This window comes from Nyctibius grandis, chromosome 6, assembly GCF_013368605.1.
Source record: "Nyctibius grandis isolate bNycGra1 chromosome 6, bNycGra1.pri, whole genome shotgun sequence".
NCBI classification, from domain to species: Eukaryota; Metazoa; Chordata; class Aves; order Nyctibiiformes; family Nyctibiidae; genus Nyctibius; species Nyctibius grandis.
Window position 1 is genome coordinate 37,798,612 of NC_090663.1, and position 238,512 is coordinate 38,037,123.

General features: G+C 38.4%; 2 protein-coding genes and 1 pseudogene across 12 annotated transcripts; 2 read left to right on the forward strand and 1 right to left on the reverse strand.

Annotated features, from left to right (window-relative positions):
* Positions 1-14,378: 14,378 nt before the first annotated feature.
* SORBS2 (sorbin and SH3 domain containing 2) lies at positions 14,379-188,832 on the forward strand. Of its 11 annotated transcripts, XM_068402630.1 has the most exons (27): positions 14,379-14,462; positions 42,486-42,605; positions 91,019-91,112; positions 102,354-102,403; positions 112,631-112,657; positions 113,736-113,791; positions 114,792-115,403; positions 122,655-123,134; positions 128,131-128,275; positions 130,569-130,744; positions 135,869-135,935; positions 137,035-137,079; positions 138,315-138,495; positions 141,542-141,656; positions 148,579-148,662; positions 150,785-150,841; positions 157,299-157,351; positions 158,490-158,677; positions 160,850-162,397; positions 165,471-165,559; positions 167,307-167,353; positions 169,532-169,646; positions 169,743-169,871; positions 171,643-171,846; positions 182,831-182,880; positions 185,972-186,078; positions 186,872-188,832. In XM_068402630.1, exons 3-27 carry the CDS (start codon positions 91,075-91,077, stop codon positions 186,931-186,933), a joined length of 4,725 nt encoding a protein of 1,574 aa, XP_068258731.1. In that variant the 5' UTR covers positions 14,379-14,462; positions 42,486-42,605; positions 91,019-91,074; the 3' UTR covers positions 186,934-188,832. The 11 variants fall into 11 exon arrangements, with proteins under 11 accessions (XP_068258731.1, XP_068258738.1, XP_068258742.1 ...); XM_068402637.1 differs by lacking the exons at positions 114,792-115,403; positions 122,655-123,134; positions 160,850-162,397 and having other exon boundaries at positions 113,667-113,791; XM_068402631.1 differs by lacking the exons at positions 14,379-14,462; positions 42,486-42,605; positions 91,019-91,112; positions 114,792-115,403; positions 122,655-123,134 and adding an exon at positions 110,144-110,236 and having other exon boundaries at positions 102,394-102,403; positions 113,667-113,791.
* LOC137665280 (histone H2B 1/2/3/4/6-like) lies at positions 29,869-30,294 on the reverse strand (annotated as a pseudogene).
* Positions 188,833-205,037: 16,205 nt separating the features above from the next.
* Positions 205,038-227,844, forward strand: PDLIM3 (PDZ and LIM domain 3). Its single transcript, XM_068402744.1, is given in 9 exon segments — positions 205,038-205,291; positions 211,094-211,245; positions 212,886-212,970; positions 218,023-218,090; positions 221,417-221,465; positions 221,467-221,681; positions 223,691-223,818; positions 224,922-225,033; positions 225,858-227,844. Coding segments are annotated over 9 exon segments (1,092 nt in total). The 5' UTR covers positions 205,038-205,198; the 3' UTR covers positions 226,048-227,844.
* Positions 227,845-238,512: the final 10,668 nt, after the last annotated feature.

Below are 238,512 nucleotides of genomic sequence, written 5' to 3' on the forward strand. Positions count from 1 at the left end.
AGTTAAAATGCAAAGAACTGCCACTGGAAGCAGTGATGGTTTTAGAGGCCAGCAACTGTGACTATTGATTAAGGCCTTGGCCAGGATGGAGAGGTCTGATGACTAGAAGAGGTAATAGTGCAAGTCACATATCTCACGGTGTAGACTGGTGGAGGGATCTGAGGTTGGCACCGGTATAATGTCAGATCGCAGGGACTATCTGGGGAGGTGGACAGAAAAACGATGGAAGATGCAGGAAGCTGAGATTTCTCAGTATGGCACTTGCTGACCCATAAGATGATTTTGGGCACATTGCCTGTCTACACTTGCTTACCTGACTCAAAAATGGCAGTATTGGTTGTCTTTAAAGTGCTTCTCCATTGTGCTAAACATGCAAAGCACCTAAGATAAAAACATTGTTCAAATTTTTTTCAGCTACAGGTATTTTGAAGTAACTGAAAATCTCTGTCTCTAGAAATCTTGAGCTGTATTAGTACTACTAACTAGCTACAAAAACATGCTGAATGCATATTAAAATTGAGTTCCAGACACTGACAACTAGTCTGAAAATGATCTCTTGAGGTATAAGTATGTTCTAGATACATTCATACAGCATGTATTTTCACATCTATTGAAACCCTTACATAGCATTAGTAAATTGGATACTACTAAGTTTAGCCTAGCTCTGGTGAATTGCACACTTAACAGCTGGCTTTGCAATTTAAGAAATGTTATAGAAACCTTGTACCTTCATCCTGATTGTCATCTATTGACATAAAAATTTCAAGTCAAGCTTTTCTGTTAATTGGCATTGAGACATCTCTTTCTCTCTATTCCTGAATGAAAGATAAGCTATTCAGAAAGGATACCAAGATTTTCTTCTTGCTTGTCCTGTTCTGTGAACCTTCTGTGAAGAGGAGGTGTAATAACTTCCTCCTTGTTCAGATACATTCAATAGAAACCAGGTAACTCATTGCCAGTTTCATTTTTTTATGGATAAAGTTACAGGCCTGTCACAAAACCATAGTGCATGCTGTGGCACTGTCCTATAGTCAGAGACCAAAAGAATTGTTAACCTTTCTGCCTTTTAACCTTTAACATTGTTATACTGGGATTAAAAGTAGTTACTCTAGTTAATAAGCGGTGAGACCGCTATAGCTTCCAATAAGCAATGAAAAGGCTCTAGCCAAAGGTGGTCAGCTATAAATTAAAAGGAGCATAGGTTTTTTTCAGTTTGCTTGTTGCAGTTATTGAGATTTGCACTTAAAAATGCCTGTGGATTGATTCACAAATATCTTTGAATCTCTGCTGAAGAGAATTAAGAAAAGATGTAGTGTTTCCTTTCAGGAGTATCATTTTGCAAACTGCTGCTTACTAACTTCTGCAAAAACAGGAGCCAGAGTTCAACGTGCTTTGTGAAGCTTGAACAGCGCAATTCTGCAGGGTACTTAGGCAAGAAAGGAAGGGAAGTTGACAACTGTTAAGCACCAGGACTACTAGCCTGCATAATTATTTTTCTCCCTGTTTTGCTAACCTAAAGTCTTACTAACCAAAACAATCTTCATTATGTGGAGGGCCCAAGTCATTGATTTTTTCCCTAGCAAAATGGATTTTTAGAATCATAGAATGGTTGGGGTTGGAAGGGACCTTAAGGATCATCTAGTTCCAACCCCCCTGCCACAGGCAGGGACACCTTTCCACTAGACCAGGTTGCTCAAAGCCTCGTCCAGTCTGGCCTTGAACACTGCCAGGGAGGGGGCAGCCACAGCTTCTCTGGGCAACTTGTTCCAGTGTCTCACCACCCTCACAGTCAACAATTTCTTCCTAATATCTGATCTAAATCTCCCTTCTTTCAGTTTAAAACCATTCCCCCTCATCCTGTCACTACTTGCTCTTGTAAAAAGCCCCTCTCCCGCTTTCCTGTAGGTCCCCTTCAGGTACTGGAAGGCTGCTATGAGGTCTCCCCAGAGCCTTCTCTTCCCCAGGCTGAAAAGCCCCAACTCTCTCAGCCTGTCTTCATAGGAGAGGTGCTCCAGCCCTCTGGTCATCTTCATGGCCCTCCTCTGGACTCGTTCCAACAGCTCCATGTCCTTCTTATGTTGGGGGCCCCAGAGCTGCATGCAGTACTCTAGGTGGGGTCTCACGAGAGCAGAGTAGAGGGGCAGAATCACCTCCCTCGACCTGCTGGCCACGCTTCTTTTGATGCAGCCCAGGATACCGTTGGCCTTCTGGGCTGCAAGTGCACATTGCTGGCTCATGTTGAGCTTCTCATCAACCATCACCCCCAAGTCCTTCTTCTCAGGGCTGCTCTCAATCCATTCTCCGCTCAGCCTGTATTTGTGCTTGGGATTGCCCTGACCCACGTGCAGGACCTTGCACTTGGCCTTGTTGAACTTCATGTGGTTCACATAGGCCCAGCTCTCAAGCCTGTCAAGGCTTGAGAATTGTCATATTTCAATTGTCATATTTCATTTTAGAAATATGATGCTAAAACATTTGAGGAAACTAGAAACTTTCCCCAGAGCTGCTGCTGCGCTGGTATGAAACTTCTGTAGTATTACTTAAAGAATTTCAGAGAATAGAAATGCCCAGGTGGCTGTTATAGTTCTGTGGACACACCGCCCTTCAGAATCAATAAGAGTGGTAGTGTCAGGATTCTCCACTGTAGTCTCTCAGTATTGTTTGAGTACTGAATGTATGTGTAGGCAAAAGCTGGAGCTGATAGCATTGAAACTGACTGCTGCAGAACTGCCTTGCAGAACTGCAAATTAACTGTTTATGCTCCAAAACAAAATTCAGTCTATATATAATCTTTCTGCAGTACCTTAATAACTGACTAGAAAACTGTGGAAAAAAACCTCGTTTTGCAACAATTATAATGCCTATGTCCAAAATTACATAAAGGGAAATCCCACTTAATTCCTCATGCTGTTTCATTTAAGGATTTTGTTAGAAAAAGATGACTGGTTAAGTAGGGGTATATGGGCATAGAGATGTCTTCCATTATAATAGTTCTGAGATTAAAATTGAAGCCAATGCTATCTGGGTTAGAGTTGCCTTATGCTTGTGAATTCCACTTTCTAGAAAGCCAGTAAGTGTATCTCAGCGGGTGGAATTTTCATTTCACTTAATGCACAGCAAACTTCTCAGGGGGCATACTAAATAAAAACCAATTTTTTTCTTGGAACACTGAGTATATCAATGACAGTTTTTGTCTTTTAAAGGGGTGTTTCCTGAGACTCTGGCAAGCAATTCCCAAATTTTTGAGGTACATTAGTTTTTTAAAACTACACAATCTGTTCTCTGTTTTCCATATATTTTGACACAACTGTCTGTCTTTTACTCACTATATGCAGTTTTTGTTCAAACTGAGCTTTATTGTATCAAAAAATTTAAAATACATGTCCTCCAGAAACTGAAGACTTTCTGAGGGAGTTCAAAACTGAGTTGGAATGTTGTGATGTAGGTGCTCTTTTGTAGCTCTTCAAATACAGAGAAGATCATACTACCAAGTCACCTATTAGGTACTTAAACAGTAGTCTATTGAAGTTTTTTCAGCATTGCAGATATCTAGTGTTACATTGTCTAATGTCTTACAATTTACCTATTTTAAAAAGACATCTGCTGTGCTGTGTTGTTGAACGTTGCCAAGTTTGATTGCTAGCCAAGGCCTGTTTGTCCTTTAGTCACTGACGGTTTCGTGACTGTGCTCCAGAGATGTGACAGATAATCAGCTGCTTCATGCAGTTGGTGAAAGGTAACCCTGACCTTTCCTACAAATAATTAGTGTCAATTATACTCCCCACCTACGTCCTTTTCTCTGCGGGGTGGGGGGGGAATCATCATCATGCTTTTCCTTATTTTGTTCTAGTGACATAAGAAAAACTAACGGCCCGGTACCAGAATTTTCTGCGTGATTCCAGAGTAATGAATTACATCAGCTGGGAAACTACTGTACATTTTTTTTTTTAGGTACTCTACCTCTTGCATGAATGTTGGGATACTGATTTCTAAAAGGATAAGGTTCTTGAAAGAAATCTCAGGTGAGGAACAAATCAACTGAAGTGGTTTTGGGTAGATCTTCCCTGTTGATTATTGGTACAACACTTGAAAATTACTATTGCACCAAACCAAGTATTTGAAAATAGTATGCAGAACTTATTTCACTTCACAGACACTAACTGGGTAGCTCTGAAGATCCAAAGACTGTTGTTAACACCCTTCTGAAACTTAGCTTCAGACTGATCTTTCCACGACGCTTCCTCTTCATGATAAGAAAGTCTTCGTGATCCTGTTCTTGAAAAAGTCAGTTGCAAAGGCTAGAAGTCTGGCCCTTTTAATTCTGAATTCCTTTGGCTGTGTCCCTTGCCATGTGTGAGGATGAAACTGGATGCATGTAGCTGGACTAATTGGCTAAATAACTTGAAATTGGATTTTGCCTCCCAAATAACTTTTATGCAGTTGAAAATTCTGAAGTTGTACTATGCTTCAGATGTAGCCTGATGTAGTAGAGAAATTTACAGTTCATAACATTTTTCTACCTTTAATGCAAAAGCCATTTATTAAGTCTGAGCAGCACTTAAATTACAAGCTTATGTTGTTGTTTCATTTCCCAGAAATGGTGATAAATGGGTGAATAGTATACAAGGGATTAGTTTTTCACGGGGAGGGGTTCAACTGGATATTAAGAGTTGGGGTCATATGCCTGTCACTATTTACTGTGAAAGAGACTGATTAAGGCCTTGATCCAGAAGAATTATAGTTCCATCTACTCTGTATCAGGCATTTTTCCAATGCTAAATATTCTTTCTAGAACGGATTTTGTTTTCCTTTGTCTTCCTTAAGCTCAATAAGTACAAATTCTCCCTTTTGCTTGTATTTTTTATGGGAAGGCCAATTATATCAATTCTCTCAGCTGCATGGACAAGGAAGTAATAAACAGATAAGCATTGCAAACCAGCTGGATCATGTGATTCAGCTTAGTGCAATGCATGCTGCTTCTTACGTACTGTATCCTGTCTTTCCTTGGGGTCACACAGGTCATTTATTCTGACTAAGGAGCGAGATAACATTGGACACCGCCTTTGACAGTAAGTGGTGAGTGCATGAGGCACAACTGCATCAACTGGTAGTGTAGTGTTCATCTTGGGTTTAGCCTGCTAAAGAGCTGGGAGACAGGCTGCCAAGTACCAGGGGTGTTTTACTGTGTTTTTACTCTTTCACTCTTATTTTGTTAGTAGGGTAGTTTCACTGGGTCTTGACTACTTAACAAGTGATATTTCTTGTCATAAACTGTGTACATTCATCAGTCCAAACCTGAGATCATCAGTTAGTACGCAGTATCGGCTTTTAATCTGTACGTGGTGCTGTCCTTTAAAATCCTCACCCTATTTTTTCCCTGCTGTGAAGTATATTGGTTACTATGGAAACAACATCAGGGTTATGAGCTTCTAAATCTTGAATACATTTGAGTCGTCTTGTTTTCTTTCCTCTTGTGTATGAATACAGTTGTTCTTTTCCTCCCACTCTACATCTGCAGCTTATTTCAGAAAGTGATGCTGAGCAAACTTGTCACTGCTACCTTCTTAAAGTTAAATGCTAGGAGATTGTAGTATCCAAACATTCTCATATTGGAGATTCTGATACTGTCTTTCATATTTCGGCTGACCTGAGCCTGATTCCATTTGGAGAAATCAAAGATCTAAGTTTTTGTGCCAGAAAGGAATAAATACCAGTATTAATTTAAAAGCAAAATTTAAAAGCAAAACCTTGGGCAATTGTTTTTTGTTGTATCGTACAACGGTTGAGATTGGAAGGGACCTCTGGAGGTTGCCTGGTCCAACTGCCCTGCTCAAGCATGGACACCTAGAGCCAATTGTCCAGAATGATGTCCAGAAGGCTTTTGAATATCTTCTATGACAGAGAGTTTACAACCTCTCTGGGCAACCTGTGGCAGTGCTCTGTCACCCTCACATTAAAAAAGTGTTTTCTGATGTTCAGACAGACTCTTCCATGTTTCAGTTTCTGCCCATTGCCTCTGGTCCTTTCACTGGGCACCAGGTTACTCGAAGTAACCTGGCTCAGTCTTCTTTATGCCCTCCCTTCAGGAATATGTACGCATTAGTGAGATTCCCCCTCTGCTCCTGAGCTTTCTCTGGGCTAAACAGTCCCAGCCTTCTCAGCTATTCCTCATAGGAAAGATGCTCCAGTCCCTTAAGTCATCTTTGTGCCCCTTCGCTGGGCTCTCTAGTATGTCAGTGCCTCTCTTGTACAGGGAAGCCCAAAACTGGACACAGTGCTGCATAGAGGGGAGGGATCACATTCCTGTTTGAGTGTTTCAGCTTTTCCCTCTTTAGTGCTGAGTCTAGATTAAGTTTCTATGATAAATAATCTTCTTAAATGTAAATGAGGTACTTGATGGAAAACTGGCAACAGACTTTTTAAAATAATCCTCTTTCATAATTTTATACCTACTGCTTTGACACTGTTCAAGACCAAAAATTAAGACAGAGCTAAAAATCACTTGAGGAAAAAGGGAAGTGAATGTTAAACTTAAGAAGCCCAATCATGGCTCAAGCTAGAAGGCAATTGGAATCTAGAAGTTGTCACAAAAAGTTGATTCACTTTCTAGGATAAAGAATGTACTTGGCAGGTGACCTATTAAAGTTCCTAACTTGTTATGTTATACTCTAAAGAAAATAAATAAGCTACCAAAAAAGTACAAACTGTTAACCTCTAAGCAGGGGTAGATGCTGCTGTTATTTGTTTAAGCAGTTCTGGAATGCTTTGGCATTGTTTCACTTCCTAGCATAAAATAAGAAATGACCTCTTCATGAAAAGAATGCTGTGGATAAGCTGGTTGGTACCTTATCAACTTTGCTATTGTAGTTATGCCAGCCAGACATGTTAGTGTGACTTCGACATACTGTGCTATGGTATTTATACTTTGTCAGAGGTGTTCTGAGATTGATTTGTGACCTCATTTGGCATAGAGAGGTGCTGCCAAGTTCTCAGAATTGATAAAATGTAAGTCACTTTACAAGGAGTTTATTTAAAACTTCCTGGCTTCAAAGAACTTTGGAAAGTGTGATGGTTTCCTAGCTTTATCATACCTATTTGCTACTGATGCTCTTACTCATTTGCTCTTCCCCATCTTGCTGCTTTTAACAAATGATGGTCTGGAGTATTATAGCTGATGGTATTTCTTTCAGATGTTGAGCTTAGGATTTGAATAGTTATTTTTCCAGGAGGACTGTGTAGGAGAGCACAATCCTGCATGCAAGATGTGTGAATTCTAATCTGTGAGGAAGGGCAAACTTTTAAATGCCCTCTGGTTAGCTCTGAGGAGTGTCAGAGGCAGATAGGACTAGCCCAACAAGCTTTCTGTCACTTAATAAGCCAATCTAATCAGCCAAGAAAAACTTTTTTGAGTTGAGAGCCACATGTATGGTTGTGTATCTGGGGAAGTGTTCTCTATTTTTAGTCTGCTGGTTATCATCTGGCTCTCAGCATCATGCAATGTTGAAAGTATGGGGTGGGGGAGCTAGAAAGAGATCAGTTGGGGCTGATTTTGTTACTTAATTTCTTCTTTGTTTTTCCTATGCCGGACTGAACAAAATTAGATTAGTCAAAGAGGCGTATTAAGAAACAGATTTAATAGTTTGTTGGTTGGTAGTGCATGGGGCAGAAAAATACAAAAACACACAGGTGGCTGAAAGAGATTGAGGCTACAGGTAAAAAGGAATATAGATATGGACAAATGGATCTTTTAAAGAAAACCCACACCCTAATTATTAGCAATGACTCAGCTATTCCTATATATTTCAAGTTGCACGGAAATGGAATGGTTTTAATTGATTCTTGTTGGTTTGGGTCTTTGTTCCAAGCAGGCCTGAAGTAAGATTGATGGAGGAGCTCCAGGCGTGTTGTAAAAGCCTTTTGGAAAGCACTTGTGTGAAGAATTTGTGGGCAACACTTGAAAATCCATGCTCCTGCTCCAATTTCCCACTGGCAAAATTTTCTTCCTACCATTTTTTTTTTCCATTTCTCACAGCTGATACTCTACAAATGTAGTGATTAGAAGATAAAAATTGTTTCTCAAATAGGAGAAAAGGAATGCATGTCCCAGTTGCTGCAGTATGAAAGAGTAGTATATAAATGTAGTGGTAATAAGGTGTAAAGCAATACGAAGCAGGCTTTTGAAATGAGGGGATGGCAATAGATTGCCAAATGGGGATACATGGGCCTAAGCCTTTCTGGCAGCTGCTCTCAAGGAGTTCCAAACCTGAAGCAGTGGTTTAAGAAAAAAGAAGTGCTGCCAGTGAGAAGCTGCAGTTTGGCAGAACAGTGGCAAATAGCTCAGGGATATGGCTTTAGGTTATACGTAAGGAGAATGTGATAAAGGATAAAAATAGAGAAGAAGGTGAAAGTTTTGGATTTATATATTATAAATGGAAGAAAGAGGAGGCTTGGAGACTGAGTGACAGCTCGTCTGCCTAAGAGTGATGTTTGAGAAGTACTGGGGTACTTTCAGCCTTGAGGAGTTGACTGTTGGTGTCTAAGAAGAGGGAAGAACTTTTTATCCTGGGTATTTGTCTATTTGCTTCCTCTATAAATTGCAGTATGTGAGGAACCTCTTACTGAGAAGTTAATAAAATTTTCACTTTAGAATTCTGATTGCCCTACTTTTGTAGAAAAGATGGGAAAACATTTCCTTTTCATTATGTAGCTATCAGTCTCATAGTTGTGCTTTTATACACAAGTGTAGAGTATACAATAAGACTTCATAATGTCTGCTGCCAAGTTTGTTTTTCCAATAAATTGGAAAGCAGAAAATTTCTTGTAAAATTCTAAATTTCTTGCTGTCAGTTCTTAAAATTCTGGCACTGTTAGCATGAGTTCAGGCCCCTGTGTGTTTTGACAGAGCGTTACGGCTCAGACTCACCCTTGGTGTTCATAGAAACTCAGGCCTTGGGGATCTCCAGTTCAGAATGGAGACACAACTTGATTTTTGACAGGTTCTGGAAACTAGGTGGCCTGGGGTGTTCTTCAGAATTTAAATCATCTTAATCTGAATTCCTGCTTAGGTCTATGAATTAATGTAGCTATTTAATGGAATTGTCAGTACATGACACAATCAGGACTGGAAAACTTTCAAGTACAAATTGACCAGATAAACTATTGATTATCTTGGCAATATTCTTGGCATACTGTGAAAGCATAGTGCATTTCAGTACCAATTTCTCATTTTTTGTTTTGCTTTAAGTTACAGTTGATGTCTTGGTGATATTTCAAGAACTGGGAGGATAATCTTCAAGACACTAATCTGTGTGTCAGTTTTGTTTTGAAGGTTTGCTATTTTCTGTTAAAACTGGACATCTAAGCAGTCATTTTTGGAAGAACCTCATATATTATGTCTTCATGAGCTCAAGTTCATCTTTTCCTCTGAAATACTGTCCTAAAGATCTGAAAGCAGAACACTTATTCATACTATAGTTCACATGATTTAATGTCTGCTCAATATATCATAAAGTTTGAGATGTTTTCTTGGGATAAGTGACAACAAAGTATAAAGTTGTTATAATGTATGATATGTTAATGAATCCAACTGGTAACCAAGCAAATAGGAAAGGAAAATAATGTATCTCTGTTTCAGGCTGTTCTTCATCTTTACTTAAAATACAGCTAAAATTAATCAAAAATTGTATGTACAAACAACTAAAAAGCATCTTAATATAATTTTAGTAATAATTAATATCTGAGACTAGGCAGTGATACATTCACTATTGCTTTTTTACTAAATTCTATCAGAAAGTAAAATACTAAATGTGGGATGGAAAATAATGTGGAAATTGCTCCAGGAATTCAGCAGCATCTTTAACACTGCTGTAAAACATGAGGGATCTAGTCTTATTAGGTTAAGACTCTTTCATCTCTAATTACAAAAGAGCTTCAGGGTTTCCTTTTAAAATTTTTAAATATTTGCTTTTAAGAAAATCAGAGTTACTTTTCTCATCTTTTCTATCCCATTTTATGGCTGTATGATGAGTAACATGTCTCAAAGGGCAACTATGAAAAAATGATATACTTCTTGTGATAAAACTTTCCCAAATACACCTTAGAAAATGTTTCTAGAATGCTTTTGTGATTGTTTTATTTAAATGCATGCCACATCTTAAATGCTTAAATCAATTCATTGCTCTATACAATCTAAATAGAAATCTCTGTCACAATCTTTGCCAAGTATCTGATTGAATCCACAGTACAGAAAATTGATCAGAGTTGTTATTGGTGAGAACCTGAAAACACAAAACCAAGAGCTGGAGTTGTAGTCAGTGTTCAGTGGCTGGAGGAGCTTCAAACAAGTTTGACCCTGGATCAAATTAACTCTTTATGTTTGAATTCCGGTTCAGTGTTCCGCAGGTTGTGTCTCAGGTAGTTTAGCAATAGTTATGTCTTGGAAAAGTAGGTAACCAATATGAAAAAAAAATCCAGTCTTTTTAAATTGGAGACCTTGTAGTGTTTTTTATTGATAGATGACACTTTCTTTATGATTAGGGCAGTCCAATTTGCCTTCATAATAGAGCCTTTTTCATTTAAATATACCATCAAATGATTACAGAAATTGAATGAGGATCGGAAAGAGCTGTAATTGTCAATGATATTCGGGATGGCTGGACAGTAGGTGTTTTCCTATTTGGATAGTCAAATATATCTAGGTACAATTACAATGCAATGCAGGAAATTAAATGCTGATTTTAATATAATAATTGCTTCTTAACTAAGATCTGGTCTTTTGACATTTCCTGTCCATAGATGCCAATATCTTTTAGCATTTGTTACAGTTTTTGCTTTTAAAACAGTTTTAGAATGCAAATTTGTTTTTCATAAAGCAATGAATTTTAATAAAATGTATGCAAATAACGGTTCTTGAGTTGATTGAAGAAGTCGTAAGAATGAAACATTGCTTTAACGGAGGTATACATTTTATGTTCTGTGGAGCTGGTTTGAGACAGCTGGAAACTAGTTTGTGAAGGAAAATAGCAGGAAGGGCTAAATTACAATGGTGAATGATATGTTGATATAGTATCTATCTATAGATAAGGCTGAGAATAATGCTTGTTATTTCTGTCTCAAAACTGAAGATAGTTAGCAATGTTCTGGTGAAGGATTGGTGAGTACTCGTTTTCTTTCAGCCCTGATGGTTTTTGATGTGAGCAACTGTCCTCCAGGTACTACAGTGAGATCAGGAAGCTCATTTGAATTAATGTGGGAGTAGGATTTGAGCAAAGATACCAAATGATGTGTTCTATTTTGAGCTCTGTATTAACACAGCAGGCAAGCGGTTATCTTTAAGCACTTAAATACTCATTGTAGGGTCAGTATGGCTCTATGACTTGCACTTAAATTTTTATATAAGAAGAGTATTTCAGCTGCCTGATTCTGGACCTTTCCTAGACACGCAGATGTACCAGTGTAACTGAGCCTTAGTGGCCTATCGGAGGTTATTCAGTCTCTGGCAGCTGCACTGTGGGTCCAGTTCCCAGCCCTGATGTCGTGATTTCGGTGGGTCTTGCCAGGAGTTTTATGGCTGTGTAGAGCATGCATCAGAAAATGTTTCTAGGACTTCTGTGGAACTTTTAGGTAATCTCGGAGAGGTTAGGTTCTCACACTTCGTACTTCAATTGTTTGCTGAATTGGAACCATAACCTGCACTTGGATTAAGCCTCTTCTAACTTCTACCTAATTGCTTATGTTACTACAGAGAAGGAAAGGTTGCACGTGCGTGTATATTGTTAAGTCCTATGTGCACACCGCAGGCAAAAGCTCCATGGCTCTTAACTGGCTGGAGGTGTGCCTGTGTTACGTAGTTCTAGATCCCTAAAGACTGAATTATGAAGTCATAGTCTTCAAATAGGGGTTTTATTTAAAAAAAAAAGAAAAAACTTCAAGGACATCTTTATGAAAATACTGTGCTTCCACTGTGTGTTAAGATACCTGTATATGTATAGATACATACATACAGACAAACATCTTGAAACCTTTCCAAGCTCTAACCTATTGTTTTAAAACTCACGACCTCTACTTTTTCAAAAGCTAAGGTTTTAGCCTCCCTGTAGAGAGTATTATGATAGTAACCGTAGTAGGTTAGTGAGATAAAGTGATGGAAAACCTGTTTGTGTCTTCACTTACTGATGATTTTTTTTTTTGCAGAGTCAGTGACTGTATCAATGCATTAAGATGCAGGAGACTGGATGTGCAGTCTGTTTCATGTTGCTTATTAACAAAAAAAAGTTAGTGAACTAATCATGGTGAAATGGTATTCTTGTAATGCAGACTGGTTTTATTTTAATACTTACTTTGTGTGTAAATAATTACTTCAGTAGTTTAATGTTTTCCAGACGAAAGCTTCAGAATCAGGTTGCCAAATCAGCAGACATCCTTTTTTGATCAAAAAAGTGAAAAAGTACTGTTGTACAGTAATCAAGGCATAGAAAGTATGTGTTTGAGTCATGGGAGCTGGGGTTAATTTTGCCTGATGCTAGCACAGACTCTTAGCCCCAGCTGCAGTTTGAGACATGTGGACATCCATCCTTTTAGAGAAGGCTAAGAGGAAGAAACAAGACTAAAATAGTGTGGCTGTTGAAGCACCTATTTAAATGTACCGGAATGCTTCAGCTCTGATGTGTCAGAAATCTAAGCAGAATTTACCTGCTTGTTTCCTGGTGAACCCCCCAGGCTGCTTTCCTCTTGTAATACTCACTTTCAGAGAAACCAGCACTTACACAAGGGAAGCAGGGTAAAGATACTGAGGGAAGAAAGGTGTAAAATCCACCGCAGAGGACCTTAGTTCTCTCCCTGGGACCCCACGGAGACACCGCTGCCCTTGCACCCCGAGAGCAGAAATTCCCCTTGGAGTGGTAGAGCAGCAGAGTTTTGTCTGCAAGCTGTACTCAGAGGTGAAAAAACTGCTGTAGCTCTAGAAAGGTATGACACTGAACCAGGAAATACCATGGATTTTTATACATACTAAACCAATCCCTGTTAATAACTAGGAAGGGGTGGAAAAATCTTCCTCAGATCAATAATCAGAATTTTTGTGTGAAATGCAGCATGCTCAGTTAGATATATTTAATGTTTCTAAATGATTTTCAAAGAACTTTAGGTTGACGAGTGCTGCATGTGCTTTCTAGTTTTTATTCGTGACTCCTTAGGCAGTTGAGATAAGAGATAATGACAGCTCTTGATGAGTGGGAATTTTTATAAGCAGTTTTAAATTGTTCACAAATGTCTCCTTCCTACTCCTAACTGAAATGAAAAATTGTGTTATTCTAAGTAGGATAAAATTGATTTACATGGTGATTGCAATGTACAATCTTTGAAACTCGTCTAATAAACAGCAACCTTTAACCCATTAAGATCAAGAAATGTGTTTATAAACACTGGCAGTAGTTGTGATAACATCAGGGGTTAGCTTTTTGTAAAGGAGCAGGGGTTTGGGCTTTATTGTTGGAAAACTAGCTGACTATTTGTCCTGGTTTTGTGGGGATAAAATGTACAGAATCACTTTTCTGTTACATTTTGTTTCAGTTTGTGGCCAGCTGTGGGATGGTGATCAAGGCCATTAGCAGTGACAGCCAGGGCAGCTGCCCCAGGCTGGCCCACAGGTGTATTCTGTAACATTAACGTCAGGGTCACTATAAATGGGAAAGCTGCTGGGGATGGGGGGGGCTTCTTTGCTCTGCTTTTCCCTCACCCTTTCTCCTCTCTTCTCAACAGTTATTATCCCTGGAGGGACTTGCCACCACCTTATCAGCTAAGTGTAATTTTGTGTCTTTTGTGTTAGTATCGATATTGGTTTTCTTATTTTATTAAATCTGTTTAAATTTCAACCCGTGAGTCTTCCTCTTTTCCCAATTCCCTTTCTCAGCTGGGGAGGGGAGACTGGGTGATAGAACAACTGGTTGTTGTTTAGCCCTGGGTGCGGGCTAAAAGGAAACACTATTGTATAATGGTTATCCCCGTTTCCTAAATAAAGAGGATTATTTACCATGACTGCTTATACTGTGCCCTGTCAACTAATTTTTGCGCTTAAATTTAGCACATCAAAAGCGCGTCTTACTGCCCGTGTTCCTGTGGTGATCTGTAGCCTCTCGGCCTGGGTCGCTTGCCGCAGCCTTTCAGCTTTGCCCCACACACCGAGGGCACGGATAGCGGCCAGCGTCTCTGCGCGGATGCGAACAGGGCTGCGGGAGGGGGGGAGCGGGACGCGGCGGGCGCTCCGCGGGGCGCGGCGGCGGCGCCGGGCGGCTGTTGGCTGTTGCCATGGCTCCGCAAAGCCGGCGAGCCCAATGAGCGGGCCGCGGCCGCGCCGAGGGCACCAGCCATTTTGCTTGTGGCAAACAATGTGACATGTTATGCTGCGCTTTACCGGGGAATAAACACGCATCTCGTCGGAGGGAAGGGAAGAAACGGTGACATTGGTGAGTAATTAGAGTGGCGGAGCGCGCTCGCGAGCTGCCATTTTGACAAGCCGGTGCCTGCCGTTCCTGCGAGCGGATGGGAGGGGGCGGAATGCGGGGCGATAGCGCTGCGTATCTGCTGTCAGGCGGCGGCGCGGGGTTTTGTCTTGTAAAGGCAAGGTTTGTCTGCAGCGTTATCTCGGCAGCTCGCTAGCTGTTCCGGGGGAGAGCTGGTGATCCACGAGAAGGGTGTCGCCCGCCCTTGCGCTGCTCCTGGCCGCTGCCGGCTGCGGGAAAGGGGCACGGCGGCCACAGCAGGTGCGGGGCTGCGCCGCGCGGGGCGGGCGGGAGCCCCTGCGCGGGCCGCTCCTCGGCGGGGCGGCGGCGGGAGCTGCTGCCGCCGGGCTTCTCCGCAAAAGGAACCTGCTGTGCGTCTTGGCTGGCGTGAGGGAGGTACGCCTTTGCAGGGAGCGTTGTGATCTTGTTAGAATAAAACTGAGCAAAACTTCATGCGAGAAATAAGCTGCTTTGGGTATCTTTGCATTTAAGGGAGGATGACTTTGGTCAGTGGCTTGTTTAGAGTGGTTGCTGAATGAATTGCTCTGATTGCGTTTTCATGCAATATTTCCCTCTGATGTTCCATATGGTTGCTGATTCAGAATGATATTTCCAATAGCTGATAAAATTTTATGCTTGCAATTTTCTACTAAAAGGAAAGGATTTTTTTGTTTTTCATTGTGCTTCTTACTGTCAGGATAGCACAGGATATAAGACATTATAGAACTTACGAGCATATTTGAAAAGCCTTAAATCATTGAGTTCATCATTAGTGGGATTCATGCATTGTGTTCAGTCTCTATGTAACTAGATTTAAATTGTCCAGCTGCTGCGGTGCAGTATGTAGGTCATAATAAAAAGCAGCTTTTTCACTGGCTTTCAATGGCCCAGTGCTGTGATTGATTAGTTTGTGGTACTTGTACTGTTAAGAGTAGTGGTGTTACGGGCAGCTCACACCTCCTCTTTAAAGATATCGCACATATACCGTGCTAGACAGAGCACAACACACCCATTGTGTCCCTCCGTTTGGCATTCAATAAAAGGAAGGAAACCAGCGCTCCACATGGAGCACGAGTCCATTAATAGCACAAGACGGTTAAACTTTTACTGAACAATCTCAGTGATTCTGAGATGGGCTAGAAAAGGTAGAGAAAATAAAATCATTAGGACAAATGCGAGGGAATAATTGAAATAGGAGAGGTCTTCTGATTGGGACTGTATGTTAACGCTGTACATTTTCAGCACAAAATTAATTGTTTTGAATAGTTATTAATCACAACTCATCTGTTTTAGAGGTGAAAACTGTAGTTAGACCTAGGTCAATGAAACCACAATCCCTCAGTAGAGATAATGTTTATATTAAAAGTAGCATTTTACGAATTACCAACTGTATTCTCAGAGTAATGCAATTTCGGAGCTAGCTAATACTGAAATGCATTAAATTATTCTGACAACTGAACCAAAGATTCTGATTCACCTTGCATCTATAGAAAATGAAATTATGTTTTGGTCTTAATTCGTATTTAATAATTATGTATATTTAAATTGCACTGAGAAGAGACATTTGTTTGGACAGTTGAGTGGGCATGAAATCAAGAATTTGAGGTCTGGTATCTTTATAGTTAAATTAGTAACCAGTAATTGGGAGCCAAATTCCAATGTGTTATTTCTGTATATATATCCTGCAAAGGTATTTGGACAAGCATGTTCAGCAACTATCCCCCAAATGGGACATTGCATTTGGAAACAGTGATATATAAACGGATTGCTACTGTGAATTTTCTCCATTAGAAAAGCTCCATTTTACTTGAATCGTGACCCAACTTCTTCCTCTGTATAGGGGTCACACAGTAAGTTGTTTAAAAGAACTGCTTTCATCTGAGTTCTGTAAAGTGGAATGCACATTTACAGCATTGTACTACATGAATATTTATGATTGAGTCTCTAATTATGATGAAAATGATAGGCAAGCAGAGCTGATATTTCCGTTAAGGTGTTCGTAAGCCTCTAACAAAGGGAGAGAGCGCTTTTGTTATAACAATAAGAAATATGGATATAGCAATATGCAAATAGTGTAGGATTTTGTGGTTCAAGGTGACATAATCTCACTATGAAAAATTTATGGTGTAAGAAAACAAGTGAAGACTAGCTATGACTAATCACAGAACAGTGTGCACCCATTAGGTGCTGATAGATGCATCTTATTAGTCTCTATTATTTAAAGCAATATCATCTTCTTTCCATTCTGCTTTTCTCCCTTTGTCTTTTTTTTCTCATATCAATTCCCAGCTTCCCTATGTTTCGTTACTGTCTCTGACAACATCTGATCCCCTCTGAGCTATTTGTAAATCAAATCCGTGACTTTCAGTAATGGCCATGGAGGTGCCGCAGTAGAATCTGGTGTGGAGGAAGAATTTAAATGAGTTAGAGCTAAGAAACAGCAACTAAGTAAAGAGTGTGTCCAGTATGAACTAATTCCACATGATGTAAGGTATAAAGGCATAGAATTGGATCACCAATGTAGAAATCAAATGGGCATGGAGGGTGAGGAACATTTTTCAGCTCCTGATGAACTGAAGTGTACTTATGAACAGAAGGCTTACAGGAAGACCTTAACAGTAATATGACACAGGACACATTGGGTATTTCTGCGTTGGAAAGGATGACATCAAGTCCCAGTTGAAGTCTAGAAGTTTTTCAGGTTTCAGTGGAGCCACAATTTCTATCCAAGTGATGATTATACATGATTTGAAATTCTGTAGGTTATGCAAAGTCATGCTCTCTCTTAGCCAGCAGTGATGTAAGCAACATCAACTGTCATGCTTTAACATTACAGTCACTTCAAACATTTTTTTGAGACAGATGACCTTCGAAGGTGACTCTGGGCCCATGTGTTGTGCTCATAAACAGGATAACAACAAAGCAAAAGCAGGCAGATGAATCCTAAAACACAGTATCATAGTAGCAGGTGCAAATAGTACCAGAAATGAGAGAACAGGATGACCAAAGAAGGTAGAATCAAGTGGTGTAACAGTTTTATGGTATGTTGTTTGTTTAAAATAATCAGCTTTGAGCAAACAGTGATAAGCATCAAACAACCATGTAGTCTGTGGAGCACAATAACCTTATGAGAGAGCTAGTGAGGGGATGTGTTATCTACCCTCAGCCTATGGACTATTCTCTGTATACTGACATATATGACCAACCTGTGAGTAACAATACAGATGGCATGTGCCCAGGGAACACACTCAGATATCAAATTAGGGTACATTGTATAATGTTACAATGTGGAATGGCTGAATGTCACTTCTGTATCAGAAGGATCAGGTATTGCATATAATACACCAATGATGAGGTTGCATCTGGAGTGGGCAAATTACATCAGATGTGACCTTGGAACAATATTTCTGCTCCAGTGATGCACAAACATGGAAATAAAAGTTGATGATTCCTGCTGGTTTGTAAACTAGAATTTTGCAAATGTATACTTTAGTATTGTTTCCTACTACTCTGATCCTTTTCCATGTCACTATTTCAGTATTGCATTAAGCATGTAATGTACCTTGCTAGTAAACATCCTTTACTGTTGGATGTAGTGTGTAGCTTCCTATTTGAGAGGTGACTGTACCATAGTTACTCTGTGTTTACTTCTCTTCAAATAGTATGGCATCTTTTTCATTAAAGTGTTTTAACAAAAGTTGACCTTTTTGAAATTATGAAACTTCTTAACGTTCTAGGGCTAAAACAAAAGCTAAAAAGACTTTCAAAGGCACTGGTGTAACGGAAAACCTCATGTATGGGAGGGAGAAGGGAGAGAAGTAAATACTTAAAAGGGCAGCATGTATCTTTCTTTGAGTAAAGACATGCTGGATGACCACATTCTAGATATACTCCTGCTTTCAGTTTTCTTGAAGCATGAGTTGTATTTTTCTGTTCAGTTGTATTGTTCCATAACAGTGATACGTCATAGCTAATGCTGCTGTAAAACAGGAAATTCCAAAGACTGAGCCTTTTCTTCTGTTATTTCTAACTTCTTTCCCTAAATAGGTTGATTTTTGTTCATCTTTCTGTACTGAATAAAGATAGTGTTCTGATTCATCCACCCTTAAAAACCTCACCAACCACCATCAGGGGGTTGAATAGCACAGATGTGGTTCTGTGTTCTTAAGTAACCTGAGTAACAGAGTACACTTTAAGAGCTGATGCTGAAGGTCCCAAGCCTCAGAGGATGGGGGAAAAAATATTATGGCAGGAAAAGCAACCCTTCTTCCTCTCGGTCTTTATTATGATCAAACTATCTAACTAGACTTTTTCATTAGCCTTTTCAGAAAATAGCTGTTATATAATGCCAAGGCATGGAATAATGAAAACTTTACTTATTTTTAGGGCACTTGTCTTGTATTTTATGTACAAGTATTAAAGCAGGGTACAACTGAACTGTTTGATGGGTAACTAAAGCTATCCCTAGTTTAGTAGCAGTTGCTGGTTAGCTAAATTTATCCACAAGCATAGTGGTTTTACTCTTTTGCTTTTTCAAGACCTCAAAGAAAAGGCAGGGATGCATGAGGAAACCCAAGGGAAATGTAATCAGTAACTGCAGTTCTCATGGCTGAAAATCAAATTCATTGAGGCTTATAAAAACAGTAAAATGCATTGATTTCTAAAGGTTACATTTGTTTATGGGATCAACAGTTATGCTAAGAGGAAATCAGCAGGTGTTACTGAAGGTCAAAATAGGTGAAAGGGTCTTTGTGGTTTTTCAAACAGTTTAAAAACAATGGGTCCGGTTCTTTACGGATTTTTTTATTTCTGAGCAGCATCAATAGGTGAGGTCCCAGTTCAACTGCAGCAAGACTGAAAGGCAGTTGTAATGCTTTCTGAGAGGCTTAGGGTTGGATGGTGTAGCCCATGATGAGAAGGGGCAGGGACTGTGTCAAGAGCAGGATGGCCATAGAATGTTCTTTTCAGCATGTTGCTATGTTGTGTGAGGACTCATTAACTGTAGCCTGAATGTAAAATTTCATCACCATAGTGTACCTTGAGTGTTATCGTGTTTAATAAAGCCACATATTTCTGAGTGGGATAGGTGCAAGTGTGTGAAGCCGCAGAAAGCCCAGTGTGCCACCTTGCAAAAAGGCATAGATGTTACTTAAACATCATGTCAGTAGTAAGTGATGAAGGTGCAGAAGATGCAACGAGTTTTTCGATGTCAACAGGTTATAAATATTTGTACTTAAGGTAAGAATTTGAAAGACAAATTAGCTAATTATCGAGGTGCGACGGGTGTTCTTGATGAAATACAGTGACCCGTCTCTAGATTTTGCAATAAGGAATACCAACAAAAAAATAGGAATAGGGATTTCTGAAATGTAAATTGTAGAAGAGGTGTTAGTGCTTGAGTTTATCATATATAGAAAAGTCAGAGTTTGTTATGAAAGCAGAGTGGTCAGATTTGTATTTTTACTATGATTAATGAGATTAAGCACAAAAGTAGAGTAGACTATACATTGTCCATTATTCAGTTATCTGGATCAATTCTGATGTCTGAAAAATGCATGAACTAGAAATTACACATGTTACTACAGGGATCCTGGTGCATATGAAGAGTATTTTTACTATCTGAAGTGACCACAAGGGAAAAGTAGTGATTCTGGGCAATAGAACAAAGCATGGGGTAGACAGTTAAATTGGATGCTTGGATGTTTTCTTTGAATGTTCTTTTTCTCTTAATATTAAAAAATGGATATGGTTATAAAACCAAACATATTTCCTTTTTTGGAAGCATAAACATAATCTGAAATCAAGATATTGTTGGCACCAAGTTTTCAAGCAGGTGCGAAATGACATTTGTAAGGTACTAAATGCCTGTTTCTCACTGAATTTCATGTTCATTTGAGAACCTCAAATTCTCTATTCTGTTATGCAGATAACTAGAGCTTTTGTGTAGTTCCTTGAACTATGATAAATAAGGACAAATAAATAATTGGTGTGAGGTGATTAGTAATTGTTGAGAATTACAAAGAATTGTATTTTAGGAAGGCTATTTAGTAAATCTCTAGCACAGAATGTTTCACTCTTTCTGATGAAGCAGCCAGTATGGGCTATCATAAGGGGTGGGTTAATGGATTAGATGGCCCCAGCCTTGGCTTGGTATTTCAGCTGCTGTTTTTAAACATCATGAGACATCTGTGGAAGTTTGGAATTTCAAAAAGCCTAGCTTTTGAGGCAATCCTAAAGTGTAGTGATTGGCCTAGATGAAGTATGTAATAAATAATTCCCTTTTGAACATAGAGGTCACACTACTGACTTGTGCGTGTTTTGTGCTTTACACTTCCTAATCTTAAGCAGCTATTGTCTGATTTTAGGCATCAACCCTATATTTTTTTTCCTACTAACAGTAAGGATTTTAGAGACAGGCAAGCAGTAGCAACCCGAAGGGATGCCAGTGGAAAACACTTCATATGTATCATTTAAGTCATATATTGATCATGTACACCACACTGCTCCTTCTAGCCAGTTATGCATTTTACACATTTTAATAAGCAAATTCTGAAGGAAGCCAGCAGTTGCCAGCACAATTTTTATTTAATGTAATTTCTAGTGAATTTTTAATGAACAGGGAACTCTAGTAACATTCTACCAGATAATCAAATCCATGGTAATTGCACTGTTTTTTCTTTTGGAGAAATCTGTGTTAGGAATCTCAAGGAAATAATAATGTCAGTGTGACTGATGCAATCGAATTGTTTACTTTGAATAAGTAAAATATAAAAGAGGCTAATCAAATGAAGTGCTACAGTATAAGAGCTAAGTGAGATGCTGACAGGTTTGACAGTAGAATAAAGACCAAACCAAAGACTTTGGTTTGACATACATGCAGATAATCAGGCAAATTCAAGTCCTTTTAACAGACCTCTTCTGTAAGGGTCACTTTACTGATATGGATCATGTAATCTGAGCCTTGCAGGTTATCATTCTACTTTTAAACAAGTACAAGAGAGAGGTTTTTAATTCCTTATTTGCATAGCTGTAGATTTACACATTCACATGCTTTTGACTGTGGCATTTGATTCACAGATGACTGATTTACGGTCTCGAGCAAAGGCCAGATTCAGGGCACAATTTATCATAAGGACTGCAAACTCTATAAAAATTCTTCAGAAGTCTCCACCTGTTCTAGTTAACACATACTATAGCAAAGCATTAGGAGGATGCCTTCCTGCTTGAGGCAGTAGTTTTCTTATGAGCAAGACAAAAATAATCACAGAGATGTTATGCTAAATTAATCTAGGTATGAATTTGTTTACTTTTTGTAGTGTTTAGGGGTGTAATTATCTTAAATATAATTTTCTAAAGTGTAAATAAGTCACTGCTTAGCTAAAACCACAACTGAAAATAAACATGTCAGTATGACTAAAAGAATTGCAAAAGGTACAACAGCAAATAGGTGTTATGCTATTTCTATATAGATGTATTCCACTTTCAGTTCTGGCATTCGCTCTCTGTATCATTAGCCATCAGAAGAGAAAGGGCAGATGAATTATTTCCTAATGAAGGGATAAAAGACTGTCATCTGAGTTGCTATTTGAAAGGAAACTCTTGTGTTTAAGTAATTGTTTCTGTCAATATTAGATCACCATTCAAAGAAAGTATCGGTGTCAAGTTCTCTTTGCAGTAGGTGCTGAACATAAAAGATGGAACACACTTGACTACAAAGGTAAACTGAAGTGCAGGTTTATTAACAGGTGGCTTTGACCACTGCTTCACCATGATACCAGTGGTTTCCAGATTGCCTATAGCAGAAATGAAAATTTAAAAGGGGCTTAAGGAACAAGCAAGTAGTAGCTTTGTAGGTAAACTTGGAAAGCGTTCTTACGATAAAAGGCTACTGGTTCATATGAATGGATGAAACTTCTGTGGGAAAATCTGAGCAGATATTGTCCAAAGTTGTGATGAGAGTTTTGGGAGTTGCAAGAGGAGACAGGAAGAGAATTATGAAAGTGCTTGAAAGGGAAGAGGAGAAAGATATAATTGCTGCAGTGAGAAGACAAGGAGCCAGCTGTATGTGCCCACTGTTCTGGGGCAGGTACAGGTACAATGGCTTCAAAACAAAAAAACTAGACTGGTCTCATGGGGTGCATTTTGCATAGATCAAAAGGCATTACCTAAGACTACGGGCCCAGATACTGTAGTTAAATTGTGTGATGACAGAGGCCTAAACAATAGCATTGCTGGTGGTGGACCAGAAAAAAAAAAAAATCAGACTTCAAAAATGCTGTGCAGAAATCAGTCCTCTCAGGAAAAGCTACAGCACACTGCTTAGGAAGGCGAAGGGGAAGCAGGTGTGAGGAAAAATGAGCCAGGTCCTTGAGGAATTCTCATGCTTGAGTATCCAAGATCTTTTGTGTTTTTTTTTTAAAAAAAAAAAAAAAGTGATTGTTTTTGCATTCTAGTCAAATTTCTATATATAGTGTTCCAGGGCATCCCACAGATTTTTTTGTTGTTGTTTAGTCTTCATATGTACACTTAAGAATTCCAATCTTAACTTGCAGATTTGAAAACAAATAGATCCCCGTCTGTGGTTTTATTATTTATGTTGCATTTTGTTCTTGGGAGACCCAGATGCTCAAGTCTTGGCTGTTCATAAGCACTTTAGATGAAGCATTAGAAGTCAGGCCCATGTTTTCAAATAGATAGTTATGTGAATATCCATTATGGAAATGGCATTCTCTCTATCTGTCCTCCCCCAGCAGTGGAATGATTCTGAGGATAGGGGTCAGGTGGTGGGTAGTTTGGAGGCAGGTGCAACACTTCATAAAAGAGGTTGCTGTGGTGCTCAGTTTAGCTGGCCATTGTAAAAGAGCAAACTTGACTCTCTGATTCTGAAGTCAGTACCCTGAAACAACTATGAAAAAGCTATTCACTCTCTGAGCTATCTGCTCCTTCTGCTATATCTGTGTATTTGCTGACAATTCTCCATTCTGATTCCTGTGCATTGGTTTTGTACTGAATTATTTTAACTAGGGCCAATTGTGTTAGAATGTTAGGGGGGTATCTTGTGTGTTTTGCTTTGTATAGCTGTGTATTAAGACTGCACATTCTTTATGGAAGTTGTCCATTTCTCAGTGCACATATTTGGTTTTCAAATTGTCAGCTGAGCTGGGAGTTTGAAGGTGGCTTGAGTTCAAACATGGCTTAAAAGAACAATTGCATTGCAAGCTTTCTTGTGTGTAGTTCTCTCAGAAATCTATGTGACTCTGCTGTCATCTTCAGTATTGTATAAATTTTAGTTAGACTTCTATGGACTTTATTGTCCAGTATGTTTAGGAACAGCTTCTCTTTATGTTCATTAAAAGTATGGGTTTTTTGAACTAATTGCAGATAATGCTGTGCTTCACATTCAATACCTAAAGTTGTAAAAACTTTCTAATCATATATGTAAATTAAATCTTATTAAAAGAAGCCACTCCTTTTGTTATTGGCCTTATTTTCTCTAGTACTGGCATGTGGATGGTTTTTACTGAGGACCTTTTTAAAGAGCTAAAAGGATTTTTAGCTCTTCAGTGCTGAAAAGCAAATAGTTTTGTTAATGAACTTTTTTAGGGATAAGTTTGGAACTATACTCTGAGGCCCCTACCTCCTTTTGGTGGACACAGTATACAAGTGTGAAATTTGTACCCTTAGATTTGCAAAACTGAAGTATAATTTCCTGTTTCTCACAATCCTAAATTAGTATCTCCTGCTGCAAGTGCTGAAATGAAGATTCAGGTTTAGGCTTCTAAGAATCTAGTCTGAATAAGACTCTTAAAAGCAAGGTCATGACTTCAAGGTAGTTGTTCTTCTGTGACTTACCTCGAACCTGGGTGTATGTAGTATTCTTTCCAAAGATGCATTCTAAACAAGGAACTTAGAATTTATTCAAATATTTGTTTGTTTGAAGAGGGCAGAGATAAGTTTAGTAAAATGAAGCTTACAAATGAGATTATTGTAGACTATGGTATTTTCAGAAGTTCTCCTTGGTCTGTATTCTTCCTTTGAAGGCAATGATAGAAGTCCTCCCTGAATTCATTAAAAATAGTTACAGGAAATTTGTGTGCTTTTAAAATCCCACTGAAAAGGCCTTAGTATCTAGCTTTTTACTATTCTGTTTTAGGTTGAGCCTAAAATGCCTAATAAATGCCTTTTGGAGGATACTGGAAAGATTTAAACAAAAGATGAAAAAAAGTGTTGCACTTGTGTCTTTCTGTCACTTCAAATTTTTTTTTTTTTTTTCTATTCACATAGGCATTTAAGTCTTACTAGCATTAGTAAGATCTGTGCTGAAAAGATTGGCACCATCTGAATTAATCTGCTAATCTTATTTACAGTATATTTATTACTGGAAATGGCTTTACATGTGTATATGACACATTTTATCATATTTTTGGATGTTCTGGTAAATACATAATTAGTTATACCTCCTAAAACTTGATGAACATCAGAAGTTACTCTCAAACTATGCTGTGCATTTCAAGATGGGATCCTACAAATGCTAACCAGACTTGAAAATTGAGGTCAGTGTGGTTTTGGTGTTTTGCCATGCTTAACTTTCTGTGCTGTCTGTATCAGACACACCTGAAAGTTTGAAATGTCGCCATTTAAATCAAGGTTAAGGGGTCACCTTATTTTCATGAAGAGGATGAATCAGGAAATAGAGATATCGTGTTGCCATTACAAAGGCGGCAATGTTTCAATATTGTACCATGAAAAGGTTTCCTATGTTGACTTCTTTAGGTATGGATCACATAACAGTTGTTAGCATAGAGTTTTGTTTTGTTTATATTTCAATGCTATTTCTGTTTTGAAAAGTACTATAAAAATGGTTTGAAGTACTCAACTTAGGGACAGTTTAGACTTTTGATCTCGACTCACATGTTTCGAGTTCATGCCACCAGTCTATTGTAAGCTGATTTTGTTATAAATAACCAAAAGCTGTACATATACTACATAAAACTACTAGTGATTTCCCCCACTATTGCTGTACTCTGGTTTCAAAATATAGTCTTCAGATAACTGTCGATCATATGTAATTTCTTTTCACCCTACTGATCAGAATGCAAAGGCTAAAAACTTAACATTAAATGCTTTTCTAATGTTTTCCTTATGAGCAATTTGTTTAATTGCTGTAGGAATCAAATGTGTGTGAGTTTAAATTGCAAGTCAGGGAGTTTGTAGCAGAAGGCAAGAAAATACAAGGAGTTTAATGTGTTTTGGACACTAAATTTGTAATAATTAAACTCTGCTAAAGTATGTCTACTTTTTAATGTTTTTTATGTACAACATTTTAATTTAACAACTTTTTTATCTCTGCTTTCTCTTTCAGGAGGTAAGATAGAAAGCTGGGATGATTATCTGTCCGTATAAATTTAGTAGAGAAAATTTACCTTTCAGCTTCTCAATTTTGTTTTTCCATATATATAAAGCTTTCAAACCGTTTTAGAAGCAGAGGATAGCATAGGTCACTGGCTTCATCCTTTAGTTTTTTTAAGTGCAAATGTTCATTAGTCCATTGTTGCTTGTAGTGATCTTTGTCTTAGGGTTAGAATTGAGGATTTCTGTTTAGAACAGGAACAAGCTGGTGAAAAATTGAAAAGCCTTGAGGCAAAACAGAGTCTTTTGAGCTTTTATTATTAATAGATAGATGACTTTGAAAAACAGAGGATGTTAAAGTTCTGAGACAGTAAACAATTTCTAGGAAGGGAAATCCGCTTTTCCGTATATTTTTTTTGAAAGAGAGGAAATTACCTAATAAGTGTAAAACTTCAGCGATAAAAAATAGAATATCTACTTCAAATTATATTATCTTTGACTTTCAGTTCTCACGTGGCTTATGATCTGCCTGAATGTGATTGTGATGTTTCAATTTCTGCTCTTCAAGCCTTCTTCTGTATAACTTCAACTGCCATGGATTTAGGTTTATGGTATGGACACAGGTGCTGCTTCCTTTACCCAATGTGCAAAATACATCTAGTTGTATTGTTCCAACTGTCAGTTTGTTGATGTTGAGGATATTTTCGAGGACTTTTCTCTCCACCTTCCTAGTTGGCACTGGCCTTTGTTATGTGAACTGGAATGTCTTAAAGGCCTGATTTGTCAGGGCAATGGTTGGACTCGATGATCCCAGAGGTCTCTTCAACCTGATTGATTCTGTGATTTTTATAACTATACGCTGCATCTCTTGAAAAGTATGTGTAGCCCTTCAACATGTGTCCTACTGGCTACCAAAAATGGAGATAGCAAGGAAGCGTTATTTTAAAATTGTGTCTGTAGACTGTCTTACATGTGGAAGAATTTTTCTATGCAGGGAGGAAACCTTTGGTGGAAAATATGGCTGCAGTTTTGGATTATTTATTAATTAATAATGTTCACTGATCAGCAGTGAAAGTGTACTGAGGGAGGAGAATTAGGAAATTCCAAAAAATCCTTTAAGTAATGTCACCCACAACAACTTCTGTCTTGTCATCACTGTACTTGCCACTTAAACAAGGATCTAGTTCTGTTAGCTAAAAAATTACTTCTGGCCTGCGAATAAGTCAGCATAGAGCGATTAACTGGCACTACAGCTGTAACATCCTGTGTTGCCGTAAACACAGCAAACATCAACTTGTCTTTCCCTGGCTAGGAAAAGCATGAAGATAGCTCAAACAAGTGTTTCAAACTAATAGACTGTTCTGCAATTAATGGTACTATAGAGAACACCAATAGCAAACAAAAACTGTAAAAGAACTCTCATTTTCACTTAGCTGAAGCAATACATGATAAATGACTACATTCTAGTGTGCTTCTGTTAACAAGAAGGCAAAACAAACAAAAGCTCAGCAGTGGTTTCCTGAGCCATTCTCCTAGTGGGCTAGGGCTAATTTGGGCATAGAGTATCCTCTGGGGGATGTTGGCATGTGCTAAAACTTCACCTTTGGAAGCTGAAGCTGAAGAGCTTTCTAGAAGCCAAGTACTCCACAAGCTACTAGTGTGAGGAACTGTGAAATCTCTGGGGAAATTATGATCTTCAGGAATGGAGAGATTTGAGCAAGAAGGGATCCGTTTTCTGCTTTAGGGACTTCCTGTTAATCATGGTGCATCATACTGCAGAAGACGAGATTGCCCAGGTGATTTGCCATCACCAAAAAATGAAACCTCGTTTAGCATCTTCCTGCTGCATCATTCCCCTTCTCTAATGTACTTATGTAACTTACCTGTCCTCAAAGCTACAACAGTCTCTATTTGGATTGTCTGGAAAGTATCAATTTCAATAATACTGTAATTGGGGTGTCAAGATTTTCAAATCCAAACAATCAGTTGCAAGTTCTCCAGGGCATGAAACTTTCTCGTACAATTCTGAGCCAAATGTATGCAGTTAACAAGATACTGTAGCTTTGGGCTTTCAAGACAGTATGAGCATGCTGCTATGTAATAACGTCCAGCTGTATACATCCAGTGATGATACTGCTCTGACCAATTGCAGGTGAACTTACATGTTGAGTTCTTCCATTTATCTGCTGGGGTGTGAGTGGGAAAGAAAACATGAGGCAGCTACTCTCTGCATCTCTCGGAATCACCAACAATTTGGTACACGTTAAAGCCTATTTTGGGGATCATGCTTAATTTCATAAAACCTTTAGAGCCTTGATTTTCTAGCGAAGATGTACATTGCTACTGATCACATTGATGCCAAGGGTTTTCCATTCTGGCTCTTGCAGCCCTAGAGCTTTTGAACTTCTTTTCAGGAATCATAGTTCATGCTGTGTATAATTTATCTATCGTCTTTATTGTGTAAGCCTAACTTCATAAATTAAGTCTGCACCTGCCAATAGCATGAAGCCACAAGTTTGATAGGCCAGTTCTAGCTTATTAGAATTGGAAGGGTGAGAAACAGCTCTACTCTTGAATAAGGTGATTTCTAAATCTGTAAGAGATTTTGAGCTGAGTCCCAATCTAACATAGTATTTTCTTTAAGTCATGTTACTTCCTTTAGTGTTATCTGTTGTCTAAGCCTCATTGATATCTATGGCTACCCTGCAGGCCCTCAAACTTGCTGTGCTGTCTGTGTGCAATGCAATGTAAAGATGATGTAGGCCGGCAATTGGGCAGCTCTGGTTCTGCTTTGACTTGTGTATGTTTGGAATTTGAGCTTAATTCTGTATATCTAAATCACCTGAACTGCTACTTTTCAGGCTTAAATCACAGGAAAGGACACTTTGGTTAGAGCTAGGAAAAAAAATAATGCTAAGGATAGCTAAGTACTGGAGTGTCTAAAGAAGTTGGGATATCTTTCTTGCTGGATGCCTTCTGACACAGACTGACCACATGTCTGTCAGGAATGATACACTTACTGTTGATTTTGCTGTTGTGAAGCAGATGGACAAGACGACCTGGAGATCCCTTTTCTTTGATGATATGAGGCATCGTAGGAGAACTAACTCAAATTCAGTCTGCTACTTCTGATATTGCCCAAAGTCAGAATGGTTTGTGACTTCCTACAAGCTGACATGGCTTGGTTTGTAGCCAGATCTGTTTTCATAACCTTCATGAATAACCAGCCTGTCACTGCTATCCCATCAAGAATCTCTTCAGAATCAGTCTATAGAAACAACTCATGTGAAGGCATAAGAATGTGTGGTTTGGGGTAAAAGCATGTGGTCGTAAGGAGAGTTCAAGTTGACTTCAAGTTCTGCCAGAATGTGGTGCAGGTAGAATAATAGAATGGTTTGAATTGGAAAGGGCCTTTAAAGGTCATCTTGTCCAACCTCTCTGCAGTGAGCAGGGACATCTTCAACTAAATCAGGTTGCTCAGAGCCCTGTCCAACCTGACCTTGAATGTTTCCAGGGATGGGGCATTTACAATCTTTCTGGGAAACCTGTTCCAGTGTTTCACCACCCTCATCATAAAAAACTTCTCCCATTTATCTAGCCTGAATCTACCCTTCTTTAGTTTAAAATCATTACCCCTTGTCCTATTGCTACAGACCCTACTAAAAAGTCTGTCCCCATCTTTCTTATAAGCACGTTTTAAGTATTGAAAGGCTGCAATAAGGTCTCCCTGGAGCCTTCTCTTCTCCAGGCTAAACAACACCAACTCTCAGCCTTTCCTGAGAGGTGTTCTGTCCCTTTGATCACTTTTGTGGTCCTCTGGCCCAGCTGCAGTAGGTCCATATCTTTCCTGTACTGAGGATTCCAGAGCTGGACTCAGCACTCCAGATGGGGTCTCACCTGAGCGGAGTAGAGGGGGAGAATCACCTGCCTCAATCTTATGGCCACACTTCTTTTGATGCAGCCTAGAATATGGTTGGCTTTCTGGGCTGCAAGCACACATTGCTGGCTCGTGTCCAGTTTTTCATCCACCAGTATCCTCAAGTCCTTGGGCAAAAGCATAATTTAGGTCTTGGAGCTGCAGTATTTGCCCGATAGCCTTGGTGCCCTCAGATGTGGCATGCTTGGCCAGCTCTCTGGACAGCTCCTACTGCATGGCAGATTCCACCCCTGAGGAACTGATGGTCAGGCATTCCTTGTGATGTGCCTGATGATGCGCTTTTCCAGTGATACATTCAGTAACGTCATTGACAAAGGAGTTCATGATGCCCATGGCATTGGTTAGGATACCAGTATTGGGATGGATCTGCTTCAGGACCTTGTACTGATGGATGCAGTAACTCTCCTTTCTGCTATTCTTATGCTGCTTGTAGCCCTTCTTTCAGGTTTTGCTGACAGCATTCTTGGAGTCCTTCTTGGGAGCAGGAGCTGCCTTGGTAGGCTCAGGCATTTTGGCAGCACCTTTTCTCACCAATAAGCAATATGAAGGTGAGCAAAGGTGGAGGCAGTGTAGCTGCAAATGGCTTGAGTCCAGCAGTGGCATGTATCTGAGCTCTTGAAATAACTACCTTCTTTGCAGCCTGAGGGACTGATAACTGTCATGATTGTGTGAAACTGTGAGCAGCAAACTGAGTTTGCTGAGGCAATTATATCTCAATGAGCTTTGGCTGGCTTTAGCTGGTTTTATGATGTTAATACCCTATGTTACATTTAGAGGTAGGAAACCCGAATGCAAATGTTGGGTCTTCCTGAAAACCAGATACTGCTTTTGGGCACAGCCTCCTGCAGGGGAAAAAAAAAAAAAAAGAAGATAGCAGAAGAATATCAGACACTGCCAGTATTAGCTTGTATTCTAAAATGCTGAAGTGTTATCTACCCATAGATGGAAGCCTTCAAAGCTTTACACAGTTGCTTATGTCTTTAGGTTGTGTTTTCAGTTAACTGGATTATAGTAGCAAAATGGATAAACAAGCTAAAGCAACAATTAAGGAAAGATGGTTCTCTCCACTGCTTTTAACTGTTTTTTGACTTATAGTGAGAGGTTTTGTACTCGTTTGAGGAGACAGGTATCATTCCCTTCACCCTGGTGTTCAGTGCCTGAAAGCTTCAGTTGCAGTAGGTCTGCTGTCCCCTACCCTATATGCTGTGAATAGCAGAAAATTGATTACTTGATTGGTAAAGCTCTAAGGACTGTTTTTCATAGAAGTCCCTTATTTTTTTCTTTACTAAATTGGCAGCTTGGTGAAGTGGCTGAACGCCATTGTGTTAATTATTGAGAAACCTAAATTCCTTTGAGGATTTAGTCATGGTAATTGGAATAGAAACTCGATACAGAGTGCGGAGGTGTAAAGCTGGCCTGGCCATAATCTGGTGGTTTAAGAAAGAACAGAATGGTATTAGGCCTTGTATGCTGTGTAACATAAATCTTTGTGAAGTCAAAGGAGGGAACTGGGACTTGTGTTTTGTCTGTGAATTTCTTTTGCTTTGCATGGACCGGCTAGCTTGAGACTGAGGGGGGCAGATATGCACAGGAGCATGCGTGGCCTGAGAGCCTAGTGATGGCAATTCTCCCTTGAGAAGGGGCCACAGTCTTATCCATGGCCAACTGTCTGAAGGTGTTAATATTTCTGAGCATATTGTTCAGGTGTTAATATTTCAGAGTAACTGGAGGAGTAACTCAAATTTTCCTTTGTCCTAGGTAAATTCTCTATATTAATCTAGAGAGAGAGTCAGGCTTTTGCTCTGTGAGCCACATGAAGTCTTTAATTACTGTATGAAAGATGGGCCAGTGTCCTCAAAAGACCAGACGGTGGCTTGATGCTTATTATTATGTGTCAGCAAAGTGGGAAAAGTGACTGTAAATCCTTCTGGAAATTCAATCCACGTTTTCAGTGTCTGTGACAGATGTTTTAATGACCATCAGTACAGTGTTTTTTTAAAAAAAATAAAATGTGGTGGTGTGACACCATTTTCCATGGTTCTTATGAAGAGTGAAAATAATCTGAGAACATCTTATGGATGTTTGTGCCCCAGATGCAAGGTCAATCAAACACAAGTTTGTACATGACAGCTGTCGCCAAAGTCATTTCATCAAGATGAGACACCACTTCCTTGGTCCAGCAGGAGAATTTTAGGTAACTGGGACCTTTACTGTTAAAAGATATATAGATGCTTAGGAATTTGGGTATATGCAAAATGAGTATTTTAAAGATTGTCACTTTGGATTTGGGCTCAAAAATCCTTTTGAGCAGCTGGTTCAACGAACCCATCCATCTGAGTTAGTAAGTCACAATGAGCATTGCAGGTTTAGAGTCCTAGCTTGCTTACATGTCTGAGGTTTAGGCCTTTAGGAAAACTGCTCCCTAATGCTCCCAGCACCCTCCCCCAAAAAAAACCAGAATCTTACACAGTAGTTGAACACATTCTAGCAGAAAATTAGTCTGAAAGACAAATAACCTTGTACAAAGTTCCTGAAACAATGGACTAGTGGTATGTATCGAGAGCAAGATAAACAATAAGCTTCTGTTCTCCATTTCCTGAAAAGGCCTTTTCGTATTTATTTCCCCACACGTTTTTAACTGTTTACTCTTGGAACAGAGGAAGTTAGTTTTACTAGCAAAGTAGTGCTCTTAGCAGTCATATCATTCTCTTGGTGCAGTTTCATAGTGATAGCTGTAGTGACTGTGGTCACTTTTCACATCATGAGGGACAGCAGTTACACGGTTTGCTGCCAGTTACTTGAAATTGGCATAAGTATTGGAATTGGTTACAACAGGTGACCAAGAGGCTCTAAATCTTTAGATAATATGCTTTTAATAGTTGTTTTTTTAATGCATGTGTTTTCACTTCAAGCTTGAGAGCCTTCTTATGTGTTTATTTGGTTTTCAGTTAAAGGTGTTCTAATTTTTAAAGGATTCTGTTAAAAATTATAACCATTTCAATGACTGACAAAACGTTGTTTTTGAGCCCTTAGATATCAAACTAAATCTGCAGCAGTGGCATTCAGTATGGTTTTACCAAAGGTGACTGGCAGAAAATCTGGTACTAACCATCTTTCCAGCTTCTATTTAGAGAACAGGTTCATTTTTCCAGAGATGCATTGTCTTGATAAGCATCTTAGGTTGTTTTTGTTCTAGTATATTAGATCTCAGAGAAGCATAAAGGAGGTTGCAAATTCATAGATGCTGACTCTGTATCAAAGCCTTTTACATCTTCAGAAATGTCTAACCATTAGTCAGTGACACGTTGTAGCTTTTATAAAAGTTCCCAGATATATCAAGATTCCTGAAAAGCAAATTTTAAGTTGTATAGTAAACTCAACTTACTGTGATAGCAGAGCTGCTTATTTACAAAATTTCTTGCACAAAAATCTGGCTAGAGGTTTCATTCTTATATAATTTTTTTCTATCACCAGACAAAAATTTATTATAATTGAGGGGATGAGCAGACTTAACAAATTCCAAAGTAAAAATGAGAACTGAATATAGCTAAAGACAGATGGTGTCTTTTAAAGTGAACATAGATATGCTGGTTTAGAGAACAACAGCAGAGGCAACTCTTCATCAAACATCTGCCGTTTTGCACAAACATCAGTTGGTGTTAATGAAGTGAGAGCATGATTCTTCCTACTTGATATATTGTTGCATGTCTTTCAAATGTGTGAGTTATCACTAACATACTTCTGTAACAAATTCAGAAGGCTTGTTGGATACTCTGCTGGACCAGAGACTGCCTGATAAGTCTTGGCTGGCTCTTGAGTGCTTTCTGAGGAAGATAAGCCAAAAAAACCACAATTCCAACCTTCCTCTTTTTGGTCTTCCTTCCTAGTTTCCACGTTCTAATGAGTAATATAGGGATAAAACACTCTTATACCAAACCTAGAGAGAAAAGTTTAACTTTATTATTACCTAAGGATATTAGTGAGGTGGGCCATCCACCATTAATTGTTCAAAGGAAATGATGGAAAAAAAATCTTTAGGCAGCATAGAGCGCTCTGCTTTTTTAATGTGGAGAGCTATTTTGGGATATACTGAGATACTGGAGAACAGAATTGCTTATGCGGGAAAACAATGTGCTAACAGAGCAATTGGAAAAAAAAAATAATAATTCCATTGTATAGACTTCAACAAACTTCACTCTCTTTTGAAAGTTTCTTAAAAATGAGAGTTCTCTAACCAGAGCTTCACTATGGGGGTTACAAAGCCACAAAGCAGCAATAAATGCTACGTGTTTCACTTCTGTACTATCCATGCAGGTTGCAATTCATTGTACCTGAGGGATGTAGATAATTTCCTGCTTCTTGAAATGTCTTGACCAAAGATTCTGTTGCCATGTGTGCTGGGACAGATACGTATGGAAAAGCAAGACTGCTTTGTAGCCATGCTGGGAGAAATTTTGAAGTATTTTAACATGGTCATCATGGTAGTTTATTGAGGTAACTTATTTTCTTTAGGATTAGGAAAAAGTGTCAGATGTAATTGTCACAGTAACTTGGATGCCTACATGTTCTTTCTTTCAATGTTGAATCCTATGTTCTGAAAGCTTGAGTCAATTTGTTTTTCAATAGATGATCCATGTTTTTCAACGTATAGCTCAAATGAAACTGTGGTAGAGACTGAAATTCAGGATTTGTTGTTTATGTGGGTTTCTTAATGTTGAAGGTTTTTCAGGAGTTCTTTTTCATATGATGGTCTAGAAAATTTCCAAAATACCTTTTTATACACATCCAACTAAAGAAAACTGCATATGTATTTGTAGTCATTATGTGTGCTGTCATTCTAATACGACAATTCTTAAGCTACCGCCACTAAATGAGGCTGAGACATGCATGATGACCTAGGGCATCAAGATGTATTAAGAAGTAACCTGGATAGAATGCCAAGTGCATTTAATGATAGGCAGGAGGGCAAGAACTGTTTATATAGAAGAAATCTGTCTGCAGTGCTTTCCTACCTAAAAATTTCCTACCTGTTAATCCTCAGTCAAGTCTTGATTATTGCTCTTAACAGAGGTTCATCATGACTTTTGATCAGTGCGTAGATTTACCCTAGTGAGAATTTAAGAAGTGTTTATGGTTAACGAGGCCCTAGAAATTTTGGAGTAGGAGAAAGGAGCTGACGTCAATTTTTTTTATTCTTTTCTGAAGAAGATTATGTATAAAAATGAAGCTCTCATTGGTGGGAAATTTAGACCAGGTTTCCTGTGCTAATACATAATGATTGATCCTAATACGTTAGGTAGGAGAAAAAGTATAAACTGATCATCAATAAATAACTTTTTAGTAGTTTTGTGATAATTGTAAATATCTTGTGTCAGATATGAGTGAAATAGAGCAGGAATGTTCTAAGTCAGGTGTTGACTATTTCTGTCAAAGAAATGAACCTCAAAACAATTCTCAAGAAACAGACTTTTCAGGTACGTGTTCTGATCAACTTTTGACCATTGTCACCCTTTCATTCCTGAGCACATTCATACAGAGCATAGGTGGAGGCTGATTACAACTCGTTTGATGATGCCAAACCTAAAGTACTAATGTCTAGCTGAACTTTAGAAATTCAGCTGATGTCACTGGAGATTAATCTTTTCCATCTAGTTTCATCTTTTGGCTTTATAGGCATATGATGCATTTGTCTGAAGACAGGCATCCCTGGCAGTAGGTTCAGTTAATCTGTGTCCATGCGTTTTTTGTTGATGTTACATTACGTAGGAACAACCACAAGTAATAGTTTGTGATCTGCGGGTAACTAGGTATTCCATCCTGTCCAGGAGAATGGCCACACTTTGTCATAGCTCCATTGCTTTTCAGCGGTGGAAGCAACTGAAAGCACACCTGAGACACTGAAAAAGGTTCACTCTTATTTGTAAAATCTTTCAGGATCATATGTGTCTAAGACATTTGCAAGACTAGCTGAAGTCCAGGACAAAGCATGTTGTTGATAGCTTCCCTCCTGTCCTTCTGTAGATGTTGTTTTGTTTTGTTTTGCTTTTTTTTTTCCCCTGTAATCTGGGAAATACTCATTTCAGAGATTGAAATGGTCAGTTCTATGAATGAACTCTATTAAGAGTCTTCTGCAAATGCACAGCGCATGCATTGTGGTTGCATTCTCTAATGGTAAATGCATTTAACGTTATCTGTCATAGTTCAGTTCAAATTCAAGAAATGTGGTGTATTGGGTCTGGCTGAGATGGAGTTAATTTTCCCCATAGCAGCCTTCATAGTGCTGTTCTTTGTATTGGTAGCTAGAAAGGTGTTGATAACACACCACTGTTTTGGCTACTGCTGAGCAGTGCTCCAGCAGCATCAAGGCTGTCTCCCCAACATTCCCCCCTCACCAGTAGGCTGAGGGTGGGCAAGATCTTGGGAGGGGACATAGCCAGGACAGCCAATCCAAACTGAACAAAGGGATATTCCGTACCATATGATGTCTGCTCAGCAGTAAAAGTTAAGAGAAAGGAGGAGGAGAGGGGGCATTCATTGTTATGATATTTGTCCTCTAGAGCAACTGCTCTGCATACTGAAGCCCTGCTTCCCGGGAAGTGACTGGACATTGCCTGCTGATGGGAATTAGAGAATAAATCTTTTGTTTTCCTTTGCTTTTGCTTTATTAAACTGCCTTTATCTTGACCCACAGGGCGGGGTTTCCATCTTATTTTCTCCCCTTCCCTGTCCTGCTGAGGAGGGACTTGTTGGGCACCTGGTGTCCAGCCAAGGTCAACCCACCACACGTGGTTATTTGGAAAAAAAAAAAAAAAAAAAAAAAAAAAATCTTATCCATAATCCTTGTTTCTTCCTGGGGCAAGTAATATGCAGTTCATTCAGATGCATTATCATGTTACTAGAAAGTATTCCACTACTATTAAAAGATCTGAATAGAAACATATATAGAATAATGCAAAGAAAAAAGTCATTTCACCTGGTTGTACAGTGTTCATCTATATAGCTTGAAATGTACACAGAGAGACTGGAGGATTCTTCTTCAGCCATTCCATGGGAAGCTTCAGTGACTCAATTGTGTTTGAAAGGTTAGATCTAGAAAAGCTGAGATTTCCTTTATGTGAATCTGTGCAGTGGAGCAGGTATGCAGCTCTTTTGTCTGTTAGCATGTTGAACAATTTTTTGTATCTCTTATCTATCAAGATTCTTACTTCTGGTTTATCAGAGCTCTGTCCTGTAGTGTCTGGTCATGGATCTCGTGGAGACTAGGTTTAAACTAGGTTCGATGGGGGAGGGGGATAAGACCAGGGCAGCCACAAATGAACCTAGGGGTGACAGGCCTGCGTCGGGGGCAAGGCCGCTAGCCCAGCTGAAGTGTGTTTACACCAATGCACGCAGTATGGGCAACAAACAGGAAGAGCTAGAAGCCACTGTCCAGCAGGAAGGTTACGATGTGGTTGCCGTCACAGAAACGTGGTGGGATGACTCTCATGACTGGAGTGCTGCTATGGATGGCTATAAGCTCTTTAAGAGGGACAAGCGAAGCAGGAGAGGTGGTGGGGTAGCGCTGTATGTTAGGGAGTGCTTAGACTGTGTTGAAATTGAGGAAGATGGTGAGGATGACAAGGTTGAATGTTTATGGGTGAAGATCAGGGGGAAGGTCGGCAGGGCGGACATTACGGTGGGAGTCTGTTATAGACCACCCAACCAGGATGAGCAGGCGGACGAGGTGTTTTACAAGCGGCTGTCAGAAGCCGCCCGGTCGCCGGCCCTTGTACTCGTGGGCGACTTCAACTTGCCGGATGTCTGCTGGAAATACAACAACATGGCAGAGAGGAAGCAATCTAGGAGGTTCCTCGAATGTGTGGAGGACAACTTCCTCATGCAAGTGGTAAATGAGCCCACTAGAGGAGGGACCCTGCTTGACCTGTTGTTTGTGAACAGAGAAGGACTAGTGGGAGATGTGAGGGTCGGTGGCCGTCTTGGGAGTAGCGACCACGAAATGTTAGAGTTTTCGATAGTGGGGGAAGTAAGGAGGGGCAAGAGCAGAACTTCTGCCTTAGATTTCCGGCGGGCTGACTTTAGCCTGTTTAAGAGGCTGGTGGACCGAGTCCCTTGGCAATCGGTCCTGAAGGGCAAAGGAGTCCAGGAAGGCTGGACATGCTTCAAAAGGGAATTGCTAAATATTCAGGAGCAGGCTGTCCCAGTCTGTAGGAAGACAAGCCGTCAGGGAAAAAGACCGGCCTGGTTAAACAGAGAACTTAGGCTAGAACTTAAGGAAAAAAAGAGAAACTACTTGCTCTGGAAGAAGGGTCAGGTAACTTGGGAGGTCTATAGGGACGTGGCCAGGTCGTGTAGGGAGAAGATTAGAAGGGCCAAAGCTCAGTTAGAGCTTGATTTGGCTGCTACAGTCAAAGATAACAAAAAAAGCTTTTACAAATACATCAACAGCAAAAGGAGGGTCAAGGAGAGCCTCCACCACTTGCTGAATGAGGAGGGTAGTGTAGTGTCAGGGGATGAGGAAAAGGCAGAGGTGCTCAATGCCTTCTTTGCCTCGGTCTTTAATGTCAAGACCGGTTGTCCTCAGGAGACTCGGCCCCCAGAGCCTGAAGTTAGGGATGGGGGGCTGTGTGAACCTCCCGTAATCCAGGAGGAGATGGTTAGTGACCTGCTGTGCCAGTTGGACACCCACAAGGCTATGGGCCCAGATGGGATTCACCCCAGAGTAATGAAGGAACTGGCAAACAAACTTGCCAAACCACTCTCTATTATCTACCAGCAGTCCTGGTTAACTGGAGAAGTTCCAGCTGACTGGAAATTAGCAAATGTAACACCCATCTACAAGAAGGGCCGGAAGGACGATCCAGGGAACTATAGGCCTGTCAGCCTGACCTCGGTACCAGGCAAGGTGGTGGAACAGATCATCCTGAGTACCATTACACGGCACGTGCAGGACAATCGGGGCATCGGGGCCAGCCAACATGGATTCATGAAAGTCAGGTCCTGCTCGACCAACCTGGTCTCCTTCTATGACAAAGTGACCCGCTTAGTAGATGAGGGCAGAGCTGTGGATGTAGTCTATCTAGATTTCAGTAAGGCATTCGACACTGTCTCCCGCAGCATCCTCCTAGACAAACTGGCTGCCCGGGGCTTGAATGGGTGGACTCTTAAATGGGTTAAAAACTGGCTGGATGGCCGAGCCCAGAGAGTGGTGGTGAATGGGGCAAAGTCCAAGTGGCGGCCGGTCACTAGCGGTGTTTCCCAGGGCTCAGTTCTGGGGCCTGTGCTGTTCAATATCTTTATAGATGATCTAGACGTAGGGATTGAGTGCACCCTCAGTAAATTTGCAGATGACACCAAGCTGGGTGACAGTGTCGATCTGCTGGAGGGTAGGAAGGCCCTACAGAGGGATTTGGACAGGTTAGATAGATGGGCCGAGACCAACGGCATGAGGTTCAACAAGAACAAGTGCCGGGTCTTACACTTCGACCACAACAACCGATGCAGCTCTACAGGCTGGGGGAAGAGTGGTTAGAAAGTGGCCCAGTGGAAAGAGACTTGGGGGTGCTGATTGACAGCCAGCTAAACATGAGCCAGCAGTGTGCCCAGGTGGCCAAGAAAGCCAATGGCATCCTGGCCTCTATTAGGAATACTGTAGCCAGCCGGTCTAGGGAAGTGATCATCCCTCTGTACTCGGCACTGGTGAGGCCGCATCTTGAGTACTGTGTCCAGTTCTAGGCCCCGCACTTCAAGAAAGACGTTGAGGTGTTGGAGCGAGTCCAGAGGAGGGCGACCAAACTGGTGAAGGGTCTGGAGGGTCTGTCCTACGAGGAACGGCTGAGGGAGCTGGGGTTGTTTAGCCTGGAGAAGAGGCGGCTCAGAGGTGATCTTATTGCAGTCTACAACTACCTGCAGGGAGGTTGTAGTGAAGTGTGAGTTGGCCTCTTCTCCCAGGCAACTAGCGATAGGACAAGAGGGCACAGCCTCAAGCTTTGCCAGGGGAGGTTCAGGTTGGACATTAGGAAGAATTTCTTTACAGAAAGGGTTATTAGACATTGGAATGGGCTGCCCAGGGAGGTGGTGGAGTCACCATCTCTGGATGTGTTTAAGAAAAGACTGGTCATGGCACTTAGTGCCATGGTCTAGTTGACATGGTGGTGTCGGGGCAACGGTTGGACTCGATGATCCCAGAGGTCTCTTCCAACCTGGTTGATTCTGTGATTCTGTGACTTGCACCAAGTACCTACATTAGCAGTATGAACCATACACTTCTTGGTCATGTTTGAATTGATTAATTCCAACCATTGATGAAATCGCCTTGCAGTGTGCCACTAAAGAAATTATATGCTTGATTTCAGTGTTGCTGATAGCCACAAAATGGGAGAGATGATTATCATCAGTCTCTGAAAAGCATAAGGCAATAATCTTGGTAGTAGTGACATGTTTGTCTGTTTTACTAATAAACATACAGATATATTTCTCTTTGAGACCTAGATGATATATATGATATTCATGACATCTAATGTTTTCTGTAGATAAAGATCATCTGATTTATATCCTGTAGTTAAAGCACATCTCAGTATATACTGAAACAGTGCTTTTGTCACCTTTAGTAAATGCTAATAGATAAATTGTTATTTACACAAAAGCAGTTGCAGAGAGTGTCTGAAGAAACAAGGTACCAAAATGGGTTAAGCGCTGATTGTAAATCAGCTAATGGTAGATCTGCCTTCTGAGAAAATGCTTCAGAAAAGAAATGCTGTGCTGCAAAGCATCATGTATTGTATTACTTCAGTAGTAAGCTGATGCTGCTAATAATGATTTTAACACATTCTTTTTTCATGTTTGCATAGTATTAGGCATACAGATATTTGTTGATCTAGCTTGTAACCACCAGATGAAAGCATTATGGATAGCAAGGTAATGTAGCATCTGACACTAGTGGTCTGGTACATACAGGTTTTGTATTTATTCACAAACTATACTGCATGTTCCACCTGACCATTACAGCTCTCAGGCTGGCTATAATTCACACATTCATACATTGTCTGAAGTTTAAGCTATTGAAATCCTTAAATCTCTTTGTTCGTGGATCTGAAGTTAAATAGGAATGGAGCTTTTTAACTTCTGTGAACTAGTTTTGTGGTAAAAATAATAGCTCTAAACTAGCCATTTGGAATGAAGCAGCAATAATGATTAATTTAATGGGTTGGTATTTAGAGTTTGTGAGGTTGTGTTTTTTGTTGTAGCTGCTTTTAACTACAGTAACACTAAATGTAGCTGGGATCAAATGGAAGGGATGCTTTTGAGCTAATCCAGAAAGAATTTGTGTTATATTTTCACACTTGGCAGCTTTTGCATTATTGTTCTAAGTGTATTATAGCTAATGATTTTTATATGAGTCTTCAGGAACAAATATGCTTTTTTGTGGGTTTTTTTATTTAACAACGAGCATTGCTTTACTATTTTTATAGTTTACTAAATACCTTGTGTGTCTGGCATCCTGTTTCATGTGTCAGTATAACTTTTAAATAGTTACTGTTCACAAATAAATCAGAAATTAAGGTGAACCATGGCATCTAAAACATTTTCAAATGAGTGTGCTGCAGTAGACTTGATTGGAAATTTAATAGATATTGAAACATTTAGTAGTTTCACCACATCAGCCTGTTTTACGTTTTGAGTAGAGAGTAACTTCAAATCTCATAACTTTTCCTTGAACAAAAGTAACAAGTTTTTCAGTGGCAGTGCCTAAGACTGGACGTGTATGAAAAGCTGTTCTGGTGAAGCAAAGTTGTGTCTGTCAGAATTGCAGACATATATAGAGGGACATCTTGGAAGCTCTACCAGAAGAAGCTGCAAAAAGTTAAATAACAATGGTGGTTTTCCACTGGCTTAAATTACCTGTTGTTTCCTGAAACTTCAAAGTAATTAGCTTTTATGTACCCATTACGATGTTTTTGGGTCTTTTCCTACAGTCATTAATATTTGTATTGCTACTTTATGTTTCCCAGTACTTTTACGTTATGTGAGGGTAAGCTGGCTGGTTGGGGATGTGGCAGAAGAGGGCAGAGAGGTCTTTATCATGTCACTGAATGGCCCTGCTAGAAAAAATGGAGTGCCAGCAGCTTCAGGTCACTAAGCTTCCAAAATAGCACTGGTGCTGAAACTGGAAATTTAAGATACAAACTAGAAAGAAACTATTGGCTTCAGTCTTGGTAAACTGATTTGTCCTGTCCTCAGATGTGTATACCAGCCAGATATGATGCACTTAAATGCAGATAGAAGTACTTCCATCTCCGATGAGCCCTTGTGTAAAGAAGGCAAAGCATCTTCGTAGATGACTAAACTCAAAACGTGTTTTTCACATAAAAAATATCCATGGTGATTCATTTCCTGAGATACAGGTAATAGTCTTCAAGGTCACAGATTTCCTTTTAACAGTATTTTCGTTCATCATCCACCGTGCTTGTTCCGTGCTCTTTCTCCTCCTTTAAATAAAAATTTGGACAATGAACAAGGTTTTTTTGCTATGGATTTCCCGAGATTTTTTTTTTTTTTTTAAGCTTGGGTTGGGAGGCTGGTTATTCTGTATTGCGTTTTCATTTTGATTGTAGGCAAGCCCATTGCTGCTGAAAATAGCTCAAATGTGCTTAGAACAAAAACGTCAGCCAGCAGCTCTGATTCTTTCTCTTTTTCTTTTGCAGACGCTTGCATGTGAGTTAAATTAATTTCATGAGGGAAACCTTCATAAAGGGCTAAATAAACAAGATCTACATATACAGAAAGTTTTTATGCGCTGAGGCACAGCTAAACTCGTCTGTCTGGTAAGTCATATTTTTCTTAAGGATTTGTCTTTCTTCCTGCCCTTATGACTTGCATTCTTGAGTTTCTAATTAGTGTTCAGAGAAAAGCAGCTTCTGTTTGCTAGTAGTTCTGCTGCATACTCTGTATGAAGTACGAAGACTAATCTGCAAAGGCATTACTGTGCTGCTTTTGCAAACTGCAAAATAGTACCTATGATTCTATATGATACTTTGCTATTAGTGGGGGTTTAATTGTTTATCTAGTAGTTTGTTCTCAGTTTGCTGTAATGAAATCATTAAATGTTTTAAAGAAAAACTGGTGATTGTTCTGTCTTGAAGTTATTTAACTGTTTGAATGTTCTGAATTTAATGAATTAACTTCAGAATTTATATTGCAAAGTATATTCTGTGTCAAGTCAGAGTTTAAAAATACTTTGCCAGCAATTCATTCATGTCTTATTGCTTGCTGGTTTCATCTTGTGTAGATAAAATAGGTTCATGTTATTGATGCAATGGTGTATTTTTCTTACTGATGTGCCTATTTCATAGGACAGTAAGCATACTTGTCATTAGTTTTTCATTTGATAATATAAATCTGTAACAGTTCTATTAAAGATATTTGTGGCTTACGGGGTTTCTTCAGGTTTTGATTGTACCACTTGAAACAAATCTCTTTCCCTTTGATTATGAAGTGTTAACTCAGTACAACCCAAACAGAAGAAAATTTTGTCCTCTACCTTCTATTTTTATTCTTTATTGTGATAAAAAATAAAGAAAATCTCTGAAGAGCAAAAGATTTTTACTCAGTGGTGTGGCTTTTCTAAGTAATTGGCTAGCTTTAAATGGCAGCCTAGCTATACCCAGTCCATCTGATCGCATATGCTGTGGCACTTTGGCTTACCACAATTACGGTGTACTTACGTAGTGCATGCCTTGATTCTGCATAGTTCATTGTGCAGGCTTTGCTATAGCCCTAACATTAGTTTATTTTAAAAATATATTGAAAACCCACATCATATTTAAAAGTAGTTGTATGTTTAATGTACAGAAGTTATGCATTATATTTTCATAGAAAAAAATAGATCAGTGCTTTTACATGAAAGCTGTTTGGGAGCTTTCCAATTTGTTTAAATTTTAGTAAGAAGCTATCCAGTTTATTTTTGGATAAAAAGAGAAAATCTGAAGTCTATATCTACATTTCATATAGCATATTTTTTTGTTAAAAATACAGAATTTTGTGTAAAAATTGGGAATTTTCTTTAACAGTTTTTCAGAAAAAGTAAAACCAGGTCTGGTTCAGTTGTAATGTTTTATTCTGATATTTGAGAATCATGGCTCTAATTCTGCTTGTTCTTCCTTACAATAGCAGATATTGATAGTGTAATGTAGGGATCTACTTGAAACCATGGGAATTTCAGTACCAGGCATGCTTTGTTTCAAATGAGACAGTTTCTATTCTTTTTCCCCTCTCATTTTTAACTAAATTATATTCCTTTTGGTTTAAGATCTTCCCTATTCCTGTCTTGCTGTCACATATAAAGCTGCTTCCCTGGTCCTGCAGATCAGTCACCCTTGTCCTCGTACTTCCTAAGATTTTTGACCACACTCTAATGAATACTTGTCTTAAATTGATATTTTTCATATAAAAAGAATGTCACCTGCGACTTACTTCAGAAGAAGCTGAAGCTTCTGAAGGAACTTAAGACACTTCAGAGTCTGTACTGTGGTTACTGTTTGAGCAATGTAGAAATTTGCAATCCCTTCACATGTCCAAAAGACATAGCTGGAGGAGAAATTACACAAAATTAGACTGCATAATAGACAAAATATTTACCAAGTATTTTCAGTTAAGCAGTGCTTGAATTGTGTAAAGTAAGGGCCAAGAATGGTCTATTAATGGTCATTTTTTAATTCATGTAACTGAAGTTAGTTACTGTGTAAGACCAAGTTTTTGCTTGGCACTTAATTTTTGACTAACAGACCTGACTTACAGGAACTTGTGTCTGGCACACTAACGCAACGCAAACTTTAGCTGAGTGAACTTGGCAGTAAATTCAACAAAAGGGAGGAAATCTCAGGAGAGTGGTGGAATTTCTTTCTTTGAGTAAGTATACCTCTGCATTCACAGGGAACAAACAGTAACATTCTGTGCAGGTTTCTGCTTTTGACAGTGTGTCTTTGTTCACTTCCCAAAGGTGGTGTCAAATACATTGGAAAAAAAAAATAAACTTTCTTATTTGGATTTTTCATTTTACTTAATGATATGGTCCCAGGGAACCCATTAAGTCAATGGCCTAACACCGTTGTTTGTAATTCTTTGTGTGTGAAGAATAAAGGCTTGCTCAGAATACTTTAGGTTACATAAATAAACGTGCTCCCTCCTTACTGTCTTTGTGAGCTCAAATAGAGGGGTGGGACGCAAGTGTGTCTATAAGCATTTTATGATGGAACTATTTGATCAGAGTGTCTCAGAAAATGGTTCCTTCTCACCAGTATAAATGTTTTCCAAACAATGTATAATATTACTGAAATGTTACTTTGGGAAACAATAGATTGTGATAGCTTGCATTTCTTGTCAGGTAAGAGCTTCATGCTGATAAAGATCTTAAATTAATATGCTGTTTAGTTACAATGTGTCAATGTTGCTTCCACTGTGTGGTTTAAGTTCAGTTCACTATTGATGGCAACAGGGTTTTACAGTGTCTGTTCTGTATGGGATACTGATCCACGAGCAGAATTCCAAAGTAACAGGATTATATCAGCAGATCATAGTAATACGTTGAAACTGCATGGGTTTAATAAGTGACAATGCCAGAGAAGAAAAAAGTGTTTTGAAAACTGGAGAGTAAGACCCGGTGATAGAGGAAATTAATCTGGGTGAAAGGCCATCGCGCAGATGCCTTTTCCTTGCGTTAGCCTCAGATTGGGGTACACCAAATTGAAGGTGCTGAGAGCATGTGTATTCTTCTGTGAGACCTATGAGTTGCCTCTGGATGGAACTTACCTGGCCATGTGCTGTTCTCAGATGGTAATAGATAGCTCTGGAAAAAGTTTGTGATGTGATTCTGTATGTAACGAGCTGCTTTAGAGGGGTGCAATTTTTATGGCATCCTGGTTAGCTCCTGTCTGCAGTAACAGAAGATGGCAATGCCTCTTTATTGGCTCCAGGTCTTAGGCTGTGCTCTGACCTTCTGATAGATCCAAATGAACTAGGAACTGGCAGGATTCCCAGATTCTCACAGTAGCCTTTGCTCTTCATCATTGACCTGTGTTTTTGGGGAAGAGGGTAAAATGAATCACTTCATTAATAATCAAGTATAGCAATGAGCATCTTCTGTCAGGTTTACTAATTTTAACTGTAACGGTTTAAAAGTGAGAATAAAACTTAAGTGTAAGAGTTTGTTAAAAATGAGGATATGAAATGTGTGTGTTAAACAAAAAACTTAGATGATGTGGCTTAAAGTCTGGGAACGTTCTGATGTACGGAAAGACTTTGCTTTTGTCTGTGACAGAAACAGTGATGAAAAATTACCTTAGACTTCTAGAAGCAGAATTAAGCTAATATTGAAAGCTTTTGAAAAATCTTCCTTAAAGTATGTCCCAATTGTATCTGCAGGCAGGTTCTTAGAAGCCTACCTGCAACGTAAGAGCTGAACGTTTAAAGCTAGATCACTGCTTCATACTGATACCTCTTGGAGTAGCTAACAGTAATACATTCACACAAAGCATTTTACAGTAATGGCTTTGCCTGAAATTAAAGATGTTTTATTAAAATTGAGCAGATGTGCAGTTTAATCTACTGTTTGAACTGGAATTCAATTTTGTCTTAAGGGTGATACTTCTGAAAAGCACCATCAACTGCCTATTTAAAAAAAAAAATAAGCTTGGAGTTCAAAAATGTAACTAGGCAAACATGTCTGAATTCCTAAAGACTGTATAGAAGTACTGCAGATGGGCCATACTGAATTACTTTAAACTCCAGAAGTTGTTGTCCTGTGAAGTTTGTATATGCTAATGGCAAAGGTTGCCTCCCCATCCCTATCTGGATTTTCCTACTTTATGTAAATAGGATAAACATATATCCACTGACTTGGGAATAATTGTGTGGCTTCTTGCTTTGTAGCAGCTGACTGCATGGTGGTTTTCTAGCAAAACACTTAAGTGACAGGTGGCAGGTCAGCATGGTGTTGATCTGTCTTCCTGTGATCTTGGAAGTCTTATCCAAATGACTTAAAATGCCTAGATTTCTGTAGTGAGATGTGCCAAATATTTGCCTGTAAAACCAAACGATTGGTCAAGAAATATTTGCAACTGTCTAGATATGTATTAAAATATATACATAGTAGTAATAAGGAGTGGGTAGAACAGCTGAAATGAACAAAGAGCTGACTTCTAATCAGAATTTGAACAAAACTTGTCAACTTATTTCAGATTGAAAATACTGTTGTTATGTGACATTGGTAGGGAGCATGCCTTTGTTAAATTTTCAGATCTTTGCACTCCTTGGGTCCAGGTAGAATGAAAAGCAGTAGTGTCAAAATGAAGCTCTAAATTTTGAAGTCTATTCCATGCTTAGTAATAGTATATGCTTGACCAAAATGTTTATTTAGAGTTTGAGAACTGTTTCCAGTGGAAATCTGGGCTCCTTTGAGTCAAGTCCTTTACAGGCCAGCAAACACAACAGTGCAAATTTGAAAGACCTTTGAGTCAGATGGTTGAACTACTTATTACAAAATGTTTATTCATTGAATTTAATAACTTGTCTGTCAATTATCTGGCACACCAGAGTGACCTGGACAAAGGTTGTTCTTATTCTTAAGGCTTTAAAAGATTCATTTACGTGTCTGGGCCTATTCAACTGTCACAAACAGCTGCCACTACGCACTTGCAAAATACTTGAGTATTCAGTGTTACAAACTCTGTCTGCCTATCTGGTCACAAATTACATGACCCAGCATTTAGTCTGATCTTTGGGGATGAATAAACACTGACAAAATCGATAGGACATAGACAAAATGTTTGCTGGGAGAGAATCACACTAAGTGATAGGTAGTGTAAGTGTTTTATGTTATTTTAAATGTTATTCCCTTGATTTGTATGAACTCAAAATACGATCTTTAAGCTTTTGCATAAATTGCCACATTTAGATTGAGGAAAAAGTTTAAACTGCTTAAGAAAATTAAATTTGTTTTTCTTTTGTGCTTTCAGGATTATTTTTGTTTCTGCAGTCATAGATGCACTTTTCTTGATCACATGCTCCTCACCAAATAGAAATGAGGCAGGTTTTAAAATCAATATCTCTTTCTGCAGAGAGAACAGCTTTCCTATCTGTTATACAACTGTAATAATGTTGGAATGAACCACTTAATTTAAAAACGTGTATCCTTCACAAGTAGCACCTCTGATTCTGGCACAGTAGGCACTGAATGATACTTCGTGTTTTGTTGAACTGATGGAGTTCTTATACTCAGTTTTGTTCATTTCCTCCCCCTGTCAGTTTCACACTTGGTGCTTTCATGCATCCATTTGAATTACATGAAAGTTGTTATATCCAAGTGTGTTATCATGCACAGTAGTGGCAGGTTGTGTTCTACAGCTAACAGAAGAGGGAATCTCTATAGAATTAAAAAAGCAACATCCCGCATGAAGTGCGTACACCTCATCTATTCATCGATTTTTCTGGCAATAAACTTTCTGTGTGTAAACCTTCCTGTTTTCTTTTCCCTTTGTAACTACAGTATCTTAAGCAGACACATTTGGCATATAGTTCTTTCTCTGTTGTTATCACTGTGTAATTTCACAATAGTTGCAAATAACTTTCATGTTCCATTGCACGAGTTACACGGTGTAACACTTAACACTTATAAATTCCTTTCTGAAAACTCACAGCAGTAACTCTTTTCCTCCAGTGAGCAAAAAAAAAAAAAAGATTGCATGGATTAACTTTTCATTAAATTGTGCAATGAGCAATCATAATAGTATCTCCTAAACGCACTTCTAAGTCAAGGGAAATGCATTGATTCTGGTATAATTATTGAAATGATACAGAAATTTTCATATCCCTTATACGAAACTGATAGAAATTATTCCTGGAAATTTCTAGTAATATACCATTAAGGAAAAGTCCATCCTATCTGTCACTGCTATAAAGGTGATGAAAAAGAAAACTGGTTTGCTCTTGTCTGGACAGTACCAAGTGTAACGAAGCAGTGATGGTAGCCTTGGCACTGAGAGCTATTAGTGCTGATAATCAATACCAAGATTGCTAGCATAACCATGCAAATCACTGTCCTGCTTTGGGCAAGTGGCCAAATAAAGAAAACGGGCTCAAAGTTCAGTGTAAGACCATTTGATTTAGATCATGGTAGCTGGCTTGGCCCTTCAGATATAGCTGTGCTACTAACATGAACTGTGACGTGTCAAACCTTAGTTTTTCAGTCAGTTCTTTGACAGCTTCTTCCATTTTATGCTGCTATTGACTATGTGTCATTGCCTTTCACACTGGCACTGATAAAAGTCACTATGTGATTATTTTCTGTGTAACGTTTGCGTGTACTGTGTAGTAGAATTATTTTATTCAACAGGGAAGCAAGAATGACAATATGTTACTTTGAATTAGAGACTAAGGGAATTACTAACCATGGATTATTGCGTTTTAATTAATAAATGTTTTTGTCTGTAAACAATGTGTGTGGAAGCAATCAGGCCAAAAAATAGATAATAACATACGTAGACCTAGGTTGCTAGTTTCAGCCTAATCCAGGCAAGTAATGATCACACACAGTTTACGATAGCATAGCAATTTGGTCTATGTGAAGTCAGTTAAATGCTTTAGTCCATTTGACACAGACACATCTCTGCTGGCGAAGCAGTATCTCCTGAGATGAGACCTCATGGTGTTCCAGTCTGGCTGTGGCCTCTTCTGTGTCTGGAATAAGCAAGGAATTTCAGCTACTCTATCTCTCTGTCCCTACAGGGTCAGCCCAAGGTTTATTTATCAAGTGAAGCTAGGATGGTTTTGGTTTTACTATTCATTCCAAACATTTTATGTGGAATAAATACAGCGTTTGATTTTTTTCTTAGGCACTGTGTGAGGCGTAATTTCATTTCAAAATCCAACTGCATATTGACAAGGCACATGTTGGACTAATTGTGATTGAGTAAAGCTTCACACTGGATGTGCACAAAACTGGAAGAGGTGTAGGTACAGTCAGAGTATGGGGAATTAAGCTGATGTGTCATACCTCAAAATCTGCAATGTAAAGACTTCCTTTTGAACCAGATGTCTTTGGATTTTTATAAATAGACTTATTTCTGACTATAATGACCTGCATAAGAATATCTGATTTCTGAATTAGGGCATAGATTTAGCTATGGATATGGATTTATGGGAAAAGGATAACGAGTTGTAACAACAACAACAAAACAATCTATTTTTCCGTAAGAATGGGCTTATCTTGACACTTCAATGCAGGCTGCTCATCAAATACCTTTTTAGAATAATTGTGCCTTGACAGCTGCAATACATCTAAAACTGACAAATGCTGTGATTTTTTGTTGCTTTCTAATGGACTCCAGAACTTCATGACCTTTGCTGAAAATAACTTGACTAGCTGGAGCCATAACAAGACAACTATTTGAGGGCATGTGGTGAAGGCTCAGCTGTTTGGACAGTGTTTATCATTCCATGGATATGATAGCTAGACAAATGGAGGAAACAGAAAATCAGTCATGAGGGTGAAATTATAAAACTAAAAAAATCTTTCCTAAATCATTGTTTTTTTCTAGCTACTGATGAACTTGAGGAATATTTCTGTTATTAAAATATTGTTACTCAAATGCACACTGCATTTTCTCATCTATATTGCAGGTGCATATTGCAATGTTGGTACTTTGTCTGTGTTCATGCTGAGGGCCATGAGAGGTCAAACTAGGTCTCTAGATTTTCCAGTCTAGAGGCAAGTCAGTGCCCTAACTTTAAGGCGGACTTCATTATTTTCTCTCAACGTTACCATTATTGGGTCAATGTTCAGTGACAATTTCAGTCCTTGGGTTACAAGTACATTACCTGCCAAGAAAGCCCACCACAGATCTTTGCCTGTTAATAATTGGCTTTTTGAAATTCAACTGCCAGTGAGAACGTGTTTAGCATTCTTTTGGTCATTTCAAGGGTTTCCTTCACTTTGATATTTGCTGTGCCTGCCTGCTAAGAGTCTAGTGAAAAATAGTTTTCTTGTAACCAAAAAAATATGCTGTTCTAATAGAGAATTTTACTAGAGATGTTACTGCTAGCTGCTGTATTTAAATGTGGTGGAGCACTGCAGAACTAGGTGAGTAGGGAGCTGGATCCCAAAACTTTCATTCGGCAATGGTAGTACTACTTAGCTAGGAGTTCATTTCTGACAGTGTTGGATTATCACTGGATAGGTGGTAGGAAGGACAATAAACTTAACCTGTTGTAGGTCAAGTTGTCTAAATATGCGTTATCTCTAATGCTTGAACTGGCTAACAAAGAGAGCTGACAATGATACTGCTTATGAGCAGATCATTTTTTAGAGGGTGTGTCTTTGCTCTTTTTCTTCTTCTGATACATGAATTTCATTCTGTTTGTGAAGAAAAATGCACAAATGCAAAACCTGCTTTTTGCTTAAACATGCTAAAAATTTGCTATCAAAATAAAGGTGGATTCACACTCTTTTGAAATATACATATTTGTAACAAGATGGTTCTATAAGAACTGTTAAATCTTTATTAAAAATTGAGTCAATCTTGAGGAAAAACTGTGCCCTATACTTCAGTGCGATTTGACAGACTTGATTGATACTGATGAGGTTATGAAGTAGGACGAATGTTGATCAAGACTGTAAGAAACTTTAGCTGCTCTTGTGACAGAGGATGTTTCTGTATCTTAGACCATTTGAGTTTTTGGGCTAAATCATCTTTAATTTTGGCATAATCCATTGTTTCTGTAATGGAAGCCTGCCCTAGCAAATACTAAACTACAATGTCATGGTACCGTCAAATATTCTGCACATCAATTGCCAGGATGCAATTTCATTGCCTGAAAGGGTGGAGAACTTCATCAGCTTCATCAAGACCTTTGGTACAGTCATCTGTCTTTCTGTGCTGATGTTCTGCCTGTCAGCTTGAAAGCTTCAGAGTGGCTTTCCAGAGCTGTGCCTTGGAGAATGCTGGGACACTACAAGGAGCTCTGCAGAGGCGAGGAAAGGGCAGCTCCTGCAGCAGCTGTGGTGTGGCAGCCACTGGTGTGCCTCAGGATACAAGCGTATTCCCAGAGGTAACCTTGCAACAATACCAATAGCGAGTCCTACAAAGCCATCAGTGGTGTAAAGGGTAAAGTTTGTTATGTGTGGGGAAAGCGTAACTGAAGGGAAGGAAGGAAGCAGGAAGTTGCCTCAAACTCTTTAATGGTGCAAATATTTCAGTGTTTTGTCAAATGGACATTTACTTATATATGTGAACACAAGCCTTTCCACATGCCAAAGAGATAGTATTGATAAAGTGTGGGGTTTGGTGTTTTTTTTTTTAGTGTTTTTTTTTATTTACTCCCCCACCCCATCCCTGCCATGGCTGCAGCACAGAGGGCCAGCTTTAATCTTGATTGAATTTACTTTTATGAAAATAAGGGGGTTTTAACCTTATGGTGGACATGGTATCTCATCTCTGAAGGAATGTGTCAGATGCTTCAGGGATACTTGGATGAATAGAAACACAGTTGCAAAGTAGACTTTGTCAGTTAAAGCTTTCAATTGCTTGGTTCTTACAGGTGCAGTATTCTGATTTTCTGCCATGGTTGTGTATTGTGCTGTGAGTACCCTGATACTCAGCTAAACTAACCCTATATTAGTCAATATTTCTTTTCCAGTAGCATTCCCTTTCAGATCAACAGATACTTAATACTGGGAATAAAAATAGTCTCTGTGGGGAATTTGTTCTGTTTTGACCAGGCAGCATACTTGAACTCAGTTCTTACTGCTAACTCTGCAACTTAATTTCAATTTACCTTTTAAACTGGACCTTATTTGGTAACTTGTTAGGTTTCTTGTTACCCTATTTTAGAGACTGGGAGTAGCTTTAATGCAGCAATGACACATCTTCAGTCAATACCAATGATGAAAACTGTTTTTAAAACTGGTACTGTTTTGGGCTTCATACTGCCCTTTTCATACAGAGCATAGTGTTTGTAATAAGTGGACAGACCATTATTCTTTGGAAGTTCCAGGTGGATTTTTCTTCTGAGTATGGCTGAGTAATGTAGTTTGTCCCTGTTCCTAATGCCAGAATTTATTTAAATACCTTCATTCACCTTTGTGCCCATTTCCCAATCTCCTCCTTTTGCTGTTACAGAGAAGTAGGAATATTATTGAAGTCAACATCTAGAGCAGCATAAAGGCTGTAGAGCTAAGACCAGAATAAGACCAGGGATGAGTTGAACATTATTATGATAAATTGCTAAAGACACTAAGAAACCATTCTTCATATTCCTGTATGTTGTTTTATGCAGTTTCTTGATCCTGCTTATAAAATTCAACATAATCCAGAGAATGAAAATTCTTAGATTCTGAGACTGGTATCCTGGCTTTGCTATGGGAATGTTATCAGTTTGTCTAAATATGTGCATAAATCGCACATGATAATTGCATTTTTGTGACATTTCTTTGCCATGAATCATTATTAAATTCAATAGCCCTTGTAGCAAACAGAGCAGATGTCTTCCTAGTTACATTTCTGTTCCTTCTCCAGATTACTTGTTAATTACACATCTGTGATTGTGGTTAAAGGTAACAAAGCTGTGGAAACAATAGCAAAAACTGAGTTTCCTGACACTGGTAGAAGGTGGTCATCCACGCATGTTAATGAGCTTCATTTGCTTTATACCTTGTGAAACAAAATACTGTTCAGTTCTGCCATTTTCGTACTGAAAATACTTTTCTTTCAAAAGGATCCCACTGATTTAATAGCAACTGTGTAAATCTACGGGAAGAATGGTAGAAATTATCCTGGGCTGATCTTGGTAGTCTCATTGCTATGTTTGTATACAAAAGTAGGCATTTCGATCTAGTGGTGACTTGAAGGTAGGCTTTAACTTGCTGGAATCCTTAATTTGATATTGGTATAACTTGTAAAAATATTACAGGTTTATTTCTGGAACAGTATTTTGTGAATTGTAATGTTTTATGTGGTAGTGTTTCACTGCGCCATTACAGCAGGTGTGCAGAAAATGAACTATCCAGATGACTCAGCTCTGATTCAGATGATCTTCAGCTGCAGAACCAGCTTATTACTTTCTGATACTCTGTAAATACCAGGTGATGGTAGGCATTTGTCACCTTTTTTTATTACTCTTTGTTTGAATCTACAAGCTAAAGAATGTTATATTAGAAAAAAAATATTAGTATATTCTTTCAGGAGAAGATATAATTTGGAATGTTAAGGAAAACTGCATTTGAAAAAATTTCAGTGCTATATTACTGAAAGCAACTTCTGTGGCTAGTCAGTTGTCCTTCCTGGGCTTCCTTAGCTTGCCAGCTCTTTGGAATGATGAAGTCCTTCTGACCTAGACAGAAATACTAGGTTGATGGCTTACACCAAAGTCTCAGGCAAGGTCTGCTGTGTGAGTAGTTGCTTGTTTTCAGTGATATAATTAAGCATATTAGGCTAGAGATGTGATGAACTCTTAGTCTTTGTAAACGATCAGCTTGAATATGAAGTCCATATGAACTGCAGGCCAACTATTCCTGCATTCTCTTAATCAGTTTTAAGTCAGTGGGGCATACTTTTTTCTAACTGAAAAGGTATATGCAAAAACAGGTATTAGTTTTTAGTCTTAGCTGCAGGATTAGTTCTCATTTGCGCCAGTAGGTGAGTCCAACTCACCCCACATGAAGTGATCAGTAGACCTGACACAGGAGAAGCAGAAATTACAGGAAAAGGAGATGCACCTTTCCTATTGTGAAGGCATGATCCTAGGTTGGATTGAACCAACTTTAGAACTGGATAATTTGTCCTTGGTACTGTTTGTAGGAAACAGAAAAATGACTTTTTTGCTCACAGCCTTCAGACTTAATATACCCTAGTAGTTTCAGATCAGTAGTCTTAACCATGTGTATACCTCATGGAGTGTTCATTGTAAGAATCCTCAGAGATGTACAGTTTAACAGGATCTGCATCCTGAGGAATAAGAATTAGATTCCAGTAGTATTTTTTAAATACTTCATACTGTTAACTTTTATAGTAGAAGAGAAGGATGGTATTAACAAATGATAACTCTAGCCTACTTGAGCCATCCTCCCTGGGTGGCTGCTTTAATGTGTGAAAGAGCGGTGGTGTCAAAGGGCCAGGCAGGTTTTGATGTTTGCCCGTGGTTGCCCTCTGAAGAAGGACTTGTTGGTCTCTTTCCATAGACAGGGAAGAAACCTGAGGAAACTAGCTGTCCTCACCAAAAGTTAGCCTGAGTTACTTCCCTTTGTGCCACTTTGTGGCCCACACAAACATCTTTTTCCCTTTACCTCAGAAAGAACAGATGACTTACCACATAACTGATATCTTTGAATCTTTATCTACTACCATGACTGTCATGCAGAAAATACCACATTTGCCTGGGCCCAAGCAGCCATGTGAAGTTAAAATACGCAATATGAAACCTCATTTCACCTATGCAAAATAGTTTTCTTCTATGTTTTACTATCTGGACATCTTTACTACTTGGACGTCTTCAATCTGAGAGGCTTTTTCTACACTGTGGGGCAGGGTACTGCATGAGCTGCTTCATGGCTGGCACATGGATCTGCAGCCTGGTGGTAGGACTTGTTTGTTCCACCATTTGCACATGTCTGGATGAGCTGGGGGCCAGAGCATGTCATGGAGAATATGCCCCATGTTGTCGTTAGAGGCGTAGTAACTTGGAGGTCAGGCTCTTCGCTTTTCTTGAGCTATGGAATTCTTCTCACCTGAAGTCATGAATGACTTTCAGTTAGTCCCAGAGTGGTTTGGTGGCGGGGGTTTTGTGTTGTTTTTCTTTTTGTTGTTGTTGTGGTGGTTTGTTTTTTTTAAAAAAAAGCCTGTTACAATGTTATATTTTATTTTGCTTTCCTGCCAAAGCTATATCTGAATCTCCCCCTTTCCTCCAAATTCTTTACTCTTACGTTTCAAAAGTAGTCATTCTTAATGTTGTTAAAGTTTTATCAGTAAAAGCTGCTTTTGCACAGTATAACTACCAGTGCAGTACTTTGAATGCAGCTCGTTTCAGTGATAAGTTTATAACCTGATTTCATAAAAAGTTATCTTACACCAATTAAGAAGGTGATAAACTGTAGCACTGGGACTGGAGTGACTGGGAAGGCAGACACCTCTTCAGAAGTCCTTCTGCCACAACAAGTCCATTATTTAACTATATCTTTTTTCCTTCTGCTGGGAGAATTTTTTTTGCAAAGGATTGTATTTAAGGAAATACAGAATAAGTTGCTTTTATATAGGGTGCATTTATTCCTTTGTTCTCTTCAAGTGGGATCTAGTTGGGTGCTGATGACCTCTACTGCTTGACCTATACAGAAATAAAATTACCAGCACGACTACTTTCTCTGTTTCAGCACAGGCAGCACAAAAGCAGTGCACAGATAAAAGCAGTCATGAGGTACAGGATTACAGAAAGTCAATAAAAGCACACTGGAGTAAGTAGAGAAGTCCCCCAAATAAACCACATCTTCCAGCATTGTTAAAGTGCCCTGTTTTTTCTGCTGTAGTTGTAAATTAAGAGTAATCAAAGTGATTTTGTTTAATATGAAGTGCCTTCTTTTAAGCTTCTCAGGTGAACTCTGAGTGAACTAGTATGATCGAAGAAAACCTGGTCTAGACAGTCATTTTACATCACTGCACATTAAAAATTAGTAGACATGTGTTAAGCAACAGGATATTCATCACACTAGATAACAGATGATTGTCAGCTTTCCCAGTCCCCTGAGCAGAAATAAGCATTTATTCTTCTGTCAAGGCAACTGTACTGCCCCATATACTAGGTTAGTTACAAGGCTGCTATTTAGTCATAAATGTAGTGGTTGTTATGCTGCTTCCTTAACAACATGGTTTTAGCCAGCTTTTGTAGCAAATCATAAAATAGTTATGCAAAACCAGGACTGGGTCATCAACCACCTTTCCAGGAAGCCTGTTACAATGTTTGACCAGTCTCTCAAGAAATGCTTCCTAAATGTCCAGCCTAACCTCCCCAATGCAGTTTTGAACTGTTCCCACATGTCTTATCACTGTTCCCAGGGAGAAGAGATCAGCACCTCCCTTTTCTCTTTACCTCCTCAGGAATCTGTAGAGAGCAATGAGGTCACCCCTCAGCCTCCCTTTCTCCAAGCTAGACAAACCCAAAGTCCTTAGCCGCTCCTCTTAGGACATGCCTTCCAGCCATTTCACCAGCTTTGTTGCCCTCTGGATGTATTCAAGGACTTTCACATCCTTCTTAAATTGTGGGGCCCAGAACTGCACACAGTACTCAAGGTGAGGCTGCGCCAACGCTGAATACAGCAGGATAATCACCTCTTTTGACCGAATGGTTATACTGTGTCTATTGCACCCCAAGTTGCAGTTTGCCCTCTTGGCTGCCAGGGCACAGTGCTGACTCGTACCGAGTCTGCTGTTGACCAGCACCCCCTGATCCCTTTCTGCAGGGCTGCTCTCCAACCACTCCTCTCACAATTTATACTTGTGCCCAGCATTACTCCATCCTAGGTGCAGAATCTGGCATTTTGACTTGTTAAATTTCATCCCGTTAATCATAGCCCAATGCTCCAATCTATCCAGATCCCTCTGCAAGGCCTCTTGTCCCTCAAGAGAGTCAACAGCACCTCCCTGTTTGGTATCATCAGCATTTCTTCCTTCATTAAAAATTAACCTGGCAAAACAGCTTAAAGTGACAAGCTATTTCTTCAGTTGTAAATGTGTAATCAAGTATAGAATATGTTGAGACATTACTTTATATATGAATACTTAGATTTCATTTCAAGTGGCCCAAGGGTGCTGAGTGGCTTTTGGTTATCAGTTACATTTTTTTGGTGACAGGGATGTATCTAATGCAGTCTTTTGGAAAGCAGCATGGTTTGCGTAACTAACTTTCCCCTTTTAGAATCTCTTGATAGAGAAAACACATCTTTTCGATATTCGCTTATCTTTAAACAGATTTCACACCAGATTCTCAGAATTTTGCTTTTAAGTCAAGTGTTGTGCTAAAAAAAAAAGCCTCTTGTTGCTCTGCAGCAGCATCTCAGAAGCAGAGAAAATCATTAGGTTTAATTAGGATCAAATATTTATTAAGCACTGAATGCTTAATAAATGATGAATTGAGTGTATTCAGTAATGAAGAAATTGTTTGTGGGTAATGTGCTGTAGTAGTAAAATGAGAGGCATGCATGATTGAATAAATCTGCACAGAGATTTTTTTTTTTCTTTGTGGATTGTCTTTCATCTAGAGTAGAAGTTTTATTTACATAGTATATCATTTTTCCATCATTCTTAGATATCTGAATCAAAATTTATTTTGAAGACTGTCCTGTTAAATTGATAGATTAAGGCTGCTAAGGAAGTATTCTTTTTTCACCTGTAGTAAATGCAAGTATGGGGAAATTGGTAAGTGAGATGATGAGAAATGGGTTTACCCATGAAGAGCTTGTGCACTGCATCAGTAGTGTCTGAGTGTAGTAGTCTGTGATAATGAATTAAACAAGAAGCATCTAAGAAGCCAGGTAAGAAAACTAAATATGAATTATAGCCTAGGCTTTTTTTATTATAGCCTATTGGCTAATTTCTGTCCCTTATTTTTAAGACATGTTTCTTAATGATTTACTAAATATCAGTCACTACTGAGATTAAAACTTTGTTCTATAACTTCAAGATGTGACCTTGAATGTTCACAACAAACACTGTTGTTTTCTTCTTGCTGAAGGCTGGAACTATCACTCTTGTTCAGAATTGTCTCATTTTCAAGCTACAATGCTTTGTTATGTCTTTAGTAGAGATGGATAGATAAAATCAAGTGTAAAGGAACAAGATGGTATAGATAAGCTGAATGGAGGAAATGCTTCAACCAGCAGTGGTCTGGACTTACCCATCAGCTGTATAACATTCTCTAGATAGATGCCAAAGCTTTACCTATGTTACAAGATTTCAGAAGCAAGAATTGCAATCAATTTTTTGTGTCAAGTCTCAGTTCTAGAATAGTATCTCTAGATTGTAACAGTGAACAGTGATCATAGGGCAATCTGACTTCTTTTAGAAAAGAAATTAGAAATTAGGGCTGACCTTTTCTAAAAAAAGCACTGCTCAAAGGGAGTTGATTTCTCTGCTTAGTCTCCAAACCCAAAAGAAATTATCTTTTTAAACTAATGAAGATAAAATTAAGCATTGTAGCCTGTGGCACCCTCTTCAAAACCTTAAAGGTAAATCGAAGGGTTGGAATTAGGTCAATTATTTTCTCGCTATATTTTTCTAATGGTGCTTAGTATACTACTGTAGCTATAGAAAGCAGTTGTTTCTGTCCCTCTAAAATTGTTGAGGAACAGTGGAAGGAGAAAGTTGTTTGAGAGTGGCCTGATGGCTGTGAGTGCAGCATGTTAATGGAATTTCAGTTTCAATCTCTTACTCATCCTTAAAAAGGTAATGGAGTAGTTTCCTTGCTGCTAGTAAAGTGATGAGTTCAAAAACTAGAGGATCCACGCATGAAACACACTGAGTGCTAGCTGTCTCTGGATAACATCTATGTTTGTCAACAACCCACACTAAATAGCACTTGTGATCCCAGCAGCAGCTCAGTTCAGCATTTATTTAACAAGTGAGAAGAGACTGCAATTTTTCAAGTTTAATAAGGGCACTGTAATGTAAGTGCTATCTTTGGATGGACCAATGCATACAAACCCTTAGATGTTTTCTCACTACGTAAATGCTTTGTCTGGTCTAATTCTGACAGCAGCCTAGCTGTTTGCATTCAGATCCCCCAAATGCATGCAATCTGGTAACTAATATAGCACAAGGACAGACGTAATATTAGCACAAGGTGATTGTAAGCAAGCCAGAATAAAAGTGCTTTGCAGTGTTAAGTCACTGAGGATCCTTTATGTTAACTAGGTGTTCCCTGATGCTCAAGAAACCCCAACCCAAGTTTTTGTGTAGTGCTTTTCATCCTGTTGAGTCTGATTGCTGAGTGCTTTCCAGTTACTTGTATTAGCTTTCTCCTAGTGCACTAGGCTAGTGACATTAAGACCTCCTTGGAACGAAACCGGGTCAAATAAGGTAATTGCTAAAGAAAAAATGGCATGGGAAATTTTTTGTGGCAGTTGAGGGAAAGATATTTCCAAAAAGTGTTTTGTCACAGAATGGGAATGTTTTTATTAAATTTTATACAAATATTATTCTATTTGGCAAACTCTACCTGAGATACAGCAGATAGCTGTTTTGTAACTTACTAGTGATGCCACTCAAAACTGGGTTTAGGAGTTTGTCTAGGAGACAATCTAAGAAAATGCAGAAGCTGCATGAGTGCAGGTAGTAGAGGTAGAGATTTGTGTGTGGAAATTTTCATTATATCTGGGGATAGTATTGGGGTAATTCAAAATAGCAGTTACTCAGAAGCTTGCCACTTCTTCGAAGTCTAGGCATATATTTCATGGTTTCTGGTGTCATACTCAAGATTTACTTTTATGGCCAAAAGGTGCAGGAACAGTAATTTATTCATAGAATCACAGAATGGTTTGGGTTGGAAAGTCATCTAGATGACCTTTAAAGGTCATCTAGTGCAACCCCCCTGCAGTGAGCAAGGACATTTTCAACGAGATCAGGTTGGTCAGAGCCCTGTCCAGCCTGACCTTAAATGTTTCCAGAGATAGGGCATCTACAACCTCTCTGAGCAACCTGTTCCAGTGTTTCACCACCCTCATCATAAAAAAACTTCTTTCTTTTGTCTAGTCTGAATCTACCCTCCTTTAGTTTAAAACCATTACCCTTTGTCCTATCACAACAGATCTGTCCCATCTTTCTTATAGGCCCCCTTTAAGCATTGAGGCTGCAATAAGGTCTCCCCAGAGCCACCTTTTCTCCAGGCTGAACAACTCCAACTCTCTCAGCCTTTCCTGAGATGCTCCATCCCTCTGATCATTTTTGTGGCCCTCCTCTGGGCCTGCTCCAACAGGTCCATGTCTTTCCTGCGCTAAGGACTCCAGAGCTGGACGCAGTACTCCAGGTGGGGTCTCACCCGAGCGGAGTAGAGGGGCAGAATCACCTCCCTCAACCTGCTGGCCACGCTGCTTTTGATGCAGCCCATATTGTTAGTCTGTTAATGTTTTAAGTTCAGTCAAAACAGGTCAGTACAAAGCCTGTTGCTTTTTACCAGTAATGGCAAAAATTTTATTTACTGGGCTACTCTGGACCTGGCAAGACAGGCATCGAAATGTGAAGCTTCCTGTTCCTTGTCTACCATCCTCAGTTTTGAAATGAAGAGCCTATTAGGAGATGCCCCAAATCTGAGAATTTCTTGTGTGTATCTGGAAGCTGGTCATTTTGGTGTTGCTGGTTGCCTAATGCTATATACAATCAGATTCCCTTCCCTTTCATGTTCATGTCAAAGTGAATCTCATAAGAGACTTTCTTTGTGGAGTATGTTTGTTATGGATTTCCTAATTCCTTCTTATCAACATTTGGTTATGAGTCCTCCAGTTCTCTCAGTAGTTTTGGAAACAGTTCATTTCTAATTAACACAGAATCACAGAATCAACCAGGTTGGAAGAGACCTCTGGGATCATCGAGTCCAACCGTTGCCCTGACACCACCCTGTCAACTTAGACCATGGCACTAAGTGCCATGTCCAGTCTTTTCTTAAACACATCCAGAGATGGTGACTCCACTACCTCCCTGGGCAGCCCATTCCAATGTCTAATAACCCTTTCTGTAAAGAAATTCTTCCTAATGTCCAACCTGAACCTCCCCTGGCAAAGCTTGAGGCTGTGTCCTCTTGTCCTATCGCTAGTTGCCTGGGAGAAGAGGCCGACTCCCACTTTACTCCCACTTCACTACAACCTCCCTTCAGGTAGTTGTAGACTGCAATAAGGTCACCTCTGAGCCGCCTCTTCTCCAGGCTAAACAACCCCAGCTCCCTCAGCCGTTCCTCGTAGGACAGACCCTCCAGACCCTTCACCAGTTTGGTCGCCCTCCTCTGGACTCGCTCCAACACCTCAACATCTTTCTTGAAGTGCGGGGCCCAGAACCGGACACAGTATTCAAGGTGCGGCCTCACCAGTGCCGAGTACAGAGGGACGATCACTTCCCTAGACTGGCTGGCTACACTATTCTTAATAGAGGCCAGGATGCCATTGGCCTTCTTGGCCACCTGGGCACACTGCTGGCTCATGTTTAGCGGGCTGTCAATCAGCACCCCCAAGTCTCTTTCCACCGGGCCACTTTCTAACCACTCTTCCCCCAGCCTGTAGCGCTTCATGGGGTTGTTGTGGCCGAAGTGTAAGACCCGGCACTTGTTCTTGTTGAACCTCATGCCGTTGGTCTCGGCCCATCTATCTAACCTGTCCAGATCCCTCTGTAGGGCCTTCCTACCCTCCAGCAGAACCTGTTCAGATCCTTCTGTAGGGCCTTCCTACCCTCCAGCAGATAGACACTCCCACCCACCTTGGTGTCATCTGCAGATTTACTGAGGGTGCACTCAATCCCTATGTCTAGATCATCTATAAAGATATTGAACAGCATCGGCCCCAGAACTGAGCCCTGGGGAACACCGCTAGTGACCAGCCGCCACTTGGACTTTGCCCCATTCACCACCACTCTCTGGGCTCGGCCATCCAGCCAGTTTTTAACCCATCAAAGAGTCCACCCATCCAAGCCCCGGGCAGCCAGTTTGTGTAGGAGGATGCTGTGGGAGACAGTGTCGAATGCCTTACTGAAATCTAGATAGACTACATCCACAGCTCTGCCCTCATCTACTAAGCGGGTCACTTTGTCATAGAAGGAGACCAGGTTGGTCAAGCAGCACCTGCCTTTCATGAATCCATGTTGGCTGGCCCCGATGCCCCGATTGTCCTGCATGTGCCGTGTAATGGCACTCAGGATGATCTGTTCCATCACCTTGCCTGGCACCGAGGTCAGGCTGACAGGCCTATAGTTCCCTGGATCGTCCTTCCGACCCTTCTTGTAGATGGGTGTTACATTTGCTAATTTCCAGTCAGCTGGAACTTCTCCAGTTAACCAGGACTGCTGGTAGATAATAGAGAGTGGTTTGGCAAGTTCATCTGCCAAAACCTTTCAATTGAAACTTGTTTTCTTTATAGCAAACTTCAGATTGCTGTGATCAGCAAGAAGATTACTGTTCAGGACAGTAATTCTGAGGGAAGCTTAGTTACAGACCTTACTCTTCCTTTTAAAGCTGACTTACAGGATGCCATACTGTATTGACCTTGAAAGAGAATTTAAGTTTAAGAGCTATAGCTTTTACCAAGGAGAAAAAAGAAATACAAAATACTGTCCAAAAAGAACTTTTAAGTAGAATTATGTACAGGTAAATAACACTGAGATTGTTGTTATGGTGAAAGTGCCCTTTAGTAGGTAATAGTGGTAAGTTTTCTTTTGCTCTTTAAAAAAAAAATACATACTGGAACTGCAAGTCTGTCAGACAAATACTATATGCCTTTGTAAAATTAAGAGGAACTTGTCTTCTCCGCATTTGTGAAGGTACTTTTCTCTCTTCTATGTGAGGAGATTCTGTGTGAAAGTTTCCGACATTGCAGCCTTAGGACCAGAAAACTATGAGAACTAAGACCTCTGTAAAACTGAAAGCATACTTGTCAATTTTTTCTGCACAAATGTCTTTTCCTTTCAGAAATACAGACTTAATATCATCACTGCTCAACAGCTACTGCTTAAAAACTCCACACTGAGGAAAGCAGCTGAACCACTCATGCTCAGTAGACTAAATTGGAATAAGCGTGTCTGATGAGCATCTGAGAAATAGCTGGAAGGCAAAACTCATGACAGCTGGACTGGTGAATATAAAGACACTCATGCTTAGTGTTCTGCAAAGACCAGCACTTGAGGTCCTGGTGTGTAGATAGGGAGCACAGAAGCATACAGAATGTTTGTCAAGACACAGGATGCATTTTCAAACACGACCTATAATTATACGCAGCATTTCATGTATGTGATACTAATTGCATAGATAATTTCTGGCATGCTGATCCTCATGTTTATCCAAGTACGGAATTTACATGTGACTTTTCTTTGTGAGTATGCAAATTTTATTACTTACTTTCAAACACAATCATCTGAAAAACAGTGGGGCACATTGTTGTATGTACCAGGGTGTACTCATCTATGGGCTGGGTCAAGGCTGACCCAAAATTATACCCAGCTGTTACAACCTGGGAAGGGTATGTGTTTTGCTTATGAAAGAAATTATTGGACAAAATATTTAGCATGGTCAAACCATAACTTTTTTTTTTTTCCTCAGTTCTTGTTTATTCCAGAAAGAGTATCTCAGATACTGCACAGATTTAAAGCATATTCTTCAACTAGATAATGGCAAAATTCTGTACAACTCAATGTGGCTAATGAAGCACTGCATGCCACCTTCAGGGCTATAGCTATGGCTTGGCATAAAAATATGACCTTGACATGCTTTGAGCTGCACAATGAACTAGTCGATAGGAAATGACTATAGTTTGTAATTGTATGTAGTCACAGAGACATTATGTTCCCAAACGCAAAAGGAAATAAAAGCTGAAGAGTAAAGTGATTTATCACTCTTAAAATGTCCAAGTAAACTGTGTATTTCCATTTGCTACTGCACAAAATACCCTTTGTTGGCAAGTTACGTATAAATTGAGATGGTCGGACAGTCCTTTCAAGTGATTAATGGAATAGATGCAATCATATGCTAGGTATTCTAGTAAGACTTGATTTTGGCAAGATACAGTTCTGTTGAAATGCCTTTTACCTTTGTGGTATAACTTCCTAGTCATCTCAAATGAGATTGCTTCAAATTTTGGGGAAAAGAGCAACTTTGATGTTAAAAATTGAGGCCTATATCTGTCGTAGTTTATAACTTACAATAATCAATGGGAACAACTCTAGACTAGTGCATTAACTTTTCATTTCTGTATTTCATGTCAAATGGCTGACTCATTGCAGAACTTTAAAACTGCTTGAAACAGTCTTTTGACAAGTTCAGTTCTGAGATATTTTTGCAAATCACACAGATAGTTTTGAAATGGAATATATTAATCTTTTTAAGTATGCCTCTGTTCCTAGAATGACAGGGTAATACATTGTGATGCAAATAGGTAACTTTAAACAAAATTATTGATACCACAGTGCAGTTTATAGCTGAATTGACTTTAAATTCTTAGTACTCAAAAGTTATATAGGTCAAAAAGGTAAAGATAATAGACTTTTTTAAAAACTTGCCTCTATTTACATGCCTTCCTTCAGCTTGTGTCAATGATTTTGATTCTTAATTTCCTTTTCAAACTAGCAGATCAGTCAAAAAAAAAAAAATCCAGAGGTGAAATCTTCCTCTGTGTTTCTTGTCTCCATTTTCAGAATTGAATATGTATTTTGACCTTAGCTATGCTGTTAGTTGAGATCTTGGAGTTTGTTACAGTAGTAAGTAATGCCTGTGGGTTTTGCTGCTGTTCTACGTGAGTTACTCTTCACTGCCTTCTGGGTGGAAGCTTTAGGTCTGTGCTTTTTCTTCATAGACATTGGCTTTAACTCTTCTGCCCAACTGGATGCATTTGAGGAGCTCTCAGGGGTAACTGTTGAGCATGTGTAGACTTCTGTTACTTTCCCAGAGTGCTATAGCAGCAGAGCTCTACCAAGGCTCTTATTATACTGTCTTCGTTTAGCCCACACCCGGGGCTAAACAGTAGCAGTTTTTCTCTCACCCAGTGTCCCTTTCCCAACTGAGGAAGGAAATTGGGAAAAAGAGGGAGACTTGTGGGTTAAAATTGAACAGATTTAATAAAATAAAGGAACCAATATAAATGATAACACAAAACACACAAAACTATACTTAGCTACAGGGTTGCAGCATGTTGTCCAGGAATACCAATTGTCAGCAATGCGGAAAAAGGGAGACCAGGAGAGCAACAACAGCCCCACCTCTCCCTAGCAAGCCCTCCCTTTTATAGTGAACTTGATGTCAATGATATAGAATACACCTGTGGGCCAGCCTGGGTCAGCTGCCCTGGGTTTAACCGCTAATGGCCCTGATCACCATGGCTGGCCACAAACTGAAACCAAATCCCAATGAAACCAGAACCTGTACTTATATGAATATGTGAAGTTAAATATGCTCTTAACTGTTTCCCAGTCTCAACAGGGTGCAGAGCTAGCCCAAGAATACACAAATCTGGCCAAAATGTCTACAGGCCTGACCTCTTCATCAGCATTTTCCCCAGTCATCTTTTTGTCTTAGATGAGTCTTGATGTCTGGTATCCCCCTTTTGTAACAAACTGGCTTTTCCAATTTGTGATTTCCTTCACTCTTTAGCAAACGTTTACTACTCCTCCTCTTTTTTTCTGAGATCTTTTTTCTTAAAAAGCAACTGAAAGCGATTCTCACTTACTCTTTTCACCAGTTCACTATGTAGCTATTACTTTGACATTATTCACCACTTTCATCTCTCAGCGTTTGAGAAGCAAAAGAGAGGTTAATCCTGAGCTTAACCATCCCATGAGATTTGACTGCTCTCACCTGAGTGGGAGCCATCAAGTGTTAGTGATTGTATGTTGTCCTTGGTCTGGAAGATATGTGACATGTTAACTCATTCTGTTCTGTAAATCTGTTAAAACCTCAGAGTTCATCATTGTATCCAGAGATTTCCCTAAGGGGACTGGAGAGTTTTCATTTCTTTTCTCCAATACTATGCCACATGTGGCTTTGTCTTCTGAATAAAAATACCATGTACATTGTAGTAGGTAAATCATGACCGTGGTCCTGATCTTTCGTGTGAGTCTGGTGTTGGTGTGCTGTGTACAGATTTATTATACTGCTTATATGCATGTTTCCCTCAGAAAATGTTTATAAGTGTTTTATATACTTAGAGTTGCAGGGTGCATGTAGATGTTGTAGTCATGTAGTTAACTACTACTGAATATTGCATATAGTTGTTAAACATAAACTAGTTTCATTTGTACTTTTTAAGGAGTCGAAATTCAAATCCCTGAGATGAAATCTCACTGTTATGAATCCATGGAATCATCCAATAGAATTTGTTTACATTCCTACGCGTTTGGGTGTTTGTGCTGCATGCAGGGAGATGCATAATTTTCCCTGGCTTCAAAAAGTCATGTGGTGCAAGAAGATGGGTGAGCTGTGGATTTTGTTTGTTTTAAAAACACTTGTCCAAACTTATAGCTTTGCCTTTGGTTCTACAGTCTTAGTCAGGAATTTGGCTAGACATTGAACATTTGCATCTTTAGCCTTAACAAAAAATGTAAATAAAGAGAAGGAGCTCTACAGTTTAGCTGTGGTGCATTTGCATGCTTTTTCCTCTGACTGTTCAGAGTACAGAGGTACTCTTTCCTGTATGACCTAGGCCAAACTGCTTGTTACAGAGCCAGGGTCCAAGTCACTGCTGCCATGATTTACTTTGGTATAGAAATCCAGCCTCTGCTGTTTTCTGTAGAGAACCTAGATGGGACAGTGAGCTTGAAATTTCAGAAGTTCCTTAAGGGCCTGTGGAAGAAAAACGTATGTGCAATGAGGATTCAGATGCCTGAACAAGCAGTGCAGAAGTGTGCTAGTTCTAGAACAGACAACATGTAAACGTGGCACCATACCTGAGCTAGTAAGGTGTGCTTTGGTGAAATGTTGGAGCTATGCTACTCTTAGGATTAAATTATCTTTTGTGCTGCAGCATGCTTTAGAAACCTGGGAGTTTGGAGTGATGCCAGCTTGAGGTTTCTGTGCCATGGGCAATCGTTGCATGTTACAAACATACACTCAGAAAGATGGATACACTAAACTCAGCAGTACAGTGGTTGTATGTCTGAGTTCTTCAGGTGACTTGGAACCCCAGTCTAAAGATTGTATCCCAGTTCTGTTGTTTCTGTTACATGCTTGGCCTTTCTGGGAATTCTACAAGAAATCGGATAGCAGGCATTGGCACTCGCACATACATCTCTTGTTAAAGAGAATTTACTTGTGCGTGCTCTGTCTCACTGACAGCGTGCTCTATCTCTGTTACTATTAGTAAAAGTTTAGTCAAGTATTTGTCTGTTTACTCTTGTTGGCTATTGTATTCTGAATTTGATTTATTCAGCACAAGTTTCAGTGGTCTGTGTATTTGTTCCTCTTGGTTTCTCTCGCAAGTGTATCTGGTATTCATGACATTGATCAGTTATAGAAAGCAGTACCAGAAGAAAATATATAAAAGCTCAAGCCACCTCCCCACATAGTTTTAAAAGCTGACACACAAGAAATTGTCCAGTTCTTAACTTTATAGAAAAATATTTGTTTTCCTTTTTTAAAATTAGCAATCCTTTTTGTTTGATTTCTCTTATTTGAGCAGCTAGTGAAATACTTGTATGCGATACAAACAATACTAAATATACAGAATGAGCTATGTTTATGTGCATTCTTCCCGCAAATGCTATATGCTGCACATGATGCCATCATCTTGTTCTCTCAAGGGCTTGAGTTTTCCATCATCTATATTTTATAAGTGGTGTTACTTAACCCATTGCAGAGGTTGAAGGCGGGGAGGTCTGTTCTTGCGGCCATCAAGATGCTTGCTTATCTCATGAAATGTATACTGCTAACATTTTTTTGAATTTGAAATAGCAGGCAGCATACTGTTAAGTGTCTATAAGAGCATGGCATTTACATGTATAATGAGCAATTCCTATATGTAAAATAGAAAGGACAAATTAAGAGGCTGGATAAAAGTGAATGCATCAACAAAATCTAGCATTTGGAATTTATCAAAGGCAGAGAATATTAAATCTTAGCAAGCCATCCCTGTTCAGCCCTGAGGTTTTGACATCTCATTGATGTTGCGAGTTTCTTGGCATTGCAGATACTTTGTGTGTGAAATAAGGTGGGGGAAGGGTCTGAAGAAAACTATTTTTTTGTCAGGTCTTCAAATGAGCCAGGCACCCTCATCTACATCTGCTGTCTTCTTTTCCTATTGCCATAAATACAACCTTCAATGTACTTTATAAAGACGGAAGTGAGGCAGAACCATGTAAACCAGTAGCAAAGAGTTTTGTGTTTCAGAGCCTTTGGGCAAAAATATACTAATAAAAGAGTCTACATAGTATTTGGTATAATTTTCCTTTATTTTCTTGTGTGTGTTAAATGCTTCATTTCTAAAACTACTAGCAGTAGTTTGATTGTCAGCAGAGAATAGCTGTAAACACATAAATAGCCCACAATATGCATGATGACTGGCTTTAGAAATGGTTTATTAGGCTGTGCCATGTGCCAGACATCTAATAACATTAAAATAAATTATTAACTTTTTAATGCATAATGCTTTTATTACTCTGAGAGGAAGACTGTTGCACCCTTCTGAATTCAGAGGTGCATTAGGCTTGTTTTAGGTTTCTTAATTGCTTCTATTTTGCAATAGATGCAAACAGTTTTTCAATATTAACATAATTTAATCTTTACCATAAGGCATGATCAGTAATGCAGTATCAAATGGTAACTGCCAGCTTCTTAAATTATTATTCTTTTTATTCAATTTGACAGCTAATTTGCAAGCACCCTTTCCCCACACGATGTAATGCTACAAGTTTTAGTATTCTGATGGCTGAATCCTCTGACTCCAGCAGGAAATGCAAATTCAATATGGTTTTGACAGGATTCTTTTGCATAAGCAATCGTATTCAGTTAGGGGTCAAAGATATAAATGAGTTCTCATTTAATGCAAACAGTAAAAGAGAGAAAAGCAGCAAAGTAAAAATAATCTGGTGATTTCCACTGGGAATTTCTGTAAGTATGACCAATCAGGTATGTAGGGAAATCTGACTTTATAGGTTCCCAGCTAATAGGGCTGCTCCTTTGTAGCCACATACCAGACAAGAAGGCTTTGGATGCTTTTACTATATAAAGATATGTTCACGTCAAGGAGTTTGACTGACACTTTTGTAAACTGAAATATTGTTTATTCTTAGAAAAGAAACAACATCTCGTGGCTAGATATGGAAAAAATATTTGGAGTGGACGTTTTTGGAATGAATTAAAGAAAAGAAATAGTGTGTATAAAATGCTTGACAAAGCAGAAAGCATAAAAATATCCCTGAACTTGCTCCATTGCAAAACTGCAGAGTTAAAGCTGCTTTTCCAGTTCCTACAGTAACCAAAAAAATTGTTTAGGCTGCTTTTAAGATAAGCTAACTGTGCTCAGTTAACTGTGCAAGAAGAAAATATCTGCTTTCTAATAAGCAAAATCAGTGCTGGAAATCTATTTAACAGGAGATTTTTTTTTCCTTAGGCCTAAATCTAGCGGGTTTCTACAGTGCATGCTTACTTTTAGCTTGGGAATAATCCCATCCTTATACAGAAAAGCATGTGCTTATATCTCACAGAAGACCATGGATTTTGTGAGCATATGTTAAGGACTTCGAATCAGAGCCCTAATATTTTTGGATGAGAAAGCTAAGAGTGGAAATGTGCTACAGGTCTGGTATTAGCCAGTATTACAACTTCAGCTATTTGAATCAGAAAACTGAATTCCTCCATAGTATGCACAGCATCTGTGTCTACTAAATACACTATAGCAATGTCTGTAACAGGGGACACATCAACACAGTTGTTAATAGAAAAAAAATATCTGAAGGCAGGAGTTTTTCTTTGCCTTGGTTTCTTAATTTCTTGACTTCTTGCAGATTGTCTCATGTCAGAAAACTTGTGCCATATGGAATAATTACTCTTATTTCACTCTAAGCTTTTTTAATCGAGCTAAAATTGCTAATTAGGTAGTTCTTAGGCTGCTGATTCTATTTACCACTTTAGGAGCAAAGCTCACCCTTGGCCTCCTTATTCTGTGTGCAAATTCCGCATATTGTGGCTGAACAATTGGCAGCCGCAGTGGGACCACAGGATGCCTAACAGAGGGTGCGCAAAGCCCGAGGCAGCAGTCTGTTCCTGTTGCTTCAGCACAGATGCAGCCTCAGTACTGTGGTGTTATTGTAATGTTGTGGCATCATAACATAACATAGCAGCACGACATACTATTAGTACAGAGCCTTGAAGTTAGTGTCCTCATTTGAGAACCTGTGGAATTCAAAGGTTATTTTGGGACCTTTGCATCCTTCAGATATGGCTTATAAGATGTGTAACAGCCTCATCCTCTCTTAAGAGAGCAAAGGAAACTTGCTTCAGGCTTTTCTGTCATCCAGTTCTCAAGCACCCTCTTTGCCTACCTATCCTATTACTAGGGTAGGGTAGATTTTCAGTGAAGATGACTGTAGTCAGAGCACTAAGATCAGCTGAGGCTGCCGTGCCTTTGAAAGAAGATAATCTGCCTAGGTACTGGGCTGCCTGAGCCATGTATGCTATGGATGAGGCAGGAGCAGTGTCTTGCTGCCTTTCTCTTTAGCTCACCTCTCTTTGGCTGGCATGTCAGAAAGCATTGCATTGCTTGGCCGGTGCTTATGGAAGATGTCTGGTGAAGTGATTGTATGCCATGAAACAAAAAAGTCTGGAAATTGCTACAATAGTTGTAAATTATGCCATTATTTTGAGGCAAAGTCAAGTGATGCTGTAGAGTTTCTGTAGTACCTTTTCTGTGATTCAGTATTTACTCTGGGAAGGAAAGCAAATTATAAAGTAACAAGCATACATATCTTGGCATGGCTACTAATCTTGCTTCTGGTGCCTTGTGGCCTTCCTTTACATTGACTAAATTCTTTCATGAGAAAGTAAAAATTCAAAACATGCTTCCCCGCTTTTTCTTGTAAGTGTGTACTTTTAAAATCATGTGGGACTGGGACTTTGTTACACCTTTCTCGAGTATGATCTGAACACTTCCTCTTAGTACATGCCAGATGAAAAGATTTTAATGAAGGGGTTTCATGAATCTCATGAAACAATTGTTTACATACAAAAAGCGATTTGCACGTATGCAGGCTGGGGGTGTTTCTGAATAGGACCCACAGTCATCTAATTAGAAACGCATGGTATTAGTAGGCATTTGTGGTACTCACAGGACTAGTGCAAGGACAAGAGATCCCTGCTGAAAATTTTCCATTAAAAAGATCATTGCATAGCACAAGGCCTTTCTAAAAAATCTGCCTAAAATTTTTCTTGTTTTTAATTAGGTGCTGAGGTCTAGATCTAAAAAGACTGAAAATAGAAAAAAGGTTTTCTTTCCTGGGTAGTGGAACTAATCACAGTGACAGTGACTGTGGAGCTGTGAAAAATTCAAAATAGAGGTGCTTTGCTTATAGTTTTATGACATGTGTTATGATCTGATGATCCTGGTGGAATTGAATGTTTGGTATATACTGACAAATTATTTCATATTTTGCGTTGCAATATAACAGACCTACATCTGGTTAGTTAATAACTACAGTACCTAGGTGTATGCTACCAGTACCAGGAGGTTCCAAATATTATTTTTTCTTAAGATGAGATTTCTGGGAATCTTAGTTCTCCACCAGTGCCTTATTGGGCTCAGCTGTGTGAAAACATGACAAAGGGTGAGAACAGTGTACTCTCTGGTGTGCCCCTCCACAGGAGCTGTTCAGAAAACACGGCTGGTTCATGTGTTAGGTGGGAAAAGTGTGCTCTGTTTACAAAAACAAACAAACAAACAAACAAACAAAACCCACACAGCACAGACAAAACATCAGTTACTGTGAAAGAGGTTGTTAAATGAATTAAAATGTCATCACTGTGACTGGTAACATCAGTGTGAGTTACTAAAACTGGATAAATAGTTAAAAAAGAGTTTGCACATTTTCAGTCAGAATTGGAGAGCAACCAAAGGAGTGATTACTGGGGTACTTCTACCGTGAAACTTAGATAGGACCTAAAAGAAGTATAGTGAATTTCAGGAAGATCAGAGGGGCTCAGTGTAGGGGGTACAGGCTGCTCATGAGAATTTTGACTATGTTGAAATAATCTGTTATTCTCTGTCAGCATAATGAAGGAAGAGATGTAAAGACTTAACTGTAGCCTAGTTATGAAGGGAATGAGAGAAAGATAGAGTGCTTATAAGCCTTACATGATTATGAGATGGTAATGGCAACACATGATAATACCAGGAAGACGAGAGAAGTTAGAAAGAATGGTGTGAAATATGCTTTGGCTCTTTATATTGCCTTTCTGCTGAGTGTGTAGCATGCTTACTGAAATAGTAGCTTTTACTTTTTTGATGGGGAAAGCACCTCCAGATTGAGGAACAACAATGGATCTCAAAGTACGTTCAGCAGAATTGTAGAATGGAAACTAAACTTGCTTCTCAAGGCCTTAGCAAGGACTGGAAGATAAAAACAAAATACATGTGATATGGTGTTGTATGGGTTCTAAGCCAAATAGTTGTTACAAGTTGGACCTAGCAAAGATATGTGGTTCTCCCATCTCTGGACAGTATAAGAATGTCAAGGTACAGTCATAACGCTGTTCCCCTTGGGCTGGGGTTGCGGAATCACAGAATCACAGAATGTTAGGGATTGGAAGGGACCTCGAAAGATCATCTAGTCCAATCCCCCTGCCGGAGCAGGATTGCCTAGACCATATCACACAGGAACGCGTCCAGGCGGGTTTTGAATGTCTCCAGAGAAGGAGACTCCACAACCTCTCTGGGCAGCCTGTTCCAGTGTTCGGTCACCCTCACCGTAAAGAAGTTTTTCCTCATATTTAAGTGGAACCTCCTGTGTTCCAGCTTGCACCCATTGCCCCTTGTCCTGTCAAGGGATGTCACTGAGAAGAGCCTGGTTCCATCCTCTTGACACTTGCCCTTTACATATTTATAAACATTAATGAGGTCACCCCTCAGTCTCCTCTTCTCTAAGCTAAAGAGACCCAGCTCCCTCAGCCTCTCCTCATAAGGGAGATGTTCCACTCCCTTAATCATCTTCGTGGCTCTGCGCTGGACTCTCTCTAGCAGTTCCCTGTCCTTCTTGAACTGAGGGGCCCAGAACTCAGAATCAGAAAGACAGTCTCTGGACTTTGGAGTCCTGGGCCTTTCACGGGGAGTGGCTGACAGCTGATGATTCCTGCCACACGCACAGCTCTGGACATCTATCAGTGCACGTGTGTCAAGTATGATTTTGTGCTTGTTAGGGAGACCAACTCAGAAAACAGCCCAAGAATAGAATAAAACTTTGGAGAATTACTGATAGTCTCCGGTGGTATATTTGAGGTTTCACAAAGGTTTGTTCTGAAATGCTACAGATGCACAGGGACTACTATTTCAAGATACGTAATTAGCTAAAGATGCAGATAGCCACAGAGTGGGATGTTCAAAACGTGCCTATCCTAGCTGCCATTCATGTCAATGTTCATAAGCTTTTGAAAATCCTAGCGAAGGTACTTGAGTAACCCTTAAGTCATAAGAAGTAAATTAATATATGTACGTATCATTTTTACATCTTGGAATGTAGTTCCTTGCAATGTTGGCTCTTAAACCAATTTTTAGATAGCTAGGTATAGATGTAAAAATAGAGATGTCAGGAAGATTTGGGATGGCCTTTGGGTGTTAACTTTTCTCTCTCTTAGAAAAGAGATAACCGTAGTCACAACAGAAGAATGCAAATGTAAAGGCTGAACATATGGCTGCAAATAGGTCCCGTGAAAAAAAAACAAATTAGGTCAGACATCGATAAGCAAACTGATCCCAGCTAGTGGGTAGAGGAACTGTGAGTAAAGGCATTTGACAATTCTACTGAGAAAAAGGAAAAATAGTTAAACTACCTATTTCTGTCATTGATGCTTTCAAATGTATGTGATAATCTGTGATGTGTTTAGTCTTCCCTTAATCTTAATTGCATTGTTTCAGCAGATTGAAAAAACGTGATTTTTCACCCCATTAAAAACAGGCTTAAAGGTCTCTCTTAAAAGCCAGACAAAATTAGCTGCATAATTAATAAGTGCTTTAGATGTGTTTACTGAAATGAACAACTTCAGGCCTATGTTTTACTCACGTTTTACCTTGACTCAAGCCTTGTATCTGTTTTCAGCTACCAATTTGGGGGTGGGTGGGGGGTTTTTATGCTACTTATATAAAGAAACTGAGAAAATAGTTACTGGTAAAAATCAGCCACACTCCTTTCATCACAGCTAGGACTGTTGTTATATCCCCAGCCATTTGCCTTTCTGTGTTACTACTTGCACTGTGAGCAGTTTACATGATGAGGTAGCTTTGGCAGGTAATAAATTAGCTGTAGCTGTTGAACATCAGTCTCAAAAGCTATTTGCCAATGTGTAAGCATGGCCAATGTATTTATGTATCTTTACGGGGGAAAATGGGAATCTTTCTGAATTTGCTCTGACTGGATACGTCTGTATGACCTTTCTGTCAGAAAGGCTGGAATACTAAAATTCCTATAATGCTCAGATTGGCCTAGAAAGGATTGTATATGGTGGCAGAGGCCAGTAATCATGTATCAAAAAGATAGTCTGTAATCACAGATTTTGAGTCTTTTGCTTCATGATTTTTCAAGGACATCCCTGTAGGAAATTTTGTTGGCTAATGCAAACAAAAACAGCTCTAAAAAAAAAAAATCACCATCTTGCCTACAATAGACTTAAACTCATGCCAAAAATGAGCTTGTGCATATTAAAATTTTGTGTGAACACGCTATAAACAGATCCCAGTACAGTTTATTGTAGATGAAATGTGGAAGTTGTATTCTAAAGCTGAGCTACAGAATATGCAATTCTCCCTTATCTCTGCAATGTTCACTCTCCCTCTACTGATGATGCACAATGCAGTTGTTTGGGATGCGCTCTAGGGAATGGCTAATTATTTCTGACTGCCGTTTTCTTGGTGAGATAGTCAAGGTCATTTTATGCCACTTGCTCCTCTCCTGCAGTCTTTTTTTTTTTTTTTTAATACAAAGCAAAAGAGGCACCCTTGTTTTTAACATTATGTGTTTTTTCTTGATATGTGGAGTAACGCTATTCAAACCTGAAGCTCTGGAACATCCTGAATTCAGACAGGCTGCCCGCCTGTATTTCCAAAGCACAAAGATAGAAGATAGAATGTGTGGAATAGTTAAAATGTGGTTGCAGGCCCAACCTGTAACTTCTAGTAGTATGTCTTATTGCCAGTCTTCCCAAGCCCCATGATTTCAAAAGACTACTCAGAAGATGTCAGTTAAGTTCACTTAATGGGTGGTGAAATCAAAGTCTTTTTCAAAAGGTTTTTCTCTATGAAGAGAGCTGAAGTATAATTGAAACTCACCTACACACTTAGGTTACTTGCTGATATTCTTATAATCATGCATCTAAAATTGAGATAAGAACAACAGTAAAAATATTTCACTATTGTACTTTAACGGGTTTCCTTCTGTGTATTTAGTAAGATTAAATTCTGTTTGGACTCCATATCTTAAAATAAATAAAAGGTGAAACACTCAGCAGTAGTGTAGCATATTTCACTAGAACCATGAAGAGAAATCACATCAATCATAAACTAAATCAGGTCATGTGGTACCTCTGGAGATCATGTAGTCCTATCTGCTGCAGAAAGCATGGCTAATCTTGAAGTTAGATCAGGTTGCACAAGACTTTATGTGGCTCAGCTTTGACTATCCCTAAGGATGGAGACTGCATGGCTGGGCCCATTCTGGTGCTTGACTACTCTTGTGAAGCTCACTTTTACAAGCACAAGATTCATAATACCCTGCGTTACAACATGTCTGTTGCACCTGGTCCTTTCACTAGCCTTTCCAAGAAGAAATCTGGCTCTTATGTTCTCTATAGCTGTTCTTTAAGGCTGAACATCCACAGCTCAGCCTTTCTGTATGTGTTGTGTGCTCCATGCCCTGAGACAGTTTGTCCAGGCTCTGCTGGAGTCACTCCAGTTTTTCAGTATCCATCTAGTACTGGGCTGGTCAAAATTGGAGTGCTGCAAGTGTGGCTTCACCAGGTGTAGATCATATGCAGGTAGCCCTCATTGCTCTAAAGGCATGCAGCCAACTTGCATTCTGCTTGATATCCACCATGGTTCCCAGATCCTATTTTGCAGAGCTGCTCCCCAGGCTGTATGTGCTGTGTGGAGTTATTCCACCCCTGGTGCAGGACTTTGTGTTTGTTGAATTTCAGGATGTTCCTATCAGCCTATTCCTCCAACATTTGAGGGGTCCCTCCATTGTAACAGCAACTTCCAAATCCTGGTGACCTCCATGAACTTGAACTTGTTTGGTACTATTGCCAAGGTGCCTAATAACCCATAAAAAAAACAGCTGCACTTAGTTTCAAGGAATGTTTATTTTTTTTTTTAATAAACAGCTAAACTTACAAGACTGGTAACCTGTCTTTTTGTGCCAAATGTACTTGAAATTCCAGAAAGTTCAATACAAAATTTATGGCAAGCATTTTTTCTTGCTCCCTTGCAGAAAATTTTGTTTCATATATTTAACAAAATGACACTTTGCCAGAGTTCATATTGACTCTTTGTTCTCATATTGAGAAATGGGTCCAGGTACCCTGACGTGCAGTCCATACCTAAAACTATATGGTTAATTTACTCTGAGATCCTTTATAGGTTATTTGTTTAAAGGAAGCTGTAGCAGTCTAAATTAATACAGTGGAAAGTTCATTAGCATGTGCTCCACATTGTCCCTTGTGGCTACTGTGAGTTAGTTCGTGTCTCAAAATTACCATTTTTTTCCCTTGGGAATAATTTTCCGGGCTCCTCTCAAATGCCTTTTAAAAAGTCTCATCAAAAGCAGTGCAGAGAAAATGACTTGTATAAAACCACTGCCTGCCTTCTGTTATTAAACACTTCCCATGTCTGTCTGCCTGGAAACAGCTACGAGAGCTGCAAAGATGAATCAAACACGCAATAGAGCAGCGCTGCTCAGCTAGCGGGATGCTGCGGCGGCCCTGACCTCTGAACGACTCGCCAGCTCTGCATCCAGTGGAAGCTCAAAACAATGAGTGCCTGTCCAGCTACACCCAGATTTGTTTCCTGCTGTCGTACTTCAAGGAAATCTGCTCTGTGTGGGACAGCGGCTTGTAAAACGTTCTACGGCAGCCAAACAGTAGTGGCTGAAAACAGCGCGACTTATCGGTGTTAATGCCCATCCTCTTCGTGTGTGAGTCGTACACGCAAAACTGCGCGAAATGAAATAGTTGCTAAACATAGTTAGCCAAGAGGCGTTGGAGTGTGGCCGTTCACTATAATTTAGGTTTGTCTTTACCTAGCCTAGCATTCTTGGAGAAAGAAGCAAGCGGTTTTATAACCTTCTTGCCACTGTGGGGATGAATTACAAACTCAAGTCCTGTGGTGCGTAACTTTTTATATGAAAAATTTCAAAAGTATCGTTTTGGCAAAGGTAGGACTGCTTTTCTGTGACTGTCTAGATTTCAAGTTTCTTAGAGTCCTCTAGTTTGGTAGATGTTGTGAGGCTTTCTGAGATAGCAACTTTCTTAAATAGCTTATCAGCTCATATATAATACAAAAAATCTCACAGGTAAGAGATGGAGATAGTGGAAGCGGGGGCTCTTCATCCTTATATGTCTTGTAACAAGGCTTGAAAAAAAAAGTGCTGTTTACTTGCATATGTGATGTTTATGTAATAGGTGACAAGATCAATCTTGATTGCTTCAGTAAAATAATGTTTTTACCAGTGAAGTCCTCAAGACCTGGTTCAGATTTATAGATTTACTGATAATGGTTAGCTCTTAAAAAGGGTGAATTTGTACATTAAAAGTACAGGTGAAGTTCTTAAAATAAGCTGCTATGGTTAGGTTTTCAGAGCACAGAAGTTGACGGAGCACCGCAATGCAGGAGCCTTGCTCATCTGTTTCAAGTACCTACTTCTACAACTGTGCTCACTGTATTCGGTTAAAAACTGCCTCGTTTGCTCTTCTAGAATATAAATCGTTAGTTGTGGAATTATGTATTTAGTGGGGAAAAAAAGGCGTGATAGATTTTGTTGCTTTGGTATAGCACAAACAAAAATGCTTTGCCTCTGAATCAGGCTGTGTTCATGCTGTGAAGTCACGAAGCCATTAGATACACTATGGAAATGTGTATCTAATAGTGTAATCTATAGCCAGATACAGTATGGAAATAGTACTTCTGTAATGGGAAAAGATTAAACCAGCGTAAAAAAATTGCGTGGATTTGATAATCGTTGATATGTACAATGTATTTTGCTCTTGTAAACTCTACTGAAAACTGATGCATAGGGAAAAAAGGTGACAAAATTGCTTTCTGATAGTGGTTGATAGTTGCAGCATTTTTGACACAGATCACTTGAATTTCATAATAAGGTGATACTTTGGAGACTTTCGCAAAAATGAATATAGAACTTGTATTAAATCACTGAGCATGCTTTGTGTATGAGAATTAAAGATAAATGCTGGTCCCTTGTCATAGGTGTATTTATCACAAACCGAAGTTGTAAATTATCTGAAATGACAAAGCCCAAAAATTATTTTAGAGCCAGTGAACACCTTGTATCTGCTTTTTGGTGCAGCAAGCACATCCTCACGACAAGCAAGTCCTCCTGCGGTAGCATTCAAAGTATTGCACGTACGTCCTGTATCTGCTTTCTATAGGCAGAAAGGTAGAACTTTTGTATTGTGATAGTTGTTCTGTCACCTTCTGTTTGCTGTATGGTGATGCAACAATATGTGTCGTTCTTCATTAATGTTGACAGGCAAGTACAAATTGTGATTTACCCAAGAACATTAAGTGTAGCCATGTAGTTCAGTGGGTACTTGTAGGTGACTTATTAATGTGTACGAGTAATTTGTATTTCCATAGTCTCTTAAGGCTCAAATTAAAAAACAAGAAAGCCTGTATTATGTTCAGTGTCACAAGTGGTGAAGGAAATTCTGTAGCGTGTAATGTCTATTTACACAGGGCTTTTTTGTCTGAAACATTTTTTTTAATAACTGTGTGATGATTAAGGGGTTGGATCTTAAACTAGAGTAAAGGAGCACCATTGACCTCAGTTGAACTGCACTGGCTTATAACAGCTGAGGAAATGGCAGGAAGTATTTGCATTCTTCACTGTTTCTAAGACTAGAAGATAAAGAGCTGTGACTAGAGGACAAACAAAAAAATTGATAGGAGTATTAAAGAAAACGGTTCATTTTAGTTTGCAGTAGGACTCTTTCTTCTTGTTTATAGTATCCAAATAGGCATTTATTAACTCTGGTGACTCACTTTTTACTCTCAATTTATTTAAGCATTGATTGGGTACCATTTAAATGAGGCTGATAAGTGTGCAAACTTCTGAGGCCATCAAGTTTAAGCACAGTTTCCTTACTTTTTTAGCAGAAAAGTAGAGGACTTGGTGCTGCATGCTTACACTAAGTCCAAGGTTTTTCCATGGAGGAATCTAACATTTAGGTCTATATGCTTATGGAAATGAAGAAGTTTTATGCATGCATGGGCAGCTTTTGTCCAAGTGCAGGTATTTAGAAGAGGTTTGCCTGATATTCACTAGAAATGGGGTACATACTGGCTGCCTTCTACAGCTACTTAATTGTGATGGAAGATATGACTGTATTTGTGTCTTTCTTGCTCGTTAACTAGGTCATAGCTTCATTTGGTATCAGTACTTCTAAAATCTACTGAACTGAAGCAGATCATCCAGTCTCTAAATATGCTGCATGGAGCGGAAGGATGAATTCTATTTGCCAACCAGCACTGAGACCATGAGAGACAATAGGATATTCAATGTAAAGTAGGAGTGCCAAGGGCACAAGGGAACAGATAATCATTCTTGAAACCTACATTTCTGGTTCACTTAATATTCAGAAGCATTTTCTGTTTCAGAGTTTGTGCACTTCATAAAAATTCAGTGGTTTTTGGATGGCATGGCCTTAGTTGATAATTCACTGCTGATATATTCGTAAGGGCTTATCTTCCACGCTACTTTTTGTTTATGCTGATGTCACTCAGCTGAAGACAGTATGGAGCAGCCTTGCACTAGAGCACAGATCCAGCTTATAACTTTCATTAGACATCCACAGAGGGTGTAACCACATCTACTACCATGCCTAAGAATGGGGTGTTCATGAATGTGACTTTTGTTTGAGAATTGCAGGCTTTCTTACTGGGAGAATGAATAATAAATTCAAACGTCTTGAACTGGTGATAAATAAATGCTAGTGTTAGGAAGGGGAAGGATTTGTTTACATAAAGGCTGTTTTCACTAAAACAATTTATGTAAAAACTTGATTGTCTGCCTTTTTTTTTTTAATTGACTGGTTCGCTTTCTGAAAGCTCAGGATGTACAGTAAATTCACTGACGTGATCACTAGAGAGCATTTTATGAAGCAGTCATTCTTGAGAACGCCTGCTTCCCATTGTTATAGGTTCTAGGTAGTCTTGGCTGTTGTTGCCTTCATTTACTTATTGCAAAGGAGAGAACCCTGTTTCTCAAATTCTCTGCTGCATCTTTTCAAGGGCAATATGTGATTCAATATGCATGATCCTTTTGCTGAAGCTATTTGAATCAATTCTTTAGTCTATTAAGAGGATCTGTCCTGCAGCTGTATTTCACCTGGGATTGAGAGGTTTAAAATGAAAAGACAAAGAAGGAGACCATGGAGAAAGACTTGTGAACTTAGTATGGCTTCCACAGTCACCACTTCCCCCACCCCCAATAGACGTGTAAAAACAAATTCATCATCTGCTGTCACTGCAATCCAACAGCTTGCTTCCGTCCTAGAATGCTGAAGAGTGAAATGGAAATATAAACTTCTCCATCCTTCTTCATTGTAAGGAAGGTGTAGGACTTAACTCCAAACAAGCATCAATGTATGCAGAACAAGAATGCTGGTGCCTTGGATCAATTCCATCTAATCACATATGGTGTCTGTAACTTTGTCTAGGAGCGAGTGTTTTAGGTAGGTGCAAGACAGGGTTGAAGTGACCCTTTCACAGTACTTCCCCTGAACTTCCAATTACCAGTAGCTTTGGAGCTTCTTATAGCAGCTTTTGCACCTGGACAGTCATTTTTAATAGGTGCTGATGGTTTCATTTTCAACTATGTACTTACTTATAGTTTATGTAAATTTGGAACAAATTATTATCCTCTGCTCAGTGTTTACCCACTTTTCATATTTTTATGGATCTGTGGTCCAATTTATTACACAAAATGTTTGTGTATAACACACAAGTTTGACAATATGTATTTGGTTGTACAGTATACTTCTTTACCACCAACTTACTAGTTTTTGAACACTTGCAAAGGATAGAAGTATTATTTGCTTTATCTGATGCATATTCTAATGTCTTTAATAAGATGGAATAAAAATTTTAAAATACTAAGGCTTCACACCACAGTAAGAATTTTATGCAGCAGTGTTGTTTCCTTTTACAGTATGACTAATGGATCAAATTTGATGGCAGTTGTCAAAGCAAACTAAGAATGCAAGTATTCCCCTTTTTTTTTCCCCTCTGTTGAGTTCAGAGTGACAGTGTTGATTTTCAAAATACTTGCTGTTTTGTGGTATTAGCATTGGCTTACCATGTGATATAACAATTTCTAGCAAGAATGATTTATCTGTTTTACTGTCTTTCATTGTAGTGGTTGTGTTGACACAGACAGTTTTGCATTATTCTGTAAAGCAGTGAGCAACACGTCTCTTTAATAAGAAATAATAAAATAATTACCCTGAAAAATAATGTGACAGACACAAATGAGTTAGAAAATGCATAGAAAGCAGACATTCCTTCCCCAAGCAACTAATGAATTAAATTAGATTACTGTACTATATCAAAAAATACCAAATTCAAAATTATATACCACAGGTGGAAGCAGTGTAGAAGGTCTTTAAAAATGAAGTATGGACATAAAAAACAATCTGAAGCAGCTGGTTTCAGGGAATAGTAATTATTATAAATAAGAGGTATAGAGCAGAAGTGAGTAGGAGAAAAACAAAAAGCTTATCTTCACTTAAATCTGGTGTTTGCCTTGCGGTTTCTTCAAGGTAACTAATGCTACATTAAAACATGCTTGAAGGCAAGGTACTGTTGCTATATCAGTATTTAAAGTGAGGTGAATCATAGGGCAAAGCTACAGAGCTGAGTGGAGTTGCATGGGAAATTGTTACCTTGCTTTACAGGAGTTGTTTTGAAATTTCAGGAATACTTCCTAAGCAAATCAAAACTTGAATGTCAAAGTCAAATTTCTGTGAAGGGAAAGACCAGATTAAGATAATTTTTTTTAAATACTTAGTGTTGCTCTTATTAGACAATTTACTATAAACAAACATATTTCTAAATAAAAACTTAGACTAGCCTAAAAATCAAACATGTCATTTTGCAAAAAAAGTCAAAACAGGCCCTCTCAACAATTTTGCAACTTAGGCGCAAAAAATGTTTTCCAGAATTGCTACACTTTTTTACAATAATCTTTCTTTGAAACAGCATTTTTCTACAAAACATTGGTTTTGGATGGTAGTTCTGACCTCAACAAGTTTACAAGAGAGATACACATAATGTTCATTAGCAATAGTCTTACAAACAAGAAGCGTCCATTCTTTAGCAACAGAGGTGATGCTTAAGAAAGGGATTTTGAGTAAGAGGGGGAGGCTTCAAAGGGGTAGGGCAGAATGGGATGAAATTATAGCCTAAATACCAGAAAGTAGACAGATGTTTACAGCCATACCTTTGAGATGAAAGGACTTTAGGAACTGCTGAACTCATCCCATTGATGGTACTTAGAGCAAGTGCAAAGGAGAAAAATTATCTGAGATCAGCCTGCAGAAATGAGGACAAGGTTTCAGGAAAGCGAGACAGGGTGGGGTTAGAAGCATTGGTGAAAACTGAGTACAAAAAGGATTATAGCACTGAAGGAAGGGAAGTAGAGAATTTCAGCAAGAAATAGACATGCATAATACAGATCATTTATTCTCTAACATTGTTAGTTTCTCAAGAAATAGATCAGTTCATTTTTAATTATTTGAAAAAGAAATCAGAACATTAATCTGTCTTGGTTAAAAATTTCCTTTCAAAAGCAAATTGATTCTTACATACTGTGCTTTGCTTATGCATGGACTTTCAGAATTAGCTCGTTTTTTGATTGGAAGTGCTCTGATTCCATTTTATTTAAATGAGGGAAAGAACATCTTACTATCTCAAATATTACTGATCTTCAGATGATTTGTTTACATCACCTGGGACCAATCGTAAGGTGACTGCTTTGTAGAGACATTAAAATAGCTTTTTTACATTTAAAAAAATTATTTTTTTTTAGGCTTCTGGATTCTTGTATACTCTTTCGTAAGCAGCACCAGCAACTGCTGTAAGGAATGAAAAAGCAGTTGTGTTTTCAGTTCACTAACTTTATTAATTTGTCAGCTTTTCATAGATAGCCATTTCATGACTTCAGGAAACTTCAAGACTAGTTAGCATAATTTCTTTACTGGAGGAAAAAGATGTATTTTTAGAAATAAGTACAGTGTGGTTTTAAGCCCTCTTCCCTTTCCTTCAGAAAGTTCAGGTGAAATATCAATAACTTAAGTCACTCTAAGTTCCTTAGATCTGGTTTAACGTTGGTTCTTGAAATGTTGAGTGATTTGGTCCTTTAAGAAAGGAGAAGCTTATTTCTCTATCCATCTGCCATACAGATCTGTCTTACTGTTTCATGTAAATATTTATGCATTTTTAAATACAAATAAAGTTCAAAAATGTATTTTTGGAATTGAATGACTGAAATAACAAAGTTCTAAACTTTTCTATAAGCCAAACTATTAAATATAAAAATCCTAAAAAAGCAGAAGTAGAACTTATTGATGAGGTCCACAGTTACCATATTTTCATGCCTATAGCCCCATGATTTTTAAAATATGTTTAAAAATTTACCAATTTCCTATATAGGACCACCATTTGCAAGATAATAAAAAAATTACCAATTACCTCTGCAGATCTTGGCATTACTCTTCTGTCTGCAGAAAAACCTGGAAATGGTAACTCTAAAGATGCTGAACTCTTGTTATGAGGATCGCTGGGCTGCTGCTTCAGCTTGAGAGCCTTTGTAATTTCTGAGTGCTGGGTAGCACCCCAGAAAGCTGCTGTGAAAGCTGCCAGAGCACCCCAACACTTTTTCCTGACAGAAATCTCATGGTTTTTCTTACGGCTAAGCTGAAAGGAGGTGTAACCTGTCAAAATTGAAGCAAACGCTGTTCCCATCACTGATCAGTATAAGGAAGCTCTAAATGCTGTTTAAAACATTTGATTTTCAGCAATAGAAAGATAGCAAACTTACACGGCTTTCTCAGTCTCTCTAGTTTGTTGGTAGTGAGATTTGTTTACAGTTAAATTTCCATTTTTCAAGCTATTTGAAATAGCTCTTCAGAGGAAAAATTACTGTAACTTGTTATGCCACTTAGCAACCACTGTATTAGTTAAAATCGTGGAATGTCATTTACCTTCTTTTTCTGAACATTCCTAAACAAAACCAGTGTGCCAACTTGTTAGCTTGTACACATTCATGTGAAATACACGTGTTAAGGTTGAAGCCTGTCTCCTTGTCACATAAGTATGGGTTGGCATACAGTTGAAATCAGTTGTGCTCTAAGTAGCAGAGGAATTTAATGAGCAAGTAACAGTGGCTTTTAAAATGACACACTGCAGTGCACTGTATGGTAGGTGACTGTAGTTACAAAACTATAATTAAATGTGTGGGAACTGAGAACATCTGCTAAGGAAATGGCACTTGTTGTTGCAAATTAAAAAAAAAAAAGGCTAATGCTGTAAAAATAGCACTAAAATATTATGTAGACCAGATTAAGCTGAGGACATAATTTTAATAATTAGGTAAACTGAGGGTAGTTCATGAAGGAAGATACTCTGTGATGCTCCATTACATTATCTATCCTCTTTTTGTTATTCCCACTGCGCTTGATGGGGTTGAATAGCTGGTATTGCAGCAAGGTATGTAACTGATCTACACATTTTCATGAAACAGATACCATCTCATGTGCCAGCACTCCGTGCATTAGTTGAGTGATGCTTACAATGCAGAACAACAAGCCCTGAACAGCGCTTGTGGTGGCGTTAGAATTGTGGCTGCTGCAGGTGCGTTTGAACTAATCTGATAACCTCGAAGTAACGTTTCATATGGGACCAGTACTAAACCCACTCAGTCAATTAAGGATTCATGGTGGCGTCAGCATTCCTGGGGACATGCCCTTGGCAAAATTTCACTAGGTGGTTTAAAAAGCAGAAACAGGCAACATGTGATACTAATGAAACAAACCCTGTCTTAAAACTTCAAAATATTCAAACATTTTGTTTAGAACTTTATATTAAACTCTGTAAACTAGCTGGCGTGGTCTTATAGTACCTATTATTAATGAAGTCATTCATCATTTCCTGTTCTAAGATCCTGTTTCAGGTTTCTTGTCAAAATCTAGAGCGATGATTCTACAATGTAATCGTTTTGTTCACACTAAAAATTCTGGTTATCTATAGTTTAGCAAGGTTAGGACTCGGTGGGTAGAAGACAGTCATAAACTTCAACACAGCTTTGTAAGGAGTGTGACTTCCTGTTACAAAAACTGTGTGCCTCTGAAAAATCTGTTTGCAGATGCTCAGTAGAGATTTGGCAAAAGCAGAAAATCTGAAGATCCATTCCCATTGCATGTGAACAGAAAATTAGAATTGAGTACTTGAATGCTTCTGAGTGCCAGGGTAGTATAGGGAATGAGTGGGACTATTCATGTAATTGCCACTGCAATGAATGCTAGAGCGAGCTGAAAATATGGTGATGGTGTTTCCTATTCTTTCAGACCCACTATAGACCAGTCTTTGAAGAGGAAAAGGCTGCCTGGCTTGAAGACTGAGGGAATAAGAGCAGTAGACTGTGACAAATTGCCTCTGACAGGGGAAGGGGAAGTTTGGTTTGGAGGGCAGCAGCAGGAAAACTGGGATTTAAGTGAGTTAAACAGACAAAGGTAAGACTGGCTGGGAAGGAATCTGGGGCTGAGAGCTGAAAGCTCACTGTGGCTGCCTAACTTCGTTAGCTGAAAGAGGCAGAAGTTTGCCTAGTGATGCTAGAAAAGTGATTCAGGTGTCCCTGTGGTGCCAGATAATGAGACTCCAGACTCCCCTTCCTTTCAGAAGGAAAGAAAATCTAGAGGGTGACAGGAGAAAGAATTATATTAGCATTGTGAAGGCTGCAGATAGGAAATGCCAGTGTTAAAGCTACCTTTGCTGCTTCAGTTTGTTCCCTCTGTGCAGATGCAGTTATTTCAATAGTTTTATGTCAGCTTGTTTCTGCTAATCTGTGGCCTCATCCAGAGCAGAAGCTGGATCTTCTCAGGGGATGTGGGAGTAGGTATGGGTAAGGGACAGACTCAGCTGTAGGTTCTTCAGGATCCTTCTTCCATTTGCTGGCACAGTTTGTGTGGTAGTAGGGAATGAAGTAGGACACTGAATACTCGTCCTGGTTGGTGCCCCTGCCTCTTCGTTCCTGTGGTAGTGGGTGTTGTGCGTTACTGAGGAAGAGCACAGAAAGCTCCCACCTGTGCCTGGCTGGCAGGCAGCTTGCATTGCACTGTGTAGCCATGCTCCACAGTGCTGTGCAGGTGCCCGGCCGCCTCTCTTGTGATTCCCGACTTTGTTCCATGTTGGCTGCGTGCCTGGCACAAACCTCTGATCTGTGAAAGTACTAAGCACACAGTTGTGATGAAGGGGGAGTTTGATTAGCACTAGAGAGTGGTGGTGAATGGGGCAAAGTCCAGCTGGCGGCCTGTCACTAGCGGTGTTCCCCAGCGCTCAGTTCTGGGGCCAGTGCTGTTCAATATATTTATAGATGATCTAGACTTAGGGATTGAGTGCACCCTCAGCAAATTTGCAGATGACACCAAGGTGGGTGGGAGTGTCGATCTGCTGGAGGGTAGGAAGGCCCTACAGAAGGATCTGGACAGGTTAGATAGATGGGCCGAGACCAACGGCATGAGGTTCAACAAGAACAAGTGCCGGGTCTTACACTTCGACCACAACAACCCCATGCAGCGCTACAGGCTGGGGGAAGAGTGGTTAGAAAGCGGCCCGGCGGAAAGAGACCTGGGGGTGCTGATTGACAGCCGGCTAAACATGAGCCAGCAGTGTGCCCAGGTGGCCAAGAAGGCCAATGGTATCCTGGCCTCTATTACGAATAGGGTAGCCAGCCAGTCTAGGGAAGTGATTGTTCCTCTGTACTCGGCACTGGTGAGGCCGCACCTTGAATACTGTGTCCAGTTCTGGGCCCCACACTTCAAGAAAGATGTTGAGGTGTTGGAGCGAGTCCAGAGGAGGGCGACCAAACTGGTGAAGGGTCTGGAGGGTCTGTCCTACGAGGAACGGCTGAGGGAGCTGGGGTTGTTTAGCCTGGAGAAGAGGAGGCTCGGAGGTGACCTTATAGCAGTCTACAACTACCTGAAGGGAGGTTGTAGTGAAGTGGGAGTCGGCCTCTTCACCCGGGCAACTAGTGATCGGACAAGAGGACATAGCCTCAAGCTTTGCCAGGGGAGGTTCAGGTTGGACATTAGGAAGAATTTCTTTTCAGAATGGGTTATTAGACATTGGAATGGGCTGCCCAGGGAGGTGGTGGAGTCACCATCTCTGGCTGTGTTTAAGAAAAGACTGGACATGGCACTTAGTGCCATGGTCTAGTTGACATGGTGGTGTTAGGGCAACGGTTGGACTCGATGATCCCAGAGGTCTCTTCCAACCTAGCTGATTCTATGATTCTGTGATTCTGTATTAATGTTCAAAGCATTCTGACCAGTTGGACCCAAAGTATCTTCAATTCTGTTACATAAAGTTACTGAAAACTTCATCTTCAGTCTGTCTGTCACTTTAGTTGAGGGTACAGTGGCTTTCTGACCCAAGGTTAATTCGTTTGACATGCACAGCTGTTGCAATGATCAATGTTTAAGGTAAACCTTGAGGAAAACAGTTATAAATAAGGTTCAAGGCTTCGTGCTGGATAATAGTCAAACATGGCATAGCTCCTTACAGGAAGAACATCGCTCTTTCTGTACACAGGCAAATTAATTGTGGGGTTTATTTAAAGCAATCAAAAGTTTTATATTACACCATTGAAATTATTTAATTATAGTTTATTAAAAGTTCCATGTATGTGTAGATTGCAGGTGAGAGATACAGGCATGTGGGTATGTGTGTATCTGTACAGGCACTTTGCGTATGTTTTCCTTGAGAACATTTTCTCACTAAGAAATACTGAGGGGTATGCTAGGTTCATAAAAAGACTTAAAAATATTTCTTAGAGGCAGGTCTTTTAATTTTGCAGAATGCACGTGGTCAGTGCAATTATGTTCTCTTTGAGATGAATGCGAATTCCATTTAAATGTTCTTGAGGTTATTATGAATATATGATATGGCTCATATAATTATCTATTATTCAACCTATTGTTATTATACAGCCAGAACTGAGAAGAGGCAACCTTGTTTTGATAAAGGATGATCTTGTCTCTGATCTTCACTGTCTGGAATGCTGAACCAATGCATTGAGTGATTTCTTTCTCTTTTAAGAGCAGAAAGAATAAAAAGAGTGAGAGTCACATGGCAATGCTTTATGCCCACACTGGAAAATCAGATATTGGAGTAGTATGTTCAGATAGGTGCATATAAAGCATGAACTGAGCAAGGGTAATGAACTAGCATGATTGGTGATTAGCATATCATATTTAACCAAATGATTTCGTATTTTACCCCATCAGTAAGAATATATTATATGTAATTCACGGAGAAAACTAAGAGACAGGAAATTAATCCTCTGATTACTAAGTTAAATCTGGTAATTGTAATTGTGGCTCTTACAGAAATGAGTGCTACTTGCAGGCAGAAAATACAATCTTTATAAATTCTAATAGATAACAGTTGTATGGTTATATGGATAATAATTTCTGTAGTAGAAACCATATACTGTATAGGTAATGAATTCTTGTCTAAAGAATTGTAATAGTAATAATCTTGGGAAATATTTAGCTTAAAAAAACTGTTTATAACAAAGTTCTATTTCAATAATGTTGGCATAGTTTTGTGGTTGTAGGATTTTGCAGTGATTTTATTATCCACTCATTAATGTCTTCTCTTAGCAGCTCGTACCTCTTAGCAGCTGCCATTTACCCAGTGATCAAAAAGGTGAGCAGGTACAGTTAATGAAACTGCAGACATTTTCTTTGTATTTGATCCACTTTTTTTAAAAAAACTGCCTGTAATTTACCAGTTTGCTGTGTTATTTTCTTGACCACAATTGCAAATATCTGGAACTCATGTTCTCTGGTTAAACAATCTCTCTTGGTTTGGCTGATCTTTTGAAATCTCGTAACTTAACATTGTTTGCCACAGTATTTTTTTACTGTGCCTTATTATATATGCTATCACAGTACATAAGGACTTCTCACCAAGGACCAGCATCCCATTACTCTATAAGGCATACAGAGACAGCTCTAAATTAGTCTCCTTTCCCAAGAATTTATAAATGAAAATTAAAAAATAACAGATGAAGGCAACAACTCAAATACAAGGAGTCAATGTTTATTGATATTAGTAGAAAGCAGCCTCCAGCCATTGAGGAAGGGCTACATGTTAGCAGAAACTGGGATCCCATCCTGGTATGTGTGTGTGGAAACAGCTGAGCAGAAATAGTCACTCTCCAAAAGTGACAAAGAAGGGTGAGGGAAAGCTGAACTCACAAAGGTGAAATGATCTGTTGAAAATCAATGGCAGAGCGAAGTGTAGAAACCACATGTTAATGCCCTATTGCAGGGGATAATCTGCTGTACCATATGGCACCTAGCCTAAAGAAGCCTCAGAGCATGTAGACTGCATGAAAAAACAGCTCAGTTCTCTCCTTGAAACGTCACTGAAAAGTTAAAATGACAAGGAAACGGTTAGAATTTGTAAACTTAAGCAAGTCCAATGCTGATTCTTTTAGGTATGTGAGTAGATTTCATTGGCATGTTGAAACTATGAGAATGGCTGTAAGTTTAATAGGTTTAATAGTGCACCCATTTCATGAAGCCCCTTCCACAAACAGATCTTAGCTTGCAGCAAATGGAAACATAAATATCCTTTGTTTTCGTGATCTTTTTGCTTAGTGGATCATTGGACAGTTCTGAGAAGATGAGACCTTTTCCCATGAGTGTTTTTCAGCAACAAGATTTGATAACCGTTAGTCAGGGGCCTGATAGTCTCTCTTGCGCTGTATAGGCAGATTCCATTTCCCTTTCAAAGCTTGATTTTTTTTTTTTCAAGGTCCTCAAGTTTTCCAGGTTATCTCAGTTACTCCTGCTTCATGACCAGAACCAAGAATGCTGCAGCACTCTACCTTTGGAATGAAAATTGCCAGGTAACTGGCTATCAGTAATAAAAAGCTTTCCAATATATTTTAATAAAATGCATTGACAATTCAATATAATTTCAAGGTGCAATTCTGTGAAAGGCATGGGGAGAAGAACTATTGTATTTTTTCCTTCACGTTCTTAAGTGTGTTCCAAGTTGCTTTGTAGATTCACATTTGCCTTTGAGTCATTTGTCAGCCCCTCAGATATGAGGCAGTATCCTTCAGGTTTCTCATGTGATTGCTTGTTCTCTTTCTAGCCATTTCTGTCAAATACAGTCACAGAATCACAGAATCAACCAGGTTGGAAGAGACCTCAGGGATCATGGAGTCCAACTGTTGCCCTTACACCACCCTGTCAACTAGACCATGGCACTAAGTGCCATGTCCAGTCTTTTCTTAAACACATCCAGACATGGTGACTCCACCACCTCCCTGGGCAGCCCATTCCAATGTCTAATGACCCTTTCTGAGAAGAAATTCTTCCTAATGTCCAACCTGAACCTCCCCTGCCGAAGCTTGAGGCTGTACCCTCTTGTCCTATCGCTAGTTGCCCGGGAGAAGAGGACAACTCCCACTCCGCTACAACCTCCCTTCAGGTAGTTGTAGACTGCAATAAGGTCACCTCGGAGCCTCCTCTTCTCCAGGCTAAACAACCCCAGCTCCCTCAGCCGTTCCTCGTAGGACAGACCCTCCAGACCCTTCACCAGCTTGGTTGCCCTCCTCTGGACTCGCTCCAACACTTCAACATCTTTCTTGAAGTGCGGGACCCAGAACTGAACACAGTACTCAAGATGCGGCCTCACCAGTACCAGTACCAGAGTAGAGAGGGACGATCACTTCCCTAGACCGGCTGGCTACACTATTCCTAATAGAGGCCAGGATGCCATTGGCCTTCTTGGCCACCTGGGCACACTGCTGGCTCATGTTTAGCCGGCTGTCGATCAGCACCCCCAGGTCTCTTTCCACCAGGCCACTTTCTAACCACTCTTCCTCAATTTTCCCAATTTAAAAAGTATTTGTTTTCTTCCCACGTTTCTATGAAGACTGAGCCTTTCGTATGCCTTCTCTTCTAATTGTTCCCATACCACTCTGCTTAACCTTTGTGAGTTTTAATGTTATAATGTTTATGACTCTCTCTAGGATCAGTAAAGGATGAGCTCAGTAGCAGAAATCTTAAATGTGCTGGTGGACAATTAAGAACTGAGAGGGAGAGAGAAAGATAAGCATCCAATCTTTAAAAGTTAACCAAACCTCTAGAACTTTTGAAATTCAGTTAGAGGTACAGGTAGCTAGTATTAACAGTTCTTAATTAACTGTTTAACTGTGCTTCCAATTATAATGGTTAGTAGTTCTTTCTTTCGCTATTTATATTAGGAAGAATTGTAGCTTTTTTCTGTTGTATTAAACTGTATAAACTGACAGTACAGTGCACGTGCTAGTGTTGTAAACAGTAAAAGTTGCATTATTTTTATGTGTGTTATATGGAGAAAGGGAATGAAGCTATTTGGAATGAAAATTGGTGATTGTGCACCTTGGGAAAGGGCAAAATATAGTATCAGCAAAACATGCAAATGCAAGCTTCCAAAGCTGACTATTCTGTTTTTCATGTGTTGTACATAAGGAGTTTTCCTTTGTTTTGAGAGCACATAGTATTGCTGCTACTCAGTATCTTCTTTCCTGTAAGCAGTTAAGTCTCTGATAGGACTACAGTTATGCAAAGCAATGCTAAGATTCTTCAGAAATGGCAAAATGTGTTAAGAGTTAATGAGATAAACAGCGTGGTGTAAGGCAGGTTTTATAGCAGGGAGGGAAGATAGAAGTTTATAGCATTTAACTTGCTTTGAAGCCTCTAAATGCTGAGTCATTTGGATATTGAGGTATCGTAGGCTTAACATTAACAGACGGTGAAAGAACTTACTCTTCCGAAAGGCAGCTGTGATTCTTGATGGATCTTACTGATTTGTTTTTAAGCACAGTGATGCTTAACTTACTGTCACTAAAATCTGATATATGTCAGTATGAAGATTGAAAGGCTACAAGTAGTTCATTGGGCAGCAGAACTGAAGAAACCTTATGTCTGCTCAGATCAACAGTGAATAAATCTGCTCCAGCTTTTGCTTCACGACTATGTTCCTTAAGCTGAACTAAAATCTTCTGATCGTTCCCCATGTTACTGCTCATTGATTCATGTCATTGTGGGTTCACAGAGTAGATCTGCATGCCTACCAACAAAGCTAAACTGGAAGATGGGCTCAAGGCAAGTGCCTGACATGCTTCCTCTGCTGAGGGGCACCCAGTCTGCAGGGCCAGAGTAGAGCTGGTCTGAAGTCAAGCCCCCTCTGTGGATGTCAGGCTTCAACACCTGCTCTTTTGCTGTAGAAAGTCACTTCTACTTGCTAGTGTTGACACACCCTTTGGAATTTAATCACGCCAAGGCTGTTCCGTGAGTTCAAACTGTATTAGTCATCAGAGAATCCATGCAGAGCTTCACGTGAATGCTTTCGTAATGGGAAAAGCTTGCGTTCAAGTCTGCACATTTTTAGACAGCAGAAATCTTTTGGTTATTTTTGTTGATTCCCTGGTGTCTAACAAGGCAAATTAAGTTCAGGGGACGGAGGGGAAGTTTTGTGGTTGGGATCATAAATGTGCATTTACCCACACACAGCTCCTAACTCTTCCTTTCTGTATTAATTCACTTACATCTGATAACACTAGGGTATATTGCCCATTTGGCTTTGATAAGGTCTATATTGTCCATGGGAGTTCCTCATGGAACTTGTAAGCCTTCAATGTTATTGAGAGCTCTGCATCTCTGTCAAACTTGGACAAAAATGGCCAAAAGTTTTCAGTAGTTGGTAAGGGTACTGAAAGTTTCCCTGTGTGATCCCACCAAACTTTTGTCTTTGAAAATAATGATTAAAATATTCCAGTGGATATCTTCTTAGTTAATCTTTTAACTTATAGGTATTCTTTTGTCTGCTCATTTGTGCACCTGTAAATTCTAAGTTTACCTGACAAGGGAACTTTCAGAAGGACTGAGAAGATGTGTAATGCTTTTTAGGCATTCTGTCTTGAAGTTGGAGGTTTTTGTAATTCTGTCTGTGGACACTAATCTACTGCATATCTACTTCAGTGACATGCTCTCATACAGTAATCTTAAATCATTTCCAGCCTACAGAATGAGTTAATTTGAACACAGCTCTTGTAAAACAACAGCAAAGGAGGAAGCCAAAAGCAGGGAACAAAAATAACCACCACTAAAAGCTAGAAATTTACAATTTTTTATTATTAAAAACAGTAGTACATGCCTGGAGAAAAGGGTAATAAATGTGCATTGCAGTCAGCAGTTAATGGGACTTTTCTTTTTCTTTATATTTAAGCAATAGAAATAATAAAAAAAAATCACAACCACCACAAGCACGACTGGAATTATTAATTAAATTTCATAGAGTGGTAGAGCTTTAAGGAGATGCAGAATATAAAAGCAGCAGTTTGTCCTCCTCCTTCCTTTTGCAGCTATAAATGTAGCCAGTAAAATGTACAGAATGTTGTCAGCTTGAACAACTTTCTTGGTATGCTCTTATACTTGCAGTTAAATTTTAAGAAAATTATCTGATATCGAAGTGTCTGAGATATATTTTGAGAGGACAGCCAAGTACCTATTTAGAACTAAGTGTAGAAGCTTGACTTAAGTTTGCTTTTCAGTTCATAGCTAGTCAAAAGAATACATATCTAGTAAAAGTCATGCTACAATAGAAATTTTAAGCTTCAAGTTTTTTCTCTAGAGAGAAAGACTTACTTTTAAGTTGATACTGATTTAAATACAAGTATTTGAACTTTTTCTACTGATGCTGTATGCAATAACAAAGATTGCTGTAAAGAACCTTCAGTTTAGAAATATGTAGTCTTTGCTTTTCTCTCTCGTCAGATATTTGGTTAATTTTCTCAGTTTCATGAAGAAACAGAGGGAAAAGATGAGATAATACCATCTCTTAATCTTGCATTTATAGCATTCTCAGAAAAATTACATTAGGACAAGAGTCCAAGGTCTTCAAAGAAGTTTCTGTGTCATCAGGTTTACCCCTCTGCCTTCAGAGAGCCATGTTTTTCACATACACTTGTCAAGTTCAGGCTCTTAATGTTGACCACAGCACTCCTGATAAAAGTGCTCCAGACCTCAATGACTGTCATGAACAGAAAATACGTTATGATTTTCAACTTACTTACATTTAAGATAAATGAAATGGTTAATAGTAGTTCTTGTGCCAACATTGTTCCTTTACTTCCTCCAGTTATGTCCAATCCCTTGATGTGTTTATAGAGAATGATCAGCCATAGACTCCTGTGATGGATTCTCCTGTACATGATGCTCTTTGAACTCTTGCTCATGGGAACTAGAACTGCTTGTGATTTTCAAGGCAAGATCTTACCAGTACCTTGAATAACAATGTTAGTATTGTATTTGCTAGGGGAAGTAGGCTTATATGTCTGATACGTGCTAAGTTAGATATCCACCTAAGTTAGTTTGTTAGTAATACTGTAGGCAGTTGGAATATCTTCAAGTTTTTATTCCTAATTACAACTTGGCAAACAGCAAAAATCATAAATCCAACTTCCATGTCTATTCTGCTGCCTTTCCACACTGCTCAGAAATCACCTGTTTTCTGCTAGAATATCACTCATAACCAAAATTTCTTGACAGCCGTAGCAGGGTAAGTACCCATCCCCTTCCTACCTCTGAAAGAACCTCTGCCAACACAGATCTCCTCAGCTTCCCCCAGTCAGTTAAACCAACTCATGCTCTTTGCAGCCCAGACATGTCTCCTAATATTTTGTGTCTCCCCAGATGATCCAGTAAACACAGTAAACGGAGCTTTTGTATGTACAGATTTCCCTGATCGCACACGTACTGCTGCTGACTACGATGTGACATATCTATTATGTTCCAGTAGAAGTTTATGGCCATGTACAAATTATTCAGACATCCCAATTGTTTAATGACCTGATCAGTATAGTTGCAGATGATATGCATGAGTAACACATGTACAATGACACTGCACTTAACATGAGGATGTCTTCATAATCCTGTAAGCAAAATTTAAAAGTTAAAATTACGGAAACTATGATGGCAGTTGACCGCTTGTATTTTGTTCTTTGTCTATCTGAAAACACTTTAATTAGAATGGGAATATTCAGCTCCTTACAGGGTGAGGCAATGGGATCTGGGGCGAGCAATTATTTATGCTTATGTTTAACATTAAGCATAGAAATAGACCTGTGGGGCCTACGTAAAGCATATGCTTAAGCATATGCTCAGCATATGCTATGCTGGGTTGGATCTTAATACAGGCTCCCTGCCATTTTGTTGTCTTGTTGTTGCATGTTAATTAAATTGAAACATGGTGGAACCTTCTTCAGTACCTTCTCAAATTTTTTTTAAAGCACCATCTACCTATGCTCCATCAAATGTTTTTTCATACGAACAATACATTTCCATATACACCTTCCTTCTGCTTAGGGGCTCAGCAGGAGAGACCTCTGCTCCCAAGGAAACTTTGGGAGAGTTGTTTCTTCATGTGAGTCGCTGTTGCCACAATCTAAACACTGCAGTCTGTCAAGTTCTCATTGCATTCTCATTGCCATAGTCATCCTGCTACAGCTAAACATCTGAAACAATTTCTTTTAAAAACTGAGAGAAATTAAATAGCTTCATTGTTTTCCAGAACTAATGCTTCATACTTTTTTCCTCCCCTTCACTGAATGTATGAGTTGGCATATAAAGTATATTGGCCTGTTGCAGAGATGAGAGAAGGAATGCTCTGCGGAGTCTTAATGATTTGGGTTAAAAGAATTTACTAGCACATGCAGATTAGGATATAGAATCCTGCCTGGTAATAAATAAGTTTTTGTAGATCACCTACAATGTTTAAACAGACTGAATAAACAATCCTTGGAGCAAAATCACCAGCTGATTTGACTCCTTAATTTTGCAGATATTTTCTGAAGTAGATTACTGTCTCTAGCTCAAACTGTGAAACTGGCAAACAACATTAATACAAGTCTGACACTCCTTCTCATACAAATCTGTAAAGCCTCTGTCCTCTCCAAGTATCTAGGCACTGCTGTCTACCCAAGACAATGAAAATCTATCATTTTCCAGCCAGATCTCTCCTGCTGTTGATCCATCTGCACTCTATATTGTAAGCCAAGTGCTTCTCTCACTGAAGGTCCTTGGGGTAGACTTCATTACAAAGGGTGGTAACTATAAAGAGCACATACTAGAATTAGCATTAAAATTAGCATAAATACTGTATCAGAAAAGCACATTTTAAACCTGCTTTTTGTAATATCTTTTGTGAAATGGCAAGGAGTAAATAACGGGTAACGCAGAATCTGTTAAAAAAAGTCATTAGTCCATTAATACTGTCTGGTTGATCTCTGTCATCTTATAGAAGTTGTCTTTGAATACGTTGGGGGAAAATATTTAGTTGGTTCGAGTTAATCAAACTCACCATTTACATTACAGTACTCAGCACCAAGAATGCCTGTAATGTAACTGTAGGGGCTGCTGTTGGTGGAGAAGGAGGGTTGTAATAATAAATATTTTCTCTTTGAACCTCTTCAATACTCTTGACTATATTAAGTAGAATAAGTAAAAAATATTTTCAGACACAATCTATGTGGAAACTACCAGCTTGTTTTGAAATAGCCATAAAGTCTGTATGCTCTGGTTCAAAACAAGGTAACGAACCAACTTATTCCTCAAGACCGTTTCAAAACCTGATGTAAGCAAGCAGGCAACTAGCATTCTGGAGTTTGCCCCCTGTACGTGTCTCCACCACACAGCTAGCAAGCCTGAGATTTGAAAGGGGTCTAGACTCCATGGCTACAGAGCAGGAGGCAGAAAGACCCCAAAAGTAATCCATGAGCTTGGATGCCTTTGATCTGATACTACTATGTGGCATTTAGGAATTTGCAATATATTAAGTTATTAATATAGCTGTAATGATAGTTTTTGGAGTTTCTGTATGTGCTTCCAAAAACAACAAAAAAAAGATCAGATCTTTCCTTTTTACCTCCCAGTTCTTTCCTGAATTTTACATGGAAAGGATATTCTAACTTCTGATGGTCTCTATCCTTTGGTAGCTATGGATTATAGTTATTAACAACGATTAACTTAATTCTTTGAATGAGGTACAGGCAGATAATAGCATGTTACTGCTCATTTAGGCTTTGATTCATGAAGCACTTGATCACATTTGTTTAGTTGATGCTTGGTTGGATGTTAGAGCTGTTACGGCTGTAGTTGCTCCAACATCTGAGCAATAATGGAGTTAAACCTTTAACAGTAAAGACACGCGTCTTGTATTCATGAATAAACCGAGGGCGGGGAAACCTTTCTTGACTTCTCACTAACCCTTTTTATAGCTCCATATAAATGTGGAACAGAAGGGGTGACAGAATGGCTCCCTGCAGCACCCCACACTTCAGAACTTACCAGGAACAGAAGAGGCGATCACAACTAGCTATCAGGGTCTCTTGGAGAAAATAGAGCAGGTGTCGATGAGATTCCCACAAGTCTTTCCAGTAGCCTCTCTCAATGCGAAGTATTGCTGAGCTGAGGTAACCTTTGTAGTATTATCAAGAAATAGAGGGAGTTATCAAGAAATAACACAGCAATATATATTACATATTTAGTGAAACTGTCTCAATGGTAACTGCAGCTGTATCCAACCTGACAGACCCATTTTTGTGCATTAGCACGGTCATTCATTTCCTACTGCACTATCTCTGCCAGGTGAAGCCAACTATAGAAGAATGCCACAAAGATTAATCCTGGATCTCCCTCTGCAAAAGTTAGGCATGCTACTGTGGTTAAAATTAGTGTTCTTTACCTCAGCGTCTAAGATTAAGTGTGAGCTTAGTAGAAAACCTGCCTGATCTAGGTGACTGAACAGCAGTCTCTGATTTTGCAAACTCATGCGTTCCAGTAGTGTTTTGTGTCTGCACAATAATTACAGGCATTCCTTCTGTCGCAGCGTTAGCGATCTAAGAGCTGAGTATCTTAGCTGATCATTGGGCGTCCTTTTTGGCAGTGAAGGGTGTCCCATGCTTCCAGTGGAACATTCATCTTGCCTCTGTCAGGGATCTATATTAGAGCTACTTACAAACCCATTCGCAAAGAACAATTTTCAGGAGGCAATGAAGTAGGAACAGCAGGACAAAGCAAACAAAGCCCTTTGCTTTCCCCCTACCCTCCCACTTTCTTGAAGTAAGGATCTTAAAGACTGCTTGAAACAATGCTGAGCAAAATGCTTCCAGGCATATGGCTGCTAAGTTCATTGCATTCATTTGGATCCTACTGCCAGTATCATTAATTATTTGAATGCCACTTTAGCTCCTTAGAAGGAGAAAATTCCAAATAATTTTAGGTGAGCTCTGGCAATTTATTAAATGCAAGGCCTACTGTTTGTATGGGTGCAATTTATATTGCCTTATTTACATGCGTACTTTTCAGGTGTGGAAGACTAATTTGTTCCTCAGCAAAATGAGAATAATGTGGAAATGTTAGTGATTTGTATGCAATCTGTCACGGTTTAAAGCTGGGCTGGCTATTAACCAGGTGGCAGATGCTCTCTGTTAACCCTCTCCCCCCCCCAAGGGAAAGGGAAAGGGAAAAGGGAGAGAGACTTATGGGTTGGAAAGTTAAAACAGTTTTAATAAACTATAATAATGAAAAAGAGTATAATAACAATAATAATAGAAATAATCAAATATATACAAATATATACAAAGCCAAGATTGAGAGCTTGGAAATCCTCCTCGGGCAGAGTTGCTCCCCCAGCACGGGCAGAGGGGAAAATGCAGTAGCTCCCCCCAGCACGGGCAGAGGGGAAAATGCAATACCTCCCCCCAGCACAGGCAGAGGGGAAAATGCAATAGCTCCCCTGCCATCACACCTGCAGGCTTTTAACTGGAGAATTGGCAAAGCTGGTACCAATCAGTGGGAGACAGGAGGGCCCCTCCCTCCTGGGCCCCACCTCCAGGAGGCAGTGGGTTAGTGATAAATAGGAAAGTGAGAATGACGTGTGTGGGATGGAATACTTTGTTGGTCAATCTTGGGTCACCTGCCCTGTCTGCTCCCCCCTGCAGCTGCGACCCCCCTTTGGCTCTTCACTCGTAAGCAGTGAGGAATTTAGCAGTGACCTTGGTTTCTCTAAGACTAATGGGCCTGGTTTGGGCCAAACCAGGACAAATCCCTCGCTGAGTGTCAGCAATGCAGCCTAAGCTGTTCAGATAGAAAAACTCTTAGGAGGACAAAGCTGTAGTGCTAAAATTGAGTGTTGTCTGTCAAAACTTGAGTAAGAGTTAAGCACGCTTTCTGTAAATATATCGAAGCCACCTGCTAGAAATCATTTTGGCTCTGCACTGTTCCAAGAGTTCTGTACTTGTTGGGTCTGAAAATAAATATCATGTTGCATTTTGTAGCTTGTGTGTGGTACCATCAGTGATTCAGTTCCAAGCTAAAAGAAGGCTTGAAAATGGTGTCTCCTCTAGCAGCCTGAAAACACTGGAGGAATTTGAGGCTTTAAGAATATTCTGTAGCTGTTATAGAAATCCAAAATTTCAGTCAAAGACAATTTATCAAAAAATGAATAAAATAGAAATTTGCCTTAGTTTTTAAAAGATCTTTTAGAAATCTCAGAGGTGGTTTGCTGATAGCTACAGCATAAAAAGAATGTAATAAAACTTTATTCACTGCCACATTTCTATTTTCGTAGTTCTCAAGAAGTTTAACATCTATCTTTTTTGTCACAAAACTGACTGAATAGTAGCAGCAGAGTTCAGATAGTTTCTGAAAAACAGTAAGTTTTTCAAGCAGTGGAGAATCTGGCCTCACTACGAATACAAGAGAATACAGCAATATACATGTTACCTCAGAGGTACAGTTAATTCAGGGTTCCTGTTGAGTTGAGCTGGAATTCTGTTTTGATATTTTGTTTACTCGTATTTATTAGTATCTTGAGTCTCCCATTATAAAAAGGGACCTTCATGCGTACCTTCCAACTTACTCCAACATAGGCAGTTTATATTTTTGATTTATTTTTTGAAGCTGTATTACATTAAAAATTCTGATTTTCCCTTTGTTTTATCCTGAACTTGATGTGGGAACAGTGCAGAGGAAGAATTACTTTTTTTAGCCCTCAGTATTTTGGCCTCCAGTGTGTCTGCCCACTCAGTAAAGTAAATTATAGTGGGCAGCGTACATGTAACGATACAGTTGAGGTGGGCCAGTACGTAGAATGCTATTGGAAACCTTTTCTGCATTTATCTTTTTATCTCTAAAAGTGCCTGAATAGAAGAGGTATTTAAGCTCCTGATTCTAAGACGAAGCTGTGACGTAAACTGGCAGTAGATGGAAAATATTGTTTAGTTTGTCCTGTGACAACCCATCAGTAGGTTAAGGTCTCCTGTTAACGTAGGATGTCTTACTTTTTCTACAGTTGTTGTTTAGTTTTGTGGGGTTTTACTATTTGTTTCTTTGTAAGAACGGTATAGAGCTGGGATATCTAAGTAAAGAGATTTAACCTTTGCATGCATTTTACATTATTTTAGTGCAAATTATTACCTTTAAAAAGCATGTTGATGTACAGTGACTTGATTCCCTACCTATTGACTCCGTTGGGAGTTTTGAAGTGGATTCCTGTGGTTACCAAGACACGTGCCCTGGTTTTGTGCAATACAGTAAGCAACATTAAGAGTGTCAGTGTAGCCTGTAGAGACACATTAAATCACTGGATGAAAACAGCCACATCTGCTGCTTATAAACAGTTGAAAAAGACCTGGTGACTTTGGCTGCTTAAGAAATATTCGGAGTGACATACTCTTTCTATCTTTCAGTTTGCACAAAGAAAAACAGCCTTTAAAAATATTTACCCATTCCTGTATGGGAGTAATTTTTAGTTTATAGTTTGAAGACTAAAAGTCAATCACTAGTTTTTAATCCTAGAGCAAATGTTTACCACAGAGATACTAAACACTGGAAAACAGAGTAGTTTATAATGGAAGCGACAGCTCATCTTTAACTTTGGAAGGACAAGCAGTACCAATTTAATTAAAGCTGTGTTAAAATAGGACTGTCGTTTGTATCACAGTGATTCTCCACCCCTCTGAGAAGTCCTGCTGCCATTTTGTACCACACATTCTTGTCGTGTGCAAATTAATAGATCGTTTTATTTTCCACAGGAAATCTGAAGACTTTTATAGCAAATCCTCCAGTGTCAAAATGAACACAGGTATGCTGCTTCTGTGAGATTTTTCTTAACTCGTATGTGTTGTCTAGTAAGCAGAGATGGTCCCAAATTTATTTAAATTTTCATGAACAAATTGTATTTTAGTTGGTGCTGAACTCAAATTAAGCAAGGTATTTTAATAGTATGTCTGTTTATGTGCATTTGTATTCCATATATAAAATTTACATACATGTTTTTCTATGTATGGATATATGGATATGTGAAATATATATGCATGTTTAGCTTCCTGTGCTTAAGTTATAAGTATCAGTTTTATATGTGTATGTTTTATGTAAAAATGTCTAGTATGAGGACATAACAGCTATGCAGAAGTGGTGTTAAAGCATCACATTTTCCTATGAAAATGCACGTGCTTTAAAAATGCTTTGTTTTCATTCTCTACAGCCATTAAATGAAGGGGCATATAAATACTCCCCTGTATTATTAGCTACACTTGCATAATCAGATGAAGATAACTGTTTTGTACTTAGGGGGATTTGTATTTTCTCTCAAGTTGCTGTGATAGAAATATTGACCAAGTGGAGTACTCTACCCTAGAGGAAGTTACCTTCATGGTCTGTGACAACATACTAATATTTGCTCCTGAATCACTGAAGTCAATAGACAGTGCTGCTGTTTTTGCTGGAAGTGGGAACAGGCGTCTCGAAAGCAGACTGATGAAATCATGGCTTCACTCGTGTCAGGTGTAAATTTTCAGTTGCAGTCAGCTCTTAATACCCTGTAGGTGAACTGCCTGCTTTGCAGATGAACGGTGGCACAAGGATAGACATATCTATCCTTTCCAAACCAGTTGGTTGTATCATTGACCGTAGTGCTGCACCATGACAACTGACGTGACAACTTGAAACAAGCAAAATGTGAAGCCAGTTTGGGTGTTTCAGCAGCACACTCTAAATTGAAGAGATTAGCTTTTCCGTGGTGTAGGCTGCCATTATCTAAACCACTGTATCAAGCAGGCTTCCTGGCTTCCCGTTGTCTCAGGCAATGACTGGAACTCAGCAGGACCAGGTTCTTGGACAGATTTTTTAATACAAAGTTAAAATATATTGGCTCATTTGAAACCACTACATTTGTAAATATAATAAGCAGGGGAAATTAATTTCTCAGTCGAGTTTGTGGCTTTTTCTTCAAAGTTTTCCTTGTTCTTAATTATTTTACAGACGCTAACCAGAGTGGTGTGTTTTTCATTTACGGAAATACTATTTGAAATTTGTCCTATCCTCCTGCATTTTTAGTGAAGATGTCTTTCCTAAGCATGTCAGTCTGTATAATTAAGGTAGTACTGAATTACTGCTTGCTTCATAGAACTGTAATTTCAGAAGTAACTCAGCTAATCATCATACATTTGACTGTGATTGCTTTGTGCATTGCAATCATATGAGTTAAAATCATATGATAGATGGCATTTTATAGCTTCTACTTTGAAAAATGTGGATAGTGTCAGAACAGTAAATTGCCAGTTTGTGCTACTGCAGCTCTGAAGTATGACTTTGTTCTATGTTGTACTAAGATTTCTCACGTAAGCTAGAAATTCTTGAGAGAAATAGACATAAGATGTAAGTAATCTATGTGGCTGCATGACTTGTATTGGGGATTGGGAGTCTTCTGATCACACAGGAGCCTTGAAAACCGACTTAGACCTGAACACACCTGATATCCTTTCCAGTTGCCTAAGGATATCATGATTGTAAGCTGAACTTCAATCTACTCTGCACTTACAGAGTCAAAACATTTTTCATCTTGTGTATGCTTGATATTAATATGCATGTTACCAGCTGCACTAAAAGGAGGTGTTGACAAAAAATGTGGTATTTCCTATCAATTCTAGTGGTGTATATTGTTTCCTGACTGAAAAGAAAAAAAAAAAAATCCAATGTGTAGGGTGTGAAAGTGAACACCTTGCACCTATCTGTTGATAAAGCATCACTTTTCTAAGGAAGAGAGTGACTGAGGTGGAAGCTGTTCCGCACAATGTTCCGGTCTAGTTGGTGGTTTTTTTTTTCTTTCTTTTTTTTTTTTGATAACACTGTTGTCTTTGAACATAAAATGAGTGCTGCAGTTTGTTTTTTATATATATTTCACTGCTTTATAACAGGAATTTGTGCATGACACAACTGGAAGTTATCAGATGCTATTGTTTTGCCACTAGTTTAAAAATATGCATTTCATTAATTAATCCTACAGATAAATGAGCACTCTAATTTGATGCCAGTAACTGCTGAAGTGGCGAAGCTAGCATATATGCAGCTTTAAAAAGAAAAATTAAATCTACTGCTTAGAGTGGGCTCCTCTAATCCAGCATTCCCTGTGGCTGCAGACTGGGCAGTCTGTCTCAGCGAACCCTGAGGAAGATATTTTTGTCTACAGAGAAAATGTTTTGAAGAGCTTTGGTTTTCAATACCCTACCATATATGGGAGGGATTTTTTAGCATTTGATGTTAATTCTGTACCGCATGTTACGAAAGAGTATTCAACAGCATAAGGCAATGAAACATGTTTGCAAAAGCAAAGAAATAGACATAAGATACAGGGGAGGTTTTCAGAAGGACCAAAGGTACTTCGGTTCATAGTTCCTTTTGGTGTTCAAATGCTGTCATAATTTTAAAATAGTCTAGCAGAATGTGTGCCTTTTTAAACCCAGACTAAGCAATCATCAATAGAATAATATTTTAAACTACATATTGGGGTTTTCATCAACAAGTCAAGTATTTTACAGATTTGATGAGCATCATTAACTTGGTGAGGAATTTTGAGAAACTAAGTTGCAGAAAACCTGAGCTACGCATGAAGCTCCCATCAGATTAAAACACTGGATAAACATATTTATTGTTCATAGTATATATGTGCATGCATAGCTGATATTGGGGGAGAGGTAATTGCATTGAGGAATAATGAATGGATGCAAGTTAATATGCTAAAACAGATTCTTAGTGTCCATAAATATTTTGGCTGAGTTTCACACAGATAATTCCTGGTAAATGCATCTAATTTTAAAATTATTAAATAAGTTAGCTGTTTGCAGTGGATGAAACACATAAAGAGCAGCCAAGAGTGAAGAAGTAGGCAAATATTTTGTGTTTGTTAAAATTATTAATGTAAGTCATCACATGGGCTAATCTATTACATTTTGTCTGGGAGACAAGAATAGAAATTCTTGGGTCCCCGCAGAGTTCCTCAATAGATTGTGAAGCCACTTTTAGATGACTAAAGCAAATTAGGTGGACTTGAGTGTTTCAGGCATTCTACAAAAAATTTACTTTTTTTAATCATTATTTGTTGTAATTTAGCAGCATCAAAGAACCAAATAATAGTAGGTTTGCCTGTGTAGTCAATTTTAGGTTATGTGGTAAAAACTCCTCTGCACACCCACAAAGGAGCTCCGAGAAACAGTGGCAGGAGGGGAAGCCCAAGGAATAGACTGCCCTGCCAGGCTGCGCCCAGGCCCATCATAGGAGCCATCAAAGACCCATTTCCACGAGCCTAGAAGTGCACAGGGGCACAAGGGCAGGCAGGAACCCAAATGAAGGTCTCCCACGGAACAAAGGGAGGCACAAGGGCCTTCCTTGTCCAGGCCCTGCCCGAGACTGTCCCAGGAGAGCCTCAGCCCTGGGGTCCAGGAATGGAATGTATGGCAGACTCAATGTCTGAGCCCAGTTGCTGGAAGGATACACCTTATACATATGTGTGTGTATATTCTCACTAGTGGACCTTCATCCTGCTCAGCCGGAGAGGGGAGGGGGATGAGGCCATTGTGCCATTTGTGTTAGTGTGAGTGCTCTGAGTGTCTGTGATCTGCATGGCCAACCATGTATGTATGTGGTGTGTACGTGTGTTTTTGTGCATGTGTCTGCTGGGAACCCATCTCCAGACTCGCTACTGGTTGGACCTGGTGACACGAAGAGGCAGCAGCTTCATCTGTCTTGGACTGTTGGATCCAGCAATATATATTTGACTCAGAAGGTCAGAATGCAAATAAGGGACTAAGAATCGCTGGTCTAAAGACTTCTAAACTTGAATTCACTGTGCAGACAAAGGGGAAAATGATACTGTTCACGAGTACGGTGGATAGAATAATGATCAGTAAACGTTATGTCTGGGTGATGTTTTTCTTTTCTTTGAGCCATAAGAGCTTATTAAAAATTTCCTGCCCCCTGGCTTCTCTTTCTCACCTCTTCACAAGGGCCATCATCCTTTCATCTTTGCCAGCTTGGTTTATGCCACTGCTTTTACTGACTCTCTGAAACAGTCTTTTAAAAAAAAAAACCCACCCCATGTTCCTAAATGAAAGTGGTGGTGGTTTGAATTGGCTCCATTCTGCTTTGGAGCAGGACCTGACCAATAGACTATTTGTCAAATAGAGACACAGCTATCTTAGGGTGATGCTGGCTGTAGTGGGAGCAGTTTTGGGGATTGTGGATTTAGGGAGAGAGGGTTAAAGTACCTATTTGTGGAGAGAAAAAGATTTAAGGGAGGGAGAAAGAAGTAAGGAAAGGTGAGGAATGGAGAAAGGCTGAAGAGAAAAATTGTAGGAGGGGAGTTGGCAAAGAGAGAGGAGCTGAATGGTGAGCTAAAGAGGAAGAGAGCATCCAGAGCCCTGCCGTGGAGAGCGTTGGGATACATATGCAAATACACGTGTCCTCCTAGCTGAAGGGCAAGCCACCACCTCACCTGTCTTTTCCAGTCAGTGGGTGGCTCTTTCTTTTTCTCTCTTTGAAGTTAGCCTGCAACATTGATCCTAGCATTCAGGAGTTTGTCCCTATATGGCCCTTGCTCTGCAAGATACTGTCAGAAACATGACTCACCAGATAACCCTTTCCTCCCCTTTCTCCTTCGTTTTCTGCAGTACCTGCTAAGGATACTTATTGGTCTTTTCCTGATTTGATGGGAGTATGTAGGGCTTGCAACAGAATATCTAGGCATCAACGTGCTAAGTCCTGATTTGAGCCAGACTTGCGTTTCAGGCAGCTGTTTTGATTGTGAATTATTGCCCAACTTCGTATTCTATTATTGCCTGCAGACCTTAGCTGATTCAGGTCTCCTTTGCTTCAGTGTTAAAACAATGCCTAGGAAGACAGGGTTCTCACTCCTGAAGAATTTGTCATGTCAAAAGCATAGAGAATTGTGTCTATGTGTATACATATTTACACACATTTCATTTTTTTATATATGCATACATTTTGTATAGATTGTTTCATATATCCTTATTTGTTCTTTGAGTAACAGCTGTGCAATATTAATTGCTTATAGTTTGCAAGTGAAATGAGCAGATGATCATTAATTCAGCCTCCCTTACTGGTTTTTAATTTTCTGTTCTCTAGACTTAGAGCTTTTTAGTGTTATTTGGACTTCAAGAATCTGTATGAATATAGTTAGTATTTGCTGGAAATTTGATGGAGCTATGAAAAAGGAATTAGGGCTGGAATAAGCCTCTTGAAGTTCAACTGTGTAAGGCCATGTAGATAAGGGAAGCAGTTTGAAAACTGCCACTTTTGAGGCAGTGTGCAGATTCTTCTGATCCTCATTCCGATATGATGCCATTGACTTAATGGGAGCCTGGCCTGAAGAAAGATGGGAAGATGGAGTCCATCATGCATAAATATGCACTTGCCCACACACATTCGTATTTAATTGGAAATTTTGCACAGCTCAATATGGTATATTGATGCGGTTATGTCTTAATTGAGTGCTAATTGACTCTCATTATTTTGTACAGATACTGAGAATGCTATTGCAGGTACAGACTTGCGTACGTGCTCTTACATATAGGGGTAAATGTTACATGCATGTATGTATATAGTCAGTTACAACATCTAACTGTTGTCATGTATATAGTTAGTTACAACATCAAGAACAGGTTTAGCTATCTTGTATGAAGCCGTGTCAAACACTTTGCTAGATAATGGGTCCACTAAGTATACAACTCTGACTCAGTTCAGTTACATTAAAAATTAATTTGAAGCAGAATTTCTTGAAGTTACAATGGTGAAATATTTGTCATCAGTTTTCTCATTGTCTTCCTTTCCTCCCATTTTAGTTTCTCTATCCTGAAATTTAGGAAGGTAGCTCTTGAAAAAATACAAATAAAGCATTGCTTTGTTTGAATAAAAGATGTGACAGTATAACAAAATTGTTTGCCTGTTAGCTTGTATTAATCAAATAAAGTATGCTGCCAAAGTCTGCCAACGCTCAGATAAGAACAGAACCTCAATATCAACACATCATCAAATCTCCTTGGAATTACTTCTGTTGTATGTCGGGGTGGGAGGGAATACAAGAATGGAAAATGTCATTGTAATTACCATTGCCATTCTGTATTTATGTAAGCAGACCAAAACAAATGTGCAGATTTGATAGCCATTGTCCTTGTTTCACATGTACAACACCAATAATTAATTGCGGGTAATGTATTGCCTTTGACTGTTGCTGACTGAAATTATTTGGCCTTTTGCCTTGAGACTTGGAATTGGCAATGAATCTCTGGAACCGCTTACACCTGGGGCAGTGGCTCTGATGTTTGCCAATGTTAGCAACTACTTAAGGCGTATCCTGCAAGACCTGTGGCCAGAGGGCTCTGCTATTTCGGGGGAATATTGGAATGAGCAAAGAAATACCGGGAGATCACTTCTCTCACAGACGTGGGTTAAAGATGTCTCTGTGGCTCAAATTACTGCTACCATAGAAAATGCTTTCTACTAATAGGTTGCAGGTCTTCCTTAAGCATAATTTTATAAAACTCCCTGTCATAGGACACAGATATAAAAACCGTTAGGGCCTCTATCATAGCTGTGGTTATTCTTGACTTCAGAGGGGCCCTATATGAAATTTCAGTAATATCAACTATGAAAATTAAAGTAATTATTATATTGAAGAGCAGAAAAATATTCTAGTTAAATATGATCAGGAAGAATATTTATTAACTTGCTTTTGCAACTATGATAGAGTTGCTGAAAAGCTAAGTTGTGGGAAAGCTACCTTCTAATAATAGCAAAGTATAAAACAGAATGACAGCTCCAAGTGAGAGAGAGGCAGAGAGTAAGGAAAGAAAGGAGTCTTGGAAGAAGAAAGGTTTTTTCCATTCTTAGTTGTTCGGAGTGATTTTAGATTTCTGGTCATTCCCTCGGGATGTTACTGGGTCCCAGACATACATTTTTTTATCTTCCATTAGATAAAAAAGAAGAGGGGGGAGGGAGAATAAGGACGTTCCACCAAAACAACAGGAAAAAATATGCCATCCTTAGTAATTTTGTTTCTTGAGCTTAAAGGATCCAAAAGACTGAACAAAACCACTTTCTCAGCTGATCAAACATAAGCTTATTTTATGAATGGTGTCTTTCTAATGCATACAATGAAATGATTTTACAGTGCAGATTATGGATTAATATTACTCTGGAATGCTTAATCCTTCATCTTGGTTACTTGTTTTTTTTCCCTAATTAGCTATAATTAAGCAATCTTTCAGGTGACAGGATGTATATATTTCCCTAGTGGATTAAGTATTAAATATTGCTTTCTTATTTTCTGTGAGGTTTATTATTGTTTAAAGCTTGTGAAATGTTATGTATTCTGCTGATCTGCAAAACTTGCAAATTTACACATTCCTGCAGCAGTTCCCTAACTGCACGCTTATTTTCATGTCTGTTTGGCATTTCTCACACTGTGTTACGTTGCATGTGCTTGCTCCCTTTGTCTGGGGCTGCTGTCTGTATTGTTTTGTGCTTCCAGATAGCGGTGGGTGTGCTCGCAAACATGCTGCAATGTCTGTCACATTAACAGCTGTGAAGAGAGTTCAGAGTTCTCCAAACCTATTGGCCTCAGGTATAACCGCTAACCAGTGAGATACTACTCCTGAATGGCTTTTCTATAGTGTTATGCATTTCTGCAATATTACTCTGCAAGGAGGAGAAGGGTAACTATATTTTCTATTCCACTGACAGGTCTGTTACTTACTTCTACGATGCTCTTTGAAAAGTAGTTGTAATTTCTCTCTGCTTGTGCTTAGTAGCCATTAATGAAAAAAAATTAGGAAGACTTAGGAAAAAACAGTTATTTATAAATTAATTTTGCCTTTGATACATATTTTGGGTCTCGTATCCCCTTTTTTTTCAATATAACATAGCTTGAAAAGTAGGTTTTATTTATTACAATCTTTGTTTATTGCAATTTGCTTTAAAAACTCTTCTCAAAGGAAAAGAATCTGAATGTTGTACAATGATTGTCAGAAGTCAGATTAACTTTAAAAAAATCATTCATCAAACATATTTTCCTAAAAATGTTTAAAACAATAAAAACATGCAGAATATTCAGTAGGCAGGCAGAACAGCTTCTTAGCAGTACTTATGTCTGGTTCTGCAAAATTAAATCTTAATGGTTGTCAGCTGCCCAGGTTCACTGGTGAATTAAGTAGTTTTAAGTATAAATCAGTAAAGAATCTTGAGTGGTGTAGACTAATTTACACCAATCTGAATGTGCAATCTTCACACCAAACAAGTATAATACAGGAAGCTGAATAAAGAATGAGCCAGAAAATAATTGCCAGATAAAGTGTTTGTTTTGTAGATACTTTCAAATATAAGACTAATCCCCACGAATAAGAACTATTAGAATTTATGAAGCAAATTAAAAATTTGCTTGCTACTTTTTGTAAGGATAGTGGGTTATTGGGATTACTGCGTGCATGTAAATTTAAGAAAACATTGGATTCTTATTTCTTAGCGACCCTTCTAACAAATTTTTGTCATTTAAGCATGCAATACGAGCCTCTTAATGTCTTGCTTTGTTGCACTTAAAATTAGGGATAAGGAGTGCTCTTAGTACTATAATTATTGTACATTAAAAGTATTTTTAATTTGTTTAGAGATGATGTAATTTTAGTTTCTTTGGGAGAAAAAACACGAATATATCTACAAGTAATTCAGAAAACCACCAGAATTTCAGATCTGTTCTGTGCTGGCAGTATGTATGTAGCAGTTTCTCTGTTTTGCTTTGAAGTGAGGAAGAAAGGATCACACATTCTGGTGTGAAGGGGAGAGAAAATCCTGACAGAATCTGTAGGCATCTTTCTTGGTTTTGAATTACACGTCTCCAGTTCATCTTAAGGGAATGGTATTTCTTTTGATATCTAGATTTTAGATGGTACTATATCACAGTATTTACTGGAAAAAAAAATACACAGCAAATGTTTGTTTATTATTTTGGCTGTCTGAAATAGCAGTGATTAAATAACAGTAGCTCTCAGCACACTATAACCTTCTGTAGAACTTGTGCAATAAGCATTACACAGTTACCTATGGTCTAATATTCTGAGGTGTGCTTAGGTAACAGGAAGGAATTCGGTAACTGAACAAAAAGACTCCTACATATTTTTCAAGTTGTGTCATCTGTTAAAGAAAATTGGCAGAGTCCGGGTCTCTAGGTTTGCTGGTTTTATTAAACAACTCAGAGTTGGACCACCACCGCAGTGAATGGTACCTGACTCAAATTCACTATCGGTTTATATAGAAACTAATAATCAATTACATCATAAACATTTCATAAGCTTCTGTTAATAATCCACTAACTATTTCAATTCCTCTTTCTTCCTTCGTCAAGAGTCCACAAAAGTCCATTCTTTTCCATTGGTTAGCTGATCTTTATGTTCTGGTTCTGCTCCGACTCCAGTCGACACCCCGTCCTCAATGTTCTTGCTGTGATTGGCGTCCTTAATGTTCTTGCCATGATCAGCGTCCCGTCCTGATCCAGGTTGACCAGAGTCCGGTTCCCACCGCCAGTGTCTCCTAAACATTCAACCTTAAAAACAACTAAAGTTATATTTAAAACCTTATCTATACTAATTTTTATTTCTAAGTGTCCTATATTTCTTTTAAGGTAAAGAAAAGGTTAACCATACATCCCCTTTACTAAAATCATCAGAAGGTAATACTTCTAGGCCTACTCCTGCTTAGCTACTCATTAAGCTTTGATTGATGATTTGTTCAGTCATAGGTCAGGATTACACAAGGAGCTTTGAGAACAATATTCATGGATTGTGAAAGCCCACCTGTGTTTATCAGATAGACTTATATTAATTATTCTATTCTTCATTCTATTTCACCCTTATTGATCCTTGTCTCCCTAACTCATAAGAACTTTTACATTAATTATGTGAAAATTTCTATAACACATCGTGTTTTTATTTCTAACACAAATTAATATTGGATGTTTCTTTTCCAGGGTCTGATTCTCAGTCTCCAGATTCAGGTAAATAAAACACTCTGTTATTTATGCATCAGTGTAATGCCATGTAAGTGGATGAATTATAACAGTCTTCCATTTATTTTATTTCATTACTCCGTACATCCACATTCTTTAAGGAAAGCACCACTGAAATTGTCATAATAATTGCAAGTGGTTAAGACCTCAAATTCAGGTCTCATTTGAAAGCACTATTTCCTATAACACAGTATATGTTGTCAGAAAATGAATGGTGTGGGAGAATACAGACTGCTAATTTTCCACCTTTAGCTTCAGTGGCACTTGCTATTTCATTTTTAGTCCCTTACTCAGGATTGCAAGTTCTGCCCACCCGACCTAGCAGCCTGTTCACATAATGTGTTACTTTTCCCAGCCTCTTACAATATTTTGTCTTCAGATCTGTCACTTGTTGAGGCAGGATAGTATCTGCCTCTATGTTTGGACAGTACCTTGAGGGCTTTTCAGCTCTGAGGACAGAGACAAAACAGGGTTGATTGGTTAGCTGGAAAATCGAGGTGTCATTCAGATTTGGAAATAAGATGCATTATTGGAACTACTGATCGGGTATTGTGGTGAAATTTGGTGAAACTGCCATGATCAACTAACTTTACATGAGCTGGGATTTTTTTCAAAATCTGACACAGCTGTGAAGTTCAAGAACCTAATCTGTGAAAGTACTTCAGCGGGGTTTATACAGAGGCTGGAGCACCAACACCTCAAAAGGGCTCCCAAGGCTAAAATCCACAGTCTGTATGAATGTTGTGGGGAGGTATCAAACTGCTACCAGCAGTATTGTCAATACTTGAGTTTTCTAAATTTTAAAGATAAATATTTTGTAAAGTGACAGCTTTAGCCCTGCTCTTACAACTTCCAGGGTGATAACAGCAGCAATGTCAGTTGTGTAGTAGCTAAACTTTTCCTTGGTTTGTTTAATAGCTGGGTTGCTATGATGATAGCAATGTAGAGATTTACTAATCAGGAAAAAAAATGTTTAATTCTTTTTTCCTCACAAAAGCTTGGAGATCTTACAATGATGGAAGTAGAGAGACACTGAATGGAGATGCTAGCAGTTCATCTCTTACAGCAAAAGGTTTTAGGAGCGTGCGGCCAAATCTACAGGATAAAAAATCACCAACTCAGGTAAAACTGATCATGCCAAGTTTCATGCTTTGGTATTTGTGTGGGGGTTATTCTTGGGGGATAGCATATGTAGCTGGGATACCTCTATGGAACATTGTCCTGATGTCTTCCAGATAGTGCGAATCACCTGTTCGTATGGCTTGTTACAAACTGTTTTACTGCATGGATAAAGTGTACTCCACACAGGATGCATGCCTCCAGGTTAATTACCAGAAATTGCTTTCAATAAATGAGACAGACAGCTAAATAAAAGTAGGTCATACGCAAATAAAAGCTTTCTAGGAGTGTTCCCAGACTTCAAAGAGTATTTATTAATATTTTACACTCAGAGAAATGCATCGGTCATCAAAATAATATCCAAGGATAAAGATTTATTAATTATAAGGTAGACAATGTTTCTGCCTGTTTTGCAAAACAATGTAATTAGAGCACACTAAAAAAAAACCAAAAAAAACCACTTAACTTGGAAACATATTTATCAGTCCAAAAAAGATCAACATACCAACATCAATACGGTCTCTGTTACTATTTAAATTCAAAGGTTTAAGAGGCTCTGTATTTTATATATGTGTGTTATTTGTGAATAATAGCTTGTTGAATAATAGCTTGTTATCTAAGATTAGTAGATACATTTTGGAAATTACTTACATATGTGAACAATTTCACAGTAATAATTTTTATTCAGTGTAATAATTGCTTTTTAAAAGAAAATGGACTATTGTGGGCTCCCTTCTGGTCCCAGTTTACTGTGAGCAAATGGAACATCTGGCTTTCTAAACACAGGCTGTACAGCCCTGCACAGCAGAAGGTGGTGAGATCCTCATCAATTCAATTGGCCATTGAATTGAACAATGTTGTGATGAAGCCCCTCAAGTTGCTAGTTCCTTTTTTTAAAGATAAAAAAAAGTAAATTTGAGTTGTATTTCCTGCTAACATTTACTTTCTTTCTGTTTCTTCTTCAATGTTATTTTGCTGTGTGTGGATGCTTTTGGCAAATAAGGCACCTCTGCCACCCCCTAGAAAAGAAAGTTTTCGGAAAGCGAGAGTAACTAATCACAAGAAGGAAATTAATATCCAGGCAGTAACAACTGGTCCAGCTGAACACCTTCCCACAGATACTGCCTGTTACACTAACGAGAAGTCTGTCCAGAAGACAATGTCTTCTCAAATATCTAACACAAGTGTGTGCTATGCACAAAAAATCACTAAACCACTGACCTCCATCTCCAGTACAAGCACAGTAGCTGGTATTAGTACTACTCTCCAACAAGGCCAAAGGCAACAGTCTCAGAAACGTAGGGTATCTACCCTGAAATTAACCCGGACACGTGACCCAGCGAGTAGCATTCATTGTAATACACAGCAACAGCTCAAGCCTGTTGAAGTGCCAATATTTCCACAAAGGCCTGTCTCACCTGCCTGTAACCCCGTGCTTGAGATACACAGAGCATCTCTTTCCGTTCAGATAGCTCCCATCCCTGACAATAAAGCAGAACCTGAAATCCAAGAACATCCACCTAGTATTTCTCCAGACACTTCAAAGATGTCTTCAAAGGATTTGGGACAAAAGTCTACAGTTCTTCCTTCTTCACAGGCTGCAGAATGCCATGTGGTATATTTAATTTTTCCATCTTTTATTTTAGACTATTCATGAATCACTTAATAACCCTCTGTTTAGTTATACTCACATTATCAAAGTTAGACCTTGTGTTTTCTGGGTAAAACTACCTGTCTCATGGATCAAAACTGAACTGAAGAAAACCTGAAGTTTTTGGAAGGGTATTGCAAAAAAGAAAAATTAACCTGGGTGAGCTGGAAGGTAGACTTCTTTGTTCTTCTATGAGCACTTTATGGAGTGCAAATGCACAATAGGAAATTAGGGAATTGTAGGTGATGCATCTGCTTAAGTGGCTCTTCCTTAGAGGGGGTTGCATTAAAGTGATATGCTGCCATAGGTGCTGGAAGGATCAAGTATGGATAGAAAAGGGTTGGGTTGCATTACAAATGCAGCTCTGCCAGTTTGCTAGGGCCACCAAAAAGTGCATTTTCTTGGTGCTTTCTGCAAGGCTAGTCACTGCTGTCTCCTATGTGTCCTATGCAATGGCACTTTTTAAAGAGAATGGGTTCATAAAATATTTTGTCAACCACCTCTACATGAAGCATCACAAGGCACTGAACTTTTAAGTCCCTCCTCCCTATAACCGATGCCTACTGAGATGAAAATTCTTTGTTAACTATACTGATCTCATCTAGGAAAAATGGGAGTGTCAGGCACACAGTATAGGACCAGAGGAGTCTGAACAGAGTTTATTGCTGTTCAGAAAGTTACTGAGTCAAATAAAGTAAGCCTGGGAGCAATAAAGCAGCAGCAAATACATACCAGGCAAAAAGAGAGCTCTGAATAAACATTTTTACTCTGCTTTTCCTAGTCCCATTAAGATGTTCCTATTTTAAAAGTTAATTATTCTAGTATATCTACCAATATACCAGCTTATCTGAGTTTGAAAGCCCTTCAGTGGGAGGTAGGTATTGCTATAAGTCTAGGCATATCTGCCTCAGAGCTTTCAGCGAGGATCCCATCATGTGTTCGTCTAGTTCTGCTGAAATCAGTGGGGCTACTCTGAAGTAAATACAGCACAATCTTGCAAACTTGAAGTCCATTGACAACCCTATTGTCAATAGTAGTAACACATCTCCTCTCTCAGACTGTGGTTCTTTTAGAGCATCACATTCAACCAGGTCTTTACTCTGGAAGCCACAAGTACCTGCATTAGTTACAGGATAGTTTTACAAATTTTGATATGTCAATTTTCCCCTTCAACTCCCGAGAAAAAATTTTGATGGGAACAAAGGTCTGTGAAATTGTATAGCAACAATTTGCAATGCTCCTTTTGAATTCACTCCATTAACAAAGGGGAGCACAGAAGAATTAATCACATTTGTCCTTCTTAAGACTAGAGACAAAGCTATCAGCTTAAACCTTTCTATTAGGCTACATAAAATTTAGAGCATTTTGAGAAAAACAAGTTGCTTTACCCTTGAAAAGAACCAGTTTGCTGCTTAGTGATTTTTGTCAAGTAGAACGGATCAGTTCACGTAAGAGCCACAGCAAAGAAATCGTGTCAGAAACAGTAATGAAGCCTGATCAAGAGCTTTTTCTGGTAGATAGGGTAGGTATGAAGATTTTAGGAGGCAGGCTTGCAAGCCTTTTGAATAGGGGCATCAAGGGATACGGTCAGACAGTAGAACAGGTATAGGTGTGGCCAATACAACTTATGTGTCTATGCTTTCTTTTCACTTAAAAATAGTTGTTCAGCAATATGATGCATTATATATGCTCAGATAAATCAAAGTGTGTCTGAAAGAGGAAGTTTTATTCACCTAACAAGAATTAGGGGAAATACCTTTTTTATGATCCAGAATAATAATCAAACTCTAATCAGAATGACTAAAAATAATTTTTTTTAGAATTTTAAAAGTCAACACACTCATTTTGCAATTTTTTTTTTATTTTAGAATCTGTTTTCATTTCACTATGAGCTGACAAAAGTCAGAAAAGTAGCTCTGACTTGGCAATTCTACATTTATTTTTCTGCCTTCTTCTTGGTTTCGGTGTGTGGGAAGAAGGATCAGAAATGTGGCAACTGGATTTCTTTGAATAAAATGATAAAAATTTCAGTTGATCATAGGGATCATTAAAGAATGTAGCCAGCTTTTCAAACTACATCCATTTATTGATCTCTTGCCTGCAAAATTGAGCTGACATCCTCCCTGATGTTCAACTTTGGAATAAATTCTAAACATTAGTATGAAGAGGTGTAGCTGGCATTACAATTGAGTCACAGAGCCAGTGGGTTTTGCTAGCTCTGTGTTAAAATACATACCTAAAACTAGAGTACAAACCAGCATGTGAGGTGGTGTAAAATTCTGCATCAGGTGAGGTCCCAAAGATGCCATGGGCTGCAGTTAGCAATAAAGGCTACAGCCATATGTCTCAAAAGATTTCTTTTCTGACTCAGATCTCTGGTTGAAATCTTGGAACTGTTCTAACTAATGCCAAAAATTATGAACCCCTTTAGTGCTCTATCTCATGGTATTTGCAAAGTTCACAATTTCTCTCACACAGACAAATTAGCTTTCGGTATACTATGTGTGATATTACTTTCATTTTTTAAATTGTTTTAGATTTGCAAGCTCTACAGGACTTTGTACACCAGTTAAAACACTTTTGTATATGCAGATCATAGGTTGTTATGTTAAGCTGTATCCTCTGGGGATGCTCTCAGACCGTAGATTAGGCCCACCAGCAATGTTCAAAGCTGCCGTAGAAACTCTCAAAGACCAAATACGTTTAGAAAGGCACTGTAAAAACAAACAACTCTCCCTCTGCATCTGGGTTCATGTATGTGGAGGAGAATGAGGTAAGATTGGCTAATCATCACTTCTTAAGAGGTGGTGAATGAGAAATACTGTGCATGTGTGGGTATCTGTGTGTAGGGAACATGTACAACTATATTATGTCACAAAGTGTGGAAAAATACAGCCAAGAGAGACCTTGTATGGTCCAAGTTCATGCACAACAATTTTGCAGTATTTTTTAATGTATCTTGTTAGGTTTGTGCTCCTCTTTGCACTTCATTTCAGAGCTTATCTGCTGAAACTTTAGGAGCAAGCAGAAGTGTGGTATGACTCACCAAGTGACATTTTGTAAATACTCCTACTCAGAGAAAGGTTAAATCCCTTAAAAGTATATATGAAAAGAGAAGCATTCAAGTTACTCAATATTAGGTTTTTTTACATTATTACAGTCTCTCGAGATGCTGCTGCTCTGTACCATACTGCAGACACTGGAGAAATAACCTAATCTATTTCAACAGAGAAATTCATATTTGTTAGTATGAGACCGACGGAGGTAAATTCTGTTGTCCAAATTTCTTGTACGAAAAAGTTCTGAACTGATGAAGAATTTTGAGCTGCATCTTCTGAGACAAACACCTGGTATCTTTATGTTCATTTTGTTCCTGGGTTGATAAGTGTCCTCTTGTTCTAGATACCACTCCTTAAAACTGAGGATGCAAAACATTTGTCCTGTTTGTTTGAATTCCATGGATGAGTAAACACTTGATTTAGTCCTGGTGTCCTGGAGGAATAAAAACTACTATGCTAGATGTTTGTGGAAGTGTTTCTTTTGCCAGTCGCCTTATAGCTGTAGACAAGTGAATCAAGGAAGATAAGCCTGGAATTCAAAAAATTGTTTCTGAATTGGTTTATTTAATACATTACTGTTTGTTAGGTATTGACAATACATTGAGTGATGTAGAAGGGAGAGAAGAGAGATTTCAATGTTTTGGGGACAGACAGCAAGCAAAGAAAATTGAGCACATAATTTTCATTTTAAGTTCTGTATCACTAGTGTGGTTTTGCACAAGGGCAAAAGGGCTCCACCTCCTTACACTGAGTTTAGAATAAGAGGGCTAGGCCATAAAAATGGCCATAGGAATATAATTTGCAGCATCAGTTTGGACATTTTGACATCAGCTTTAACAATTAAAAATAGAGGTATTTTTACCCATTTGTGCAAGCGTATGGGTGTAATTTGACTGTTGACTACTAAACTCTGCTATGTATTAACAAAATGAGTTTATTCACTTACATCTGAGTCTCCTTATCTGTGTCTTGACTGTTGAAGCAAGGCCAGCACTTTGGTGTCATTAGTAATCTCCCACCACTCCCCACAGATCTTGCATTAAAACGATAGATGACTGGTTTTGAAACCCATACTAGGGTCACCTGTCTACTTCATGGGTGTTGGGTAGCAACTGTATTCTTCAGGCCTGACATTTTACTATTTGATGGAAGGTGAACATTTCTAAGGACCAGCAGAAAGCTGCACTTGAGACCATCTATTCACTTCAAGACTGCAATGACATTTATCTCTCTCTCTCAAGTGTTGCTCCACAACCCAAGATAATTACGTAGTCTAACTGGTTTTTCATCATTCTAATTGATTAAGTACTTGTTGGGCATTTAATCCGCCTGACTTCTGCTAGCGTTTCTTGTGCTATGACAATAACAAACCTAATCTGAAGCACACTGAATGGAACTGGTATTAAAAGTTTTCTGGAATGCATTCAGCCTTGTCCTTCTCATATTTTTCACAGTGATGAAAAATATGAATTAGTAGTGGCCAAATGTATCTGTTTAGAGTTTACCAACACTCCATGTTTTTTAAATGATGTAATCGACTTTCGAAAATAATATTATTTTAAATCACCATTTCAGCCATTCTTTCCCAGAGTGATGTTTGTATCTATGACAGAATTTTAGAACCAGGCAGAATATTCAGGTTTTACTCTACAAAGATGAGGAACTTCTTCACGTTGTAAGAATAACTTTATATTCTTTTTAAGAATTTGGCTTGATGAAATCAGCTATTACTTGCCAAACACAATGAATTTATTTCTTTAAGAACTCAATTTCACTAGCTCTCTGGATGCACCCTGAATATCTGTTCTTGTGTTGTACATCTCTTCTTTTGTCAAGCATGCAGGCAGTCTTCTCAGTTCGAAGCCAGAAGGCTTACCAGCTTTCTCAAGTCTCCAAAATTTCCTGTTGTTTTAACAATTTAGTGATCAATTTACATATTTTGGCTCAGTCATATGTAGCTTTTCTTCTAGGGAGCTGAGAGGATGTCTGGTCTCAAGAACTTCAGAGCTTCATATTGGCTCTGCCTCATAATTGCATTATGATCTCCTGGTTCGTGTCTTTTGCTGGAGATCTTGAGTTATGACATGGATGATGAAACTCATCATGAATGATGGTTTGTCTTCCCTTTATGTATCTTTGAGGTGAAATTACTGTTTCATATATGTGCACATAAATGCAGACATCTCAAACCCCTGATATACTATGCTGTATAACCAGCTGTTTCAAATCTGCATATGATTGCTTTCCATTAAGTGATTTTAATAGTATTCAATTGTTCTTTTGAAGTTTCCATTGGCCAATTAGTTATCTCTAAAAATCATATCTCCTTTTACAGTCATACACTCAATTATTGATTTTCTGATTAAGAAATAATCTGTTCAGATTTACTCTATGGAAAGATCTTTTTTTTCCCCTCCAATTGTAGATTTGAAACATTGCTGTCAATAAGATTTGGATTTTAAGCTGTTTGACGAAGTATTTTCACTGTTTTAACTGTAGATATTAACAGCAGCTTCTGGCTATTTTTGTGTACCCCAGAGGTCCAGTAATGCCAAAGAGGTCTTTTGAACCATTTGGAACAAGTGATGGATATCTGTTCACATGCTTAAGATTCTTTTCCAAAATGCTTATTCATAGGGATGGTCCCATTGACCTCAGTAAGGTTATTTGTGTAAATTCTAGTTATCTCAGCAAGAAATATGGAACTGGACCCCCAGTGACCTCTCATAAATAGCACGATCTGGGTTGTGTTCCAAGTCTTCCATGAGGGCTTTAGAAGATATTTTCAGATTTTGGATTAAAATGCCAAAATGGCATTTTAATCTGATGGCTTGAAACATTTTTTGAATTATTAGAGTTAGACATCTGCCTTTTCTGAGCATAGGAAATAACCATAATATTATTGGTAACAATGTGATATCTATGAGTAAACGTTGCTTTTTAAAGTAGCAATTACTGCATATGATATCTTACTGTCCTCTATTCTACATAAATTTAAAATCTCAAACACTCTTTCCCTGCAGCTATTCCAGAGTTCCTCACCCCTGTCAAAAGTGAAACCATTAGTGCTGTAGTAGGCAGTATTTTGACGTACTTCAGGAACTGATTGAATGCTCGTGGCTAATAGGCAGGGTAGAAGGATTTGTGCAGTTGTTTAACAAAGATTGGATGCCAACATGCTTTTCACGTATCTTTAATTCAAAAAGAAGTTGCAGATGCAAAAAGCCAGTTTCAGGACTAGTTTAAACCCAGTGTCCTATGTCTGATTTGAAATAACAGAACATAAAGCTCATACATTGTGTGGCAGTTTTCAGAAGCACTCCCATGAGGTCGTTCACTTATACTTTTAAGGAGTTGTGCTGAAGCCAAACAACTAGTGTGTTTTGTTTCAGTACAAAGTCATCCCTGTCCTGTTCTTGTGCTCCCAGTCTTTGTTCCTCAGATTTATACTAGTTACCCTAACAATCCTTGTGTCCTATAATGTTGAAAAGGCTCCTGTGCCTTTTCCAATGGACTGACAGGGTGCTTCCAGGGTGCTTGGAAATTCTAAGATCATCCAAACATTTTTATTAGAGAGGCAGTGGAGAAGATGTATTCAGTCACAAGAGGCAAAAAAGTCCACAACCTATTGCTTTCGGATGATATCAACATTCAATATTAGTGTTTCCATTTCGCTTGCAGTCCTGCCCATCTGTATATTACAGTTAATTTCAAAATGATACCTGTCCTTTGACAAAAGAGAGCAACATTTACAGAGATCTGACTTGCAGATCCTTTTTTCCTTTTACAAACAAAGTGAACGTGATGTTCTCTAGCCTCATATTTATGTAAAGTATAAAATTGTGTGAACCTTCTCGATGCACAACTGAGATCATTAATATATGCAGTACATTATGAATATTCATCCCCAGCACACTATGGTTTCTGGCATTGCTTCCACTAGTATTTGATGCATTCATTTCTTTCATGTTTTCCTACTTTAATATAGAGCGTGATTGATTTATTTGCTAATCCATGTGAATGTGAACTTCCTCAGGCTGCTGAAAAACTTACGCTTTTATAATTCTCCTACACACAGCAAGAGGCAAACGGAAAAGTTTTTTTATTCATTTGGTAATCTGTTTCTTTTCTTATTTTTTTTTTCCTCAAATCTCAGCTTGGAAACCAGAAAGTAACTGCCCCTGTGATGGAGGTAAATGCTTCACAGACACACAGACAAACAGCAACAGAAGCTTCTCCACTGCCTCTTCCTTCTCCTGTGGTACCAGTTAACAGAACCTCTTTCTCACCAGACAGTGGCACCCATCTAGTACCATGTTCTTTGCCAACGCTTGATGATTTTTTGCCTTCACGCTTTTATAAAACCCCAGCCCTTTCACAATTTTCATATAAATGCCCGTACCTAGCTTCTGAAAGTATTATCCACAGGAACGAAACAGCCTCTGTCAGCACAGATTCTGCCATGAGTGAGTGCTCCTCCCGCACAGTGAGTGAGTCCTCCACAGCCATCCTAGATGAGCTGCAGACTTGTAGCTCTGATACTACTGACTGCTCTGAAACACCTTCCCCAACCTTGAGCCAGATGTCTGCTGTGTCAGATGGCACCACCTTAACCAACACTGCTGCCACTTCTCATGTAATTATGCTTCCCTTTTTCCTCCTCCATTTTGTTCAAACAGGTTGTCAAAGGGGAAAAAAATTCAAACTTGTCTGTTATCCCGTTACACAGACAAGTATTCTGTTAGTAATTTTCTGTGTTTGCAGTCTGACAGTATGTTTTGCAACAGTTGTTTAAAAAAAAAATCATTGGCATAGCAGACTTGGTAATACAAAAATGATACTAAGTTGTTGCACAGTTGTATGGTCAGCTAGGATGTATCAAACACTTTGCTTAAAATAAATGAAAATAAATTCAATAAATATCTGTTCCAAATACATTAAAAGCAAGCGGTCTGTAGAGTTTGAAGAGATTTGTTTCAAATATTGTTAGCAACATACAGGTTTGTAGAGTTTATAGCCTCTGGGCTACCCCCGTTTTTGGTTTATACTGAGTTACAGATTTCAGTACTATAACTTGTAAATTCATAGTAAATGTTGGCAATATTTAATGCCATTTTTTCGCCAGCCATGACTACTGACTGCACGAAACTGTTTTTCTCTCCTCTAACTACCTTTTCCTCTCCTAAGCACAGTTTCTTACAGAAGTGAACTTCATAAATAATCTTGTAGTACCCAAGTGTCCTGTTACTTTTCTCTTGGTTAAGTCAAGGAAAAAAACATCATGCAATTAGACATTTTATAAGTACATTCACTTTTCTGTACCTTAGTACACTCATATATGGGTAGAAAGAAGGTATGGAATTTGGGTCAAATCCAGATCATTTCTTATTTCTTTTGAGATTATCTGCATGATTAAAATGAGTCAGAACAAAGCCTTCATTTAGATTGAGCAATTCGTTGCTGAATTACAAGAGAGATGTTCTCAGACCAAAGTTTTACTGGGTCACAACAGTGTTCAAACTTTGTACAACTACTTCAGCAGGCTATCATTTTCAAGTCTGAAAAGAACAGTGTATATATTTTTCAAGTTTCATATATATATTTTATAAAAAGTATTTTGAGCCCAAACTTGCACAGTCACCTGGAAAGTCAATGATCTGTTGTCAGTGCTCTGGATGCTGTTAAAAAAAAAAATACTAATAACAGGCATGTAAAAGCTGTTATTCCTAACTCTTGTAACACAGCTCTGAAACCTTTTTTTTAAAAAATAATCAGTACTGTGAATCTGCCTACAGCCCAGTAGTTGTAACCAAAAATACCATAATCAATACAGATTGGTATGTGTAAATAAGGCACAATCACTACAGACCATTTACTAGCTATGGGAATCATGGAACATTTATATTTTCTTCTAACCTGCTTCTAAAATAATCAGCTAACTGTATTTGTTTTCTTTGAGCACCATTTTTAAGCTAAGGTGAAGAGTCCTTCCTTCTTTCCTTTTTTGGGTAGTCTCGCTGTAGAGGGATATGTTATGGTCAGGTCTGAACACCACTTTCTCTCTTAGATATGGCAGGGACAAGCATAGCCATTGTTCATCATTAATGGACAAAAAGAAAGGATGAGTTTCCCACCAAACGACAAAAATCCCCAAACAGTCCTAAGAGCCCCACAGAAATTAAACTGATGGCAAGACCCATCTCTGCAGTGTGGAAAAGTCTTTGTCTCCCATCCTCTGTAGAGGAGGGCCAGATTACTATAAACGTATCTGTGAAATGAGAAAATGATGGGGAAGCTGGTGGCGCACACACATGTGCTGCTAATGGCTCTACCCCGGTAATGATCTTCATTCTCAAAGGAAACTCATGTTGGTTTTGTAGATGAAAACTGCTGAGAGAACAACCAAAGTTATGTAGGATTGTGCCATCCAGCACTGTGTCTGGATAAGATGGAACCGCACTTTCAAAGACATTATGTTCACATTAGGGATGTTTGTTTATTCTTGAGGTCCTTAATGAGAGCTTAGGCAAAAAGGTTTTACAGTGGATCTTCTGAGAAGAAACAGCATCAGGAAGAGCTGAATCAACGAAATTGCAAAATATTCCAGGCAAAAGGCAGAGCCTAAACATAAAACTGTGGTTAATTGGCCATACTTTTAGTCACAGATTACAGCGTCTTTGAAAACCTGAAGTATGAGAATTGTAATTCTTATTCGAATTTACGCTCAGAATTGGAGTTAAAATCAGAGACCATCTGGTTTTGGAAACTATTTTTTTCTGATTCTATTCCAATTATAAAATTTCCCTTATAAAGTAATTATCATGCGTTCTTTTTGTTTATGTAGTTTAAAATTGTGGAATCTAATGGAAACTTGAAATGGAAGTACACATTAGATTTTGCCTTTTCCCAAGTTCCGGGGCTGTCTCGAGCTTCAAGAATTGATCCTGAGTATTTCAGCCTAATGCAGTGTCTTGAGGCCAGGGACGTGCTGTGCAGTGTTGTTCCACAAAACTGCTCAGACGTTTGTAATGGGACCTCTTTCCCTTTGCTGCCTGGCTCAGCAGAGGGAAAGTTAGAAAGCAGCTCCAATCCCAAATAGATGCTTTCCTCTGCTCTGAATCAGAAGTCCAGAGAGCTGCTCTTTCTGGTGCTCAGGCAAACTAAAGGAAGTTTAAATCTAGTACCTGGGAGGAATCCTTACAAGAGTTTGATTACCTAGCAGCAGAAGTAGGTGGCTCTGCTAGCAGTGGAGCACAGGTAAGGTATACTGGAGAAAAAAATAAACGGAGGAGCCTGGGGAAACGAACAGCATGAGAGAAATTAGGATTATCTTCCTAGTGAATTGGGAAATGTGTGCATTTTGGTGAGTTATTTTCTGTGTGATCTTATTTACCCACAGAGGATATTACCTAGGAAAGTAAAAGGTCTAATTGATGAAAAGGCATCTTAAAGATTTTGCTTCCTTGTAAAATCTGGGAACAAGCTCTGTCACCAGATTGAAATGTCACTAGCTCCCAAATGATTCCAAGGCTGGGAAAAGGCCCTTGGAATTAGAAACTTTGCAAAACTATCTTTTATAGTTAACCCTCTCAGCAGTGCAAGATGCGTCAGATAAACAAATGCAATAGCCTCCTTCATGGAAACTTTCCTCAAAGAGAAAGTCATTAGGAACTAAGAAATTATAGCTGAGCTGATATCCTCTTTAAAACCTTTAGAAGCAAACCCAAAAATGTCATATATGGACATGCTACATATATGTTTATGACTGATGTCCATTAGCTACTTGTGTGGATCCTGTTTTCATAATATTGTGTACTACTTAGTGTAAGAGCCTTACTGTCTAACCCAGCTATTTGGTAAAGCCCATCACAGGAATATCTTAATTTTTTATTACAGAAATTCATAGGAGTAGCTTTTCAGTCTACAAAGAACTCACACTAGTTCTGCTCCTCTCGTCAGAGAAACAAAAGCCATAGTAAATGAGTAAGAAGGTGTAAGGTTCTGGACATAGTTGCACCCTGCCTTCCCTAGAAACAAGCTTTCCCAAAAAGACAATATGCAGGAAAACAGAATGAGTGAACCCCTGAAGTAGGGTAGAGATGGCTGGCCTCCTCTAGGAACCTCATCTGAAAACATGGCTTCATACCTCTTGAAATGCTATCTTTGAGCTCACGTAGCTTTTCTGTTCTTACAGCTCCAAGTTCTTTTGGAGGGGAGGATGGTGTGAGAAAAGCCAGCTTAGTTTACATTTTGGTTCTTGACTTTATTAATAGAGGAAACATTCAAAAAACTAAAGTTTTAATGGAGACATCACCACAACATGAACTTTTCATCACAGTTCTGAAAACAGGCATCCTTAAAATGAGAAACCCCTGAATACATCTAGGAGATCACATGGTGTCTGCAGAGGAGCCAGAATTTGCTTTGCTCTTTTAGCTATTGCAGGCTGAGACGTTAAAAATTTCAAGTCAGTAATCTCCAAAATACAAATGTATACAAGAGGTCATGAACCATGTCATTTTTAAATGTAAAAATAATATACCTTTTCATACTTTTTGTACTTATTCTTTGCTGCTTCAGATAGTCTCAGCATCAGTGCAGTTACTTAGAGGAGACTTAGCTGAAAGCAAAAATCACTGAAAGGAAAATCGGCCTGGTTTAGGCCAAACCAGGACATATATAAAATTGAGCAAAGTTTGTAGCACTTCTGATTTTGTTCAGATTTGAAGAAGAGTTCTGCATTAAGAGAGATGTTAAAACAAAGAGCTTCCCTCCCTTTTCTGCTGAAATATTCACTACTCTCTCATTTCATTCAATGCTTTCTCAAGCTCTCTGTTTTGATCCTTGTAATACTCCCCATAAAAGTGCTACAGCCCAGATGTGGGGATTCTAAACCTGGGCGCAGGGAAGCAGATTGTTTCAGAAGTACCTCTCGTGACTAAAGCCTAAATGGCTTGTGATGGTGCTATCTGCCAGTTTACTTAGCTTTCCCATTTTATTTATTTGATTTTGTTCTGTTGTTTTCTGGTTGTGGGTTTTTTAATCGGTGCTATTTATTTTTATTGTGATAGATTACATAACAGCATCCAATAGTCACTCCAGCTGGCTTCTATTTTTTAAAAAAGCTTCGTCTCGCTCTCTTTAGCTGGTCTTAATGATACTTTTCCTTTCAGTCTGCACAGAAGTTCCCATTAATATCAATAGGGCTTGAGCATGTTCATTAAAGGAATATGTCTCTTGGAGTGATCTATCTGTGGCAGGCAGCCTTTGTCACACGAGAGGAACTTTTACTGCCATCTTCATTTTATATTGCTGTCAGACCTCTGCAGATCTTGTTTGTGCCATCTTTGTTGCCTTGACTGTGGTCTTTCTGTCACCTTCCCATGACTTCAGCATGCTTTACAGACAGCACGTACAAGGAGAGAAGAGGGGAGGTACAAGGTATATAAGGAACACGTTCTGCTGCCCTTGTGTTGAGTTTTGTATTTCAGTGAATGCAGATGCCACGATGGCTAGGTACCTGACAACTGGGGACTGTTGTGTGGATGACAGTCTTGCATCACTCTCTGTTTGGGATGGCAGTCAGAGGGCTTTGTGTGTAGTTTAATGGGATATTGTTTTGTTTCTCTCAGGCTCAGATCACAGTGAATGGGAACTCTGGCACTGCTGCCAGCCCAGTGAGTCACTTTCAAAGGCCTTTTTCCCCTTCTTCAGCTTACCCTCCACCAGCTTCGCTCAATTCCAACATTGTTGTCATGCAGCATGGCAGGATGATGGGTAAGCCTCACACAGAATGTTTGCTTTATACATTACGCAACATATTCCAATTCATGTGGCAAAGATTGCAAAAAATTGCAGAGTGCTTCACATCCATAATGAAGGTATTGTCTATTCATCTGCCTTGGGAAGTAAATGCAAAAAAAAAATAACATTTATTGTTAATGCAGTAGTGATCCTGAACTGGAGTTAGTTAAGTTTTATTACTTAGGTGTGTGAGAGTGACCTCTTGCCACCTTTCAAGGAAAGAGTGTATATCAAAATAGCTCAACCTGTGCAGCCCCTTTAGGTTTTGCCTTCTTTAAAAAACAAAGGGCCAACTTTGTACCTTGGCTCTCCCTACAGCTTCCATAATCTTCAGTAGAAATACTGTCAACAAAGGGTGGGGCTCCAGGCACTAAAGCCATGTCAATCTATAATTTGTTTATGGGGTTTTTTTGTAGGGCATTGTTAATTTTTTTTAAAAAAGATACGTTATCAGCCTTAGAAAGGTGCTTTGCCAGTATAATCTAGTTTTGCTGGAACAAAAATTTGCTTGCTGCTTTTTCTACCAGTGTTTTGTATAGTCAGATAAGACTATACATGCAAAATAATTTGAATGTGATCCTGGAGTTTACTTTTTTGTTGTGCATGAGGGGAAATTAGGTGACAGTTCTCGCTCTGAGACTTAGCTTAGACAAATGCTCCTATCCCTATCATAGTGATAAGTACAAAAACTCTCTACATGGGTTTCTCCACATCCCAGAATTCTAGATTCTTTGATTGCTTCCAGTTTGCTGATAAAGGCCTACCAATTCCATTTTGGATACACCTGAAATAGGTAAAGTGTTTTCCCATGGCTTTTACTCTTGTATGATGCTGAAGTTCTGTGTTCCACAACAACAGCCTGATTTAATTCTCCTTGCCCATGTAAAAATCCCACTAAAGGATCAAATCCAAAATGTTTTCTAAATTTAACGTCATGCATTTTGGGAAAGAGGCCCAAATATTCAGACGATTGCCACGCAGAGTTGCCCCTCGCCATATATGTGTAGCACTGGATTATTTGCAGGATTTCAAACTTGAGTAAACAGCTGAAACTGCCATGCCAAATCCAGCTCTCTGCAGTAGGAGTGAACAGGAATATTCAAATTAAAATTAGAGCTTTCAGTCACCAGAGCTCCTTTTGCTGATTTATATTACAACTCAAATATTTTTCTTCAGAAGAATCAGTGGATGTTAATGTCACACAAAAGACAATTGTAATCTTCACCAGTAGCGTTAGAATATTTAGGTTTATTCCCTACATTCATTTATCCTGCAGTGGAAATGTCTCACAACCACTGTATCTGCTCTTGCAGAGGAAGATGCTTTGTCATAGCAGCCCACTAATTTACTGCAACACGCTGCCTGAAGGAGTAGGGCTCTTTTTCCTGCATACAGGAAAGAAGTACCTCATCTGCAGCAGTACCGATTTTCACGTGACACATCCCAGCAGTGAGGTGGTTTTTGTTAAATAAATGACCCAGAATTTTACAGGCAATTGGTAATAGTGACATATTAGTTTTATTAATCATAAAGGAAGATTTGGGGGAGAAGGGTAGAAATACTGCAAGTCACCACAAACCAGTAGCAGGCTGCACAGTTCACCTAAAGTATTGTAGGTGGATCATCAGATTGCTCTACAGATTCCAAGTTACTAAGGTCCATTTTTATGGCTTATATGTAGAGGCACTCAAACATACCAACATAACTTTAAGGGATGAAAATTGCACGTCAGAATTTGTTTTTTAAAAATATTCATGCATCAAAACTTAATGCATATCACATAAGTCCTTGTGGAGGGCTGTTTGGAATCTGTTGCTGTGCTTACAGAAGAGCAATTTTCTATAGTTTGCTAGACTTGGTGAGGGGGAGAAGTTTTGAAATTATATCACTAGTTTCAAGGAATGCATAGGAACGGTGCAAGATTCATACGACAAAGTCTGCTACCACTATTTCTCAATAGATATTGCTGGGTTTGTGGTTTTTTTTCTGTTTTTTTGTGAGCAAGATGCTGTGAAAAAGTACCTCTATCTAAGACAATCCGAGTTGAATAGCCTGTCTGGTCCTTAAATAAGTTTATAATTCTGTTAATGTAACATGAAGGTAGGGCAAAGCCCCAGTTAAGATGATTTTTTTTTTAAGTTGCACATATACATGGCTAAGATTGTTGTCAGTCTTTGTACAGTATACTGAAAAGAGGAAGCGTGTTATAACTGACAAGTATGATTATTGTATTGTTATACAATATTCTGTCATGTTATCTCTACAGAGTCCACAGAGACGTACTCACAGCATGTTCAGACTGTTGGCAGCACCACCACCACCAGTACAATACCAATCTGTAGAACCTCAGAAGAAGAAAAAAAAATTACAGTCATTAAAGCTCCACATTATGCAGGGATTGGCCCGGTAGATGAATCTGGAATCCCCACAGCAATTAGAACGGTAGGAAGTTCTGGGGAATCTGTGTATGAACTCACACAATGAACTGATTGTTGGTAATGGGTTTTTCACATTCTTCTAGTCTTATATAATGTGGAATACAGTGTGCGTAATCAGCGAGCTCATGAATATAATATTGTGTGTTGACAGAGAAGGAGAATGCTGATGGGAGCGTAATTGGGCAACCTCATGTTTCTAGTTTTAATTAGAAGCAGCTAAAACTTCATGTCTCTTTCTTGCTTCTCTTGTAGTTCTTGTCTTTTGGAGATATGCAGCAATTGCATTTGTTTTTTTACTTCTAAAACAAAGTTTATACCTGCTATATACACACGTGCATGCAAGTATACATATATATGTGTGTGTGTGTATATATAAAAATCTCACGCTTCTGCATTTTTGGGGGCAATGGTTCTCATGTTATCAGGGTAGTGTAAAAATGAATAGTTTTGTTCTGATAATAATCTAAGTGACTAGCGTTTTAGTGGAAGTGCAATATATAATCATTGTGCCTTTGAGTGGCATGTAAACAAATAGTGTGGAGGCCCTTTCATTGTGACTAGCCCAATTTTGATTGCCTGCCACTAGTCATCGCTTGAGTGGTCCCAGGATGTCAAACTGTAGAGTTTTGTTTTCATTACGCTGAAGCATTCTTTCCACTCTGCTCTCAGGGCAGCCTCTTCTGGCTGGTCCAGAGAGCACAGTGGCAGCTGCACTGGGTCTGTAAAGGAAGCGCTTACTGGCCTTCCCAGCCGGAGAAGAAGTGCTGTGCTAGACGGAGAAAGAGTGAGAAGAGTGGGAGCCAGGATGAAAGCGGCAGACCCCTTGCAGGTGAAGTCTTTGTGAGGTGCAAGGATGTAGCAGCTGTTGGATGTGTCCTCTCTGCCAGTACTGACATACAGGGCTGTGTTGTATTGCCAAGAACTGCTTCAATGGATTGAAAAATTAGGGGTAAAATCAAGAGTTGATGGAGAAAAGCAATATGAAAAATTCAGAATAAGTGGTAAGATGGGGACAATTTTGTTAAGAATGGGGGGAAACTCTGGCATTTCTTGCTTTATTTTTGACATAAAAAGTAGTACAATCGGAATCTTAAAAATGAAGACATTTCTTTGCAACAATGCTCTAGCTTCCTTTCCCCTTTTTAATTAAATATGTCCCTATTCTTTATATAGGATAAAGTAATTATTTTTGTTCTTTTTTTTTAATAGCAGATTGATTTAATAGGGTACATATCAGTTATATAAGATTATAACAGAAATCCCCTTCAAGTATGCTTAGCAGAGTTGGCAATCTACCAACCTGTATTTAACTTTCAGATCGTATGGTCTGAGTCTCTCAGATTTTCTGCTAAAACATAATATAATTTGAATTAGGACATTTTTCAGCTGGATTTGCTCTGGTTTTTGTTATGTTTCAATTTCAAAATATCTCGTAGCTTGTAAAGTTAGTATTATAGAAATTATTCTCTCAATGAGATAGGAGTTAAAAGATCATGCTAGCATGTGTGTGAGTGTGTGCCTCGTGTGCCACTTTGTGTCCTTATCCTGCTTCCTTAGGACTTAGCTGGAAGTGAGGTTGTTTTCAAGATACTGATTTGAGATTAGGTTTTAAATGTGCACAACTATATTTGAGCCCCGTGTATGCCAATTGTGTAAGAGCAAAGGTGATATAATTGTCAGCAAAAGACTCAAATATGCTGCACCTTGACACCTCTCAGAAGTGCAGTACTTTGCAGAAACATGCAAAAGTGCTATAACTGCATTTCCCATGAACGGTAGAAGGTAGGATATATTACTCGCTCTTTCTCCAAAGTCAGTGAGTGATCCAAATAGGCATCTTCTCCCAGAAAGCTCAGCCTCACTCCATCTGGAGAGAGAAAGGAGTTTTCAAATTAGTTGAGTTTATTAGGGCATGCAAAGTTTAAAAGTTTCTTATTCTTCCATCTTTATGAAAATTGCAACAGTCTATCAAAAGAGCAGTAATTGCACATTCACAGGTGATAGGTAACATACACACTGTTCCGAAACACTGTGCTACTCAAAGGTAAGCTTGGGAATAAGAACCTGGGAGTATCTGTATTCCAGATATGGAGTGCTTTTCAGGAGTAGAGAGATTTTTCAAGCTGTGGTTATCTCCTCCAAGTCTATCTTTACTCTCAGAACATGGTTTGTGACAGCTGTTTAGCCAAGGAAGGCAGAGTGCTGTTCTCTTCCCTTTCTATTCCTGCAAACCCTCTCTGTCCAAAGCTGCTGAGAGGGGAAGGATTCCTACTAAGCTTTCCCTTCTCTCAGAACATCCATCCCATGTTAGCGTGTTCCCTCCATACCACTTGAGCTCCTGCCAGCTCTGGGAAGTGCAAGTCTGAAGCCTGAAAATTCAGATCATTGTTAAGTTCTGTCCCCATGCCAAGCCCTGCCCCAAAGATGGTGAAATTCCAAGGCATTAAAAATGAAGTCTTTGGAAAAGAGAGGGCAAAATGCCGTTCACTCAAAAAAGCGTTCAGTCAAATGGCACCACCAGAGTTTACCACCGATGGGGTGCTAGGAAAGGAAGAAACAGATTAATGGAAAGCAGTATGACTACACTGTTTTAGACTATTCAAAATGATTGCTTCATGTCTAACTATCAAAATTAATCTGTAGACTGAAAAGGTCTCTATTTACTAAGAATGAAAAAGAAAAACCAAGTCCCACCAGATTTCTTTTCTGTACTTAGTGATGTAATATTTCAGCTAGAAAAAAAAAACACAGAAGGTCCACTGAAAGTCATAAGTTTCTCCTTTAATTGCATACTTTCTGATGGATTATTAGAATACTGCAATGATTATGGACTCTCTTAAGTACCAACTGCAAATACTTATGTCCTCTTCACACTATTTGGCTGATTGTTCATTCACATACGATGATACCATCATTTAATTGCAACAACTATAATGTATGCAAAGCAGGATGGCATCTGAATGGCTTGGTGCATTGTGAATACTGCTAATTCCTCAAATAAATGTTGGTATGTGGGATTAGTGAATATAAACTGAGACAATGTATTTTAAAATTAATTTATTCTATTCCTTAACTAATCTTATCTGGTTTATAATGTAAAGCCAAATTATTGGCTGAGGCTTTAAACCCCAGGGTGGGTGTTGAGGGGGAGATGATGAAAGAAAAAATTTAAAATGTCCAGAAAAATGTTGGGACACCTTCTTCCCTGGTCATGTGGGAGCTTCTCCATACCTGATTTCTATGTGGAAGCTTCCTGTTGATTTGTGGAGGACCTGACTGATAAGAAGAATCTGGCAAAGAGATACCTATGCACCTTTGTCCCTTTACAGAGTAGGGTCATAACAGTAACATTTATGCACTGTTTCCAGTCTATGCACCTATCACTGATTCAAGCTCTATTGGAAGACTCCTCTTGGCCCAATATCATCAGAAAGGCAGTTGCAGTATCATGGGACCATTTCAGGTTTGTAGAGCTGTGGGAAATGAGGAGTACCGTGGAAGTTATGCCCATCAGCATGAATTCCTTCAGACCTTTTGGACTTCCTTGTAAACTTTTGAACATACATGATCTTGGAGCACCAGACAGCATGCGTGTTTCAAATCCAGCTAAATTATTCTTACCAGAATTCCACTATATAGATGTTTAACACCTTTAGGGAAACAATGTTAAAATGGTCCAAATCTGCTTCTGAATATCTTCTCTTTGGCAGAAGTCAGGAATGTTGGTACGTGGGGAAAGAGATCTGATCTTGATACGAAACTGTATCTCCTTCATCTCTTGCAAGCAGGTCTGGGTAAAAAGCATAACCTGCCACTTAAATTTCTTTCTTCCCCAGCAGATCCCCGAGTTATTCAGGTGACTGTCAGTTGTTCTTTTAGGGTTTTTTTTAAATGTCATTTAGTAGCAATTTTATGAGAACTCTCATTGATTCCTCAAAATATGGGAGCCTTTTCTGCTTAGTCCCTTATTGTAAGAGCTCACCATCGTGAACAAAACAGATTAATTATGTGCAGTAACTGTAACAAGTTTTTAGGGCAAAAGTGTGATTCACTAAAGATGGCATGGAGCCAGCTGAACACACTCGGATCTGTCAGTTATTTTGTAGAGGAGAATTTGTGGATTTTCACTTTTCATGGTAAAGAGGAGTGCACAGATTGATTGCAGATTTAGTATTAGCTAATGCAAGATAATGCACATCAAGAGGGGTCTTTTGAATTATCCCTGTGCACCACGAGGTCTGAAGATAGCATTGTACATCTGCGTTAAAACTTTTGCTTTCCTGGCTACTGTGGAACAAGTGAAATCTTAGGACCTAAGAATAATAATACTGAAAAAGTTTGTCCTTGTGTTATCTCCTTTTCTGAAATATTATCATCCTATCTCAAAGAAAATTGCAGCAAAAGAGAAAATGCAGAAGGGTAAGAGATAAAAAGTTAGAAACATGAGCAAATGTTGATATGAGGAGAGTGGGGGAACTTTGGGATTGCTTAGTTTACAAAATCAAGGATAAGTAGAATTTAATGAGTGGTTATTGAAAGGTATATTGTATTGACTTTTCTAAAAATAGAAAAATAAGTTAAAATTAAGTTGCCTGAAAAGGGCATTTAAAACTGATAAAAGGAAATACTGTGTGTTTACAATCCAAACATTAACTCTTAAATGTAAGTGTTGTCTATAGTTTTTCTGCATTATTTAACAATTACATTTTGAAGGTAATTTAAGTTGGAAATTGCCAGGAGTTCAAAAGAAGCTCTTCTTACATGCTTGTAATTGCTGAGGTGTTTGTATTTTCCTGAGAAGTATCTAGCGTTCATCGTTGTCAAATATCGGGCAAAAGAAGATAAACTCCTGTTCTGGCACTAATTCCTATGTTCCTAACCATTGTACCTCTGAGATCAGGGTCCAGAACTGACTCAGTCTTCAATGTCTTCCATAACTTGTTACAGGAATTACAAGATGAAAAGCATAAATACATCATTCGAAACAGATGGTGTGAAAATGATTATATTAAATAGAGCACAAAACATAATAGACTTTGTGTCCAGAATAACATTAAATGTCTGATCAGATCTGTACACACAGGTATTTTTAATTTTTTGTTAATTGTTAAAACTGTATTTTATTTAGACAGTTGACAGGCCGAAGGATTGGTACAAGACAATGTTCAAGCAAATCCATATGGTTCATAAGCCTGGTAAGTATGCTTTTTTCTTGGCTGGGTGGTTCTCGGTGTATTAAAAAAATGTGCTTTTCTGCATTTTGATTGTCTGCTGTGTGAAAATACGAGTGTCCACCAAGTGTCAGATAATGAATCAAATCAAATGGATAAATGGGATGATAGATTTTACTGCAGAGAGAGCTATTTTCCTCTGCTAAAGGCTGAAAATTTCTAATGGGTTTATTTTATTACTAAAACTAAATAAAAATTAAAGTGAATAGAATAGGTATGCAACCAGTATGATTCCATGTCACTGGGGAGCTCAGTGAAGTGATCCTCATCTCCAGTTTAAGGGATTAGAAATTGTCTGCTGTAAATCTCCTACTGCACCAGCTTTCTTTTGGAAAGCTCATGTGTTAGAACTGCATGGGCTAGTAAACAGGCTGTTTTGAGGATACATTCTTTTGTCTGAATTGCATTATTTTCATAGAATGTCTTGTTTGGTTTTGCTGAAATGCAGCTTTGGTGACATTACTAGCTTTAGAGTTAACGTTCTTTATCATGATGGTCAACAAGGATGTCAAGAAACTATAAATGGCAATTATGCTCATTGCACCTCTGGAAGGAAGGAGGCTTTATTCGCCTGAGGTAGAACTTGCATTTGGTATGGTCATACAGAATTAGTGGGAGAATAAAAAATGTAAGCAGGAAAATTTTGGCTTACAAGATCTATTTTGGACACTAGTCACATAGTAGATACCTGAGGTTGCTTTTTGTGATAGGAACAACAACTTAATAGTCTCTAGTAGAGGAGAGCTGACAAAAGGAAGAAATTGAGCTTGGAGAAGGGAGAACAGACAAAAAGCTATAATTTGCAAATTGACACTAACCAGTAAGTAGACAATATGGGTGACATGACAAGAAGATACTATTTTACCAATAAGATCATAAAAATAGCCTATGGTAAGTATAATGGGAAAAGAGAGTCTTCAGAAAACACCTATGAGACGAGGAAAAGAAATACCGCGCTTGATTGCCTACCAATCTTCTGTTTGTATTTGCAAAAGCAAAGCTGCATTGCTATGACAAACTGGCACGTATTGCACTACTGTAACATCTGTATTTCTTTTTGTAGATGACGACACAGACATGTATAATACTGCATATGCCTACAGTCCTGGTAGGAATTGTTCCCTCACTTCACAATGAGTCTTTTGCTAATGTCAGCAAGTAACAGGGGTAGTTAACTATATGCTTGCTTTTGTGATCCTTATAGAAACACTTTTCATTGTCTCATTTGATCTCAGTTGGTGTTTTTTCATGCCTTTTTTCCCAAATGAAACAAAGTTTAATTTTGGTTTTGTTCTTACCACGGAAATGAATTGCAGCTGTAGGCCTCTTACTGCAGACAGGATACTTCGCAATACTGTAGTTTCTGATTACATTGCATTTGTTTTCACTAGTGATTGTGAGTAACGCAGCCTTTCCTTATCAAAATGAAAAGGGAACTACTGTGTGAAAGTACAAATGCTAATTACATAGGTGAGAAGACAAAAAGGTTGTACTGAGAACATGCAGTAAGATTTTTTTTAAATATGCAGTAAGAGTGCCTAATAAAGATGACTGTTTTATGATCGTGTTCATTTTTGCTATAGGCGTTGGTGTTGGCATTATTTAGCTGCAAGAAAGACATATTCATCTAAGAGACATATAATTGTTGTGTCTTTCAGAAGATTGTAACCACGTGGTAAAATTGTTTACAGGAGCAAAAGTGAAAGTGTGAAAGACTATATGTGCAAAAAAAACACCCATGTAGTGCCTTGTGAAAAATGCCATTCAAAATTCTTCCATTTCAGTGTTTGTTGCATTCGACATGCTCTCATACTGCCTTTTTGTGTACTGTTGAGAGCATTTGTTGTGGGTCAGTTGTTTGAAGTCTGTCTGGACTCTTGTGGTCCAAGATCAAGATACACTATTGCCTAGTTTTCTTAGACTAACAGTAATTATTAAAACAATTTTAAAAATGTGCATGTCCTGCCTCTTCTCTTCCTTCTGAACACAGAACAACTGAGAGGCAGGATGAGCCTGGGGATTAATAACAGGCTGTCATTAACAGCTCTGATGGATACATACAGCCATTAACAACTCCCTCCCTCAAATTAATCATCAATTTATTTTAACTATACTGCACTTTATCTGTGTGTTTGTAGTTTTATACAGAAATAAAAAGTTTATACAGAATAAAAAGTATTCTAATGACCTATGTAGTATACAGCAATGTACATTTAAAAATGCATTTACACATTTTTATAACCTTGTGGCTTGAGTAAGTGTGGGTTCTTGTAGCATTGTGTGTTGTTTTTTATTAAAACTCCTTCTCATGCTGTGACTATCTCTGGTTTTGTTTTATATTAGGTAGCTACAGTCCATCCTTCTCTGCTCAGGCACACCCAGCTGCAAAGACGCAGACGTACAGACCATTGTCTAAAAGCGCTTCTGACAGTAGCTCCGATGCCTTTAAGGTCTCATCCCCTTTACCACCGCCACATGTGCCACCTCCAGTACCACATCGTCTGAGGGAAAGGTCTACAGAAAAGTAAGTTTGTGTGTTTTCAAAAAGTGTTCTTGGTATGAGGATAAAATAGCAGCTATAGAATAATATGACTTCAAGGGCTTTATTCAAGGGACAGTCAGGTGATGAGGGGTAATCTTCATCAGTAGTGTGGGCATCATGCGTGGTCCTGCCATTTCTTCAACATGCCAAAGAAGTGCTTATTCTTATAAGCGATACACCATGAGCATTTAAGATTTTCATTCTCATTAGCAGGATTGTCCTGCTTGTTGTGTTTCAGAACAGTCCATGCTCTAGTAGCTGTCTTGAATAGTTAGTCTCCGAGTAGGAAAGGCCATTTATGGTATCCAGTAGCAAAAAGAAAGGATCTAAATGACGTTGTAAATTGAAATTCAAGGAAGAGCAAAACTGTAAAGAGTGTAGCAGTCAACCCACGTTTCTCCAGAGCTCAGAAGTGCTTTGTATCCCCATTTTTTAAATCTCCATTTCCATTTTGGTAGACCAAGAAGATGTTTACAGATTAAACGGGCATTTCAGCTTTCTGATGGTTTTCCACCTTCAAACTTGCTGCACAAAACCAGGTCTCAGTGGTTAGAGTCCAGTCTGGAAAATGTTAATACTTAGTAACTCAGGAAAGAAATACTTACCCCTCTGATAAAAACATCCAAAGTGCCCTGTGCACAAACTCTATAGACTTTTCAGCGTATCTGTAGCTACTGGCTTAAGCAAAAAGCATTTTCTTTAGCATTTACATTCATGAATACTACACGTTAATATAATATTATGTTATTACATATTTATATGTGTGTCTATGTATGTATATCTTTTATACATGAAAAAGGTCATTTTTTGTTCCATATGTGGCTACAAGCCCACCTCTCTTGGTAACACTCAAGCAACAAAACAGAATTTGCCCATTTTGTCACCTTGGACATTGTAAATGTTTTTATAAGTAGAAATTGAATTATATTAAGCAGTTTCAAATAATTTGCAGTTTTCGTAAGATATTATGAGAAAAGAGCATACTAAGTGTTTAAAATTAAGACTATGACTATGACTTTTTGAAAAATTTGTAGGTAGTGGTAATGCAAAAGGTAATCCAGCAGATACACACACTGCAGAGGAATATGAGATTGCTCGATGGTTGCTAATTTTGGCTACTCCTGTTGTTGAGGGCAGGTTGTCAAGAGGAAATGCTAGGGGTTAGAGCTGGGCTACCTCCCAAAGGCCGTGAGGTTTGAATTTGGTTAGCAAGTCATACGGAAGTGTAGATTTTGTTAGCAAGGCACCAAAGTGTGGATCTGCTTAGCTTTCATCTCTGAAGTTACGCGGGTCATCATACTGTGCTAGGCCAAATGCCTCAGTCACGGAAACTGAGGCCTGTTACAGTTCCTTTTGTCAAGCTCGAGAATAACTGCTTCAGCTCTGAGTTTGGATGTGTAGCCTCTCCTTTTAATCTCCTGCATGATAAGACAGGCAGTGGAAATCTATGTTCTTCAAGCCAGGGGATGCCAAACACGTTACTTATGCTTTGCCTGCTGCTGACAGCTACAGCTTGTCCATCTTTTCCTGCCTTTGGGAGATTCTTTTTTTAATTGCCTATAAAGCCTGAGTATTTAAAATCTCACATAAGAGGCTTAGCTCCGTATGTATCTCAGTTTTATAGCTGGGAGGCAAGATATGGTTTGCATTAGCATAGTACATAAGGGATTAGAGGCTAAACGTTGTAAATTTAAATGAACTGGAGGTGAATCAGAATTTCAGTAGCATACTTTTTTCTTCAGTGACTTGTAGGATAACGCAACTTGATCACAACACTTCCATTTTCCTGTTCATTCTCAAAAAATAGAACCTTTTCTGCTCTGAAACAGATTTTTTCCTCAGTGAAAATAAACAATAGAGCCCTGTAGAAATACTTCCCTTGAAATGTAGGGCGTCCTATAAATAGAGGTGTCCGTGTCCCAGAAATTGCACTCACAAACATACTGTAAACAAAAGCTACTCCATAGATTTTTTTTAAGGCGTGTGACATATGCCTTATTATGTCAGATCACATCAAACCAAGTCACATCAGAAAGGCTGATAGAACTGATAGAATTTAATCAGTGTATGGTCTTTCTTGTTGTGAATACAGACAATATCTGATAGGATTTCCCCTTTCCTTTCCCCCATTCTTTGAGTTACTACTGGGTCATTTTACATAGAGCTAAATAAAAAGATGTGTGAGCTACAGTATTCCAAATGCAATGTTGAGTAGTGACTACAAAAACTGCCATGAAAAGGTAACTCTCACTGTGATAGTAACTAGCTAACTATTGCCCAAAAATGTGTAGGTGGCTATTAATATAACATGGTAAAATACTGAAAAAATAGAGTAGTAGGGATTACTTTTTGTTCTTTGCATAGCACTATTAAATTGATAGCAAATTTATAATGACAGAGAAAATGGATAAATTTCTGTCCCAAAGTCAACTGCCGAATTCTTGTTCTTGTTTATCTGTTCAAATTTCCAAGGAAACAGTATACCGCTTAAAAGGTTATTCAGGAGCAGTTCTACTACAGATCAGGATAAAAAGCATCTGTTAGATTTTCACACTGTCTTTTAAAATAATTCCTCATTTTTTGTCTCAGAAAATTTTGTAACTTCTTCAGTATGGATTTACTATCGTGTTGTGTGGTAACAAAAATATCTACTGCTTGTCTATGTTAGTATAGTGCACAAAACAAGTATAGGAAATTTGCAATTTGAGAAGGCACATCACGGTATTTTGACACAGTATGTCAGGAAAGTTTTTAAACTGGTTTACCAGTTATAACAAAAGTGTGAGTGATCACATAGGCTGGACATCCCAAGTATTTTTCCTGCTATACTGAATATACCTGCTGAAACCAGGTTAAGATGATACAGTGGTTAAAACATTGGAATGCTAGGCCAGACATTTCACAACTGAAATCTGGAAAGAGAAACCATGCTGAAATTCATTTGGTTTTGCGTGTTTCTCTTGCACAGAGCTGTAAACCAGATGGCAATGACAGTAAATTAACTCAATTGCTTGTATTTGTTATTTAGAAATGACTGGGATCCTCCTGACAGAAAGGTAGATACCCGCAAGTTCCGTTCTGAACCAAGAAGTATTTTTGAATATGAGCCGGGAAAGTCATCAATCCTTGAACATGAAAGACCGGTAAGACACATGAGTGAAATGGGTAATACACTAAAGAGGTTTAGTGAGAGGTCATCTTTTTTATTATCTATTCCTGATTATAACGACTTAGATGAATATTGAAGGTCCTTTTTCAAATATGATTTTACAGCAATTTGTCGTTGCTCTTTCCTGATGGTTGTGTTGAAAATGTGAGTTTGGCTTATTTGCTAAACTTAGATCTTCTGCCATTTCCAAGAAATCAAACCACCACTCTGCAAACCTAATGGATGATGAGTGGAACTGTGAATGGAAGCTGCTTTTTCTAATTGCATGCATGCATCTCCAGCACTCCTTTTCAGCAGTATTAACAGCACATATGACATCTGATTAATTTATACATAAAAATAAACTATTTGCATCTTCAGGATGCACCTAATTGTACACTTAAGGAGATTTTGGTCAAATATTGGTCAAGGTTGCCCAGAGAGGCTGTGGAATCTCCATTTCTGGAGGTGTTCAAGACTCACTTGGGCACAGCTCTGAGCAACCTGATCTGATTAGACCTGCTTTTAACAGGAGGTTGGACTAGACGACCTCTGAAGGTCCTTTCCAGTGTCAATTACTCTGTGATTACCGAATGTACACTAATGTGTAATTAGAAGTCTTTATTCCTGCTTTCTGAATAATGATTGCAATTGTGGATTTTTTCACAAGCATGCCTGACAAAGCTACACTTAATGCATGCAAAATGACCATTAATGGAAGTTTTCATTTACTGAAAGACACATTCACCCAGACTTTTTAATTTACTTTTGTGCTATCTCAATACTTTCTTATTTTAGGAAAACTATTATGAATCAATGGCAATATTTTCTTTTCTTGGGCTTTTATGTTGAGGTTGAAATGGTTGAGGGAGTCCAGTTTTAAAGAAGGGATTTATGTAATCAATATTGGATTATTATTTGCTTCTGTATTACTGTATTACATGCTTCTTCACTTAATTTATTTTACTGATTTAAAATAAATGAAGCAAATGATTGAGTTCCAGAATACGTAGTATGTCAACAGTGTGAAACGCCTGTACTAAGCACCTTTCCCTTGTGTTTTAGTGGTCTTTGCAGGAATATAATTTTTGTTAGCTAGAAAATGCTAAGCTGTGTTTCTGTGAAATTGAATTCTTCTGAACTGATGCATTTTTCAAAGAGGAAATTGGCATTTTGAGATGAACTGCTAATAAATCAATATAATTAAATGGGATTTAGTATTTATTGTGAAGCTAAACTTAAGAAATAATTTTATTTAAAAGGTGATGGCATTTGTTCTGAGCACTTTTTTGATTGCCACGGCTGCAATATACACACTGAAGTCATTTACCAGCCTTCCCAATGCCAAATAATAAGAGAAGAGTCAAGTTAAAAACAAGAAAATCACAGTGATGTTTCAAGAATGGCCTCACTTTTCTAATAAATTTCATTTTCTGCTAATGTAATGTGAAAAAAAAATTCAGGAATTAATGTAGAATACAAGAGATGAAAGTTGTGCTGACACTAGTGTAACATTATTAACTGAGATAAAAATAGTTGGAGTAAGATATCACAGTTTTATCAGTGTGGAATTTCTGCTGTTGATAAAGATGATGTTTAGCTTTGTTTAGACCTTGTTACAAAAAGAAAAAGACTTGGTTTCACTAAAGCACTTGCTATCCTTGTGTTCATGGAATGCGATATGGGAAGTACAACTCACGACTTGTTAAATGATGGTCAGCAGAGTAGGTCAAAAGAGCTTTCTGTGTGTCTAGGAAAAGCTGACATCTGAAAACATTGTATTAGTTCCAAAGTCAGATGAAAACTCCAAATTCTCAATTGTGTCAGTATTGCATGAATTAAGTCTTTCATCTTGATAATCTCAAAAGATTTGATTTTTAATGTCTAAAAAATTGTTTTGATGATACTGAAAGAAAATATTAATCAAAATATGGAATATACAAATAAATAGTTTATTAATATTGTAAAAGATGGACGTTTATAACATCTGAACTAGAAATTCTTACGTTACCGGTTTTGCTAAAACCAAAAAAGTCAAAGGGAGTTTCTCCAACACTCCAAATCTTAAAATTTTTGCTGAAATTAAGTCATTTCCATGTCTACAGGATTGCAGTTTTGATGGCAAAATGATCTGAAAAAAAAAAGGAACAAAAATTTACAACTACCTGATATGATACTAAACAGAACAGATGAGGTTTGAAAGATCAGCATTCCCATGATTGATTTATAAACTACATTGGAATCAGTTGTGATTAATGGGGAAATTAGAAAGGTGGGAAGAATATAATAAAATGAGATTCAATGTAAAACTAACATTTAGTGGGAAATATTATTCAGCAGATCCTCATTCAGTAGGTCAAGAGAATGTAAGAAATAATAAATTTTAAAAAAATTACCTAGTAATAAACATTAAATGGATAGATTGGTTAAGGATAGATTATTATCTTTGTTATGAATGTAAAAAGATGAGTGTAATTTCAAGCTGCAGTATCACGTAGCAGCCTTCTGTCATGAAACAGGAAATTAGTGGTTTTTCTTCTGTAATTTGAACTTGTAAGGGTATAAAACATCAACAAAAAAGGAGGGGTTTGGGGTTGGTGCTTTGAGATTGCAACTAAAAATAAGTGATCTTAAGCTGTTGAATAGTCTTCCAAGCAGTGATGTGGCAGCTGCTTTTTTCCCATTTCAATAAGCCCATAAAACCTTACCATTTTGTAAGGTGGTACAGGAGTTGTTCTGAGGAATGTTTCCATCTCCAATGTCTGCAATTCAATAAAATTTTCTTCTTTTTCTCTAATATCATCTGAACCATGGATCTGTCTCCTAAAACGGATGTTTACTTTCAGTAAATAAGTAAATTGCAGTGTAATAATTTAATGCTACTCATATGGATATGAAGTTAAATTTTTATTCTTTACTAGCTTCAACCTTGTATATGTGAAGTACTTCATACATGTACATTTCTCTATTTCTGCAGTAAAGGAAGTAAGGAAAAATCTTGGTGTTACTGTAAAGAAAGACTTTGTAAAATTGAGACAAGCAATAGATGCTTTTATTTTCATTAGGTGTTTTAGTCTAATCATGAAAGTACACATGTGCTAGATAAAACTGTCAGGTTAGTTTAATGTTCTAGATTTTTTTATATATGTTCAGTATACAAATTTTCTACTGAGTTTACTTGCAAGAGGATTTCATGATCAGAATTAAAAAACATTACTGTTTGTTAAATAGCAGAAATAGACCGGGCTTGCACCATGATGTACATCTGTTTGTTGGTGTTTTTGGTTTTTTTACTCTGGTGGAAAATTTGAGGTTTTCTTTAGAATGTGCAAGTTTGATCACCTTTGACACCTCAGGCTGGTTATCAGAATATTCTACTCGGTGTTAGTTAAGTTACTTGAGGAACACTTTGTCAACTAAAAAAAATTTCTCAGGGTGTTTTAAAATGAAATCAGGAATTCCACATGTAGGTATGTTTTGATATGACATTAAAAAATATGTCTTCTCATAAAGATATGGGGAGACCAAGTCAATCTGGTAGTGGACTTGGACCTACAACAGCTCTTTAAAAGTAGTCAGAAAAAAAAGAAAAAAGGAAAAGAAAAAGCAAACTTCTTTAGAGCTAATAAAATGCCAAGGCCAAATCGATGACAAACATCTCAGTCCATTGTTCCAAAGAGGCTTCAGTAAGGTGTCTGAACTTGCAAATGCCAAATGTTAATTTCACCATGCAGATCATATAAGAACCATTTAACTCACCGGTTTAAATGCACACTTCTGATTATTACCTGTGAATGTCTACCTGTGTACATCAAATCAAGCACAGGCAAAGCTGCATGCAACACTACAGATGTATTTTTTTAGAACAACGGCAGTTTTCTTTTATACTTGAGGATGTTGATGCAGTGCTGTGTTGACCATCTGTCACAAACAGCAAAAAGAGTGAAGATACTTACTGGTCTTTAGTAGCAGATTTTCAACAAGTAATAAAAATGTTGCTAAATGACTAGATTAAGGATAAGAGTATAGGAAGGTGACTTGGTTTGTCTGACAAGTCATAAAAAGGGAATTTACCTTCTTATTGCTTTTACCCTCTGTTCAAGCAGTTTGGGGGATACTTTGTGAGACCAAGCCAAGATCAGTTTTTTAAGTCAAAATGATTTGTTCGTTTTAAGTCTCTTAGAAGGGGAGAAAATAGAAAAAGGTCCATCAGCAAAATTGAATCTGAAAGCCAAGCGAAATCAATTGCCTGTGTATTGATATTGGTAGCACAGGGGATGCAGTCCTCCCTAGAGCTGCCAGCCAGCAGTGAACTTGCAAACTTCAGTGCTCAGTTTCTTTCTGTTTGCTGCCCTCTGCGGTTCAAGCTGGAAATAAAAGTAGGGCTTGGGTGCATGGAGTTTACATACTTTCTTATACTCTCATTTTATTTGCACTATTTATTGCTATTTATTTGCACGCACGAGGAGAACTCAAAAACTTAGAAACTACATAAAATATACTATTTCTAGCTTTTTCTTTACAAGCAGAAATGCGGACGTTTTTAAGCTTTCAACTAGTTCAAATAGACTATTTGAAGATAAAATAGGAGCCAGCTCCCATTCTCATTTTTATCTCCTTGGCTAGATGGGTGGAAGCCCAGCTGGTCTGACAGTGTGTTCTCACTCACTGTGAGAAAGGACACCAGTCCATCAATGTGTAGATGTGGGGCTGCTGCTCTCCAGGGGACCTTGAGGCTCACAAGGCTGACACTGGCTACCCAAGCAAGTGACTTCAGTAGGCTTGGATTTGTAGTGCCAACAGCTCCACGATTTCCACACCATATGCATTTCAAGTGATTTATTTATTTTATGTAGATGAACCCAATCATTGATATTAACATTTCTGTCCATGAAAATTAATTCATTGGTATAACGTAAAGATGAAAACGTGCTATAAATATTTCAACATACTGTCACTTAGTTTGGAGAAATAAGCAATTGCTTATTACTGTCTTCTCAGATTATCCAGATATAAATCATGGATTTTTTTTTTTTTAAGTTAAGCAAAAAACTCTGAATATACCAAGCATTCTCTGTAATGGGAATCAAGGTGATATATAGTGAAGTTATCTTCTGTATTGTGAATTTATCAATTTTTGCCCTCATGCCTTCATCTCTCTGTAGAAGAGAATTGTGTTTTTTCTTAAATCGATTGTAGTCCCTATTAAGGTCACAAATCTTTACTGGTAAGGTCACGAAACTAATTTCAGTGGTGGTTTTGTACCTAAGACTTGGATATGTATAGCTGAGTTGAAACAGTTGTCATTAGTAGTGCTGAATTATGTCTGTGGATAGTGGAAATGCAAGGCCAGAACTGCAGAGCAGCTTCACTCCTAACCCTGCTAGAGACCACAGACAAGTTGTTCATCACTGGCATTCACTTCCCACTCTGTTCACAGGAATAATACTTCACTTAACTTGAAAGGGACATTGTGAAGATAAATCTATAAAACAACAGTTGGTGTCCAGATATTGCATGAACAGTTTATAGATATGTGAGGACCAAGGTAGTTCAAAAGGGTTGTTGACCTTTCAATAGAGCAAAGTTGGCAGTCTGTTCCAGTAACATCAAAGGCAGCAAGAGAAGTGCTGTAAGATGTTTAATTACCTGAAATGGTCAAGAGCAGTGTTATCTCTTGCATAAAACAGAAATAGCTGTATGTGATTGCTCTGGTGTATTGGTGACAGCTTAACTCAGGAGGAAAAAGTGTTACATACTTAATCACCGGTATCATTCTTTATGGAGGACCCTGTCTTCTTTGAGGGTTGTTTTCTAGGTCACAGCATAATTAGTGTCTAAGATCTGGTAATTACAGTTGTGGAGGACCAAATTTTAAATTCAGCAATATCTTTAACAAGAGGCTTTCTCTGTTTCAGAGATCTTTAAGCCAACACTTCACTGTAATTCTGTGCTGCATGACAGCTTACATCAGATCCTACAAAGGAACTGGAGCTATTTAGAAAATAATTAATGCAGCCAAGTTTACAGCTGATTAGATATCCCATTGGGAGCTCTACTGTTTTGCACTGTCATGTTTTCATGCTACTTGAATAAATCTGTCAATTATTCTTCTGTTCATTGAAAAATTTTCTTAATGCTATCTTCAAGTGCTACTTTATCCCTTTGCTGTGAGAATTTTCAGATGAAAACAATGTATTTCACTGTGGAAAAAAATGCTTCATTATGTCAACAAGGCTGTGGGAGAAAAAGCATTACAAAATACTGCTAAAATGAATATTATGGAATGCATCATTTTTTGTTCCCTATTTTTTGGCCATAGAATTTAAAATATACCGGTTCCATTTCATATGCTGAAGTGGCTTTTTAATATAGTCATGCCTGCATGATGCATATTGATAATCTCTGCTCAGCACTTGCTTCAAGACAGCAAGATCCAGAATTAACATGCTTTGTGAGAAGACAAGGAATGACCAAAAGCAATACTGATAAAATTATTTCTTTATTGCTGATCAGATGGGCAATTTCTTGCTTATCCTGAAGATGACTATCATTTAAACCGTCTTCTTAAAAAGGAATCTTTAGTAGCATTAAATGTGCTTAAGTAATGCAGTGATGTTTACAGAAGTGGTTGAAGAGCCCTCTTAGCTTTAAAAGAGTAATTTTAAAATGTTTAACATCTTCCAGTCATTGGAAGAGCAGCAACAAAAAGAAAAGTATTAAAACTATCAGTCAATGACAGCTCTTGAACAAGAATGTTCTCTATCTTAAATCCCATCTTCACTCTTTGATTTTATTCGACTCGTTTCCCCATTTGTTTTGTGTTTGTGTGTGTGTATTGTTAAAGTGACATGGCATTTCTAGCACTTTGCTCAGTGTGTGCCTTTTCCTTCCCTTTTCCTTCACAACTCCTCCAGACTGATCGCATAAACCCAGATGACATAGATTTAGAAAACGAACCCTGGTATAAATTCTTTTCAGAACTGGAGTTTGGACGTCCGGTAAGTGAGGACAGAATATTCATATTTCAACATTAGGAAAAATATTTTTGTAATGAGGAATTTACAAACTACCAAATTCAGCACACATATGCCAGTAAAGTTAATATGATTTTTTTTGAGAAAGGTCAGTAAAGTCGTCTCATGCATATAACTATTATTTTTCAAGTGGACCCTTATCTTGCCAGAGTAGTGGCTTTAATAGCTTTAATACGAACTACATATTAGACAAATAGTAGTGTGTAAATATTTAAGAACAGACAAATTGCATGTTAAACAGGGATGTTTACTAGTCTCCCTAAATCTTTGCATTTGGCTGGATTATTTTTGAACAATCTTTCAGAACAGAAAAACATGTCAGTTTGCATTAGGGATGCTAAGTTACAAATCATGTATTTTACTTGAATGAATGTGTCTAAATTTAAATGCACGTGGCCATATACAAATTGCTTATGGCAGTAAATAATGAGATTTTTTGCCTTTTTTTCCTCTCTTAGATGCATACATAGAGAATACCTATTTTGTACCTGAACACAGAGATAGGGGTTTGCTCTGTTTTCAAGCTGGACACCTGCTTGAACAATGTCTTCAGTTCTGCTCCGATTTTCACAAATAGCCAGGTCCAAAAAAAGAACTCAGGCAACCAGATGCTACCTTAGTCCTACTACAAGCATTTACCTTTAAAATTATAAACCTGAACAGCTCCATTTGGTTGAAACACCTAAACATCAGAGATACCCCAGGTTTTCACCTTTGCTTGCCTAGGTGCTCACAGTTCTTCTGCAAATGCCACAGGCTTAATTAGATGTAAGCACCAAAGGCTGTTTATATATTTTGTATAAGGATAAAACCATAACATTGTCCTCGAAGCAAGACTGAACTAGGTTTCACTGCCTCCCTGCACAGTGCCTTAATGACTAGGATGGAGATGCACCTGCTCTTGCTTTTGCATACACCCTCTCTGGCTCTGCCTAGCTCAGATTCTTTGCTGTACACTCTAACATCTTTAGGAAAAAGGATAACAAATGTCTTCATCCCAGAAGAATGTCTGACATGGTGGTTAGGGTACTTTCCAAACAGGTAAAAAACAAGTGAGTTCAGATCCCCTCAGAAAAAGGAGGGAGGTAAACCCAAGCATTCCCTCAGTCTGGTTAAGTATTCTCATAGCTCCCCAGGATCCTGGGCAGCTTGAGAAAAAAAAAAAAAAAAGCACCTGCCCACAGGAAGGAAATCCCAAATAGACATGGCGTTTGAGCTTGAGAGTATCAGGATTTAAAACATTCCCATTCTTACCTTTCCCTGTTAGCTAGCAATTCTCTGGAGCCCCCCTCAACGTGCTAATTACTGACAAGCCAGGCTACATGAGGAGCCTGAGCACCTGACACAGGGCCATGGGGGCACTCTGGGAACCAGGTACCTGAGTCCCTTTTTGTAGCTAGCCATAAGCCAGAATCAGAACTCCCAGCTACTTCGGTGAGGGCAGAAGAGAAAGCAAACCACATACGTTCTTTTAAAACTTTAATTTTTTAATCATAACATTTAAAAAAATTACCCATTGAATGCCACTGGAAAATAATAATTTTTAAAAGTTAAATGTATCTGAGTTTAATTTGTTGTCTAGTGGTCTATAATGTATCATATTTTCACTGATTACCTTTTATCTCCTTTTATCTAGCCATTCAAGCTGTTTTGTCATTCCTCCCTCTAGATGGGCAGAAACAGTCCAGATACATTCTTCTGATGAACAATATGTCAACAATATTTTACTGATAATGATAACCTGAGAATAGTGTCTCCTGTAAGATAAAGTATATTGAGATTTCCCCAGCAGAACATAACTGTGATGCTCTACACTCTTCTGTCTCATCAGTATTAAAAATTGCTAGTATTGATTCAACAATTCCACTTGTAAATTTTACCACCTAAAGTTACTAACATTTTATTAAGATGCTTATAATGTAAAAATAGTGTAACACATTCTTCCTTCTACCCATATGTGTCACTCTTTGTATCTGACATTGTCAACACTTAGTTTCTAACTGTGTCACCATCTCCACATGTTTCATTCCTTGCTGCCATTGATTCTACTCCATTTCATCTCTACACTTCTGCTTTTATGATGCAGCCACCTAAAAAGCTTTTGGACTATGTTCAAGACAGTTCTTCTGGTGTTTCCAACGAGGTAAATGAATGATTCTTGTTCAGATGATTCTCTTGGGAAGAAGGGTTGGAGTGCTCACCATTTATGTGTTAAGTTTGTTAAAATTTAGTGGTTTCCTTCCGATAGCTGTGAGACATTTCTAATTCACAATCATTGTATCTTTGTCTTCATATCTTTCCAGATCACTAGTGCATTTGGATGTTGGTCTTATTATCCTAGGAACTGTGAGTCCTCATCCCCAAAACTTCTCAGAGATTAACACTCAGAATTACATGACAGCCCATACGTCTCTAACTCTTTGACAAATTCCCAATTCTTCAGAGCTGGGCAAGTGCGTTGCTTTCAGACACAATTAATACACCAGCACAGTAGTCTTTTTTTAATTAAAATATCTGACTGCAAATTCTATATGTCAAGTGAAAGCCTTTGTGGCTAAGCTATCATTTCTCCAATTAAGTATTTACAGCTAAGGTTGCTAATCAGGATATACAGCGATTAATAATCCTTTTGTAAATTTACAACTGCAGGATTGACAGTCACTGTCATTACTCCAAGTAAAATGCATCAAGATCAGGTCATGGGCTGTCATTGCCCTACTCTGAGTGGGAGAGATTCAGGCTTTCATTCCTTCTCCCCTCCTCCCCATTTTAGTGTGTTAGGGCAAAAGTCAGTGAATTCTGTAATTACAACTTTACTTCATTTGGTGGCTTTACTTTGTTCATGTTCGTCATTCATTCTTACCTTCTTTAGCCTCTCCTAAAATTAAATGCAAATCATGGCCTTAAATTGTTAATTGTTTGCAAGTTACTTTGGTTTGGTTTTAAGCTCTGTAAATCTGGAAAAACCTCATGGTTGTGAAATTTGGGCCCAGTTCTCCAAGACAATAAGCTTCTAGGCCTTCATTCATACTGGAGAGTACTCTCTATATTGGAGAAGACAATTTAAAAGCCCTAGCATGATTATTTGAGATATTATCATGTTCAGTAGGTCTGGGTAAAACGGCTATTAAATAACACTGTGTTTCTCTTTATTCAATTTACAAAGACTTCTATCTTTTATTTTGAAACTTTTTAAATCTTTGAATATGATAAATCACGTTCATAAACTACAGCAAATTAAATATTTTTCCGGGGGGGGGAAGGGGGGGGGCAAAGCGGGGGGGGGGGGTGGATATTCCAAATAACTTGTTGAAGTATTAGAACCATCATGCAAACAAGCCTGTTTGTTGTTTACAGCTTTTGCCTACTTTTTCTAACTTCATTTTCAGTCACCATTAAAGCCTTGATGCATGAAAACAGCTAAAACATTGGCTTAATTGTAAATATATATATCTGGGTTGTTGAGTAGAACTGAATCAAAATATTCAAAAAAGTCTATATTTCGTAGTTTGGGGTGGCCGTCTCCAATATTTGTATTATTTTTGTGAGGCAGCCTTTATCCATATAGAGCAGCGTTGAATATTCTGGAAGATGCCTAATTAGCTTTGGAGACGGGGGAGTGGGGGAAATGGGTTCTGTTGGGCCATCTGGAAGTGGCTTGGAGGGATCATGGGTCAATAAATGCCGCAGAGCTGATAGGACAGCTACAAACAGTGGCACCCACTCTTGGCAGTAAAAACCATCTGTATCCACTGTTCGCTTTCCCCTATATGCCATATCAGTGCAGCCCTACCTGGGGGTAGAAGGTATAAACTCCATACAGCCTATACATAATAATGTATGCTGGTGGTAAGAATTAGTATTGTAGAATGTGCAATATACAGTATTTTTCATATAGAAAAAACTTCAAAGAAGGCATCAAAGAAGGGCAAAAGGGCAAGTGACATTCAAGGTGATAAGAGTATCTTAAAGGACAGAAAGCAAAAGAGATATATTAACCCAGCAGTCAATTTTAGCACGACACACACTTCTTGCTGTCTTAGGCTGATCGCTAACACACTATCTGTGGCCTGGGGAATGCTGTGGATAAAGAAATTCTCTCTGGTTTGGTTTCAGTTGTGTGATTTACCCATTGCCTTCCATAGGAGGCAATGGGGATCTGCACCGCCCTTGGGATTTACATCACGGTGTGTGTAGCCCTGGAGCCATTACAAGTGGTGGAAAGTAATCACTGTCTCATGGCTCTTTGGCCAGTGTCATGTGACAGATGGTCTCGGTCCAGTCTCTAATGGAAGGGGTTGGCACCTGTGCAAGAAACCCCACAATGACAATCTGCAATTTTTGTATCACCTCATGCAACAGTTCTAACAGAGATTACCTGTGAGCCCGAGTTTCCTTCCTCTGCTGGTACTGGACCATGGCAGTGACTGGTGAACAAAGATGAGTAGTGTAGGGAAGCACACAGACCTGAGGCCTTTGCTTCACTCTGTTGTGTAGAAATGTGAGGAGAACTGTGGTTACACTAGCTGTTGGTGTGAGCAACTCTGCCGCTGGCTTCTATTGTTTTATTTCAGGCAGACTTCATAATATTAGATATTTATCTTAAAATCACTGAAGTTAGATAGTGATGGGAGAATTGTCATAAAGTAGTTTTCAGCTTTCAGATGATGTAAAGAAAAACTTGAAAATATTAACTGTATGAACAGTAAAGTTCAAAAAATTCAAAAGAAATATGAACTGTGTGAACAGTAAAGACTTGGGAATGAATACCTTCTTTAGAATATATTTTAAAAAACAAATATCATGACATTTTGTTTAGATAGAATAGGTTAACAGTAAAGCACTCATCCTGAGCCCTATACACATTCTGAATATTGAGAAATGAAATAGGGATAATTTCCTAAGTGCTAATAGTAGGTTTATGGTCTGTCTGAGAATCTGATGGTCTCCAGTAGACCTCCATAACAGAACTGGCTCCAAAACACGGGCTTATATTTAATCTGCCTATGGAAAGGAGGTTTGATTCTTTACTCCTTTCCTAGAGCAGATGGTATGGTTTTGTTTCACAGTACCCCTTCTCTCTAATGTTCAAGTCCATTGACTTTATCAGCCAGGTTGTGGTACTTAAAATACTTTCATCAAAAATTACCTGTTTCTGTTCCTCACATTTGAATCCATAAATCAATTTTTATTTTAAAGTGTCATACATAGTTTATCACCTAAGAACAATGCAACGATTGTTGTTGCTAGTCTTCTTCCAACAGGCTGTTGCTGCAGCAGACCTGCTTCACTGAGAGAAGCATCCCCCTGACATCACTGATGCACACTTCCCTGTTCCTTGAGAATGTGGGCTCTGTCCCACTACCTCACCTTGCTCCTCTTGGTAACAGCTTAATTCCCAGCTTGTGTGATCTCTCATACAGAGGCTGCAAATTGCAGATCAGTGTAGCTTGAGGACATGTTAATTTACAAAGAATAAACACAATAGTAATTCTTAGCCCGTGGACATATTGCCATTGATAACTTTTTTAATGCCACTTTCTCGTTCCTACTGTAGTGCACACACTGTAGGTTGCATGCACGTCATTCTCTACTGTAAATGAGATGCAGATGAATAGAGATCACGTCTGGAGGTTGTATTGGATGAGCTGAAAATGACTGCATGACAAGTAGCCCTTTTTTTTAGCATAGCACTAAAGTAATTTTTGGAGCTTTTGTTTCTCTCTCCCCTCTTTCGTTCATAGCATAAGTCACTGGAGCGGAGTTGTATGTTGCCAGAACTTGAGCATCAGTTTCCACAACCTGAAAACCCATAATACCAGTGCAGCAGTGGGAGGATAAGGATGAGAAAAAGAGGAAATCTATTCTTTTGATTTCCCATTTCATTATAAAACAAAATATTTGTCATCTAGAAGAATGTAGTGCATTACAATAGAATCACATTTGTTGTTTAGAAGTGGTTTCAGAAGCTTTGGGCTAAATGAGCTCTGACAGGAACGATTTAACACTATCCATGTAAGAATTTGAGCAGCAGCAGAGAAATTGCCTCAGCTTTGCCTCTAATATGGTGATAGAATATTAAAAAAAGAGACTGAAATCTCACAAAGACACATCACTCTTAGAGGCATTACCTAAGTCTTGCATTGCTTCCATTCTGAAGAGATGCAAAGACTAGCAAGTTTAAATACACAAATTACTAAAACAATGAAGTGGTACAATCATCATGGTTTCATGATTTAGTCCAGTAGTCTATTTCATTTCAAAATAAATTGGAAGATAACAGAGAAGTAGTTATAACCAAGACCTTGGGTTTCCTTTATTCGTAGACATGTGCTTACTTTGAGATTTCCCCAATTAAATGCATGTGAGAGTTTGTGGGATAAAAACATGCCATGTTGAACTGCCCAAGATGACCAAGAAGCCTTGAAATAGGCCAGAAACCTCAATTCCTTCAATTACAGGCCAGTTCCTATACTTTCTCTTGGCAAAACATCAGAGTTGCCATAACCTGTTGGCCAATGCTACAACCTGGTGTTGTTTTCAAAATTTGTTGCCTTCCATATTTCTGTTGAAATCACGAGGAACAAGAGCAGTGCATAAACACTACTGATAGGATACAGCTCATATTCATAATGCTTAATCTAATAGAAATCCGTGTTAGAGCTAGTTCTACCACAGCGTTTTACAAGTTCAGCCAAGTATGACTTGAAAGAAGTATCGGGAACCTGGTTCTGCCATTTCTGGTGGTCAGGTTTATGTAACTGTTTTTTGCAGTGAGCATATTCTTTATAGATCACTTATCCCAGATTTGTAATCTCACTTGAGGAGGGATTCTACCTTTGTGTTCATACAGCAAGTGATTCTGATCCAAACTGGAGTTTACAAACATAGCAGTACTTAACAGTGAGAATAATAGTAGTAATAAGCAGTAACACAGAAGAAATACTTGAATACCTGTCCACAAAGCAAAGAAATTTCTGTTTAGAAAAAATAAATGTTTTGAAACCCTATGCAGAGATGCCCTTAAATAAGTTACAGAGGACTTATTTTCTCTGGAAAGTAACTTTAAAGTCTTTGATTATTAACATCTTTTAACTGTTTACATCTCAGCTACCATTCTTACCAAAAGCCTGAAAGTTTTTTTACCTGACTTTTAGTGTGATTTAAATTAAACTTCAGTTAAAAATTACTGAGAAAAGTGGAATGATCTTAGCTCAAGTTTTAGATAACATTTGATCCGTATTGTGTCATGTTTGTGTGGCTCTCCCTGCCTCACAGTATAATAAATTTCAGTATAATCCAGAAATCAAAACTTCAGTTAGTGTCCTGATGGGGTCACTTGGGATGTGATACAGGTCTTAAATAAGGAAACCTACTGGCAAATGAGCTCTAACTGAACAATTGTATTGTCTTTATAGCGCCCCCCCCGTAAGAGTAGTTTCAACAGTTATGCTAGAATGTCATGTAAAGTATGCAGTCTCATGAAATCTGTTCCTAAATATTCCTAGACTACAGATGCCTTCTAGGAGTATACGTGTCAGTTTACAAATCTGGGTGAAGTCCTATTCATGAACTTGCAATTCAAATCACTGGGAAAACAGAATACCTAACAAAAAAAAAAAGCACTTACACAGGCCATGAGTGCTATTCCTTCTGCAGTCCTTCAGTACAGAGAAGTCTGTAAAAATTTTTCCATGCAGAGAAAAAGTCTAAAGGCTTCTATGGAGAGAAAAATAGTTCCTGCAGCTTACGAAGCTGTACGATAGTTCTATTTCCAGTCCATCAGGTTAGCTCTGAAATGACATGCCAGGAACTTAAAAGAAGTTTAACTTTGAACCACTCTGCTTTGTAGCCATGAAGAAATACCCCAGGGACCACGCAGTCCATTCTAGATTCATAGTTAGTTACCAGAACTGTAGTATTACCTAATTCTGACTGCAGGTTTGAAATGTATGAAATGATTGATTCATAATTAGTGGTCATTTAAGGTTGACTTTGTATTAATAATAAAATTATGGAGCAGTACTCCATTCCATCTTCCAGGGTTCATGCAGTAGCTACTACTGTAACTCCATAAGCAATAATTAACGTTCTGTAAATAAGAACTGTTCCTACCAGGAATATAAGGTGGTCAACAACTGGCCAAAAACGTCATGGGATTTACAAAAGTTTCTGGCTCTAATTGATTGTGGGATTTGGGTGAGTAATTGAGGGGGAGGAGAAGCTCTGCAGACCTCACTTGCGCATGAAGGAATTTTTTTCAGGTTTTTATAGTGAAAGTTTGTTTCAGCTGTTCTGTGTCTATTTTTGAAAAGGGTATAGAGAAGCATGACTTTGATCATTATTGAGTAGTGCTTTAAAAGAAAAAATATTATTGAAGTAGAATATGAAATGAAATCTAGTGATGCTTTTTAAAAACTGCATAACTAATCTCATGAAATATTGCAGTATCTATGTTGGAGTGCCCAGGATGTTAATCATCAGTCTGTTTTTATAGGATTTGTCACAGACTAACAATCATAATCAAACATGATAAGCAGAAATTGTCACTCTTTTTTCAAATACAGACATATAACAGATTCATGTATTTGTTTTCACAGGCTTCCTTATATCATCACTATTCAACAGACAAAGGCCTGGACAGGCCATCTAGGTAAGAAATACAATATATGATTTCAGTAGACACAGATTATACAGCCTGAGGGTTTTCTTTGTGATCTGAAGCCAGCAGATGTTACTGTCTCCTTTTAGCCCGCACCCAGAGCTAAACAATAACCAGTTGTTCTATCACCCAGTCTCCCCTCCCCAGCTGAGAAAGGGAATTGGGAAAAAAAGGAGGCTCACGGGTTGAAATTTAAACAGATTTAATAAAATAAGAAAACCAATATCAATACTAATACAAAAGACACAAAATTACACTTAGCTCATAGAGTGGTGGTGAGTCTCTCCAGGGATAGTAACCATTGAAGAGAGCACAGCAAAGAGCCCCCCATCCCCAGCAGCTTTCCCATTTATTGTGACCCTGACGTTAATGTTACAGAATACACCTGTGGGCCAGCCTGGGGCAGCTGCCCTGGCTGTCACTGCTAATGGCCTTGATCACCATCCCACAGCTGGCCACAAACTGAAACAAAATGTAACAGAAAAGTGATTCTATAAATTTTATCCCTGCAAAACCAGGACAGTTACGAAGAGTCAGATTTTACCGTTCACCTCATGAGCTACTGGCAAAATAGAGAGATGCGTGGAGAGGGTGTTCATATTTTGATACTGAAGTGTAAATCTTACTTTTGTTTTACAAGGACTTACTGTTTACACTCAAAATAAGCCACACTGTTTTCTGGGTCTTTCCATTGACATCCCCGAGCTGCTGTCTCAACTGCAGCAACCTCTCATTTAACCTTACTGCCCGCAGCACTTCCAGTGCTGTTTCCCTGAGCACGCTACCTCATCTCTTCTCAGTCTCTTTTTCCTATCTTTGCGCTGAACTTCTAGTACCAAAAAATAGTCTAAGAAAACTTGATGCATTTATTTCAAAGCCTTCACTATGGAAATGACATAGCAATTTTGTATAAAACTTTAAAACAATTAGGTGAAGAAGAAATTCAGCTTTTCTCTGTGAAATATGTGGTAAGATGCTTGAGACCAGCGCATCTCCTCTTTACATGTTTTTGATGTATTTGTTCTGGCATTGTTTAATGTATAAGCCAACAATATGATTATGACATTACTTTTTAAATTCTGGATTCTGATCTGAGGTAGACTGCTGTTAATACTGCTTATTTCTGTAGTTCTGCAAGCACTGCGAGTGACTACAGAAAAAGGAGGAAGTCGGAACCTGCTGTAAGTCATCAGAGGGCACACAGCGATCAGAACGCCAACAGGGCCAGCCTGGGCCGTACAGATACCCAAGGCCCGTATACCACCCTTAGAAAGCCTTTAACTAGCTCCTCTCCTTCTTCTCCATCAAGAGCAAAAGGTAAGAGGAGAGCGTATTTGTTAGCAGAAAACTACTGATGATGTGTTGTGCAATACATTGTAGTAAATGCGACTGTCTGATGTTGCTCCGTGCACTTCACTGGGAGATTCACTATATAAACCAACAGCTTTGGGCCTTTCATGAAAGGCTGACTTGTTTATTCTTACATGTACAATTTTAAACTGAAAAGCTGGATTTGTAACAAGGATTTTCCAATTTCAACTGCTTATTCTAACAAAAGAAAATTGACTAAATGGAGACCATGATTTGTACCACCATATATAAACCTATAAAGTTTTATTAACTCCGCTGTTCTCTTATTAGATTATTGTGATTTTAAAACTGTTTTTGGTAAATACAGAAAGTAAGTCAAGACAAATAGCATATAAGATTAAAGATGTGTGTCCAGGATAGGAGACTTTTCAAATCTATAGCTGATGTCTTAGACATTGTCAGTTATCAGGACCTAATTTAACCAAGCAAACATCCATAGTCTGATTTTTTATTTTGTAAATCATTGAAGTATTTAGTACATCATATACAATCTAATTAGCTTTGTTTTCCAAGTATCTCACCACTCCATTACTGTTCTCCATGTCTCTCTAGAAAATAAATAATTGACTCAGTTGTTGGTTTGGGGTTTGAGGTGGGTTGTTCTAGCAAGACAAAAGGTTTCCAGTAAGATATATGATGGAAGTAATATACAGAGTAATATCGTATACAATGTGTCTCCTTCTATTTAAGTTATCATTTATTCATTTAGTTGCTGTATTTTGTAGCTATACTTTCTAATCAGCCTAGGGACTGTATAAACCTTTGTAAAAGTAAATTTCCACTGAAAAGAACATAATATCCAGGCTACAACAAAATGAGCCAGACAAAGAAAAGCACTGAGGAATATTAAGAGTGAAGTGATGGAAAAGCAAATGTATTTTAAACCCTGTGATATAGCAGTAATTTAAAAAGTGGGTAAACTCATCCATTTGATGTACCAGGCCAGGCAGTGAAAAGTTGGTAAACTCCATTTACCTGCATTTACCTTTGGCTACACCACTGATAATGAGCACTTACCATGACTTAAACACTTGTGTTTGAAAATCTTTCCCTTAAGAACATCTACCACTGCTAATTAACTCTCAGAAGGTGACCTAGCTGTGTCACTCCATTCTCTCCCAGCGTAATTGGAATAACCATTTTGTTAAAGCAGCAGCACATTATAAGCTGTTTGATCAGCATGGATTTTGAACTCAAGTGTTTCAGTTTCTGATCCAGATTCAAGTTGTTCTTCTAGAAAGCAGATTGAGCTGTTTGAAACATGTGTCCTGAACTGAATGTTGCCACTTGAGACTATTTTTGAAAGTTCAGTGCAAGTATGAGAGACCACAGTTCCAAATTTGTCTCATAGTGACTTCTAGATCTAGCATGCAGATAAAAATATGTCTCAAAACTTGCTCGTTTTCTTATGGGAGTCAAGCTAAGGGTTATTGTTTCCTCTACGTGCTAGCTAGGCTAGGTAAACTGATGCATCTTCCTTTACACCTGTATAGCAGTTCCTCAACCACCTTGTTCTGCCCTCAATCAGCTGTAGAAAACACCACTCCCTCAGTGCTCTCACACAAGGAAAGAGCAGACTACCTATGCTACCTATGAACAACTGGGAGAAATTTCCCATTTGATCTTATATAAAGATTTATCTTTACCTTAATTATCTTAGAATATGGAGTTGCTGTGAACTCTCTGAGTGTTATTCAGATCAAAAATTCTGAACAGCTTCTATCAGAATGCACAGGTGGAAAAGTCAATATTTGACTCAGGTCTGGATTTGTTGTTTGGCTTCATCTTTAAATCTTTTGCAGCTTTTATTGCCTGTTGACCTGCTTCAAAATCAATATTAATGCTTGTTTTCTTACATTGCTTTGGGTGGGGGTTGCGGAGGGGGTAACATCTCCATATTTCATAAGGAGTTCTTTTTGATGTTCAAATTATCATGAGTACATTTTTACGCTGGAAAATAACTTAATTATTAGCTCTGCTGCCCCAGGCTGTAGCAACCTATGTACTGACCTAAGTTGATAGATGGATTAATTGCTGTCTCTTTTCTAGTCTTTCTGAATCTTTTAATTTCTGGCAATGTCTCTTTTTTTACTCAATGCTGCTCTGTGGATTATAAAGGTGGGGATATTAGCAAAGTATATCCATCCCTTTTAAGTTATTCAGTGCACAACCACAACACCTCAAATGAGTTAGATTACTGTAGCACTTACAGACAACATTTAGCTGTTCCAAATGATTCAAGAAGGGCAATTAGCTGCAAGAACGGCTGGCAAATGACTCGTCAAAATGCAGAAGTCTGGAGCAGCACAGAAGAAACTGCTTCTCCAAAGAGAAAATCTCGTAGCTATGATGATCTGTTAACAGATGATCGCGATAGCTTTCCCGATGCACAGGCCAAGTCTGAAAGCATGGGCTCTCTGTTATGTGAGGAGGACTCCAAAGAAGTTTGCTCAATGAACTGGGCCTCCCCATATGTTGAGGGCCATGGTAGTAGTAGGTCAAGAGTTCGTTACAGATCTGCACACGATGCCCCAGGTTTCCTGAAAATGTACAAGAAGATGCATCGCATCAATCGCAAGGACTTGATGAATTCTGAGGTGATTTGTTCTGTGAAGTCCAGAATTCTGCAGTATGAAAAAGAACAGCACAAAGCTATTCTTCAAGGCTGGAGAGAGTCTTCTACTGAAGAGGTGCCCAGAGACATGGTGCCAACCAGAATATCTGAATTTGAAAAATTAATTCAGAAGTCAAAATCAATGCCGAACCTAGGTGATGAAATGTTGTCAACTATTACACTAGAGCCTCCTAAAAATGGCTTATGCCCAAAGAGGCGGTTTTCTATCGAATCCTTGCTGGAAGAAGAAAATCAAGGTAGACATCCCTCTCAGGTACAACAGAGCTACAAGTCTAAAACCCTGGTGCCAATTCATATTGAAGTGACCAGTGATGAGCCACAACGATCACATATGGATTTTTCAGACAGTGATCAAGATGGAGTGGTGTCTGACCTCAGTGACTTTATCCAGATAGAGGGTTCCTCCTTTTGTAGTGAAAGTGACTTTGACCACTTTTCCTTCACATCATCTGAAAGCTTTTATGGATCAGGCCATCATCACCACCACCACCACAGGCATCTCATCAGCTCCTGCAAAGGGCGATGCCCAGCATCCTACACCCGCTTCACCACCATGCTAAAACATGAAAGGGCTAAACAAGAAACCACTGAAGATCCAAGGAGACAGGAAGCAGAATCTGGCCTCTCTAAGATAGCTTTTCTAGTCAGTCCTGTGCCTTTCCGAAGGAAAAAAAGTGCAGCTCCCAAAAAACAAACTGAAAAGAAAAAATGTAAGTCATCTGTATTTGAAGCACTAGATTCTGCACTTAAAGACATCTGTGACCAAATTAAAGCTGAAAAAAGAAGGGGAAGCTTGCCTGACAACAGTATATTACACAGACTTATTACTGAGCTGCTTCCAGACGTTCCAGAAAGGAATTCATCTCTTAAAGCTCTGAAGAGTCCCATGCACCAGCCTTTTCATCCACTGCCTCAAGATGGTGCTCTCCGTTGCCCACTGTACCAGAATGATTGTGGAAGATTACCTCTTAGTGCCTCTTTTCCAGACATGGACGCAACTAACAACAATGACAGTGCACTGTGTTTCCAAGGTGGATTAACTTCCTTCCTTTATCCTTGTGATTTACTTATCCAACCTTACTCCCTGTGTTTCCCACCCTTTCTCATTCCATTTTCATTTGTGTTGTCTATAAGAAGCTTCTATCTCACAAAACTCTTAATGAAGGATGTCATTTTTACACAGGTGATGAGGACAGATAAATTTGGTGTCTATTCACAAAATGCAGTAATCTGGACAACTGGAGTAACAGTGTATTTCAACTAATAGATTATTAGTGCTATAAAATACAATGGTGTTATTAAATTAAGCAGTGTAGGTTGTTTTTTTTTTCCCCAAGAAAAAGACCCTACAGAAAGTGAATGTATGCATCATAAGATGCTGGTCAAACAGAAGATAATATGCAGATAGCCCTTCCTTTATTATTTAAAAAAAAAATCTGCATCTAAACCATGTTGTACTGTATAGTTTTGTTACATGTAAGTGATAAAAATGCTGTTAATTCTGCCAGTATCATAGAAAGTTTATTCTGTTTTCTTATGAAAACACACTAATTTCACTGCTTTGTATTACTTTTTGTGAATAGACCCTAAAGTCATTTTAGGGAGTTTCCATTTCCAGTGTTCAAACAACACAATTTCCAATTTCTGTGGCAGCAAAACTAGTTCTTCTCATAGAATTTTAATGTATCTATGTTTTTTTGAGAAATATCCTATCCTATCCTCTTAGAAGGGAAATTCTCAATAATCAAAACTTGAATGAAGCTGTCAGGGTGAGTGTAACTGAAAAAAGTCTGTCTTGACAGTGATCTGGTTTTAAAGTTACTACTTTGAGTTGTTTGTTGCTCTGCTTCTCTTTTTCTCAAAAAAATTGCTTGAGCTTAAAATGTTTTTAAAGTTTAACCTTGCAATATTAAAAGAAGCAAACTAGATCATAGCAGGAGTGCACAAAGATGTATCCCAGATGATTTAGCTTAATGTCTTTGGCAAGCCTGTCATTTATATCTCTTTTTAAATGGTAACATTTCTGTGTTAAAGAATTCTGCTTCTGGACATACGGTACTCTGTGACAGAGCATCTTTGAGAATTTAATGACATTACAATGCTGTTCTTGAAATCACAAATGGATGTAAGAGAAAATGTCTTTAATATATCAGTTATGCAATACTTAATCAGATCCATCTTACTTATCTTTAATCTCACATCTTTTTCTGTAACTTTTGCCCAAGTACCACACTAATAAATATATATTTCAAGAGAAATCAGAACTGAAGCTGTTACCATCTCTTCTTAACTAGTTAAAATAGACATATTGAGAACAGAGAATTTGGTAGCAAACAGCTACAAAACGCAGCACAGAATTGAATCAGTCATACTTGAGGCCTGATCATGATTAACCCTGGCAGGCAGTACGACACGATGAGACTGAAGTTGTTGGAAATTGCGCTTGTCACATATCACAGTTGCTAAATGAGAATTTTCCAGTCCTTGAAAATAAGGAAATCCACAGTGCGGAGTAAACGTGGATTCCTAATAGCTTCTGCAGCTATGAAGGAGCCTGGTGTGAGGAAAGTGGTACCCTCTGTCAACATTAATATCCTTAAAGTAGCATGGAGAATGAGTACAGCAGAATATTCCATTAACTTCCATCAGCACCAGTCATGGCTGAGCTCTGCTTCTAATAAAGTTTCGTGTTTTGATGGATCTGTGTGCGTCTCTTACAGCCACCATCCACACAGAGACCCTAAGGTCATAGCAAAGAACACTGAAAACTACCAATATTGACTGCATAAGGAGCTGTAGAGAAATAAAGGAAATTCTTCTTCCTAAAGCTGCTATGTTTTCACTCCTTCCCTCCCACATCAACTAGAGTTTAAAGAAAAAACTAATAGATGTGTTTGGAGACATTATATCTTCAGGTTTATGTGGTGACCATAGATCCCCATACACATGCCATATCAAGAAAGCTGTCCAGAACTGGGACTGAGATGTACTTGTTGGTGATGACATGCTTGCAACCAATGACATAAATAATACAATTATCTAATTTTTTGCCTCCACTATATTTATCAATAGCCTCAAGTTTTCGTGGCTTAGCCAACAGCCCACTGGAGACCATTTACATCTTTCTTCTGTAAGACCCCAACATAATGGATGAGATGCTTTCAATTCTTTTTTTTTCCACTTGTACTTCTTTAGAAATGTATGGGCTTGGTAAGAACAGATTGTGTGAATGAAGTCAAAGGAAGACAAACATCAGTCATATGTCTCCACTAGCAGGTATCACTGTGGCAGCAGGCGACTAAAATAGTAAATCTCAGAAGTCAAGAGGAAGTTCATTTCATCCTCTGGTCTGAAATAGTTCCATTATATTTTCATTTCACATTGGCAACTTGCAGAGCTACGAATAGTGTAAGATTTTTATTTTTTTTTTATTAAAACGTGAAAAGATGTATTCACCATCCTATAATATATCATCCTGTAATAAATATTGGTAAACTGTGCTTTAGAGAAAATCTGCCACATAGATTGGTAAGTAATGATTTGTACTCCATCTCTTAAAACAGAGTTGTTTTTATGAAATAACATCCTTTTAAATTCCCTTGTGCTGCCTAACAAGTGCCCCTGGTAAAGTAGAAATGCATTTTAGATCACTTAGGAGGAAACAATTTTTCTTCACTATTTTTTCATTGAAGCATGCTTTAATCATGTTTTGTGCATGTAATTATATGTTTATATTGTTAGCATTCCGAAACAGTTCCTTGCAACCTGACGCTGTCCCGGTACTGCTGTCATGTCTTACATTTGGTCCAGTAGGGCTGCATCCCTTCATCCAGTGAGGCACAATTTTGGTCTCTTGATCCTCTGTCTCTTGATTCTTCTGCTGTGGATCAGAGGACAGCCTTTGCCTTTGCTTGACAGTCAGTATTTTTTTTTTTTCTTTAAGGGTGCACTTTAGCCATCATATCATGTGCTTTTCTTTCTATTAAAAGTAAAATAATAGATTTCAGTATCTCTTCACCCCCCTACACGAAACCAAACAGCATCACAGATTTGAATGATTTTGTTTAATTTACTATAGTTTCACATGATTTCTGTTTTCAGTAGACCAGGAGTCTCCTGGAAGCTATTCTTCTGCTTTCACTGATGTGGGACGATGTACTCCAAGGGAGAGAAGAGGAACTACAGACAAAGAGGTAGTGAAACAGCAATAAATAATGCAGCAATATCCATATGGAAAGTTAGTAACAAATCTGAGACAAGATCTGTGTTGTCTTTAAGATACTGTAATGATACAGACCAAACGAACGGTTACTCATCATCACATCATCAGATGGTACTTCAACAAATTAAAAGAATATCAAGCTTTGTAAGATAAGCTGCATCTTCTGTTTATGTTTAGATATGGACATAAGTTTACTAGTCATTGATAGACTCTGTCAAAGTTGACTGAAGTGGGTGTTTGGGACCAGAGAAAAATAGCAGATGTGACTGAGGAAAGGGTCTTTTGAGAACCAGAGCGTTACGCAAAGAAACTGCCTCAGTAGTTTCAAAACTGATACAAAAAACATCTGTATTTCACCATTATTTTTGTTTAGAAAAAGCAAAAACACTGCTCTTAGTGTGTTAGACAAAACCACTTATCCTAAAAGTAATCTCTAATTTCTGTAACAGTTGGTGATTGTAATTATATACTGATCGCTTATATTAATGCTTTCGAAGAGGAAATGGAAGCAGGCATACAACCTTTAAAGTAACACAAAGTATCACTGAAAAGTATACACAAAAAAAGAATATATCATTCAGTATCTTAAGAATAGTTCTAGATCTAGAACTATACGTGCTCTCCAAACAGGGTTCAGGGATTTTGTTCAATCATAAAGTAAGTACATTTATATTAATTGACATCTACAGACCATAGATTGTTAACATTTTCAACTGATTTTTATTAAAATATTGCACAAAATAATGGCAGCATCAAAGAGTACTGTATTTTAATTACTAATATTTAAGTTTTCGTTCTGGGCCATCTACCTTGTTAAATGGTGGTAGAGGTTAGAACTGGTTACAGGATCTGAATTCAGATCCACTTACACCCCTCTGACATGGTTATACTGCTGCAATTCAGTTAAGAGTCTGGTATTAAAAAAAAGACTGCTCATTACAAAATAAAGGTTAAAAAAGTTCCAGGAGCCATATTGTGTGTTCCTTTTAAAGAATTCTGTGACATTGAAAGTCATCTTTCGATTTGAAAATACATGAAATACTTACACTACAAGCCATTCTTAAGATTGCTGTAATTTAAAAAGATGAAAGAAGAAAAGCTTTGCTATTTCCAGTATGTTTTGTACATTTCAAAGTATTTTGTATTTAGTCAGCTCCACTCTTAATATTATCCCCCTTCTTCCATTATTTGCTTTAGTAGTTATAGTACCAGCTGTGCCAAAATCAGGAAAAAGTGAAAAGGGCTTAGATACAGTTGATAATATGAATATCCCTGCCCAGAGAGATTTTTTAAAACGTAGCAATCTCGTCTGTGTAAGTACTTGCACAGAAAGGCTAAATCACTTTACCAAATATCCTCACAAAATACTGCTAATCAATTCTTGCACCTTCCTCTGAAGCATCTAGTGCTATTTATCCGTCAGAGGCAGATGCTAGATGAGTGAGGCTTTTGGGTCGCATCACAATTCATGTTTTCAGCACAGCTTTGAAAACAGTGAAAGACCACAGAGGTGAGGAGACATAGGGGTGTTTTACAGTCCCAAACACCTAACTGCCTTAAAAAAGAAAGCTTTATATTTAATTGCCTATTACTGCAAGAACCACTGTAAGGCACACATCCTTTTCTTTTTGGATCTTGGTCACCTTTTTAAAAGCTGAAACATGTTTACTGTATAGTAATACTACCTGAATGTATTAATCACTTTGCCTACTTTTCAGAAACTGCCAGCTAGAGCTGTATATGACTTTAAAGCTCAGACTTCTAAGTAAGTACTAGACTTTTGTTCATTTAAGAATTCATAATTCAAGAAAACTCATTCTAGCACTTGTGGCAGCTAAGTGCTGTTCTAGCCAGTTTCAAAAGTAAATGCCATGGAAGCAGAGGACTCTCCTTGCTGTCACAGTAGTCTCTGCATTAGCAAACTGTGTGAGAAGTTATTTTGTAATAAAAATGTCTTAAATTATTATATTCTTCATTGTATTTGTGTGAACACATGAATGGCTGTGCCTCTTCAGCCTTCTAGAGCATGGGTCCTGAGGATCACCCACTGAACGCTCTTTGTTTGTCGTGAATTGTATTTAGGTTACACAAGGTACAGTGCTTAAAATACTGTCATAGATAGTGTGCTTATCAAAATTCTGTATAATGCTTCAGCATCTTCCTGTCCATCTTAACACACACAGGCTCTCTGCAGGATGTGACATGTCCCATACCAAGACAAACCACAGTGGTCCATAAGAAAAACAAAATCAGGAAACACTGTTCTAGGATATGAGAGGGTCAAAATAGAGTGTCTGTATTTCATTCCTGCTGTTGTTCTAATGATCCAGGGCATTTAAAGGATCTTTAGATATGGCCAAACAATGCCACTAGAATTACATTAGCTATGCCTGGTAGAAAACTCACAACTGGAATTATCAGAACAGCAGATTAGCTCTTGAAAAACCAAATGGATGATCCAGCAAAGAACTCCCAGACCAGGATCTGAAAATGTCCTTAATGATTTGACATGCCTGAGGGATGGGATGCCATCCAGAGGGACCTGAACAAGCTTGAGAAGTGGGCTCATGGGAACCTCATGAGGTTCAACAAGGCCAAGTGCAAGGCCCTGCACCTGGGTCAGGGCAACCCCCGGTATCAATACAGGCTGGGGGATGAAGGGATTGAGAGCAGCCCTGCAGAGAAGGACTTGGGGGTACTGATGGATGAAAAGCTGGAGGTAAGCCAGCAATGTGTGCTTGCAGCCCAGAAAGCCAACTGTATCCTGGGCTGCATCAAAAGCAGTGTGGCCAGCAGGTCAAGGGAGGTGATTCTGCCCCTCTACTCTGCTCTGGTGAGACCCCACCTGCACTACTGCATCCAGGTCTGGAGTCTTCAGCAAAGGAAAGACATGGACCTGTTGGAGCAAGTCCAGAGGAGGGCCACAAAAAATATCAGAGGGATGGAGCACCTCTCCTGTGAGAAAAGGCTGAGAGAGTTGGAGTTGTTCAGCCTAGAGAAGAGAAGGCTCCGGGAAGACTTTATAGCAGCCTTCCAGTACGTGAAGGGGGCCGACAGGAAAGCTGGAGAGGGGCTTTTTACAAGGGCATGTAGTGATAGGACGATGGGTTTTAAAGTGAAAGAGGGTAGATTTAGATTAGATATTACGAATAAATTCTTTACTCTGAGGGTGGTGAAACACCTGAATAGGTTGCCCAGAGAGGTGGTAGATGCCCCATCCCTGGAAACATTTAAGGTCAGGCTGTACAGGGCTCTGAGCAGCCGGGTCTAGTTGAAGTTGTCCCTGCTCATTGCAGGGCTTTTGACTAGATGACCTTTAAAGGTCCCTTCCAACCCAAACTATTCTATGATTCTGTGATTTGGGTAATTCCTTTTTTGGTATCCAACATTAAGCATATCACAGGCCCTGAGTATCAGAAATGGTGAGAACATAACCCTGTGTTCTTTGTGCTTCTGAACAGCAGCCTTGAAAGAAAAATGTGTAGAGCAGAAGCACACCAAGCTGTGCTGCTGCAAAAGGTAGTAATAGGCCATAGAGACATGGGATATATTCTATAATTTTCCCTACTGATTTCATAAAGAACACCAAATACCCCTCAGATGCCTGTCGTAAAAGCAGCATCTAAACAGGCAATCCAAAAGACATCATACTTGCATGCAGACCCTATACTAAGTGCTCTGGTAATAACTAGCAATACTGCCTTGGAATCACAGTGTAAAACAGGCCTATATAGCTTACAGATAATACCTGCTATTCATAAATGTGAATAATTTCATTTTATATGGTATCATGAACTGGTAAATGTACCACAGCTGTGACACTTTTTCTTCAAATGTCTAGTTGCTACATTCTGTTTCAGTTTCAAAGAACTCCAAAACTATGCAAGCAGAGGAGTTAAATGTAAAGCTGTAAACACATCTGATCTAAATACATTTGTTACAGAGAGCTGTCCTTTAAGAAAGGAGATACTGTCTATATCCTCAGGAAAATTGATCAAAACTGGTATGAGGGTGAGCACCATGGAAGAGTTGGAATATTCCCAATTTCATATGTTGAGGTTTGTTCTCTGCTTTAATTCCTTGAATTAGTTTGGGTAATAGGTCCACAAACTGCATGGGAATGATGAAAATCTGTGGGTTTTCTTTTTCCTTAGAAACTTTCTCCCCCAGAAAAAGCACAACCTGCCAGGCCACCTCCCCCTGCACAGATTGGAGAGATTGGAGAAGCTATTGCCAAATATAATTTCAATGCAGACACAAATGTGGAGTTATCACTTAGAAAGGTACAGTTTAAAACTATCTTTATCAAAATACCATTATAGTGTCTGCTGCTACACAGAATTCATATATAGGTAAATACTGTGCTTTGGTGCACTCTGCATTCTATATTTGCTATGCACAAAGCAATGTAACAGTAGGAAAATACTAACACAATAGCTTATTGGCTTGCAGTCTTTCACAGCTACCTCGAAATAGTTTAAATATGTTGTGCATGTAAATTAGATTGTGGTAGATTAGCTGATGGAAACATCTGCTAACTGCCCACCTAAATTTCTAGTTTTCACTTCAACTATCCATGCCCTTTTTTTAATAATTATTTGTTGCTGTCACAATTATTATGGTAAGGTTTTTAATACTGAAGAAATAGAAAAATACAGAAAAAAGAAAAATATAGAAAAAAGGCTCAGAGATATGTTTGTGAATGTACCACCAGTTCTTGCAAATATTTCATTTAATAACAGTCTGCTTTTTATAACATTCTCTTATCTTTCTATGCACATCCTGGTGTTTATACTTTATTGCACATGAGCAAAAAAAATGTTCAATTTCTGAGGTTTGTCAGACACTGGAATATTACCACTGTAGAGAAACTTTACTCTTACAGATATTACATACTTAGTTTTAAGTATTATGTACTTCTTTTCCACTAGAAAGTTCTGCTTCTTACTTTTGTTTTTAAGAATCAGAGTTCATTGAAGTTATTCAGTGGTTTGTTTTTCTTTTGAAATAAGAGTAAGGATACAGTTTTTTGATGCTGATCTAGAGCCTAATCCAGCATCACTGAAGATAATGGGAGTTTTTCCATTCGAGATTGGTAAATGTAAAAGAGGTCTAAAACAAAATCAGGAATAGGAACTTGGAGAACTAGGAGTTGGGGGTAGTTTGATTATTTTTTTTAAAAAAAATTCTCTTTTGTGCTTATTGTCATGGTCATAATCTCGACAACCTAGTTTTGGTTTGTCATCAAAAGTTAACTTGCACTGGTTTTCTTTTGTTCCATCCCACTAAAGATAACTTAAGGGTACTCCACAAATCAACTACAGAAACAAAATTACAGACACCCAAGAGAACGCAAAACTAATAGGGAAGGATTTGTTACAAAAAGACACATGGTAAAAAGCACGTCATGTAAAACAAAGGAGGGGGTAGCTCATGGAGTTTCACTACAGAGAAAGTTTGAATAGAAAGTTGATATTTTCCATTTCAGTTGCTAAGCTGTCTAAAAGCAGTAAGTGAGCCACTGCCCATTTTTTTTACACAGGAAAAGCACTTCTTTCTCTCATCTTTCCCATGAACTAATTTTTTAACTTTATACCTCTCCTTACTCCAGTTTTACTGATAACAAAGCACTTGCATGGATTTCATTGTTTAAGTTTTATCACTTTTAAGGAAAAAATGGGCATAGCAGTCACTATTGCATATTACAGTTAGGGTGTTAGCTAGTAATTTGGCCAACAATTCAAACAGGTTATGTTCTAAAGAAAAGTTTAAATGTTAATCCCCCAATCAAGAGTAGGAGACTACAAGAGATTCCCCTGTGATAAAAGGAATAGCATTTGCAGTCCCTGACTAGCCCCCCATTTTTCTGGAATAGTAGTTGTATACATGGTTATTATAAATGGGAGGAGAAATGTGAAAATGGAGAAGATTCTTAAGACCGATGAGAAACAGCACTGCAGGGAAATTAATACTATGTGTTAAAATAATATCTGCTATTAAAAAAAATAACTTACAATGTATCTGCTGATAACTCGTTTTCATAATGCATTTCAGGGAGACAGGATAATTCTTCTTAAGCGAGTTGATCAAAACTGGTATGAAGGTAAAATACCCGGAACCAACAGACAAGGCATCTTCCCTGTTTCCTATGTAGAAGTCATCAAAAAGAGTGCATCAAAAAGTGTTGATGACTACCCCGATCCTCCAATACCCAAAAGCTATTCTAGTGACAGAATACACCATTTAAGTTCAACTAAGGTAAGGATTTATTTTTCTTTGCTATCACACCTAGAGTGGATTTAGAAGGACTCGTAATTTTTTGTTAACATAATACATAATTTATGCATTAAGTACACTACATTTTCTTTCCTGCATAAGCAGAATTGCATTACTGACTTGTTATTAAAGTATTTTAATAGCCGAGTATGTCTCTTACATTCAGCCAGGATTTTTGCTCTTTTATTCATTAGCTATTACATTATTAAGAGTAGGGCCAGGCAGAATTTGGGCAGAAAAATCAAGCCGACAGATTTGGGAATCTTAGAATTTGAGCATTAAGGATATGTCTAGCAGACTTTTCATAGTGCAGTGTGAAGATACATAACACAGCTGTCCTAAAAGCCTGCAGTCCCATAAGCATGCAAAGGCCAAGAGAGGGCAGTTTGCATGGGGACACAGCTTGCCAAGACCAGTTCTGTGCCTTTCAAAGTAAAGGAGAACAGCTAATGATTCTGTACTATAACCTTCCTCTTTTTGCTATTCACACTCTAGAAGGAGGCTGTTGGTACGCCGGAGGTTCTGTGCAGTGGAATGACAACAGTGACAGTATTGTTTCATTTAGTAGTGAGGCAAATGTCATCACATTGTCAGTGAGCTTGGATTCAGACCTTTATAGCTGTAATTTTTCACACCAAATGCCTGTCGTAGGTTCTGAATTCTTTTCCTTCCTACTTTATATAAGCACCACAAATCATACTACGTGATGTTGCAAAAAGATTCCTGTGTTCCGATTTATCATTCACTCGTGAGATTTCAGTCACCTGTATAGGGAACATAACCCCTTTGGCAGTGATAGAAACTACGAAAGTTTCTGCCTGCAAACTGTGATTAGCATCAATGTATTATTGATGATTTTGAATGCTCAAGATGGAAACTTTTCTAAATCTTCCTCTTTACATTTGTTGTTTATCTCTTCAGCATGGGCGGTGGGTTGTGTGTGTAATTATAAACTTCTTATCCTGCTGTTAATCTCTATTTGTTTCGGTTCGTTTTGCCCCCTTTTCTGCTTTAATATACTTGCATACTGGTTCTCATTTAGATGCTTCAACTTTGAGATAGGTTCCACATTTATCTGCAGCTTTGGGGACAGCTACCAAAAGATGTCATTTATAGACAACAGTGCAAGTTTTGCTCTCCTTAACTTGTCCTAGACCATCTATATCTTTAGCTCTAGTGCAGCCTGTAGCCACAGGAAACTAAAAATGGCAGTGTCTCCTCAGCAGTATTATTGACCTTAAAACCACAGGTTAGAGGCCCTTCTTCAAGAGGAAAGATGAGGGAAAAAGATTGAGTATTGCTTGTAACAGCCTAGCTCTATTTTAGCAGACTGCATTGTATCAGTCTGTAGACTGTTTACTTTGGTACAGAAGACTCTATAACAAAGGTTTGTCTAACTATGAAATACAGCTATTTACCTCAAGAAAACTCAAGCATAAGGTAAGTAAATTATCCTTCCTATTCTGTGACATTAATTTAGCCTTTTGAAATTATTTTCCTATTCTAGAGTAACACTTAAAGTCTAAAGTAGTCCTAATAACTTAGAGAGATGTACATCTAATTATTCTGGATAATTCTAACAATGAGATCAAAATATTTTTCATTCAATTTTGAGGATTAATAGTAACAAAAATGCATTTTCAGTATTTACTGAAGCAATGGATATCTACTGATGCTGTGTACGTATGAGTCACCAGTCTCTCATTCTTACAAAAGGACGTTTCTTTTACCAGAAGGATACTTCAATCAATATTATGTAATGGTACTCAAAATATACTGCTGTGTACTGTGCTGTCACTATTTTAAAAGCAATGTTGACTGCCTACCTTTCACACATGTTGATGTCATTTTGAACTAATAGGGTTACTTTTGAAGAAAAATGCATTCTGTAGCTGCTCATGCCTTAATAAAAGTATGCAATGTATTAAAGATGTTTCTTAAGCATTTACTCAGCAGTACTAAGAAAAAGTAGAAGTAGTAACATTAGGATAACTAGAGATCATATCTGTTGTTACAGTTTAAAAGAAATACTTAATGACAGCTGAAGTGTACTTCTGAAAATACTATTCTCAAAACAACAGTAATGGTTCGGGGAAATTACGTTAATATTAATTGTATGATTTAATAACTTGTGACAGGCTCACTAACAGAGCACCATAAGTAACATAACTTTAGCAGATCAAATGCAGGTCGCCTTTATGAATGTAATGATTCAGATCTGTCTTCATGTTTGACATTTAAGCCCCAAGCCAGAACCTGATACAGTTTCATTTTTCAAATGTCTTTCCTGCTGTTCTGATTCATGTAGTAATGATTTCAGACACCCATGCTCACTGAAATGATACCCTGTAATCCACATGATGGCACAGACATTTTTCTTTTCCAGTCTACTCATATCCTAGTTCTCTGTCATGCTTATTTATTTACTTAAATTCACATGTTTTTCTTGTTTTTGAAGTTGACTTCCCAAGCACTGTCCCCACTTTCCAGACACCTTTCCTCCTCTTGGTCACACATTGATCAAAAGATTCTCCAGGCTGCCACTACTGACTGGTTTTCAAGGACTCTTGGTTTTTCACCTTCGAGTGTGTGCATCTTACCTCCTCCACCATTTCCAGACAGTTTTCTTTGTGACTTAGAAGAACTCAATTCTTTGGCATTAACAGCATCCCAGTCTATAGCAATATCCCCAGGTAACAGCATTCACCGAGTTAAGGATGATCACTTTATTCCAAATACAGAGGTATCTCTCAGCTCTCCTACAACTCTTCCTCTGCCCTTTCTTGTATCTACCTCATCTTCAGCCAGCTTATGTCATGACATAGCATATAAGCATACCATCAACAGTACCAAACCAGGAAAAGAGAGAGACTTGAGAGGTATACTTGACTCTTCAGTTATTGAAGTACCTCGAGACTTGTCAGATACTACAGGAGAAGGTGAACGTGTTGGCACTATCAGTGACATCCCTTCGCCACATGAAGGTGGATCCGTCTCCAGAGTGCTAGCTGCAACTGCTGAAAACGAAGAGGAAATCTGTACTGTAGATCTGTCAGTTAATATAGGGGATCAGTCAAAGCCTTCCGAATCAGATTTCTACAGAGGAACACAAGACACAACAGAAGAACTGACAAGACTCTATATAGAGGAGGATCTGGGACATGACAACTCAGAATTCGCAATAGCAAGTGGAGGAGACTCCATGGTATGTTATGGAGGATAGACTTCACCAAATATTGGCAAAATATTTTAATTTCTGAAAAACCTGGCTTCTGTGTTCAGATAGCTTAGTATAATTATTCTCTGCCTTTTCTTGTATTTACATGTTTGTGTTGTGCACAGGCACAGTTTTTTGCTATTGCATGGGATAAAAATTGTCAGTGTTGGGGAATAGTCCCTTCTCAGAAGCAGCCATATACACCATTGTAAGTTCTATGTTATATCAGTTCTGCTGGTCCTTTCCCTTCTGCCCTTGTTAACTGCCATCAAGTTTCTGATGTGAAAAGCCAGTAAACCATTTTCCTTACTGGCCTGTCACATGCCACCCGATTTGAGCCAGAGGCCCCAGCAAGCAAATGCTATCAACAGCCTTCAGAGGGAGGGGCATGCCTCCCGCAGAGACTCAGCGGTTTGTACTTCACATATGTCTCTTCACCAGCTGATATATTTATATCTTGTACTCTGTTACGAGAATGTGACTAATAATAACAGATCAGATTATGTTTGGCAGTTAAACAAATGCTTCCCCACTAAAGCCCTCCCCAGTTCCTCTTGGGGAAAGTACAACACTGAACTATCCCAAATGTCTGCTAGCCATTAAATGCCACAATATTGCTACACAGTTCGTGTGGTTTCTAGGCAAACTTTTAGAACAGATCTTTTCTGTCCAGCAGTTATTTCAACAGACTGTTCAGGCAGTTGCTTTGGCTGGCACATGCAAACATGTAAATCAGATATTTAGGACGATATGTTTTAGGCCAAATGTAGAACTAGTTAATTAGAAAGATTTTGCAGGCTGCCTCTGCCCTTGACCTGCAAAACACAGGAGAAAACCATAACAATAGAGGTGAAATCCACTGCCACAAATAGCAACTCATTTTGATTTCTGAGGCAAGAATTTTCTTCCAGAGTAGTAGACTGACTAATAATAAAATGAGCATCATATTTCTGACTGTTCAGGTTAGTTACATGACTCCTTATTGAGCATTTTATGCCTTCATGGCTGGTTTTATAGCACAATTACTTCTCATTTTTCTTAAACACTTAAGCCAGCTCTACTTTCTATGGGAACATCAGGAGACTCTGATCCTCCTTTCCACCTTTCTTCTAATCTTCCATTTCACTCTGCCAAGGCACCAGCTTCTCACTCTGTTCCTACAACATCCCCGTCTTCTGCTTCCCTCTCACCTCCTCTCATTTCTAAACCCTTACATCAGCAAGAGAAAGACTCACCAAAGTTAAAGGTAACTACACCTCTTGAGTATGGATTGTTGCAAATCTTCATGTATATTAAATAACTGTAAGGCTAACACCAAGTTTGTTCTTTTCAGATGTATTGTTTCCTTTACTAATATTAAATAACATATCACGTGGAGTATTAAGATGGGCCTTGTTCAAATGAAACACAAGGTAAAACTATAACATTATGATACAACAAAATAGCTTAAGAAGATACCAGTGACAGGAAAGCAGAAAGCCTTCAACTCAATTTCAAGTCCATGCCAGGACATCAGTAACTCATTTAATTGAAAGAAACAGACTCATATTCAAGTACACAGAAACTAAGTAACATTTGTAGTTTAAAAGTGTTTTCAGTTTCAATCAAAAGTCTGGGAGAACAGCCATAAATTTCACAATAAAGCACCACTGCAGAGGGTCATGTTCTAAATACCAGTTGTGTTAAGTCAAAGACTGGACAAAGATTATTCCCTCTTCAAGACTACACTTTGTGTCAGTATTGCAGCTCTGTGGCAGAAAAATGAAATCTGGCAAGCCTATTGCTCTAGATGGACAAAGTCAATTCCCAGTGCAGTTTAGACCCAAAGTCAGTTTCCAGTGCTGACTTCCAGAGAGTCCATTTGCTCATGAAAAGGAGAAAAAGTCCCGTAAAAAGTCTGAGAACCTGTCCTAGAAAAAGTGATCGTTACATCTAAGGCAAAAAAAACAAAAAACAAACAAAAAAAACACCCCACCATATATTTTTTTTAAGTCTACCACGTCTTACAGTGTGTGTTCATGGAAAACCCAGACATAATGGACTTCAAGGAGTCTTAAAGTCCACCAGATCTGTTGGGTTTTTTTTCTGAAGTAGGGAAGAGACATAAGGGTTCTTTCCAGGGCATGAATCTGTCATGGTCTTCGGTATGTTTCACCTCAAAGAAGGGGTAAAACATACTATTGCATTTGTTTCTGCATTGAATAATTTATCAGTTGTGTAGTGCTTTTGATTGGTACTTTTTGCTTAGCCTAACCAATGAAATTCAGAAAATTCCTCATCTACACTGAAATTCTTTTTAGGTGACCCTGATATTCCTTGCTCTTGTTTAAGCAAGGCATGTTAATCCCAGCTGAAAATAAATGGAGGGAATATCTGCGTTGAGAGTTAGAAGATCTGCTCCTGGGAACCTCCTAGACAATGTATTACTCTTCAATGGGCATGGCAGAAGCAAGACACTAAGTAACCAAGGGAGATGACTCCATCTTGCAGCCACAAGAGCCTGAGTACTGAGAAGAGCTAGAGGTCTGGGGGGCTGTTACAGAGTTCTAGCTCTTAAATATTATTTTCAAACCATTTTTTAAGTCTAGGGAACAGATTCCTTTATAAACTTAATCAGTAGAGACTTATCTATTCAAAAATTGTTGAAATTATTAGATACACTCCTACCAACAACAGATTTTTTGCACAATATTTCCAAAATGAGATAAAGATTTATTTCCCTCCCAAGGGTAAGCAAACTTTTTCAGCAGTCAACACTGACTACATTGCCAGGATAGAGAGTTTCATTAAAATAAGTGTAGCCAGGTTTTGGCTGTCATCGTTTCTTGCTACTTAGTTTACAGGCTGGACTTGAGAAGGAAGGACAGTTCCTATCTTCTTCTCTTTGTGTGTATTGTCCATGATTAAAGTCTCCTCTCAACTGCTACAGCGGAAAGAACGTGAGACATTTCCAGGACTCAAATATCACAAGTGAAGGGAGGTTCTTCAGAGAGTTCTTGAACTTGTATACTGATACTTTGGTAATTTTTGTTGATGTAAAAATACATACATATGTATATGCATATATGCGTGTGTGTATGTGTGTGTGTGTATATATATATATATATATTTCGAATATGGCTCAAATCTAAAGCAGGACCAGGGATTTGGGCAATAGAATACAAGGAGCTATGGGTGGGAAATGTCACTTTGCTCCATGTTGGTGGGAGGGATGTGTCCTCCAAAGGAAGAACTCTGAAGACATTTCCCAAGGAGAAATGCTGATGTTTTCCTGCCTCCTTGGCATCCCTTGATATCCTTTTTTTTTGTTATTCACCCTCTCAGCTGCTAAGAGGGGGTATTCTTCTGTCTTGCCACATTCTACTGGCAGTCACAAATACCAAAGAAAAGGTTTCCAGTGTCAGCTCTCCACTCCTCTCACATTCCCCCTGACTCGCCCCTGCCCCTGAGAATTCACATTTGCTGCACACCCCGCCTTAAGAGCTGAATTCTGACAAATATTTAGCTGATTTATAGTTATGTTAACAAAACAAGGATTTTTTCCTTGCAGTACTTTCCATCAAGAATTTACTTGCTTTCTAAATGCAAATTTAAGGTGTGTGTTCTGTTTAACAGCAAGGAATTACAACATTTGTCATTGGCATTCCTAAGACAGTATTTCTGCTCTGTGCTGTTGAGCTTTTCTGTATTATTAACTGAGGTACTTCAGTGGGTACACTTGCAATAACTGTTCTTATTCCAACTGCATACAACGGACATGATTAATCTTTTAATTGTAATGTGTAAGGGCATGTGCCAGAGCAGGAAACTTGTGGAAAAAAGATACAGTGGCAACAATGAAAATACCGTATACTAATAGTACCATCGCTTGCAGCTGTAACACAATTGCTTTTTGTTATCAAGAAAAGCATGTCCAGTTTGCATGTATGAATGAAGCAACAAAAATCCCATGATGCTTCATTCTTAAACTCTCACTTGACACAGTTTTTGTGGTTTTTCTAGGCTAATTTAAAGAGAGAGATATTTGTTATGGGTAAACCTCCTCGTAGCCCAGTGATGACTAAGAGATCCTGCAGCTCACCTGTCAGAGGTCACAGCTGTTCACACAGGGTATGGTACTGGATGCCCAGTGTGCAATAACAACATTTCTATAGAAAAGGAGCTCAGTGTCTAGTCCTGCAGTATTTTGCTTTTGCCCAAGTGTCTCAACACTATCAGTATGCCATGTTTTCTTCCTGTTGTGCTTCTGTGCTATGTCTGAGTAAAGCCAACAGGTCTGTGTGTGCCAAAACTTGTTTTATAAATCCATTAGTGTATTGTATCTCTGCAGTACTGCATGGTATTTCCAGTGCTACAAGATGTAAGAGATCAAAGTTCTTTATATTTAGCCTGTTTTTTCTTAAATTAGTCCTCTGTTCCAAAGCATTTCTAGTTTATTAAAATTACAACTTCTAAGAGTCAAAAATTTATATTTCATTGCATGTATACAGGCTGAATTCTTGTTTTTGAATCCATGTCCTTCTTTTCAAAACGTTTTGTTGCTGCTATATTATGTTCACTCAATACTGTCCTCTTTATCCAAGCACTGTTATTCCAGACTGTCATACTCTTTAGCCTTTTCCTTCATATCTGTAGTAGAACAGTAACATAGCTGTAATAATTTTACCTAGCCAGAAAGATTATTTAGAGTTTGCATGTGTTTTACTCAAAAAGGTGATCTAAATTATGAAAAAAAAAAACAAACACCAAACAAACAAAAAAAAAACCCACAACCTAAGCTATATGAGAATGAGAATTTATGTGTTATGTTTTCCTTTCAGTTTAGGACTAAATTATTCTTAGCATTGGTTTCTTAACATTTGGCTCTTAAAACTGATAACTGGATGAACTGTTTTCCATGCTGTTGCTGCTGATTTTAGGTTATCGTCTTTCTGGTAGTTCCCTTTTCAAAATTTGAATTTTAATTTAAGATATGCAGATTTGTGTAACTTTTCAAAGTCTTGGCTTTTTGTCAGGCCTCTGTTTGCTACCAGATATGAGGGACAGTGCTTTCTTCATTGTTGAAGAGAGACAATTCAATCATAGGAAGGCCAGGATTCTTGTAGTAGTGGATCAACATCATCCCAAAGAAAGTCCAACAAGGAATAAGATACACAAAACAGGGATTAAGCCCTGTTTTAATTTTGCATGTTACTCCAAATGAATGGCATGTAATCAGTATATTAAGAGAACTGTATTGATCAATGTTTAGTGCATTTATGTCTTCAATTCCAAAACTACAAGAGCACAAATTGTACACCTAATTTGCATGTTCAGGACTATACAGAACTATTATATGCAAGCGCATATGAATCATGCATGAAAATCAGGTGTACAACTGGGACCATTGATTTGACTGCACACTTTTCAATGTTTTTGGGATTAGGCCCTACAATTTTTCCCAAGAAACAGGACAGTGTAGTGAACTGAGCCATAGTTAGAAACTAGAGCTGCTAATCACCCGGAGCTACCCATAGGGTAATGTATTTCTTGGTATCTCTTGAGCACAATCAGCTAGACCTTATACCAGTCCCCATTCTAGCCAATGCCACTGTATATGGGAATGAGAGCTTAGGGAAAGAAAATGGGGAGAGAGCTTCTTGATGTCATCTGGTGTACTATTAAGGAATGCATTCAGATAGAGAATGAGCTCCAAGGTTCCCCTGTTCAGACACAGCACAAATTACTTCACCCTAGTTTTCCCAGATTCTAATTCCATCAAAGTTTTCTCTGTAGCAATAACAGAGTTGAAAATCTTCACTCACCTCGATTTTCTGTCATCTGTTTCTACAGTAGTTAACTAGCAATAAAACGTTTTAAAGCATTGAAGCATATGCAGAAAAAGAAGATAATACTGACCTACCTAATTTCTTCCTGGCTTGGTATATGTTCAAAGCATTAAATCACTTGTAATATTGTTTAGGACATTGACTTTTATTGTTTGCAAGAAAAATCCTTAACCTCAGTTGAGTTCTCTTGCATCTCTGACTATCTTTGGCATTCAGCTCAGTTACAGACCTGATGAAAGATTAGCAGAGAATAAGGTCAGATTCCCATCCACACACCAAGCAATCTGCCCAGTGGAATATTCTCTTCTTACTTGACAAGCCAGTTGTTGAAGGGGGTTTACTGAGAACTGAAATGTCTAATTTGCAATCTTTATTGTTGGATTCTTCAGAAAAAATTGTCTTTCTTGTACGCTGGCACAGGAGAGTTAAATGAAGGAGAGAAGAGACTCAAAGAGTATAAACAATTTTTTTTTTTACTTTGAAAACCTCTTTCCCACCTAGCTGCCATTAATATGACTAAAAGTTCTGTAATCTACCTGCCTGCATCTTCAGGTACCTTTTTAAAAATTATACTCTACAGACTGTAAAAATGGAGAATGTTCATAATATTTTCTGCGTGTACACATACAAACACGATGAAAAGAAATTTAACTACTTCAATTTCATCTGGAGATGTTGGAAGGGGAAAAAAAAAAGGAAAAACAACATAGTGTGTTTTAATGTTCAATTTTATCATCAGGCTATGGGTTGTTTACCACGGCCTTCTCTCATGGAAGACTGTGTCAGCTTCAAGAGTAAACTGAAGTAAGATAAACTGAAATAGTCAAACCTGGGAAAGAGAAAACCATGGAGCAATAAGACAAATCCCATGTCTTCAAGATCAGGTTGCAGTTTACTCAATTCATGAAAAAGTGCTATGAGCTGTGTTTGGTATCCACACTCCCAAAACAGATACAGTTCCCAGACTTGGATCAGACTGTCAGTCTCTACAGCATGACCGTAGGGCATCCTCAGTCGACAGAGAATATGATCACTGCTCACATCAAGAGCTCGCCCAAGCAGCTGCTTCTGCCCTGTTTCTGGCCCCAGCCAGATTGTAATGTGTAGAAGTCAATGTCTTTCTAAGCAGGATATGGTTTCTGTAGGAAGTTAATATTTTTCATTTCAATTGCATCCAGATTTATTGGATAGTAGTGGTGGGTAATGCTCCATTAAGAAGGAAAGTACTTTCTTTCATAAAGTTTTGCACTGGAAATACAAACTAATTTTTTCTCTGAAGTAAAAGTGTTAATCATTATTTCACACAATTACATGCGTTCTTTCAAAAATTCTTTCTGCTCTTTGCCTCCCAACAGCCTGCATGGCTTTGTGCTACCCCTTGAGATGAAACCAAATTAATTAAAGCACAGCATGTTATGCCTGCCAAGTTAGTACTCTGTATGTGTGTAATGTAAATTGGTATGTTGTTTGTCTATGAATATTCTAAATTCTGCCATTACGTATAGGAGATTTTATTTCTGCTTCTCTAAAAATATACTTCACCCAAGGAATGTATAATGTTCATCAGTTGCATCTGATTTTTCTAATGCTATTTCTGTTTTGCAGTGAAGAGACAGCAGGGTTCTATTCCAACTTTCTACTCTACTGTAAATAGAAGGGACTGTTGATAAAGTTCACAGTTTTTGTGAACTTCTGTTTTAGTTTTTATTATGTCCTCCAAAAATCAGATATTTAAATCTGCCAAGATTCTGTTGCTTGCCATGTCTCTTAAGAATTCATTGTGAGTTGAAGGGGTGGGGGGGGTTGTTGTTCTACACAAGGTAGACTATGAACTCTCAAGCAATTATGCATCATGCCCCTATCCAACTATTTGGACCTTAGACTATAAATCTTTATTACATTTGAAATCATTTCATTTCAGCCACAGCACCCTGTGCTCGCTCATGAAAACATACACAGTGGGGGGGAACCGTAAGTATACTTCTTGTCTACTAAACCAAAACCTAACATTTAAGCAATAGCCAGCACATTGTCAAATAATTTATTAACCTGCCAAGTACAATTATGAAGAGAGTTCAGAAATTTACAGATAACTGTACGATGTACGAAAACATCCAAGAAGGTCCCAGAGGGCAAAGCCTTAGTTGTTTGGTGTACATCAAACTCAAACAGCCATGCTAACTTACAGTTCTCCATTGTTTATACTTAAGAGGTATAACAATTTTGTAAAAATAAAGTTTGACTTTTCTTTATTCTCTCCATTTTTACATCTCAGCAGAATGCCAATTAAAGATTTAACATTGATTCAACTCATCTGCTTTATTGACTTGACACAAATTATTCAGAAACAGTTCTGGATGTGAATAGAGAGAAAAAAAAAGAACTTTATAATGTTGATCACAGGAACACAGGCTCACACTTTTTGGTATAATTCACATGTGCAATTTAAAAATTAGATCCAAGAAAGCCTTTCTGAAAACTGGAGAAGAACCTAGATCTCAAGTCTTATTTTCACAAACACTGTAAGCACTTAGGATAAAACATGTAAGGGCTGTTTCAGTGCTGACTGATAAAAGCAAGTTTGGTGCAAGATTGTTTCAATTTTTTTTTCACTCTTGCACTCATGTCCTACTTCAGTAATCACTGAAACTAGTAGCCATTCTTCCTCTAGCATCAGAGCACTTTGGAGTATGCCCTATCAGATGAATTGTCCTAAATGTAACTAAGGCTTAGCATCTAAAAATATGTAAAAGTTTACCTGTTAGTCACTTGAAGAAATGGCAAGAGAAAAGAGAGGGGCAAAAAGTTACCAAATAACTATACCACAGATAATATGTAATGAAAATTGGACATTTTAGTTTCAATCTCACTAAAACCACAAGCTGCTGTTGGGTTTTTTGAGCATGCTGAAGCACCTAAACTAAAACTGCTCTGTTTTGTAAGCAATAATAATCATCTAATTAATTTTGTTTAATATTGTTTAAGTAGTTCATGACAAAAGTTACTTATTCCTAAAATTAAAAATAGAAATATATTTAAACTGCCAACCAACCATTCTTTGTCTTGAATATGTATTCTGTTGGTGGTGTAAATGGTAGTAGTTTTCATATTTAAGAAATTCTTAGATTCGCAAAGACAGAATGAAATGACTACAAAAGGAGTTATTAAAATGGATTATCTAGAAATGGCTAAGATTAGATTTCTAAAGTACAAAGAGTGCTAATTGGGAAGTTCTTGTTACCGTATTTGAGTAAGTAATTGGCTTGACTCCTATTCATGACACATTACATCTGCAACTTTGGAAGCTGCATTTAATCATTTTTGGAATATCATCATAGCTCTGCTTTCCTGGAATAACGATAAGCATGACAGAAAATATTATTGCCTTTAATTTTTTGCACAGATTGTTCTTACTCCTGCTACACAAATTACCAGAGGTAATTGCTTAAATAACCAGTCCCGTTCCATTTTGTTAGTGTCATTAAAATACAAAATTGGACTTTTCAGAGATATCGGGGAGATAACTGCCAGTCACAAGAAATTAAGTTAAAATCATTTTTCTCTTGGAACAGTGTCTTTTTTTTTTCTCCATGCCAGCAATGTGAAAAATAAATGTAGTTTAGTAAAGATGACCATCATTACACTAAGCCTAGCACCAGTCTATATATAGGGTTTTCAAAAGGGACTGTCAGGAGCAGGATTTTTTCTCGGAAATAAACATATCATTTAAGCCATAGAAACTTTGGCAGAATGATACAGAGCTAACGGAAATATTCAGAACCAACACATCAAAGGGGGAGTTATTTTGGTTTTTGGCGGGGAATTGTAATGGCATTAAGGTTTTAAAGTCAGTGAACTGTTGTTAAGAGGGAAAAATAGACATGATTATGTTTTGTTTCAATATTTTGAAATTAAAACTGTTTCCTTTGTACAATTTCTGCAGCTGTACCCTGCTCCTTTACACGCAGTCAGTCATAGCTGGGGCACAAATTGTGAGGAAAAAAAAAGGCAGATTCTCACTCTGCAGGATTCATGGGCTTTTGCAGCAATCCTTCCCATGGGCTGTCAGCTCAAGCACCTTCAGTTCCCCCTACTAAGAGTTTATTGCCATTCTTTCAATTCCAAGTCAATTAAAAGCTGACAAGGAATGAAAGATAATAAATTTAGTAATCCCATACCTCTTTCCATTTATCCACCCCAGATCCTCCAATCTGCAGCCCCTGGCCAGGATGGAGGCACAAGTCAGAGTCTGAATACTGTTTAAGTTTCTATCCTTATGTCCCCTGATTTGATTCAAGCCTCTCCCTCACTCTCAGAGATTTTTTTTTTAATATACATAGCAGGGGCAGTTTTAAGCAGGGAAGGGGTTACAGCTGTATGTTTCCAAATAGCAATTACTCTCCACCTTCCCCACACAGGAAGGCACCTCTTTTACCTGCAGAGCTCCTATAGTGCCAAGTCTCACCTCAGCCGTTGCTACTGAGGAGCCCAGGGAGGTCCCCCAGTCACACTGGCAGCATGGGAGCCGCTCTCCTGGGCACCCTCCTCCACCTACTACAGAAGGATGCGGGGCACCTTGCTTACGCTGTGTGGCACTTTGCTCTGCTGGGGCAGAGAACCCGTACACTACGTTCAGCTTTTCAGAGCTTACAGGGAGAGCCACAGTTTTAGGTGCTGATCATGGGGGGAGGGGTTTAAGGGGCTAGCGCATCTACAGACTCCTCTCTAGCAGTCCTCTGTTTTGGTGACTCAACTATAAAATAATGCTGGGAAAAAAAAACCCTACTAGAATTCTGTGTTCAAAGCAACTGGTTGAGGAGCCATCAGGCTTGCCTGAAGTCGCCAGTCTTTAGTGTCTGATAAGTTACCTTTTCGATAAAGTTTTATTTATTTACTATAATACAAACCTAGCCCAGAAGTCCACCAGGCAAAATAAACCCTTTTCCCCTATATTTGCAGGACATGTTGCTTATTAGTTAATGTTTAAACCAGCTCCTTTACTTCAGCAAAGGTGCAAAGAACTCTTACTTCTTTTTAAAATGCGTCATTTGTCCTATTTAAGGTTTCAGGCTCTATATAACTATACTCCTAGGAACGAAGATGAATTGGAGCTCAGAGAGGGAGATGTCATTGATGTGATGGAAAAATGTGATGATGGATGGTTTGTGGGTATGTTTTAATTTGGTTGCTTTTTCATATTTTTTTCTGACCTTTGCTGCCCTCTTTGCTTGGCGTCTTTTAAACAAATTAATTTTTGGTATCCAGTGTAATAAACCTGAACCTGGCTTTATCAGGAGAAATCTCAACCAAAATCCACTGAAATTAGTGGGCCATTTTTCACTTGTGTCTTTTGGAAATGATGGACACAAATTGACATGTGCCTCCAGTTTGTTGTAGAGCACTGTTGTCATTCTCATGTGACACAATGGACTGCATATTACTGCTCCCTTCATAAAGACCAGGTAACATAAAACTTACTGGCATGAATCCATCTACAGAGTTGACTACTTGTGAGAACCAAGTATTACTGAACAAACAGAGATTTCATAACTAGGCCTAGATAAGGTGGCTTAATCATTCCATAAACCCTCATGCACACAGTGGCTAACTTAATCATCTAACTAGTCCTCAGCATTTCAAAAATTCAAATTATTTAAATAGACTTGATGTTGTTGAAATTAAATGATTTTTATGTATCAAGTCAAAATTTTAGCACAGTTTTTAATCAGGCCTAGCAATTTAATCAAATATGCCTCTTTATTTGCTTTTTCCTTCCCGCAGTTATAATTTGCTGGAACTCATAACTCACAAATGAAATTCAAAATAACTTTTTGAAGTTATATTATAAAGAATTGTAGATATTTCTGTTTGTGCAATATTAAACATAAAAATTTAAAGGCCATGCTTACATAGTGATTTCCTGTTGTTATTCCCATCTTTCATCTATTGCTTCTAATTTCAGGAACCTCGAGAAGAACCAAATTCTTTGGTACTTTCCCTGGAAACTATGTCAAGAGGCTGTGAATTTTTTTTTTCCCTACTTATTTATGCTGCATCTCTGCAACACATCTGCATAAAGCTGCTAGAAAACATGCTACACTGGCCTTCTGTTTTCTTGCTTGCAATCTCCAATAGAAGCCATCTTAGTTCATCCTCATGCCATCCCACCCACCAAACCGTTCCAGCAGTATTACAGCAACGACCACGGTGTGAATAACTAAGCTTTTCTGAAATCAAGAGGAATCTTTTCAGCATTTAAGTACTCCCTGCTTTAAAGGCTTTTCCTTTGAAACACAATAGGAAAAGCCTGATGACAGGTACACAGATGAATTGTCATGGGGGGGTGGGAAGGGGGAGAAACTGTTCTTGGTTTGGACATTGGTGGTACTATCATGAAGTCTGATGGGATTTTTTCAGCATGCATGTAATACAGGGGGAAGTTGCTGTTTACTATTTTTTAAAAAAATTGTTTGAGTTTCCACATTCTTATTAGCTTGGCAGCATTTGTTGCTTTCACTTTGCCGTATCACAGGTTTGCCTATTGTACTGGTTTACAATGTATGACAAATTATAATATAGATTTTTTTCCTGCACTTGTATGTTGTAACATACGCACAGTGATCGTAAAATCTCAAGCAAGCGTAGTGAAAAATGGAAGAACTGCAAGTGTTCTGAACAGGTGCAATGGTATCGGCTAAACCTTTTTTCTTTTTTCCCAAATAAAGCTGTAGTGTTTTCTGTTAAAGGTAAGAAGTGCAAGAGGCATAAAACCTCGGGAAGGAGGATTTAATGAAGAGACAGACAATTATATAAGCATAGACAGTAATAACCTGCTACCGATGTCTGACATTAAATGGTTGTAAACAAAATGTTGTAATAGTAAGCAACATGAAATTTGAGAGGTTAGTGTTTTTATGTATCACAGGAATTTTAAGAAGCAGGAAGTAAACAGTGTTAGTGGAAAGGGTTGTTGGGTTTGATTTTTTCTCTAACATAGCCACCTGAAAAATATTCACAAGTATCACGTACTGATTTACTTCACTATATATATATGTATGTTAACAAAACCTGAGTTACACATTCTTTTTAGGAATTTAGTACAGGAAAAAAAGTCACAAGTATTAAAACTGATACATTTTAGAGGTGGTGGTTTTTTTCCTGAATGAAACAAGTATTTGAAAACATACATTTTCCATAAGCAAAGGTAAGCATAAATAGCAAATGAAATTAAGGCACAGGATGATAATGACTATGGCTTTATAAGAATAAAAATTCAGGTTTGGTTTCTTCAGCACCTTATAGATGGCAAAAGTTTCTACTGCATTTCTCATGGGTAAAGAATTGAAATTATCAAAATGTATGTAGTCTCTGTAGCATTTTGTACATATGTTTGCTCTTTTGTACAGAGCCATTTGGTTGTTGATTTTAAAAAAATTAAGTTCCTTATTTGATCTTTGCCCTCTTCACATATAGAACATTTCAATGCATTTTTCTTTTCTTGCTCTATTTACCATAAGCACATCTGGATAGTGCAATTCTGTAAGATAGCATTTTATGCAAAATTTTATTAATTAAAATATGGTTTACCAGCCAAATCTAAATGTACATATGTCTTTATTACTGAGAAGTGTCATTAAGACAAAGGTAAAGAAACATCTTTGTGCAGCATACCTTTATTATTGCAGTTTTCATGGCAAAAGCTTTATATTCAAAGGCTTTCAATTTTAAACTAGATCTGCATGCAGCTTTGCTGTGAGATTAATACTTATCTTTGATGCCATTTATGATTGAAGACTTAAATATCTGTTGCCTGTGATATTTAAAAAGTACTGTTTTTACTCTGTAACTGATTTTAGAAAAAATACAGGTTTTTCATACCTGGCTTTCAGGTAACTGACTTTGAATTCCTACAAGCAAAAGGTCTCTGTGGTTTTTTTTCTTGAATAGACTTCTAATAAATTTTGCTTGGAGTACACAAATATTTCCCGTTATTTCTCAAAATACACGTAACATGTTACTTAAGTGTTGCAAAGCACTTAACCCTTCAAGCTTCTATGCAAATAGCTTTGCCTTGTACAGAGACTATTTTACCACCACCAAGCATACACTGGTTATATATATATATGCATATGGGCAACTAGCATTGCCCACACAGCTCTCAGTTGGTCCACTTCAGTGTCATCCCTAAAACACTTGAATCCAAAAGCAACGTTATGGGATTTCTGCATTGCCAGTGCTAATTAGGGATAGATAATTCTTCTGGTGCCAGAGCCATGCTCCACTCCAGCAGCACAAAGGTAAAACACACAATGGTAAACCCTTTATACCTGGGAAAACTCCCCACACCCTAACCCTTCAACAAAAGCAAGACAAGAACTGTTTTGTAAAGTGACAGCATAGAAGCAAGATTTATGGAAAAATACAGATTTTTGGGAAGCCTGTTACACTTGGGACTCTGCCTGCAAAACTGAATTATCCCGTACTGATGTCTCTGGCAAGGAACGAACAAAAACAAAACCTGCAATGAGAAGCAAAGTAAGCAAGCAGCAGCTTTCCCCCCCCCCCCCCCCCCCCCACTGGCTGGTAACACAGTTACTGCTAGTCCCTTGGCATAGCAGTTTGGTTCTTCTGCTCCAAGCCATGGTGGCTGCCATTGCCGGGCTGCCTCCTCCCCAACACTGTGTGTGTCATACTTCTACCACTGAAGAATGCAGCACAACAGCAACCTGCATTTGCACAGGAATAACCTGTTTCCTCAAGTCTGATTCATGCTCAATTTTGTCTTTACAATAGCTCGGCTGGAAAATGCAAAGCCACTGACACCTCTAAATAAATACATGAATATGTAGCTTAAAATGTTAACTTTGTCTGCAGAAGGTTAAGACCAGGGACTGCTGTTAAAACTCCAGCACATAAACTCCTTTGTCAATATAAACATTGTCAGTGCTGGGAGTGCTTTCAATTTGGAAAAGGCCCAATTTAGTCAGTACTATTATCACTGCAGTAAATGCACCCTTCTAGTGCTAAGTTAGCTTAAACCCACTGCATGCATCTCTGTTTATTCCAGTATTTGGTTACAGGAATGTAAGAGATCAAATGTTGTGTGGTTTGTCCTTTCTGTTTGCTGGGAGACCCCCCACCCCAGGACGAGGCAGTCCTTTGTGCTTAAGGCCAGAGGAAAAGAGACACGGGGAATTAGAGTTCAGCCAGTTTAATACATAGGAAGAGACCAGAACAAATTAATTAAAAGCCTTAGATATTCATTGATTTTTCTAGAAAATTATGTATCATCAAACCAATTTCCCTTTATCTTGTCAGGATATGTAGCATACATCTTTATTTCTATTAGGATTTTCTTCTAATGCTATGACATGTCAGCTGTGTTAGCAGACTAAGAAAAGTCCGTGTCAGTCCACCTGAAATCAAGTTTGTTCCAGGAGTTGTGTTACATTACAGATAAATAGCTAACATAACCAGAGTGTCCCTAAAACACTAATAGATTCCATTGCCTACCCTGCAGCGAGCCATGCGTTTGCTGTTGAGCCAAAGGCCTCTTAAAACAAGAAAACCCGCAAGATACCAACAAGCCGGGGGACCAGCACATGAGCAGTTCGGGGTAATAACCTATATCCCAAACTAAGTGAAGGGTCACCCCAGCAGGTTTAACATTCTGTCACCCGTGCCAAGGCAAAGCATGTTGTCATTCTGCAATGCCTGGTATTTACTAGTTGCCTTTTAAATGCTGATGTACAGAACCCACACAAGAACACGAGGTGCTTCCTGTGCATTTGAAAAAAGGGCACAAGCCCATGGGAGGCTAGAAACATGAAGTCAGTAGCTCTAGAAGGACCTTAGGTCATTGCTGAGTATATTCCCTTACAGCATTTATAGTTACATGGTGAAACCCTGCCTTTGCTCCAGTTAACAGCAAACTCTGTTGAAGTCAACAGATCCCACAGTATTGGTAATACAGTTTCTATGTTAGCTTGAAAATAAAATTGACCAAGAGAAGCACTGAAGCAACTGAATGTCCAGTTTGGCTTGGTTTTATTATACTGAAAAGTATGAGCACAGGCAGAGACCAGAAACCACTTCTTTAACTGCTCCCACTACACAGCACAGCAGATAGTTCCCTTCTCTAGTACCTAACCAGCAAGTTAACTTAAAGTCAAATCATATGTGGCTCCAAAGTTGCAAAAGCATATTGAAAGGGCCAATAATTCAATTTTTAAACATGTTTATACAGCAGAACCCCTTGTTACATCCAGCAAGTATCAATCAGACGGACCTGAATCGATCCATTTTACAGACCAGAGAACTTGCCAGACCAACATGTAGAAATTGGTACCTCATCAGTATGCAGTAAGCAGGGAAGACGACTTTAATAAGCCTTTCTTCTGCAACTCTACAGGTAATCAATTGACATCACGCTATTTACTTGACTGGATGCAAAAAAATTCCATTTTACTTTTATTCCCCTCCCGATGGCCAGATAGTTAAGTTCCTAAGTTCTAGCTAAAAATTGCCCAATAGAATCTATTATTCTCATCAATATAGTGAAGACACATTCCTTTGAAAATGAATTTTTTATATATATATATGTGTGTGCATATATATATATATGTATATATCTCTATGCAGAATATGACAGTAATCCACTGAAAGGGAAAGAAAAGAATGAATGAATTCCAGCTTGCAATACCTGAGTCAGATACTATTTAGGCCAAAATGATACAGGTGACATATAGGCTCTCATTCATGTACTTTGTGCTGTCACCTCTGAAACACAAAAAAAAATAATGGAAGTTTCTAGGTTAATATGCAGTGATGAAACCAGGGAAGAGCCTGAACAATCCTGCAGGTACAGTTTGTAGTGTAACCCTGCTGGTTGGTTACACTGTGCACCGTAGTTCTTTAGCAGCTCTGCACCCAAAACTCCCAGCATGTTTCATTTGGATCAATGTGAATCCCATATATAAAGCATTACAGAATCATGCCTTCTGGTATTTAACTTCTGTTTCTTCAAGAGTCATAGAGAAGGAGCAAAGTTCTGTGTTAAAAGACTATTTAATATTACCAGAAAGCAGAAAGCAAGCATTCTTACTAAAATAGCTGTAATGCCTATAATAACTATACTATAGCAATTTTTTGAGCAGCCTTTGTGTAGTGATGTCACACCTAATTACGGATCAGGTACACAGAGAGTTCCTCTTCAGCAGAATGGAATTACATCACAAGTGACACCATGGGGATGGGGGGTGGGGGAGGGTGTTGACTGACAACCAGAAATGCGTTGCTAGGTTTACCCTCAGCATAGATACATCTCAACAATTTATGTTTCTTGCTGCCAACACAAATAACAGACTTGGAAGCCGTTATTTCATCACCCATATACATGCATAGCAAAATAATCCTCTTACATTTTCCATCCATCAGAGAAATCAGTAAACCACTTTAAAAAATATCCCAAGAATAATGTAATTATTTATTTCTACCAGTGAAGAATTACCAGAGAGTTACACACAGTGACTCTTGTATCTCCTTCTTTTTGGAGGGAAGTATCACTTCTCTGTCACAAACCACTGTTTCCCTTTGCAAGAGAGGGTCTTGTATTCACATGGGTCCTATTCACTTCAGGTGCCTAGCTCTAGCTCCAACAGCTTTGAATGGTAGTCTGCTATTTAAATATCTTAAAGGGTCTGGTTATTTAAGACTTTTTTGTCTATCTTACATTAAAATAAAATGGAGGCATTTTATTTAAAGACTTTCTACAAGTGCCACTTAAGAACCAAGGAAATGGTCCATCATATTAAAACAATAATCAAACCTTCAGTTGTTTGCATCAAGATTCTTTTTCTCAGCACAGGGTTAAGCATACAACAGAACCAGCACTGCAGATAGATAGGGAACACTGAAGAGACAGAACATGTCATTCTAAGTGGGTCACCGCACTGCTTCCGTCACTGCGATTTTCTAGATAAACCCCGAGCATGCAACAACCCAACTCATGCTTCCCTCAATGCTCCGAACTGTAATGTGAAACGTACAAATACTGGCTGGCTCAAGACCCGCTAAAGGCTTTTCTTATGCTGCCACTGATTCATCTGTTATAGATAGGGGATTTTTCACATGTAACTGGAAATATTTGAACAGGTGAGAATCAGCCCCTCCCTTCTTAAACCATAAAAGAGAACAAATGAATGTGTCCAGTATGCCTGAGGTAATAGAGGGCAATACTTATACGCCACCAACGAGCTCTAGGAACTATTTATAGATTTACTTCATCTGCTCCTGGGGCCAACTCCGAGGTACAAGGCACAAAGCAGCACTACACATAATCTGAAGCAGAAAGTATGAATGCCATATGCCATCGAAACCACAGGGAAACATCTAGGACACACAAAAAAACCCCTCTGCTAGCCACCAATCCATACCTATGTTCTGAAACAAGCAGACTGCTATAGAGGGGTGCAAAATTTTTGTACCTACCATTTAAGTCAAAAGGAGCTCTAAAGAAGACTGGTCAGAGAAAGAAATTGCCCAAAACCTACATCAGCATCAGACAATAACTTCTGATCATCACAGTTTTAATTACAAAACTGATGGGTTTTAAGATGTTACAGAAAACTGACTTCTCAGTAGCACACATCACTGATAAATGGTAGCATCCTGAAACTACTGCTTACTATCCCAGCCCACTTCATTTTTTGCGACACACTCTTCCTTTGTTTATCATCTGTTTCATTGCATGGTCATAAAGAGCACAGGCTCTGAGACAGAAATCAGCCTTCCGCAGCTTATTTGTACAGCACTCATCTTAACAGGCCCTTGGTCCTTTAAGGTCTTAACCATCGCTTTAATACACGGGGAAAAGAAATCACTAGGTTAAAATAAATTGTGTCACTTACTCATAGACATATATTCACAGGCACATCCTGTACCTTAGATACAGAAACAGCAGATGTTTCAGAAATACAGGTTAAGTTAATCTTCCAACCACCACCCCCCCCCAAAAAAAACAAACAAACAAACAAAAAAACACACCACACCACACCGAGAGATGATTACTGGTGGAGAAAGAGCAGTTCATTTGGGACATCAGAGGCAGACAAGACCAGGGAGAGCTGTTTCAGGTCCTGGAAACAGGATACTAAGCCTATTTCATGAAGCCAGCCTTTCCAACCTCCTTCCTTCACCACACACACCCTGTGCTTCCATGAATGCTATCTCCCCAGGAAAGCCTTAGAAAGGCAACTGTTCAAGTCAGACCAGGTTAGGAAGAGAAAAGAGCAAGATCAGTGGGGGGAACATACAAACTGCTCTGGCAAGCTTGTCGGAAGTCAAGCCATTTCTGAAGTTCTCCAGACTCTATGGGCCTCTTACTTTTCCCTCCTGTTCTACCACTCCTCTTCCTGTCAGCCTCAGAGGCAAGAGGACTATTGCAGGCAGCCCACCATGGAGGTATGAAACATTTTGCAACTGAAAAATACTGCAATTCCATTTTAACCTACTCAAGGTCTTGCACTCTCTCTCTTGCCTTACATCATCCAGTGTCCACTAAAAGCATTACCTGCAGCATCTTGGTCATCACTACTGAAAATCCAGAACTTCCAAAGACAGAACAGGACTCCTGCATCAGGCTGTAAAATGTATACTAGCTAACAGTTCCCACAGCACATGATTGGTGCTGGTTAGAAGGTCCTGAGTTTAAACACCCTGACATTCCCTCTCCTGAGGAGACTTTGGCAAGTAACTTTTAAGCTCTGGGAAGTGCAAAACAGAAACTGGTAAAATGCAATGGACAGACAAGAGAAAAACTCAACCTTCAGGGAGACTTTTTTGCTTTTCTGAATGGTTTTTTGTTTTCAGGTTTTTTGGTGGGATGGGTTGGTTGGGGGGGTTTTTTGAGGGGGGGTGGCGGTAAGGATTGTGAGCAATTCAGTTTCCAGATCTTTATTTCCGGAGATATTTTTGTTAGGAGAGGTTTACTCACGTTTCAAAGCACTAGCTGTATATAGCATGATTTATCTGTCTTCAAACTGTAGAGAGAGGATTATCCTTTGAAAAGCTGTGGAGGGATTACACTCAAATTCTGGCCTGGATTTCTACAGTACTAGAAAACTTCAAGAGCAGAAGTTCCCAGCTATGGTGTGAATTATATTAACTGCCCGCATGCTGGAGCATAGCAAGAGTGGATGTAGGAATAACAGTTTTAAAACTGTTTGTGTATACACATATCTGACAGTTTTTCACATTGACCATTTCAGATCCAGTAATTACATGTCAATAAAACTGAGAAGTTTTTCCTGATTAAGTTTCTGCCGGTTTTGTCCCTGCTGCAGTTGTATCCTTCCTCACAGTACAGCCAGGTTTTGCAAACGTTTTCTCAAACCTGACCACTTACCCCTACATTCACTGAACAAAAGCAAGAAGTCCAATCAGGGCAAGGTGTGAAATGCATAATTATTTACTTCCATTCAGCATTTTCTTCTGCTGTTAAGAAACTATTTCATGGCCATGGACAAGCTGACAGTGTCCGTTTAACAAGCAGAAAGAAATCAAAATTGTAATGAGGAAAATACTTAAAGTATAAGCTAAATTTAAGCATTATGCCTGAGTAACTCCAGTGTGCGTCAGGACCCGAGGATCCAGCTTTGTGGCTAGCTACATTCTGAAGCTGCTGATCTCTGGCTCAGGGCCGACCTTATACTTAAGACAGAATACCATATTTGTCTTTCAGCTGTTGCCGTTTGTCATGACCCAATAAACATGGCTAACTCTTCCATAGCAACTGCTGTTAACATGCTAAACTGAAGCCACAAGGTGAAAGAAAAATAGATATTAAATACAGTACTTTATTGAATGTAAGGTGACAATTGTATATTAAAAGAAATTCTGATGCCTCTTTCTTAGAGAAAAATACTCAGAAGGCTTGGCACTTGGACTACAAATGACTGCTGCCGTACATGTGATCTCATCATTTGTTTGTGTATGAAGTCTCATCTCTCGGGAGACCACAAAATAGATCAAGGTATTGATCTAAAAGTTTGTCACATGCTTTGGAGAAACGCTGGACTGCTCTGTACTTAGAAAAATCTGTGTATTCTTTCAGGCTTAAAGCAGAATAAACTTTTTTTTCCCTTTCCTTCTAAGCTTCCCAGATAGAGGTTTTTGTGTCAGTAGACTAATACAAAACAATTGTAAATACCTATTACTAAAAGTATCTTTCTCTCATACACACAAATGTGCACAAACACACATAAAGCAGTCAATGGAAAAACCTGTCAACTTCAGTGATACAGAATAAGCCACCATGGACTACACGCCAAGTCCTTATGGTCTCCTGTTGCCTTCATGCATCCAAAAACATGCAGCAAGCCCAAGGGAAACACTAGGGACGCACTCTCAATGGCATTCACACTGTTAGAGTGCAGTTGTATATAAGCACTTTGCTCTGCTAAATCTGAAGAGCCCTATTGAAGAGCACCATTTTACAGCCGAGGATAAAGACATGGACTAAAAAGAACTGCGTAGAATGAAAATTGGGAGAATCTTCAGAATAAGCCCCAGACAGGATGGGCAGCTTTACCTCCTACCTTACTTTGTCTCCCATAAAGGTACTTTGTAGATAGTAGTAGCATCCCCAGACTTTTATTATCTGCTATTTAGAATGGAAGGCATTCTCAATAAGTCAAAAGTAGGATAATAATTTTAAAATTATAGACAGGAAAGGAAAAAAAAATTCTGCTTTAAAGATCATCTAGAGGAAGGCTAAATCTTCAACCAGGTAAAGTACAAATCAAAACCACACAAGCATGAGCGTTTTCTTCTTTACCAAGAAATCACTGTTCTTTTCTTAACACTTCAATTCAGATCTTTTTCCAGATATAATCTTTCACTGACAAAAATAAACTAGCAGAAGGGAGAAAACATACACACACACACGTGTTTCCACGGGGAGCAACATACTTACCACTACACACAGGATCTTGAGCTGACAGTTTTACCACTCCAAGGGCAGGCTTTCTTTTATCATCCAGTAATGACTAGAAGAAATGTGAATCTCTTCAAAAAGCAGTTTTTCCTAAAGTAGCACTGCTACTACCTCCTGCCTGACACGTTTCTCTAGACACAGAAGTTATACTATGGCTCTCTTCTTAATGTCTTGAACTTTGCAAAATTCTCTGAATTTTTTGTCACATCAAGTGCTGCTGAATAAAATCAGCTCCTTCTCCACTAGCGGCATAGATAATCTCCACACAAACACTCCTTTTCCTGCAATTTACCTTCATCTTGATTAGTTAAGCAGTAGAAGGTGGCTAATTCTGCAGGGCTTGTAGTCAGTCCACATTAAAGATCACACTTTTACAAGTACAGCATATATTCCTATAAACTAACATAGTAGGGACATACTACAGCATTATGTACCACTTTTAGTCTCTGAATAGTGTGGATACAGTAATTCACATCCCATGACTGAGACTTGGATAGCAACAACAAAATGTGTGTCCAAAAAGAAAGGATGTAATGCCTAAGCAGGATGTACACAGCAGAAGCTGACTGGGTCACATCTGAAACACAGTCAGCCAAGAGCTTCTAAGGATCTGAAATTACTGCTGTTTTCTGAATTACCAGTTAACATACCCCTTCAGAAGAGCTGATGTCACCTCCATCACTTCCACTGCTTGCTTCCCTGATCCTCATCACCTTACTTCCTCCTGAAGGACTGTCAGATAGCCTCTTCTCTTCCGTGCATTGCCAATACTTGACTTGTATCATGTAACCCAGCACAAGAAAAGATGTACAGTTAGCTACCACTGGCATACTAAAAAGCACTTGTACATTTATTTTGGCCTACACAGAAACAGGCACCCCTGCCATTTTCAGCCCATGCACCAAGGAAAAGCATAACAAAGATGATCAGAGGGCTGGAGCACCTCTGCTATGAAGACAGGCTGAGAGAGTCAGGGCTCTTCAGCCTGGAGAAGAGAAGGCTCCAGAGAGACCTTAGAGCAGCCTTCCAGTACCTGAAGGGGGCCTACAGAAAAGCGGGAGAGGGGCTTTTTACAAGGGCAAGTAGCGAGAGGATGAGGGGGAACGATTCTAAAGTGAAAGAGGGTAGATTTAGATTAGATATTATGAAGAAATTCTTTACTGCAAGGGTGGTGAGACACTGGAACAGGTTGCCCAGAGAAGTTGTGGCTGCCCCCTCCCTGGCAGTGTTTAAGGCCAGACTGGATGGGGCTTTGAGCAACCTGGTCTAGTGGAAAGGTGTCCCTGCCTGTGGCAGGGGGGTTGGAACTAGATGATCTTTAAGGTCCCTTCCAACCGAAACCATTCTGTGATTCTATGGTTCTATGATAGTTGATGCTCTACAGTCTCTGCCCTCCCAAGATGCCTTGGGTGGAGAAAGTACCCCAACTACTGTAAAGTGTCTCAGACAAACAATAATAAAGCCACCAAAAAGCACTCATATCCACTTCTACCCAGGCCCACAGACAAGGCAGCAACATCTTCTTGTTAGTGGTATATGGGGCAATAAGCTATCAGAACACATTCATGCTTGTTTATAGCCACTATCAGAGAAAAGCTCATTTGTAAGAATCACCACCAGACACTGACAACAATCTAGTGGTAATGTTCACATTTTACCACTATAGTTTGGAAAGAACAGGAAATAAGTCTCTTGATCCCACTTGATCTCTTCACCATCCCTTTAATAAATATGAAAAGGTTTTCTCCAGAAAAGACAAGGACATTAATGTTTCCATGTAGCAAAAAGAGATTAAATGATAGCTAAATGCATACAATCACAGAGGAAATCAAGAAATAGGACTAATTATTGTAGAAAGAGAAAATGAGACTTTGCTTTTATTAGCAGCAATGCTGGGTGTCTGAAGAGTTATGTTATGGTTGTTGTAGATACATGTCATTACACACCTAATGAAGTATTTTAGCTGTTTCCCGAATGCTTCTCTATAATATGCATCATGAAAGAGATTTCTGTGCATTGTTTGTTCAGGTAATGTTGAGTGGCAAGCACATCAGAGAGTAGCTTAACAGCTACCTTCTATTGTTTAAAAAAATTATGTGTCAGCATGTTAATTTATGAAGCATACTGGACTTAGCCGCTGGCACAGAGCCTTGCTATCTTCATTCCAACTTTAGTCTTTTGGAATGAGCTTGTTCAGTTTCCAGTGCCAAACTAGGCTTTAACTTTAAACCAAATAAGGCATCAGCTTGCCAGATTTGGAGGTGACATTTGACTGTAGCTATTAAAGGGAGCAGAACCACTGATGAGTGAATGAGCTGAAAAGAAAAACAACTCCTTCCTCACAGTCAGCTTTAAGATTCTCCATCAGAATTTCTACAGACTGTCAGAACAGAAGGGCAAACCCTTTTCCATACACAACAGGAAACCACATCCTCCCAGAAAACATTCAACTCCCATAAAAATAATTAAGCACAAAATTTGAAATGAGCTTTGCAACTTTTTGGCTAGGAACCTTAATTAAAACATGAGCTGACATTACATCAGGCTCACAGAGAAATGGATGAATGATAACAAATTCCTTCCCTAGTCACAATAATATCTAACCCCTGTAAAACAGGCAAAGGCACAGTAGAAATACTACAACAGAAGCAACACTTCAGGTAACTAACACACTAATCAGAACCTTAGCAACACAGATGGAAAGTCAATACATGCATAAGTCAGTTTGCAAACAAGTTATAAACATGAGTTTTCAAAATGAAGGTGAAGAGTACTTCAATGCTTTAATGTGACTTAAGCATCTCGTTCCATTCAAAAAGCTCTTTAGATTTTTTTGAAGCACCAGTCATTATTTTATATATGCCTCCAACTCTTCCTTTACGTTTTTTGAAAAGTAAAAGGAAAACAAGAAAAATCAGTGCACAAATTTCAGATAAGATGAAAACTCAAAAGAAAACAAGCACATCTGTAATTGCGAAACAAGTTTTTTAAAATAGAAGATTCCAGTTTCTAATTTCAGCTTGCTTAGAAGTTTATGAAACAGTTCTGAAATATACCATTTCAGTAAAAAAATTGCTTTTCACTTATTTGCTTGTTGATTTAGATCAAGTCCTTAACATAGACTTTAAAAGGCTCCAAGACACTTATTCCTCACTTGCTAAGTAGGAAGATTCTCAGAGAAGTTGCATAGGCTTAAGTCTTCAGTTTCTGCAGTATTTTCAGAACAAATTTATCACCCTTGAAAGATTAATGAGGAGAAGAAAAAAATACAAGACAGAACATTCCTGGCTTCCTGAGCCTGCAGACAGAAAATTTAAGATGCTTATCAGTTGCATTTTGCTACTCTGAACATAAACAGCATGGAAAAGTACCAGAGCTATGTGAAAATGATAACCAAAAGTTTAAAATGAGAGGACAGTTGAGCCAAATCACTGTTTCAAAACAACCACGAAGCTGGGGTGGGTGGGGAGGAGTTGTAGGAATGTCCTTCTCCCCCTCACATGTATTTCCAGCCTGGAAATTTCTAATGCCTGGGAGAGGGGTACAGTACCAGAGCCCCACTCCTTCTCTTTTTGCCAGGTGCATAAGAATACCAGAGCTGCTTGTCATAGCAGCTAGGAAAAGGAAAGAGTATTTCTCATTTGCCAGGAAAATCTACAGGTACTGCTAATTTATCAGACATCTGCTAACCAAAAGTTGATATGAAAAGTTCACCGGGATCCAAGTTATTAGCCATTCCTGCTCCGTGACTGTGCAATTAGGAAAAACTTCAAACTGTACATAAAGAGTCATATCTAAATGCTTTGGGAAACTGTTTTAAAATAAGTAGCATTTGTTATAAGAAGATTTCCCATGCACCCGTGTGTTTTGAAATAGAAAACAGGCTATGCAGTAGGGAATACTCTGGCCTTTCACCTCTGGAGACCCAGTTTAAGCACATGCTGTTCCACATGTACAAGTGGTTTATCAAGCTCCATTTAGTATTCTAAGCTGTTACTGTCTAAACTTCAGTGGCCTAGCTCAGTACAGTTTGTCATGACAGAGACAGGAGGTTTATGGCTTAAAATGCACACTCTGAAGAGGTTTTTTTCTTTCTGCCTCTACCAGGTTTTATTCTAGTTCTGGAGCCTATGACAGAGCACTCCATGAGTTTACAGAAGAATGAATTGGTGTTAAACATTTGCTAGTTATAACTTTTCAACACTTAGTTTGCCAAATTTTCAGGAAAACAACATTTCCTTCTATCAAGGCAGGGATGCACTGGGAGAGAAAATAGAAAACAGACATCCAACCTGTTCTGATGTGAGTTACGAAGCGTGTCTTTTGGTAATGCCAGGGGGAAATGATGCTGTGACGTGGGCACAGGAGTTTGATTGTCCAAAGCTAGTGAGTTGGCATGGTATGCAATGACGAATTTGTACACCACGCTACTACTGATACCTAATTTGTGCTCCCACCCCCCCAAATCTCAAAAAGTTGAGTGATACAAGACAGTTCACACAGCTTACCCCTCCCCTGCCCCCAGTTCAATTAAAAAAAGAGAGAGTGGTTGTACTCTTTCAGATTGCATCGGGTAGAAGGATAACATTTGGCACAAAAGTCAAATGAAATAACAATCTAGAGAGCAAGAGCCTGCTTCAAACATTATGGTTAGTCACACTACAAACCAAAAGACTATATTTTGATTCTGAGAAGGCTACTTTATATATATATTCATAGCACAGCCATTAAATCAAAGGATGTATATCTGCAGGTAAGAAAAGTTGTAACACCAATGATATTATAGAATAAGAAAACAAGAAAAGCTATTAAAAGAAATTGTTTTCTTATATGGAAGTTTCAATGGAACAAGAAAAAAAAACTTAGAAGTCATACGTATTTACAAAAATCCATTTTCATAGCTAGAACTATTATGAAAGCTAAAATGATGAGCAGAGCGAGCTATAGCTAGATACATAGTTTGAAATCTGTACTGTTATATCTTAGAAGACTCATCTTACTCGGTTTCATATTGTTTCATTACAATGAATCTTTAATTTCAAGGTTTGCTTATTTAGAAGCTGCTCAGTGTGTATAGCAAAGCCTGTCCCAGGATGATATTCTTATATATAAGTTGCCTTAAAATCAGATAGAGAAGAAGAAAATACACTTTACTTCATTGACAGGAATATACCTTGATCAAGTGGATAAAAGGCTGTAGCCTCAATCCAGCTCAGTTGGTCATCTTGGTCTGGTATGAAAAAATAGAAGGGCTTTAGGGAGATAAAACAAAATATGTACACATACTCTGTAATTGGGTGAAGTCCTTTCTTGAAGGCAGTCACTGAAAAGAAACTAGGAAACAGCCTTATGACACAAGCATCAATTCAGTATTACCTCTATAGAAGGGAATAGAAGGTGTAAATAGACTTAAAGCTCAACCCATGATACATCAATAAAACAGGATCCAGCAATTGGTATCTGGAACAACAGCACCTTGGAGAGCAAGTCACCCTTCCAGTAAACCAGGCAGAAAAAAAGAAAAGTCTTTGCTCCAGAGCTCAGTCTCATATAAGCCTATGACTTCCACTGAAATTAAGAGCAATCACCTGCTTAGAAAAAGGTTAAGCCTGTCCTCCTCCTACATGTATCTCACAAGATTAGAAGTGACACACGAGCAGATCTCAGTATAATAAGGAGACATGAACAAACTTTACAGACACTTAAGCAATCCCAAATTATTTTCACCAACTAACAACTGTCCCTAAATGATCACCCCATTGTTATTTCACCAGAAGTCAAAACACTTCACAGGATTTGAAATTAATAGGATTTCTAAAATAAACAAATAAATGTAAGCCTACATATTACGATACAAGCCAATAACTTACTAACAGCAATTTTGAAGAAACCTCCTGAGTGAGCAAATTATACAAGTATCTTATTTTTGACACTGGAAACCTGGAGTCTGATCACGGGCTTGACCTGATACAGAAATTCTTGTATTTCTGAACCTTTTTCTATTGAAGTGCACTGAAGGATTCACTAATTGACATTGCCAGTACTGAATGAAAAAAAAAATGCAAATTGCACATGAAGAAACTCTTTAAATGAAGACATCTATTATGCTACGTGTTCCCAGCTACAAATCAAAAGACATCACAGGATTCACTAGGAAAAGAGCGGCAGGAAGGGTACCAAACACAAGAGTGTTTTTACTCAAAACAGATATCAGGGAGGAAGAGAAGAGGTAAGAAACCGAAGTACTACTTAGTGATAAATTCTGGTCTTGAACACACAGTGTAATCCAGCAGGATGAACCACACAAAGCATCAGTATATTGATGGCACGTATTGTTTTGGATCTACCTCAAAACATGTCAGAACATAGCAGAGTATATACACTGCTTACAATCAATAAGAGGACTTTTTGTCAGCTTCAAAACATACAAAATATTTAAGCTACCAAGATTGATATACCCTTGAACTACATATCTGCCTTGCCTGATTGCTTTAAATGTGCCTATCTTTCTTCCCATCCCTAATGTAAGCTGTGCCCCCACAAGCTCATGACAACCATCACACTGCAAGCTCTTTGTGATACAGATATGTTTTCTGATAGTTTCCTTTGAAACAGTTACTACCATTCATTTTATTCCAATCAGGTTGTCAAATATACTCTAATGATAGAGAAGGTCTTTGAAATATTCTGTACAAAAAATACAAATACAAAAAACCCATGATGAACACTGCTATCTACTAGCAAGCTACAAATAGAGGACAAACTAGAAAAAAAATCCAAGGCTAACCTTCATAGTGCTAACAAACAAACAAAAAAAACCCCACACCACTAAAAAAACACCACAAGTCCCACCACAACTCAGGATATCTTACTGAGAAACGCTTCAATTATACAGACATTAGCAGCAGACACAGATAAGGACATTCAACAAGTCAGAGTAAAAGGTGAAAGCCAATTTCATATTGAAACCTACAGATAAACAAATTACCCATATCAGAAATTATATGAATGGCATGAATGTGCCTTTTATTCTTCCATCTCACTGCTCTTGTTCATCAGAGACTCTTCTAAGCAGGCTACAAACAGTAAGAAAGGAAAGCATATGGAGTGAACAAAAGCAGGTTATTACACCAAAAATATATATCCTCGTGAGTTTTTATTCTTTCCAAGCTCTCACTGACTTGCTGTTGACTCATTTGGGGGAAAAAGGAAAAAAATAAAAATTTTAAAAAATAAAAATCCTGCCTGATGAGAGCTGTAGAATCTAGAATCCTAGAATAGGCCAAACTTTGGGCAAAGAAATGCTTGAAAAACATTACCCATGCACATATTCACTTTGCTAATATCACATATAAAGAGAAATCTGTAACAACATGATAAAGTGAGTAAACATGTACACCATCACTGAAAAATTCTCCCTCTCTTTTTGGAGAAAATATAAGGGATACAGAAGTCAAAATAAAGCCAGTCAAGCTAATGCAATAAACCCAAAAGGAATGCAAAGCATTTATTCAGTAACACCAACAAACAACAGAAGGTATCTGCAACTACCTTAAAAAAACCCTGAGATTTCTACAAAGAGAAGAGACATCATCAGCCAATACTGCATTTCTCTTCCTCAATATGAGAAATATGCATGACATCAGTTCAGATTTTTCAAGCCATTAGAGCTGGTGCATGCCATGCTCTCAAGTGACTGTAGCCAAAAAACTGAGCTGAAGGGCTGGAAGAACTTTGTAGTGCAATAAACTATGACATTACAAACAAGACAAGATGTAAAACAAGAGCTAGAGAGGGAAATCTCCTCATCAATATTTCTGTTTACATGAAGTAGAATCACAAAGAAAGTCAGAGTAGTGCATTGCATACTTGAAACAAGCACCAGCAATGTAATCAGCATGATATCAAATGAGCACCAGGGTTGCTTTAAGAAACCAGAAGGACGCTGCATCCTGAAGCTCACTGACTGTCAGGCTGAGGGGGACGCTGAAGCAGCAGATAAAGCTGATGTGTTTGTTGTAAACTTTCCAGCATTCAGGCTTTATTTGTCCAAGTTTGATACTCCCCTCTGTGGGTGGAGAAGCTGAGGGACTGGCTGACGTCACCCAAAGAGCACGGATAAAGTGCAGTGCCCACAGCTGTGGGATGAGTACAACTTCCTAAGAGGTACACAAGGTCAGCTGCCCTGTCCGTCAGGTGCTCTACTGACAGCACCATTCCTCCGACACCTCATTCGGCTCCTCATACAGACCTAAGGAAAAAAGAACAGTAACCAAGAAAAAAAAACTGTCCAGAATGCCACAAAACGTTATTCTCCAAGGACCGGCACCCTGGGGATTCAGGCTCTCAGGAGGAATAGATTTTAACCAACCCTTAATCATAACCAGGGTATGTACTCTTTCCATTTCCTTTCTATTTATTATATTTATTAGTTATTGTAGATTTTTGCCCTTTACTTTTCTGGAGTTCAGAGACGCAGACAAAGCTGCGAGTAGATTAGCAAGTAGCTGCTAGTTCTGAGGAGAGCCAGCTGAATGCTAACAGTTTTTACAAGTTTTGTGTGACACGTTTCTGGGATTGCTTTACTGGTCTAAGAAACTTTAACTGCATTTCTACTTATGTCTCAAAAAATTAAATTTAAGTACCTTGGCAGCAGAAAAACTCTGGCATGATTTCCCCAGGCATTCAGATGAGAAAATTAGTTTTGAGCCTACTAAAGGCCAGACCCCACTTTTATCATTTTCATGACTAGCCTCTTTGATCACTGGGGGAGAAGGCTACTTGGCAGCAGCTCCTCATGTCTGGAAGTTTGTGCTTTGCAAACTCCATGCCAGCTTTACAAGATTAACCTGACTCTCATTTAATTAAATCTAGTTCTGATTATTGCCAGCAAAGGCAACAGCACCTGTTTTTACATACATAAAGGTTTTCACTTTCATGAATGTTAAATCAGTGAAATACTAGAAAGTTGCCCAGTCCTGAATATGAAGGAGATAGTTCTTTAGCATTTTCTGCCATACTTAGAAACAGACAATTTACCTTATCCCCCTAATAAAGGACAAGAATCCGAGCCTTCATTTTTTCATTGATTTTTGAGCATTAATTGCAATTTATTTAAGAAACCAGTTACTTGGTGAATGGAGCATATAAAACACTGTCAGCTGCCCTGCATCCACAGACATAGATCTACTCAAAAGACAGGATATGTATTTTGATAATTTGTATATTTTGAAAATTGTGTTCAATGCACGTCAGACTTGAATTAGTTCTCCTTATACTTTTGCTGCTTTTCAGAACCTCAGACACACCAAGTGGACTTTTTTTCCCTTTCTTTTTTTTAAAGCCCTGCACTGTGACTCAATATATATACTATGCCTGGTATTAAATAAACGTCAAGAGCCTTGAAGGATGGATACCACTGGTGATGCCTTGCAGTAAATATGCTTCTAAACAAGAGTCTATAGAAAGTTTAAGGACCAACCTTTCACATATTATACGAGTAAAAGTCAATTTCATTTAATCACTTATTCCAGATTTATATAAGCATAAAAGATTTACTTATTTTAAACAGACGTAAACCAAAATGCTGTTATCTGACTGTATGTAGCTTCATAACAAATACTCATAGGACACAATAAAACCTTTGGAGAAATGGGAGACAAAAACATTGAAAAAAAAAAAATCTCTGGATGTTTTTGGGCCTTCATTGCCTTTTATGGGCCTCCAAAAGAAAAATAGTTTCCATTATCTCTACTGAAAAATATTTTAGCAGTGTCTGGCTTGCATTTTCTTTGTGTTTAGATTAAGTGCAAGGAAGTTTAAAACTGCAATAACAAAGGATGTTACTATAAATGTAACTTTCTAAAGAATAAATGATTTTGCAATTGACTCATACCTACCAAATGCCTCACAAGACATAGGCCATTGGTTTCTAGCATATTAGAGAAATGCTTCAAAAATCGCACTGCAAGTAGAACTACGAAATAAAATATATATAGGGAAAAATGACATGTTTAGGTTTGCTTAGCTCAAGTTCAAGAATATTAATGGTAGATTTGTTTAAAATTAGTATTTTGGGGTTTTGTATTCATGTAGTATCCCTTAAGAAGTAGTGAATATTTTGCAACATTCATATGACTTGCTTTTTGAGGCCTAGGTGTTTCTTTCATAAACGGTATCACCAGCAGCCCATTCACATTTGGCTTAACTGTCCTGACAAGAAAAAATATTATTAGCCATTAAAACAATAAATAGAAATTATTTTTAAACACATTTTGAATAAAATAATAGGACAGGTGTTAAGTTTGGTTTGCTATAGTCCTTGTTCAACGAGATAAAGCTTTTACCAGGACTTGTCAAGAGAGACAGACAACATAAGAGATCATCATCCACCTGTCTAAAAAACAGATCTCATCTCAAAAACCCATCTGCAATTTCCCAAGCAAGGCAATTCTCTTGACTGTTTCAAGCATGTGCAAAAACCACAGATCATAGTCACTGGGAGGGTAGGAAAAACAGGAGGGACTAAAAATAGACATATTCAGATTCTATTGGGGCCAAAAACAACGAATTAACTAGAAATAATGAAAACATTTCTTGAAATCCTTGTAACTTTACACAGATGCAAAGAAATTACATCAATGAAACTGATCAAAAGCCTAGTCTTAATGAAACTGATTAATATCAGTTTATTCTGACCAGAAGACAACATTTTGAGTTAAGTGTTAAATTCAAGGATTGCATTCCTCTGAAGTCATATTGAATAAAGCATTACAGAAACAATTAAAACTTGTAGAGGTGAATGGTGAAATATTATCAACTCTAGATTTAAGTTCTATTTTAATATAAACCTTTACAGTTCACAATGCAAGTATTTATATTAACTCAATTTTATATTTAGCCACTCTGCAGACATTCATAACTCTCTTCAGAAAACACAGAGCCTGAAATATTTATGAAGGTGTGCCATGATCAGCTTCACAAGTCTATTAACAGATGCAGAGAGGTTTTCTTCAAAGTTTCATAGGAAACATTGCTCCTTGTGTGGTTAAATAGTTATCTAGTCTCTGACAACATCTGAATGCTCAACATATATCCTTGTATTTATCCAAATCTGAGATACCTAGGATACAGGATCAACAGGCGTGCCATACAGACATGTCCTGAAAAGCAAGGTAAAAATTTTCCCAAAGCACCAGTAGAATCTACCTCATGAAGCATGGGTGAGCAAGCAACAAACATTATAGTCATAATCTGAATCTAAGTGTTCACAATACGCATTTAATGCACCACTAATGAGTTCCTTAAGAAACAGTATCACTCACATTATTGAGGTATCCACAATATCAATATCTCACCATGATATGGTGAGATCTTGCAATGCACAGCCTGGTCCCTTTCTATAAAATGTACGCTGCAATACTTTTGTCTGCCACTCTTCCCCACAAGCAACCATCAGGATTTCCCCCTGAAATATTGAGGAGAGAGAAGAGCTGGCGCCTGGCCGTATTCCTCCTACCCCATCCTAGCAGCACATCTCCAGCTCTTTCCATCAAACCCAGGAACAGCAGATGAAAGAAAGGATTGTATGGGGGCAGGTAGTTCTGCACCCCAGAACACCTGGGCAAGTAGAGCTCAGCACCCCCATGAAGGCATTAAGGCCCAACAGACACATCCCAGAAGCCTGGCAATAATCAACTCAGCTAAGGAATAGGAAATACAGACTACTGCCCCTTTCCCTCCTTGCTCCCACCAAACAATGGTAACCCCATCAAACCATATAGTGGTATCACTGCAACTGGTGACAATATGTTAAGAAAATCCAAGGGATTGTGCACTATTACCAGCAACACAGAGACAATTAGGTCTTGCTAGCAGCACAGCTGCAGAGGAACGTACCATGCTAGACAGATATGCTACTTTATAAGGCAGAATCATTTTCTCAGCACATTGCTGAGGTATGCCACAGATACAGCAGATGATTTGTTGTGACATGTAAAAAGCCTAATCTACCAAGTAACCTATATAAGGGTTATGCAAGCAAGCTTACTCTTGAGAGGGAACCAAGAATGGCTGGGTTTGCCCATTTTGGGCACACTTGAATGCTAGGACTTCGGACTTCTGCTGCAGTTTGTCATTCCATGCATGTCCACAACATGCTAAGCAAAGTCAGGAGCCATTCCAGGTTAAAGGGAGAAGCACTATCATACCTCTACCCCTGTCTTATTACAATAATTTAAGTAAGTGGTCTCAGTGTAGTTCATTTACACTTATGGCTGTTGAAGTTCGAGCAACAGACAATTTTGGAGACTCCAGAGTTAGAATTTATGAGCGACTTCCTTGATTCATACTCAGATTATTGAGGCACCTTAACACTTTGTTAAGCACATAATACATGAGTCCATTCTTTTGGACAGTGAGGGGGTAAAAGCCTCCAGCTGGCCACAAGTACCCATTTGGAAAGTTTGCCTGACTTGATAATAGCACCTGCACTGCAGTTTGTTACAGTGAAATCAAAAATAAGTTTACATGCTCGAATGCAGAAAAAAGCCCACAAAACAAACTGTAAATTTTTTTGAGCATTCAGACCTACCTAACAGAGATGGACAGCTGGAAAGAGGAGAGAACAACTCTGGCTGATTTTTGCCATTGTTTCAATACTAATACAGTGCAACACGTATCAAAATAATATTTGAAAAAGTATAATGCTATTTGACTTTTTATGACAGTACTGTCACCTTCAGAGGCAACAAGTCTGCCAGGTTCACCATAGCTGGGGTTCAGAACATACTGGAGGTATAGTGGACAGTTTACTCTCTTCCTCTGATGGAAAACATCAGAATTGAAGAATGTCTCCATAGCAGGTTTTCCAGTCCCCCGTAACACTTAATTACTTTTAATAATTGAGATAGCACTTGCTTTGGCTGTAGCAGAACTCATGGTGAGATAAATTCTCTCCAATAGCTTTTTTACTTCATACATGGCACAGATCAGAGAACTGTTCTTGTAAGTAAGACTACATTGACGTTGGGATTCATTTACTTAAAAATAAGTATCTAGTGTTATGTTAGATGAATCAACCTGTCTCCTTTGTTCTGCTGTTCCAGAAACACTGAATTCCAGAAGCTTATGTGCTACATCCATCAATTTCAAGTTAGTTATCAAAGGTCACCTAAAATGGCAATACACACCTAAGGGACCTAAATTCCACTCAGTGACCAAAGACCTGTTTAAATGGTGTGGTGGTATGACAAGTCCCCTCTTTACAAATAAAGGCCTGCAATTCTAGAACGAGCTTTAGTAGCATCTAAGGTCATGGTCTCTCTACAATAGTTATTTTAAAATGGAATTATGTTGCAATTCAATTATTTTAACCATGAAGATTATCAACAAGACCAAAAAAAAAGCAAGCACAGAAAGATAAGCTTAGGCCTATTTCTATGCAAGTCACTGACATTGGTCCATTTCTGTGAGGTATGAATTGCACCACACAGATCACCTTGAATAATCAGGGCCACTGTTATTCAAATACAATGGGTCTTGAAGCTAAGCACTTTAAGCAGTTCAGGGTCTGGATTAGATATGAATAAAGATAAAAACATCATTTCATTATTATTAGCATATTTATGATTACTTAGCAATACAACATGAGAGGCCAGGCTAGCAGAAAACACATTAACTGCTGTATTTGTCCTTAAATGTGGTAAGACCACAAATGGCTTTCTATATTGCCCAGTCAACGGCACATCATGCACATGAACATTAAATGGCACAATTTCTTAACAGTTCTATTCTTCTGCTATTGCCTAGAGCTGTAAGGGAAAAACTTAACTGTTTTTTTCAAGCAAATTACACAATAGCACTTAAGATGGGAGATTCAAAGACAAGTTACGGTAACTACAGAAATCAGAGTGGAAGCTATTTAATACACAAGTGTGAAGACAATTTCCATCTAATTTGAAGCTATGATGAATAAAGCATTTATATGCTGATCTGACAATAGAACTACAGAGACTCTGGCATAATTAAGAACTCACTTTTTTTGTAAGCAATCATATAGTTGTTTACAGGCCCACTCCCTCTCTCCCTCCCCAACCCAACAGGAAATAGGGAAGCATGGTGAAGTTTATTTTCTCTATCAATTTTCAGGTATGCGTGGTGCTTAAGCAGTTAAATTTTGTTTTTTTTCAGATTACACCTGGAAGCAAGGCTTCAGCTGCCAATCTGTGCCCTGGTGATGTTATCGTAGCTATTGATGGTCTAAGCACAGAGAACATGACACATAATGATGCTCAGGAGAGAATTAAAGCAGCTGCACATCAGCTTTGTTTGAAAATAGAGAGGTATGTGTACATGTCTGCTTACTTCTGAAAGAAGATACTACCCAACCAACTGATTATACAGTGCAACCATTATATAGTGTAACTACTTTAAACAATTTAAAGAATTTCACAAAACATTTAAAAATATAAGCACCCAGACCTACCTCACCAACTCCAGATCAGGCAAGACTCCCCAGAACATGTCTTCATGGACATACCACCTGCTGCCTCTGCTGACTCCACAAGTCCTGTGTTTGCTGTCAGTAAACAAACAGTTCTTCATATTTTGGGGAAATAAAAAAACTCTCAGCAAGCTGTCCCTTGTTCAGTTACCCCTCAGCTCTAACACTCCATCAGCCACAGGAGCTTATCATTGCCTCCTGCACAGACAAAGCTGCTAGTATATCCTCCCAGTTAAGGAAAGCAACATCATGTCAGACTTCCACAAAAGCTGACAAAGGAGAGGGTTTAAAATCAAACTCTTTGGTCACAATGTGTTAAACCAAATACAGGAGTCTCAAAGCAATGTTAAAAACAAAACAAACTAAAAAAACCCTCTCTTACATAAACTGCAGGAGTCCAGAAACTTTTTGCATTCATTTCTCTCAACTAAAGCCACCAAAGGAAGCAACCTGCATCTTCCCATCTCCTAACTAAGTTTGCTCAGCCTTTAAAAAGAATCGGGCACCTAGTGCACTTTTTCAGCCGTCTCCAAGAATCAGACAGCTCTGACTGACCTGAGGCCCTCAAGGAGGCACAGCACTTTGTTACAGCTGATCACAATATTCCTTTCCAAATACAGAAGGTTTGGGTTTTTTCGGAAGGAGCATTGTCTAATTACTAGAGCACATACCACAGTTACAAAGTTCCTGCAGTTAACGCCAGGTTCTGTTACAGCCTGATGTATGCCATTTAGCAACCCTCTTAGGAAGTAATTTTCAAAATATGATAAGTGTAATTGTGCCTATGAAATGTGTGCAATTTTTAAAATGCTAAATATTTGTATTTATATAGCAAACAGTATTAGATTAATATTTAACATTCATATTACACTATTTTAAATTAGCTGCCAGATTTCACTTTGTCAATGAAGACAGAATTGTAACTAGTATTGGCATGTTTGCTATCTCTGCTTCAGTGACCGAATCACCTCTGCAACTTCTATTTACAATTGCACATATACTTTGCATACCTAGATTGCACTCCTACATTGAAAAGCAGGCTTTGCATGGATATTGTGGTTATAAAAAAAGAAATTGATATTGTTCTGGTTTGGGATTATTACTAATATATTCACTTATTTGTGCAAAATATTCTGAGGACCCAACATTCCTTCTATCAACCTTAAAAAAAAAAACAAAACTGTAAAAAGTTTGGTCAGCTCAGCTCAGAAAGGCACTAATTTCCCTTTGTCTTTGCATTTGGTAACTACTAACAAATCGTTTTCCATTGTTCACAGTATACGTAATTTTTTAAAAAGTAAATACACTTTTTATATATTGTTTGCATATAGTACACATTAATATCGTTGAAGTATTTTTATGTCATAACATTAAAAAAGCATAGAACAAACTGTAAATTTTCAAGCTGCATTTTATTTTACAGGGACATACACAACTCTATAGGAATTCAAGTTATTTAAATTCTGCCTTTCTTTCTAGGACAGGAACTAAATTATGGTCCCCACAAGTTTCAGAAGATGGCAAAGCACATCCCTTCAAGATAAATTTGGAAGCTGAACCACAGGTATGAATTCTTAAAAGTTACCTAACCACTTCCATTCACCTTTTTACACTCTAAATGATCTCCCTTGCGGTCATTAAAATTCTTTGAATAGCACTTCACCCATTATCTGCCAGTTTAAGCTAACATGAGCCATCATGATAATGATGTGTATGAACATCATTTTATCTGACTGGATGTTTTTGATTTTTCAGCTATAACTGAAACGACATTAACAAGTTTCAACACATTTTCATTTTTCTTTAAAACTATACGTATCACCGTAGTTTTACTATGGAAAGAAAATATCTCCTTTTATTCTGACATGGTTTAAGTCGCTTTAAGTCTTTTAGAGATTGTTCATCATATGAGGAAGTTCTTCAATCAGGAATAAATGTCAAGTACCAAAATACACTCATCACATCACAAAAGTCATTGTGATATAACAGTCAGTTAAATAGAGAGATCCATTATTACTGGGTCTCTTTACTTCCATACATTTTTATGCTACACCATAGAACTGAAAGTTACAAATTTGTACAAAACCCACGTACTGATCAATAAGCAAACCATTCACCACTCCTGGCCAGCAAAGTCTTGGGCCTTGCAGATAAGCAAAGCAAATCCAATTGATTTAAACCCTCCTCTCTCTTCAAACTTGCACCCAGTCCCTCGTGCAAAGCTATGAGCCGAAGTCTCAGTATTGTTAATAGCCAATTAGCTAGCTACTGTCTACAACTAGTGCTTTACTCCTCTGTCATTTCTCTTTAATCTACGTGAACGTTTGCTGTTCTTTCAAGACAGGGGAGGGAAGGGCATTCTGCTGATCCTGGCCTTCCAGGATCAAAGCAAATATGTCAAAGTATTTATTCTGTGCTATCATAGAAAAATGTAAGTGCAGATTCCATTTCAGTAAATCCTATGCAATAAATATTTCCACCAATTCTGTTTTCACAGAGACACTCCCAAACATGAATATGGCATTTCAGTGTTCCAGTTCTCTCTCTTCTTTCCAATCTAAAAACTTGCATTAAGTGATAAAGCAAACTTCATCAGAAATAACATAGCCTCTTCAGCAGTAGGAGATAGTATAGTGAAGAAACAAAACTGTTTTAAATGCCTGTGTTTGTGGAATAGCAATGGAACAAATCCACTAAGAAAGCTGTGGAGAAAACCATGTAGGCATGTATGAAGGAGACTAATCCCTTTGCATGACAGCTGCATTCCTAAAAAGGATAGTTAGTTCAAAATAAATTACAAGATTTCACTAAGGGCTATTTGGCAGACTATTAAAAAGCACTCTCCATTGGGCAATCAGAAAAACTGTTTCTTCTAGATTTAATAGCCAACCTCTTCATTTTAGTATGTCTCTCTCCTTCCTTCCTAGGAAAATCAGGAGTATTGAGCATATTTAATAAATAATAGGCCCCAGAAAAGTAGCAATGCTTGTAAACAAATATGCTAAAATGTTCTAGGGATGATTTACATTTTAGATTAAATTCTTCCATCCAAAAACATCCATCACTCTGATCTTCCTGTGGAAAAAAATATAGCCTTTTTTTCTACAATTGCTAAAATTTCAAATTAAATTTTACTGCATATTTAGTCACTACACACAAGACCCAGCAGTGTGTATACCAGTAGTGAAAACAGTACAACATCAAAGTTTCCTTAACCTCAGATGACAAATTATTGCACAACTATAACAAATAGTTAAATAAAACAATCTAAATGGCAAATTGTATCTTATAAAATTATTTTTCAATCCTTTCTGCTGTATTGTCAATGTAAAACAATACTATGACCTGTACATTTTTTCTCCGTTACCTTTAACCTCATCTAAAATTAATTTGTTTCCATTACCATAATTTCTTGAATTGTTTTTATTTGGGATTTTCTTTTTTGCTTCTATCTTTGCCTTTGAACATTTTGTTCAGTGTGACTAGGCTTTTGGCCATGAAAGACTTTATACATTCCTGGAAGATATAAATATACTCTACACAGAGATAAGTATAAAAAACTTAAAAAAAACCCCAACCTATTCTAAAAAGTAAGTTTATAGTCTATTACCACTTATAATCAAGTTTTGAAAGAATGTAATTGTGCTAGTCTAGTTTTGAGGACCTACCCCCTCTTCCATAACAGCATTCAAAGATAAATATTTTAGTCATCTGATATACCTCCAAAATGTAAACATCTGTGTACTGTCATAGCAATTATCCCCAAGGAATGCCATTATATGGTCTGTGTTGGATGCATTTCGACAGGCTTTGGGGGCTACGTTCATTCTATTCCTGATACCTACATCAATGCAAAATGTAGTTAGCCCTGCAAAAAGGAAATCAATCAGCTAGAAAAAAATTAAGAAATGAAATACTGCAGTCCTCAAATATTCCTGATTGGGAATTTCAACAACCTCTAGTTCTCATTTAGCTTTTGAACTAAAGGAGGACTTTTCACAGATTCAATGAGATCAAATAAACACAAGAGCTGGACTATTTTTGCTGCTGTATGTTCTCTCACTGATATTTTATATGAACAGATGAGTTAAAAAGAAAATGGAATTTAAGTCTAACTAACTGCAAATACTTGTTTCCTAACTGTTATATTGTAAACATGCTATTATGGTGCCACATGTCTTCTGTGCTGTTCATTTGTCAACAAGAAATAAAAGGGGATGAAATTAGAATGTTCACAGTTGCTTTTGTTTGGTTTGTATCATACATGGATTTAAATCAATTTTAAATACTTTGACATTAATATCTTTCATTAAGTAGACACGATCCTAAACACTAGTAGATTATTTCCATTTACTAATACATTTTGTTAATTGCAACCCAGTTGTATCAGACAGAAACAAGGAATTGCAAGTAAAATCTTTGTGCTCATTTATCTGGTTGCCGCTTTCAGTAGCCTCTTACAGTGCAATGCTGCTAAACATTTTCATTTAATAAAACTGCTTTTTACTGTTTGCATTTTCTGGTTGCACATTCTATATAACCATGACTTTTCTTTAGGTCTGTTCCTAAATATACTTCTGAAACTGTTGTTTTAAATGAAAACAAAAGGGCCAATTCACATTCAGGTTTTCATAATTTTTATAAATTATTCACCAAAACTTAGAACGGAGACTCGATATTGTCTGAGAAAGGAAATCTACAGATGTCAAAAATGTGTCCATGCTTATCTAACCTGCTCTTGTTATCTTGATTTATCCTGTAGATTTGAGTATTCAAATATCTATTTTGAGTTTTGGTAATAGATGGTATTTGTTCTAACTGAAAATTTTTCTAGCATTCCTAAAGGTGAAGGTAATCTAAAAAAGGCATTTCTGCATCAAAACCCCACTTTGTTTAGAGTTTTATTTAGCAGAACAAGGAGACTAGTTTGTACAGCCTGCAAGACATAAGTGAAAGACCACAATTGCACCTGAATAATTTTAAAGCTGAAGATGTTGGGTGTGTCACCATAAAAAATATGTGACAGCAAATACAGACAGCATAAACTGTACACAGTGATTAAGCCAAAAGCTCTGGTACCTAAGATACAAGCTTCAACAATTTGAAATAAATCTCATTCAGCAGTATCAGAACTTAGACTGTCTACATGTCATATAACACAGTGGGATGGCAACATAAATACAGAAATGGTCTATGGTATTGTAGACGTATTCCTAGTACACCTATCACACCCAAAGCCAAATCAGAGAATTGGCAAAGATTTCTATGAAAACTGAAGTATTAATGACCTGTGCTATCTTAACTTTGCAAGTTCCAGTCTCTAAAGAAGAGACCAATTCAGATTGTAGAAACCTATTTGTTAGGAACAAAAGCTTTTTATTCCATATGGATGGAAGTTCAAGTGCTCTCGTGGTACTGTCTCCAAAGAGCGTTGCAGGACATCAGGAAAAGGTGATGGACCACAGCAGTAAACGTTCCTCACCCACTAGCACGGAAAGAAAAAAAAAACCCTCAGCAGGTGACAGCACTATTTTTTCCAAAGTCTGTTTCTGTGGGTTAGATATGGACCTGAGCTGACAGGGACTCAACAGTCTTTATCATTCTTGGCCAATCACTACAGAAGAACATCGTAAGTTATCTGAAAGGTCATCAAAGATTTTGTTCCCAGATCTTATCCCTATGAATTCCACAACAATATAACAAGTTATTATAACATTGATCCCTCTCTTTTCTTCTTAAAGTTGCACCCTATTTACAAATGTGGAATGCTTTCTGTTTGCCCTGAGGCAGGAAAATAATAGTCTCTGAATGTGTATGGCTCAAGTAGCATATAGAAAATTCATGGAAAAATATAGTATGCTTGCAGCAGTTAAAAAATAACAAATTTGCAAAAGTAAAAAATGCAGAGATTAACAATACTGATGTTGTCAGTTTTACTCATTACTAGCTTTGGTGTGCATTGCAGCTTTGTGTATTTTGTCTGCCTATCATGTACAGGAATTCAAGCCTATTGGTACAGCTCACAACAGAAGGGCCCAGCCTTTTGTTGCAGCAGCAAATATTGATGACAAAAGACAGGTAGTGAGCTCCTCCTATAATTCTCCAATTGGGCTGTATTCATCTGGCAATATTCAAGACGCGCTTCATGGACAACTGAGGGGTCTCATTCCTAACTCATCGCAAAAGTGAGTACCGGTATTTCCTTATAACACATGGTCATTTGTGGTATTTCACTATATGTTTCCGTTTTCAATTAAAAAGTCCAGCTCTTGCTGTTTTTTCTGATAATCAGGAGTTTATTGATTATCCAAAAAAATGGTGATAAATGAAGCAATTTTTTCCAACACAGAAAACTATCTATTCAGCTCTGTAGTAGCGACACTGCAGGTAGCTAAAATTTGCCCTCTATGTTGGGCTGCAACACTACCTACCATCCTTCTCTCTTATAACTGCACTTCACTCTGAATGTTTCTGAACACTAAAGTGATTGTATTTTGAGTACCAGGAAAGTACAAACTAAACACGGTTACTTCATGGTTGCAATTTTAAATCTTTTTAACTATAAATAAGAATTTATAGGCCAAAGAAAGTTATTTTAACCCTCTTTTCTTTACAGGATATGAACTACTTTGAACACAAGCATAACATTCGGCCCAAACCTTTCATAGTCTCAGGCCGAAGCAGGTTATAAACTCTGAGTGCTGTGCTGGATTTGTATGCATGGTGTTATTTTTTAATGGATACTCACCATTCACATTAATAAAGCATCTGGATGCATTTGAAATTTACTTATAGTAGTATATAGCCTAACACTGAAATTAAAAAAAAATGAAGTGGTTGACTTGCAGAGATCAGGCTTGAAATTCAAACAAATTTCTATTTCCAAAAGAAGGCAGGTCCACCCTCCCATCTCAGTTATACTGATGTGAGTCTGAAGTACCTGTATTCATGAACCTGATTCAGTTTACAGCATAGCACCAGATATTGTATACTTACAAATCTGTAAGTATACAATACCTGGTACTGTGGAATTCTTCTATCCAAATGCAAATACATGTAACTTGTTAACTTGCTAAATAAAAGATAGCTAGTTATGTAAGTTATTGTCTAGGCCACGCAGAGATTTTAAGTTTGCTTTTCAGCAGACCTCTCTTCAAGAGGCAACCTAATGCAGAGCTAAAATAGGAAAACTATCTGATGCCACAGACATGCAAAGCTCTAAAATGCAGAAAAGCTTACATATTTACATCCATCATTTTAGCGTAATATTCCTCTATCATAACTGGGGATGAAATGCCTCACTTACTATTATCTACATTATTAAATACAGAGGGGAAAAAAACAATGCAAACTCTGGCTAAAAATGCAAGGAAGCTCAAAAGCACCTGAGTGATGCAATGTATTGTGATGATACCGTTCATCTTTTATAGCAGTAGCAGTTTTTACCAGTGGACTCAGTGTTCTGCATTTCATTCTGAAAGTTTAAAATACCTGCATTTCAATTATACTAATTGAAGTCTGACAAACTAGACCAGAAAAACAGGATGATAATTGATTCCTGAGTACAAAGGACAATCTTATATGGATCATCAGTTTTGTGAGGTGTGTTAAATTTCTCAACCACCTGAGTGATAAACAGGAGACTGTAGAAGATGGATAGAGTCCCATCGTTCTGTGAACAAGAACTATCAATGAGAACACCGACGCAGTGGAGAAAAGGTGCCCATCTCTCCTTGCGGTCTGATGCTGATATAGGATAAAGGACAAAACAGTCCTTAGGAGACATGCAAGGCCTCTAACTGTAGGCAGAACTTGCATACTGTACCTAAACTGACTTCTGGACCACTAGATACCATTTACAGGTACCTAATCAGATTTATGGAGATTCAAACAAGTGTACCAAGAGCCTAGTCTCCTGATTCAGAAACCTCAACTACACAGTATTTTCTGTGAAAATATTGAAGTAAATGGCCATTTTCCAGCATGTCAGATGGGGAAAAAACCTGCAAAAATTAATCTGACAGTGATGCAACAAGTTTCAGAACTTTAGTTGGGCAAGGTCTGTCAGGTGTTCTAGCACTGGAGAAGTCCGTGTTTACAAAATGCAGAATCTCTGACAGAGGGTGTTCCATCTACAAAACCTTGGTGGTCACACTGTTTGTCTGCTACTTTTTCATCAGTTTGGCTCCATATATATCCTCCGCTAAACACAGCAAAAACCAACTGCCACCTTGACTGTACATATCCCTTTAGGACAGAGAGCTGAGCCTAAACAGGACTTTGACTAAAGAAGAGCTGATTCTGGCCTGTGGGTTTGAGCTAATGCATTTGACATTAGCTACGATTTTGGACTTTACTCTGGCAAATCTAACTGGAAATTATATTTAATTTATGATTACATTTTATTTATACTTATAATTTATTCTGTTTTAAGATTACTTTGGCTGCTCATAGCAAGAGTTGTGCTTTTTCTAGCCTTTTCCTGCTACTTTCCATTTACTAACACTATCAGCACTGACAAAACTTATTCTACTGCAGCATCTAAAGATGGTCTTGATTCTTCTAAAAGACTGGAAATTTTAAGTTGCCCCTGTGTGAATTTTGTGGCTGGCTCATGCTAGGCGATGATGCAGAACTGTACTTTTGCTTTAAGGCTTGCCTACCATTTCCAGAATTAGCTTTCTTTTGAGATGTTTTTGATGGTAGAGTATATATTTCCCTTTACATTTTTGAGAAAGTGGTCCTACACAAGTCCCCCTCTGAATCAAAGGGAGAATTTTGAGTTGTCTTCTCCACCCAAAAGTAGCTACTGGGCAGAGTGCTGTACTAGGAAATAGAGTATTATCCCAGATTTACACAAAATCATTCAGCTTGGAAAAAGCTAACCACAACTCTGATATGCAAGATGGAGGAAAGAGATTAAGCATTTATCATCTCATAGCTCTGAATATCATATAAATGGTAACCAGTGACTGTGGAAAGCCTGTTATGTGCTGTTACACAGCAACAGCAAAGCAATGTCCCATAACAAAGAAAGCCTCTGAGGCGCTATGGAGAAAAGACTGAAGTGTTCAAAATAGTGACATTGGGCTTAAAGTTCACATTATTTTACTAATCCTTTTCCAGTGATGTCAAATTGGTGTGCAGTAACTTTACTTCAGTAATGTCAAGCAACATTAATATTTCTAAAAAACTGTACATCTTTTTTCTTATATGTAATTTGTATGTAAAATCTACTTCAAAAGCAGTAAAATTAATTCTCTGAATATACACCCATTGTTCTTGTGAAGGACCACATTACATTCTACTGGAAACGCTGTAATTTAGAAATGCAAAAGTATGCCTGGCTCCTTTAGTATCTTTTCTTCTTTGAAATGGTCAACAAATATTAAAAAAATGAATATATTGTTAAACTAATTTTAAAAGATTAATAAATATCTTATTGTAGGCTTTAAGGAAATCTAGGAAATGTCACATTCATTATTTTACTCTACTTTATAGTAGTCTCTTCAACTGTGGACTATGATGGTTGTGAGGACCGAAATGATGTGTCTAAGATTCCAGTAGGTGTTTATTCTGTCACTGACATAGACAACTCACATAACCTTTGTATGCTGCCCTTTTGTGGATGTTAAGAATTACTCACCTGGAACAAAGAATTTCAGGGAGGCTTAATTAATCCTCAATAAAATCTAGCATTAAAAACGTGAAGTAATATTATGTTCTGAGTTATTCAATCTATCAAATAATTTTTACTATCATCTTTAAAGCAAATGCATACCAGAATTTTAAGGACTGCTTTATAACTGGCATTGATACTTTTTGCAGGAACATACTTTTCAATGAATACACATACTTTTGCTTTTCCCTACTTTCTTTGCTTTTCTGTATCTGTTCTATTTACACTTTTCAGTCCTGTTAACATCACCGTATTCCTGTACTTTTGTCTTTATTCTCTATAATCCGATATGCGTTGCACACATCTTCTGTAATCTGGCTATTAACAACAGTGGATGCAGCACTCCTTCGGGGATTGACTGTGGCAGCGGACGCAGTACCCCCCTCTTCAATTAGCACGGTTAGCTCTATCTGCCCCACCGAGCTGAAAGCAGTGTCTAAGATGGCCCCTAACATTCCCTTGGAAATGGAGCTTCCCGGTGTCAAGATTGTACATGCTCAGTTTAACACACCTATGCAGTTGTACTCAGATGAAAATATCATGGAAACACTGCAAGGCCAAGTTTCTACAGCTCTGGGTGAAACACCCGTGATGAGGTAATGAGAGCAGTATCTTTAATATTTATGACTACACAAAGTTAGAATATACCAAAAATCATGCGCTTTAATAATATCACGCTGTTTCTATGCAAATGGGTAAAAGGGTCAGAGAGACCCTAAGTCATTTAAAGCCATTCAATATTTTCTTTAAAATATTAGTAATTTATGACTTTTAACCCAAAGTATTAAAGGAGTCTTTCAGAATTTACAAATAAATGTTTCATAGGAAATAATCTTATATTTGTAGCTAATAAATAAAAACTGATAATATTACCTGGACTACTAGCTGACTGACCACGCTAAATCAAGATTCTGATTCCCTCCAAAATGCAAAACTATTTATTATTGTTATCATAATTATTTATTTAATAACCATTTAATAAATCATAATTATTTATTTAATAACCATTTAATAACTTCTTCCTATTAATAATAATAAAATATTATTATTAACTTAAATTTATTTCAGCTGTCAAAATTCAGGTTATGAAGCTTAGGAAATCTTGTAGATGTTTATAGTGTTCTAGATATTTAACTCCCATTCAGGACTACTCATTCAGTACGACTAACTCTTGTCCAAAAAGAGCCAGAATTGACTTTGCAGGTCTACTAATCCATCTCTGACTTATGAATTTTATCCATTGCAATGACTAAAAGTCAGGTAGGAACCTTATGTATCTGGATAATTATGATTATGTAACAAAAAGTTTTAAAGCACTATTCATTTTTTTCAAGGGACAATTCATCATTCACGTTGCTTTATTTTTACTTTTGCATAATAGTAAGTTATTTTTCTGTTTAACAAGAGTACTTAAGTTAATAATTCATAATATGTATGGTGTAAACTAAAGCTAATTACTAATATTTTAAATAAGCAATAAACACTGGCATCATTGAGTCTTCTTCAGCACCTTGCAGAATTGGGCTGTTACTGACCATAAAAATCATATTTATACAGAAGTATTTAAGTTAACTCTACCTGATGAAAAAAAACCTGTAGTTCATGAAGTCTTTGCAGAGTGATGTTACTCTACTGCATGAATATTTATCCTCAATCACAACAATTACAGAACAATAAAAGAAAAATGTGCGTGTTCTTTATTCTGAAATCATGGATTAAGCCCAGAATAATCAGATTTCACAAATGCCTGTGGCATTCCCAGTTTGAGAACTGACTCTCTACACAGGTTTGAAATGTCTCTTTTGTTGTGGGATTGCCTTTCACTATGTATGCATTTAGAACTGTTATCTCACACCTTTGTGTCTGGTGTTTTTGCCTTCTGTATGTAATTGTATTATCACTTGTTTGATGTTTAGAAATATTTCAGTCAAGAGGAGAGAATCAAGGGTTTAACTAGCCATTGGTGAGAACTGTAAAAACTAAGCTCCTATTCATTAAAAGCTTGTGACAAGAGAAGTGGTAGTTTCTTCACCAGCTTAAAGACGGCTCAGAGAAATCTGTTGATTGATGAAGATGGAAACAATTAACATAAGCAACAGGGGTCACTGCCCAAGAACACCTTCACGTCATGATACTCTCCCAGAAGATTTGTTTGCTTAGGTTTTGGATGTCCTTACGTAAAGATATCAGCTGTGATTTTAATAACATTCTCAAGGGCAGCTGCTGTGAAAATGGAACTTCTGGATACTGTACCAAAGAGCACCTGGTAATACAGCAGCTGATTACAGGAATGCAACTGCCTTGAGGTTAAACACAGGTACCGGCCTATTTCCAAATGCCGTTAGAGCCACAACAGTAATTATGGAAATACTTTCATGAGTTTGTAGATTTGTTTTTGTAACAATTGCACAGATTTTTTTTCAGCACTTTTTAGATCAAGAGGAGGCTATATAAAGTAATGCTACCTGGAAGAAAGTCTTTCAGTAGCTGTAGAAACACATTGTCTGTCTTTGTCTCCTGAATCACATTCTATGCCTGGTAGAGCTATCGCTTTAAAGTTATGTCTGTTAAACTGTTTTATCTGCTCTTCTTCCCTGTGATACAGTGACCCATCTCCCAACTCAGTGCCTCAGTCTGACGTGTACAAGATGCTGCATGCCAACCAGGAGGAGCCCAGTCAACCTCGCCAGTCTGGCTCCTTTAAGGTGCTCCAGAATTTAGTCTCCGAGGAAGGTGGTTAATAATGACATATTCTATCTGTTCAAAGCATTTTTAAATGTTTGTGGGAAGGAGGAATCTGACAAGAAAATATGAGAGATCAGAGCTATAAGAATTTCCGAAAGCCCAAGTCATTCTGAATCTTATAGATAGCACACCAGCCTCCTAACATTTTTCCCCCTTGCCTTTATAGCTAGCAATCTCCTGTGTGAATAAAATGGGAGTGTTAATCACATTTTTCAGAATCTCTTCTCAGATTTTAAGATTGTTAATATATAAAGTTGACTTTAACTGAATGATAAAAAGTTTTATGCGAGAGAACTTTTGGGAAAAGCTGCATATACTCATGACACCAAGAAAGAAAACGCTCTCTTCCACATCCAGGAAAAGAGAAATTTAAACCAACTCTTAAAATAAGTTTCACCTGTCCCCTCTTCATTCTCAATAAAAACTGAAGCGACAATATCATTTACAGTCATATTTCCTTCAAACGAAGTTTTGAAAATAACGTTACTAAAAGCTGCAAGTTTGTTATATTTACAGTAAGTGTAAAGAATAAAATACCAAAATTAACCTAAAAGGTAAATATTTAAGATTTTAATTTTTATATCTCAATATTTACCAGAGAAGGGATAAATACATCTAATTGTCTATATATATCATTGCGGGATTTTGCTTGGCATTTTCTTGCTATAATTTTGTGTTCATATCATGTCACTAATCTTTCCGAATTTGCTGTATGGTTAGTTGTATAAATAAGAAGCTTTCTAACAATAGGTCTTGACTATGTTATGTTGCTATGTTAAAGCCAAATCCTTCTCTCTCTCCTGCTATACCCAAGACCTCCTGTCAGAGAATTAGATGATGTCTATGAGACAGAGAGCACTATATATAAAATCACTTTTGTACTCACTTTTTGGCTACAGCTATACAATATTTTTCCTCATTCCAAAGAGGTGGAAACTAGCCCACTAAAGTTGTATAGAGGAACTTCATTGTTTGTTGATTTAAGTGAAAGCCTGCAAATATATCCAGAAGTGTATTTAGAGGAAAAGCATTTCACTGTATCAGATGCTTTTATATTAGCCTGTACATAACAGGATTGTTTTGGTTCTCAGATGGACGCCCCATGGGTACAAGAAGTGTGAAAGCACCTGTAACAAAGACACCTACTGCCATGCCTGGTGTCCAGAAAGTGCCACTGTGTGACAAGTGTGGGAATGGGATTCTGTAAGTTGTTTCTTTTTAGTTTTAGAAATCTCTAATTCAAGCACATGTCCTCAAACACCATCGCAGACTACAGGAATGATTTCCAAGTGATGGTCTTGGTCTCCACCTGCACTAGCAGAAAAATGCTTCTAGAGAACAGAGATAGATATAAAAATATATTGTTCTAAATCCCACATTATTAACCTGTACCTTAGACACTTTCGATACAGATGATTTCAGTTTTGACAATGTACCATCAAGGCTTTAATTAAGATTTCTCAAGACCTTTTGCAAGTCAATCGTTAACACGCACATTATTAAACCAGCAGTTGCCTGGGCTGCATCGTCTTAGGCTGTGAATTCTCAAAAGTTTCTTGGTAGTGTAAAGCATCCTTCTCACAACCCAGTGGGACTACCTAGAAAGCTCTGTGGGCCTATTTTAAAACTACCAGATTGCTATCTGAATGACATCACTAACTTCAGCAAAGAACACAGATAATGATGAGTTCAGAGAACACAGTCACTGAGGAAATGTAGTTTTTAAACTCATTTTGTCACTAGTTTGATAGGTTAGACTGTACTTTCTGTGTTGTAACCAAACTAACATGTTTCTTCAAACTCGAGTTTTCCAATGGATTATTGAACTATGTGATCAACTCTACAGCATTTTATGTCACTTACTCAAACTCAACTTCCAACTTTAAATTATAGTATATGGCAAAACTGCCAGACAAACAACCTAAAAGCCTTAAATACATAGAACTTACTTTGTGTCATGCTGTAGTTTCTTCTCACTTTAAATTCATATGAATTGATTGTTTTTTCTTTTCATTGTTTTCATACAGAGGAACAGTGGTGAAGGCACGTGATAAATACCGGCACCCAGAATGTTTTGTGTGCTCTGACTGCAATCTCAACCTGAAACAAAAAGGCTACTTCTTTGTGGAGGGCCAACTATACTGTGAAGCTCATGCACGAGCTCGCATGAGGCCACCAGAGGGATATGAAGCAGTTACTGTTTACCCAAAATGCTAGTCTTATGTTAATACACAAATATATGCATGCACACAAAAAGCCATTAACAGCTTAGAACTGCAGTACAAGTGTCAGGACTTCTGCCTGATTCCAAAGTAGCAGCTTTTAAACCTTTTCTTGTGGGATTCTGAGGGAGGTGGAAGTCCCTATTAGCCAGCAGTAGCATATTATACCAGGAAAATTCTGCTAAAATATTATCTTTGAAGTTGCCAATATACTCAATGAAGTATAAACTAAAACAGCTGTGCTGGAATTTGAAAAGTTAAACAGCTGAGGTATTACATGATTACTACAGCATATACATAAGTGCTGCAATCAAGACATTATTTTTAACATAAATTAGTATCTGTGCAAACACAAAAGCCATCAAAGTGTTACAGGCTGGGCCCTAACAAATGCAGAAACTTGACAGATCATTAGAAAAGCAGCTATTTTACATGGATAGAACAAAACAAGGAGTTGTTCATGTCTGCTTCCACCATCTATTATTCAACTACTGTTAATGTACGCCAAAAAGAGATCTTGCTTACCCTGCTTTGAATTTGAGGTTATATCGACTTAATCTTCTGATGCTACAACTGTGATAAGGAATAAATATCAAGTCATACAATGAAATGGCTAGTAGAATAAAGCCGGTTCAGTAAGAAGCAAAACAGAAGTTCTACGTTGTTTTAATGATTTGCAATGAAATCAGCTTACACATCACTTAGCAGAAAATTGTTCTGAGGCATGCACACAGATACATTGTTTTTTGAAAAAAAAACCACCACACTCTAAGGAGAACTCACTGCAAATTGAGAATGAAAGTAAACTCAAAAACCTTTCTGCAGAAAATGGTAGTGTGTTTTTGCATCTCCATCTTTCAATATCTGTAATGGAAACAATGGGGAAAGACTATCATAATATCTTTGTTGCTGGTAAATTAAAACTTGGACAGCTTTAAAAATAAATGTTATTTTAAATATGCAAAGGAAAGATCATTTATAAAAAGCCTGGTGAAGTCCTAAGGAAAAAAAAAGGCTGAAAGAACACAGTTTTTAAATCAATTTCTGAAACATTTTAAGGGCTACATTGCTTTCAGGTCATATATGTCAGCTACATATACACACCTGACTGACAAACCAAACCTTAGCATTTTCAAAAAATATCAACACAATTCATAAATTATTTATTGGGGTACTTTGAACCCACTTTAAAGGCGAAAAATCTACAAAATGTTATATCAAGTCTACAAAACTAGCAGAAACTAACAACTCAGTGGCAAATAATCTTACATACTTTTCCCATTCTACAATATAAGAACCTTAAAACGTAAGAAGAATATGGAATCAAAATAAACTGTACATGCTTTGAATTTATTTCAAAAATTCTGATGCGTCCCAAAACTTGAAATACAATGTCCACATACTCAAAGACTTTTCAAAATGTCTTAAAGTATTATTTCAGAATTTAAATGTTTTAAAACTGTGTGTATCACTGCATTTATAATTTATGTGTGCATATCAAAAGCAGACAAAAAAAAAAGTGTTGCACTCTTTTAAAGGTTAGGTCCTGAATTATTCTGGGGCACAAAACATAATTCTGCTCCTCATGCATCATGGAAGCTATGTCTAGCATTTCTATTTTTCCACTGATAAAGCTCATAAAATAAATCTGGAAATCCTTTTGAAAGTGAGAGTGCACATAATGTCTATTTTTACAAGCCTAAAACGTCATCGGTGTTTTAAAGTATCTACTTAATGTTTGTTTCTTTGTGGAGTAACTGAAGGTAAAAATAAATCTACTACATATGATAAAGATTCTCTATTTTTTTTCAACTGGTATGAAAAAAGAGACACACTTGAGTGTCAAGTGACTTGACAATAATAGAAGTTTGGCATTTCCAGCCTGACAGAGGAGTATGCTTCAGATTTATCAGACTGCTGGCAAGAATGAAACACAATTTTTGTATTAGTCATTTGAGTATATAATCTGGGCAAAAATAGCTTTCTAAAACTCAGTGAGATCATGTGCCTTCAAAACTGAAGACCCAAAACTGTGCTCTCTTTAACAGGCCAAACATACCAACTGTACATGTGGGGAAACTCTCAGAAATGTAGATACAAGAACTGTTAGGTTATTAAAAGAAAGTCATAGAACATGACCTGATGCCAAAACTTTGGGGAAAGTTCAGTGGTATTGCATCATCACATGGTGCTATTTTGAGAGGTTTGAGGTTGGACATGACTTTGATAGAATTAGAAGGTAAGCCTGTCTAAATTCAAGTACCAACCTATGTGAAAACCTTTCCATCAATATAACATAAAGGAAACAAGATTTTCAGTTAATGCAGATTCTAAAATCCTTGATCCTGACAGAGGAGAAATATAGGAAATCTCATCCTACAGTCACTTCAGTCTGGGGAAATTGAATACAGAGATTTAAATGTGAGAGAAAGATGTAGCAATTCTCACTACCGTGTGCTCAAGGCAGAATTCTTTACCTCAGTACGGTGTCAGCGGTTCCTGGCACAAATCCTTTACAAAGTGTCCAGCTAAAGAACTATTCACTTTATCTTCTGGCTTAAGAATGGTGTAGTCAGTAAATCGTGATAGCTTAATGCTACTATGCCTCTCAGCTGTGTCCAGAATTTTTAATATATATATTACAAGCCAAAGAGAGCCATGGCATTTATTTTTAGATGGAGAGAAAGATAGTAAGTGTGACTTCGCGTGCTTGTTATCTCGACTCTTCAGATGTTGATCAACAGGTGTGAAAAGCTTTCTTCAGCTATGCTACTGCTGCGTAAACAGCAGGGCTGTTCTCGGAGATGTTAAAAACGTCTATGAAAATGTAATTCTCCAAATGAGTAAACCAAGAATTGCATCTGAAAATACACAAATTAATTTAGAAGGTACTTTTGTATCAATTGTTCCAAGACAAATGCTTTTGGTCTTTAAAGTAATGCTGAAGTGTTGCCAACAATTTGAAACCTAAAAATTTCTCTAAAGTAGTTAAAAGAAACTATGTTGTTTCCATCAACTCAATAACTTTTTCAGTTTTTCAACCATACTTCATCACTTGAACAATTAGACTAACACTTTTCAGATCAGAAGTGTGCTATTGAAAGTAAACCCCCCATCACTCCCACTCCCTGCATTTTTGTTCACCTCACACAACAGCTTCAGAGTGCACAAAGTGGTTTCCTTTACAATGAAATTCAACTAGAAGACGATCTCTGGGAGCGCTGCTGATGTGCACCAACCACTCATGGGAATTCAGTCCATAGAATCAAACTAGAGCTAAACAGCCCCTCTCTGAAACACATATTAGGTAGATGCCAGGTCCTCAATACCAACTGATCTGCTCCTACTGCACCACGCTGCCTGCTAATGCAGACGTAGCTTGAAGCATTTCTTGCAACTTTCATAGAGAAAAAGTTTCTTAACAGAAATTAAATTATTGACTGTTTAAAGCTAGAGGTATATCCAGCCTCAGAATTTGGACCCAGCTTCAGATGTTCCAAAGCTCAGAGGTGTTTGATCAAGAATTTTGCTTCAAATTTCTATAAGCCATACAAAAGGGAACAACTGTGCACTTGGGTATAGATCTGATTTGCATGTAAAACACGTGCACTTGATTTAAACTCTATTTTAGGGGGGCTTTTTAACAACTACAAAATTATTATTTATCTACTGGGTTCATACATTTATAAATAAAGGAGTGGGAAATACAACATGTTTGTTGGTATATATTTAGCAAATTTTATCTCTAAAGGCAACCATACTCTGCAGGTTTGCTCTTCTCTGGTTTTTTTTCCTCCTTCCATCCAAGCAAGCTATTTGGATAGCTTCTTTTGAAATTGTTAACAAGAAACTTGCAGATTATTCCTTTTTTCTTAATACATTAATTTTTAAATATTTAAATTTTTAAAATAAAATGTGTACAACAAGCCTTCAGCATCTACTCAGTACCACCAACTAAAATCTTTGTCTCCACAGCATATGCTTGATAAGTCATATTATCCACACAATGGCCAAGTTCCTGGAGGATTTTATTTCCATACATGGTAAAGCACACATTTGTTTTAGTGTACTGAGTGAGTGATTTTAGTTACACTCAGTCTACCTAATCCTCCCTCTCCCCACACCAGGGCATGATCCCAAGACCGAGAAAAGCTTTTAGGAGGGTCTTGAAAGATTGTATATTATATTAGTCTGAAAAAATGCTCTCTTTGGCACAGGCTAGGACAGTTGTCCAAAATAAAACTTTAAAGAAACATTGTTTCCCACAGTTCACGTGCTGACAAAATTACAGCTGTGTTGGAGTGACAAATCCAGAAACACAGAAACTGTTGAGTAGTTAAAGATTATTATTTATTACTCAGAAAACAAAATATTCAGTAAATAGCAAGAGGATTCTGAGCAAGAGGAAAACTCTCTTGCAAGCTTTTCACACTCCTTCTTTTCCAGACACTGTTCAAAACCAAATGTTTATAGATGTCTCATTCTCTGTATAATGATTTTTTTAAAAATCTTTTTAGTATATTCTTGATTTAAGAGGTTTCTAATTTTCCTGCTAAACCAGCAGCCTATAAGAAGTTAAATATTAATTAGACTAGATACACTAAAGACATATGACTGGAATAGTATGTTCAATGGAAAAAAAAAGAAAAAGAAAAAAGAAAATAAAAGTAAAAAAAAAGTAATACCTAGAGCCAAATAGTCTCAGCACATTAAGGCCAAAAAGAAGTTTCCATATTACAACAAAGAGCAATGCCATTTATGATTTTGCACAAAACCTGTAGGGTGTCAGTAGCAACACCTTACATTCCCGCCACAAGGCACAGAAATATTCAGTCCCTTTGCATATAGAAAGCAATCTAGGTTTCCCGGCACCAGCTTTGCAGCCAGTGTAACTACAAGGTGCTTGCATGTTGTGCAGATACACAAAGCACAGGCAGAGGTAGTTTTCTTTGAGCAAGAGTAAATCCCAAAGAGAATCTATGATTGCACAATGATAATCAATCTTTCAGTCTACTTACAGGTAAAATACTCTTTTCACACACTGACTATTCAGTTTGTGTATAGAACTCATTCAACCTATTAATTATAAATGAATGCTATCTATTTAGTAATTGTACTTCTGACTGAAATTTCTTTAAATGGCAGTGTCACAAATAATTCTCACCACTGCTATATTTGTAACAGTTTTACTTCTGCAGGTTGCACATTTAAGAAAGTTGAGAGTGGGTTAAAACTGTCAAATATGAGGGACTCAACTAAGACACTTTTATTTTGGCTTTCTAATATTTTTCAAGAATTGCATCCCTTTCTGCTGTTTTACTCTTGCAAATTCCCTCCATTTCATTTTACTTTCACTTCAAGAATACTCCTACCTTCCAAACCACAGCCACTTTTACAGGGAGCTCTTGTTCACTGCTCTAGATCTCTTGCACCTCTTTGAGCAAGCCAATTCAAAACTATATGCAAGTCGGATGTATGAGGTGAAAAGTATAGTTGTTTCAAAGTAAGATTCTTCCACTGTCTACCTTATCTCATTTTATTATTTATAAGAAATGCATCTATTACAAGAACACGCAGAAGCAGAGATGGCCCTACTGTATCAGCCACTGTATAGAGAATAAGAAATAACTGGTAGCCCACAGTTTAAAATTCAGACTAAGCAGACAAGGCAGTTACAGTATGAAAGGGAAAAGACACAATATGAAGGATAAATGGCATGATAATTTATAAACATTTTGTTCTTTTGCTTTTTTTCACATAAGGTTAGTGGACTGAGGTTGAAATAAAGAAGCTGTAAGAATTACAAAGTGAGAGGAAAAGGCACAAATAACCATTCAGCACAAAGAAAGAACACATAGAGTAAAATGTGTAAAAACTAGTCATACACCAAGACACCAGCAAGATCTTTTATCAGCTGATCCAGTTGCTGGCTGGCTCGTAACAGTTTCTCTCTTCCCTAAACTCAAATGAAGTGGAAAAATGAGAGACCAGGTAAGAATCCTGCACTGTGTTAAGAGGGCTAGTCCTTTACACGTCTATTGCAGTATAAATTAATTTATGACTACACAATCTCAGGGATTTCAGGAGATTCTTTGATCCTAATACAGGATTATAATTCTAAAAGTGTTCACTTATTTTCTCTCTGACTTATGAGTCATCTGTCCTTTTCCATTCTCACTATGACTTGTTATGAGATTCTTCTCTATGAACACACACACCACACAGCTCTGTTAATTGCCTTTCCTACATACTTGCTACTCACTGCTTATTAACTGCCAGCCTTCCTGAATCAAGAGCTACTCTCACCTTTGACAGAGTATGAAAGTGTAGTGTTTCAGAAATGATGCACTGAGATACAATGTTGTCTTTCCTTACAGGTCCACAAAAATGCTAATGAGGTAAGTCCCTTTATTAAATGTGGAATTCTAATGACCCTGTGACATAAAGGCTGTTCTTTGAAAGTCACACCTAAACACAGATGTAGCTTTTTATGTCTGTTAGCAAAAATTGTATCAGCTATTGCCCTGCTTTAAGCACAAGTAAGGACTGAGTAAAATATGCTTTACAGTGGTAGCATCTAGGGAAATAACGAGCTGTCAAATCAATCATGGTTCTACTGTGGCATGTAAGGAAAAAGGCAAAACCTTTGAGGAATTCAGACTGCAGTGTTGCACTGGATCTCATTGCTGTTTGCCAAAAGGTTTTTCACGGCAATTAAATTTCCTGAAAATAATCCTCCTCCTGAATGCTGAAAGGGCTCAAACCCATGTTCTCACCACGATACAAAAAGATAATATAGTAATCTGAAAGTAGGACAATCTCTTTTTCCCCCAAATTCCAAGGTCAGACAAAAATGTTAAGTGTCTAACCTTATATCTTAAGTACCAATAACAGAGCATACTGGATACACGGTAAAAATGAATTAGTAGAGTAGAACAATATAGTAGTTTTACACTCATACAGATTCCTACACATAAAAGTGGGCAAGTTTGCCACAGTGGTGATAAAAGAATCCTCTTTTGAATTTATATGTTAAATGACTCTGCCCTCGATACTTCAGACATCCCTGAAAGATGTCAATTTACGGAAACTGACAGTAGCTCTGACACACTGCCACTCAAGTTAGAGAACCAAACTGACATCTCCAAATATTTAATGGATCCTGTCTCTGTGATCACCCTGTCAGATCCCAATGCCTCACATACTTATATACTTACTGCTATCATGTTTTAATAAACTTGTCTTGGTTGCACCTGTTCAAAGGTCCATGGAACATGTCCACTCATAGTCTCACAATAATCAAGAGGTGACAGCTGTCCCTGTAGTTGATCTAACATTTCTATCATATTTAGGGACACAAATTTAATTAGCTGTTCATATTTAGCCCACATTTCCCTAAGAAGATTCACGGGGCTATAAAGACCTGAGCCACGCAGTTTCAAGACAGGTTGGCATCTGATATTGCAGATTTTGAGAACAATGGACTGTTTTCACCTACGTCTCTCTCCTTTTTTTTCTTTTTATTTTTTTTAATGAAAACAGTGAATAACTGTTGCTGACTCTTTCTGTGAAAGCTTTAGGGAAGAGACAATAAATGTCAAATAACAGTTAAGGAAAATACTAGAAATACTTGGCACTTCTTGCACCCTCATACTAAAATAGTAATGCCTGTCTTTTTTCTAACGTTTTGCATTAGATAATGTTGAAGTGTTTTGTAAAATAAATCGGTCTTCTTGCAGCCTTTTTAAGGATGGAGAATGTATTCAGCATCAGTTTTTAAATAGATACTAGTTCTGATTTAATTCAAATTATTAGCCTCTAATCATACCTGCTTATTGGAATCTTCAAAAAAAAAAGAAGGAAAAGCAGAATTCTCCTCAGATCTTCAAGAAGAAACAATTTACCTTCATCTTCAGAGCATGTCTCTTCCATCTTAAAATGACTACCTGCAAGACGTAAGAGAAAGACTTAACTCATATTCACAGAATCACAGAATCAACCAGGTTGGAAGAGACCTCTGGGATCATCGAGTCCAACCATTGCCCTGACACCACCATGTCAACTAGACCATGGCACTAAGTGCCATGTCCAGTCTTTTCTTAAACACATCCAGAGATGGTGACTCCACCACCTCCCTGGGCAGCCCATTCCAATGTCTAATGACCCTTTCTGAAAATAAATTCTTCCTAATGTCCAACCTGAACCTCCCCTGGCAAAGCTTGAGGCTATGTCCTCTTGTCCTATCGCTAGTTGCCCAGGAGAAGAGGCCGACTCCCACTTCACTACAACCTCCCTTCAGGTAGTTGTAGATGGCAATAAGGTCACCTCGGAGCCTCCTCTTCTCCAGGCTAAACAACCCCAGCTCCCTCAGCCATTCCTCATAGGTCAGACCCTCCAGACCCTTCACCAGCTTGGTCGCCCTCCTCTGGACTTGCTCCAACACCTCAACATCTTTCTTGAAGTGCGGGGCCCAGAACTGGACACAGTACTCAAGGTGCGGCCTCACCAGTGCCGAGTACAGAGGGACGATCACTTCCCTAGACCGGCTGGCTACACTATTCCTAATAGAGGCCAGGAAGCCATTGGCCTTCTTGGCCACCTCTGCACACTGCTGGCTCATGTTTAGCGGGTTGTCGATCAGCATCCCCAGGTCTCTTTCCGCCGGGCCGCTTTCTAACCACTCTTCCTCCAGCCTGTAGCGCTGCATGGGGTTGTTGTGGCCCAAGTGTAAGACCCGGCACTTGTTCTTGTTGAACCTCATGCCGTTGGTCTCGGCCCATCTATCTAACCTGTCCAGATCCCTCTGTAGGGCCTTCCTACCCTCCAGCAGATCGACACTCCCACCCAGCTTGGTGTCATCTGCAAATTTGCTGAGGGTGCACTCAATCCCTATGTCTAGATCATCTATAAAGATATTGAACAGCACCGGCCCCAGAACTGAGCCCTGGGGAACACCGCTAGTGACCGGCCACCAGTTGGACTTTGCCCCATTCACCACCACTCTCTGGGCTCGGCCATCCAGCCAGTTTTTAACCCATCAAAGAGTCCACCCATCCAAGCCCTGGGCAGACAGTTTGTGTAGGAGGATGATGTGGGAGACAGTGTCGAATGCCTTACTGAAGTCTAGATAGACTACATCCACAGCCCTGCCCTCATCTACTAAGCGGGTCACTTGGTTATAGAAGGAGATCAGGTTGGTCAAGCAGGACCTGCCTTTCATGAATCCATGTTGGCTGGCCCCAATGCCCCGATTGTCCTGCATGTGCTGTGTAATGGCACTCAGGATGATCTGTTCCATCACCTTGCCTGACACCGAGGTCAGGCTGACAGGCCTATAGTTCCCTGGATCATCCTTCACAGAATCACTGAATCAAAGAATCACAGAATGTTAGGGATTGGAAGGGACCTCGAAAGATCATCTAGTCCAATCCCCCTGCCGGAGCAGGATTACCTAGATCATATCACACAGGAATGCGTCCAGGAGGGTTTTGAATGTCTCCAGAGAAGGAGACTCCACAACCTCTCTGGGCAGCCTGTTCCAGTGTTCGGTCACCCTCACCGTAAAGAAGTTTTTCCTCATATTTATGTGGAACCTCCTGTGTTCCAGCTTGCACCCATTGCCCCTTGTCCTGTCAAGGGATGTCACTGAGAAGAGCCTGGCTCCATCCTCATGACACTTGCCCTTTACATATTTATAAACATTAATGAGGTCACCCCTCAGTCTCCTCTTCTCCAAGCTAAAGAGACCCAGCTCCCTCAGCCTCTCCTCATAAGGGAGATGTTCCACTCCCTTAATCATCTTCGTGGCTCTGCTCTGGACTCTCTCTAGCAGTTCCCTGTCCTTCTTGAACTGAGGGGCCCAGAACTGGACACAATATGTGGCCTCACCAGGGCAGAGTAGAGGGGGAGGAGAACCTCTCTTGACCTGCTAACCACACCCCTTCTAATACACCCCAGGATGCCATTGGCCTTCTTGGCCACAAGGGCACACTGCTGGCTCATGGTCATCCTGCTGTCCACTAGGACCCCCAAGTCCCTTTCCCCTACGCTGGTCTCCAACAGGTCTGTCCCCAACTTGTACTCATACATGGGGTTGTTCTTGCCCAGATGCAGGACTCTACACTTGCCCTTGTTATATTTCATTAAATCACTCCCCGCCCAACTCTCCAGCCTGTCTAGGTCCCTCTGAATGGCTGCGCAGTATTCCCGTGTGTCAGCCACTCCTCCCAGTTTGGTGTCATCAGCAAACTTGCTGACAGTGCACTCTATTCCCTCATCCAAGTCATTAATGAATATATTGAATAGTACTGGTCCCAGTACTGACCCTTGAAGGACTCCGCTAGACACAGGCCTCCAACTGGACTCTGTCCCATTGACCACCACTCTCTGGCTTCTTTCCTTCAGCCAGTTCACAATCCACCTCACTACCCCATCATCCAGACCACACTTCCTCAGTTTAGCTGCGAGGATGCTGTGGGAGACCGTGTCAAACGCTTTACTGAAATCGAGATAGACCACATCCACAGCTTTACCATCATCTATCCACCGGGTTACGTCCTCATAAAAGGCTATCAAGTTGGTTAAGCATGACTTCCCCTTGGTGAAGCCATGTTGAGTGCCCCTAATGATCCCCCTATCCTTGATGTGCCTAGAGACAGCACCAAGGACAAGTTGTTCCATCACCTTTCCGGGGATGGAGGTGAGGCTGACCGGTCTATAGTTACCTGGGTTCTCCTTCTTGCCCTTTTTGAAGACTGGAGTGACATTCGCTTTCCTCCAGTCCTCAGGCACCTCTCCCGTTGCCCACGACTTAGCAAAGATGATGGAGAGTGGCCTAGCAATGACTTCCGCCAGCTCCCTCAGCACCCGCGGGTGCATCCCATCAGGGCCCATGGATTTATGGACGTCCAGATTGCTTAATTGGTCCCTGACCCAGCCCTCATCAACCAAGACAGATTCCTCCTCTATCCTGACTTCTTCTGGGGCCTCAGGGGTCCGGGGCTCCTCAGGACAGCCTCCAGCAGTATAGACAGAGGCAAAGAAGGCATTCAGTAACTCCGCCTTCTTTTTATCCTCTGTCTCCAGGGCCCCCACCTCATTCATCAGTGGGCCTACATTGCCTCTAGTGTTGATTTTACCTGCAATGTATTTGAAGAAGCCCTTTCTGTTGTCCTTGACCTCTCTTGCAAGGTTTAATTCCAAGGAGGCCTTAGCTTTCCTAGTTGCCTCCCTACATCCTCTGACAACAGACTTATATTCCTCCCAAGTGGCCAGCCCCTCCTTCCACGATCTGTACACCCTCTTCTTCCACTTGAGTTTGCCTAGCAGTTCCCTGTTTAACCATGCAAGTCTCCTGGTATCCTTCCTTGACTTCCTACCTGCTGGGATGCTCTGATCTTGAGCTCAGAAGAAGCAGTCCTTGAATGCTAACCAACTATCTTGGGCCCCCTTACCTTCTAGTACCCTGTCCCATGGGATTTCCCCTAGCAATTGCTTGAAAAGGCCAAAGTTGGCCCTCCTGAAGTCCAGGGTTGTGATTCTGCTAGCTATTCTGGTCCTGCCACATGAGATCCTGAACTCTACCATCTCATGGTCACTACAGCCAAGGCTGCCCTCAACCTTCACCGCTTCAACCAGACCCTCCTTGTTAGCGAGGATAAGATCCAGCAGCGCTCCTCTCCTAGTTGGCTCATCCACCATTTGCATCAGAAAGTTATCATCAATGCACTGGAGGAACCTCCTGGACTGAGGATGGCTGGCTGAGTAGGCCTCCCAGCAAATATCAGGGTAGTTGAAATCCCCCATGACAACCAGGCCCTGTAATTGAGAGACTGCTCTCAGCTGCCTGTAGAAGGCCTCATCACCCTCCTCATCCTGATCCAGTGGCCTGTAATAGACACCCACAACAGTATCACCCCTGCCAGCCTGCCCCTTAATTCGCACCCACAAACTCTCAACCCGCTCCTGATCCGCCCCTGGACAGAACTCAATACATTCTAGCTGCTCACTCACATAAAGAGCAACTCCACCACCTCTCCTTAGTGGCCTGTCTTTCCTGAACAGGACATAGCCATCCATGACCACATTCCAGTCATGCGAGGTGTCCCACCAAGTCTCTGTGATTGCCACTAGATCATAGCCCCCCGACCGAACACGGATTTCCAACTCCTCCTGTTTATTCCCCATGCTGCGTGCATTGGTGTACAGGCATTTCAGGGAGCGAGCTGAGCACACCGATTTCACCCTAGGGGGATGGGAGGCCTCCTGGTCTACCTCAACACTACAGCATTGCCCCAGTGGTGCAAGCCCAGCTACTACCCCATCCCCCTTCGAATCTAGTTTAAAGCTCTCCGAATGAGCCCTGCTAATTCCTGTCCCAGAACCCTTTTGCCCCTACGACATAAACCTTTCCCATGTATTACAGTCACGCCTGGTGTCTTATAAAACCAGCCATTATCAA

What these genes read in the sequence shown, in the direction of transcription:
- SORBS2 (XM_068402630.1), top strand. Translation starts at nt 91,075, where the DNA reads ATGCTGCAGCACTCTACCTTTGGAATGAAAATTGCCAG. An exon ending in TTTGGAATGAAAATTGCCAG is followed by an intron (nt 91,113 to 102,353) that starts GTAACTGGCTAT and finishes TATTTTCCACAG; the next exon opens with GAAATCTGAAGACTTTTATA. An exon ending in TGCATATGCCTACAGTCCTG is followed by an intron (nt 137,080 to 138,314) that starts GTAGGAATTGTT and finishes GTTTTATATTAG; the next exon opens with GTAGCTACAGTCCATCCTTC.